Here is a 288,358-nt window from a genome sequence, read left to right as displayed (position 1 = left end):
TTGTGATGGAGAACAGTACATGTTTTTGAACTATTCATATCTTGTGACAATGTTAGCCACTCACAGGTCAGGAATGGCACAGGTCAATGGCAATAGGGCTACCTTCCCTACAACGATCCAATAGTGTACTTCAACTGCAACCTCAGCTGAAACAATATTCAAAATGGCAGTTTCATTGTCAGTCTTTTAGCTTCAGGGCTGAAGCTGCTCAATTAGTTTTGAACCAGAATAGTTCTGTACTGGAGGTCTACATCCAAGTTTTTTAAAGGACGCAACTGCTGCCAACGATCCGAAAGTAGTTATGCATGCGCAGTTCCAGTATTTATTTTTTGTTTGTTGTCGACGCACTCCCAAAAATGAGGAATAAAGATGCGGATTTAGAGAATTCTGTTAGAAACATTGGGCTGGATTTTCGGCTTTTTGGTTTTCAGGATGACAATGGCAGCAGCATGGGAAAGTTAGTGGCCGGGAATAGGTTGCACTTTAGTATGTAAGTTTGGGCATCTGGGTCCTGCGTCAGGGGGCATGCGCTAAGGGAGGGATTGTACACCTCTCTTGGCATAAGGAAAGGAAACTCCCGAGCCAAAGAGCAGGGCCATGAGTGCGCCGAGAGAGACCTGTGGGAGGGGCGGAAAAAAAAACTAAGATATTGTCTATGCCACTGCAACACAAATCACACAAAAATTTAAATCAAAAAACACTCGTACTTACTTTTGGAGTCCATTACCTTACTCTCCACCGTCAGCATTGTGGGACCGCTCTGATTTCCCAGGCGGTCATTGGGAGTGCACGTCCGGGCAGACGGGGTCGGTCAAGACTCAAAACTCGCGCCGGTGTAACAACCAGGGACGTTGCACACCTGGCACAGCTCTTCCCGCCGGTGCTGCTCAGCCCCGTCACGATCCTCCGGTCGGGTTTTGCAGTGGCACTGAGCAGCATCGTTGGGAAGAGCTGCGCCAGGTGTGTAACGTTCCTGGTTGCAACACAGGCACGAGTTTTAAGTCTTGACCAACCTGTCCACCCAGAAGTGCGCCCCCAATGACCGCCTGGGAAATCAGAGCGGTCCCACGATGCTGGCAGTGGAGAGGAAGGTAATAGACTCCAAAAGTAAGTGTGAGTGTGTTTTTTGTTTTAAATTTTTGTGCGATTTTGTGTTGTAGTGGCATGGGGATTTTTTAGGAATGTTTTGTGGTTTTTTTTAGGTTTTCCCCCCCTCCCCCAGGTCTCTCTCGGAGCGCTCATGGCCCGGCTCTTTAGCTCGGGAGTTTCCCTTCCTTGTGCCAAGAGAGGTGTACAACGCCTCCCTTAGCGCTGTGCCCCGACGCAGGGTCCAGATGTCCAAACTTACATACTAAAGCGCAAACTATTCCCGGTCGCTAACTTTCCGGGGGGGCTGGAGACCTGAACACTGCCTTTCACGCCGTTCTGAAGCAAAACCCAGAGTGCAAAGGACAGCCCGTTGTGAGTTTATTGTGTGAACTGTGAGTTTATTTTTTTAATTTGTTTTTTCTTCGAGACAGTGGTTCTTAAACTGGAAAAATCACCAGTAACATTAATGAAACTTTATTAGTGATGTGCTTCAGCACTTCTCAGACCCTCCATCTGTTGTGGGGAACATTATTTCAAACATTTTAGACCTGACAGTTATGCGCAAAATGCTTCTGCGCAGCTTCCAGTAGCTTCCGGTAGCTTCCGGTTCGTTGGCAGGAGTCATTTCGTTTTTAAAAACGTCAAAAGTGCCATTTTGTATGAGGAAACTCACAAACTAATTGTAATTGTATTAAAATGTCCATCTTGAATGTTGACTGTTTCACGTGTACTGCATTTTGTCAGTCATAAAGCACACCACTTTTTGCTTGTTGATTCATAAAGCACAGACTGAGGATGTTGAATTTAAAGCAGTCCATGACTCTTCTATCTCTTATCCCTGAAAGGGGAATAATTTGTGTCGTCTATACTTTGAATTGTTCCATTGATTTACATTTAAAATTCTAAAGCAGGCTCGATTAATCCTTCTGAGTAACCTGTGTTTCAAATAATAAACTGTTTCAATATAGTCGAAATTAATTAGACTGATTTACATAGTTTGAAAATTAAGCATGGCAACAGCCTTCTGGAATACAGAGAGAGTCTTGAAGCACCACTTGATAATTAGGGTAAATTATCATTCAGCCAGAAGTGCCATCTACATCTCCCACATCCTCTGTAATGGCAAGTTGTTCTGCCAACATCTGACTCATGAATGATAGAAAGCATCTTCAGTCTCATAATGATCAGTGCAAATTAATTAGACAGGCAATTAACATTGTGCATAAGAAACAAGTGGGCAATCAAGAGCTGTGTTGGCTGCATGATAGTGCTATTGTAAGGTTTCAATTTCGAGGCAATTGTTAGGAACAATAATGCCTAGTGAATTGAAAAGGATTCTGAACTGTGCATATACACTCCTTCCACAAACTTACTTAAAATTCCTTTTCTATATATTAAACAATAGTGGAGCCAGCCCTCACAAGCTAAATTAGATACACTTATGTCTGAACTCGTCGATTGAGTATATTATCTTCATGGAGGCTCTGGATTTCAACATTTCCTATCAATTAGTTTCTCAGTTCCCATAGCTACCATAATGTTCCTATCTATGAGTGAAACTAATTGTATATTAACTCTTGAAAGTGATCGTAATACTTTTGAAATATAAACGATAAAAATAGCAAATTCTAAGATTTTCTCCTCTCTGTCTGTTATTCGGACTTATTTTTTTAAACTGGTTCAAATTGTACACTCTTGTCTATCTATATGACACTATTTTTATTGTGTACCATATCTGACATACATTGCTCTGCATTGTCTGATAACGGTATATTATTGCCAATTTAAGATGCATTTACATTGCAGCTACTGGTCTGAGGCCGATAGCTGCAGTTTGCGTTCCAGCCCTGTTTACATTGTCTGGCTCCTGCCTGGCAACATCCTGTTTAGCGGAGAGCACTGTGCATGCATGGCTGGATATATGCTTGGGTAGAGCTGTCGTCCAATGCTGCATCATGGCTGCAATGTGTACCATCTACAAGATGCACTGCGGCAACTCGCCAAAGCTTCTGCAACAGCACTTCCCAAACCAGCGACCTCCACCACCTAGAAGGACAATGGCAGCAGGTGCAAGTCAACACCACCACCTCCAAGTTCCCCTCCAAGCCACACACCATCCTGACTTGGAAATCTATCATCGTTACTTCATCATCGCTGGGTCAAAATCCTGGAACTACTCCCTAACAGCACTTTGGGAGTCATCATAGGCAGTTCCTTAAAATCGAGGAAGACTTGCTTCCACTCTAAAAGTGAGTTCTTAAGTGACTGAACAGTCCAATATGGGAATTACAGTCTCAAGTGGGACAGACAGTGATTGAAGGAAAGGGTGGTTGGGGAGTCTGGTTTGCCACATGCTCCTTCCGCTGCCTGTGCTTGCTTTCTGCATGCTCTCAGCAACGAGACTCGAGGTGCCATCTATGAGTGGAGTACCTTTACTACACCAACTCCAGTGGTTTAAGAAGGCGGCTCACCACTACCTTCCAAAGGGCAATTGGGGATGGGCAATAAATGCTGGCCTTGCCAGCGACGCGCACATTCTAGGAATGAATAAAAAAAAGGTCAAGCTTAATACAATAATATACTGCAAATGGGGTGTACACAGCACACTGTATAACTGCTTGAAGTATTATGCTGTATAACTACAGAACTGAAGGACATTAATCAACTTCAATTTGCTGAAGTGTTTTTATGATCTAGTATGTATGCTAAATTGGTATAAAACACTCCAAGTTATGAATGTAATACATTTAAGAATACATGCCGAAATATGGAAATTCTACTAAGCTGAGACAAGCACACTGCATACATACTGAAAGTTTTACCTAAATTCAATGAAAAGTAATGGAATCCCTGGGGGGGATATCACTTTTTCCTTAAAATGAAATCTTAACTGTTATCAAATTAGGAAAGGCATCTAAAATGAAGCTTCTGAGTAAGATAATACCTGTAGTTTTCTTGCTAAAAAGAGTTTTTCCTATCTTGAATATCTATATTCTATGGAAATTGAAAGATTATGTGACTGCACAATCTGTTTATTACTAATATGTTGCCCATCCATTGTTTTCTTCATGAGATGTCATACAAATACGATGACCGGAATATTCCCCTAAAAAACGGGGGTGGGTTTGGAGCCTGGGGGCAGATAAATTGTTAAATATCGGATTCCTGACCTGATCCCGCCTCCAACCTGTCCACTTCCAGTTTTAACGGAGGCAGGATGGGGGCAGGGTGGGGGGCAGGTAACCAACCTGCTCCCGGGGTCAGAACGTCAATTTAAATGTTATAATGAGGCTGGAAGCCTCTTTTTTCACCTCCATTTTGAATTTAACTGCATGTAAACAGGTTTCACACAATTTGTGACGTCTGGCAGTTAAACTGAGGTGGGATCTGCTGCATCCAGGAGGTAAGTGGCTTTAGACCTACCTTTTGGATCCAGGGTCCCTAACTAATCCACCCTCCTTGCCCCCCCCCCCCACACACACAATCGGAGACCCATTCACGTGGCTTCCAATCACCTTCCCAGGCCTCCACACCCCCCACTGGCCCCATCCGACCAATGATGCTGAGGCTGACCGCAATCCTCTGGTGGCTGGCCCCGATCTGCTCTCTCCCCGCCGCTGCCGATCCTCTGGCCGAACCCCCCACGATCCCTCCCCCAGGCCGACCCCTCGCTCCCTCTCTGCAGCTGCAGGCCTACCCGGCCATAGCCAGCCAGCCTCTCAATCTGGCTGGCTGCGGGCGGGAAACCGAAGCCTCGCATTTAAATCAGACCCTGCTTCGGAGGCCCCCCGCCCCCAACCCATCTACCTGTAGAAAATTATGGCCTTAGTGGATTCCTCTTCTCAGAAGGTGAGTTCCTCTTGAAACTAAGAATACTTAGATATGGATATAGATGTGTACATGCATAAGTACATACAATCATAAATGCATCGAAGCTGTCCACAACCACTGACTTTGTTATTTAAAAAGCTTTATTCAATTTTAAAGATATTCTGTATTTGACTTCACCTTATCAGGTGTTGCTCTATTTTTAAAAGGCCACCATTGTTTGATTTTTATTTGAAGTGTTCCTTTGGTACTTGGGCCCTGAGTTTAACTTCCAGCGTGCAATTCCCAGCAGGTCAGCCAGATGCCTATTTAAAGCAGGAACGTACTACTTAAAGCGAGGTTGCATTCCCTTGTGCAAGATTACACTTTGGAGTGGTGGAGGATGAAACTGATTCAGCATGAGTCACAGGCTAGCCTTCAGGTTCTCTAAGGCCTTCGAGGAGATCCTGCTGGAAGAGGTCAAGGGGGGCGGGAAGCTCTAATTCCAGGCAGTGAGAGGAAAATCTCAAAACATCAAGTCCACCAGACATGAAGAGAGATTGCTGAGATTGTCAGCCCCAGGAGCTTCACCCCCAGGATCGAAATCCACTGCAGGAAGCATTGGTAATCTCAAAAGAGTAATAAATATGAGTATAGTTCTTCATTTCTCCAGCTGTCTGCACAACACATAGCAACAATCCTCCCCCGCCCCCCCCACACCCCCGCCGCCCCCCACCCCCCCCCCCGCACAGTGCTCTGAACAATACCTTCCCCTTCTTCACATCCTTCACCATCCAGCACAAAGGTGCACTGTCATGTATTCAACTATCATTGTAACCCATGTATAAGCTGACCTAAGTTGTACTCCTTGAGAACATTGATCACAAGGGGGCGAACTTGTGGGAGACACTCCTAACCTGGACTTTCAGGTACAAAAGGGGAAACTCCACCCACCTTCATCACTTGAGGTCTTGGTAATAAAGGTAACTGGTCACAGAGTGACCTTCTCTCAAGTATGGGCCTTGTGTGCCTTTATACTGTAGAGTAAGGACATATCATTGGCAACGAGAAACTGGGATTTAAACCATGCGAGCATGGCCACTAGCAGCACAGAAGAGTTGGTGATGATTGGGATGACTTTATTGAGAGACTACAGCAAAGTTTTGTCACTAAGGAATGGTTGGGACAGGATTCGGCCGACAAACGCAGGGCTCATCTCCTGACGGTTTGTGTATCCAGAACGTACTCCCTGATGAAGGACCTTCTAGCGCCAGAGAAGCTGGCGGACAAGACATTCGAAGAGCTCAGTAAGTTGATTGGGAAACACCTTAAACCGACGAGCAGCATGCACATGGCGAGACACCGGTTTCACACGCACCGGCGGCAAGAAGGGCAAAGCGTTCCAACTTCGTGGCAGATCTCCGGCGACTGGCGAGTCTATGTAAGTTCCCAGATGCATGCAGACCGGAGATGCTGTGAGACTTTTTTATTGAGGGCATCGGGCATGCTGGGGTTTTCAGGAAACTGATTGAGACCAAAGATTTGACCTTGAAAGCGGCAGCTCTGATAGCCCAAACATTTATCTCAGGGGAGGAAGAGACCAGAATGATGTTTGACAAAAATCTTGGCTCAAATGCGGCAAACGACCAGGGAGTCATCATTGTTAACGCGGCACACAGTTCTCTAGGTAGACAAGGTCAATCGGACATGCCCCAGCATGTAGTCGAACCCAAAGGGGGAATTCAACGGAGACAATGGCTAGCTGAACGGCGATTCATGCCATTGCAATGGACAATGCGACCGGTAATGGTGCCATCAACACCTGTTAATGGTGTGCTTAAGGACAGTCACAGAGACAGTCAGAGATGATCGACTGGTAATGGACCTTTTGTTTCCAACAATGGGGCCTCCAGCTCATGCTGGAGGCGTGGAGGAAAATACCCAGCCAGAGCTTGCAGGTATCAGTAATATACCTGCAGAAACTGCAACGTGAGCGGTCACTTGGCATGTATGTGCAGGAAGCCTGCAGCCAGGTTGATGTACGAGGAGGACGGGCCCGATGTAAGCCCTATGAGGCCAAATGAATACTGGGGGAAATCGCTGGAAGCTGATGTTCAGTGAGTTCATGTGGAGCACATATACAGTTCATATACCAGGGTGCCACCGATAATGATGAAAGTGCTCCTCAATGGCATCACAGTATTAATGGAGCTAGACACAGGGGCCAGCTAGTCCCTGATGAGTATCAAACAGTTTGAAAGGTTGTGGGTGTCCAAGGCCAGGAGGCCAAAATTATTGCCGATTGACGCACAGCTACGGACATATAAAAAGGAGATAATTCTGGTGCTAGGCAGCACCACGGTAGTTGTGATCCACAAAGATTCAGAGAACAGGTTGCCACTCTGGATTGTCCTGGGCGACGGTCCCGCACTACTGGGGAGGAGTTGGCTTGCAGTCATGAACTGGAAATGGGGCGTTGTCAATGCAATTTCTTCTGTGGAGCGAGTATCATGTTCACAGGTCCTGGACAAATTTGACTCATTATTTCAACCTGGCATCGGCACTTTCATGGGGGCCAAGGTAGTGATCCACATAAACCCGGACGCCAGGCCAGTACACTACAAGGCCAGAGCGATGCCCTACGTGATGCAGGAAAAGATAGAATGCGAATTGGACTGCCTGCTGAGGGAAGGCATCATCTCGTCAGTCGAATTCAGTGACTGGGCGAGCCCAATCGTGCCGGTGCTCAAGGCGGATGGGTCGGTCAGGATATGTGGTGATTACAAGGCCACCATCAATCGGGTGTCACTCCAAGACCAGTACCCGCTACCTAGAGCGGAGGACCTCTTTGCGATGCTGTCCGGTGGCAAACTTTTTTCGAAATTGGACCTGACCTCAGCTTACATGACCCAGGAGCTGGCGAGTGAGTCGAAGAAGCTGACCACCATCATGATACACAAGGGGTTGTTTGAGTATAACAGATGCCCGTTCGGGATTTGTTCAGCCGCCGCGATCTTTCAGCGAAATATAGAAAGCCTCCTCAAGTCGATTCCAAGGACGGTGGTTTTTCAAGACGACATCCTCATCACGGGTCGCGATACTGAAGAACACCTCCACAACCTGGAGGAGGTGCTACGCAGACTGGACCAGGTAGGGCTGCGACTGAAAAAGGCGAAGTGCGTCTTCTTAGCTCCAGAGGTAGAATTTCTGGGGAGGAGGGTAGCAGCAGACGGGATCAGACCTACTGCGTCCAAAACGGAAGCGATCCAAAGAGCACCCAGACCCCGCAACATGACGGATTTGATCCTGGGGCTCCTGAACTAATTTGGTAACTTTCTTCCCAAATTGAGCACGCTGTTAGAGCCGCTACACGTGCTCCTATGCAAAGGTCGTGATTGGGTCTTGGGGGACAGTCAGGAAAGGGCTTTTGATAGAGCACGCAATTTGTTATGCTCTAACAAACTGTTAACGTTATATGACCAGTGCAAGAAACTTGTGTTAACGTGCGATGCGTCGTCCTATGGGGTCGGGTGTGTGTTGCAGCATGTCAATGCCAATGGTCAGTTACAGTCGGTAGCTTATGCCTCCAGAAGTCTGTCCCAGGCAGAAAGGGGCTACGGGATGGTAGAAAAGGAAGCGCTAGCATGTGTATATGCAGTAAAAAAAAATGCACCAGTACCTGTTTGGCAGGAAATTTGAGCTGGAGACAGATCACAAACCCCTAACGTCCCTTTTGGCCGACAACAAGGCCATAAATGCCAATGCATCAGCTCGCATACAGAGGTGGACACTTACGTTCGCCGCCTATGACTACACAATTTGGCACAGACCGGACACTGAAAACTGCGCCGATGCACTCAGCAGGCTCCCACTAGCCACCACTGAGGGAGCAACTGAGCATGATGCTGAGATTGTCATGTCTGTTGAAACTTTCGAAAGCGAAGGCTCACCTGTGACAGCCCGTCAGATTAAAGTCTGGACAAATAAAGACCCGCTACTGACTGTAGTTAAGAAATGTGTCCTGAATGGGGACTGGGCAGCCACGTAAGGGGCATGCCCTGAGGAATTTAAACCGTTTCATAAGCGCAAGGATGCACTCTCGATTCAGGCCGATTGCCTACTTGGGGAAACCGAGAAGTCATGCCCCAGATGGGCAGAGAGGTGTTTATCAGAGAACTTCACAATGAGCACCCGGGCATTGTCATGATGAAGGCAATTGCAAGGTCTCACGTTTGGTGGCCAGGGATAGATGCAGACCTGGAACTCTGTGTTCGCAGGTGCAACACGTGTGCCCAGCTGGGCAATGCACCCAGGGAAGCCCCCCTTAGCCCCGGTCCTGGCCCGCCAAGCCATGGTCACGCATCCATGTGGACTACGGAGGTCCTTTCATGGGAAAAATGTTTTTGGTTGTATTAGACGCCTACTCCAAATGAATTGAGTGTGCCATTTTAAATTCAAGCACATCCTCTGTCACAGTAGAAAGTCTACGGGCAATGTTCGCCGCCCATGGTCTACCAGATGTCTTGGTCAGCGACAATGGCCCGTGCTTCACAAGCACTGAATTCCAGGACTTCATGGCAGGTAATGGAATCAACCATGTCATAACGGCACCGTTCAAGCCGGCCTCAAACGGCCAGGCGGAACGAGCAGTGCAGATAATCAAACAAGGGATGCTCAGAATCCAAGGGGGTTCCCTACAAAGCCACTTATCACGCCTCCTGTTGGCCAATAGATCCAGACCACACTCGCTCACAGGGGTTCCACCCGCAGAGCTGCTAATGAAAAGGACGCTCAAAACCAGGTTATCCCTTATACACCCAATATGAAAGAAATCGTTGAACATAAGAACATAAGAACATAAGAATTAGGAACAGGAGTAGGCCATCTAGCCCCTCGAGCCTGCTCCGCCATTCAACAAGATCATGGCTGATCTGGCCGTGGACTCAGCTCCACTTACCCGCCCACTCCCCATAACCCTTAATTACCTTATTGGTTAAAAATCTATCTATCTGTGATTTGAATACATTCAATGAGCTAGCCTCAACTGTTTCCTTGGGCAGAAAATTCCACAGATTCACAACCCTCTGGGAGAAGAAATTCCTTCTCAACTCGGTTTTAAATTGGCTCCCCCGTATTTTGAGGCTGTGCCCCCTAGTTCTAGTCTCCCCGACCAGTGGAAACAACCTCTCCACCTCTATCTTGACTATCCCTTTCATTATTTTAAATGTTTCTAAAAGATCACCCCTCATCCTTCTGAACTCCAACGAGTAAAGACCCAGTCTACTCAATCTATCATCATAAGGTAACCCCCTCATCTCCGGAATCAGCCTAGTGAATCATCTCTGTACCGCCTCCAAAGCTAGTATAGCCTTCCTTAAGTAAGGTGGCCAAAACTGCATGCAGTACTCCAGGTGCAGCCTCACCAATGCCCTGTACATTTCAGCAGGACCTCCCTGCTTTTGTACTCCATCCCTCTTGCAATGAAGGCCAACATTCCAGTCGACTTCCTGATTACCTGCTGCACCTGCAAACTAACTTTTTGGGATTCATGCACAAGGAAACAAAAAAAAGGGGGGGAAAAAAAAAAGGGCCTTGTAAATGTCTGGAGTGTCACCCAGGTCGGGTGGCACCGTTTAATGTTTTATGGTTTTGCAGGTGAACTCCAAAAAGAGTTTCATGCACAAGGATCCCCAGGTCCCTCTGCACCGCAGCATGTTTGCATTGACAGTCATTTTCCAACATTCCATTGACTCTGGATCAGTTCCTGTCGAGTGGAGGGTAGCCAATGTAACCCCACTTTTTAAAAAAGGAGGGAGAGAGAAAACAGGGAATTATAGACCGGTCAGCCTGACATCGGTAGTGGGTAAGATGATGGAATCAATTATTAAGGATGTCACAGCAGCACATTTGGAAAGAGGTGACATGATAGGTCCAAGTTAGCATGGATTTGTGAAAGGGAAATCATGCTTGACAAATCTTCTAGAATTTTTTGAGGATGTTTCCAGTAGAGTAGACAAGGGAGAACCAGTTGATGTGGTATATTTGGACTTTCAGAAGGCTTTCGACAAGGTCCCACACAAGAGATTAATGTGCAAAGTTAAAGCATATGGGATTGGGGGTAGTGTGCTGACATGGATTGAGAACTGGTTGTCAGACAGGAAGCAAAGAATAGGAGTAAATGGGTACTTTTCAGAATGGCAGGCAGTGACTAGTGGGGTACCGCAAGGTTCTGTGCTGGGGCCCAAGCTGTTTACACTGTACATTAATGATTTAGACGAGGGGATTAAATGTAGTATCTACAAATTTGCAGATGACACTAAGTTAGGTGGCAGTGTGAGCTGCAAGGAGGATGCTATGAGGCTGCAGAGCGACTTGGATAGGTTAGGTGAGTGGGCAAATGCATGGCAGATGAAGTATAATGTGGATAAATGTGAGATAATCCACTTTGGTGGTAAAAACAGAGAGACAGACTATTATCTGAATGGTGACAGATTAGGAAAAGGGGAGGTGCAACGAGACCTGGGTGTCATGGTACATCAGTCATTGAAGGTTGGCATGCAGGTACAGCAGGCAGTTAAGAAAGCAAATGGCATGTTGGCCTTCATAGCGAGGGGATTTGAGTACAGGGGCAGGGAGGTGTTGCTACAGTTGTACGGGGCATTGGTGAGGCCACACCTGGAGTATTGTGTACAGTTTTGGTCTCCTAACCTGAGGAAGGACATTCTTGCTATTGAGGGAGTGCAGCGAAGGTTCACCAGACTGATTCCCGGGATGGCGGGACTGACCTATCAAGAAAGACTGGATCAACTGGGCTTGTATTCACTGGAGTTCAGAAGAATGAGAGGGGACCTCATAGAAACGTTTAAAATTCTGATGGGTTTAGACAGGTTAGATGCAGGAAGAATGTTCCCAATGTTGGGGAAGTCCAGAACCAGGGGTCACAGTCTAAGGATAAGGGGTAAGGCATTTAGGACCGAGATGAGGACCCAGAGAGTGGTGAACATGTGGAATTCTCTACCACAGAAAGTTGTTGAGGCCAATTCACTAAATATATTAAAAAAGGAGTTAGATGTAGTCCTTACTACTAAGGGGATCAAGGGGTATGGTGAGAAAGCAGGAATGGGGTACTGAAGTTGCATGTTCAGCCATGAACTCATTGAATGGCAGTGCAGGCTAGAAGGGCCGAATGGCCTGCTCCTGCACCTATTTTCTATGTTTCTATGTTGTAATTTCTCCCCATTCAAATAATATTCCCTTTTAATGTTTTTTTTTCAAGGTGGAGGACCTCACATTTTCCGACATTGTTTTCCATCTGCCAAACCTTAGCCCATTCGCCTAACCTATCTAAATCTCTTTGCAGCCTCTCTGTGTCCTCTACACAACCCGCTTTCCCACTAATCTTTGTGTCATCTGCAAATTTTGTTACACTACACTCTGTCCCCTCTTCCAGGTCATCTATGTATATTGTAAACAGTTGTGGTCCCAGCACCGATCCCTGTGGCACTCCACTAACCACCGATTTCCAACCCGAAAAGGACCCATTTATCCCGACTCTCTGCTTTCTGTTAGCCAGCCAATTCTCGATCCATGCTAATACACTTCCTCTGACTCCGCGTACCTTTATCTTCTGCAGTAACCTTTTGTGTGGCACCTTATCGAATGCCTTTTGGAAATCTAAATACACCACATCCATCGGTACACCTCTATCCACCATGCTCGTTATATCCTCAAAGAATTCCAGTAAATTAGTTGAACATGATTTTCCCTTCATGAATCCATGCTGCGTCTGCTTGATTGCACTATTCCTATCCAGATGTCCCGCTATTTCTTCCTTAATGATAGCTTCAAGCATTTTCCCCACTACAGATGTTAAACTAACCGGCCTATAGTTACCTGCCTTTTGTCTGCCCCCTTTTTTAAACAGAGGCGTTACATTAGCTGCATTCCAATCCGCTGGTACCTCCCCAGAGTCCAGAGAATTTTGGTAGATTGTAACGAATGCATCTGCTATAACTTCCGCCATCTCTTTTAATACCCTGGGATGCATTTCATCAGGACCATGGGACTTGTCTACCTTGAGTCCCATTAGCCTGTCCAGTACTAACCCCCTAGTGATAGTGATTATCTCAATGTCCTCCCTTCCCACATTCCCGTGACCAGCAATTTTTGGCATGGTTTTTGTGTCTTCCACTGTGAAGACCGAAGCAAAATAATTGTTTCAGGTCTCAGCCATTTCCACATTTCCCATTATTAAATTCCCCTTCTCATCTTCTAAGGGAAAAACATTTACTTTAGTCACTCTTTTCCGTTTTATACATCGGTAAAAGCTTTTACTATCTTTTTATGTTTTGCGCAAGTTTACCTTCGAAATCTATCTTTCCTTTCTTTATTGCTTTCTTAGTCATTCTTTGCTGTCATTTAAAATTTTCCCAATCTTCTAGTTTCCCACTAACCTTGGCCACCTTATACACATTGGTTTTTAACTTGATACTCTCCTTTATTTCCTTGGTTATCCACGGCTGGTTATCCCTTCTCTTACCGCCCTTCTTTTTCACTGGAATATATTTTTGTTGAGCACTATGAAAGAGCTCCTTAAAAGTCCTCCACTGTTCCTCAATTCTGCCACCGTTTAGTCTGTGTTTCCAGTCTACTTTAGCCAACTCTGCCCTCATCCTACTGTAGTCCCCTTAGTTTAAGCATAGTACGCTCGTTTGAGACACTATTCCCTCACCCTCAATCTGTCATACAAATTCAACCATACTGTGATCACTCATTCCGAGAGGATCTTTTACTCGGAGATTGTTTATTATTTCTGTCTCATTACACAGGACTAGATCTAAGATAGCTTGCTCCCTTGTAGGTTCTGTAACATACTGTTCTAAGAAACAATCCCGTATGCATTCTATGAATTCCTCCTCAAGGCTACCCCGTGCGATTTGATTTGACCATTTGATATGTAGGTTAAAATCCCCCATGATTACTGCTGTTCCTTTTTCACATGCCTCCATTATTCCCTTGATTATTGTCCGCCCCATCATGAAGTTATTATTTGGGGGCTATAAACTACGCCACCAGTGACTTTTTCCCCTTACTATCTCTAATCTCCACCCACAATGATTCAACATTTTGTTCATTTGAGCCAATATCATCTCTCACAACTGCCCTGATATCATCCTTTATTAACAGAGCTACTCCACCTCCTTTCCCTTCTTGCCTATCTTTCCGAATTGTCAGATACCCTTGTATGTTTAATTCCCAGTCTTGGTCACCCTGCAACCACGTTTCTGTAATGGCCACCAAATCATACCCATTTGTAATGATTTGTGCCGTCAACTCATTTACTTTATTTCGAATGCTGCTTGCGTTTAGGTAGAGTGTTTTACTACTAGTTTTTAAACCATGATTTTTAGTTTTGACCCCTCCTGAAGCCCCATGAAATTCATACATATTGTCCCTTCCTATCACCTTGTGGTTTACACTTACCCCAGTGCTACTCTGCTCTGTTGCCTCCTGCCTTTTGCATTCTTTCTTGGGGTCCTGTTCATCTGAGCTCTCACCCATTCTAACTAGCTCAGAGCCCTCTCCTGGGTTCGGAATACTCCTCGCATTGAGGCACCGAGCTTTCAGGCTTGCCTTTTTATTACACTTTGACCCTTTAGAATTTTGCTGTACCGTGGCCCTTTTTGTTTTTTGCCTTGGGTTTCTCTGCCCTCCACTTTTACTCATCTCCTTTCTGTCTTTTGCTTCTGTCTCCATTTTGTTTCCCTCTATCTCCCTGAGAGCAGGCATCAGTCACAATGTGACTACCATAACAGAAAGGCGAGGGCGCGATGTATTGATGTCAGTGACCCTGTTTTTGTCCTTAATTACGCTGCAGGGCCCAAATGGCTTGTAGGCACTGTGATTGCCAAAGAGGGGAATGGGGTTTTGGCAGTTAAACTTACCAATGGACAAATCTCCCGCAAACACGTGGATCAAACAAAAAGGAGGTTCAGCAACACCATAGAAGAAGCGGAGCAAGAACACGACATAGAGTTTACTCCACCACAGGTGACCGAACACCGGAACCAAGTGGAGGAGAGCCCAGTCACTGTGGGCAGTCCGGACAGGCCTGAGGCACCGCAAACAGCAGACACTCAGGCCAGCGCCCAACTCAGGTGCTCTACAAGGGACGTAAACCACCAGAAAGACTTAACCTGTGATGCCAACAAGATTTTGGGGTGAGGTGATGTCATGTATTCAACTATCATTGTAACCCATGTATAAGCTGACCTAAGTTGTACTCCTTGAGAACATTGACCACAAGGGGCGAACTTATGGGAGACCTAACCTGGACTTTCAGGTATAAAAGGGGATGCTCCACCCACCTTCATCACTTGAGGTCTTGGTAATAAAGGTAACTGGTCACAGAGTGACCTTCTCTCAAGTATGGGCCTCGTGTGCATTTATACTGTATAGTAAGGACATATCATACACTATAACCACCTCTCAATCTCGTAACAACCATACATTCATCTCTTCCTTGGTCCCTTCACAATAGCCACTAGCAACATTCCCTTCTCACTTACTAGACATTGGAGAATCACCAACTTCCTCACTTCAAACTCTCAGACTTGCTTTCCATTTAACACCTCCCCATCCTGATTGCATCTTCCTTCTTCTCCCTCTCGGTATCTGCACAACAAGTAGAAGCCCCACACATCTGTACTCCTTTTGGAGGAGGCACTGACCATCTCTCACCCTCTCTCTCTCTCTGCAGGGTCACAAGGGAGAGGAACGGGGGAGGACCAACTAACGTCATGGTGCTATCAGAGCTGGAGTAGAAGCGCTAGAAGTCAATGGGTCCTCCAGCGCTGTAAGGATAAGAGACTTTTAGGCTGGGGCTTCTGTGAATAGGATCTCTGATTGTTACTTGCACCCTGCATGAATCTTATAAAAACCTTAAGGCAGCTTCACCACATCAAAACGCATTGTGGTGTGCAGCATCTGCTACTGTGCAGCCACTAAGGGCCATGTTAACTCTTGTCCCTTTTTCTCTTTGCTCTAGTTCTTTCTCAGAAGCCGCAGCTCCCTGAAAAAGGCAGCTCAAAGGAGGAGAACTCTTCTGAGGAGACATATCTGCATTCCCTTTATCTATCCAATTGGTTACTTCTTACTACTTCTTTAAATAAAAACTCTATTAAATTTGTCAAACATGGCTGCCTTGAACAAATCATGTGAGCTGTTCATAAGTAACCCATACATTCCTAAATGCTCGCTAATTTTACGTCAAATTATGGATTGTAAATGTTTGTCCACAACTGACATTAGACTAACTGGTCTATGGTAACCTGGTTGATCCTTCTCTGTCTTCTTGACAAAGGTATTGAGCCAGAATTGCTGTAGCAGAGCATCTAACAGCATGTGCTGTTAGTTAGACTTGCCCCTGCATCCTTCAGTTTGGAAAAAACATTCTCACAAAGTTGCCGAAAGTGAGCTGTTAACTGCGCAGCAAGAGAAACATGACATCTGGGACCTGAGTGAACAGGGCAACCAATGGGGTATCTCCTTAACCTATGAGATTCAAAGATTGGAAAATAAACAAGGGAAGAACTGAGGAGGAAGAGTTAACATGGCAGTGGGTGAATTCAATGTCAAATCAGGTATAGAAAGAGAAATAAGGAGAGGTAAATAAAGATTAGATTAAGAGAGAGAGAGAGAAATGAGACAGAAAGTTAAAGTAAAAAAAATCTATTTAAAATTTGACATTTTTTAAATCTCCCTGAAAAATTCAAAACTTGATGGAATGAGACTCCACGCTTGCAATAGTTAATTTTCAGTGTCAGGAAGGTTGACTGACAGTCATTAACACTTACCACGTTGTTTAAATGGTACTTACACTTGTAATGACATGACTTTACTTTCTGTGGCAAGTTTAATGGGCAATTAATGGGCAAGTTCAGCAAGTTCCAAAAATAAGGGGGCAGCTAAGAGCGAGATTCTGTTTTCATAGAACTATAGAATCATAGTTTTTGTGAAGATCACGGTAGAATGGTGCAACTCTGGCCCAATAGCTTTATTACTCTTCAATCTCATGGTACAATTTGCATATCATTTAAATTTCCTGGTTCTGCATTTTTAAAATTCAAACAACTGCAGTGAAGTAACTGGCAGACCTTATTGGGGTTCTGAAAATCTTTAAAAGTAATGGCTGCCCATGCCGCGGTCTCCACATATTGATCATTTTCTGGGGTTAAAATCAAATCCCAAATCATAATCACATGTTTTCTGTGGACAGTAATAAAGGTAATTTAAGAAATGTTCGTGTGATTTATTATTGACTAGTTGATCTCCAGTAATGAGTGTAAATGAGTTAATCCTTTGTTGCACATTGCTATTTGAAGCCTCAGCCAGTCGGGCTACAGCAGTCCAAGACACTGTTGATAAAAACATAAGAAATAGGAGCAGGAGTAGGCCATACGGCTCCTCGAGCCTGCTCCGCCATTCAATAAGATCATGGCCGATCTGATCATGGACTCAGCTCCACTTCCCCGCCCGCTCCCCATTAACCTTCAGTCCCTTATCACTCAAAAATCTGTCTATCTCCGCCTTAAATATATTCAATGACCCAGCCGCCACTCTTTGGGGCAGAGAATTCCATAGATTTATGATCTTCTGAGGGAAGAAATTCCTCCTCATCTCAGTTCTAAATGGGCAACCCCTTATTCTTAAACTGTGCCCCCTAGTTCTGGATTCCCACACGAGTGGATACATCCTCTCTGCATCTAACTGGTCGAACCCCCTCAGTATCTTAGATGTTTCAATAAGATCCCCTATCATTCTTCTAAACTCCAATGAGTATAGGCCCAACTTGCTCAACCTTTCTGCATAAGTCAACCCCCTCATCACCCAAATCAACCTAGTGACCCTTCTCTGAACTGCCTCCAATGCAAATATATCTTCCTTAAATAAGTAGACCAAAACTGTACACAGTACTCAAGGTGTGGCCTCACCCACTCACTAAGGAGGACACAAACAACCTTCCAGATATAAAAGGGGTCAGAGGGTCTAGTAAGGAGGAGGAACTGAGGGAAATCTTTATTAGTTGGGAAATTGTGTTGGGGAAATTGATGGGATTGAAGGCCGATAAATCCCCAGGGCCTGATGGACTGCATCCCAGAGTACTTAAGGAAGTGGCCTTGGAAATAGCGGATGCATTGACAGTCATTTTCCAACATTCCATTGACTCTGGATCAGTTCCTATCGAGTGGAGGGTAGCCAATGTAACCCCACTTTTTAAAAAAGGAGGGAGAGAGAAAACAGGGAATTATAGACCGGTCAGCCTGACCTCAGTAGTGGGTAAAATGATGGAATCAATTATTAAGGATGTCATAGCAGCGCATTTGGAAAATGGCGACATGATAGGTCCAAGTCAGCATGGATTTGTGAAAGGGAAATCATGCTTGACAAATCTTCTGGAATTTTTTGAGGATGTTTCCAGTAAAGTGAACAAAGGAGAACCAGTTGATGTGGTATATTTGGACTTTCAGAAGGCTTTCGACAAGGTCCCACACAAGAGATTAATGTGCAAAGTTAAAGCACATGGGATTGGGGGTAGTGTGCTGACATGGATTGAGAACTGGTTGTCAGACAGGAAGCAAAGAGTAGGAGTAAATGGGTACTTTTCAGAATGGCAGGCAGTGACTAGTGGGGTGTCGCAAGGTTCTGTGCTGGGGCCCCAGCTGTTTACATTGTACATTAATGATTTAGACGAGGGGATTAAATGTAGTATCTCCAAATTTGCGGATGACACTAAGTTGGGTGGCAGTGTGAGCTGCGAGAAGGATGCTATGAGGCTGCTGAGTGACTTGGATAGGTTAGGTGAGTGGGCAAATGCATGGCAGATGAAGTATAATGTGGATAAATGTGAGGTTATCCACTTTGGTGGTAAAAACAGAGAGACAGACTATTATCTGAATGGTGACAGATTAGGAAAAGGGAAGGTGCAACGAGACCTGGGTGTCATGGTACATCAGTCATTGAAGGTTGGCATGCAGGTACAGCAGGCGATTAAGAAAGCAAATGGCATGTTGGCCTTCATAGCGAGGGGATTTGAGTACAGGGGCAGGGAGGTGTTGCTACAGTTGTACAGGGCCTTGGTGAGGCCACACCTGGAGTATTGTGTACAGTTTTGGTCTCCTAACTTGAGGAAGGACATTCTTGCTATTGAGGGAGTGCAGCGAAGATTCACCAGACTGATTCCCGGGATGGTGGGACTGACCTGTCAAGAAAGACTGGATCAACTGGGCTTGTATTCACTGGAGTTCAGAAGAATGAGAGGGGACCTCATAGAAATGTTTAAAATTCTGACGGGTTTAGACAGGTTAGATGCAGGAAGAATGTTCCCAATGTTGGGGCAGTCCAGAACCAGGGGTCACAGTCTAAGGATAAGGGGTAAGCCATTTAGGACCGAGATGAGGAGAAACTTCTTCACCCAGAGAGTGGTGAACCTGTGGAATTCTCTACCACAGAAAGTAGTTGAGGCCAATTCACTAAATATATTCAAAAGGGAGTTAGATGAAGTCCTTACTACTCGGGGGATCAAGGGGTATGGCGAGAAAGCAGGAAGGGGGTACTGAAGTTTCATGTTCAGCCATGAACTCATTGAATGGCGGTGCAGGCTAGAAGGGCTGAATGGCCTGCTCCTGCACCTATTTTCTATGTTTCTATGTAATACCATGTCTTGACGAGGCCACTGATTTTATATTCCATTCCCCTTGCAATAAAGGCCAACATACCATTTGCCTTGCTGATTACTTGCTGTACCTGCATATTAACTTTTTATGTTTCATGCACAAGGACCCCCAGGTCCCTCTTTATTGCAGCATTTTGTAGTTTCTCTCCATTTAAATAATAATTTGTTTTTTTATTTTTGCTGTCAAAACGGATAACATTACGCTTTCTCACATTATACTCCATCTGCCAAATGTTTGCCCACTCACTTAGCCTGTCAATATCCCTTTGCAGATTTTTTGTGTCCTCCTCACAACTTGCTTTCCCACCCATCTTTGTATCATCAGCAAACTTGGCTACATTACACCCGGTTCCTTCAGCCAAGTCATTAATATAGATTGTAAATAGTTTAGGACCCAGCATCGATCCCTGTGGCACCCCACTAGTTACCTTATGCCAACCAGAAAATGACCCATTTTTCCCCACTCTCTGTTTTCTGTTAGCCAATCCGCTATCCATATCACTGCCAACCTCATTTACTTTTATCTTGTGCAGTAACCTTTTATGTGGCACCTTATCAAATGCCTTCTGGAGCTCCAAATACATCACATCCACTGGTTCCCCCTTATCCACCCTGCTCATTACATCCTCAAAGAACTCCAGCAAATTTGACAAAAATTATTTCCCTTTTATAAAATCATGCTGATTCTGCTTGACAGTATCATGCTTTTCCAAATGTCCTGCTACTATTTCCCTAATAATGGATCCCAGCATTTTACCAACAGCAGATGTTAGGCTAACTGGTCTATAGTTTCCTGCTTCTGTCTGCCTCCTTTTTAAAATTGGGGCGTTATATTTGTGGTTTTCCAATCCGCTGGGACCGCTCCAGAATCCAGGAATTTTGGTAGATTACAACCAATGCATCCACGATCTCTGTAGCCACTTCTTTTAAGACCCTAGAATGCAAGCCATCAGGTCCAGGGGACTTATCTATCTTTCGTCCCATTACTTTACAGAGTACTTTTTCTTCAATAGTGATAGCGATTGTTTTAAGTTCCTCCCTCCCCATAGCCACTTGATTATCTATTATTGAGATGTTTTTAGTGTCTTCTACCGTGAAGACCAATAGAAAATATTTGTTCAAAGTCTCTGCCATTTCCCTGTTCCCCATTATTAATTCCCTACTCTGATCCTCTAAGGGACCAATGTTTACTTTAGCTACTCTCTTCCTTTTTATTTACCTGTAGAAGCTCTTACTATCTGTTTTATTTCTTGCTGGTTTACTCTCATACTATATCTTCTCTCTCGTTATAATTTTTTTAGACATCCTTTGCTGATTTTTTTAAGTTTCCCAATCCTCTGGCCTCCCACTAATTTTGGCAACTTTCCATCCCATTTTTTTCAATTTGATGCATCCTTTACTTCTTTAGTTAATCACTTCTCTTAAAGTCTTCCCTTCTCACTGGAATGTATTTTTGTTGAGAGTTATGAAATATCTTCTTAAATGTCTGCCACTGTTTATCAACCGTGTTACACTTTAATCTATTTTCCCAGTCCACTTTAGCCAACTCTGATGTTTGACCAGCCACCCTAGCTCATTGATAGGACCTGCCACTGGGGGTTGTATTCTTCCTACTTCCGGTCATCAAAATCCACGGCTCGGCCATGGACAACGTGGACCATTTTCCATACCTCGGGAGCCTACTATCAGCAAGTGCAGACATCGACGATGAGGTCCAACACTGCCTCCAGTGTGCCAGTGCAGCCTTCGGTCGCCTGAGGAAGAGAGTGGTCGAGGGTCAGGCCCCCAAATCTGGTACCAAGTTTATGATCTACAGGGCTCTAGTGATAGCTGCCCTCCTGTATGGCTCAGAGACGTGGACCATATACAGCAGACACCTCAAATCGCTGGAGAAATACCACCAACGATGTCTCCGCAAGATCCTGCAAATCCACTGGGAGGACAGACGCACCAACGTCAGTGTTCTCGATCAGGCCAACATCCCCAGCATCGAAGCACTGACCACACTCGACCAGCTCCGTTGGGCGGGCCACATCGTCCGCATGCCCGACACGAGATTTCCTAAGCAAGTGCTCTACTCGGAACTCCTACACATGGCAAGCGAGCCCCAGGTGGACAAAAGAAGCACTTCAAGGACACCCTCAAAGCCTCCTTGATAAAGTGCAACATCCCCACCGACTCCTGGGAATCGCTGGCCCAAGACCACCCAAAGTGGAGGAAGAGCATCCGAGAGGGCGCTGAGCATCTCAAGTCTCATCGCCGAGAGCATGCCGAAACCAAGCGCAGACAGTGGAAGGAGCATGCAGCAAACCAGGCTCCCCACCCACCCTTTCCTTTAACCACTGTCTGCCCCACCAGTTACAGAGACTGTAATTCCAGCATTGGACTCTACAGCGACCTAAGAACTCACTTTTAGAGTGGAAGCAGGTCTTCCTCGATTTCAATGGATTGCCTGTGATGATGACTGGCTTTGAGCTCACATCCAGACAGGTAGAGTGATTCCTAACTGGACAAGCAGCAGAAAGCTAAACAGTGCTTTGTAATGGCAAGCTATGCAGTTTTAGCTGGTCAAACTCCAGCAGTTCCCTTTCATGTACTTGCTGTATTGTAAACTCTACATGACTATAGAACTGCCCAATTGATACTTCATATATGTGAGAAAACTATGAGGGACAAGACATTAGTGTGTTCCCAGACCAAGAGGCTCGAGGTGGACCTGAAATTGGCCTCTGGCCTCATTTATGTAAATGGGTGAGCTGCCTGGGGATGCATGACAGGCACTGGCACCTTGCCCATTCTAAATAGATAAATTGTGGACCATTTGCCTTGCTGCCAGTAAGTCCCAGGGGATGGAGTGGTGGGGATGTGTGGAACGGCAATGCGGGGGGCAATTGTGAGTACTGTGGAATCAGAGGTGGGCGGTGGGGGGGGGGGAAAACACTCTTGCTTCTTCTAGCTGCTCGTACGTTCTGGAGGCCACAGGACTGCTGAAGAGCCCTGACTCAGGCTTTCAGGTGCCCTTTGGGTGTGGGACTTTGAGCCATGAAATTGGCCCTCGTTTCATCTATTTTACGCCTGTAAAAGAGAAATAACAAAGTACAATTTTTACCTCAAGAATTCATAATGGAAATATAAAAATCAGAACAGAATGTATGACTTTAAAACATGAAATTATTGTGCATTACATCAGCAAGACCTGTGTTGTACTGAGGGAGTGTTGCACAATTGGAAGATGCCGTCTTTCAGTTGAGATGTTAAACCAGAGCATCAGGTGGAAGTGAAAGGTCCAATGGCACGAGATGAAGAAGTCTACCTGGTGTCCTCTCCAACATTTATCGTACAACTAATACAACCAGAACAGATGATCTGGTCATTTATGCTGTTTATGGGGCCTTGCTGTGCATTCTAATTAATCATTATGTAATGCATTTCAGTTACTCTCAATGTTTCCATTTGGGATGTTAAAAGGATATCTTTTTCCAAACATGTGTTGTCAGACTGGGACCTGCTGCAGTCTGAGTATTTTAAAATCCAAACAAAAAAACTCAGTAATGGAGAAATAAAGAATCGTGACCCCTAATCGATGAGAAAAGAGCTATAAGATATTTCAAAGACTTGCACTTAAATAAACAAAACAATCACATATATTTGAAAAGATGATGGGATTCCATATGGAAGGCCACAAGGCATAGGAAATTGTTAAAAGCACAAGAATGTGGTCAATCCACAGGGAATAATATAGAAGACAAATTCAGTGTGAATTAAGACTATGGGTAACATTAGCCAAGAGCCTACGTCGTCAGCAATGAATGCAAAGATTATAGGAAAGTAGAAAAAGAGGCCAGAGGAAGGAGGTATCTGAACCGAACGGAAGGAATGTCTCCTACTAGGATTATGAATAGGAAACATGCACTCGAGCTGACTAAATGTAGAAACACAAAAAAATCACATTTTCAAAAAAATGTCTCTGATCAAATTGAGATAATTCGAAAATGACACGGTTAACTCACTGCTCATGAGTGTGATCAGTAATAAGAAGCTGACAGGAAACGTGGTTAGAATATAAATGAGCCAATTGTGAAAACTGGATCAAAGAAAGGTGAAAACCAGTTAATCAGATTTATTTTAGTAAAAATAAAGTCTTCACATGTAGATTTTGTGGAATTAAAGACATTATTTTCTAATGTCCTTACCCTAACATCATCAAGCCTTTTCCATAAAAGGAAGCTGCTGAAAGTTTAACTGCAGCCAGCTTCACTTTCAGATTCCAAGTCACTGCCACCACCTCGTCCCAACTGTGGCAGCTTAAAGGAGAACAGACAGGATGTCAACACAAGGCAGTGGCTCATATATGTTGTTGACTCATGCAAAGGGTTTGCCTATTATCAACCCTGTCTTTCAGACAGAGAATGATGCATAATGTGGAGGATGGAAAGGGACGGAATTCACAAGAGAAGTGGAAACCGAGGTGAAATGTCAAAATTTATCAAGACAAGTCTAAATGTAACGGTAAGCCGATGCTGCTCTTGTTTTTTTTTTTAAATCTATGAATTGTAATTGTTTTAAATATACACAGATTTTTGGCATGATAACAAACCCTTGGTTCATGTTAAAATTATAATAAGCAATCTACGATCTGAACATTTTTCCCCACCACAACATTTTACATTGATATCCATATTATTTATATACAGTGCATGCTTATTATTTGGAACTAATGAAAAATGGATAAAATATATATTAATAGAAAAATGAAAAAAGCAAACCTGGATGAAAAATTAAAATATAGTAAAAAGTTTTTAAAATGGGGCTTATACTGCTATATGCCCCAGACCAGTAATTATTTAAGATACACTTTTATATTCTTTGTGATCTTCCTGCTACAGTAAAGAAAATTATTAATAACATTCTTCTATCATTTGCAAAGTTGAATGTGCATTTCTCATACACACAGATGGAAACATATGGAACTAAAATTTGTAATGAATGTTATGTTTCACAATAAACATCAGGATATCTAACATCATGAGCATCTATTAACTAGTGTTATCAAAATATAATTTTTGTCATTTTTTGATATAGCGTTTAATAATGGTGAAACGTGTGATGGCAAAAAGTGCACGGGCTAAAACTTTGGGTGTTTAACACCACCCGTTACCACCATAATCTGCTGAAAAAATGGCAGCAACCGCTCTTCCGTAAACTGATGGCAGGTCCCGCAGCGGCCGCCATTTTGTGAGTCCCAGCAGTGCTGCCGATAAAAGCGATTGCTGAAGCGATTGAAATGAACCAGATCGTGATGTCAGAGAATGTGCGACGCTCACTTGATGCACGATCTGCTACATTGGATTTCACTGCTGTACTTACCAGCCTGCCTCAACATCAACAGGCAGAGCAAGTGTTCAAAAGCAGGAAGGAGGCTCCAGCAGCGATATTTAAAGGGATCATCAGCAATCAGTTGCACCTGACATGTTTATGCAATTTGACAGCTTTACTACTGCCTGCAACTCTACCAGCTTTATTAACTTCTTTGAAGGTTCGAAGGTAACGGAGAGTTCTTATGCATTCATTATTTTTTGTGCCACTTGTCAAAACACTTGCTCACAGTCATGGAGGCTGTACTGGCAGTCAACCTCGTGCCCCAGGATCTTCGGCAGTGGGAGCGGAGGCCAGTGAGGAAGACGGGAACATGCATACAGATGGAGGAGGTTGGGGGCCAGGAGGGCTCTCAACAGGAGGCTTTACCCACCTAGGGTCTTCCGACAGCACTTCTCCTACCTCCAATTAAGCAAGGAGCAGTGTATTAGGAGGCTCTGCTTCACCAAGGAGGTGGTTACAGAACTCTGCCACCTCCTGCAACCAGACCACGGGTCTCCCAGAGGCAGTCAAGGTCACCGTGCCCCTCAATTTTTTCACCAGGGGATCCTTCCAGTCTGCAGCCAGAGACATAGCTAACATCTCACAGTTCACCATCCATCACTGCATCCGGGAGGTCACAGAGGCTCTCTACACCAGGAGAAAGGTCTATGTTGTCTTCTCTCTGAGCAGAGAGAAGCAGGACAAGTGCACATGTGGCTTTGCCAGGATAGCGGGCATCCCCATGGTGGAAGGTGCCATCGATTGCACCCATGTGGCTTTGAGGGTGCCACATAACAATCCTGAGATGTTCTGTAACTGCAAAGGCTACCACTCACTTAATGTGCAGGTAGTGTGCGACCACGCACAGCGATTCCACAATGTCAATGGCCGCTATCCTGGCAGCAGCCATGATGCCTTCTTCTTGCATCGGTCCGGTGTGCCAGTAATCTTCCCGCCACCACATCAAACTCGAGGGTGGCTGCTCAGAGACATCTGCTCTCCACCTGGCTCATGACTCCGTTCTGCTATCCCAACACTCGTGCCTAGCACTCATATAATGAGAGCCATGTTGCCACTAGGAACATCATCAAGCAGACCATCGGGTTAGTGAAGCAACGATTCTGCTGCCTTGACCGCTCGGGAGGAGCCCTCCAGTACTCGCCGGAGCGGGTGTCCAATTTTATGGTGATCTGCTGCATGCTGCAGAACTTGACCATCTTGAAGGCGCAGCCCGTTCCACCAGGGATTGCAGCACTACCTCAGGAGGATGAGGAGGACGGAGAGGAGGACGAGGAGGAGGATGAGAATGAGGATGAGGAGCAAAGGAGGAGGCAGGCAGCCATTCATCCTTTGGATGATCTATCTGTAAACGCCTCATCAGATTCCAATGAATGAAACACCAGATCACTGTTGTTCGCCACATCCCCATCTTACCATCCCTGTCTCACAGAATATCACAGCGTTCTCCTGGACACAAAGTTGAAATGAGAAACATTTCAAAAGATTCCAAACAAAATTCATGAATTTATCAAAAATCAATTCACACATATTTACATGAAAAATATTGACTAATCACCCTATTGCAATCACTTAGTGCCTGTCATTCATGAGCCTTTTCCTAATCTACTGCTCCTATGAAGCGCTGACCCTGTGGCTACAGCATGGCTGGTGGAAGGCTGCTGAGGCTCCGTGTGGGAGACTACAGTTGGCCTTGCAGGATGACCTTGAGCAGCTGTGGCCCTAGAAGGCCCGGCTGTAGACTGCACCACCTCGGCATGGGCGGCATCAGTCTGGGCTGGTTGGCTGACAGGTAACTGCAAGGGCAATGGCAGAGTGGCAGAAGTGGGAACAGGAAGACTGTCATCTAGAGAGAGAACAGCAGGGTCCTGCTCCACTGACCCACTGCCACGGAGGGGGGATGGTTGGAGCACAGATTGCTTGCCTGCCGCGACACCCTGGTCGATAGTGGTAAACCCAGCCATAATGGCAGCAATCTGAACTCACCCTCCGGGGAGCTGGCCCCCGAGTTATGCTTTCCCCCTGACATTGCTGCAGCCCACTCATGCAGCCTTGCCCTGTGGAGATCCCGCTTCTACACTAGCCTCTAAAGTACGCGCAATGCCAGTTTCTGAGCTGGTATCTGCGAGTGACAGATGCAATGGTGCAGTATCTTCTTCTTCCTCTTCTTTTCCCCCCCTTGCTCTCTTTGATGACATCGGGGACAGGCTATTCGGGTGCTTGTTGGTTATCTGAAAGCAGAAAGGCACGAGAGTCGGGTTATGGTGAGGGGAGGGGGTGGAGGGTGTTGGAAGGCAGAAATGCATGCATACAGCATGAGTAGTTTGAAAGTGAGAAAAGATTGTGGGCTGAGGGGGAAGTCGGATGTGAGAAGAAGGATTAGGAATGAACATACCGCTGTTGTTCCCAAGGATTTCAACCTCGCCGGTTGTCACGGCCTCTACCATGTGCCGCCCAATTAGCCGGCGAACTTGCTCCTCTAACCGACTGAAGTCCTGTGTATCAGCCTGGCCCCCACCTGTCTGCTGCTCCTCCCGGCAATTATGTGCCAGCTTGGCCTTCAAGAGGAAGAGATGTGTGTGAGTGAGTGTGGTGCAATGCGTTTGGGTGGTGTGCCTAACAAAGTTGAATAACTGTCAATGTGTGCAAGCTGTGAGATGTGGGTGTGAGTGTTGTAGCAGTGGTAAGGTTGTGAGGGTGAAGTGAAGCTATGATTGTGAGGTGTGAGTGGTGATGGGTAGAGATTGTCGGTGGGTGATTGCTGGGGATGCATTGAGCAGCGTGTGAGGCTTGTGGTGTAGATAGTGGGATATGGCACTTGCTGATTCCTTCACTCAACTTGACCACCCGTGTGCGGTCATTAAACTTCATCTTGCACTGGATGGCAGACCGTGGCACCACAGTACTGGCCGTCACATGGTGTGCTATCTCCTGCCACTTGGTATGCGGCGAAGGTTTTCAGGCTCGGGCTTTTTGGAGCAGCTGCAAATCCAACAGCCCTGACAATGAGGTACTGTAACATTAATACACCTCCCCTTTAAGTAGTGGAAATATCCTGTGCCACACCTGACTGTAAATTAGACTGGCCCAATATTGGTCCATCTGCTGATCGTTAAGCTAATGAGCAGCAGTTTTAGTATGGAAATGATGTTAATGAAGAGCGAGCACAAATTTTGTGTGCTACCGAGACCATTTTCAGGTGGTGCAGCTTAACATCATTTGGCCTTAACACTGCCCATTTCATGGCCGAATCCAATTTCTAGGCCCATGTATTTTGCAAGATCTCCCATGAAAGGACTAGTAGAATGGGAATGTGAGTGCACTCAGCTTGTGTCAAATAATTATGGTTATGGTACAGGGCTAGCAACCCAGTGATTGTGAGTTCACAATCCCACCAGAGTAAATTGTGATTGAATTTAATAAATTGTGCACTAGCATCTGAAAATCCCAAAGAGCTGTCGGATTGCTCTAAACACCTAACTAGTTCAATAATGTCCTTCAGGTAAGGGAACCTGGCTCCCCCTGGCTGAGAAGTAGCTTCGTTCGGTATCATAGAATTACATACATAGGATTACATAAGATACACAGCACAGAAACAGGCCATTCTGCCCAACCAGTCCATGCCGGCATTTGTGCTCCACTCGAGCCTCCTCCCGTCTTTCCTCATCTAACTCTATCAGCATAGCCCTCTGTTCCTTTCTCCCTCATATGCTTATCTAACCACCCTTTAAATGCATCTTTACTATTCACTTCAATCACTCCCAGTGGTAGCGGGTTCCACATTCTAACCACTCTCTAGGTAAAAAGTTTCTTCTGAATTCCCTATTTGATTTCTTTGTGACTATCTTATATTGATGGTCTCGAGTTTTTCTCTTTCCCTCAAGTGGAAACACTCTCTCTCTATCTACTCTGTCAAAACCTTTCATAATTCTAAAGACCTCTATTAGGTCACCCCTCAGCCTTCTCTTTTCAAGAGAAAAGAGACCCAGCTTGTTCATCCTTTCCTGATAGGTATACTCTCACATTTCTGGTACAAGTTGAACCTCCCTTATCTGGGATTCCCTTATCCAGCACCACCCCTCGTCCAGCATGATTCTGTTGGCCAGGAGTGTATATGCAGAACGCGGCCGACCTCCACCCTGACTTTGGGGCCTGCCGCCACTCATCCCGCTGGGGCCTGCCGACACTCGGCCCACCGACACGCGGCCCGCTGCGGCCCGCTGACACTCGGTCCGCTGGGGCCCGGCGACACTTGGTCCGCTGACACTCGGCCCGCTGGGGCCCGCTGACACTCGGCCCGCTGACACTCGGCCTGCCGACACTCGGCCCGCTGGGGCCCGCCGACACTCGGTCCGCTGACACTCGGCCTGCCGACACTCGGCCCGCTGGGGCCCGCCGACACTCGGTCCGCCGACACTCGGCCCGCTGGGGCCCGCTGACACTCGGCCCGCTGACACTCGGCCCGCTGGGGCCCGCTGACACTCGGCCTGCTGGGGCCCGTCGACACTCGGCCCGCCAACACTCGGCCCGCTGACACTCGGCCTGCCGACACTCGGCCCGCTGGGGCCCGCTGACACTCGGCCTGCTGGGGCCCGTCGACACTCGGCCCGCCAACACTCGGCCCGCTGACTTTCGGTCCGCTGGGGCCCGCCGACACTCGGCCCGCCGACACTCGGCCCGCTGGGGCCCGCTGACACTCGGCCCGCTGGGGCCCCCCGTCACTCGGCCTGCTGGGGCCCGCTGACACTCGGCCCGCTGACACTCGGCCCGCTGGGGCCCGCTGACACTCGGCCCGCTGACACTCGGCCCGCTGGGGCCCGCTGACACTCGGCCCGCTGACACTCGGCCCGCTGGGGCCCGCTGACACTCGGCCCGCTGGGGCCCCCCGTCACTCGGCCTGCTGGGGCCCGTCGACACTCGGCCCGCCAACACTCGGCCCGCTGACTTTCGGTCCGCTGGGGCCCGCCGACACTCGGCCCGCCGACACTCGGCCCGCTGGGGCCCGCTGACACTCGGCCCGCTGGGGCCCCCCGTCACTCGGCCTGCTGGGGCCCGTCGACACTCGGCCCCCCGTCACTTGGCCTGCTGGGGCCCGCTGACACTCGGCCCACTGGGGCCCCCCGTCACTCGGCCTGCTGGGGCCCGTCGACACTCGGCCCGCTGACACTCGGCCCGCTGGGGCCCGCTGACACTCGGCCCGCCGACACTCGGCCCGCTGGGGCCCACCGACACGCGGCCCGCTGGGGCCCACTGACACTCGGCCCGCCGACACTCGGCCCGCTGGGGCCCACCGACACGCGGCCCGCTGGGGCCCGCTGACACTCAGCCCGCTGGGGCCCGCCGACACTTGGCCCGCTAGGTCCCACGCCAACACTCAGCTCGCTGCGGCCCGCACCAACATTTGGCCTGCCGGGGGCCCACCGACACTTCATGCTGGCCCGGGGCACCCACCTCCTCCACCCCCTCCCCTACTTCGGGTCACCTCCCCCCACTGACCTTTTATCCGGCAAAATCCTTTATTCGGCACAGGCCAGGTCCCAAGGGTGCTGGATAAGGAAGGTTCAACTTGTATAATCCTTGTAAATCTACTCTGCACCCTCTCCAGTGCCTCTATATCCTTTTTATAATAAGGCGAACAGAATTGTACGCAGTACTCCAAGTGTGCTCTAACCAAGGTTCAACACAAATTTCTCATAACTTCGTTACTTTTCAGTTCTATCCCTCTAGAAATAAACCCTCATGCTTGATTTGCTTTTTTATGGCCTTTTTAGCCTGTGATTTGTGTATTTGTACTCCGAGATCCCTTTGCTCTTCTAGCCCATTTAGATTCGTATTTTCCAATTTGTGACCTCCCTATTTTTCTATCCAAAATGTAATACCTCACATTTATCTGTGTTGAAATTCAATTGCCAAGTATATGCCCATTCTACAAGTTTTTTTATGCCTTCCTGTAATTTGTCGCAGTCCTCCTCAATATTGACTATCCCCCCAATTTGGTGTCATCCGCAAATTTAGAAATTTACTTTGGTCGCCTCACTTACTAGCTGGCAGCGATGACCACTGAAAAATTTGGTGTGCACAAGGCGGGGAAACAAATCCGGCCCATTATTTACAGGGAGTTGCAACCGGCACACAGAGTTTGCAGTCCGTGCTGCATTGGCTGCTCGCATAGTGCGAAGGTGCTGGCGCGCTGCGGCTACTGACTCCTATGCTTCAGTACTAACATCTCGGAGACATTGTTGCCTTCGCCATCAGACACATTTCAAGCGAACATAATGCTTTGACCTCGGCAAAGCTATGAGGGCAAACTCCCTGTAAATAATGGACCGGATTCGTTTCCCCGCCTTGTGCACGCCAAATTTTTCAGGGGTCATCGCTGCCAGCTAGTAAGTGAGGCAACCAAAGTGAATTTCTAAATTTGCGGATGACACCAAATTGGGGGATAGTCCTGCGGCGAGCACTTCAAAGATGCCAGCTGCAGAGATGGCTTATGGCAAATGTGGATGCTCGCCAGAGGAGAGACCCCAGGTGGCGGGGCAGGAGGCCGTACAGTCGCAGGATTTACCGTGCGCATTATTGTTACCTCGAGATGTCTGAGGAGCAGTGCCTCCGCAAAGGTTCCACAAAGAGGTGGTGACGGAGCTCTGCCACCTCCTGCAGACATACCTAGCAGCTGACATCGGCACCAGGGCCTCGCTGTCAATAGCAGTGAAAGTGACAGCAGCCCTCAACTTCTATGCTACTGGCTCTTTCCAGTCTCCTGTAGGTGATATATGTAACATCTCGCAGTTTGCAGTACATTGCTGCATTCGCCAGGTTACCGATGCTCTCTACAGCAAACAATTGGTCTACATAAAGTTCAGCATGTCCAGGGAAGACCAGGATGAGGGCTCCCATGGCTTCGCCAGTATAGCGGGCTTCCCCATGGTTCTGGGGGCATTGATTCTACGCATGTGGCATTGCGGGCTCCGCCTCACCTGGTCAGCCTATTCACCTGGTCATCTGATGTAGACATCGTGCCCCACCCTCCGTGCATATAAATGGCAAGACAAGACTGTGATAAATTAAACACATTTTTATTTACAGAAAATACCAAAGTGTGCTGTAAAGAAGTACTAATGGACGCCATCATCCACAGCAAACCAGTCCACTTGAAACATTATCACCCACATCCACATGCAACTGCTCACATTACTTCATCATGGAACAAGGACAGCATCTCTGGCCAGCATCACACAATTCTTTATTGCCTCATCCAATTGCAACAATTTACATGAGTTCACATTCGAGCAAGGTCACCATTTCTGGCCACTAGCACACATATATTTACTGGCTCTTTCTCAGTGCTTTCCCACCCCTTCCTTTCTCCCCCCTGCCAAACCTAATGCTCCTCCTCAATGGGGTCTCAGTGCCTGCAGCAAGGCTGGTAGAAGGCCACTGTGTTGGTGCCGCTGCCACACTTGATGGCCTAGCAGGATGTTCCGCACCAGCTTGGGCCCTGGAAGGCCTGGCTGTGGACTGCATCATGTCAGCATGGGTGGCAGCATTCTGTGGTGGATGGGTTGAAGAGAGCGGCGGGGCAAGAGTGGAATGATGTAGTTCTGAGAGAGGACATCACGATCCAACAGGCCCGACACACTGCTACTCCCCCCAGGCAGAGCCTCAGCATCTGGAGTTATCTGGCTGAGCACAGATTCCTGCCGTGTTCGCCAACTGACGAGGCCCCAGACACGATAGCAGCAGTCAGTGCCTGCATGGATTCAAGTTGGCTCTGCATCAGGGCAGACTGCAACTGCAGCACACCACAGAGCTAATTGATGCCACCAGACACTGACGAGATGACAGTCTGCAGGCCTACCATAGCCACGTCAGCCATACCCCGTGCCATCATGTCTCGGACCCCATGGTCACTTGAATCATCCAACATCCATTGGTATATGTAATATAGCTCCACCTAGTGGACTACTGCTTGACCTGGTGGACTACTGTGGTAATGCAGCTGCTGATGTATAATAAAAAAAGGATCATGTGACCAGGTTACCTCACAAGATTTCGGTAGAGCCATCTTATAGTCTGTGTGTTTATGATGTTGTAAAGAATATATCACATTGGCTGACGAGGATGGGATTTCTGGATTCCCTAGCCGAAATTTTTGTTGGTGGATGTTGTTGCCAAATAGAAGAGAGATATTGAGAGATTATTTGTTTTGCAGAACAGCTAAAAATACAAAGTAAATTACAAGCACACTTGTTTGAACTAAAGAGTCCAGATGGCTACACCTTTGGGAATAATAGGGAGCTTGGGTGAGTTCCATTGCAACCGAGAGACTTTCAGAGCGTATGTGGAGCGGCTAGAAATGTTTTTCACCACGAAGAGTATCGTCGAAGTCCCCGCTGATGAAAACCGTAACCGGGTGGTGTTAGAAAGAAAATGAGCTATTTTCCTGACTGAAGCAGGCCTCGAGGTGTATGAAACCCTGAAAAATTTGCTTGTTCCTGTCAAGCCAAAGGACAAGCCACTGACTGAGATTCTAATCAAGTTAGACCATCACTACAGTCCTGAGCCCCTGGAAATTGCTGAAAGTTATCATTTTGGAATACAAGGTCTGTTAAATGATAAGTGTATCAGTGAGTACATTGTAGCTTTAAAAAAGCTATCTATTCACTGTCATTTTGGAAACTTTCAGGACCGAGCATTGTGGGACCGCTTTGTTTGTGGAATGAAAAATGAAGCAATCAGAAGAAAGGTGTTGACAACCCCTAACTTGACTTTTGATTTAGCTGGTCAGACAGTTATGTCGATGGATATGGCTGACCAATATTCCCGAGAATTTTGTGCGATTTCCAGTCATCAGACAACCCAGGTGAATCATCTGCAGGTTAAAAGTAAAAGGCAGTTGGGCTCCAAGGCCTCAGCAGCTGGTAACAATGAATTGAAGTCGTGCTATCGGTGCCTGGGACAACACATTGATCAAAGTTGTCCAAATGTGAAGGTAGAGTATTTCTTCTGCAAGAAAACTGGGCATCTTGCAAAGGTATGCCGACTGAAGAATAAACCGATGTTCAAGGCTATAAATAGAAATTGCCAGACACTACACAGCATTGAAGAGAAGCAACATGACGAGGAGGATCTGGAGATGCACGTCATCAGGAGCACAAGGGTATCTAACAATGATTCGTGAAGTATCGTCATCCAAGTCGACATTGCAGGAACCAGGATACCCATGGAAATCGACACTGGTGCATCCGTGAGCATATTACCGGAATCGCTATATCTCAACAAGTTGAGTGATTTTCCACTGGAGAAGTCAAAAATAAAGCTGCAAAGCTACTCAGGAGACCAAATTCCTGCAGTAGGACGTATCACCACACCGGTGAAATACAAGGATCAGTTTCAGAGCTTGTTTCTCTTAGTCGTGGCAGGACAAAAACCTGCCTTAATAGGTAGAAATTGGTTGGGATCACTGAAGCTGGATTGGAATGAGATATTTTGTGTTGAAACAAGATTTTTGTCGAAGGATGATGTCACGGAACAATATCAAAAGGTATGGTCCATGTCTCTGAGCCATACAGGAGGGCGGGTATCATTACCGCCCTGTAGACCATAAGCTTTGAGGTCCTGGTCTTCAAACACTCTCTTCCTCAGGCAACCGAAGGCTGCACTGGAGGCAGTGTTGGACCTCGTCCTCGATGTCTGCCCTTGCTGATAGTAGGCTCCCGAGGTATGGAAAATGGTCTACGTTGTCCAAGGCCGCGCCGTGGATTTTGATGATTGGGGGGCAGTGCTTTGTGGCGGGGTCAGGTTGGTGGAGGAAACTTTGTCTTACAGATGTTTAATGCAAGGCCCATGCTTTCGTATGCCTGGAGAAGCACTGGAGAAGTATCACCAGTGCTGCCTCTTCAAGATCCTGCAAATCCACTTGGAGGATAGGAGAACTAACGTTAGTGTTCTCAATCAGGCCAACATCCCAGCATCAAAGCACTAACCACACTCGACCAGCTCCGTTGCATGGGCCACATCGTCCATATGCCTGACATGAGACTCCCAAAGCAAGCGCTCTACTCGGAACTCCTACACGGCAAGCGAGCCCCAGGTGGGCAGAGGAAACATTTCAAGGACACCCTCAAAGCCTCCGTGATAAAGTGCAACATCCCCAGCAGCACCTGGGAATTCCTGGCCCAAGACCGCCCTAAGTGGAGGAAGAGCATCTTGGAGGGCGCTGAGCATCTCGAGTCTCATCGCCGAGAGTATGCGGAAAACAAGCGCAGGCAGCGGAAGGGGCGTGCGGCAAACCAGACTCCCCACCTACCCTTTCTTTCAACGACTGTCTGTCCCACCTGTGACAGAGACTGCAATTCCCATATTGGACTGTACAGTCACATGAGAACTCACTTCTGGAGTGGAAGCAATACTTCCTCGATTTCGAGGGACTGCCTATGATGATGATGATCCGAAGATGTTCCGTGAAACAGGCAGTCCGATCCAAGGCTTCAAGGTGAGTGTCAGAGTACAGAAGGACGCTAGACCAGTTTACTGCAAGCCACGCCCCATACCATACGCACTCAAGGAGAAAGTTGAGCAAGAACCCAAAAAACTTGAAACTGAGAACATTGGGCCCAAATTTCCACAGCCACTTAGAGTGGCGTAGTTAACCATGGAATACCAACTTTGTGGGGGATAAAGCGCACCGAAAGCTTACCAGGATAATTTGGCCACTCCTGGATCCCTGTGGTCCCGTGGCGTGGCGCTGAGAAACCTGCGGGGGCGGAGCTTGGGCCGCGCTTGCTCAGCGCAGCTGGCATGGGGGGGGGGGGGGGCTTGGGCCCAGCGTGTCCTCAAGTGCTGGCAGGGGGACGCATGACCGTTTGCGCGTGATGCGCATGCGCACTGCGCGTTAAAGCTTGCGCACATGCGCAATGCGGCAGGAACCTGGCCATTTAAAGGGAGAGCATCCTCAGTGCCTCAGCAGCATTGGCAGTGGGCCATATTAGAAGGTAAGATGTGAATTGTGATTTTTGGGTGGCTGAGGGAGTGGAAAAGAGTGCTGCATAGGAGCATGAAAGGTGAGAACTGTGTATTTTCAAGATCACCTGAGTGTAAATCCAATACACCAATGACGCAAGAGCGTGCAACAAGGACGAAGAACTTCTTACATGAGAAGGTGGTGAAACTAGTCACTGTCATTGAGGACAGATGGCAGGAGCTGGATATCAGTAAGAGTGGTCCCACAATAGTTACACCCAAAGAAATGAGGAGACGCTGGAACCTGGTTGCAGAAGAATTTTCCGCAGGGATGAATACCACAAGAACTGGAAGCCAGTGTAAAAAGAAATGGCAGGACGTTGGTCACGTAGTGAGTGTAAGTATTATCTTGATTTTTAACTGGAATTGCAATTGTTACTGTGACCATCTGTATATGTCCCACCCATCAGAAGCTCACCATGTGTCAAAAATTATATTTTCATCTTTGCAGAAGAAATTGGCCCACAACAAAAGGGAAAGAATTAGAACAGGAGGAGGGCCACCAAATCTGCACCAACTATCACCACTGGAACAGAGTTGTCGCTGCCTTGCTGAGTCGCACCAACAGAAAAAGAATCAGCTCTGCACAAGCTGGGCCCATACGCGGGCGTGAAAATGCATCGTCGCCCTTCAAATCAACCTGCTGACTGGCCTGCTATGCGTGAGACTACTCATTCCACCCATCCAGCCCCCTCCTGTGCTGCTAACCATTTGACTGATCTGTTGTATTTTGCAGAACAAGAAGGATATCCTGAACATCCTGAAGATCAACAAGAAGATCCAGATGCATCCGCTCCAGACCAAGGCGGGCGGGGGGAGGAGGGGTCCATGGATCTGTGTTCACGGGAGAATGCTGATTGTGATATGGATCAGTCCATGGTACAGGGCATCACTTTGCCAGACACCTCCATGAGCTCTGCCACGAAATTCCTTGGTTTCATACCTTCCGAGGTTGCGGGTCCCAGTGGCAGTGCTGAAATGCAGGTTGGAATACCCAGGGCCCCACCGTCCCAGACTGTGCCTTGCACTGGAGGGGTGCCACTAGGCAGACCCATGGCGAGGGGAAGGAGAAGCCGACCAGTCTCTCCTGAGATGTAGCCTTCAGCAGATGTACATCAGGTTATGTCATTGGGTGAGGAGACCAATGCCCTTACCCGATCACTCGTGGCCACTGCAATCCCTGCACCAGCCTCTGTTGAGACCTAAGCCGGACCCCCAACCCACCCCCACCACCATTACCACCCCTATGAGGAAGTGCACATTCCCCGATATGTGGGTGAGAGATGGGTGCAGCCTTTCTTTGCTGTTGTTCTTGTTGTTGTGGAAGTGCATTGTAAACTTTCCAATAAAAGACATTTTGTATTAAAACTGAATCATGTTGCATTATCACCACACAACATTTAGGAACAACTGTAAAGAAAAACATCCCTCACCCCTACAGTCATGCGTGCCTGTCGCCCCTAGCCGGTGTGTTCTGCAGTCGGCAAGGCAGGACTACTCTATTTTCAGTAGCTGAAAGTGTCTTTCCTTTATTTTTGATGATGTTGTGAAGATGTTGTGCTGAAGATGTTGTGATGTTGTGCTGATGCTGTGAAGGTGTTAAGTGCTTTAGAATCCTCTAACTCACTTCCCCCCTATCTCTGGCTACCTGTGCTGATTTCTTCAATGTAGATAAGATTTTTCTGTGCCTAAAAAAGTGGCCACAGACATTGGCCTAAGTTAGTTTGGAGTAACCTTTAGCTGGCCAAATTTGCTTCTATGGCCAAAAGAGGCATAAGTGGCTGGTAACGCCCCTTTTAGAGAAAATAAAACTAAACTTAAAAAAAAAACCTAACTAACTGACTTACAATGGAGCAAGCTAAATGGGGAAATTTGCGATTTTTAAGTTACTCCAAAAAAAGCTACTTGCTCCAAAAAAAGTGTGGCAACTCCTGGGGAAATTTGATGGATCTAAGTAATTGGGCAACATCCATTGTTGTTGTACCTAAGTCCAATGGTATGGTAAGGTTGTGTGGTGATTATAAAGTAACCGTAAACCAGGTTCTAGAGGGTAATCTTATCAATACTTTGCCAAATTTAGATTTGTTCACAACCCTGACAGGTGGCCAGATCTTCTCAAAGTTAGATCTAACAAATGCCAACTTACAACTTAAACTAAATGAGGAGTCCAAGTCATGCTTGACTATAAATACTGATCTAGGCCTATATCAATTTAATAGGTTACCATTTGAAATGTCTTCCGGCCCCGCTGTATTCTAAGATTTTGCAAGGCATTGAAGGGGTAGTATGTTATTTAGATGACATACTCATTTCAGCACCAAACAGGCAAATCCGTAATAACATATTGAATTAAGTGCTCAAGCGGCTAGAGAACCGCAGAGTACGAGTGACTTCTCACAAGTGTGAATTATTTCAAATCTCAGTGGAGTACTTAGGGCACAGTAGACAAAGATGGTTTACATTCCACCAAGGGAAAGCTGGATGCTATCAGAAATGCATCCACTCCCAAGAATGTCACTGACCTTTAATCATTTTTGGGTCTTTTGAACTACTATGGGAAGTTCTTACCAAATTTGGCTACAGTATTACATCCACTGAACAAGCTGTTGAAAAAACAGATCCATTGGAAGTAGTGAGAAGAATGTGACACAGTTGGTAGAGAGTACCATGTTAGTTTACTATGGCGCATCGAAGGAGATCAAGCTAGCATGTGACCCCTCTCCATATGGAGTTGGGGCAGTGATCATTCATGTACTAGTTAGTGGGGCCCAGAAGAGCTGAGGGCCCAGAGGCAGCACGGGCCTGCCCACACTGCGATATGTGTGCGCACTAGGTCTGTGCAGCAGAGCAGGTCTCCAGTCGTCCTGGTTAACCCTTGCCACTGGATAAAGGCCTAACTCTGTCGAGCCCATGTGGTGGCTGATGTGCAACGGTCACCACACGTTAAAAAAATCCACGCACAGGCATCTTCCATCCCCTCAATTGGAGTTCAGGACTGAAACATCAATTGAAACATCTGTGAACTCTTGTGGAAGCAAGTCATCCTCGTTCAAGGGACTACCTATGAATTAAATGACTAGTTAGTGGGGAGGAGAGACCAATTGCTTTGGTTTCACGCATTCTCAGTACCAGTGTGCGTAATTATGCGCAGATCGAAAGAGAAGCTTTGGCGTTGGTTTTTGGGTTCAAGAATTTCCACAAATACCTGTATGGTTATAAGTTTACCATTGTTACTGACCATAAGCCCCTGATAGCAATCCTCCATCCAAAGTCCCCAGTTCCAACCTTAGCTGCAACCCGAATACAGAGATGGGGTTTGTATTTGTCAGCATATACATATGATTTGGGTACAGACAATCAGCTGATCACAGTACTGTTGATGCTATGTCCAGATTGCCATCTCCATCACAAGTTACACCCAATAGGGAAGAAGTGTTCTATTTTTCATACAAATTTTGCAGTCGAGTATCCCGCATTTGGGGACATCGCAGGCGTCAGCACACCCGAAGTGCAAAGGGCTAGCATCATCCTGGGAGAACAAACTTCTTGATCATGGCTACTCCCCTGCCATTGATGAACTGCCAGTCACAGCTGAAGAGATTGTTAGAGCAACCAAACGTGACCTAGTTATGTCAAAGATGTATGATTACATAGCAAATGGATGGCCAAACCAGGTATCAGAGAAAGATATTCGTCCATACTTTGTTCATAGGAATGAATTGTCAGTGGATAAAGATTGTATCATGTGGTGTGCAAGACTAGTTATTGTTAAGAGATCTTCATGGCCAGCACCTTGGAATGTACTTGACCAAGAGTTTTGCACGGAGTTACTTGTGGTGGCCAGGTCTAGAAAAAGATATAGAATACATCGTGAGTCACTGTACAACATGTCAATCAGTAAGCAAGAAACCACCATCAGTAAAATTACAGCCATGGAATTGATTTCCCTGGGTGTAGCTAAGGTTACATATAGATTTTGCTGAGCTAGAAGGACACCAATTGTTCATTGTGATTGATAGCCATTCAAAATGGGTAGAGGTGTTTCCGATGCAGAAAATAACAACAAATAAAACTTAGACAAATTGTGAAGATTGTTTTTTTCATACAGCCTCCCAGAAGAAATTGTGTCTGCAATGTTGTACAGAAGAATTTGCACAGTTCACAAGCAGAAACGGTGTGAAGCATACCAAAGTTCCACCATACCACCATTAAATAGTGCAGCAGAGCGCACAGTATACATTGTAAAATTTGCCCTCATCAAACAAATGTTGGATCTAAATCCAAAGAAACGGCAATTGTCATTGGACCACAAACTAGCAAGTTTTCTAATTACTTAGCGTAATACTCCTCATCAACTACTGGTAGAACACCAGCAGAGTTGTTTCTCAAACGACAGTCATGAAACAGGTTCTCGTAGTTAAATCCAAACTGGGCACAGTAAGTAGAAGAAAAACAATTAAGACAGAAAGAAAATCATGATAGATTTAGACCAAGAGAGAGAAGTGTGAAATTGAATCAGAAGCTTAGAGTGAAGAACCATCACCATAAATGGTTAAAGTGGTTACCAGGAAGAGTAGTGACGTTCTGTGGTCCTCACACATATTTGGCCAAGATGTTTGATCATGGACAGGTTAGGTTTGTTCACATTGATCATATTTTACCTACAGATGTGGAAGGAGTTCTAATGAGTCAGATAGTCTTGTTACAAGTAGAGTGCCAGTAGCAAATCTTACATTCGATGCACTAGTATCAAGTCGAAGAGAAAGTCAGAATTTAAGTCTGAGTCTGAGTCAGGCAGACAAACAATCTGAAGTTGTAGAGAGTCCAAATGTAGATCTTGAAGAAAAACTCTCCTCAGGCTCAGCCTAGAATGAGTCTAAGTTCAACATTAAATTTGGAAAGTTTTGTTCAAGCGTAAAGGTATCCTCTTCAAAACAGAAAACAAGTGGTTAAGTTTGATTTGTAAATATGGCAAAATAAGTCCATGAGCTAGATTTTACACTTTTGTGCATATTGCCCAAAAATGGGCATTATTTCCGGTGTGGGCGGTAAAAATGCGTTTTTAGATCGCCGGCTTGTCGCCCATTCTCAAAGCATCTAGTCTCCATTTTTGAAATTGGGCGTTACTGCGAGCAATATGAAATGGGCGGTAGCGTTAAATCTCGCTGACCTTCTGCCGTAAAGTGTCGCCGTCTTTAGCAACAGCATGGCAACGCTCGATTCCTGAGATTCAGGAGGTCAAGGGTCATCATGACATGTGCAGAAGAGGATACAGAGAGAGAGGGAGCTGAGACGGACTGAAGGCGTGTGTGGGTGTGGTGTGGCTGCTTTGGGAGGAAGGAGGGAGAGTTTAGAGCTTTATAGCAAATAGGGAAACAAAAATGAGCTGTTACCAGCCACATATTTGCCAGAATTTGGCCTATAATGGAGGGAGAGGAGGAGGCATCACAACATGCTGTGGGGACTAATGCTGGAGAGAGCAGTGATGTGGGAGAGGAGCATATTGGAGAGCGCAAAAGAGCGAGGAGGTTCTCGGATGAGGCAAATGCCTCCCTCCTGCAGGAGGTCAAGTTACGCTTGGGTGATTTGACTCAGGGAGGGCGTGGGAAGCCCACCCCAAAGGCCTACCAGAAGATATGGACCGAGATAGCAGAGGTGGTCTCGTCGGCGACCAACGAGGTGGGTGAGGTCAACCAATGCCGCAAACGATAGAACGACCTTGTGGGATCCGCAAAAGTAAGTATTAAATTTATTTACATGTACTTATATATTTATATAATTTGATTTTGAACAGTCATGAGTGACTATCAGCAGATGTGAGGTCTTTCACTTTTACCGGGAATGTTGTACTCAAAGCCTGCGATCACGGTGCGCATCGTTCGGTAAAGAATGATAATCCTCATAATAATCATGATTACATCTGTTGGTTATGTGTTGTATCAGTCTCTGTGACAGTACCTAGCAATAATATCACCAAATGATCTCATGCCATGTCTTCCTGTCACCGTTTGCAGAAGAAGCTATTGACGATGAGGTCCGTGCAGAGACGAACGGGTGGTGGGGGCCACCAGTCCCCAGCGACATCACTGAGATGGAGGAGCGGGTGCTCGCACTTGTGGGGAAGCACCCCCGGACAACCACGGACGCATTTGCAGACCCCGAAGTGATGCCACGTGAGTAAAGTTTACACCATTGCCTGATGTAAAGTCAATAGATGCCACACCCACTCATATCCAAACAATTATACATGATAGATGATTTCTAAAATTGTCATAGATATAATGCTGGTCTAATGAAAATCATTGCAATGCAAATGTGTTGATGGTCATGAAATGTGATGTCTGTGATAGAAACATAGAAACATAGAAAATAGGTGCAGGAGTAGGCCATTTGGCCCTTCAAGCCTGCACCACCATTCAATAAGATCATGGCTGATCATTCACCTCAGTACCCCTTTCCTGCTTTCCTTCCATACCCTTTGATCCCTTGAGCCGTAAGGGCCATATCTAACTCCGTTTTGAATATATTCAATGAACTGGCATCAACAACTCTTTGCGGTAGGGAATTCCACAGGTTAACAACTCTCTGAGTAAAGAAGTTTCTCCTCATCTCAGTCCTAAATGGCTTACCCCTTATCCTTAGACTGTGTCCCCTGGTTCTGGACTTCCCCAACATTGGGAATATTCTTCCTGCATCTAACCTGTCCAGTTCTGTCAGAATTTTATATGTTTCTATGAGATCCCCACTCATCCTTCTAAACTCCAGTGAATACAGTCCCAGTCGATCCAGTCTCTCCTCATATGTTAGTCCTGCTATCCCGGGAATCAGTCTGGTGAACCTTCGCTGCACTCCCTCAATAGCAAGAATGTCCTTCCTCAGATTAAGAGACCAAAACTGAACACAATATTCCAGGTGAGGCCTCACTAAGGTCCTGTACAACTGCAGTAAGACTTCCCTGCTCCTATACTCAAATCCCCTTGCTATGAAGATTTTGATAGCGGTGATGCTTTTGTCATGCATATGCTGTGTATAGCACTGGAATTACCTTGTGACCCTAGCACCCACTTCTCCTCGTTTGTGTTTTGCAGTTCAGCCAGCAGCGCGGCCCCAGGCGAGATTACAGAGGCCAGAAGGTGGGGCGTGGGGCCCAACTCTCCGGATGATCCTACATCTGGTCCTGAGGAGCTCCGATTCTCGCCCGTCAATCCGCTGGGTCTGTTCTCTACGGATGAGAGCGCGGACTTCGAGGAACCTGCATCGCCATGCTCTAGAAGCCATTCCACCCCAAGGCCATCTAGTGGTCCTCCGGTCATTCCTGCCTCCACTCTGGAGGTACCGGCCCCAAGCACCTCGCCACAGGGCACTCCATTTGTCCTCAGGACAGCGCCGGTCGCGCGGAGGCCTCGAGGACGCGGCAGGTCTGGTCCACGAGCGCCACATGAGAGCGGAGAGATGGTACAGTTGTCCAGGAGGACTGTAGATATTGGTGACCAGCTCATCAAAGCATTGGGGGGCATATCCTGACAGCTGGCCACTATGACTGAGTACGTTCCATGCATGGCGGAGGCCCTGAATGCGATAGCCAGGAACACTGCTGGCACAGGCCTCCTAGTGGTCCCAGAGCGCGGCACTCCACCCCTAGGTTTCGCACCACCACTGTGAACGACAGATGAGAGCAAGGACCAAGATCCTGCTTCTGCATCAGAGAATATTTCCCCCTCGACACTCCCCTCTCCAGTACCCGTGCAACCACTGCCTCTGCCTTCATCCCCCCGATGAGGCACCGTCTGAGGAGCTCCTCAGCCAGACGCCATGGAGCGAGGAGGGGAAGGGGTAGAGGTGGGGAGAAGAAGGAGTGGGGGGAAGGAAAGTGAGGTGCATGTCTGCAGGCGATGGCTGTGTTATATCTTCATCTGGGTGAATGCAATTTGTTGTAATGTATCGGCCGAGGGGACCACCCTCCTGTATTGTATTTTTATTCTGTGTTGCTGGACATGTTGAACATTTGATTGATGTGAATGGTGGAAAAAGTGGGGTGTGGGCAGGGGTTGGGTGTTTTTGCCCGTGATACTTATGAATTCAGACCAATGTTGGTATAAAAATTTTTTTATTGAACATAACCTTGTTGCGCATTGTCTCAGATAGCTGTACCATTACACACTGGTGATTCCTTAACATGAAAGGGATAAAAGAAACTTAACTTCAGTTAATGTAAACTTTAACTGGCACCAAGGTGATGGGCACCATTGATGTCTGAGCTACACACACACAGCAGTGTGTCAGCATTGTCACTCACAGCAAAGATCTTTCAGGCAAATCGTTCAAATATCATCTCCTCACGTAAGAGTCTTGCAGCTATGTAGCCACCACAGGCCCTTTCCTGTGGTCTGGAGGGGGTCGTGGGCATAGTTGCATAGCCAGCCTGATTGTCGGGCCCTAAGTCAGCGTCCAGCCTCTCGTCCTCCTCTTCCTCTCTCTCCTGAGGTGGAGCATCAGTCCCTTCTGGCAATTCTTGGCCCCTCCTGATAGCCAGATTGTGCAGCATGGAGCACACGACCACAAATTTACCTACTTGCTCAGGGTTGTATTGTAGTTCCCCTCCTGAGTGGTCCAGGCATCTGAAGCGCTGCTTAAGCACGGTTATTGTTTTCTGGACCACATTGCATGTGTCTCTGTGGCTCTGGTTGTATCGCTTCTCAGCCTCGTGGGTGTCACGCAGGGGGGTCATCAGCCAGGTGGCTAGGCAATATCGGATATCACGAAGCATCCAGCATTGTCCTTGTGGCTGACTCTTAAACATGTCAGAGAAGCGCTCTCATGCAGGGTGTGAGCCTCATCGAAGATGCCCAGACATTTGGCATTCACTGCCATTATGATCTGGTTGTGGTCGACAACGAGTTGGGCCTTCAGGAATGAAATCCTTTTCTGTTACAAAAATGCTCCAGGTCCTGAGAAGGTGGCCGCATGGTGATGTTAGTGCACTGTATTGCTTCCTGCACCATGGGGAACTTAGCAATGCAGTAGAATGCTCCAGCCCTGTCAGCCTGAGCCTCCGTCATGACGGGGAAGCTGATAAAGTCCATCCTTCTCGCGCACAGGGCCTCCATGACCTGTCTAATGCAGCGATGGGTGGCATGATGAGGCATAGGGCAAATCTCGACCGCGGAGGCCCGAAAGGAACCGGACGTGTAGAAAGACAGTGCCGCGATGACCTTGACCTCGACTGGCACTGATGTCCTGATGGCAGGCTGCAAATGTGGCCTGATGAGCTCACATATTTTATTGATCACCACCTTGTGGTAGCGTAATCTCCGAAGCCAGGATGTGTACGGACATGTCGAGCTAAGACCTCTTTTCCCTGTACGTGCGGGGTGTGTATGGTCTGGCCCTCCTCCTCATTCTTACACGTCTTAAATTGTGGACATAATTATGTGCATCACACATTGAGCCATCTGCACTCTGCAACATCTGCGTATTAATCAATGCAGGCTGAAAAATGGCTGGCCCCATTGTAATGAAAGTATAATAGCGATTGATCGGAAGCAATAATTTCCTCTAAAATACACCTAGAGTAAATACCCAATAGTCCAGAGTCTGAAAATATGTCTGTTGAGATGGTCACTTCACCTGAGAAGAACTCCAGAGTCAATGTAAACTCCCCCAAAGTTGAAGCCGCCTTGAATGAAGCGACCTGCGATTTTAAAAATGGCAGCCACACCGCTGGCTTTAGATCAGAACAGTTCCACTTTTTCTGGGCGTTTTTTTGGACGAGCGATATTGTGGGCGATATATGTGCGAGGTGGTGAAAGTGACGCTGGGCGATCTCCTGGGCGTTAGTTTTGCCAAATGTGCTCTTTACAACAAAAAAAAATGGGCGGGCAGTATTATTGAATCTTGGCGTTAAATCCGTGCGGAAAGTAATGCTGGGCGATATTATGGGCATTGATTTCGCCCATTCTGATGATTCCGCCCAAAAGAAGTGGGCGGACGGTATTATTTTTTCCCAGCGTTACGCACATGGAGAAACTAACGCTCACCGATAAGTTTCCGAAAAATGCCCGTCAGTTTCCATTTTGTGGCTAAATGGACGATATATGGTCGTTATACGTCATTTCAGCGGTAAAATGGATGTTAAATGGCCGTTTAGCATGAGGAAAGTCTAGCCCCATATCTTTTGTTGTGTATAACCGTGCAAGTTATGTATGATGATTGTTTGCTAGGATTACTTCTTCATTAAGGAGGGAGAAATGTAATATATTTCCAGCTAGGGGACTACTGCTCCACCGGCTAGACTGCTATGGTAATGCAGCTGCTGATGTATAATAATAAAAGGGTGATGTGACCAAGTTACCTGACAAGCTTTTGGTAGAACCATCTTGTAGTCTGTGTGTTTATGATGTCATAAAGTATATATCACAGTATCTACCAAGGATAGGCTCGATGGGCTGCTGAGACACAAATGTAATCAGTGAGACGGCTCCACCACACTCAAAGCCAGTGCATCGATACTCTCGGGCACTCTTGACAAAACACCCAGCAGATCACTGTGCATCTGCAATGACTGTCTTGCGATATCCTCTAAGTCGGCCTCATCATCGGAGTGCTGCTGAGCATCACTCAGGCGCGCACTCACCCTCCGGGGAGCTGGCCCCCTGATCTCCCCTCCCCGTGGCATTGCTGCAGGTCACTGGGTACTAGAACATCACCCATCTCCATCTCCCTGATTGCACCTTCTGACAAAGAATTGCTGGCCCTGTTCTGTGAGGATGCTGGATCCTCTGTCATGTCCACAGTGGTATCCTCCACCTCCTCATCCTCTCCACTGTATGGACTTGCTGTGGGAATGCTTGAATTAGGGGGCCAGGACCTAACAGTAATGGGGAGGCTATTGTCTTCGAGATGCACATGAAGAGTGAGGAGTTAACAACATCAGGGGTGGGTCTGCAAAACCGAGTAGCAAGGTTGACAGCGATGCAAGCCCTTGCAGTGGGTGAGGTGTTAAATGGGAACCCTGCATCTGGCCTCACCCATGTAGAGCATGGATGCCGAAGCAGAGAGTGAACATTGAACTCAGAGCTTAGCATGTTGATGGTTTAAATTTAAGATACTCAACTTCACCAGCCGCATCATCTCGTTCCACTTTTGTAGGCATTGAGGGGCTGGCCTGGCCAGCGTGTCACTCACAGAAACTTGTTCTGAGATTTAACTCTGTAGGCCTCTGTGAGTTGGTCCCCAATGCCTCTCCAGGGCATCAAGGAGTGCATCCACGGCGGCGTCCGAGAACCGGTGGGCACGCTGACGAGCTGCTGCTGCTAGGTCTGCCATCCTCACCGTCTGAGTGCGAGCGTAGAAAGCAAATATAACCATGAGGCGTTGAGGCGGCCAATCAACGCCTCAATGGAATCTAGGTGGCTTCATTATGTCTGTGGCACAGTTCCAAATGTGGCCGAATGCCCAGATGTTGAGGCGACACTTAACGGCCCATCAACACCACTTACTGCCTCCAGGTAAGTGTGCAACGCCATGATTTAACGCTGCAATCCACTTTTCAGGGGCCACACCTAACGCCTGCCATTAAAAAATCCTCTCAGCCGGTGACACCGCCTCAAAATCAGCGATACCGAATTTCGACTCCTTCCTCTTTTGAAATCCATGCTGACTACTCATTATTATCTTTTTGGTTTCTAAACGTTTTTCTCTTTTCTCGTTTAGAAGGAATTCCGTTATTCCAATGGATGCAGAAGATATCAAAAAGGCTAATAGAATGCTGGCCTTTATATCTGGAGGACTAGAATACAAGGGGGTAGAAGTTATGGTGCAGTTATACAAACCCTGGTTAGACCACACCTGGAATACTGTGAGCAGTTGTGGGCACCACACCTTAGGAATGATATATTGGCCTTGGAGGGAGTGCAGTGTAGGTTTATCAGAATGCTACCTGGACTACAAGGGTTAAGTTATGAGCAGCAATTACACAAATTAGGTTTGTACTCCATAGAATTTAGAAGATTAAGGGGTGATCTAATTTAAGTTTTCAAGATAGTTAGGGGTAGATAGAGATAAACTATTTCCACTAGTTGGGGATTCTAGGACTAGGGGCCATAGTCTAAAAATGAGAGCCAGACTTTTCAGGAGTGAAATTAGGAATCTCTTCTACACACAAAGAGTGGTAGAAGTTTAGAACTCTCTTCTGCAAACGCCAATTGTTGCTAGATCAATTGTTACATTTAAATCGGAAATTGATAGTTTTTTGTTAACCAAAGGTATTAAGGGATATGGGCCAAAGTTGGATATATAGAGTTAGGTTGCAGATCAGCCATGATCTCATTGACTAGCAGAGCAGGCTCAAGGGGCTCAATAGCCTATTCCTGTTCTTATGTTCCTATGTTCCTATTTTTCCTACTACTGATGTTCAGCTGACTGGTCTATAGTTCCCTGGACATGTTCTATCTCCCTTCTTAAATATAGGTATTACGTTAGCTATCTGCCAGTCCTCTGGCACTACACCTTTTTCTAACTAATTATTAAATATGTGTAGTAATGCCTCTGCTATATCTTCCCTAGATTCTTTTAAATGCACAGATGTAATCAATCCGGACCAAGGGTTTTATTCTCTTTGAGTTTGGTTAGTTTATTTAACAGATCACCTCTTTTTATTTTAAATGCAGTTATCTCATTTCTGATCTCATCATCTGAATACATGTGGATTGAAGGCCGATAAATCCCCAGGGCCTGATGGACTACATCCCAGAGTACTTAAGGAGGTGGCCTTGGAAATAGTGGATGCATTGACAGTCATTTTCCAACATTCCATTGACTCTGGATCAGTTCCCATAGAGTGGAGGGTAGCCAATATAACCCCACTTTTTAAAAAAGGATGCAGAGAGAAAACAGGGAATTATAGACTGGTCAGCCTGACATCGGTAGTGGGTAAAATGATGGAATCAATTATTAAGGATGTCACAGCAGTGCATTTGGAAAGAGGTGATATGATAGGTCCAAGTCAGCATGGATTTGTGAAAGGGAAATCATGCTTGACAAATCTTCTGGAATTTTTTGAGGATGTTTCCAATAGAGTGGACAAGGGAGAACCAGTTGATGTGGTATATTTGGACTTTCAGAAGGCGTTCGACAAGGTCCCACACAAGAGATTGATGTGAAAAGTTAAAGCACATGGGATTGGGGGTAGTGTGCTGACGTGGATTGAGAACTGGTTGTCAGACAGGAAGCAAAGAGTAGGAGTAAATGGGTACTTTTCAGAATGGCAGGCAGTGACTAGTGGGGTACCGCAAGGTTCTGTGCTGGGGCCCCAGCTGTTTACACTGTACATTAATGATTTAGATGAGGGGATTAAATGTAGTATCTCCAAATTTGCGGATGACACTAAGTTGGGTGGCAGTGTGAGCTGCGAGGAGGATGCTGTGAGGCTGCAGAGCGACTTGGATAGGTTAGGTGAGTGGGCAAATGCATGGCAGATGAAGTATAATGTGGATAAATGTGAGGTTATCCACTTTGGTGGTAAAAACAGAGAGACAGACTATTATCTGAATGGTGACAGATTAGGAAAAGGGGAGGTGCAACGAGACCTGGGTGTCATGGTACATCAGTCATTGAAGGTTGGCATGCAGGTGCAGCAGGCGGTTAAGAAAGCAAATGGCATGTTGGCCTTCATAGCAAGGGGATTTGAGTACAGGGGCAGGGAGGTGTTGCTACAGTTGTACAGGGCATTGGTGAGGCCACACCTGGAGTATTGTGTACAGTTTTGGTCTCCTAACCTGAGGAAGGACATTCTTGCTATTGAGGGAGTGCAGCGAAGGTTCACCAGACTGATTCCCGGGATGGCGGGACTGACCTATCAAGAAAGACTGGATCAACTGGGCTTGTATTCACTGGAGTTCAGAAGAATGAGAGGGGACCTCATAGAAACATTTAAAATTCTGACGGGGTTAGACAGGTTAGATGCAGGAAGAATGTTCCCAATGTTGGGGAAGTCCAGAACCAGAGGTCACAGTCTAAGGTTAAGGGGTAAGCCATTTAGGACCGAGATGCGGAGGAACTTCTTCACCCAGAGAGTGGTGAACCTGTGGAATTCTCTACCACAGAAAGTTGTTGAGGCCAATTCACTAAATATATTCAAAAAGGAGTTAGATGAGGTCCTTACTACTAGGGGGATCAAGGGGTATGGCGAGAAAGCAGGAATGGGGTACTGAAGTTGAATGTTCAGCCATGAACTCATTGAATGGCGGTGCAGGCTAGAAGGGCCGAATGGCCTACTCCTGCACCTATTTTCTATGTTTCTATGTTTCTATGTCCACCTGTTCTATGTCCCTGGTAAATACTGCAGCAAAGCAATTATTTAATACTTCTCCCATCTCTCTATTGCTGCCTGCGGTATTATTCTGTCCATCCCTTAGTGGCCCAATTCCTATCCCTATCTTCCTTTTTGTATTTACATGCCTGTAAAATATTTAACTATTTTATTCTATGTTCCTTGATAATTAAATGTCATAGTTCTGCTTTGCCTTTAAATTGTTTTTTTTTACTTCTCTCCTAATCTCTTTGTATTCTCCTTTATTATGCTCTCCCCTGAAGTACATGTACTTCTTTTTTTATTTGTTCCTTGAAAGTGGATGTCGCTGGCAAGGCCAGCATTTTTTGCCTTTCCCTAATTACCCTTGAGAAGGTGGTGGTGAATCACCTTCTTGAACCGCTGCAGTCTGCGTGGTGAAGGTACTCCCACAGTTATGGAGGGTGTTCAACGATTTTGACCCAGAAATGGTGAAGGAACAGCGATATACTTCAAAGTCAGGATGGTTTGTAAATTGGAGGGGAACTTGCAGGTGATGCTGTTCCCATGTAGCTGCTGCCTTTGTCCTTCTAGGTGGTAGAAGTCGCGGGTTTGGGAGGTCCTGTCGAAGAAGCCTTGGTGAGTTGCTGCAGTGCATCTTGCAGATGGTACACACTGCAGCCACGGTATGCTGGTGGTGGAGGAAGTGAATATTTAAGGTGGTGGTGGTGCCAATCAAGTGGGCTGCTTTGTCCTGGATGGTGTCGAGCTTCTTGAGTGTTGTTGGAGTTGCACTCATCCAGGCAAGTGGAGAGTATTCCATCACATTCCAAACTTGTGCCTTGTAGATGGTGGGAAGGCTTTGGGGACTCAGGAGGTGAGACACTCGCCGCAGAATACCCAGCCTCAGACCTGCTCTTGTGGCCACAGTATTTATGTGGCTGGTCCAGTTTAGCTTCTGGTCAATGGTGACCCCAAGGATGTTGATGGTGGGGGATTTGGCGATGGTAATGCTGCTGAATGTCATAGGGCAGTGGTTAGACTCTCGCTTGTTGGAGCTAGTCATTGCCTGGCACTTGTGTGATGTGAATGTTACTTGCCACTTATAAACCCAAGCTTGACTATTGTCCAGGTCTTGCTGCATGCTTCATTATCTGGGGAGTTATGAATGGATCTGAAAATTATGGAATCATCAGCGAACATCTCCACTTCTGACTTCATGATGGAGGGAAGGTCATTGATGAAGCAGTTGAAGATGGTTGGGCCTAGGACACTGCCGTGAGGAACTCCTGCTGCAATGTCTGGGGCTGAGATGATTGACCACCAATAACCACAACCATCATCCTTTATGATAGGTATGATTCAAGCCAATAGAGTTTTCCCCCTGATTCCCATTGACTTCAGTTTTATTCGGGCTCCTTGATGCCATACTCACTCAAATGCTGCTTTGATGTCAAGGGCAATCTCTCTCACCTCGCCTCTGGAATTCAGCTTTTTTGTCCATGTTTGGACCAAGACTGTAATGAGGGCTGGAGCTGAGTGGTCCTGGCGGAACCCAAACTGAGCATCGGTGAGCAGGTTATTGGTGAGCAAGTGCTGCTTGATAGCACTGTTGACGACATCTTCCATCACTTTGCTGATGATTGAGAGTAGATTGATGAGACAGTTATGGGCCGGATTAGATTTGACTTGCTTTTTGTGGCAGTTTTCCACATTGTCAGGTAGATGCCAGCGTTGCACCTGTACATGGAACAGCTTGGCTAGAGGCGCAAATAGTTCTGGAGCACAAGTCTTCAGCACGACAGCTGGGTTGTTGTTGGGGCCCACAGTCTTTGCTGTATCCAGTATGCTCAGCCGGTTCTTTATATCATACGGAGTGAATTGAATTGACTGAAGACTGGCTTCTGTGATGGTGGTGTTGTCAGGAAGAGGCCGATATGGATCATCCACTTGGCACTTCTGGCTGAAGATGGTTGCAAACATATCAGCCTTGTCTTTTGCACTCACGTGCTGGACTCCACCATCATTGAGCATGGGGATATTCATGGAGCCTCCTCCTCCGTTAGTTGTTTAATTGTCCACTACCATTCATGACTAGATGTGGCAGGACAGCAGAGCTTTGATCTGATCCGTTGATTGTGGGATCACTTAGCTCTGTTTATAGCATGCTGATTTCACCATTTAGCATTCAAGTAGTCCTGTGTTGCAGGTTCCCCAGGTTGGCACCTCATTTTTAGGTACACCTGGTGCTGCTCCTGACATGCTCTTCTGCATTCCTCATTGAACCAGGGTTGGTCCCCTGGCTTGATGGTAATGGTAGTGTGAGTGATATACCAGGTCATGAGGTTACAGATTGTGATGGAATACAATTCTGCTGCTGCTGATGGCCCAAAGCACCTCATGGATGCCCAGTTTTGAGCTGCTGGATCTATTCTGAATCTATCCCATTTAGCACATTGGTAGTGTCACACAACACGATGGAGGGTGCCCTCAGTGTGAAGACAGGTCTTCGTCTCCACAAGGACTATGCAGTGGTCACAATGCTGTCATGGACAGTTGCATCTGCGACAGGTAGATTGGTGAGGATGAGATCAAGTAGGTTTTTCCCTTGTGTTGATTCTCTCACCATCTGCCGCAGGCCCAGTCTGGCAACCTGACTCTACCAGCTCAGTCAGTAGTGGTGCTACCGAGCCACTCTTAGTGATGGACATTGAGGTTCCCCACCCAGAGTATATTTTGTGCCAACCCTCAGTGCTTCTTCCAAGTGGTGTTCAACACGGTGGAGTACTGATTCATCAGCTGAGGGAGGGTGAAAAGTGGTAATCAACAGGATGTTTCCTTGCCCATGCTTGATCTGAAGCAATGAAAATTCATGGGGTCCAGAGTCAATGTTGAGGACTCCCAACTGTATACCACTGTGCCACCACCCAAGGTGGGTCTGTCCTGCTGGTGGGACAGGACATGCCCAGGGATGGTGATGGAGGAGTCTGGGACTTTGGCTGCAAGGTACGATTCTGTGAGTATGACTATGTCAGGCTGTTGCTTGACTAGTCTGTGTGACAACTCTCCCAATTTTGACACAAGTTCCCAGATATTAGTGAGGAGGACTTTGCAGGGTCGACTGGGGTGGGTGTGCTGTTGTTGTGTCCGAAGTCAGTGTCAAGGACGATGCTGGGTGGTCCGTCCAGTTTTATACTTATTATTGTTTTTTTAATGGTTTGGTACAACTGAGTGGCTTATTAGGCCATTTCAGAGGGTAGTTAAGAGTCAACCACTTTGCTGTGTGATCTGGAATCACATATAGGCAAGGCTGGCAAAATTATTTCCCCAAAGGAGTGAACTAGATGGGTTTTGACAACAGTTTGATAGTTACTATTACTGACACTATCTTTTTATTCCAGATTTATTTAATTAACTGAATTTAAATTCCCCAGCTGCCATGGTGAGATTTGAACTTGCAACTCTGGATCATTGATCCATACCTCTGCTTACTAGTCCAGTAACTTAACCACTATGCTACCATTCCCTTAATGTATATCTTGTTCCTTACTCTCAATTTTTCCCTTATGGCTTTATTCATCCATGGTGTCTCATTAGTGTTTAGCTTGTTCTTGTTTTTAGCAGAATATATTTTTCCTGGACTCTGTTGAACACCATTTTAAATAGATGAGTTGACGGCACAAATAGATACAAATGGGTATTATCTGATAGCCATTACAGAGACCTGGTTGCAAGGTGACCAGAACTGGGAATTAAATATTCAGGGGTTTTTGACAATTCAGAAGGACAGACAGAAAGGAAAAGGAGGTGGGGTAGCTCTATTGATAAAGGATGGAATCACTGCAATAGTAAGAAACGATATTGGCTCAAATGATCAGGATATTGAAACAGTTTGGATGGAGATAAGGAATAATAAGGGGAAAAAGTCACTGGTGGGCGTAGTCTATAGGCTCCCTAACAGTCGCAACTCTGTTGGTCGGAGTATAAACCAAGAAATAGTGGGGGCTTGTAAAAAGGGAACAGCAGTGATTTTAACCTCCATATTGATTGGACAAATCAAATTGGTCAGGGTAGCCTTGAGGAAAAGTTCACAGAGTGCATAAGGGATGGGTTCCTTGAGCAGTATGTAACGGGACCAACCAGGAGACAGGCTATTTTATATCTCGTCCTAGTAAATGATCCTCTCAGAATGAGTGATCACAGTATGGTTGAATTTGTAATACAGATTGAGGGTGAGAAGTTGTGTCAGAAACGAGTGTACTATGCTTAAACAAAGGGGACTACAGTGGGATGAGGGCAGAGTTGGCTAAAGTAGACTGGAAACACAGACTAAACAGTGGCACAATTGAGGAACAGTGGAGGACTTTTAAGGAGCTCTTTCAAAGTGCGCAACAAAAATATATTCCAGTGAAAAAGAAGGGTGGTAAGAGAAGGGATAACCAGCCATGGATAACCAAGGAAATAAAGGAGAGTATCAAATCAAAGACCAATGCGTATAAGGTGGCCAAGGTTAGTGGGAAACTAGAAGATTGGGAAAATTTTAAACAACAGCAAAGAATGACTAAAAAAGCAATAAAGAAAGGAAAGATAGATTACAAAGGTAAACTTGCGCAAAACATAAAAACAGATAGTAAAAGCTTTTACAGATATATAAAATGGAAAAGAGTGACTAAAATAAATGTTGGTCCCTTAGAAGATGAGAAGGGGGATTTAATAATGGGAAATGTGGAAATGGCTGAGATTTAAACAATTATTTTGCTTCGGTCTTCACAGTGGAAGACACAAAAACCATGCCAAAAATTGCTGGTCACAGGAATGTGGGAAGGGAGGACCTTGAGACAATCATTATCACTAGGGGGGTAGTGCTGTACAGGCTAATGGGACTCAAGGTAGACAAGTCCCCTGGTCCTGATGAAATGCATCCCAGGGTATTAAAAGAAATGGCGGAAGTTATAGCAGATGCATTCGTTATAATCTACCAAAATTCTCTGGACTCTGGGGAGGTACCAGCGGATTGGAAAGCAGCTAATGTAACACCTCTGTTTAAAAAAAGGGGGCAGACAAAAGGCAGGTAACTATAGGCTGGTTAGTTTAACATCTGTAGTGGGGAAAATGCTTGAAACTATCATTAAGGAAGAAATAGTGGGACATCTAGATAAGAAAAGTGCAATCAAGCAGACGCAGCATGGATTCATGAAGGGGAAATCATGTTTAACTAATTTACTGGAATTCTTTGAGGATATAACGAGCATGGTGGATAGAGGTGTACCGATGGATGTGGTGTATTTAGATTTCCAAAAGGCATTCGATAAGGTGCCACACAAAAGGTTACTGCAGAAGATCGAGGTAGGTGGAGTCAGAGGAAATGTATTAGCATGGATAGAGAATTGGCTGGCGAGCAGAAAGCAGAGAGTCGGGATAAATGGGTCTTTTTCGGGTTGGAAATCGGTGGTTAATGGTGTGCCACAGGGATCGGTGCTGGGACCACAACTGTTTACAATATACATAAATGACCTGGAAGAGGGGACAGAGTGTAGTGTAACAAAATTTGCAGATGACACAAAGATTGGTGGGAACGCGGGTTGTGTAGAGGACACAGAGAGGCTGCAAAGAGATTTAGATAGGTTAAGCGAAGGGCTAAGGTTTGGCAGATGGAATACAATGTCGAAAAGTGTGAGGTCATCCACTTTGGGGAAAAAAACAGTAAAAGGGAATATTATTTGAATGGGGAGAAATTACAACATGCTGAGGTGCAGAGGGACCTGGGGGTCCTTGTGCATGAATCCCAAAAAGTTAGTTTGCAGGTGCAGCAGGTAATCAGGAAGGCGAATGGAATGTTGGCCTTCATTGCGAGAGGGATGGAGTAAAAAAGCAGGGAGGTCCTGCTGCAACTGCATAAGGTATTGGTAAGGCCGCACCTGGAGTACTGCGTGCAGTTTTGGTCACCTTACTTAAGGAAGGATATACTGGCTTTGGAGGGGGTACAGAGACGATTCATTTGACTGATTCCGGAGATGAGAGGGTTACCTTATGATGATAGATTGAGTAGGCTGAGTCTTTACTTGTTGGAGTTCAGAAGGATGAGGGGTGATCTTATAGAAACATTTAAAATAATGAAAGGGATAGACTAGATGGAGGTGGAGAGGTTGTTTCCACTGGTCGGGGAGACTAGAACTAGGGGGCACAGCCTTAAAATACGGGGGAGCCAATTTAAAACCGAGTTGTGAAGGAATTTCTTCTCCCAGAGGGTTGTGAATCTGTGGAATTCTCTGCCGAAGGAAGCAGTTGAGGCTAGCTCATTGAATGTATTCAAGTCACAGATAGATAGATTTTTAACCAATAAGGGAATTAAGGGTTACGGGGAGTGGGCGGGTAAGTGGAGCCAAGTCCACAGCCAGATCAGCCATGATCTTATTGAATGGCGGAGCAGGCTCGAGGGGCTAGATGGCCCTACTCCTGTTCCTAATCCTTATGTTCTTATGTTCTTATGTGTAATGAGACAGAATTAATAAACAATCTCCTAGTAAAGGATCCCCTTGGAATGAGTGATCATAGCATGAATGAATTTCAAATTCAGATGGAGGGTGAGAAAGTTGGATCTCTAACCAGCGTACTAAGCTTAAATAAAGGAGACGATGAAGGTATGAGGGCAGAGTTGGCTGAAATGGACTGGGAAAAGAGATTAAAGTGTAGAACGGTTGATGAACAGTGGTGTACATTTAAGGAAATATTTCACAACTCTCAAGAAAAATATATTCCAGTGAGGAGAAAAGGGTATAAAAGAAAAGATAGCCATCCGTGGCTAACTAAAGAAATAAAGGATGGTATCCAATTAAAAACAAGGGCATACAAAGTGGCCAAAACTAGTGGGAGAACAGAAGATTGGGAAGCTTTTAAAAGCCAGCAAAGAATGCCTAATAAAATGATTAGCAAAGGGAAGATAGACTATGAAAGTAAACTAGCACGAAATATAAAAACAGATAGCAAGAGTTTCTATAGGTATATAAAAAGAAAAAGAGTGGCTAAAGTAAATGTTGATCCCTTAGAGGACGAGACCGGAGAAATAGTAATGGGGAACATGGAGATGGCAGAAACTCTGAACAAATATTTTTTTATCAGTCTTTACGGTAGAGGACATAAACAATTTCCCAACAGTGGCTAGTCAAGGGGCTATGAGGCGGGGGGCAGTAGCAGGACATTTGGAAAACTATAATTCAGTCAGGTAGATTCAGCATGGATTTATGAAGGGGAAGTCATGTTTGACAAATTTGGGGGGGGGAGAAACTTATCACAATTACAATCAGTAAGGAGGTGGTACTCAGTAAGATAATGGGACTAAAGGCGAATAATTCCCCTGAACCTGATGGCTTGCATCCTAGGGTCTTAAGAGAAGTAGCAGCAGGGATTGTGGATGCATTGGTTGTAATTTACCAAATTCCCTGGATTCTGGGGAGGTCCCAGAAGATTGGAAAACTGTAAATGTAATGCCCCTATTTAAAAAAGAAGGCAGACAAAAAGCAGGAAACTATAGACCAGTTGGCCTAACATCTGTGGTTGGGAAGATGTTGGAGTCCATTATTAAAGAAGCAGTAGCAGGACATTTGGAAAACCATAATTCAGTCAGGTAGATTCAGCATGGATTTATGAAGGGGAAGTCATGTTTGACAAATTTGCTGGAATTCTTTGAGGATGTAATGAACAGGGTGGTTAAAGGGGAACCAGTGGATGTGATGTATTTGGACTTCCAGATGGCATTTGACAAGGTGCCACATAAAAGATTACTGCACAAAAGTTCATGGGGTTGGGGGTAATATGTTAGCATGGATAGAGGATTGGCTAACAGAAAACAGAGAGTCGGGATAAATGGTTCATTCTCTGATTGGCAATCAGTAACTAGTGAGGTGCTGCAGGGATCAGTGCTGGGACCCCAACTACTTACAATCTATATTAACGACTTGGAAGAAAGGACCGAGTGTAACGTAGCCAAGTTTGCTGACGATACAAAGATGAGAGGAAAAGCAATGTGTGAGGAGGACATAAAAAATCTGCAAAAGGACATTGACAGGCTAAGTGAGTGGGTAAAAATTTGGCAGATGGAGTATGATGTTGGAAAGTGTGAGGTCATGCACTTTGGCAGAAAAAATCAAAGCGCGAGTTACTATTTAAATGGAGAAAGATTGCAAAGTGCTGCAGTACAGTGGGACCTGGGGGTCCTTGTGCATAAAACACAAAAGGTTAGTATGCAGGTTCAGCAAATGATCAGGAAGGCCAATGGAGTCTTGGCCTTTATTGCAAAGGGGATGGAGTATAAAAGCAGGGAAGTCTTGCTACAGTTATACAGGGTATTGGTGATGCCACACCTGGAATACTGTGTACAGTTTTGGTTTCCACATTTACGAAAGGATATAATTGCTTTGGAGGCAGTTCAGAGAAGGTTCACTCGGTTGATTCTGGAGATGAGGTTGATTTATGAGGAAAGGTTGAGGAGGTTGGGCCTCGACTCATTGGAATTCAGAAGAATGAGAAGTGGTCTTATCGAAACGTATAAGATTATGAGGGGGCTTGACAAGGTAGATACAGGGAGGATGTTTCCACTGATAGGGGAGACTAGAACTAGGGGGCATAATCTTAGAATAAGGGGCCGCCCATTTACGACTGAGATGAGGAGGAATTTCTTCTCTCAGAGAGTTGTAAATCTGTGGAATTCGCTGCCTCAGGAATCTGTGGAAGCCGGGACATTGAATAAATCTAAAACAGAGATAGACAGTTTCTTAACCGATAAGGGAATAAGGGGTTATGGGGAGTGGGCAGGGAAGTGGACCTGATCATGTTAAATGGTGGAGCAGGCTCAATGGGCCATTTGGCCTACTCCTGATCCTATTTCTTATGTTCTTATGCTCTTCTATTTCCCATTACTGTTCTACTTCATTGTTGCCAATATTGTTGTCCATTATATTTTCCCAACTTCTATTCTCAGCCCCTCAGAATCAGATTTTCTCCAGTCTATTACCCTGGTCTTTGTCATACTTATGTCCTTTTCAATTATTATCTTAAAGCATATTATATTATGGCCACTATTGCTTAGATGTTCCCGGACATCTACTTCTCGTATCTGCTCTGGTTCATTCCCCATTACTAGATCCAATAGCAGATCCTCCTTTGTTGGGCTTTTTACATATTGGGTTAGAAAGGAGTCCTGTATACATTGTAAGAACTCCATTCCCTTATCCCCTTTAACTACCTCTTCTGCCCAGTTAAAATCGGGGTAGTTGAAATCCCCCATGATTATTATTCTGTTTTTTATTAATTCCCCAATTTGTTTGCATATTTCTTCCTCCACTTCCCTTGCATTATTAGGTGGTCTGTATACTACGCCTATTAGTGTGATTGATTCTTTATTATCTTGTATCTCTATCCACGTGGTTTCTATTTCTGTCTTGCTGATATCTGCGTCACTTTTTCCTACTGCCATTATGTTATCTTAAATAAGTACAGCTACTCCACCACCCCCCCTTTTTCCCTCTCTATTTTTTCTAAATATGTTATACCCTGCAATATTTAATTCCCAGTCCTGATTTTTCTCTAGCCATGTCTCAGTAATCCCCACTATATTTGGTTCCTCGCAACGCATGATTGCCTACAGCTACCCTATTTTTATTACAGACACTGTGTACATTGCTATACAGACAGTTTAACTCATTTTTAATTGTAGTTCCTCTCACTTTATTTTTAAATATCTTTTTACACTCCTGTTCTATAACTCTATTTATTACCTGGCCATCAATGTCCTCCCTCACTTTATTCTTTTCTATGCTCTCCTTTCCTGTTTTGTATATTTATTTAGGCTGGTTTCATTTCTTGTAGACCCCCTCCCCCAATCTTACTAGTTTAAAGCCTTTACCACCTCCCTATTTTCGTTTTCTGCTGGACACGGGTCCCATTGCGGTTCAAGTGGAGCCCGTCCCATCAGTCCAGCTCCTCCCTGTCCCAGTACTGGTGCCAGTGTCCCATGTAAAGTAACCCCTCTTTGCCACCCCAGCACTTTAGAAGAAAGATTTGCAATACCATAGCACATTTCATTACCTCGGGACATCCCAAAGCACTTTACAGCCAATTAAGTACTTTTGAAATGTAACCACTGTTGTAATGTAAGAAGTGCAGCAGCAAATTTATGCACAGCAAGCTTCCACAAACAGCAATGTGACAAAGACCAGATAATCTGTTTTAGCGACGTTGATTGAGGGATAAACATTGACCAGGGCGCTGGGTAGAACGAGCCTGCTCTTCTTCAAAATAGTGGCTTGGGATCATTTATGGGCAGACAGGGCCTCAGTTTAACAGCTCATCCGAAAGATGGCACATCCCTTAGTATTGCACTGATGTGTCAGCCTGGAGTTTTGGAGTAGGACCTGAACCCAAAACCTTCTGACTCCGAGGCAAGCGTCAGTTACCACCGAGCCAAGGCTGACATCTAAAACATCATAGGAGTGGTGGCTGAGTTACCACTGTGTCTGGAGGAGAAAGAGGAACAGCAGCAGGAAGGGCCACTCAGAGCTACAGCTGGAGGGAGACAAGGCAGAAGGAGGAGAGCTAGAAGGTCTCCTTATCCACCCCGAGTCTTCAGAACTGAACCTCAGAACCACACCTTTTGGAGGAGCATTGTGTAAGGGATTTGCTTCCAGAGAGGCAGTCTTGGAGATGTAGCCCACAGCCACAATGCCCACAGCCTTGACAGATGGCAGTAAAAGCGACAACTTTCCACAATGTCTCTGCTTCGGGCTTGTTCCAGGCTGCAACAGACGGCATTGTGAACATCAGCCAGCCTGCAATCCATGCCTGCATCATACAGGTTATGGATGGACTATTTGCCAGGGTTAATGACTTCAAGTTCCCCATGGACATTCGTAAGCAGCAGGAGAGGGCCATGGGATTGGCCGAGATAGGCTTCCTCCAGGTGCAGGTATAGGCGACAAACGCACATTGTCCTGCGGTTTCCCATGGTCGCCTCTGCCGTTTATGTCAACTGCAAGGGCTACCACTTGTTCAATATACAGCTGGTCTGCGATGACTGTTAGCACTTCATGCAGGTGTGTGCCCAGCTGCTTGCTGGGCTGGCATTTCTGGCCGCATCAGCTTCTACTCTCGCGTTCACTGATTCACGCTCACACCCTCTAACTCACTATCTGCAGTATGTAGGGAAGCAATTTCTGTGCTGGTGTAAAGGGAACAGCAAGTGACGGTGCATCTTCTGGAGGTGTTCCCTCCTCATTCAGATCAGCCATGATCTTATTGAATGGCGGAGCAGGCGCTAGGGCCAAATGGCTACTCCTATTTCTTATGTTCTCATGTTCTCATAATCTGCTGCAGTTTGGCCAAGGACTTTTGATGGACCTGGAATGAGCAGAGGCAAGGGTTAGAGAGCGTTCAGTACAAGGAGAGAATGAAGATATGATCTCTAGATACCCTGCTGCACATGTCCTCCAGCTCTCCATCCACAACAGTCCCCTCCCTCTGTCGATGATATTGATAGCAGCTTCCTCCATTGCCGTGAGCATTGGCTTAAAAGATGAGGTGAGCGTGTGTTCATCTGGGAGAGGGATTTAAGGAGATGGTTGGTAGTGGAGAAAAGAGGCCATAAGTTATCTTTACTCTCCAGGATGATCCTGGAGTAGTGGGTGAACAGTGGGTATGTGCCTGGCAATCCAATATCTTCTAAATTAAATAGCATCCTTAATTTTTGTTGAGAAATTTTGTACAAAAATGCACACTCGACAATGGGATTAATGAACTTTCTAATATTTATACTGATTGTTGTTCAATTACCTTTTTGAAAGGAGTTAAAGGATTATCATTACAGGAGCATTGTGAATGGCTGAAATTTGTCCTTCCCACTAACAAAATCTTATTCTCAAAGTTTCCCAGATTTTAGATAAAGTCAAGAATAAAACAGAAAAATGGTCCTCTGTCCAACTTTTATGAACAAGAGGACAATATATCCCTTTATTTCTTGCACTCTGAAGTGGTAGCGAGTGCTGAATTTGAATGTTATACACATTATGACTTTTTTCTACAGTAATTTCTTTCCAATTTAAGGTAATTAAGAGAAGAGAAAAGTTTGCCCAGTATACTGGCCAAAATTTATCCGTCAACACCGTCAGTCTTATTTCTCTCATTTCTGCCTTACTGTGCACAAATTGACTGTCATGATTGCCTACATAACAACAGTGACTACACTTCAAACATAATTCATTGGGTATGAAGTGCTTTAGAATGGTCCCAGGACAGAAAAGGTGCTTTTCTTTCATTTAGTTTACATTTCCTTCAGTGTTCCCTTTCTGTCTTTTGTTGTGGGTGGGACTCCTCTTTTTAAGGTATTTTCTCTGCTTTCTCTTGCTTGGTTGGTTCTTTGTACTATCAGTGGCCAAATGGGAGGTCAAACAAATGGGTAACATACTCCCAGGTCTTTGCAAATGCTGCTGTGAATCTGCTCAATAGGTGAATCCCCCTCTGATTTTCATTTCCTCCCTGAAAGGAAGCGACTGCTCTTCAATGCACAGCTTCCAATTGTGGCATTACTGAGACTGCATGGTCTGTAAGATCCTGCAAATCCCCTGGGAAAACAGACGCACCAATGTTAGTGTCCTCGATCAGACCAACATCGAAGCACTGACCACACTCGACCAGCTCCGTTGGGCGGGCCACATCGTCCTCATGCCCAACACAAGATTCCCAAAGCAAGTGCACTACTCGGAACTCCTACGTGGCAAGTGAGCCCCAGGTGGGCAGAGGAAGCGTTTCAAGGACACCCTCAACCCCTCGTTGGTAAAATGCAACACCCCCACCGACACCTGGGAGTTCCTGAGCAAAGACTGCCCTAAGTGGAGGAAGAGCCCCGGGAGGGCGCTGAGCACTTCGAGTCTCGTCGCCGAGAGCATGCAGAAATCAAGCATGGGCAATGGAAAAGCGTGCGGCAAACCAGTCCCACCCACCCTTTCCTTCAACGACTGTCTGCCCCGCCTGTGACAGAGACTGTAATTTCCACGTTGAACTGTATAGTCACCTGAGAACTCACTTTTAGAGTGGAAGCAAGTCTTCCTCGATTTCGAGGGACTGCCTATGATGATGGTGTGGGAAAGATCCCATACATTAATCCAGACACTACCACTGGGCGCCAGAACATCAATGTCTGTTCCACATCATATTCATTTTAATTTTCTACTGATTATAACTTTGTGCTTCCGTCTTGTGGTTCTTAGTCAGCAATGATACCATTCCACACTAATGTAAAATAAATATAAATCTATGTAAAACATAGCTATCACTATCTGGAATGGTTTATACTCCAGCTCAGCTCCTTTGATGGTTCTGTTGGTAACGCTTTACCAAGATCTCAAATTCATAAATTAACTCCCCTCACATTAAATATCTTTTGCATTATTTGCAGTAAACCTTCTGCACCAAAATTTAAAAAAATTGTTTGATACAACGTGCCATGAATTAGTTTATATATCCTCTTCAAGAAGATGAAGAAATTCACTCCGGCAGATATTAGTTGAAAGGAAAGAGGTGGATATCCTACTAAAAGATTATTAAATGCGTGTCCCTGGACTTCCCTGTTTCAAAAAGTTTTCACAACTTTCTCTGCTGTTATCTGCATCGACGTGCAGTGAGCTGCTGAGAGCTTTCTTCATAGAAACATAGAAACATAGAAAATAGGTGCAGGAGTAGGCCATTCGGCCCTTCTAGCCTGCACCGCCATTCAATGAGTTCATGGCTGAACATTCAACTTCAGTACCCCATTCCTGCTTTCTCGCCATACCCCTTGATCCCCCTAGTAGTAAGGACCTCATCTAACTCCTTTTTGAATATATTTAGTGAATTGGCCTCAACAACTTTCTGTGGTAGAGAATTCCACAGGTTCACCACTCTCTGGGTGAAGAAGTTCCTCCGCATCTCGGTCCTAAATGGCTTACCCCTTATGCTTAGACTGTGACCTCTGGTTCTGGACTTCCCCAACATTGGGAACATTCTTCCTGCATCTAACCTGTCTAACCCCGTCAGAATTTTAAATGTTTCTATGAGGTCCCCTCTCATTCTTCTGAACTCCAGTGAATACAAGCCCAGTTGATCCAGTCTTTCTTGATAGGTCAGTCCCGCCATCCCGGGAATCAGTCTGGTGAACCTTCGCTGCACTCCCTCAATAGCAAGAATGTCCTTCCTCAGGTTAGGAGACCAAAACTGTACACAATACTCCAGGTGTGGCCTCACCAATGCCCTGTACAACTGTAGCAACACCTCCCTGCCCCTGTACTCAAATCCCCTTGCTATGAAGGCCAACATGCCATTTGCTTTCTTAACCGCCTGCTGCACCTGCATGCCAACCTTCAATGACTGATGTACCATGACACCCAGGTCTCTTTGCACCTCCCCTTTTCCTAATCAGTCAAGGTATAGGGGGCGATTTATGCTCTGTGCACTCATGGGGCAGGCAGTCGCTTTGGCAAGAGGCTTGTGCCAATTTCAGGGCAGGGCGTCATTTCCATTTGATCTGCAAACCAGGAGGGGTGAATCAGCAGGCAGTTTACTGATTGTGGTGAGTGGGACATATGGTGAGTCTTCCATGGAATTACAGTGAAATTAATGGGTTGCGGGGGGGGGGGGGTAGGGGGCGGCAGGGGGAGACAATCATGGGGGAGGGGTGCAGATGTATTAGCAGTGGGTGGCAAGATTTTTGTGGGGCCGAAAGGAACATTCATGTTCCTCCTGGTCCAAAATAAATCAGTACCACAGCATTTTGAGTTGCATTTTTGTATTTTCTGAGCGGCCTGAGGTGGTGCCTTAAGGACTGCTGGTTAGGTCGCTCAATGCCAGTTGCTGAAGGACGGAGGGTGCACGGTGTATCGGGATCCCACAACCACTGTAGGTCGGCAATTTCAATATTATAAATAGGCTCCTGCCCGAAACCGGTGGGTGCCTGACTGTGTCATAAAAACATAATAGGAGCAGGAGTAGGCCATTTGGTCCATCGCGCCTACTCCGCCAGTTAATAAGATCATGGCTGATCTGATCATGGACTCAGCTCCACTTCCCTGCCCCCTTCCCATAACCCTTTATTCCCTTATCGCTCAAAAATCTGTCTATTTCCGCCTTAAATATAGTCAATGACCCAGCCTCCACAGCTCTCTGGGGCAGAAAATTCCATAGACTTACAACCCTCAGAGAAGAAATTCCTCCTCATCTCAGTTTTAAATGGGTGACCCCTTATACTGAAACTATGCCCCCGAGTTCTCGATTCCCCCATGAGTGGAAACATCCTCTCTACATCTACCTTGTTGAGCCTCCTCATTATCTTATACGTTTCAATAAAGATCAACTCTCATTCTTCTGAACTCCAATGAGTACAGGCCCAACCTATCTTCATAAGTTAACCCCCTCATCTCTGGAATCAACCTAGTGAACCTTCTCTGAACTGCCTCCAATACAAGTATATCCTTCCTTAAATACGGAGACCAAAACTGTGCGCGGTACTCTAGGTGTGGCCTCACCAATACCCTGTACAGTTGTAGCAGCTGTACTCTGCTTTTTTCCTCTATTCCCCTTGCAATAAAGGCCAACATTTTGCCTTCCTGATTACTTGCAGTACCTGCATTCTAACTTTTTGTGTTTCATGCACAAGGACCCCAGGTCCCTCTCTACTGCAGCACTTTGCAATTTTTCACCATTTAAATTATAATTTGCTTTTCTATTTTTTCTGTCAAAGTGGATAACCTCACATTTTCCAACATTATACTCGATCTGTCAAATATTTGCCCACTCACTTAAGCCTGTCTATATCCCTTTGCAGATTTTTTGTGTTCTCACAATTTGCTATCCCACCCATCTTTGTATCATCAGCAAACTTGGCTACATTACACGCGATCCCTTCATCCAAGTCATTAATATAGATTGTAAATAGTTGAGGGCCGAACACCGATCCCTGTACCCCACTAGTTTGCCAACCGGAAAATTACCCATTTATCCCAACTCTCTGTTTTCTGTTAGTTAACCAATCCTCAATCCTTGCTAATATATTATCCCCAACCCTGTGAACTTTTATCTTGTGCAGTAACCTTTTATGTGACACCTTATCGAATGCCTTCTGGAAATCTAAATGCACCACATCCACTGGTTCCTCCTCATCTGCCCTGCTCATTACATCCTCAAAGAACTCCAGCAAATTTATCAAACATGATTTCCTTTTCATAAGAATATAAGAATTAGGAACAGGAGTAGGCCATCTAGCCCCTCGAGCCTGCTCCGCCATTCAATAAGATCATGGCTGATCTGGCCATGGACTCAGCTCCACTTATCCGCCCGCTCCCCGTAACCCTTAATTCCCTTATTGGTTAAAAATCTATCTATCTGTGATTTGAATACATTCAATGAGCTAGCCTCAGCTGCTTCCTTGGGCAGAGAATTCCACAGATTCACAACCCTCTGGGAGAAGGAATTCCTTCTCAACTCAGTTTTAAATTGGCTCCCCCGTATTTTGAGGCTGTGCCCCCTAGTTTTAGTCTCCCCGACCTGTGGAAACAACCTCTCTGTCTCTATCTCGTCTATCCCTTTCATTATTTTAAATGTTTCTATAAGATCACCCCTCATCCTTCTGAACTCCAACGAATAAAGACCCAGTCTACTCAATCTATCATCATAAGGTAACCCTCTCATCTCTGGAATTAGCCTAGTGAATCGTCTCTGTACCCCCTCCAAAGCTGTCCTTCCTTAAGTAAGGTGACCAAAACTGCACGCAGTACTCCAGGTGCGGCCTCACCAATACCTTATACAGTTGCAGCAGGACCTCCCTGCTTTTGTACTCCATTCCTCTCGCAATGAAGGCCAACATTCCATTTGCCTTCCTGATTACCTGCTGCACCTGCAAACTAACTTTTTGGGACTCATGCACAAGGACCCCCAGGTCCCTCTGCACCTCAACATGTTGTAATTTCTCCCCATACAAATAATATTCCCTTTTACTGTTTTTTTTTCCCCAAGGTGGATGACCTCACATTTTCCAACATTGTATTCCATCTGCCAAACCTTAGCCCATTCGCTTAACCTATCTAAATCTCTTTGCAGTCTCTCTGTGTCCCCTATACAACCCGCTTTCCCACTAATCTTTGTGTCATCTGCAAATTTTGTTACACTACGTTCTGTCCCCTCTTCCAGGTCATCTATGTATATTGTAAACAGTTGTGGTCCCAGTAAAACCACGCTGATTCTGCTTGATTGAATTATGCTTTTCCAAATGTCCCGCTGCTGCTTCCTTAATAATGGACTCCAGCATTTTCCCAACGACAGATATTAGGCTAACTGGTCTATAGTTTCTTGCTTTTTGTCTGCCTCCTTTTTTAAATAGGAGCGTTACATTTGCTGTTTTCCAATCCGCTAGGACCGCCCCAGAATCCAGGGAATTTTGGTCGCCCTCGTGAAGACCCTCAACAAAATACCAGTGGGTGGATCTGTGGTGGAGATGGTGGCGATGATTCCATTCCAACCAGGGAAAGGTCCTCAAAACTGGGGCCTTTGTGTGTGCCTTACCCCATTTGCTCATTTAGTTAATTGGATATTTAGCCAATATCAATTCCACTTGCTGCTCTTTTGTTAGGTTCAAGTTACTTGCTTTAAATTGATAAGAAATAACAAATTCTCTGCCATGGGAGGTATTGAAAATTCTCATTTACATCAAAGTCTGGTTAGCAGCTAGGAAAGGTACTAGGATGAAGGAGAGTTTGGGTTGGAAAATTCCCCATTAAGATAGTTAGCGGTTACAGAACTACAGAATTACAGAATAGCTAACGGGGGTGTATGTCATGTGTAACAAAATTATAATTCCTTTTTATAAAGAACAGCTTTGTGATTGTTACACATAGGATACAGTGCAAATCTTCCCCCAGGGTATTTCAACCTCACTAATTCTTGTTTACATCAATTGTGAGTAATCAAGGAGCCAAAAACGCTTCAGCTGGAAATTATTTAAAGTGTTTTAAACACAGGTCTTAAATGGGTTTAAAGTGCGCTTGTGATTCCCTTGCTTTAGACAGAATTTTTTGCTGAAAATAAAAGGTTAATGTTGCGAGGTCTCTGGTCACAACACATTAAAAAAATGAACGTGAAGGGGCTTGGCAGTTCAGCAAGTTATCACACTGTCCTTTCACCTCTGGAGCTTGGCTTTAAATCCGACCCAAACTGGTGGATGGAATGAATGTCTACTTTGTCCCTCTTTAACTGTGCTGGTTGTAAGATTGTATATGAAATGAGTTTAAACAGTCTCAGCCCAGGTCCAAATAAACATGGGCCCACAGCAAAAGAGGTACCCATAACTTGGCACTAAAAATAGGAATTGCACTCCAATAAACCATAAAGATGGCAAGTGGGGGAAATGGAAAAACCCTGGTTTTCTTTCAGTCATATTGTTGGGGCAGAATAGAAGAAGATTTACTCTACCTTTGTCATGGCCACTGGATGTTCAACTATGGAAAAGTGTTCCATAACGGGCATTTACATTCTTCACTATGATTAACAGAAAATCTCAATGGATTTCTTTACAAGGTGATAACATAATAATAAGTCGTATAGTAGTTATCAATATTTGCAATTTAATGAACCTTTATGAAAATCAGCGTGAGCTAACGTTCAGAAAAAAACAGCCAAGCCTTGTGTTTGCTATAATTGCTGTCTTCTGCCCCAAGGTGGCAGTATGAGGATCATTTTAAGGCCACCCAATTGCAGTTATCCTGTAACCTCAGATTTCACCAGGAGACAGCTATTAAATTATAATGATTTATTGACTCTTTATATTATCTTTTCTTTCCCAAAATTTCACAATTTTGTGACAAGCACAGTCACATGAAAATTGTAAACAAAATAATTCTTTTTCAGGTTTGGTACGCACCTACATTCATTTGATTAATGCAAACTATGGCCTTATTTACATGAATGTGTTCAACTCACGTAATAAATCACTCCCCGTGGAATGAATCACTCTGCCTGAATCCCAGATATTTTTCCCTGAATTAAACTAACAATGTAATTTGCATATTTTATGCTGTCAAATGCAACCACAGACATTGTGGAAACAAAAACCTGCAATGTGGTTCCCTGTATGTAAACTCGGGTGCTGTTTGTAGGCGTCGTCTGTAAATCGCAGCTAATTTTTAAATATCTGTCAGGTTAAGTTGCATATTATAAGCCAAATTTCTCTTGAATAATTAAAATAATTACCCAGTCGTTGAATTAAAGCAAAACTGGTGGATTTCGGTTAACTAGATAGGGGAGAAAAACTGCAACAACTCAACAAATCATTGCCTAACACCTCCATGTAAGTAGGGCCATGGATAGATAGCTAAAAAGAATTAAAAAATACTGAAATGAGCTTCTGTACTGGTTTTCTACAAGAATACAAAATGTTTAAATCAGTAATAATAATTATTAATAAACGTATTGATTTAAATTTACAAAATCCTGTCTTTAACACCTCACCATGGAGTCAATCCATTTCTTTTTACCATCTTATCATTTTTTGCAAAAATTTGACTTGGCTGCTGCAATTACTCTAATACATATTCAGATTTATTACAATACAGCATTACATTACACTAAAAAAATAATATTTCTGAAAAAATAACATTAATAGAATCTTTTACAACAGTGTGCTGAGAAAGGCATCAAGATATGTTACAAAAATGTCAAAACAGATGGACAAAAATAAAATATTTTGCTTCTGTAATAACTTAATGTGTACCAATTAATTCACAACCCATGTTTTGTTTGGTGTGCACACAGATCTGTTATTTTCCACAATATCAGTTCTTGGTAATATTTTCAAAAAATATTGTCAGCTAATATGAAAAATGTAGTGACTCATCTCTACAGAAGTCACCAGAATAAAAGGCAATGAGCACTACTGGCATTAATGCCTCAGAGTTCCTTGGTGACCACCAGTCCAAGCACCATGTTAGAAGCTGAACTGGAACAGCTTGGAATATGCAGAGCTCCCACCTCCCTTCACCAATAGCCTCCTTTACTTGTGACAATCGTTGACCTTAAGTTCAGAATTAGTGGCAAATTGGTACCAATATTAGCAATGGAGGATTTAAAGGTTCCATAAGAGCACTGTAGTAATGTCATGGCCTAGATGGCCCAACTCCCACAACTACTTCCTACTTGGTCAGCAGAAGCGGATGGCTGCAGGATTCTCGTCTCACCCACCGCCCGATCAGATGCACAAAAACAAAATCGAGAAAAAGATTTGCGTAGCTTTTACGTGAGGACAGTAACTCTATAAACTGAAAGATAGAGCCAGAGTCTGGCCTGAGTGCAAGAAATCCATGTGGTGAGTTAGTGGAGCTGCCACTGTCACACTGAGCATGCTGAGTGTGGTGGTTCCACAGAAATGAAAGCTACCTGCTTCACCACCCAAAGTCACTCTCTCGATGTCAGAATCCCTGGTAACAGCACATTGCTGCCAGAGACCTGCGAGCAGCTCACCCACCCACTTATTGGCTGATATGTACCAAGAAAGGGAAAAGGAGAATGTATCTTAAAAAAAAGAGATAATCTCACTCAAAGAACAAACAACATAATAGCACGTTGAATGATGCTGAATGGTGAGGGTCACAACGAGCAAAATGTGGGGAGGCAGAAAAGAAAATTAAATGTGCATAGAATGGTTACCGTCCAAATATGTGCTGGCATGAAGCGAATGCACAAGGCAACTCTGACTTACACCAGTGCCAACAACTCAGGTGAAGTGTACTGCAGAACAAAAGCCAGGCTGCATATGATTTCAGTCAAATTATCTCAGTACTGCCAGAACATAATCTCTACTGGGAAATTTCTAACATTGTTCCACTAATCCCATATCACAGACTCTAATCGACTGCCTTTTTAAAATTGTTGTCTCTCAGCAATTCTACATCTGCAGTAGCAGCATTCAGTCAATAGCAGTAGCCCCTGTTCCAAATTTCGCTCAGTCGGGAGTTGAACTTTTGGGGAAAAAAGCCCATTCCAGCTCCATCTGAAGCTGCTCTTCACAGTGAGTTACCCCGGGCCCAGATAGTTAATCTGCCATCAGTTAAAATGAATGCTGAGACATTATTTTATGCAAAAAATATTTTCATTACTGAACATGGCAGTGAAATAGAACACGAGTTCAACAGAAAAATGAAAATTCAACTCTAAATCATCTCATTCTGCAGAAAGGTCTCCTTTAAACATTTTCTATGAATATGGTCAATAATGATGGACTGGAGCATCAGCACTGGACTTCAAAGTGGTAGTTATCAGATGTACTTGTCGGTTGAGAAACGTTCTAGAAGAAAATCGCTACATAAAGAAGAAAGGGAACAACTTCTGAACTTTGGAATTGTTGCGAAATTATACTGACTGGTGGAATGTGGTGTATGTTCAGTATATTCCAAAAGTCTGAAAAGGATATGTTTTGCACAGTGGTAAAATTGAGTGATGCAGAAACTATACTGCAGCAGCAAATCTTCAGATTGGATAATAATGCCTGAAATTTCTGGAGCTGGAGAGCGTGGAAAGCCAGATTTCTGCCCAGGGGGTGGGGTCAGAACCCGGTTCTGCTAGGACTGGCTATGCTCTTTAAATTCCGCTACGGGGCGTATCTTCTGCCCACCCCCCAAGTCGGGGAACATTCCAGACTACATTGGGAATTGCATTCTTTAGGGCCTTATAGGGCCTCAAGCCACTCTCAGGCCCACATCCTTATCTGGACTAAGTAATTGATTTTGGAGGGAAATAATGAATTACATCGTCTGGAGGCAGAATGGCTTCTCTTGGTGCAGAAAAGTTCAGAAAGTCTTTTTTTTCCCTCCAGCTCTGTTGCAATACAGAGGACCTGAGGCAGAGTAGGTGTGGGCTGCTCTGCCTTACAAGGGTAGATTGGGCCAGGCCAGGGCTGCTGAACAGCCCTCGCAGGTGGCCTACCCAGACCATGCAGAGGATCCCGTCCCGGGACTTGGGGGTGGCGTTTTTGGCCTGGGTCTCGGAATTGGGAACCCTCAGGAATCTCAGGGCCTGTAGTTTTAAATATCAGATTCAAATGTTCTCCTCTTGTCTCTCCACTTCTCCTAAAGATTATGAATAGTGTTAGGGTACATTTCCTTAGGATCCACCTGGTAGCTCACTCAAATGACGGTTTTTCATTTGTGAGTCTAAACAATGACAAACTACTTCAGCATGAAGTAGCACATAGGCACTCTCCAGCAGGGGTCACTGGATAGTCATCTCGACTGTTTTTTGCACCTCTCTATCTTACAGGTGTTGAGACCACTTGTAACATCTCTAACTGCAGCCTCATCTGAAATCAGCTCAGACATCAAACCTGTGATCTTTCTATTCTGCACAGCTTAGTACCACAAGAGGTGATGCATTTACCCATTAAAAGTAGCTTGGATTATGTGAGTTTTAGTTTTGCTCCGCGATGTAGCATTCTTGCCTCTGAATAAGGCAATCAAGGGTTCAAGCCCCACCACAGACTTGAGCACATAATCTAGGTTGATGCCTCAATGCAGTACTGAGGAAGTGCGCAGTAATGAGGAAGTGCTGCATTGTCAGAGGTGCCATCTTTTAGATGGGATGTTAAACCAAGGCCCCATCTGCCTATTCCTATGGGCATAGAAGGCATTATTAGAAGACCAAGGAAGTTCTTACAGTGTCCTGGATGGCATTGATCATTCAACCAACACCACCAAAACAGCCTAACTAGTTGTTTATCTCAGTGCTGTTTGTGGGCCCCTGCTGTGTGTAAATTGGCTGCTGCGATTGCTTAGATAACAACACTGATTACACTTCAAATGTAATTCATTGACTGTGAAGCGCATTCAGACATCCTGAGGACATCAAAGGTGCTATATAAAATCCAAGTTCTTAACTATCTTAAATTCACCAAGATGAATCCAGCCTTACTTCCATATATAATCCAGATTCAACTCAGGAAATGTAATCATTTTTCTTACAAACTATGCTTTCGTACCTGCGCAAGCAATATGTAATGTGGATGGCAGCACAGAGAGAGAGCACTGGCTATATGATGGAAGCTCTCGAGTAATATCAGCTTTGTGATCTATCTGATGATCCAGTTGAGATCAGTAAGTTAACAGATCACCAATCGGATGCGGGACCTTCTTGGTCCGTTTTGTTCAGATGTGCACTTACTAACTGAGCTACTGCAGGAAAACATCCCATCCTTTTTTATGAATCACTGCATTAAAGGAGTTGTCAGAATTCAATTTTCTTCAGAGCTACTGGATATATTGAACAATCAGCTGAATCATTGAAGATGTTTAATGGGGAGTCAGGAGGAATCTCCTGCTAATGTTTCTCAACTAATAAATACACCCACTAGCCAACCTTCGGTAGAACGTCTACCTTGCCTGGACAGACTAAGGCATACCTTTTATAGCACTGGACTTTGCATGTGTTATCGAGTCATATACACAACAAAAACAACTTTGATGGGGAATAAATATACATTATTCATATGAACATATATACTTTCAGAAGTAAATTTACAATGCCCCATAGCATCATGGGAAAAAATATCCTTCTACAAAAAGAAGATGCTGTCACCGTATGGCTGTCCGAGCTTCAGAATCTCAGTTTAGTTTTTCCTGCATCATCGCAAAGAACATGATGGATCTGATGCAACCAAGTCTTGGGGGTCGACCAAGCTGAGGGCACAGACATTTCCTATATGTAACTGCAAAAAAGCTCCGTCAGCTAATACCAGAAATTCCTTTAAGGGTTTTTAAAAAGTTGTGGGTTAAGGTTACGTGTGCAGGGGGGTCAGGAGGGCCACAGCAGACTCCAGATTACCCCGTAGAGGAGTGCAGTCGCTGATAGGACTGTGGCCATTGAGGCAGAGTTGAGGATGGGATGCTGCTCCTTTTGATGTGAAGGCTCATGCGCAGGTTCCACTGTGATATAGCCATTGATAATCCTGATATTGGATGGCATGACTGTTGTGCTGCAGGAAATAAATAAAAGAGCAACATCAGATACCCAGGAAGTAAGCATCACAGGAACAAGGAAACCTTAGGATAACTTTAAGTTACCTATAAAATTGAGAACTGTGATATAAAATATCAGTTTGCCAGTCTTCAAATATCAAATAAATAAGTCTTGTAAAATAAATTGTACTTCACACAAAATCAGTTGGGCGGTGGGGGGGGAAACAGAGTGTTTCTAACCACCCCCATCTCCTGCGATCCTTATCTCAGCTGTGTAGGGCTGCCAGAGGTTGGGTGCCCTCCTACAGGAAGTGAAAAACTGAGGTGGCAATCTCCGGTTACTGCTCTAGCACTGCCCCCGGTGGCTGGAGTGAGCAGACTGCCATTTGCAGAGACCCAGGAGCATGCTGTCCTTCCATCCTTTTTGGTCAAAGACAGTATGTGGTGCGGCAACAAATAAGGGGATAAAATACCTTAAAACAAACACATTCCAAATTCCCAAGAGAGGTCTTCAGTGTTCCATGCATCACCAGCCTTATTTCGATAAAGAAGCCATTTAAGCTGGTTTCCCACACAATTCGACATGACTGATGTCATGCAAACCCTTCTGTTAGAAAAGTTCAGAGCTCGGTATTAATCTAGCTCAGTAATATTTTTCAGCAAATTTAATCTTTAAACCAGTCAATGTACATAAATGGTCCAATGAATGCAAGCCACTTTATTCACTAGAATCAAATTACAAACTCAGTGTCTTTAACGGCTTTGGAGATAGAGTCCCAATGACTGCAGTTGTTTAGTTATTTCTGGTAACCATTTCACTGTACATTACCGGATGTATAAAAGGTTGCAAATAGAACTTGCTATCATGACAGTGCCTTCTATGCTGCCAATAAAACATGGGAGAGGGATTTCCTGTAGGGTCGTAATCAGACGGTTACACCCAAAATTTAAATCTTATTCGTTAAAATAATTCTTTCCTTTATTAAAAAATGGCCTATTACACCCCACAATACTGGAGAGATGATTTGGTTATATAGCAATAGGCTAACATCAGCAGAACTGCAGTCTTGGGTGTCAATAATCAATAGGTCTGATTGGATCAACCTGTATTGTAAACCAGCAAAATGGACTGAAAATGACACAGACCAGTCTGATAAACTCAGTCAGTCACACATCAAACAGTATTGTCACATAACCTGCAGAAACATATGTCACTAGGACACATGAAGCATGCACGGATACTTCGAGCCTCCCCTGCCCCGGGGCATCCTCCCACCTCCCTTGATCGCCGACTTTCCAATTCCCCCAATTCCTTATTTACCCCGCCAGGACCGTTCTTGCTGATTCCCGGCGGCAGCCTGACCGGCCCCCCCATGGATTTTGACTTTTGCTCGCCGGCAGTGATTTTAGTCCTGCTAGCCTCAAGCAGGAGTCAGCAGCGGGGCATGTAAATGAGGCTGGGGAGTTAAAACCTTCCAGACCTCACACTCCAGCAGACTTGTCTGCTCGCTTCCAGCCCCAATTTCCACCCCGAGTTAAAATTGTAGCTTTAGATACATTGGAGTCGCAGTTAAAGTACCAGAAATGTGACCTGATGTGTAACCAGCTAAGGAAACAATTCAAGTATCAACTAATATGGAGAACCACAAGAAAAGACAGGTTGACAATTTAGATTTTCTAAGTCACTATTCACAGTGAGTGCATTTGCTGACTAGGTTGAGAAATGAGCTTTTCCCATTAAATCTTACACAAGGATTGCTCCAAAGATACGAGACGGCAAATTTAACGGACAATAGAAAAGACACACAGTTCTGTAGACTATCATATGGTATGAATCATTTTAACTGCTCAATATAACAAGTATTTCATCTGATGATAAGGACAAAGAGAAAGTTGAAGCAGACAAGCTTCTAATACGAAACAGATTTTCACCTAAAAAAAATTCTTAAGTGCATGCGTCAGATTGATAGAATAGTTTTTTTATGTATTAGATCAGTGACAAAATGGTTCCAGTTCTACTACAACAGTATAGTTACTTGAAGTGCCAACACACATTTGAGTTACACCCAACATTTCTTTACAGTGAATATTTCTACAGCCTCATTATAAAACCGGTTCTTGGATTCAAGGTCTAGAAGGGGCCCTGTACTGAAAGTGTTCAGGAAATAATGCTCATTCAGTCCAGTACTGCATGCATACATTTCAAGGATGTATCTGTTACTCACACTACACACCATCATATAATTACAAATGATATTAGGCCTCCTTTGTGGAATGGATTAATCTCTCTCCTCTCAACTTTTGCACACATACAGAGAGCCAGAAACCAGAAAGGTTTAAGTTTTGTTCTGGTGTATCAGAATCGGACTTGATGGCTCATACAACGTTTTCTTGTTCTACACGTGGGTACGGTGGTATAGTAGTTATTTTACAGAATGAGTAATCCAGAGAATGTGAGTTCACAATCCCTCCCCCCACCCCCACCCCCATAGCAGCTTGATAATTTAAATCCAATTTAGAAAATCTGGAAATATAAAAAACTGGTATCAGTAATATTATCATAAAAACCTAACTAGTTCCCTTCAGGAAGAAAACCTGTCGTCCTATATGTGACTCCAGTCGCACAGGGGTTGACTCTTAACTGCCCCATGAAATGACTGAGCAAGCCACTCATATCAATAAAGCTGCTACAAAGATGGAAAGCCTACCACCACCTTCGCTGAACAAGTGACCTAAAATTTTAAACCATCATTCTTAGGTTTTGCTCTCATGAAGTAGAATCCATTCTTTGGGCTGATGATACTATACCACTAAACAGCTCCTTTTAGTTATGAACAATTTTAGGGCTGAGGAATTCCATGCCAAGGAATGTCATACATCATTGTATTACTGCATGATTCTTATCAGGGCACTAAATCTGGAACCTAAAGCATCTTGAAGCCATATTGCTGTAGAATCTTGGTTGAAAATATTGCTCTATTCAGAAATGAACTGAAGCAGTTTTAGTACAAGTTTTGAAATGTATTGAATCTTTGGTTCAAAAAATATGGTACAAATGAGGCAAATCCCATAACATCAACCCCACACTGAGTAACATCCATTACATGCAGAGCTGCTTGGGAATGTAGCAACAGAGCAACCACATATGTCTAACTATGGGCCATGCAGGGATGGAAGGAGGCCTAATCATGCTTTATCCCAATGGTGTGTGCCTCACTGCATCACCAGATGTTGTTGGTGGCCATTCTTACCATAGAACTTTTTGACATAATTTAAAAAAAAATCAAAATCCTCCAAAACATTTTCTGCACTCCTCTCTTGAAGGTCCTGACTCATTCTGAGAAACAGTTCCATAGGTAGTAACTACCCAAATGGTCATTCTTCATGTGTGAGTTTAGAAAATAAGTTTCAGCAGGCTATTCAACCATGGAGAGGGGTGGCACCATCATAAGGGAACAGGATTCCATCATGACACACCTTGCAGAGACAGACACATGCATATTTCAGCAACAACCACTGTGAGATCTGAACCACGAACTCAGGGTGATATTTACCCCATCCTCATTCAGAGACGCTGTCGTGCCTCAGCACTCCTCCAGTTGAGATTAGCATTAAGCACAATCCAGAGGTTGAACCAAGGGCCGTCCTGATCTTGAAGGTCGAGAATTACATCAGGCAGTGCAGGAACCTACTGAGCTACTGAAGAAACTACATTTGAAATTTATTTCATAGAATCATGTAGCACAGAAGGAGGCCATTCGGCCCATAGTGCCTGTGCCGGTTCACTAAACGAGCTAAAACTGACACTTTTAGTGTAAATTTACAATCACCCCGTGGGATATAGAAATTATTCCACTTGTGACCTGATCAATTCATTTTCCATTTAATTATTCAGAGTTATAAGTTATAAGATCAGGCTAACCCTGTGGAATATTTTCTTTATCCATGGAGATATGTATATGTACCATCTGTTACACTATATATACAAAAACACTTCAAATTTTATCATGTAATAAAGTTCTTACAGCTTGTTCATTAATGTTTTTCTAGAATTTAAACTTTGGTCTCGTGTGATATCTAATGTTTGCAGATGCTTGAAGACAATAGCCTCTGGGCTTCCAAAGTAAACCTTCATTCTGATAGAGCAGTGAAAGCCAGTTGTCTTAGCTGCAGCCAAAGATCATGTATCTTAGATTGCAGAATGTCATCCCCTGCTACGTATCAAGCATTAGGAATGTTGGAGTCAGGAGCATATCAAAACCCCACCTGACATAATAGTCATCATGTCAATGGGCTGCTGTATTCCCTATGGTCAATATAACTATCCATGAGATCCCAAGCCTGAAAGAGGACACTATCACAACATTTTCATTGTATACGGTCAGGCCCAAGCCAAAGGTGACTCACAGGACCTGTCTGCACCTAGCATAACAGACGGCAATGGGTTTCAGAGGTGACTAATGTAATGCCAGTTTTGTGACCTTGTTGTTTTAGGGGCTTCAGGGTTTTAATTGAAGTTTGTTCAGGCATCCAAAAGATACACCTTGGGTCAAAAGGATATAAAGCTGTCATTGTGACAGATTGCTTCTTGAGGAAAGTTAGCTCGCTGCTGGGAAAACAACTTTCCATTGGTGTTGAAAAGAGAAAAGTATCCTGTTTGGCTTGCTACTGGGAACACAACATAAATAACACCAACTTCACTTTGAAATGGGAGATAAATGGTATCTGATTAGGTCTTCACTGTCTTCAATAAATAATGTCCAACATTTAGAACACTACTAATTCACACATCTAATAAAATCTCCACTAAAATTACTAGAATTTATTAGCATAATGACAGTAATTAAACCCTGAGCTCATTCACCAAGATTCTCCATAAAACAGGATGGATTGTTTTCTAATATTAGGATATATTCTGTAAATAGTTTATTCTTAAATTATGCACTTGACTGTTTGAAGTTGCAGTACTTCTTACCTCCACAATTCTAAAATTAGCTCTAGCTAAAACTCTTGCATCATTTATTTTAGTTTTAAACCCCTATCCGAATTGTCTCCCCTCTTCTGAAGACTTTGATTTTCACTTGGGTTCCATGGGCACTAGCAGAATTCCAATAGCTCACCCAAGTGATCATTTTTCATCTGTAAACCTAGAGAGTGAAGCCAAATAATTCTGTCCTCAGCACATGGTGCTTAGGCTGTCGACGCTTTATACAATAGGGCCTAGAGACCCAATGCTTACTCTAGGCTCAGTGATTAGCAATAGAAATGCAGGCAGAAGGCAATTAGTATGCTAGGAGCTTACACTGACTATTTGTAAAGTTCATCAAGGCCCCAGATTTGTGGCCAATTATATGACTTGAGCAGCGCTCTAGATTCTGAGTATCCATTTCCAATGGGTGGATTAGGGGACTCCCACATTAAAAACTTTACTCCTTTGTAGCCCACATCTGTAATATGGCTATCCTTCATTAATGGTCATCCTTTTATTTGGCCTCCAAATTCTCGAAAGGTGCTTTGTGCCCCAGGATATTAAATTGTTAGATGGGCAACGTGGATCCCTGCAATAGCTCAATGGAAATCAGGGGGAAGACTCTCCACTGCCTGGAGTCATACCTAGCACAAAGGATGATGGTTGCGGTTGTTGGAAGCCAATCATCTCAAGCCCAGGACATCGCTGCAGGAGTTACTCAGGGTAGTGTCCTAGGCCCAACCAGCTTCAGCTGCTTCATCAGTGACCTTCCCTCCATCATAAGGTCAGAAATGGGGATGTTCGCTGATGATTCACAGTGTTCAGTTCCATTCGCAACTCCGCAGATAATGAAGCAGTCCATCCCCGCATGCAACAAGACCTGGACGACAATCAGGCTTGTGTTGATAAGTAACATTCACGCCACACAAGTGCCAGGCAATGACTAGCTCCAATAAGAGAGAATCTAACCACCGCCCCATGACATTCAAAGGCATTACCATCGCCGAATCCCCGACCATCAACATCCAGGGGGTCACCATTGACTAGAAACTGAACTGGACCAACTGCATAAATACTGTGGCTACCAGAGCAGGTCAGAGGCTGGGTATTCTGTGGCAAATGTCTCACCTCCTGACTCCCCAAAGTCTTTCCACCATCTACAAGGCACAAGTTGGGAATGTGATGGAATACTCTCCACTTGCCTGGATGAGTGCAAGAAGCTCGACACTATCCAGGACAAAGCAGCCCGCTTGATTGGTACCCCATCCACCACTTTAAACATACACTCCTTCCACCAGCGGCACACCGTGGCTGCAGTATGTATCATCTATAAGATGCACTGCAGCAATATGGCAAAGCTACTTCGACAGCACCTCCCAAATCCGTGCCCTCTACCACATAGAAGGAGAAGGGCAGCAGGCACATGGGAACACCATCACCTCCAAGTTCCCCTCCTAAGTCACACACCATCCGGACTTGGAAATATATCGCCGTTCCTTCATCATCGCTGAGTCAAAATCCTGGAACTCCCTCCTGAACAGCACTGTGGGAGTATTTTCACCACGTGGACCGTAGTGGTTCAAGAAGATGGCTCACCACCAGCTTCTCAAGGGCAATTAGATACGGGCAATAAATGCTGGCCTTGCCAGAGATGCCTACATCCCAGGAACAAATATTTTTTTTCAGTTGCTGGTGCCTGATATTGCAGCCTCCAATTCCCCACTGTATTCCCAGCTCGCCATGTGTTAGATGCCTGGAACGCCATAAATATATTCAAATGACCCAATTTCTCTTCGTTGTGTGACGTTAGCTGAGTGAAATGCAGTCATGGTCTGTGCTGGACTCACTGTGGTTCCCACACCACTCCGTCAAGACAGCATTATCGGTATGTTATTCAAATCTTAAACCATTTTTCCACGGAAAAGATTTGGAAAAAAAAATGTTGTTTCACGTAAAGTAAAAACAGAAAATGCTGGATATACTCAGCAGACCAAGGAGCATTTGTGGAGAGAGAAACAGAGTTAACGTTTCAGGTCGATGACCTTTCACGTTAACTCTGTTTCTCCCTCCATAGATGCTGCCTGACCTGCTGAGAATTTCCAACATTTTCTGTTTTTACTTCAAATTTCCAGCATCCGCAGTATTTTGCTTTTGTAGTTACATGTAAAGTTTGTGTTTTAAAGCACAGTGTAATCACACAAGTTTAAGAAAAAGCACTGGAACAGAAAATAGTTAAAATGCGAATGGGCCAAGCTTTGATGTTGTTTTCCCAAAGACTGAAAACAATAATTAATTCATTAGTCTTTCTTGGCGATCAATAAACACCCATTGTGCTGGGAGGTCCTTGGTTCTAGAGGTTGTGGTTGTCTAACACAAGCCCTCATCGTGGATTATGAATGTAGGGAGATAAAATACAGAGACAGAGGCACAAGCAGGTTTCAAAGCTGTGAGGGTGAGCTTTTGCCAGGTTCAAAAGGAAAATGCAGGAGCTTAGTTCCCACTGAGGTGGGGAATAATACCATGTGATTTATTTGTATTATTACATGAAGACAAATAGTTCTGATTGAATTAAGTGACCATCAAAGAAGAATTTATCGCTTGCAGGAACGAGACTCAACAGTTTTAATTGTTCCCTTTCTGGGCGGGAGAGATTGATTGGCATTGCATTCACAATTATCACCTTGGTAAAAGGGTACTTATGCGGCTAATTATGAGCTCTAACTTTCTGCAGCAATTTTAATGGGCAATTAAGGTGGGAAAAACCAACAAGTACTTAAAAATAACGGGGCAGTAAAAGGCGAGATGCTGTTTGTGCGAGACAAGTTGTGGAAAGTCGCAACTTGCGTCGTATCTCTTCTACCCCTGAATTTGCATGTTAATAACGGCGTGTATTGTGAACTCCCGAGAAGATTTGGCCCAATGTTTTATAGCCTTGATGTGATATATCAATGTAAGCCAGTGATAAGTCTGGGCTAGTGGGAGTTAAAGCATCACACATGGTCAAGAATCCTGCGTCACTACTTAATCTCTTTGTGCCATGCTAGGATGCTAAATAATACTGGCCGAGCAAAGCAATGTTAATATGATCTTAATTCTAACAGAATTTCTTTCCAGCCAGAAGTCGCCTTGCATACAAAAAAGCCCCATTCCTCTATTAATTGAAAATATTTCTGACATTTCAGTTTGTATCAGGATATAAACAATGTCATCGAATAGTGAACATACGTGTTGCCTTAGACGACCAACTCCCAGACAGGGTACATAGGTTGATATTTGTTTGAACTACAAGCAATGAAAATGTGAGAACAATGAACAAATCTGCTATCCCAGTGGTTCGGAGCATAAATGCTCCATCAGTGTGGTACTGAGTCATATAGACCAGGAATCTTCCATAAAGGAAGCAAACCAGAAAAGGAGAGAAACTTAATCCAAAAAGGAGAAAGAGAAAGAGAGAACTAGAAAAGGAGAAAGATGGTGAAAGGTATGCAAACACAGTATTCAGCTCGGCTTTGGTATGGAAGTGAAATCCTTCACCAATACCCCTTGTACAGGCTTTCAAATGAAGAATGACCAATTGTCATAAGACATAACTCATGGGGCTATATCCTAGTGCTTTCAGGAGAAATGCAGATGAAAAGAGGTGGAAAAACTAGCCCAATGTAGAATGTAAACAGATTTGATTAAAATTGAAGCCACTGGCTTATTCCTTCACGTAAACTATTAAAAGTGCGGAAGAGTTACTGACTGTGTGTGGATCAGATTGTTTTCATTTTAAATAAAAGGTCACTCATTTATTTACCAAAACAAAGAAGCCTCTTATCCCCATATTCCCTTTCTCTAGCCCTTTGCTTCTGCCAATCTGTAAGAACTCCATATGTAACTGAGAAGATTGAGAGCACTTCTCCATCTCAAATAGCAATCTGCTGGTAGGATTGCACATGCCCAACTACACACAGTAATCCAGCTGCCCGACTGTTTTTCTACCAGAAAGAATATTCTCGCAGGTGCACAGCTAAGCTTGTCTCACAGTCCCTGCTTATAAATGCAGCATTTAATGGGTATGATTTATAACAGTGTTCTTTGCCAGTTGATATAATTTCTGAGTGAATTTCAGAACTAATAAACTTTCATGCAGAAACAGTCCTTAAAAAGGATTGTTTACGCTGACTGCAGTGTTTCAGTGTTTAAGTGGCCGAAATTGCCCACCGCTGGAAGCGGGGTGCATCTACCCTGTTTATTGTGGTTTTACCGACGCGGTGGATGGGGTGACCTCATGAGCGAAATTCCGCTCTTTGGCTTTTTTCCCCAGCGGACCGGAGGTCAGTCATAATGGGGGCGGATGTGTGGCGTTAAGCAGAAGTTCACAGTCTAGAGGGGTGGAAGTTGAGGGCGGATATAGTGGCCGCCGCTGTCAGTCATCACGGTGCCCCGTCACCTTGGCTCTCCCCTTAACTTAAAAGGGAAAGCCTGCGCGATTCTTTAAGCTCGGTCGACAGGGAAGGTTTCGGCCGGGTCAGCGGTGCCAGGCTGCCTGTTGGCGGCCCGGCCAAACCCGGGGGCATAACTGTCGGCCCAACATGGCAGTCGGCCGACAAAAAAAAAACATGGGGCCAGCTGCAGGAGGTCCTCCCCTTTAATGGGAGCCGCACCGCCATTTTAGAAGGACTACAATCTCATTGCACCGGCAGGAAAAAGCAGCTTTCGGCACCGCCCAGCGGGAGGAAGATTTTCTTGCCGGAATTTCGCCATCGGGGTGGAGGGGGGGGGGGAACATCGGTGGTGCGCGCTCTTATGATGCACTTAGTACGGATTGGCAGCAGCGGAGCAGTAGTGGGGGGAGCAGATCACTGCCGCGATACTGCAGGAACGGAATTTCCAAAATGGCGGCCATTCCACGAGAAATCGGCAACCATTACACTCCGCAGCGTGGCTGCCGATTTCTGGCGGTAACAGGCCTTAAGGGAAGGGGTAATTTCACCCCTTTGTCTGTTACTTCAATGCTCCTGTGAGCTTGTCACTGAGTAATCTGGTCTCACAGCTGCGCAGCCTGTGGGCTGGGGACTCTGGTTAGAAATGGATTATCCTGCTCGCCAAACATTGTGCATAAAGTCATGCATATCTTTAAACAGAATAGTATGGAATCAAAACCAGAAAAATAATGAAATGGGAAATGAGAATGAAAGGAGGAAATTCAAACGATGAAAGTTATATTCCCCAGTGTTTCTGTTAGGTTATTTCACTGCCCAGTATGACCTACAAGCCAGAAAGGTCCCAGGTTCAATCCCCAGTCTGTGCTGAGTTAGATGACCATCGCCAGAGCACTGGTAGGAATGCTACAATTTATTTCAGCACCCCTGTCTTGGGAACGAGAAGCCAGCTACAGTTCCCACTCCAGAGGGAAAGTGCACATATGGGTGGACAGTGGACAAGAACTGTCCTGATGCTTGAACAATCTACAAGTATGAAGGTGATGAATTGCCTGAACAATAGACACTTGGGTGAATAGACTTCAGGGAGTTTACAATACTAGGGTCATGGGAAAATAAAACTGGAATTAATGAAAATCTGAGAAATACAGTCAATCAAACCTAAAATGTATGTAAACTTTGCAAACGGTAACCAAGTCCCAACAGCTAATAAGCAGCATGCATACAGCATTACATAACACAAATTGTGGGCCACAAACCCATTAACTCTTTGTGTTGTCTGAAAATAATCAAGCACTTTTTGTTCCTCTCCTGAAAGTGCTCATTCGTGCTGGGGTACAGATCCATGGCCAGCAGTCCTCTGCTAACTCACCAACCAGCTTAAAAAATGCAAGTTTTGACAGTGGATGTCAGCAGGCTATGTGAATATTTTGGAACATCGCAGTCAAGTCCAAACCTATCCTCAACTGATAATCACGTAGATTTGTCCCTTAGAAGATGAGAAGGGGGATTTAATAATGGGAAATGTGGAAATGGCTGAGACATGAAACAATTATTTTTGCTTCGGTCTTCACAGTGGAAGACACAAAAACCATGCCAAAGATTGCTGGTCACAGGAATGTGGGAAGAGAGGACCTCGAGACAATCACTATCACTAGGGGGGTAGTGCTGGACAGGCTAATGGGACTCAAGGTAGACAAGTCCCCTGGTCCTGATGAAATGTATCCCAGGGTATTAAAAGAGATGGCGGAAGTTATAGCAGATGCATTCGTAATAATCTACCAAAATTCTCTGGACTCTGGGGAGGTACCAGCGGATTGGAAAGCAGCTAATGTAACGCCTCTGTTTAAAAAAAGGGGGCAGACAAAAGGCAGGTAACTATAGGCCGGTTAGTTTAACATCTGTAGTGGGGAAAATGCTTGAAGCTATCATTAAGGAAGAAATAGCTGGACATCTGGATAGGAATAATGCAATCAAGCAGACGCAACATGGATTCATGAAGGGGAAATCACGTTTAACTAATTTACTGGAATTCTTTGAGGATATAACGAGCATGGTGGATAGAGGTGTACCGATGGATGTGGTGTATTTAGATTTCCAAAAGGCATTCGATAAGGTGCCACACAAAAGGTTACTGCAGAAGATAAAGGTACGCGGAGTCAGAGGAAATGTATTAGCATGGATCGAGAATTGGCTGGCTAACAGAAAGCAGAGAGTCAGGATAAATGGGTCCTTTTCGGGTTGGAAATCGGTGGTTAGTGGTGTGCCACAGGGATCGGTGCTGGGACCACAACTGTTTACAATATACATAGATGACCTGGAAGAGGGGACAGAGTGTAGTGTAACAAAATTTGCAGATGACACAAAGATTAGTGGGAAAGCGGGTTGTGTAGAGGACACAGAGAGGCTGCAAAGAGATTTAGATAGGTTAAGTGAATGGGCTAAGGTTTGGCAGGTGGAATGCAATGTCGGAAAATGTGAGGTCATCCACCTTGGAAAAAAAACAGTAAAAGGGAATATTATTTGAATGGGGAGAAATTACAAAAGGCTGTGGTGCAGAGGGACCTGGGGGTCCTTGTGCATGAATCCCAAAAAGTTAGTTTGCAGGTGCAGCAGGTAATCAGGAAGGCGAATGGAATGTTGGCCTTCGTTGCGAGAGGGATGGAGTACAAAAGCAGGGAGGTCCTGCTGCAACTATATAGGTATTGGTGAGGCCGCACCTGGAGTACTGCGTGCAGTTTTGGTCACCTTACTTAAGGAAGGATATACAAGCTTTGGAGGGGGGACAGAGACGATTCACTAGGCTGATTCCGGAGATGAGGGGGTTACCTTATGATGATAGATTGAGTAGACTGGGTCTTTACTTGTTGGAGTTCAGAAGGATGAGGGGTGATCTTATAGAAACATTTAAGATAATGAAAGGGATAGACAAGATAGAGGCAAAGAGGTTGTTTCCACTGGTCGGGGAGACTAGAACTAGGAGGCACAGCCTCAAAATACGGGGGAGCCAATTTAAAACCGAGTTGAGAGGGAATTTCTTCTCCCAGAGGGTTGTGAATCTGTGGAATTCTCTGCCCAAGGAAGCAGTTGAGGCTAGCTCATTGAATGTATTCAAATCACAGATAGATAGATTTTTAACCAATAAGGGAATTAAGGGTTATGGGGAGCGGGTCGGTAAGTGGAGCTGAGTCCACGGCCAGATCAGCCATGATCTTGTTGAATGGCGGAGCAGGCTCGAGGGGCTAGATGGCCTACTCCTGTTCCTAATTCTTATGTTCTTATGTTCTATAGGGAGAGAAATTGGCCTCCTTTGCACATGGGGGGTTAGCACCTCCGGGGGGCGCTAGCAGGGCACTACCGGCTCTGTGACCGGGCGCGGCGAGAGTATCGACTCCAGCGAACTTCCCCTGCAGATTAGCGGCGGCGGTAAACCCTAACGCTACGACCTCCTGTGCCCCGGAGATCGTGACGTCATCCGGTGCGAAGTGCCCTGGTACCGCCCCAGATGAAAACTTCGCTTCCGTCCCTTGCAGCATCGCCGGGCGTTATCGGCAGCTGCAGGGGTCGTTGTGAGGTCAGCCGGGCACTTGGGGAGCGGCAGTTAAAAGGATTGCCAGTGAGGTAGACCAAAAGATTTTATTCAGCCCTCAGATTATTTTTTGCAAATTTTCTTCTGCCGCGATTGATCAGCCCTGCACTCTTTTAAGAGTGCTTGGGGCTAATTGTCGTGGGTCACGGGTGCCATCAGCGAGCAGGGGATTCGATTCTGTGCAGAGCCTGCAGCAATGGCCCTTCCCTTTAAGGACCTGCCTCTGACCCCAGCAGCGCTGCACTGGGTCACTGTGCAGCGCTCTGCCGCTACTGCCCCTCCTGCATGGTTTAGCGCTCCAAGGGAAGTGGTAGCGCTTGATTTAATGCTCCACTTCCCTCCTGGAGTGCTGAACCGGAAGTTCGTTTCCGCTAGAATTGGATAGCGCTACGCAATTTCAACCCATACTTTCCAGCAGGGATCACTGAATCATATCAGGAACAGGAACTTGAGTTGAGTTTTCCCTCCTTAATCCACAAATGCTGAATTTAATTGAGGTGTCCTACCGCCACTCTGGCTGAAATGATCTGACTCAATGCAAAGCTGGTATTGAACCTTTCTGGTCTATATGGTTCAATGCCAACAAAATGGTGCATTTACTCACTGAACCATTGACACAGCTTGCAATGCATATTTTTCAAGATAATGGGCCCAAGTTTCCACATGATTTGCGCCTGATTTTTAGGAGCAACTGGTGGAGAACGGACTATCTTAAAAATCGCAATTCTCCACATTTTTTTTTCTGCAGTTCTAGTCAGGTAGAACAGTTCTACTTTGGAACAGAATTTTTTCTTCAAAAGGGGGTGTGTCCGGCCACTGACGCCTGATTTCAAAGTTTCCACAGTGAAAACGTACTCCAAACTAACTTAGAATGGAGCAAGTGAAGATTTTTGTAGAACTGAAAAAACCTGTTCTACACATTAAAAAATCAGGCGCAGGTTACAAATTAGGCGTCCAGAACGAGGTGGGGGGGGGGGGGGGAAGGGAAGTCATTAAATTCTACAATAAATCCTTATATGTACTTCGACAAATTGTATACAAATAAATCCAACCTGAATAAACATTTATAAGCAAAGAAAAGATTAAATAAACCATCTTCCTACCTGTGTGAAAGTGCTTCAGGCACGGAGAATGCTGCAGTCAGCCTGAGGCGCCCATTCTTCCCGCGTGGGAGGGGGGGGCGCCCGTTCTTTCCTGCGGGGGGAAAGGAGGCCCCCGTTCTTTCCCGCGGGGGGGGGAAGAGGAGGCGCCTGTTCTTTCCCGCGGGGGGGGGGAAGAGCAGGCGTCCGTTCTTTCCCGCGGGGGGGGGAAGAGGAGGCGCCCGTTCTTTCCCGCGGGGGTGGGGGAAGAGGAGGCGCCCGTTCTTTCCCGCGGGGGGGGGGGGAAGAGGAGGCGCCCGTTCTTTTCCGCGGGGGGGGGGAAGAGCAGGCGTCCGTTCTTTCCCGCGGGGGGGGGAAGAGGAGGCGCCCGTTCTTTCCCACGGGGGGGGGGGAAGAGGAGGCGCCTGTTCTTTCCCGCGGGGGGGAAGAGGAGGCGCCCGTTCTTTCCCGCGGGGGGGAAGAGGAGGCGCCCGTTCTTTCCCGCGGGGGGGGGGGGGGAAGCGCCCGTTCTTTCCCGCGAGGGGGGGGGGGGGGAGGCGCCCGTTCTTTCCCGCAGGGGAGAAGGAGGCCCCCGTTCTTTCCCGCGGGGGGGGGGAAGAGGAGGCGCCCGTTCTTTCCCGCGGGGGGGGGGGGGAAGCGCCCGTTCTTTCCCGCGGGGGAGGGGGAAGGCGCCCGTTCTTTCCCGCGGGGGGGAAGAGGAGGCGCCCGTTCTTTCCCGCGGGGGGGAAGAGGAGGCGCCCGTTCTTTCCCGCGGGGGGGAAAGAGGAGGCGCCCGTTCTTTCCCGCGGGGGGGAAGAGGAGGCGCCCGTTCTTTCCCGCGGGGGGGAAAGAGGAGGCGCCCGTTCTTTCCCGCGGGGAGGGGAAGAGGAGGCGCCCGTTCTTTCCCGCGGGGAGGGGAAGAGGAGGCGCCCGTTCTTTCCCGCGGGGAGGGGAAGAGGAGGCGCCCGTTCTTTCCCGCGGGGAGGGGAAGAGGAGGCGCCCGTTCTTTCCCGCGGGGGGGGGAAGAGGAGGCGCCCGTTCTTTCCCGCGGGGAGGAAGAGGAGGCGCCCGTTCTTTCCCGCGGGGAGGGGAAGAGGAGGCGCCCGTTCTTTCCCGCGGGGAGGTAGAGGAGGCGCCCGTTCTTTCCCGCGGGGAGGAAGAGGAGGCCCCCGTTCTTTCCCGCGGGGGGGGGGGGAGGCGCCCGTTCTTTCCCGCGAGGGGGGGGGGGGGAGGCGCCCGTTCTTTCCCGCGGGGGGGGGGAAGAGGAGGCGCCGTTCTTTCCCGCGGGGAGGGGAAGAGGAGGCGCCTGTTCTTTCCCGCGGGGAGGGGAAGAGGAGGCGCCCGTTCTTTCCCGCGGGGAGGGGAAGAGGAGATGCCCGTTCTTTCCCGCGGGGGAGAAGGAGGCGCCTGTTCTTTCCCGCGGGGAGGGGAAGAGGAGGCGCCCGTTCTTTCCCGCGGGGGGGGAAGAGGAGGCGCCCGTTCTTTCCCGCGGGGGGGGAAGAGGAGGCCCCCGTTCTTTCCCGCGGGGGGGGGGGAAGAGGAGGCGCCCGTTCTTTCCCGCGGGGGGGGGGGGGAAGCGCCCGTTCTTTCCCGCGGGGGAGGGGGAAGGCGCCCGTTCTTTCCCGCGGGGGGGAAGAGGAGGCGCCCGTTCTTTCCCGCGGGGGGGAAGAGGAGGCGCCCGTTCTTTCCCGCGGGGGGAAGAGGAGGCGCCCGTTCTTTCCCGCGGGGGGGAAGAGGAGGCGCCCGTTCTTTCCCGCGGGGGGAAGAGGAGGCGCCCGTTCTTTCCCGCGGGGGGGAAGAGGAGGCGCCACGTTCTTTCCCGCGGGGGGGAAAGAGGAGGCGCCCGTTCTTTCCCGCGGGGAGGGGAAGAGGAGGCGCCCGTTCTTTCCCGCGGGGAGGGGAAGAGGAGGCGCCCGTTCTTTCCCGCGGGGAGGGGAAGAGGAGGCGCCCGTTCTTTCCCGCGGGGAGGGGAAGAGGAGGCGCCCGTTCTTTCCCGCGGGGGGGAAGAGGAGGCGCCCGTTCTTTCCCGCGGGAGGGAAGAGGGAGGCGCCCGTTCTTTCCCGCGGGGAGGGGAGAGGAGGCGCCCGTTCTTTCCCGCGGCGGGGAGGAAGAGGAGGCCCCCGTTCTTTCCCGCGGGGGGGGGGGGGGGAGGCGCCCGTTCTTTCCCGCGAGGGGGGGGGGGGGGGGAGGCGCCCGTTCTTTCCCGCGGGGGGGGGGAAGAGGAGGCGCCCGTTCTTTCCCGCGGGGGAGGGGAAGAGGAGGCGCCTGTTCTTTCCCGCGGGGAGGGAAGAGGAGGCGCCCGTTCTTCCGCGGGGAGGGGAAGAGGAGATGCCCGTTCTTTCCCGCGGGGGAGAAGGAGGCGCCTGTTCTTTCCCGCGGGGAGGGGAAGAGGAGGCGCCCCGTTCTTTCCCGCGGGGGGGGGAAGAGGAGGCGCCTGTTCTTTCCCGCGGGGGGGGGGGGGGGGGGGAAGAGGAGGCGCCCGTTCTTTCCCGCGGGGGGGGGGAAGAGGAGGCGCCCTTCTTTCCCGCGGGGGGGGGAAGAGGAGGCGCCCGTTCTTTCCCGCGGTGGGGGGAAGAGGAGGCGCCCGTTCTTTCCCGCGGGGGGGGAAGAGGAGGCGCCTGTTCTTTCCCGCGGGGGGGAAGAGGAGGCGCCCGTTCTTTCCCGCGGGGGGAGAGGAGGCGCCCGTTCTTTCCCGCGGGGGGGAAGAGGAGGCGCCCGTTCTTCCCGCGGGGGGGGGGGAAGAGGAGGCGCCCGTTCTTTCCCGCGGGGGGGGAAGAGGAGGCGCCTGTTCTTTCCCGCGGGGGGGGGGGGGGAAGAGGAGGCGCCCGTTCTTTCCCGCGGGGGGGGGGAAGAGGAGGCGCCCGTTCTTTCCCGCGGGGGGGGAAGAGGAGGCGCCCGTTCTTTCCCGCGGGGGGGGGAAGAGGAGGCGCCCGTTCTTCCCGCGGGGGGGGGAAGAGGAGGCGCCTGTTCTTTCCCGCGGGGGGGAAGAGGAGGCGCCCGTTCTTTCCCGCGGGGGGAAGAGGAGGCGCCCGTTCTTTCCCGCGGCGGGGGAGGAGGCGCCCGTTCTTTCCCGCGGGGGGGGAAGAGGAGGCGCCCGTTCTTTCCCGCGGGGGAGGGAGGCGCCCGTTCTTTCCGCGGGGGGGGGGAAGAGGAGGCGCCCGTTCTTTCCCGCGGGGGAGGGGGAAGGCGCCCGTTCTTTCCCGCGGGGGAGGGGGAAGGCGCCCGTTCTTTCCCGCGGGGGAGGGGGAAGGCGCCCGTTCTTTCCCGCAGGGGGGGAAGAGGAGGCGCCCGTTCTTTCCCGCGGGGAGGGGGAAGGCGCCCGTTCTTTCCCGCGGGGGGGAAAAGAGGAGGCGCCCCGTTCTTTCCCGCGGGGGGGAAAGAGGAGGCGCCCGTTCTTTCCCGCGGGGGGGAGAGGAGGCGCCCGTTCTTTCCCGCGGGGGGGAAAGAGGAGGCGCCCGTTCTTTCCCGCGGGGGGGGGGGGAAGAGAAGACGCCCGTTCTTCCCGTGGGGGGGGGAAGAGGAGGCGCCCGTTCTTACCGCGGGGGGAGGGAGGAGGCGCCCGTTCTTTCCCGTGGGGGGGGGGGGGGGGGGGAGGAGGAGGCGCTCGTTCTTTCCCACGGCGGGGGGGAGTGGGGGGAGAGGAGAGGAGGCGCCCGTTCTTTCCCACGGGGGGGGGGGGGGGGGGAGAGGAGAGGAGGCGCCCGTTCTTCCCGCGGGGGGGGGTGGGGGGGGGGGGAGGAGGAGGCGCCCGTTCTTCCCGCGGGGTGGGGAGGGGAGGCGCCCGTTCTTTCCCGTGGGGGGGGGGGGGTGGGAGGAGGCGCCCGTTCTTTCCCGCGGGGGGCGGGGGGGGAGTCGCCCGTTCTTCCTGCGGTGGGGGGGAGGAGGCGCCCGTTCTTCCCGCGGGGGGGGGGGGGGGGGAGGAGGCGCCCGTTCTTCCCGCGGGGGGAGGGGAGGAGGCGCCCGTTCTTCCTGCGGTGGGGGGGAGGAGGCGCCCGTTCTTCCCGCGGGGGAGGAGGGAAGGAGACAGTGAGAAGGCTGCAAGTGCTGATGTGCTGATGGCAATGTGCTTTTATTAAAAAATGTTCAAAAATTAAACAGCTACAAAGAACTACAAAAATGGCCGAGTGCCAATGTTTCCTTCACACTGCGCGTGCGCGAATGCTCCAACACACACGCGCAGCGTTGCCGGCAGAAAAAAAACTAATTTAAATTGTACCCGCCCCCTCCCACTTACAAAATCGGCGCGAGTGTATGCTCCGCCCTCCTGGGCGCCACGCCAAACAGACAAGGAGCTGCAGAACGCTTCAGAATTGCGAGTTTTTTTTCTGGCGCCGTTTTAGGCGCGAAAAATGGTCGCCCAGCTCGGAGGGGCGCCCGTTTTTTATCGTGTGGAAACTTGAGCCCACAGAAACACCAACTCACCAACAATACCTCATTCAGGCCATGGTAATGTTCAAAGCCATGTTAATCCAGTTTTTACACAAAGTGAAAAGCAAACTAAAAGAGATTAAACAAAATATAAACCAAGCTCCAGTTTTGGTTTCCTTATTTAAAGAAGGATATACTTGCATTGGAGGCAGTTCAGAGAAGGTTCACAAGGTTGGTTCTTGAGATGAAGGGGTTTTCATATGAAGAAAGATTGAGCAGGTTGGGCCTATACTCATTGGAGTTTAGAAGAATGAGAGGTGATCTTATTGAAACATGTAAGATTCTGAGGGGGCTTGACAGGGTAGATGCAGAGAGGGTGTTTCCCCTCATGGGGGAATTGAGAGCTAGGGGGCATAGTTTCAGGATAAGGAGCCGCCCATTTAAAACAGAAATGAGGAGGAATTTCTTCTCAGAGGGTTGTAAATCTGTGGAATTCTCTACCCCCGAGAGCAGTGGAGGCTGGGTCTTTGAATATATTTAAGGTGGAGATAGATAGATTTTTGAATGAAGGGTTATGGGGAGTGGGCGGAGAAGTGGAGTTGAGGCCAGGATCAGATCAGCCATGATCTTATTGAATGGCGCAGCAGGCTCAAGGGGCCAAATGGCCTACTCCTGCTCCTATTTCTTATGTTCTTATGTTAAAATAGACTACGCTGAAATTTAATTTTATCAGAGCAACTTTCTTCAAAAGCTGAAATTGTAACACAAAGCTCATCCTAAAACAATATCACTATTTTGTTATAGTGATATTAATGTGATGGACAAGTGGGTAAATGTACCACCCGATGAATTACTGAGTCATACAGACCATGAAAGTCCCAAGGTCGATCTACGGCCTGTGCTAAGTTATTTGATCTCAGTCAAAAATTTTCCCACTCTGCCTCAATTTTTTTTCTGATCATATCATTCTATTATCTCGGGCTTGAGTCTACTAACAACTGCACTATTGGTTTGACAAAGATGCCTAATGCCGCTGGCAAAAACAAATTATAATTGACTTTCTTCTTTGTACATTTGGGTCATCATTTATATCACACATGGTCCAAAAAGGAGAGGGACTATTTTTTTTCCCCTTTCTCATCATGACACCATTTCCCAGAGTCTTGATCCAGAATTGAAACATAAAATTAGAACCCACCTCTCTTCAATGCGAACCCACAGGTCACTGAACTGCCGTTGCCGCTGTTGCTTGGGCAGCTTCTTCTGCCGCTTCTTTTGGCGGCCAAACTCTTCCAGTTGACTGAGGCTGTCGGGCATCAGGATGTGTGGAGAAATTATATCATCATCTAAATCAACGGCAGGAGAGGAAAGGGAAGGACCTGGCAAGGAATCTTCTAATGATGCATCAATCGAAGTGAGAGAAGTTGATGGAAGTGGTGAACTACCTGAAGACGATCCACTTTTCTGTGTCCTTGTCCTTTACAAAATAAGAAACGAATCAATCAAGTTAAGGCTTCAGTGCAGCAAAACAATCTCATGCTTGCTATTATCGCCAATGACTTTATACTATTTCATTCCACATATTTGATATAGCAGGGAGACAAAATTTCAAAGATCACTGGCTGTGTAGACAACTTTAATTCCTGAGCTCCAATTTTAACCCAACCTGGCCAGCGGCAATGGGGCAAGTGAGCAGCTAAAATCACAAAAATCAAATTAGCGCCCTGTTTCCAATGGAAATCTGATGCGGATCTGACTCTGTTTGCAAATGCACCTGCCGGAAAGAGGCGGGTGCCTCATGAATAAATCCAAATAGCAGTTGGATTACATCATTTGGACACTGGCACCATTTTAACTGGGTGGGCCAGAAGTTTGACCCAGGAGTAAACCCATTAAGTAAAATTTAGTGGCAATGGCTTCACAAATTGACTGACATGACTGTAAGTTGCATTTAAAGGAGCATTCACTCAGGTCATTATGATCTGTGTACCACTGTGAATAGTGCATTAACAAGGTAGTTCAGAGCTTCCAGTTTGTTTCTTACTGATTTTTTTTCCCCCCTTACCTACTCGCACTTAAGCACTAGCTGCTTATCATTTTTGCTTCCCTCCAGTTGGAGGAAGAGGAGCAGCTGTACCCTGAGTAACCAGGACAGGCAGCAGTTAGGTCTGCTAGAAGACAGCAGCTTACATAGAAACATAGAAAGTTATAGCGCAGAAGAAAGCCATTTCGGCCCATCGTGTCCGCGCCAGCCGACAAAGAGCCACATGGGCCTCGTTCAGCAGCCATGATGGTTACTTTTATCCTGTGAACAATGAACAACGGCTGACAGGTAAAGAGCACCCGGTCCAACCAGTCCGCCTCCTACAACTGCGATACCCCATGTATCACAACATTTTACACCCCACCCCACCCGGAGTCATGCGATCTCCTGGAAGAGGCAAAAAAACAGATTAAAAACCCAGACCAACTGGGGGAAAAAAATCTGGGAAAATTCCTCTCCAACCCATCCAGGCGATCAAAACTAGTCCAGGAGATCACTCTGGCCGTATTAGATTCCCTGAAGTACTTACCATCGTATCTGCACCAGCCAACAAGAGGTTCTCCACCTCCAACACGTGGTGAGTTCCATGACTGTGATCCCCCTGCCCTCCCACCCTGACCCTCCCAATGCCTGTCCCCAACCAGGCCTCAGATCACCTACTACCCAGCGCCGAGCCTGCGGCCAACATCTCGCCGTAGGCAACTAGGCCCATATAGCAGTGCCTGGTCTCCAGTCGTCTTGGACCCCCTTGCCACTGGATCAAGACCTCGCTCAGCTAAGCCCATGTGGTAGCTAGTGTGCAACGACCACCCCACGATAAAAGAACTCACGCACAGGCATCTTCCACTCCGTTAACATGAAGTAAGGGACCTGGAACGTCAGGACCCTCATGGACAACCCCAACAGCGACAGGCTGGAACACCGCACCGCCATAATTGCCCGGGAACTCAAAAGCTTTGATATCGACATCGCCGCCCTTAGCGAGACCTGGCGGGCAGGGGAAGGCCAGCTCAAGGAACAAGGTGGAGGTTACACCTTCTTCTGCAAAGAGAAACCAGAAGAAGAACGGCGTCTCCATGGAGTCGGCTTCGCCATCAAAAACGAGCTGGTTAACCGCCTCAAAGATTTCTCCCTGTGGGGCGAATGAATGCCTCGTGACTCTTCAACTCACCCTATCCCGGAACCAGGGCGCCACAGTCATCAGTGCATACGCCCCGACACTTGATGCAACTGATGAGGCCAAAGAGGGTTTTTACACCAACCTCGAAAAATCCCTGTCCTGCGACCCCGCGGGTGACAAACTGATCCTCCTCGGTGACTTCAATGCCGGGGTTGGCAAGTTCACAGACCTCTGGGGGGTGTGATTGGCAGAGAAGGGGTCGGGAAAGCCAACTCCAGCGGTACCCTACTCCTGACAAAATGTCGAGAGCATGAACTTGTCATCACCAACACCTTGTTCTGCCAGAGGGACAAATACAAGACATCGTGGCAACACCCTCGCTCCAAGCACTTGCATCTGCTCGACGATGTCATCGTCCAAGCCAGGGATCGCAAGTATGTGCACATCACTCGCACCATGACAGGAGCTGACGACTGCTGGAAGGACCACCACCTAATCCGATCCATCATCGACATCAACATAGCCCCAAAGCGGAGGAGACAGCAGAAGCAATGCCGCAAAAAAGTCAATGCCGGAGCACTTAAGAACCCAGCTAAGAGAGCCCTATACAGCCAACGCCTCACAGCTAACCTGACGTGCCTTGATGATCTCGAGACGCAGAATGCACACAGCGCTTGGTCTGCCCTCCAGGCCTCCATAACCAGCGCCTACAAAGAGACACTCGGTTACTCAACCAGGAAACACCAGGACTGGTTTGATGAGAATGATCAGGAGATCTAAGAGCTAATAGATCGCAAGCGCATGGCATTTCTGAGCCTTAAACAACAACCCAACGCAGGAGCAGCAAAGCAGCATTACAGATGGCACAAGGCTGAGGTCCAACAAAAACCTGGGACCTAAAGAACAGGTGGTGGATGGAGAAAGCACAGGAGATACAGCACCTGGCCGACAACCATGATGTGCAAGGATTCTTCATCGCAGTCAAGGCCACCTATGGGCCAAAAACCCAAGACCCCACCCCACTGCTGGCCAAGAATGGGGAAACACTCATCAAGGACTCTGAGGCAGTCAGGGCCTGCTGGAAGGACCACTTCGAAGATCTCCTCAATCGAGACTCTGCCTTTGACTTGAGTGTTCTCAACTCCATCCCGCAGCATGCTACCCGCCACCACCTCAGTGAGATCCCAACACTGCACGAGGTAGAAAAAGCCATAAGACAACTTAAAAACAACAAGGCTACGGGTGCAGACGGAATCCCTGCTGAGGCATTGAAGTATGGCGGAGAGGCACTGCTGGCGCGAATACACAACCTCATCTCTCTCATCTGGAGGGAGGAGAGCATACCAGGGGATCCCAGAGATGCAGTAATCGTGACCATCTTTAAAAAAGGGAACAAGTCTGACTGCAGCAACTACAGAGGAATCTCCCTGCTATCAGCCACTGGGAAAGTCGTCGCTAGAGTCCTCCTCAACCGACTTCTTTCCGTGGCCAAGGAGCTCCTCCCGGAGTCAGTGTGGATTTCATCCCCTCCAGGGCACAACAGACATGATTTTTGCAGCGCGACAGCTACAGGAAAAATGCAGGGAACAGCACCAGCCCTTATACATGGCCTTCTTCGACCTTACAAAGGCCTTTGACACTGTCAACCGCGAGGGTCTATGGAGCGTCCTCTTCCGTTTCGGATGCCCCAAAAGTTCATCACCATCCTCCGCCTGCTCCATGACGACATGCAGGCTGTGATCCTTACCAATGGATCCATCACAGACCCAATCCACGTCTGGACCAGGGCCAAACAGGGCTGCACCATCGCCCCAACCCTCTTCTCAATCTTTCTCGCCGCCATGCTCCACCTCACAGTCAATAAGTTCCCCGCTGGAGTGGAACTAAACTACAGAACCAGTGGGAACCTATTCAACCTGCGCCATCTCCAGGTCAGATCCAAGACCACCCCAACCTCTGTTGTTGAGCTACAGTACGCGGACGACGCCTGCGTCTGCACACATATAGAGGCTGCACTCCAGGACATAGTTGACGTGTTTACCGAGGTGTATGAAAGCATGGGCCTTACGCTAAACATCCATAAGACAAAGGTCTTCCACCAGCCTGTCCTCATCACACAGCACTGCCCCCCAGTCATGAAGATCCACGGCGCGGCCCTGGACACCGAGGACCACTTCCCATATCTTGGGAGCCTCTTATCAACAAGAGCAGGCATCGACGACGAGATCCAACACCGCCTCCAGTGTGCCAGTGGAGCCTTTGGCCGCCTGAGGAAAAGAGTGTTTGAAGACCAGGCCCACAAAACTGCCACCAAGCTCATGGTCTACAGGGCTGTAATAATACCTGCCCTCCTGTATGACTCAGGGACATGGACCATGTACAATAGACACCTCAAGTTGCTGGAGAAATATCACCAACGATGTCTCCGCAAGATCCTACAAATCCCCTGGAAGGACAGGTGCACCAACATCAGCATCCTCATTCAGGCTAACATCCCCAGCATTCAAGCACTGACCACACTCAATCAGCTCCGCTGGGCAGGCCACATAGTCCGCATGCCAGACACGAGACTCCCAAAACAAGTGCTCTACTCGGAGCTCCTTCACGGCAAACGAGCCAAAGGTGGGCAGCGGAAACGCTACAAGGACACTCTCAAAGCCTCCCTGATAAAGTGCAACATCCCCACTGACACCTGGGGTCCCTGGCTCAAGACCGCCCTAAGTGGAGGAAGTACATCCGGGAGGGGGCTGAGCACCTCGAGTCTCAATGCAGAGAACATGCAGAAATCAAACGCAGACAGCGGAAAGAGCGTGCGGTAAACCAGTCCCACCCACCCTTTCCCTCAACGACTATCTGTCCCACCTGTGACAGAGTCTGTGGCTCTCATATTGGACTGTTCAACCACCAAAGAACTCACTTCAGGAGTGGAAGCAAGTCTTCCTCGATTCTGAGGGACTGCCTGTGATGATGACAGTTAATAAGGTGAGATGAAGTAAGATGGATCGTGTGGACCATAAACACCGGCATTTACCTGCTGGGCCGAATGGTCAGCTTCTATGCATTAAAACTCTATTTAATTCTACGTATGGGGTACACCCTCCACAGTTATCTGCTACCCAACCACTTTTGAGCAACATAGATATAATCAGAGCCATGTGGTCACCAGCTACCTTAATCACTCTGGGCGCTCTTACAATATGGTCCAAAGTGCACCACATCAATGTAGATTACTGCAGTCTACACAACCTGACAATGCAAAGAGGATTGGAGTTGGAGAAGGCACAGCAACAAGAAGAGGCATCTTCAGTTGAGGAAGAACTGGATGAAGGCGAGGGAGAAGGAGGAAGATCAGTACAGCGCATTGCAGCAAGTGACCTGCTCAATCCCTTTACCTGAAAAGTCAGCAAAAGCCCCTCAGCATTTACAGTCCTTGCTGCCACCTTCACCATTCCCTTGAATTAAGTCTCCGGTTGATCGGCCAGAAATTATGCACTGAAATTGGCTGAATTTTCCAGTGACTCAGCAAATTAGGTGGAAAACTCAGTGAGATTATAGTTAGAACATAAGAAATAGGAGCAGGAGTAGGCCATACAGCCCCTCGTGCCTGCTCTGCCATTTAATACAATCATGGCTGATCCGATCATGGACTCAGGTCCATTTCCCTGCCCGCTTTCCATAATCCCTTATTCCCTTATTGTTTAAAAAAGCACAGGAGTAAATACCCTGCACCTGTTCTTTGGCTGCATTGACACCAAAATTCACCCCAAAAAAACTAACTTCAAGTTAAATTTGAGTCCATGAAAAGAGGGCATCATTATAACACAGGGCCAACAGATGAAATAAAGCATTTAAGAAGAATATCTTTACAAAGGGTAGATTTTTAAAAAAACTTATTTTTAGATGTAACAACATAATAATCACATTTTCTTAAAAGGTAATATATTGGGCTCAATTTTGCCCAAAGCCGTTTTTTGGCATATTGCCAGAGTTACGCCTGTTTTTCTAGGCCAGAACTACTCCAAAAATAAATGTGCCAAGTTTCCCCGCTCTATTTTTCAAAATTGGCGCCACGCAGCCTGTCCTTTAGCCTCGGGGAGGTGGAGCCAACAGCCTGCGCCGAAAAAACAATGCCGCCCCTTCTGCGCATGCGCGGGGAAAAAAAAGGACGTTTTTGACGTGATTCCTACGGGCGCGCATGCGCAGTACAGTTCCTGGTCTGCAATCGATCATTTTTAAAGAGCCAGCTGTGTGTGAGAACTTTAATTCTCATTGGAAAAATCAGAGCTGCAATACAAGATGCAACATGGTGCAAGGACCAAGAATTTCTTACAGGATGAAGTGGAGGCACTAGTTACTATGATTGAGGGCAGATGGCAGGAGCTGGACACCAGCAGGGGTCACATAAAAGTTCCACCCAAAGAAGTGAAGAAACGCTGGAAGCAACTTGCAGATGATTACTGTGCAATGGTGACCACCCCGAAGTCTGGAGACCAATGCAAAAAGAAATGGCAGGACCTTGATCAAGTAATTAGTGTAAGTAGTATTTTCATTTTTCAATGCAATTGAAATTGTAAATGTGGCCATCTGTACGTGTCCCACCCAGCAAAAAGACACCCTCTCTAAAAAGTTATATTTTCATCTTTGCAGAGGAAGGTGGTACACAACAAATAAGAACTCGAACAGGAGGAGGCCCGGCAAATCTGCACTCACTGACACCTTTGGAAGAGAGGGTCGCTGCTTTGATGGGTCCTGCCTGGAGAAAAGCAACCGCCACTGCACAAGCTGGGCCCACACTCGAGGGAGAGGGTAAGTCCTGCAAATTCCACAGTCTGGCTTTCCTAAATGTTAAATACTGCGCGGGCTAGCCATGCTCCGGTTCATGGGGATGTCTCCATCAGCTACGTTTCGGTTGATGCAATGTGCTATCATTCATCATGGTCCTTTAAATCGGCCTGCTGCCTGCGCTGTGAGCCTACTCATGCCACCCACCCTGCCCCCTCTTCTGCTGCTAATCATTTTGCAGAACTTGAGGCCAACCCTGACGATGCAGAAGATTCAGATGAGGACGAGCCTGAAGAGGAGAACATCTTCTAATCCCACCTTCCAGACCAAGAGCATGGGGATGAGGGGGAGGGGATGAATGAAGCCCCCAATGTTGTACTCACTTTGGAGGAGGTGCAGGTGCCGCCCATTGAGGTGCTAGCCCCTTCCCTGAGTAGTGGTTTGAGTGTTGGTGGGACATTTGTCTCCCAGCAGCCAGCTCTGCCCTTCTGGCCATTGCTGAAACATGGCAGATATAGCGCTCTTGCGTAGGATGAATGCATTATGGGTGCTCCCATAGTATCTTGCATCACTGACATGATGCGATGCATGTCGTCACACATGAGCTGCACATTAATGGAGTGGAAGCCTTTTCTGTTCCTGTACATCTCAGAAGCCTCCAAAGGTGCTCGCAAGGCGATGTGGGTACAATCAATTCAGCCGTGTACCTTTGGGAAGCCAGCAATCCTGGAGAAGCCCACAGCCTTGTCACACATTACCTGGGCGGTCATGGAAACGTTATGTAGTCATTCCTCCGGGCATGTAGTGCAGCAGTCACCTGCCGAATGCAGACATGTGTTGCATATTGAGAAATGGCACACACATCCCCAGTTGTAGCTTGGAACGCTCCAGATGCAAAGAATGAAAGTGCAGCTGTAAACTTCACTTCAACTGACAAAGCAGTCCTCCTGACACTTCTAGGTTGCAGGTCTGCTTTTACCAACTCACTGATCTCAGTTACAACTTCTTTGCGAAAACGCAGCCTTCTGACACAGTCTGCATCACTCAGGAGCAGGTACGAATGCCTGTCTCGATATACCCAACGTGGGTGAGGCCTCCTGTCCATCATCCTATGTACTCTGAGGTTTGTCATGCAATGACGTCGAATCAACTGGCTCCTCTGCAGCACCATCAAGCAAAAATCTTGCACAAGGTATGGCATTATCAGTATTGCCCCCATGGTTAAATTTTACCTTTGCAAGAAGCTCAAAATGGCAGGCAGGCAGGACAAGGTTCTTTGTTCTCTCTCCCCACAGGTCTGTATGGACCACATCTGTCAGACAATGTCTGAGCAGATGCAGTGATCAGGACCCCCACCCACCAGGCTACATTTTATGCGTAGTGCAGTCTTATGATGCTTTCTGATCGCCTTCCACAGTCCCCCACCCACCCAGGCTTGATTTGATGGGTAGTGCAAGCTTCTGATGAAGGGCCTTGCGATCGCCTTCCACAGCCACCTCCACCCACCTCCACCCCGTCCCCCCCGGTCTTCTTTTGCATCCAAGCCCCGAGCCCCTGTGTCTGGGCACGGGACCGATTCTGCCGGCCGATGCTCCGACTCTCCAGCCCTGTTTGCAGACGTTTGGTGGTGGCATGTCAGTTAAAAAAATATGAAAACTTACAGAATTCTATCAAACTTCCATTTACTGCGTTATAAGGTAAAACATTTTAATCTTTATTTTGCATATTTAAGTCTTCTTGACTCCCTCCAAAACTTCACTGGCTGAAAAACAATGGCTTCTTTCTGCGCCGATTTTTCAATGTGCGCTGCTTTTCTCAACTCACCAGAAGGGTTTTCAGGAGTGGTCACATACGCCAACCTAGGATAAAAAATTTGGGGGCAAACTTACATAGCTGACAAAAACTGGCGCAGACATCAGGTTATGATGCAAAAAACACTAACCTCAAAAAATCGGAACTAACTGAGTTACGCTGGCACACATTCTTTGGGGAAACTTACATTTTTTAACTTATGCCAAGAAAAACGGCGCGCGCCAAAAAAACGCCGCAAATCACTGAGGAAAATTGAGCCCATTAAACTTAAACATAATAACATAGTATTAGAAAAAAATAACTGATTAGTCAAAAGAAGTCACACATTTGAACATGCATTTTACTTCTAAAATATGATGTGGAAATATTATGTTTTAATATTTAATCAGTTTTAATTTTTTGAAAAAACATTCTTATAAAATATTTTATTTACTTTTTGCTCAGATTGCTCAAATTCTTTAGCCATGAAAATAAATTGTAAATCACCTTAAAAGAATCTGAGAACAACAAGATGATTTATGTTGCTCTACTTATCTGATTCTGGCTGAAGGCCTACAGTTATTTACACAGGCAGGCATGATTACTGAAAATCTTTGGAAGATATTTAAGAATGTCCTCACAAGGCCTACTGGCTTTGGAGATAACAAATCCTGTCTGCTGCCACTGCAAATTAATAGACTAGTGATCTTCACCTTCATGGTAAGATCTGAACTTATTACATTCATTTTCAATCCAAGTGAAAGCACATTTTCACTTGTTTAAACAGTGTATTTCCCTGTTGCCTTCACCAAAAGTCTTATGGAGTGATTTGAAATATGAGCGTAACAACATTTGCCCTGATTATTCTGGGAATACTGATGAAGTACAAGTCATTGAATTGAGTTTCTGATGATAACACTAGAATATTGGCATCCCAACAAAAAAATTCAAACTTGACTCCCAGAGAGGACTAACATCCATACTTGAGCTCTCCCTCAGCGTGAGCTTCACTATCCGATACCTCCAGGACAATGAGAGCAAAGTGGTCTTTTCTCTCAACACTCCTTTGTAACTCCGGGCCAATCAACCAACTAGTGACATTAATAGAGAATTTGAAGATGTCTGCAGGCTAGATAGTCTCAACTTTCCCCAGGATTAAACATTTAAGAAAATCGTCTCTGATTTGTGACTGTGCATGTTTTACAGGATACATTTATACAGAATTCCTGAACCTCAAAAAAGTTGGATTCGATAATTTGAACAGCCATCTGCAAAAGTTCATGTAAAATGTTTGTATGCATCAGATCCCTTTGACTTTGTACCGGGACTTCGTGGTTAAAAACACTATGAATAAACAATGCAGCCCCATCACTCACATTCACTGGAATACTCTGGAATCTCTCTGCTTGCAGCCTTGGCAGGATATATTATATTTTAATACTTCAAACCATGATAAACCAGTCAAATCAAATTTACACTTGGGTTCCTGAGTAGGAATGTTTCTTGAGAAAATATTGGCCAAGGTTTAGCCTCTGCCTGTCATTATGGAATGATAGAGGAGGCTTTGGTTTAACATTTTGTCCAGACAAAAATATCAGTGCTGAATTTGAGCTTAATTCCCTTAGCACAGCTGGAACTCGTAATACTACAGCTCTTCACACTACAGCCTTGGTCAAGAAGGCTTTTAGTCTGGATTAGGATAACCCAGGTCTTGCTGCATGTGATCACAAACTGTTTCATTATCTGTGGAGTTGCGAATGGAATTGAACACTGTGCAATCATCAGCAAACATCCCCACTTCTGACCTTAGAGTGGAGGGAAGGTCATTGATGAAGCAGCTGAAGATGGTTGGGCCTAGGACTGTGCCCTGAGGAAATCCTGCAACAATGTCCTGAGGCTGAGATGATTGGTCTCCAACAACCATAACCAGCTTCCTTTGTGTTAGATATGTCGAGCCAGTGGAAAGTTTTTCCCCTGATTCCCATTGACTTCAATTTTACTAGGGCTCCTTGATGCCACACTCGGGTCAAATGCTGCCTTGATGTCAAGGCAGTCACTCTCACCTCACCTCTGGAATTCAGCTCTTTTGTCCATGTTTGGACCAAGGCTGTACTGAAGTCTGGAGCCAAGTGGTCCTGGTGGAACCCAAACTGAGCATCAGTGAACTGTTAATTGGTGAGTAAGTATCGCTTGATAGCACTATCGACTATACCTTCCATCACTTTGTTGATGATTGAGAGTAGGTTGATGGGGTGGTAATTGGCTGGATTGGATGTCTTTATTTTGTAAAATGGATACCTGGGCAATTTTTCACTTTGTCGGATAAATGCCAGTGTTGTCGCTGTACTGGAGCTAGTTCTGGAGCACAAGTCTTGTGCAGTGCTGCTGTAACTCTGGCACGAATGTCCTGGATAAGCAACAAATTAGGCTGGGGCTTGTATATATCTTGTGCTGACCTTACTTCAGAGTTTCTGATTGGCCTGACGGAAGCAGAGCCTCTGTCGAGTCAAAACTAGGCCACAGGTGCAGGACGGGATGGTGTCCCCCAGCATGATATGGACTTAAGTATAGGGAACACAGTCTCAAAACTTGCTGGGAGGTTTGGCAAATAGTGAGGAGGACTTTAAAAGACATCAGGGAAACATAATCAGGAGAGCAGAATGATCAGACAGGTAGAAAATGCGATTTAACTTGAGATAATACATTTTGGGAGAAAAAACAAGGGACGGGAGAATATATTTAATGGAATGTCACTGAAGAATGTGGATGAATAGAGCGACCTATGAGTTCAAATAGAAAATGTGGTGAAAGTGCGAGTGGAGGTAGATAAAGCCATATAAAGGCCAATAGAATTCTGAGTTATGTAAATAGGGGAATAGAGTTCAACAGTAAAGAAGTAATAATAAATTTATAAAACCTGAGATTGTGGGAGTGTGAAGGATGCTGACAAGTGCTGTGTGCCGTTTTAGATGCCCCAATATAGAAAGAATATTAAAGCCATAGAGAGCATGCAGTGTAGATTCACCAGGGTGATTCAAGGGATTACATAGAATTACACAGAATAAATATACAGCACAGAAACAGGCCATTTGTCCCACCTAGTCTGTACTGGTGTTTATATTCCAGATGTGTCTCCTCCCATTCCATCTGCCACATCTTAGTCTTTCAGCATCTTTCTATTCCCTTTTCTCTCCTGTATTAATCTAATTTCCTTTTGAAAGCATCCATGCTTTTTGCCTCAGCCATATTCTAACCATTCTTTGAATAAAGAAATTTCTCCATATTTCCCTATTGGATTTATTAGTTATTAGGGGCGAAATTGTCCCACGCCTCGATTGGAGGCAGTAACATTCCGGGGCCGGGACTTTTTTGCACCTGGCGTGGAAGTCCCACCCCCGCCACTGAATTGGGCTTACCGCCCCTGAAAGGAAGCGGAGCGCAATCTCCGGCGCTCAACTGAGGTGAAATGTTCAGCGCTATGCGGATGCTCCACATAGCGCTGGCGCTCTTCAATGCCCCTCCCCTTCGATTAAAGGGAAGGGCCCCTGTGCACTCTACACGGCTTCTGCTGGCCTTCACTGGGCCATCAGGGCAGTGAGTGACCGGGCCAGCAGCCTGGCACCCAAGGTGGAGTGCTGGGCTGCACGATGAGTTGGGCGACAAAAAAAGATGATGGCCCAGGCACTGGCGCCCGGCCCTTTAATCACCGCCCCAAGAGCGGATGTCAACCAGCTTCGCGACCCCGGCGGGGCATTAAGGGGTTGGCGAGAGGCGGAGGGGGGGGTCGCTGCACACGGCGATGCCCAGTGCGCTAACTGTGGGGCACGGCGCTGCCATGGTAGTGCCTCCACAAACTCCCGGGCAATTTCCCGGGAGTCGTTGCGCCCCGGACGAAAATTGTCTTGTGCCCTGTTAGCACCCACTGGAGGTGCTAACAAGGCTATGAAAAGAGCAATTTTGCCCCACTATCTTGTATTTATGGCCCCTAGTTTTGGATTCTCCCACAAGTGGAAACATTCTCTCCACATCTACCCGGTCCAAGAACTCTATCAGGTCATCTCTAAGTCTTAACTTTTCTAATGAAAACAAAACAATGCGCTCAATCTATCCTGATAGCTGTAATCTCCCAGCTCTGGTACCATCTTTGTAAATCTTTTTTGCACTTTCTCTGGTATTGCTATGTCCTTATTATAATATGGAGACCAGAACTGTGCAGCCTGACATGAGTAACATACAAGTTTAACATAACTTCACTACTTTTGAATTCTATACCCCTAGAAATAAATCACAGTGCTTTGTTAGCATTTTAATTGCTTTGCTGACCTGTGATGTTGCTTTTAATGATTTGTTCACCTGTATCCCTAGATCCCTTTGCTCTTCTACCCCATTCATTTTCGTATTTTCTAAGGTATAGGTGATGTCTCTATTTTTCCTACCAAAGTGCATCACCTCATATTTATCTACGTTAAAGCCCAGTATGCAAGTTTTCTGATGTCTTCTTAGCATTAAGTTTCAGTTTTCCTCAGGATGAGAAAGTACAGTTATCAGAAGAGACTTGAGATATTGGAGCAGAGAAGATTAAGAGGCAATTTAATGGAAGTTTTTTTTAAAATTATGAAGCATTTGATAGAGTGAATAGAGAAGGATTATTTCCTTTGATTGGGGAGCTGGTAACGAGGGTTATTTAATTTATTATTAGGAGGAGAGTGAAGAGAAAGATTAAGAGAAAACTCTTTACACGTTCTTTTAGGGAAATTTAGACAAATATTTGAAGCAGAGGAAGATGCAGAGCTTTGGAAGAGAATGAAGCAGTGGGATTACTTTTGGATTGCTCTAGCAAAGACCTAGCCAGACACAATGGGCTGAATGACCTCCATTTATGCTGTTAACGTTTATGGCTCTACTTTAAAGAATATTTTAAAAAGCAATTAATCTTGTGTTAGGCTCTTCCTGATCCAAGCTGTGTTAGCTAATCTCTGTCAGGGTACTGATGGGTGCACTGCATTTGACTCCAATGTCCTTGTTTAGGCTCTCGTTTCTGATTGCAGGTGGAAACAGCCATCATGGGCACAAGGTGAAGACAAGATGAGACTTAGCAGCAATGCCCTTCATCGAGGAATAGGGTACATGTATTGCCTGGCCAAATTCAAGCATGATGAATGGCTACATGGGTGTGGTACCAGAAACTCCAGTGAAACCATATTCCAACATGGGAAGCCCACAGTGTCGAGCAGGGCAAGGAAAGGATAATGGTATATAAAATGCTGTAAACATTGCAATTTTACAAGCTTAAGAGGCTGGTGCTTCTGCAACTTGGTTGTGGAGTTCCTCCGTGCCTCGTAGTGCAAGGAACAAGCCCCAGGGTGCACAATTCTATCAACTGCATCATTAAAGTATCATTTGTCTGGGAATAAATCAGAAACAAATGAATCACTCAAAAAAGGAGAAAGTGAGCAAATTGCCCAAGGAAGTGGAAAATAGCAACAGTGCAAAAATCCATCTTTTTACAATGAAAGAGGGAATTGCAGAAGAACTGTGCCAAGAAGCAGGCCTGAAATTCTCAGATAAATTCAACAAATTAACCTTCAATCTTTACAGATGCTGACAGACTGAATGGAGCAATCTCCGTGTTTTAATTTAATTTCTCAGGTTTTGTGACATTTTACCTCAACACTAAAGGCCGAAACCGAGCAGATGGAGAGTTGAAATTGGCCGGGAGATTTACCCAATGACATCCTGCTCCCTTCCCGCAGTCTTCAATTTTAACCTGTTCCTCTAAGCAGGTGGCAAGGACGGCTATGGAAACCGGAACAGTCCTTCTTTAAATATGCAAATCGGCCTCCGATGGCGTCATCAGGCCCTGGCTCCTATTTTAAATAGTGGCCTGAGTGGGGAAGCCATTGTGGCTTTCCTGCCACCTGAAGCGAGCAGGAAGCAGAATCGGGGTCAGAGGAGACCCAAAGAGGCGCGTTTTATTAACTCTCTCTTCCTTTCCTTGTGGGGCCAGCAGTGCTCCTCCAGGCTCCAGAAGAAAAGTTTACAGTTCACCTGACCCAGGCTCCCTCCTTCCCTCTCAAGACCCTCTTAAACCCTGCGACTTACTGGAGTGCTGGAGAGAGTTCCTTCAGTTTCCACTTGTGGTCTCCTGTTTTCCAATGTTGTTCTCCCACCCGACGACCAGCTGCCGTTTCCTGCCTATTCCAGGCAAACAACAGACCGGGTCATGCAGATGAGATCTGGGAGTTAAAATTGCCCAGGTCCCGCGATGCCAAAGTCAGGGGAGTTTGCCGCTTGCCTTGGCCCCACCCCTGCCGGATTCACACCCTGAGACAGAGCCAGGGCCTTTTCACATTTGCCAATCACAACCTCTAGAATTTTTATTTGCAGAAAAATTACCTGCGAACACCTTTTGAGGAATGTATACATAGAGAACTGTAAATAAACTAACTGAAATGGTTTGGTGAAGGGCGCTCTGTTGTAAGCTGAGGACTAAAATGGGAAACTAAAAATGATCTGTCACTCACTATGATCTTGCAGCCAGTTTCTGAATGAGATCATCAGCATTCAAGTCCTGTTGAAACAATGACTGTTAATAGTCCCCAGAGGCAGCCAGTACTTGAGATAATGGTAATGCTATTAAACTATTTTGATGAACTCATTGGATAAATGCACCATGTGTTGTAACACTGAGTTATATAGATCAGAAAGCAAGATGTTAGTTCTAATCGCTGGTCAATGATAAATTTAAAAATCGCAGCCACAATTGTTGACTTGCGTTTCCTGCTGGGTGTGTTTATGTGTAGACACATTTGGGTGGGCTTGGATACAACAGCCTGACTGGTTAAATAGCTTGCTGGTACTCATTATCCAAGCTTGCACACGAAGAACGGCCATGTAGGTAGAATACTTGATAGTTATTACCCCTGAAACAAAGTATTGTGGGATTAGTATCAGGAGTAAACTGCGGGGTGGGGAGAGGATGGGAATAGTTTTGGAAATGCTAAACAAGGATCAAATACTGCATTACAGCAATAATGAGCAGAATGGGTTTTAGCCAGAGATGAACTTTCATAGGAATTTAAACTATGGAAATTGATTCTCCATATTTCAAAAAGGAATTTAAGAATAGCTGACATCGGCTGTGATTTTCTTCCAGACTATGAAGATTAAATTGCATACAGTTGCTCACACACAAGGCTCTTCTGCCAGAGATTCAACACACACCTCACAAAACAAACCCATGCTGACTTTTGAAAACTTCAGAGTATAGTGCAGGAACAGGTCATGCCAAATTTTGTGATATAAGCCCCACCTGTTATTTTGAATAGACTACAGACAGTGGAAAAGCTTACCCAGTGAGTTTGGCCTGCAGCACACTTGGCTAGGGAATGTAAAATCTGCTGATAGAGCAGCTCACCATAAAAGAGGAAGTTGTGTAATTGTTTACAATGCCATAGCGGAGATATGTAGGCGACACTGTTCCCTTTGATGCTGAGCTGTTGGAAGTCTTGCTGCAGGAGGTGTACCAAAGGAGGGTGGTCCTACTGGGGGTTGAAGACCTCCCCACAGTAAATGTACAGGTGACAGCTGATAACTCAATCCACGTAGTCATATAGGTCCTTTACATCTGGCTGAAAATGAGGACTAAGTTTGCTGATATTAGGAAGAAGACGAAGTTGAAGGTAACTGCACTCTTTAATTTTGCTCACATTTCTTGTGGGGCTCATCAAACATGGCAGAACTCTCCAGGAACTATCATTGCGAGCATTCGCACACACTCTCTTTTTGTCTAAGCTGCTTAGCTGACCTTCTTGAAGCTGAAGGTGGCAGCCGAGGATCAGCAGACATAGAAGCATCCGGCTCCTCTGCTATTAGTTACTTTCTCAGTGGGGTCAGCGGCCACGGATGAAGAGAATAGACCTCTCCTTCTAAGCTCATCACCATAGGCGGTCCCTCGAACGAGGATGACTTGCATCCACGAGAGTTTACAGATGTTTCAATGAAGCACCCGATGTTCCAGTTCTGAATTCCAGTTGAGGGGGTGGAAGATGCCTGTGCGTGAATGTTTTTTTAACGTGTGGTGTCCGCTGCACATCAGCCACCACACGGGCTTGACAGAGGTAGGCCTTTATCCAGTGGCAAGGATTAACCAGGACGACTGGAGACCTGCTCTGCTGCACGGACCTGGTGCGCACACAGGTCGCAGTGTGGGCTGGCATGTGCTGCCCCTGGGCCCTCGGCTCTTCTGGGCCCCGTACCCTCATTAGCCGCACCTCCGCCACGATGTGCGATAAATAGTGGGGCTTGTAAAAAGGGAACAGCAATAATCATGGGTGATTTTAATCTCCATATTGATTGGACAAATCAAATTGGTGTGGGTAGCCTTGAGGAGGAGTTCAAAGAATGCATAAGGGACGGCTTACTTGAGTAGTATGTAATGGAACCAACCAGGGGGCAGGCTATCTTAGATCTGGTCCTGTGTAATTAGACAGGAGTAATAAACAACATCCTAGTAAAGGATCCTCTCGGAATGAGTGATCATAACATGATTGAATTTCAAATTCAGATGGTGGGTGAGACAGTTGGATCTCTAACCAGCGTACTAAGCTTAAATAAAGGAGACTATGAAGGTATGAGGGCAGAGTTGGCTAAAGTGGACTGGGAAAATAGATGAATAGTGGTGTACATTTAAGGAGATATTTCACAACTCTCAAGAAAAATATATTCCAGTTAGGAGGAAAGATGTAAGAGAAAAGATAGCCATCCGTGGCTAACTAACGAAATAAAGGACAGTATCCAATTAAAACAAGAGCATACAAAGTGGCCAAAACTAGTGGGAGGACAGAAGACTGGGAAGCTTTTAAAAGCCAGCAAAGATTGACTAAAAACATGATTAAGAAAGGGAAGATAGACTATGAAAGTAAACTAGCACAAAATATAAAAACAGATAGCAAGAGTTTCTATAAGTATATAAAAATGAAAAGAGTGGCTAAAGTAAATGTTAGTCCCTTAGAGGATGAGACTGGGGAACAAGTAATGGGAAACATAGAGATGGCAGAAACTCTGAACAAATATTTTGTATCAGTCTTTACGGTAGAGGACACTAACAATATTCCAACAGTGGATAGTCAAGGGGCTATAGGTGGGGAGGAACTTAACATAATCACAATCACTAAGGAGGTGGTACTCAGTAAGATAATGGGACTAAAGGCAGATAAATCCCCTGGACCTGATGGCTTACATCCAAGGGTCTTAAGAGAAGTAGCGGCAGCGATTGTGGATGCATTGGTTGTAATTTACTAAAATTCCCTGGATTCTGGGGAGGTCCCAGCAGATTGGAAAACTGCAAATGTAACACCGCTATTTAAAAAAGGAGGCAGACAAAAAGCAGGAAACTATAGACCAGTTAGCCTAACATCTGTGGTTGGGAAAATGTTGGAGTCCTTTATTAAAGAACCAGTAGCAGGACATTTGGAAAAGTAAAATTCGGTCAGGCAGAGTCAGCATGGATTTATGAAGGGGAAGTTATGTTTGACAAATTTGCTGCAGTTCTTCGAGGATGTAACAAACAGGGTGGATAAAGGGGAATCAATGGATGTGGTGTATTTGGACTTCCAGAAGGCATTTGACAAGGTGCCACGTAAAAGGTTACTGCACAAGATAAAAGTTCACAGGGTTGGGGATAATATATTAGCATGGATGGAGGATTGGCTAACTAACAGAAAACAGAGATTCAGGATGAATGGTTCATTCACTGGTTGGCAACCAGTAACTAGTGGGGTGCCGCAGGGATCAGTACTGGGACCCCAACTATTTACAATCTATATTAACGACTTGGAAGAAGGGACTGAGTGTTACATAGCCAAGTTTGCTGACGATACAAAGATGGGAGGAAAAGCAATGTGTGAGGAGGACACAAAAAATCTGCAAAAGGACATAGACAGGTTAAGTGAGTGGGCAAAAATTTGGCAGATGAAGTATAGTGTTGGAAAGTGTGCGGTCATGCATTTTGGCAGAAAAAAAATCAAAGAGCAAGTTATTATTTAAGTGGAGAAAGATTGCAAAGTGCTGCAGTACAGCGGGACCTGGGGATACTTGTGCATGAAACACAAAAGGATAGTATGCAGGTACAGCAAGTGATCAGGAAGGCCAATGGAATCTTGGCCTTTATTGCAAAGGGGATGGAGTATAAAAGCAGGGAAGTGTTGCTACAGCTATACAGGGTATTGGTGAGGCCACACCTGGAATACTGCGTGCAGTTTTGGTTTCCATATTTACGAAAGGATATACTTGCTTTGGGGACAGTTCAGAGAAGGTTCACTAGGTTGATTCTGGAGATGAGGTGGTTGACTTTTGAGGAAAGGTTGAGTAGGTTGGGCCTCTACTCATTGGAATTCAGAAGAATGAGAGGTGATCTTATCGAAACGTATAAGATTATGAGGGGGCTTGATAAGGTGGATGCAGAGAGGATGTTTCCACTGATGGGAAAGACTAGAACTAGAAGGCCTAACCTTAGAATAAGGGGTCGCCCATTTAAAACTGAGATGAGGAGAAATTTCTTCTCTCAGAGGGTTGTAAATCTGTGAAATTCGCTGCCTCAGAGAGCTGTGGAAGCTGGGACATTGAATAAATTTAAGTCAGAAATACTCAGTTTCTTAAACGATAAGGGGATAAGGGGTTATGGGGAGCAGGCAGGAAAGTGGAGCTGAGTCCATTATCAGATCAGCCATGATCTTATTGAATGGCGGAACAGGCTCCAGAGGCCTTATGGCCTACTTCTTTTCCTATTTCTTATGTTCTAATGATGTTGCAGGGCCCGGGCAGCCCAAGATGCGGTCTTCTAAGCTATACACTTAGTGAAAGCTGTGGATCCTGAGCCATTGATGCCACCTTCCACAGGTAAAATGATTAAGGGGTTGACTTGCAAACATAGCACTGCCACTCCCCGTGACATGTGTGTATTGCAAACTACCCAATTGGCTGCTTGAGCTGCAGTGCGCAAAATTCCGATCTACTTCCAGAGTACGGGGCACCATAGTTGGCATGGAGATTGTGGCATGTACCCTACAATAATCAGGCCTTTGATATAGAAAGTGACATTTAAGCTCTGGGTAAAGGGGGCATCTGATCCCTGTATACATGTGGATTGCTTTTTATTTGAAGACTAGGCTGAGCTCTTCCAATGATCCACTGGTAAATGCATTGCCTAAAATGGAACTGCGCCATACACAACAGGAAGATCCCAAGTTAGTTGATCACAGCAGAGAAGTTCGAATTGAACTCATTTCCTTTAGGCTAGGGAGTGAGAAATAAACTCAGCTAAAGTTCCTGCTCTTGATTACTATTCTATGAACTCTGCTGGAAAGTGTACGTGTGTTGGCTGACATATGGTGGGGCTCAACTGTGATTCCCTCACCGCCTGCATCCCGCCCCGCCCCCACAATAAAATGGCCGCCCGACACTTACTCGGCTCAGTAATGTAGAGTTTCCCCTGTGATAAGTACCAGGAGACAACTAACAGTGAAAGCATATCCCAGCATGAGTCAGCATCTTCAGCAGAGAACTGGGTGTTCAGAGGCAGAGAAAGTGAATATAAAAGAGTCAGACTACCAAAAGTGCTTTGAAAAGTTAAGAAGTCCAAATGGGGTCAAATGTGGATTCCTTTAAAGAAATTCAATGCAGCTCAACTTAGGTCAGTTGGGATTCATTGAGCAGATCCAGCACTCATCACTTTGTTTGACACAACAGGGCTGAGTAATAAAACTACTGGGCTTACATCCACAATAAACACACAGAGGCAGCATTCGTCAGGCGTTTTTACATTTTAACAGAGGCTCACTTCCAAAGGGTCAGTAAGCCAATACCAGGCCATTACATGTATCCAAAATCTGGAATTCTGGGAGGAGACCAAGCACAACAGAGCCACTAACTCCCCCTGCCCCCGGCCCCACTCTTGTAAGCGCACACCTTTGGCACATTATTGCAGTTCATTTTTCTTTCTTGAACGGGCTGCAATTGCTTAAATAAAAGCTTGGACACACTAAGGATATCCTGTGTGTTTCCTTCAGCATCAAGAGTTGTCCTTTCTTTATACCTGTAATCTAATGCTAATCAAATACTGGCCATATAAACTCCAAGTTTGCACTGATAGATTAAGATAGTTAGTTAATATAGCGCAGACTTTAATTTTTGGCAGAGGCAGAAAATGGACAGTAGTGAATCAGTGGCTTTATTGACTTTAATGGAAAGGAAAATCAGGCAGGCTGTATACCTGCTGCCGCATACCATCTGCCATTGCTGAAAGTTAAAATCAGCCCATATACCTATGACAAATGTGACCTCAGGCTAGTTATCTTTGTGTGATTTTATGATTAAAAGCCCCTGATGGGGGCAGGTGGTCAGTGCACTGCCTCGGGTAGAACTGAGTCATATGGACCAGCGAGGTCCCAGGTGTGTTAGCTGGTTTCAACTGTGACAGGAGTAGAACATAAGAATTCGGCAGGAGTAACAATTCGGCCCCTCGAGCCTGCTCCGCCATTCAATAAGATCATGGTTGATTTTCGGATTAGGTGGTGGTCCGTCCAGCAGTCGTCAGCTCTTGTCATGGCACAAGTGATGCGCACATCCTTGCGATCCCTGGCTCGGACGATGACATAGTTGAGCAGATGCCAGTGTTTGAAACGAGGGTGTTGCCACGATGCCTTGTATTTGTCCTTCTGTCAGAACAAGGTGTTGGTGATGACAAGTTCATGCTCTAGACATTTTGTCAGGAGTAGGATACCGCTGGAGTTGGCTTTCCCTACCCCCTCTCTGCCAATCACGCCTCCCCAGAGGTCTGTGTCCTTGCTGACCCTGGCGTTGAAGTCGCCAAGAAGGATCAGTTTGTCGCCCGCGGGGACACAGGTTAGGGATTTTGAGAGGTTGGAGTAAAAACCCTCTTTGGCCTCATTTGTTGCATCGAGTGATGGGAGATAAGCACTGATGACTGTGGCGCACTGGTTCCGGGGTAGGGTGAGTCGAAGCGTCATGAGGCGTTCGTTAGCCCCACAGGGGGAGTCTTTGAGGCGGTCGACCAGCTCGTTTTTGATGGCAAAGCCGACTCCGTGGAGGCGATGTTCTGCCTCTAGTTTCCCTTTCCAGAAGAAGGTGTAACCTCCACCTCGTTCCTTGAGCTGGCCTTCCCCTGCCCACTGGGTCTCGCTTCGGGTGGCGATGTCAATATCAAAGCGTCTAAGATCCTGGGCAACTATGGTGGTGCGGCGTTCCGGTCTGTCACTGTTGGGGTTGTCCATGAGGGTCCTGACGTTCCAGGTCCCAAACTTCATGTTAGAGGAGCGGAAGATGCCTTTGCGTGATTTCTTTTAACGTGGGGTGGTCATTGCACACGGGCTACCACACGGGCTTAGCTGAGCGAGGTTTTGGTCCAGTGGCAAGGGGGTCCAAGATGACTGGAGACCAGGCACAGCTGTATAAGCCTAATTGCCTACGGCGAGGTGTTGGCCTCTGGTTCACCGCTGGTTAGCGCCCTTGATGGTAGGGTCGTCGCAGGAAGTCCAGACGGGAGGCCTTACGCTAAACATCAGTAAGACAAAGGTCCTCCGCCAGCCTGTCCTCGCCGCACAGCACTGCCCCCCAGACATCAAGATCCACGACGCGACCCTGGACAACGTGGACCACTTCCCTTATCTCGGGAGCCTCCTATCAACAAGAGCAGGCATTAACGATGAGATCCAACACCACCTCCAGTGCGCCAGTGCAGCTTTCGGCTGCCTGAGGAAAAGAATGTTTGAAGACCAGGCCCTCAAAACTGTCACCAAGCTCATGGTCTACAGGGGCATAGTAATACCCGCCCTCCTGTATGGCTCAGAGACGTGGACCATGTACAGTAGACACCTCAAGTCGCTGGAGAAATACCACCAGCGATGGCTCCGCAAGATCCTACAAATCTCCTGGGAGGACAGACACAGAAACATCAGCATCCTTGTCCAGGCCAACATCCCCAGCATTGAGGCACTGACCACACTTGATCAGCTCTGATGGGCAGGCCACATAGTTCGCATGCCAGACACAAGACTCCCAAATTAAGCGCTCTACTCAGAACTCGTCCACGGCAAACGAGCCAAAGGTGGGCAGTGGAAACGCTACAAGGACACCCTCAAAGCCTCCCTGATGAAGTGCAACATCCCCACCGAAACCTGGGACACCCTGGCCAAAGACCGCCCTAAGTGGAGGAAGTGCATCCGGGAGGGCGCTGAGCTCCTCGAGTATCGTCGCCAAGAGCATGCAGAAATCAAGCGCAGGCAACGGAAGGAATGCGCGGTAACCCTTCCCCTCAACCACTGCCTGTCCCACCTGTGACAGAGACTGTGGTTCGCATATTGGACTTTACAGCCACCTAAGAACTCATGCTAAGAGTGGAAGCAAGTCTTCCTTGATTCCGAGGGACTGCCTATGATGATGATGATAATGATGGCTGATCTTCGACCTCAACTCCATTTTCCTGCCTGATTCCCATATCCCTTGATTCCCCTAGAGTCCAAAAATCTATCTGTCTCAGCCTTGAATATACTCAACTTTTCAGTATCTACAGCCCTTCGGGGCAGAGAATTCCAAAGATTCACAACCCTCTGAGTGAAGAAATTCCTCCTCATCTCCGTCTTAAATGGCTAACCCATTATCCTGACAGTATGTCCCATAGTTCTAGACTCTCCTGTCAGGGGAAATAACCTCTCAGCATCTATCCTATCAATCCCCCTCAGAATCTCATATGTTTCAATTAGATCACCTTTTATTCTTCTAAACTCCAGAGAGTATAGGCCCAATCTACTCAATCTCTCCTCATAGGACAATCCTTTCATTCCAGGGATCAGTCTAGTGAACCTTCGTTGCACCATCTCTAAGGCAAATATATCCTTCCTCAGAGAAGGAGACCAAGGGGCTGAAATTGCCTACTGCTGGAAACGGGGCACACGCAGCCTTTTTCTCGTGTTTTTACTGCCGTGGTTGATGCAGTGGCCTCTTGAGCGAAATTCTGCTCTTTGGCTTTTTTCCCGGTGGACCGGAAGTCGGTCATACTGGGGGCGGATGTGCGGAAGTTCGCAGTCTAGAGGGACGGAAGTTGGGGGCAGGTGCAGTGGCCGCCGCTGTCAGTCATCAGCGTAGTGCAGATGATGTCATCATGGGTGCCGCGTCATCATGGCTCTCCCCTTCACTTAAAGGGGAGAGCCTGTGCAATTGTTTAAGTTCGGTCCATTGGGCCACCAGGGAGGGTTTGGGTGAGCCAACGACCTGGCCCCAAGAGGGGGGGTGCCAGGCTGCCTGTTGGCGGCCCGGCCAAACCTGGGGGCATAATTGTCATTATGTGGCAGTTGGCCGACAAAACAAATGCAGTGGCAGTGGCAGCAGATCCTCCCCTTTAATGGGAGCCACGCCATCATTTTGCAAGGACTACAGCTTCACTGCACCAGCAGAAAAAAGCAGCATTTGTCACCGTGCGGTGGAAACAAGATTTCTTTAGCGGAATTTCGCCATGGGGCCGGGGGGTGGGGGGGGAACATTGGTGGTGCGCACTCTTATGACGCACTTAGCACGGATCGGCAGCAGCAGAGTAGTGGGGGGGAGGGGAGCGGGTCACCGCCAGGATACCGCAGGAGCGGAATTTTAAAAATGCCGGCAATTACACGAAAAATCGGCAGCCATTACACTCCGCAGCGTGGCCATCGATTTCTGACGGTAACAGGCCTTAAGGAAAGGGACAATTCCAGCCCCCAAAACTGTGCACAATACTCCAGATGTGATCTCACCAAAGCCCTGCACAATAGTAACAAAACTTTCTTGCTCTTGTACTCCAACCCCCTTGAAATAAAGGGCAATATGCTACTTGCTTTCCTAATTGTTTGCTGTACATGCATGCTAACTCTCTGTGTTTCCTGTACAAGGAAACCTAAATCCCTTTGCACACAATTTAATAGTTTCTCACCATTTAAAAAATATTCTGTTTTTCTATTCTCCCTACCAAAGTGAATAACGTCACATTTCCCCACATTATACTCCATTTGCCACCTTACTGCCCACTCACTTAATCTGTCTCTATCCCTTTGTGGCCTCTTTGTGTCATCCTCACTGCTTACTTCCCTACCTAGCTTTGTATCATCAGCAAACTTGGATACATTACACTCAGTCCCTTCATACAATTCATTAATATAGATTGTAAATAGCGGAGGCCCAAGCACTGATCCTTGCGGCATCCCACTAGTTACAGCCTGCCAAACTGAAACTGACCTGTTTATCCCTATTCTCTGTTTTCTGTTTGTTAACCAATCCTCTATCCATACTAATATATTACCCCCAACCCCATGAGCTATTATTTTGCATAACAATTTTTATGTGCCTTTTGGAAATCCAAATATACTACATCCACTGGTTCCCCATTATCTACCCTGCTAGTTACATCCTCAGAATAACTCGAATAAATTAGTTAAGCATGATTTCCCTTTCATAAAACCATGTTGACTCTGCCTACGAGGTGCTACAATTATTGCTTAGCACCTCTGGGCCAAGGTGGGGAGAATTCCTGTTTCTGGTTCTATCCACTTACTCCTATTGGGAAGTGGATGTTAGATGAGAACAAGATCAGACTCAGCTATTATGGTTTCACAGTTTAATAGCATGCTAGTATTGACTGCCTCTACTCATGTATGAAGAATCAGCTACTTGCGCAATGTATGGGAGGGCGTCAGCTGCCCGTATTAGACCATCAACCAGTGCTTTCAGGAGGACAGGAGAGAATAGGAAGGGGGAAAATCTACAGGAATTTTGCAGTTGTGTATCTCGTATGTTTGAAAAACAATTGCTTTCAATATATAGCAATGAACTGAAAGCACTAGTATTAATGTGTGTCAGGAAATAATTTGTATCTAAATGGCATAAATGACCAAGTGTAAAAGATGAAGTTGTTTGGTCCATTCAAATATTGTATTAACCCTGAAAACGGTGGTGTCACAGGCTAGCACTATTTGCCTGCGCCCATTGAAAGTGGTCCAGGCAGCACTCAAAATTTGTGCTACCTGCTCATGATAATGATTGGAGCGCTGATCTCAACACGAAACACACAGCTGATTGGCTTAGCGCTCAACAGGGGAGCCAATATCGGGTGCAGTCTAATGGCCAGTAATGTTTGACCTCGGCTCTCTGCACTACATAAAGGCGAGGTGTTTTGTTGCAGCAGCATCTCATTGTCGTCTGGATTAAGACATGGCTCAGCAACCAAAGAACAAGCACAAAGATTCTTGGATGCTGCACTGGAGGCCTTGGTCATGGCCGTTCAAAGAAGGCAGACTGCCCTGTTCCCGCAGAGTGACAGGAAGCCATCCAAGGCCACTTGCACAATGCTCTGGGAGCTGATAGTTAACTCTGTCACGGCCACCACTCTGATCCAAACGACGAGGATCCAGTGCCGAAAAATATTCAATTACCTCATATGGTAGGTCAAGGTGAGTGACGGCTTCAACAAACTCCATAATCCACCGTTTGCACCACAAGCCTCACACACGGCTCAATGTACCATACCCCCATCACTCACCTACCAATAATCTCTAGCTATCACCACTCATACCTCACAATCACAGCTTCATTTCACCCTCACAACCTTACCACTGCTGCAATTCTCACACCTTGCATACACTGTAGCTATTCAACTATGGCAGACAGATCAGCCAAACACATTGCACCACACTCACTGACAAACTTCCCTTTCTCTTTCAGGCAAAGGTGGCACAGAACAGGAGGGATCAGTGGCAGACAGGAGGTGGCCAAGTCACTAAATAGAACCTCAGCGACTGGAGGAATCTGGCCTTGACATAATTGGCGGGGTAGTGACGGAGGCGTGGCCATGGGAGAAGTTGAAACAATTGCTGACAATGACGGTATGCTCATATCTAATCCTTCTTCTCACATCCCACTTCCCCCTCATCCCACAATCTCTTCTCACTTACAAGTAGCTGATGGTGTATGCGCAGATGTCCTGCATGGATTGGAGCGGAGAATTCGGCATTTTTCAGGTCTTGACTGATTTTTTTCCGGTCGGAGTGGAGTTGATGTCATCAGTGGGGCGGAAGTGCAGGTGAGTCGGAATGGCCGTCGCTCTAAATCACCAGCGCCGCGCTGACGTGTCACAATGTCTCTCCCCTTCAGTTAAGGGGGAGGGCCACTGCGAACTCTGCAAAGTTTTTAGTTAACTCCACTGGGCCACCAGGGAAGGTTTCGGCTGGGCCAGCGGCCTGGCACCCAAGAGGGAATGCCATGCTGCCTGCTCGGCCGAACTCATGGGCATAATTATTGGCCAAACCTGGTAGTTGGCTGACAATAAAAAATAACATGGAGTCACCGGCAGCACGATCTCCCCTTTAAGGGCGGATGCGCCGCCCAGCCCAGACAGTTCCCCGCTCGGGAAAGCTGTCAGTGGCACTGACCGCTAGGAAAGGGGTCGCCGCCGGTCGGTGGGGGGGATCGGTGCGTGCCCGACGTGGCAGGAAAATGGGCAGTGCAGTAACCCGTTCCCGCCGCTCCCGGCCGGGGGCAATTCCACCAGGGTCCGTCTGCCACTGGTTGGTAAGGCCTCTCCGCTCCAGTCCCATCTTTTAGAGGCGGTAATGGAGCTTCTGGAGGGGGGGCGATTTCAGCCCCCTTTACTCTACGTAAATCCTCTTGTAATAAAGGCCAACATACCATTTGCTTTCTTAATTGCTTGCTGTACCTGAAGGGAGGGGATCTCAGCTAGGGCCCCCTCTTTGGATCACTATCCCATCCAGTAACACATGAGGACATGTGTACTGACACAATCACTGGCTAAGAATGGGATCGGAGTCAATTGTGACCACCCCCTCCAAGTTCATAAAGCCTGATGGCACCTCACCCGTGAAGAATGTTCACTTGAACAAAATATTGGAAGAGTGCCAGCATCAGTGGAACTGTACCCCAGTACGACTCTGTGCCTTTGAGCACGACATTGGAGCCGGAGGATGGATTCTTGACAGCTGTGCATTCATCTTTTCTTTACGAAACACTGCCTGCCCATTTCCCACATCCACACTGTTTTAACCATTTTTGCCTATCATGTGATTTTAACCTGATCTTAGGACACTTAACCCCTGATCTATTCTGGGTTAAAATAGTCTTCTGTTAACTTTTTTCCTTGTTAAGGTAAAATAAGATTTGTGCATCCTCGTTACCCATTTGAATCTAAGTAGCTCATTTTTTAATTTGTAAGTGTTGCTGATAAAGTAGTATTCATTACACGTTCCTAGTTGCCCCAAGGGCATTCAGAGTCAATGGCATAATGTGGGACTGGAGTTAGGTGTAGGCTAGGCTAGGTTCTGACTGGCATTAATGAACCAATTAGGTTTTTAACGACAATTCAGCAGCTTTCATTGTAATTTTTTTCTGGCGTATCAGATCCACATTACCAGATTTATTAGGATTTATGCTCAGGATCTCTGGGTTGATAGCACAGTACCATGACCACTACACTATTGTACCCTTGATTGCTCCAGAACAGTATACAATATCTCATTTCTTTTTTTAAACATGAAGAGAGAATGAATTGCCTCATAATATATCACATAGCAAAATTACATCATACATATCATTGCACAATCAAATAATGTGGTGCTTAGTTTGGAACCCAAAATGATTGGTAGTTATACTGCAACTGGCTAGTAGTAAACTGCATAGTACTGAATTTGTTCCAGTTTTGTTCAGTTTAGCTGATAAGGCAGTATTTATTACACACTCCTAGTTTGAGCTGATCCATATGTGGAACAGTTCCGATCTGAATATATGATGCGACTTGGGTACTGATGTGTTTGAATCAACTCAGTTCACCTCCTAGTCCGGAGTATCCTTTGCAGTAGAGTCTTAATTCTGTTTTTCCTATCTTGTTACTGTACCATTTCCTGCAGTTTCCCCCTGTGATGCACTTAGTGGTAATATAGTGCTTTTTGTGCCATGAGAGCAGGAGGATGGCAAAGTTGGGAGAGCAGGCCCTGTGCCCATTTCCTACTGGTTCAATATTTCAGTCTTATGTGGTAGAGTGCTTGCATCCATTTTGCACACTTGCACCCATCTTGTGCATTATCTTCATTAAATGAGCAAAATGCTGCAGGATTTGCCCTCTGTTACAACAACACTTGCAACCATATGGGTGGCACTGCACTCAACTGTTGAGGTTCATTCCTAGCTAGCACTACAATATCAGCTAATTGGCTGCTCATAGATGGATAAAGTAGGTGCCTGATATGGTGGTCAGCATTTTTACCACTTTTCTCACTAAATAGCATGGCCCTGTGGCCCAGTATGTGCTTTATTGATCACATAAGCATATGGAATTCCTAGTTTGAATGATCTGCAGATTTATTTTCTTTTAAACATTCTTGGGTTTATCCAATGAGTAACTGAGTCATACAGACCCGAAATGCTTCAGGTTCAACCCCACCCTGTGCTGACTGAACTGATCTCAATGACGGAGGGTAGGAGCTCTACTGTTAGCTTCAGAATCCCTGGGTCAGGGAAAGAAAAACTCACCAGACTTCTTGCTCCTGATCACTATGTTGGTATTGTGTGTGTGTAGATGTTGGCTGAGGGCAAGATTGGGCCTGGCTGTGATGTCTCCTGTAGTTGAATAGCCTGCAGAGGCTCACACCTAAGTAATACCAATACTTGGGTGAGGTACTGGTGAGCAACCACGGTGACATTTTACTCCCAATAAACAGGTAGGGTGAAGAACTGGTGGAGAAAATTGTCAAGGAAAAAAAAAACTTGGAAAGAAGGTAAAGGCTGTGGCGATAGAAAATGATTACTGATAGAGCTTAAAATCATAAATGCGCAGCTGTGTTCAAAGTCGCACTGAAGTCAAACAGGGGCAATTGAATAATTAGAAACTAGTAAAGCAATTGTTATAGTATTTTAAATGAGTGCCTATCTGAAACTAAAGGTAATTTACATTACAGCTGTAGCATCAGGAAGTGGATTTGCTTCGCATTAGTTATAGTGTAAGCAGAGCCTTAAACTGGACTCATGGCCTGACCTGACATCAGAGCAAAGTGAAGTCAGACTCTCCGGAGGTGGGAATCTTCCTTGGCTTTGATTCTGAGTTAATAACTCCTGATTTATGCTGCACAAGTTTAGTATTGGCACAAAGCCAAAACCAGTTTGCACCAAATGCTATGTTTGTAGAGTAAATGTATCTTTAAAGAGTCTTCTGTGGCTTTGCACATCGACAAAGAGTAAAAAAGAAAGTTTCCTCTCTTCCTGTGACTGTCTCTGCTTGTCTTCCATTCTTTGTATGTCTGTCTGCTTCTTTCCATTTCCCTCTATGCCTCACTTGCACTTTTCTGCTCAGATTGGCCCTACAATGAGAGAGGCAGGAGAGAACAGTGAGACGGATGTCTGAGAGGGAGGAACAACTGTCTTGTGGGTTGGATGAAGTGTGATTCATAAATGCAACTGGTCAATTTTATGGAATGTGATTTTGTGTCTTAAGTGGAATGTGATTGGTGAGATAAACCACAAAGACTGCAGACCTAAAAAATGTTTACAGAAGGACATCAGAAGTACCAGCCCAGAGAATGGTATTCTGACCACAGAAAAGGGCAAGAGAGTTGTATTAACTATGTAAGCTGATATCCTTTCTAAGTAGTTTGAAGATGATTGAGCCCAAAAGTATTTTGCTTTTGTTTTGTAGCACAGATCAGCTCTGTGCAAAACATGTGGGAGTTACCACACTGCGGACTAGAAATTTGGGGTTTTAGTGCTGGCTGTTAAGGCCCGTTTAGAAGAGAAAATGGTGGCTACCTCGCTTCTGGCGAGTCCCACGGTGGCTGCCATTTGTGGCAGGTTGGCAGTGTTGCCATTGCCTGCGCTCACTGCAGAACTGGAAATGACTCAAGATTGTGACGCCAATGCGTGTGCAACGCTCACTTAATACACAATCTGCCATTTTTGCCGTTGGTGCTCCACTTACCATCCTCTCTTAATCGTGACCAGCTGACCAAACATTCAGCAGCAGGAAGGAGCCTCCAGCAGCAATATTATCATCAACAACTTGCAGCTCACATGATTTCTCAGTTTGACTGGCTCTGTGTAACTCTGCAAATCTTGCAGCTTTCTAAACTTTGTTTCATGTTCCTGAGGTGACAGGGAGTGTTGGTGCAAGTGGAAAACATCATTTAAAGGTTTCTGCTCACACCTCTTGCTCACAGTTATGGGGGCTCTACTTGCAGTCCTCCATGCTTGAGTATCTTTGGGAAAGGGAGCGGAGGCAACGAAGGAGGAGAAGATGCGTGCGGAGGAAGGAGGTGGGCCAGGCGGGCTCTCAGCAGGAAGCCTTACCCACCTAGAGTCTTCCGAGAGCACTTCTCTTACACTGCTCCTCGCTTAAGTGGAAGTATTAGGAGGCTCCGCTTCAGCAAGGAGGTGATCACAGAACTCTGCCACCTCCTGCAGCCAGGCCTGCAGCCTTAAAGCATGGGGAACACAGCTCTCCCAGTCGCCCTGAAGGTCACCGTGGCCCCCAGTTCCTTCGCCAGTGGATCCGTCCAGTCTACAACAGGAGACATAGCCAACATCTCCCAGTTCGCTGTCCATTGCTGCATCTGGGAGGTCACATTGTCTCTCTACACCAGGACCAGGGATTACGTTGTTTGCTCTCAGAACAGAGAGAAGCAGGAAGAGTGTGCATGTAGCTTGGCCAGGATTGCGAGCTTCCCCACGGTGCAGGATGCCATCGACTGCACACACGTGGCTTTGCGAGCACCGAATACCAATTGTGAGATGTTCTGTAATCGCAAAGGCTACCACTCACTTGTTGTGTGACCACACCCAGCGCACCATGATGGCGAATGCCCACTATCCTGGCAGCAGTCATGATGCCTTCATCCTGCGCCAGTCCGCTGTGCCAGCAATCTTCCAGCCACCACGTCGAACCCGAGGGTTGCTGCGCTGAGACCAGGGCTAACCGTGCTGCACCTGGCTGGTGACTCCCCTCCGCAACTCCACCACTCATGGCCAGTATTCATATAATGACAGCCATGCTGCCACAAGGAATATAATCGAGCAGACCATCGGGGTGCATGAGCAATGGTTCCGCTGCCTTGACCACTCATGAGCAGCCCTCCAGTACTCACTGGAATGAGTGGCCCATTTCGTGGTGGTCTGCTGCATGCTTCACAACTTGGCCATCATGAGGGTGCAGCCCTTGCCACCAGGGATTGTGGGACCATCTCAGGAGGAGGAGGAGGGCGAGGAAGAGGAAGAGGCAGGTGGGAGGAGGCAGGCAGCAAATGCCCGTTTCGAATGGGCTGTCCGTGAACGCCTCATCAGACTCCGGTTCCAGTGAATGAAACCCCAGATCCTCGTTGCTCACCACTTCCACATCATACCATCCCTCCATCACGAAACATCACAGTGTTCTCCTGGGCACAAAGCTGAAATGAGAGTCATCACAAAACACGCATTGCAATATCAACTAATCATCCTTGTGCATTCCCTTAGTGCTTTTCCTACTCTAGTGCTCCTACATCTGTATTAACAGTAGGTACACCCTCGTTTGGGACGGGGGGCAATTTCGGCCCCAAGATGTCTTACTGCAATTATATAGGGCCCTGGTGTGAGCACACCTGGAGTATTGTGTGCAGTTTTCATCTCCTTACCTAAGGAAGGTTATAGTTGCAATTTAGGGAGTGCAACGAAGGTTCACCCGACTGATTCCTGGGATGGGGGGTTGTCCTATGAGGCGAGATTGAGCAGACTCGGCCTACAATACCGAGAATTTAGAAGAATGAGGGATTATCTCATTGAAACATAAAACATTGTTACAGGGGGCTTGACAGGATAGATGCAGGGAAGATTGTTTCCCTGGGCTGAAGAACCTAGAACCAGGGGTCACAATCTCAGAATAAGGGGCCAGCAATTTAGGACTGAGATGAGGAGAAATCTCTTCACTCAGAGGGTGGTGGATCTTTGGAATTCTCTACCCCAGAGGGCTGTGGATGCTCAGTCATTGAGTGTACTGAAGACAGAGATCGATAGATTTTTGGATATTAAGGGAATCAAGGGATATGGGGATAGTGCAGGAAAGTGGAGTTAGGACGATCAGCCATCTTTTTGAATGGAGGAGCAGGCTTAAGGGGCCGATTGGCTTACTCCTGCTCCTGTTTCTTTTGTTCTTCAGGGACAACAACAACTTGTATTTATATAACGCCTTTAACACAGTAAAACGTCCCAGGGCGCTTCACAGGAGCATTATAAAACAAAATTTGACACCAAGCCACATTAGGGGATATTAGGGCAGATGACCAAAAGCTTGGTCAAACAGGTGGGTTTTAAGGCAATGACGGCCGTGCTGGAAAGGCTGGACTGACCCAGCCAATGCCCCCTGAGGCGAGGCCGGAACAGACACTATGACTAATTGTAGCAATCTCACCACCTGGTTGAGATTGGTCAACTCAGCACAGCCAAGGGATCGCACTTGGTCTGTATGGCTCAGTACCATACAATGCATTGTATTTACACTCTGGGCCAAGTAGAGAATTTTAAAATCCAGGGCTAAAGCTCCAGCAGTCAGGGAAATATAAAACAATGGCATGGCAACCAAGCCCAGTACTAAACCAGGATAGCTGTCGTAGACTAGTCTTAAAGTAATCAGAATACTTTTCTTTCATGTATATATAGGATTTGTAGCTAATCTCCTAGCTATTGTCAGTTTGTTGCACTTATTGTGGCTGGATCAGAACAGCTCCAAGTTCAAAACAATGAGCTAGCATAGTGGAAGGAGACAAGTAGCAGTGCCTGGGGTCATACAACTGCCAGAGTAAGCCTTTCAATTTTGATCACTTTCGTAACAACTATTTTCAACTTTTTGAAAAGAAAATATTTGTGTACATAGTGGTGAAACTCATGCCCAATTCCCAAACTCAGCCTGTTTCCTATGGCGAGGGAAAAGCAGGAGGAGAGATGGCACCAAATCACTGCCCTGCATTTCACAACAGGATTACCCGAGGCCTGAGAACAAGTCCTCTGCCTGTCCTCTCGTCTGTAGGAAGGCCTGGCTTGAAAGGCCAGAAGTGGGCAAAAAATGAGGAAGGAAATATCAGGTAATATAACCTCAAGGAGTTCTGTAGTTCAGAGATTCCTATTAATTTTTGTGAAGGACATATGGTATTAATATTACTGGTAGGACTAATTTTCTGAAAATTTCTGTTGCTATAAGAGCCAAATCAGGAAATCATATAAAATCTTTGAAACATTGAGTGTAAATTGATTTTTTTTAAACTGTGAAACAAAAGTATGACAGTAAGTAAAAGGTTGGTAGTATGCCGATTCAGTTGCCTCTACTGAAGCCTGTTTCACCCAACAGAGCGAAGTAATGTTAGCTGTTTACATCATCTCCTTATTTTCTTTGCCAATATTCTCCATGCTACTTCCCTCCTTTCCTGAAGACACTGCGTCCTTATTAGAGTAGAGTCCCACAGGGACCAAGACCTCTCTTAAGTTCATGCGTGAGCCTTGATGTCTGTGGGCTATTCCACTACATTGGCATCACAACCCACCCTCAACCTGGCCTCACCCTGTGCTCACACACACACACACACATTTTTCAGTGGGAGTCACCTCTCCACAGCCCAGAGGTGCTGAGATCAATTTCAATGCCCCCATCAAGATCAGTTAGCACAGTACAGACCATGGATCAAAGCATACAAGAACAAAATTTATTCTTTTAAAATAAAAATGATCATTCAAAGTATCATTAGCGTATGTGCTGTGGGGAGTTAATTGTTCTTTGAAATATCAGAGATTAAAATATTCTTGCTGCCACAGGCACTTAACAGTTTCCAGAAATCGGCAGAATAACATTGACACTGGAGTCTTTGAACCTTGCAGCATTCACTCATTTATACCACCCACACAATACATAAAGCATTTCCTTACTAATTATATATTTATAAAGAGAATTGTTAGGCTTCAAAGTAAATTATATACATATAGCACAGTTTCAAAAGACAGTTTTAAATTGTGGTTTGGAACCTCCTTTGCTTAGTTCTGGCACTGCAACTGCAATTTTTCAAGCTTGACATTTAATACCTAGATATAAATCACTGTACAGTGCCTGAGTACAGGCAAGAATTTTTCTGCACAGAATTTGATATACGGTAGAAGTTTCAGTGTAAACAATGCCAATAAAAGAATATTTTTGTCTGATAAAAGGGCCATCAAAATATATGCATCCATATATAACAGAGCTACTCCAAAAATTATTCTGAAGTGTCTTAAAATACCACAGATTCTTTCAGAATCATTCCCTGCGGTCTCACACAGAAGTTTGCAGATGACACTAAATTTGGCTGTGTGGTTGATAATGAAGAGGAAAGTCATGGGCTGCAGGAGAATATCAATCTACTGGTCAGGTGGGCAGAGCAGTGGCAAATGGAATTTAATTCAGAGAAGTGTGAGGTGATGCACTTTGGGAGGGCTAATAAGGAAAGAGTATACACATTAAGCGGTAAGCCATTTAACAGTGTAGATGAACATAGGGACCTTGGAGTGCTTGTCCACAGATTCCTGAAAGTAGTAGGCCAGCTGGATAAGGTGGTTAAGAAGGCATACGGAATGCTTGCCTTTATTGGCCGAGGCATAGAATATAAGAGCAGGGAGGTTATGCTTAAATTGTATAATACTTTGGTTAGGCCACAGCTGGAGTGTTGCGTGCAGTTCTGGTCGCCAGGAAGGACATGATTGCACTAGAGAGGGTGCAAAGGAGATTTACTGGGATGCTGCCTGGAATGGAGAATCTTAGTTATGAGGACAGATTGGATCGGCTGGGTTTGTTCTCATTGGAACAGAGGAGGTTGAGAGACCTCATTGAGGTGTACAAAATATTAAGGGGCCTGGAAATAGTGGATTGTAAGGGTCTATTTCCATTGGTGGAGGGGTCTATTATGAGGGGGCATAGTTTTAAGTTAGTTGGTGGAAGGTTTAGAGGGGATTTGATGGGTGGCTTCTTTACGCGGAGAGTTGTGGGGATCTGGAACTCGCTGCCTGGAAGAGTGGTGGATGCAGAAACCCTCACCACTTTTAGGAGATGGTTGGATGGGCACTGAAAGTGCCGTAACCTGCAGGGTTACAGACCTAGAACTGGTAATTGGGATTAGACTGGATGACCTTTTGTTGAACGGAGCAGATATAATGATAAGTCCTGCAGGGAATGGAATACAGCCAGGGTGATCTCCTTGACTAGTTTCGATCGCCTGGATGGGTCGGAGAGGAATTTTCCCAAATTTTTTCTCCCTAAATTGGCCTGGGTTTTTATCTGGTTTTTGCCTCTCTCAGGAGATCATATGGCTCTGGTTGGGGTGGGGTGTAGAATGTTTTAGTATAAGGGGTGTCACAGTTGTGTGAGGTGGACTGGTTGGGCTGGGTGCTCTTTGCCTTTCCGTCATTGTTCATAGGTTTATATGTAACCTTTAGGGCTGCTGACCAGGGGCCATGTGGCTCTTTGTCGGCCGGCGTGGGCACGAGGGGCCGGAATGGCCTCCTTCTGCGCTGTAAATTTCTATGTTTCTGATGAGAAGTGAAATTACAGTGCTCCGTAAACACATTAGAATACTATCCCTGGTTTTACAACGATCAATATGCCAGTGCTTGCTTGTGAAAAGTCCAAACAAGTGGTTGAACCTAGTCATAAAACTCCTCATTGCAACAGCCTAAAGTTATAAACCTTCTCCTGGAGAAAGAGATAAAATGCATCAGAAGCTTGGTTCACATTAAAGCGATGATTCGTTCTCAACTTACTAATGGGTTTTTTGGATTCATGAATTTGGTGCTCATCAAGGTGAGAGATGTTGGTACTCGGAATGGAACACTCTTTTCAACATTTTACAACCAGTATTGTGATTGAGCACTCTCAAATCAGTTCTTATGGGCTAAACTTACCTCTCATTTTCGGCGGGTTCTCGGCGATTTTCTCAGCGGTACAGCTTTTTTTCCGCCTGGTGAAAGTTTCCACGTTTTTTTTTTAGTGGTATCACTCAAATCTGAAAACGCCCACCGGGACCAAACCAGCAACGTGCACCGCCGAGAAAATCGCCAGGGTGTAAGTGTGGCCTCAATGGAAGCCTGTTCAGATCGCCAAGGGAGCTGCCCTGTGAAAGCTACTCAAATAGGGCTGTAGGTGAGTACTCTGCAAAGAAAGGTAAGTTAAAGGTTCTTTATTTATTTATTTTTTTAAAATTTAAACGGCGATTAGCTTTAAAACTGTCTTGGGAATGTTTTTTTAAACTTTTTTTTTGTGAAATTTTTTTTTAAGCTCCCCCTTCCCTGGGCCCAACCGCAGCCTCGGACTAAATTTTTTTTTTAAACGCCTGTTTTACTTAGTTTCCCCTTAACCGCCGAGAAAACTGCTGAGAATAATGGTGCAAGACCCATTTTCTTGCCAGGTGATTAGGTTTAACATAAAAGTGCAAATTTTTGCCAGCGTTACTTACCAAACGTTAGTGGTTTTTCTGGGCGGGCAATCGGGCGTTGAGGGGGTCTCAGGAAAGTCTAGCCCTATATGTGTTAGATCCAGAGTTTCCTGCTCACTGCCTCAATCTATTGAGGGAGTATCTCCCAGTGTTGCACCTTTTGATAAGCCCAAACCTAAACTGAGGGCAGGATGGGCAGCGGCAGCTGGAGACAGGATCAAGGCTCGAGTTGTGATGCTTTCAATGAAAATTAATACAAATCTTTAAAAACTACTGGGGGTAACTTGGGCAATAGTGTAAAATGGGCAATATCGGAGCAGCTGCTCATTATTGATCTGATTTTCATTCCATTGTCTATTTGAACCGTTATATCACGTGTCTGAATGCTTAAATTTCTCTACTCCTTTTAAAATGTTATCATTTAATCAATATTTTCTCCCCTTATTCTTCCTCCCAGAATATATCAGTTCACATTGGCCCAAAATTTGTGCTCAGAGGCTTCCTGCGGTCGGTTGCTTCTGACCTGCAAAATATCTGTGCATTTACCTGGTGGTTTAGGAGGTTCGTAGATTCGTGTTCTGGGCGTCTCCTGGTTCCCGCGGGTAAAGGCCCACGTATCCCAAGGGCACATGTGGTTCACAAGCAACCCTGGGATAACATGGGCTTGCCTAACCAATAAAAGAAGGGAATCTCCATTTATACTTTTGGGGTTTCCGTTTGTATGGAACTCCCATAAGTATGAATGGGGATCACTTAAAAAATACATGAACACATCAAATACATTTTTTAAAAACATTACGTATTTAAAATTAATTGAAATGCCATTTAATTAAATATTTTAAACAAAAATTTTATTTTTCGAAGTCATCTCCCCATGCGCTGCGCAGTGAATCTAGGCCTCCGACCAGAATCTCTGCATTCCTCCGGGATCACCAGGTACTTTTCGTAGAATTTTTTCGGGCCAGAGGCGTTCGTACGAAGGAAGCCTCCAACCACAATTTCCCCCTCCCCTATATGTTTTAATGGGTCAAAAAATAAACTTACCTTATTGGACAAGGTTTTTAATGTATAAATGAGTGCTAAAATGTTATTTTTATGTTTTTAAAAACTCTTCAGCTGGTAAAAGCAGGCCGCTTTTATCAGGCGTAAGAATTTCAAGGGCATTCAATGGGCAAATAGCCCAACTCTCTGCCCGCGGAGGCCCATTTCTTTCAGATTCTTGACAGATTGCAAGTTCCTGGTTTCAGTGCATGCGCAGTGCATGCCTAAATCTGAAACTTGCGGGGCCCCTACAGGTGCATATGCACCTTCTATGCACCCGTAGGGGGGCCGCAAATTCAACCACATTTTTTCCATATTAATATCACCCACCTTCCAACTGCCCAATAACCTATCTCTGTCCTCTTGAAGTTGCTTAACTTAAATCTTTCATTCAGCTCTTTGCCCTTTGGATCACATGAGGATAAATTGGTCAACATTCACGAATCGGCAGCTCGTTTTACACAGCATCCAAAAATCTGATTTCATGTTAACAATAAACTTGGATTTATATAGCACCTTTCACGACCACCGGACTTCTCAACGCGCTTTACAGCCTATGAAGCACTTTTTGGAGTGTAGTCACTGTTGTAAGTTAGGAAACGCGGCAGCCAATTTGCGCACAAGCAAGCTCTCACAAACAGCAATGTGATAATGACCCGATAATCTGTTTTTTTGTTATGGTAATTGAGGGATAAATATTGGCCAGGACACCGGGGATAACTCCGCTGCTCTTCTACGAAATAGTGCCAGGAGATCTTTTACGTCCACTTTAAAGTCTCATCCGAAAGACAGCACCTCCGACAGTGCAGCATTGCACTGTAGTGTCAGCCTAGAATTTTTGTGCTCAAGTCGCTGGAGTGGCCTTCTGACTCAGAGGCAAGTGTTGTACCCACTGAGTCACAGCTGAGACCATATGAGCTTAGCTAGTCTGTGACAGCATGTGATTGAACCAAAGACACGGAGCTGAATTTTAGCACACAAAACTGGATGGGTTGGGTTCGGGTCAGATGTTAAACTTTTAAAAATCTGAACCCCGACTCCAAACTGCTTTTTTTCCCCCAAACGGTTTCCACGGTCTTGGGAAACTCGGCAGCTGAAGTGAAGTGTAGACAACTTTGTGGAGAAGGTAAGTGCCTTCACATCACTGCTTGTGGGTCAGGGGGAGCAGGAGCACTTCCCCCAGCCCCAAGCTCCCCCCCCATCCAACCCCCACCCCCATGCAAGGGTCCCCGGCGTCAGGTATTGGAATATCCCTGGCGTCAGTGTCCCTGGGGACCCCACCTCAGCATCAGGGATCAGACCCCCCGGGATGGGAGCCTACACCCTGTGATTGTGGATCGGATCTACCTCAACCTGCAGCCTGCTCCAGACCACTCCCCGCTCGACTGGAAGCTAAGCCTGTGAATCAGGCTGATTTCCGAGCAAGAAACCTGTCAGGGCCAAAAGACGAACTCCACAGCTTGCGGGGAAACGGGTCTCTAGTCCGATATTCCGCCCACCCACCCACATAACCCGCCTCTGATAATATTCAGGCCATGGACCCTTGCTGGGATTCTGACTGATTTTTCTCCCTTTTAGGCCATTTGTAACATCCCTACTGCTGCCTAGGATGATACCAGCTAACTCAACACAAACTAAAGATCAAACCAGGAACCTTCATGGTTTAAATAGCTCAGTTTCACACCATGTAGTGCCAAATAAATCATCCGAACAGCCTTCTGATGATTATTCTAAATGTAAATGTTAATCACTTAAAAACTACAGTCAGAAATTGGAATGCCTAACTGATAACTACAAGCTACTGAGCTGCTTTGAATGGACAGTGCTGAATACAGTCTGCAGAATGTATTCAGAGTACAATAATTTCAAACCCATTCCAATATTTGTTTAAAAATGCCAGTTTGAAGAAAAGCCTTTTGTTTTGCGTTTTGGAAGCTTTCAAGTCTTAAAGCTTAAATGATATGCTTATCTGCAGTTCCAAAGCCACAAGGCTTTCTTAGAATGTTTATGATGTCTCTGTGTGATATGTAATGACAAACTAAAATATTATGGTGCCAGAAGAGATCTATCCATTGAGGTACAACAGTGTGCCACTATGAACCCACTATTGACATGGCTAAACAAAAATATGGTCCATAATCTAACCTTGTTACTTTGGAGGAAAATCATACAGTGATTAAAAATATCTAAAAACAGATTAAATCAACAATTTTATACTACAGTAGGGAAGTTTAGTTTGCAAAATGTACTGAAAGCAGATCATAATTTTTACCATTGGTCAACAGAGGTATTTTGGAGAGGGGAAGGTGAGAAGCAACTATAGTGAATTCATACACTGTTCAGTTGAGTTCACTTTAGATCATCGAGGCAAAAGCAAAACATCCTAATCAATGGAGTAGAGAGAAGAGCTACTACACTGATCCCTAGTGTCAAAGGAATGAATTATGAGGATAAACTGGAAAAGCTCAGATTCTTCAGCCTGGAAAAGAGGTTAATGAGATGGGACACTATAGAGGTATACAAGATACTAGCTGGAATAGAAAAAGTTAATTTATCGCACTATTTCAAGTTAAACCATGACTGCAGCTCAAGGAGACAAGGGTAGGAATTGGTAAGAGGCAAGTTCAGGATCTGTATCATGAAGTGTTACTTCATGCAAAGAGTGATTGAAACCAGGAATGGTCTTCCTGGCAGAATAATGGAAGCAAATATTCTGGAATCGTTCAATAGACGCCTAGATGCTGTGATGGGGTGATCATATGTTTCTGTGGAAGGTTAAGCTAGATGGGCTGAATAGCATTCCTTATCTGTACTTATTTTTGTAATTTACATAGAAACTTAGAAAATAGGTGCAGGAGTAGGCCATTCGGTCCTTCGAGCCTGCACCACCATTCAATAAGATCATGGCTGATCATTCACCTCAGTACCCCTTTCCTCGTTCTCTCCATACCCCTTGATTCCTTTAGCCATAAGGGCCATATCTAACTCCCTCTTGAATATATCCAACGAACTGGCATCAACAATAATTTTCTGTGGTAAAGAATTCCACAGGTTCACAATTCTCTGAGTGAAAAAGTTTCTCCTCATCTCAGTCCTAAATGGCTTACCACTTATCCTTAGATTGTGTCCCCTGGTTCTGGGTTTTCCCAACATCGGGAACATTCTTCCTGCATCTAACCTGTCCAATCCCGTCAGAATTTTATATGTTTCTATGAGATCCCCTCTCATCTTTTAAACTCCAGTGAATACAAACCCAGTGAATCCAGTCTCTCCTCATATGTCAGTCCTGCCATCCCGGGAATCAGTCTGGTGAACCTTCGCTGCACTCCCTAAATAGCAAGAACGTCCTTCCTCAGATTAGGAGACCAAAACTGAACAATATTCCAGGCGAGGCCTCACCAAGCCCTGTACAACTGCAGTAAGACCTCCCTGATCCTATACTCAAATCCCCCAGCTATGAAGGCCAACATGCCATTTGCCTTCTTCACCGCCTGCTGTACCAGCATGCCAACTTTCAATGACTGATGTACCATGACACCCAGATTTCGTTGCACCTCATCCTTTTCCTAATCTGCCGCCATTCAGATAATATTCTGCCTTCGTGTTTTTGCCATCAAAGTGGATAACCTCACATTTATCCACATTATACTGCATTTGCCCACTCACCTAACCTGTCCAAGTCACCCTGCAGCCTCTTAGCATCCTCCTCACAGCTCACATTGCCACCCAGCTTAGTGTCATGTGCAAACTTGGAGATATTACACTCAATTTCTTCATCTAAATCATTGATGTATATTGTAAATAGCTGGGGTCCCAGCACTGAGCCCTGCGGCACCCCACCAGTCACTGCCTGCCATTCTGAAAAGGATCCGTTTATCCCAACTCTCTGCTTCCTGTCTGCCAACCAGTTCTCTATCCACGTCAATACATTACCCCCAATACCATGTGCTTTAATTTTGCACACCAATCTCTTATGTGGGACCTTGTCAAAAGCCTTTTGAAAATCCAAATACACCACATCCACTGGTTCTCCCTTGTCCACTCTACTAGTTACATCCTCAAAAAATATATTTGTGTTTCAAAAAGTGTTGATGGAAATTTATTTAAATGTGATCTTTTTTTAAGAGATTCAATTTTTTGAAGTGTGCAGCTGGCTATTTTTGTCCATGTCATACATATTCCTGCTCTTTAATCTGCTGTCCCAGCTCCACAAACTATGGGGCTGTGAGATTTTGAGGGGAGGTCTTCCATTTTATAGTTCTGGACGCACGGGAGGAACACATATCAAGAACTTGCACATCCCCAGCCAGTAATCTTGCATCCATTAACTTTAATGGAATAAGAATCACAAGCTCCCCGGAGTGTGGAAGTTCCCAATACACGCAATAGGTGATATGAAAAATCTTCCTTTTAGTTCCTCCAAATCAAATGTTTTAAAAGCATCCTAACAGAACTTTACAAAAAAAGATCCTTACAAAAAAAATCATAATTTACGTGTTTTAATTATGTATTAAAAATAGGAATTGTTGAAAAATAAAACTGTTGATAAGGTTGGTGTAAAATGAGCAAAAAATATAGGAGTATCAAAAAGACATGGATTTTGCGGTAGAAATAACAGTAAGACTAACAGCGTCACCGTTATTTTATGGATATCGGACAGCAACCTCCAGTGACCGCACAGGCGCAGGTAGAAATATAAATCAGCAAGTTGCTGTTCGAGATGTTCTTCTCCTCTAAAAGCTGTAAGAGAATAGTATTTTGCCGAGAGACTCATCATTGAAATCTATGGACTGGCAAAACGTTGCTGTATTTACCTGACAATTGACTGTACAGTAAGTTTCTGCCACCTCTATTAATGCCCGTCATCTCAACTATTACACATTAAACTCACCAGAAAAAGTCAGGGCGTGTTCATTCCAGTGTAAGCACATTTTTAAGTGGCATGATTAGTCTTAATTATTGCCAAACAACTTCTTTAGCATTGAAAATTAATTTTAATAAATGTGGAGTCTCATTCCTTCAGATTTGAATTATTGTTGGAGAGTTTTTAAAATGTAAGCATTTAAATAATGTTTTCGTTTACTTTTTCTTTTTTGTCTCCTTTTTCTCCTCTCTCTTAATACAATCTTTCTTTCCCGCTCCTTGTTTCGCGTTCTGTACCTGATTTGAGATTGAATTCACCATTCTAACCAGCACTCCCTGGTTCAGACTCTGTACTGTTCATTAACAATTCTTTAATCTGATTGGTTAAGGAGATACATAGTTGCTTTCCCTGTTCACACAGGTTTCAGATGCACTGTTGAGAGTGCTGCGCTGTTTTGGTGGGTGGCTGACAGAGACTTCCAGTGCAAAAGTCCATAAAAAGTCTATGGGCAAGTGCAAGTATAACTGACCACAAAATCTGGCCCCACGGTTTCCGGCCTCTCAACCTCTAACTCGTGAATGTAGGCATTCCAGTGGAATTGAGGCATTCCAGTGACTCAATAGGAACCCTCCCCACTCGATAACATGTGTCCTTCCCTACTGCTGAAAATATGATTGACAGCTATGTTTGGGATAAGAAGTAATAGTTCAGATGATGGGCATTAATAGAGGTGGCAGAAATTTATGTACATTCAATTATTCAGTTCATGTATGAGGTAAGCACATCTCAGAAATACTTTGAACTGCTATCTGATGAACATTTTTTTTACTTGTATCAAAAGAGCTTATTTAACTAAGGACAAAAAGAAATTGAAAAATAAATGGCAAAATGGACCCCTCTTAAGATTAGTTTATATTTGTCAGAGGGAAAGCTGATCTTAAGCAGGATTTTATCTTTATAGATCTCTAATTTCCTTATCGTCATATCTTCACGAAAACAAGAAAATGTTTGCACAAAGCCTAGCTTCCTTTCTGTTTCCTGACATACCTGTTCCAGGTACGGTAGTGTAGTGGTTATGTATTGCACTAGTAATCCAGAGGGCTAAACTAATGCCATGAGTTCAAATCCCAGAGCAGCTCGGGAATTTAAATTCAATAAATAAATCTGATTTTAAAAAAAAGTAGTATCAGTAATGGTGATAATGATTGACTGTCGTAAAAACCCATATGGTTCACTAATGTCCTACAGGGAAGGAAATCTGCTGTCCTTACCTGATCTGGCCTATATGTGACTCCAAACCCACAGCAATGTGGTTGATTTCTCACTGTCCATTGAAATGGACTAGCAAGTCACTCAGTTGTATCAAACTGCTGCAACAAAGTCAGTACTGTGGGAGTATCTTCTCATAAGGACTGCAGCAGTTCAAGAAGGTGGCTCACTACCTTCTCAAGGGCAATTAGGGATGGACAATAAATGCTGGCCTTGCCAGTGACGCCCACATCCCATGAACGAATAATTAAAAAAAACGTTGCTGGCGTATTTAGAAGAAACTGTGTTGGGATGCATTTCAAGGGCATTATAATCATATGTCAAAACATAACTCATTGCTAGGGCCACATTTCGAACACTGTTTACAGCTTTGGACATTGTATATTTAAAAGAACATTGATGTATGAGAGAAAAAATATGATTTCATGACATAAACTCTTAAATTATAAGGAGGCTGATAGAAATAAGCTTGTTCTCTTTGGAGAAAAGGGCATAATGACAGATTTTAAATTGCTGAGAGCTGTAGATAATGTAAATGCAGGAAAGTTAAATTGAATGCAGTATGAGAAGATGAGAGTACAAAAGTAGCATGTCCAAACAAGATTAGGAATTAGGAGTAAAATAACTCGCCTGCAGTTAGTCGATAGATTTAATACATGCTGGTCAAATATGTTAATACTACATTAATTAACTCTTTGAAAAAGGAGCTGGACTAATATTTAGTTAAGAATAAAATTAGTTACAAAGATAATATTTTATGCTATATTTTGCCTGGAACCATGGGATTGTCATCTATCGAATGGAGCTGGTTAAAGTTTGCTTTTCTTAGTCAAGGCTACAGCGGAAGGGTTTGTTTGGCTTCAATTGGGGACGTGAACATTTAATCAAAGTCCTCTCTACTGATCGTAATCCAGTGAAACCTACTGAGAGCATACACTTGTGTGAGTGTTGGGTGTGTACAAGATATTCATGACTGTGACGACCCCATGATTAAACAGCCTGCTGCTGCTCTCTATCAAGACCCACACAAAACGATGGCCAATTTGGCACGATTCTGGCAGAACTGTATTCTAGCCTTAGTTAATCCCTTTCTGAGAAATTGGGTAGGTGGAAAACTAAAAAAAAATTAAAAGATCATTATTATCATGCTGACCAGAGTAATTCTTGTCAGGAGGTTATCTTATTGAGGGTTCAGCTCTTCCATTGATTGTAATAGAGTTTATAACAGAAGCAGAGGAAACATAGAAACATAGAAACATAGAAAATAGGTGCAGGAGTAGGCCATTCGGCCCTTCTAGCCTGCACCGCCATTCAATGAGTTCATGGCTGAACATTCAACTTAGTACGCCATTCCTGCTTTCTCACCATACCCCTTGATCCCCCTAGTAGTAAGGACCTCATCTAACTCCTTTTTGAATATATTTAGTGAATTGGCCTCAACAACTTTCTGTGGTAGAGAATTCCACAGGTTCACCACTCTCTGGGTGAAGAAGTTCCTCCGCATCTCGGTCCTAAATGGCTTACCCCTTATCCTTAGACTGTGACCTCTGGTTCTGGACTTCCCCAACATTGGGAACATTCTTCCTGCATCTAACCTGTCTAACCCCGTCAGAATTTTATATGTTTCTATGAGGTCCCCTCTCATTCTTCTGAACTCCAGTGAATACAAGCCCAGTTGATCCAGTCTTTCTTGATAGGTCAGTCCCGCCATCCCGGGAATCAGTCTGGTGAACCTTCGCTGCACTCCCTCAATAGCAAGAATGTCCTTCCTCAGGTTAGGAGACCAAAACTGTACACAATACTCCAGGTGTGGCCTCACCAATGCCCTGTACAACTGTAGCAACACCTCCCTGCCCCTGTACTCAAATCCCCTTGCAATGAAGGCCAACATGCCATTTGCTTTCTTAACCGCCTGCTGCACCTGCATGCCAACCTTCAATGACTGATGTACCATGACACCCAGGTCTCGTTGCACCTCCCCTTTTCCTAATCTGTCACCATTCAGATAATAGTCTGTCTCTCTGTTTTTACCACAAAAGTGGATAACCTGACATTTATCCACATTATACTTCATCTGCCATGCATTTGCCCACTCACCTAACCTATCCAAGTCGCTCTGCAGCCTCACAGCATCCTCCTCGCAGCTCACACTGCCACCCAACTTAGTGTCATCCGCAAATTTGGAGATACTACATTTAACCCCCTCATCTAAATCATTAATGTACAGTGTAAACAGCTGGGGCCCCAGCACAGAACCTTGCGGTACCCCACTAGTCACTGCCTGCCATTTTGAAAAGTACCCATTTACTCCTACTCTTTGCTTCCTGTCTGACAACCAGTTCTCAATCCATGTCAGTACACTACCCCCAATCCCATGTGCTCTAACTTTGCACATCAATCTCTTGTGTGGGACCTTGTCGAACGCCTTCTGAAAGTCCAAATATACCACATCAACTGGTTCTCCCTTATCCACTCTACTGGAAACATCCTCAAAAAATTCCAGAAGATTTGTCAAGCATGATTTCCCTTTCACAAATCCATGCTGACTTGGACCTATCATGTCACCTCTTTCCAAATGCACTGCTATGACATCCTTAATAATTGATTCCATCATTTTACCCACTACCGATGTCAGGCTGACCGGTCTATAATTCCCTGTTTTCTCTCTCCCTCCTTTTTTAAAAAGTGGGGTTACATTGGCTACCCTCCACTCCATAGGAACTGATCCAGAGTCAATGGAATGTTGGAAAATGACTGTCAACGCATCCACTATTTCCAAGGCCACCTCCTTAAGTACTCTGGGATGCAGTCCATCAGGCCCTGGGGATTTATCGGCCTTCAATCCCATCAATTTCCCCAACACAATTTCCCGGCTAATAAGGATTTCCCTCAGTTCCTCCTCCTTACTAGACCCCCCGACCCCTTTTATAACCGGAAGGTTGTTCGTGTCCTCCTTCGTGAATACCGAACCAAAGTACTTGTTCAATTGGTCCGCCATTTCTTTGTTCCCCGTTATGACTTCCCCTGATTCTGACTGCAGGGGACCTACGTTTGTCTTTACTAACCTTTTTCTCTTTACATATCTATAGAAACTTTTGCAATCCGTCTTAATGTTCCCTGCAAGCTTCTTCTCATACTCCATTTTCCCTGCCCTAATCAAACCCTTTGTCCTCCTCTGCTGAGTTCTAAATTTCTCCCAGTCCAATATATCTTACAATGAGAGATTTGCAATACAAGAGTTGGCAATAATGGGACGATGCTGTACATAATAAACTCTGTGAGGTAGAGCTAGATCAGAACAAAGTCAAGGAGCAGCTTGGATCTACAAGCCTTCAGTGCATTATCCCTTAATAACTTCACATTGGAGCTGTAAATCATTGCAGCTACCCTCATCCATTCTTGGATGATAAATGGGACTGAAAATCAAAGGAATTTACTATTGGCTGTGCTCTCAAATCTCCATGTAGCTGTCTATTATTTGTCTGCTCCCAAATCAAGCCCACAGTTCCAGGGGGGAATGGTTATTTGCTCTCCATTCAAAGCACTACAGTTTCCCTCCCTGTGCTTATTGATATTTAGAAAGAGACTGTTTGGATTTCAATGCAAACTGAGATTTTACCCTGCAGTCATAGTGACAAGAGTATGTTTCCCTTTGATAGAAGTCAGAGCATGATTCAGTTGCTAGCAGGGCACAACCTTCAAATTCAGCTAGACAAAGACAACACATGAACACAAAGAGTCATTTCAAGAGCTTGACAACTTAAATCAAACAAACCTCAATGAGGGGATGACTATGACAGGTCTTAGCTCCATAGCACTGCCATAGTGATAAGCACACACAGTAACGGCAAAACATCCCAACATGGTTAACTCATATCCCTTTAAGGCAATAGGACGTGTTAAAATCTTTGATAGCAACTATTCATTATGACAGTATGAAAATCACATAGACATGAGTTATGCTCCCTTGCTGGCTGAGCTGATTAAGGTAGTTATTAGCTGAGCCATAAAAATCCCAGTCTCAATCCCAGTCTCTGCTGAGTTAGCGATAAGCCAAGGTGATGGTGGGGGAAATACAACTGGACTCAATGGCCTTGTATTACTTGGGGGAAATTACCACTTATTGATTGCTACCTAGTAATACCTGTTGGAAGTTCACGAGTGTGGCTATTGGCTGAGCACGGGATCAAGCTCAGCTATTGAACAATCCACCAACACTCAGATATAAAGAATGGTAATTGAACAAAGTACTACAGGAGTCAGCACCTTTAGGAGAGCAGGAAAGGGAATCAGAAAATTGGCAGAAAAAAGAGCAAAAACAAATTTGAGTTATTAAAGGGCAGATAATGCAATCTTAGATCAAGAACAACAGGGCCACTGCTCCTAAGATGTTGCTTGTCCCTGTAACCAGATGACTTGACCCTGTATGATAATGGGAGGCTGCTTTATTTAAACATTTTTGGGGCACTCTCTGTGTGTACTGCATGGCATGCTAGAAGCCCCACTTGGAACTGGGGACTAGATTATCAGGTACCAGCAGCAAAGGAAGTGCTGTACAGCAATGTCATTTTCCCCCTCACAAAACAGGTGGGGATCTTACTCGTCATACAAGATTTGGCAATTTGAAGGCCAAGTAAAATGGGCAGGTTAGTCAGATATAACCTTCCCTTAACAAATCCATGCTGATGGCCCTTGATTAATCCGTGCTTTTCGAAATGACTATTAATACTGTCCCTCAGAATTTGTTCCAATAACAGCCTGGGATACATTTCACCCTGGCCTGGAGATTTATCTACTTTCAAAGATGCTAAACTCCTTAATATTTCCTCTCCCACTATCTTTATCTCATATAATATTCCACAATCCTCCTTCTTAATCGGTAGTGGGTAAAATGATGGAATCAATTATTAAGGATGTCATAGCAGTGCATTTGGAAAGAGGTGACATGATAGGTCCAAGTCAGCATGGATTTGTGAAAGGGAAATCATGCTTGACAAATCTTCTGGAATTTTTTGAGGATGTTTCCAGTAGAGTGGATAAGGGAGAACCAGTTGATGTGGTATATTTGGACTTTCAGAAGGCGTTCGACAAGGTCCCACACGAGAGATTGATGTGCAAAGTTAGAGCACATGGGATTGGGGGTAGTGTACTGACATGGATTGAGAACTGATTGTCAGACAGGAAGCAAAGAGTAGGAGTAAATGGGTACTTTTCAGAATGGCAGGCAGTGACTAGTGGGGTACCGCAAGGTTCTGTGCTGGGGCCCCAGCTGTTTACACTGTACATTAATGATTTAGATGAGGGGATTAAATGTAGTATCTCCAAATTTGCGGATGACACTAAGTTGGGTGGCAGTGTGAGCTGCGAGGAGGATGCTGTGAGGCTGCAGAGCGACTTGGATAGGTTAGGTGAGTGGACAAATGCATGGCAGATGAAGTATAATGTGGATAAATGTGAGGTTATCCACTTTGGTGGTAAAAACAGAGAGACAGACTGAATGGTGACAGATTAGGAAAAGGGGAGGTGCAAAGAGACCTGGGTGTCATGGTACATCAGTCATTGAAGGTTGGCATGCAGGTGCAGCAGGCGGTTAAGAAAGCAAATGGCATGTTGGCCTTCATAGCAAGGGGATTTGAGTACAGGGGCAGGGAGGTGTTGCTACAGTTGTACAGGGCATTGGTGAGGCCACACCTGGAGTATTGTGTACAGTTTTGGTCTCCTAACCTGAGGAAGGACATTCTTGCTATTGAGGGAGTGCAGCGAAGGTTCACCAGACTGATTCCCGGGATGGCGGGACTGACCTATCAAGAAAGACTGGATCAACTGGGCTTGTATTCACTGGAGTTCAGAAGAATGAGAGGGGACCTCATAGAAACATTTAAAATTCTGACGGGGTTAGACAGGTTAGATGCAGGAAGAATGTTCCCAATGTTGGGGAAGTCCAGAACCAGAGGTCATGATCTAAGGATAAGGGGTAAGCCATTTAGGACCGAGATGCGGAGGAACTTCTTCACCCAGAGAGTGGTGAACCTGTGGAATTCTCTACCACAGAAAGTTGTTGAGGCCAATTCACTAAATATATTCAAAAAGGAGTTAGATGAGGTCCTTACTACTAGGGGGATCAAGGGGTATGGCGAGAAAGCAGGAATGGGGTACTGAAGTTGAATGTTCAGCCATGAACTCATTGAATAGCGGTGCAGGCTAGAAGGGCCGAATGGCCTACTCCTGCACCTATTTTCTATGTTTCTATGTTTCTAATACCTGCATTGCCCCTCTCTCTTCTGAAGAGACATGAAGTATTCATTAAGAACCATGCCCACGTCTTCCATCTCAACACACAGATTACCCTTTTGGTCACTAATAGGCCCTGCTCTCTTTATTTATCCTCTGGTTCTTTATGTATTTATAAAACAACTTTGGGTTTTTCTTGATTTTACTTGCCAATATTTTTTCATGCCCTTTCTTTGCTTTTCTAATTTACTTTTTAATTTCACCCCTGCACTCTCTCTAGGCTTTCTGCAATATTTAGCTCTCGGTATCTGTCCTAAACATTTTGCCTTATCCTACCCTGTACACTCCTCAACATCAAGGCGGCTCTAGATTTGGGAGTCCCACCCTTTTTCTTTGCTCTGAACCCTCCCTATCTCCTCCTTGAATGCCTCCCATTGCTCTGACACTGATTTACCTTCAATGAGCTGTTTCCAGTCAACTTTTGCTAAATCGCATCTCAGCTTAGTAAAATTGGCCTTTCCCCAATTGAGAACGTTTACTCCTGCTCGATCTTTGTCCATTTCCATAACTACACTAAATCTAACTAAATTATGATCACTACCATGAAAATGCTCTCCCACTGATACCCTTCCACCCGCCCAGCTTCATTTCCTAAAACCAAGTCCAAGTCCTCTCTCTTGTTGGGCTTGCTACAACTATTTTAAATTAACAGATTTAGCCGAGGACACTATTAAAGGGACACTAGAACCCACAAATTAACAATAAAACTTTAAGGGAACTTAGCAGATCAAATTAAAATTTGGTTCCCAGAGGTGATGATGCACTCCAGTCCCTCCAGTGCCCACCTCTTGCAAAAGGCCATGAGCGTACCGGTGGACACCGCATGACAACAGCTCTATAACTATTTTAGCAGAACATTAAATCAAGTGCCCCCTTTTGGCAAGGACACTAGAACCATCAAATTAACAAATTAAATTTTTATGGAAACTTAGACCAAATAAAAATTTGGTTGCCGGGGGTGATGATGCACTCCAGTCCCTCCGGTGCCCACGTCTTGCGAGCGTACCGGTGGACACCACATGCTCCATCTCCAGGGACACTCTGGTGTGAATGTAGCCACGGAAGAGAGGCAGGCAGTCGGCTGAACGACGCCCTTGACTGCCCTCTGCCTGGATCTGTTAATGGCCACCTTAGCCAGGCTTGGGCTTGCTACATACTGGCTATAAAAGTTCACCTGAATGTGGTTTAAGAATTCTGCACCCTCTATAACTTTTACAATGGTTCTCGTGTGAAATGGGAGTAATGGGTTGGGGCATTTGGAAATTACGTTGGAGCCTTTAAAAAGTTCTGGTTGAAGATAGTAGCAGCAGCCTAGGGGAGCAGCAGGTAAGGAGAATAGTGCATGGCTCAAGTTGACTGTCAGCTTGCTTGACTGAATGTCTTACAACTGTTTTTGTGCCACTTTAGAACAATGTCACAGCAGTACCTGGCAGAGGCAAACAAAGAGTGCAGCAGGGCCTGACTCAGAGACTGAGCAGAGAATGTCGCAAATCCACCGAGTCTGACCTGCATGTCCTGCTGGATGAAGTAGAATAAAGGAGAAAGAGAGTGCTGGAAACCTGCCACAAAATGTCACTCGTAGTGGGAGGTGGAAATGCACTGCAACTCTCTCACCCCCAGGACTGCAGACCAGTTCCAGAGAAAACTCAATGACCTGACCAGAGCAGGCAAGGCAGCACATCTGCCACTCCCTCTTTTCTTCCTTGGCACGCTGGACACCAGCGCACTCTACACCCTCAAAAAATAATAGCTGTATAACTAACCCTTCACAATGTACTAGTTAAGAGGGGCTCTGACCCAGGATCTTAGGCCATCCATTTTCCTCATAGCAATTACTTATATGCATAATGGTAAAATTTCTTCTTCCACTGAACAGAGTGATACAATTACACTTCTTGATTCAGCTCTCCCATTCCACTTAGCACACAATCCTCAGTTGTTAGCTTTCACATCATTTAATCAATCTTGTTGCAAGGGAAGTGGTGCACAATGGCCATGAGAGGCAGGCCACTAGAAGGGGTAACCGCAACCTGAAACACGTGACACTCTACGAGGAACAGGCCATGGAACTCATGGGGAAGCACTCTACTTTTGGGAGATGGCAAGGTCGGGGGCATAATACTAGTACCAGGTTAGTGACTGAACACCAACACAGTTCCCCCTGTAAAGAAAGAAAGACTTGGATTTATATAGTGCCTTTCACGACCACCGGATGTCTCAAAGCGCTTAACAGCCAATGAAGTACTTTTGGAGTGCAGTCACTGTTGTAAAGCACCACACTGAACTCAAGCATCAATCCCTTTCTCAGTCCCTTTAATCCCAAGTGGGGTAATGCTCATTCATTTTTATCTTGTACCCTGCTTTTCTGCAGATCAAAGAAAGAGACCTCCTGCTACATGTTCCTCTGGCCCTATTCCCTTCAACCCATCCACTGTATCACTTTGTTCTTCAATCCCATTCATCAGGTCAGATATTTGCACCCAGGAAGACTTTCATGGTGTTAGTAAGGAAGTAGCACTGGATGATTCACAGAACACGAGTCAGTCAGAGGAGTGGGTCAGGATGTATCACACTCCCAACAAAGGCTAAAGAGGCGTCCCATGTCTTTGGAGTCATGGGAGCCAGAACCCATGGGTACTCACGTGGACTGAAGGACATCTGAGAAACAGCACACTTACGTGCAGTGCAGGCCTGGAGGTCAGTCTCCAAGGATTTCCATCGACTGCCAGCTGTGACTCTTGAGTCTATGGCTCTCATTTGTGGCAACGTCGGGGAAGCTTTTACTTCGATGCAGACACCAATGAAGCGTGGGCTGCTTGACTGGAATCTGCAGCCCACCCCCACCTAAAGAGACCTGGGACCAGTTGGTGTTTCCACCTCCACAGAAGCATAAACCGCAGCTCTGGTGGCAGAAAACCGGCATAAACTGCTTCCACTCCTTTCTCTACCAAAAAATGACTTGCCCTGGTTATACACTGAAACTGTACTGCAGACAACATGGAATTGTACAATACACTTACAGTTCAAATGGCTGTCCTGCAGGGGTGTGCTCAACTTCATATCCTCCCTGTCTTAAGACATCAATCACAGTGTTGTTGCCAAGGAAATGACCTGCAATAGAAGATACAGTTTTGTTTATACTGTGCTGCTAGAGTCATCACACAGGATCAATTTATGTTCCCTGATAACCCAAAAAGCCTTCACAGTTTGCATCGATTAGAGATACATTATTACTAAAACATTATTATTGTGTCTGGCAGCATTTCAAAATGCTACTGTAGGAATGCTTTGTCTGTTCATATTGAGTTATGAGTGTTGAAAGCAATAAGAGAATACATTTCCACATTCGAAGTTTAACATGTCAATGTGCAGAACCACTTTCATGTTGATTACTGTAATGTCAGGTCATAGGTAGGGCTAGTGGAAGCTCTTTGCTTACTAGGAACTCATAAAATCCACAATAGATGTAGCGATTCTTTCATACTCAGTATTGTGTCTTAGGTTGGTTTGAAGCTGTTTTAGTTTTGCAATTAACTCCGAACTGGTACAGGTATAGTATAAATCGGGTGCTAAGGCTCTGAAATGACTCCCTCTCCAAGGAGTAAACTTCGATTTACTCTGGTATCAGTTCACACCCTAATGTTTGCACTATAACTTACAGCATTGGTATGAAGTAAAACCCTGATGTGACATTTGCTGTGTAAATGCACCCTTAATCAGATTTACAAATAGGGGTTCAGAAACAGCAGAACTTTAAAAATACAATTATAGCACTTATGTATCTACAATGTAAGAGTGGTTGCTCGAGAATTTCCTTGAACAGAGTTACAGTGCTGTTGCCGTTTAAAGCATGTGTTGCACCTGTCAGTGGCCTCGAGAGTTTCCTGGATCTGCTCATTTGCATTTCCATTGGTGAAGGCATTGGTGTAAACATATATAAAGTAGCTGAACTATCTAGAAACTTTGGTGCCACCTTTAAAAAGTCAGTTTGGCCTGCACCCTTTAGCAGCAGACTGGGGGACAAACAGATAAGAGAGAAACAGTGTTTGGCTCTTTCACTTCACTTTCTGATAACTTCACTGCCTGTCATCGGAATATTTTTATTCCACTTGTACAAAATTATGACCACTCAAGCACTATCTGTATCCAAAGGGCAGGAGACACAGCAACAAGCCAGAGATGAAGAATACACAACTTCACTTATTCAGACCACCAAACCCACCTGGAACAAACTTGAATTTATTAAGCGCCTTTCACAATCTCAGGACATTCCAATGTGCTTTACAACCAACAAAGTCATTTTTGAAGTATAGTCAGTGTTACAATGTAGGACAACGCGGCAGCCATTTTGCACACAGCAAGGTCCCACAAATAGCAATGTGATAATGACCAGATATCTGTTTCAGTGATGTTGGTTGAGGGAAAAATATTGGCCAGGACACCGGGAGAACTCCCCTGCTCTTCTTCAAACAATGTCATTGAATCTTTTACGTCCACCTAAGAGAGCAGTCGGGACCACAGTTTAACGTCTCATCTGAAATGTGGCACCTTTGAGAGTGCAGCACTCCCTCAGTACTGTACTGAAGTGTCAGCCTGGATTATGTGCCGACACTGGAGTGTGATTTGAACCGCCGACTTTCTGACTCAGAGGTGAGAGTGTTACTCACTGAGCCCAGGCTGACACCTGTAGCCGATTGAAGGCAGGTCAAACAGATCCCTGTGTGTGGGTGCCACCCTCACCCAGAAATATCACTTGTGCCACCTGGCAGGAGCTGGCCCTGGCCCTGGCAGTCAAGTCCCTCACTCCCATGACAATGCCACAAGAAATGCCACATCCTCAACAGAGCAGGCAAGTTAACACACTGCACACTTCTCCCTTTTCTTCCTTCCCCACCCGGAGCACCAGCTGACTCTTCACCCTCATAAAGCAACACTTGAATAACTAACCCTTCACAATGCTCTCTGGTTAATGGTGGCTCCAACATGGCATCTTGCCCTATTGTCTACTCAGCTCACTTCACAGCAATTACTTACATACATAAAACCCCGCCCTCCATTTGAACAGCCTCAAGCCCCACCTCTCACGTCATCTTTGCCCTAGCACTTGGTGTACTTCTCAACTGTGAACTTTGCCCTCATTCACTTTATCTTCTTGTAGTACAAATTGGCACAGGCAGGGCACCTGGTGGGGGGGGGGGGGGGGGGGGCGGTTCCCCAACCTTAATATCTCAGCCCTTCAAGGAGGCCATGAAGCTCATTGGGAGACTTTCAGCTCTTTCTGTAGGAGATGGCAGGATCAATGGGATCTTTGTGGCATGAAATTACTAACTGTTGCACTGGCATGACTGCTAAGCATCAAGCAAACACAACCCCCCACCTCCCCCCATCCCATGTCTCTATCTCCTTAATCCCAAGGGGGCAATGATTATCCATTCTTAAATTCTATGCTCCTTTCCTGTAGATCCACCACAGCAACAGGTGGCACAGGAGGAGGGTGATGATAGTGAAGAGGATGATGAGGACACAGCTACCCAGGAGTCACATGTGCATGATACTGCCAACTCTCAGGACAGCAGCACATACCAGGCCTCCAGCCAGCCCCCTAGTAGCACTACACCAGTGGAATGGAGGAGCACGACAGCAAACTGACATGAGATGAGGGACACCTCCGTCCCACAAGCCTTTTGTAGCATGAGCAGCCAACCAGCTCCTGCAATTCAGGTCTTCAGATGGCACCTAAAAGAAACAGGAGATTTGGTACCCATTGGAAAAGCCCTGATTTTGGGCAGGGGATTGGGGGGGGTTGAAAACCTGCTGGTGGTCTGACTCTTTGAGAAACATCTGCATGTGCAAAGAAAATGTACCAACAGAATTCTGAATTTAAAGACCACTAGCCCCTTCTGTTGTAGAAACTCTTCCCTTTCGCCTTGAACAGCTGCTGCTCCTCATGGAATTCAGTGTAACTTTCCTCGGGGACAGCAGCGCTCCAATCCCAGGAAACTCAGTGCTGCTCTACCATGGACTCTCACTTCGACATTTCAAGTGAAGCCCGTGACGACTCGATAGGTGGCTAGCGGGTGAGCTGCTGAACCACGGGGAGACTTGGGGCAAGAAGCCCTTTAAAAAGCAAAATAGTTCTGTTTTTCCCCTGTGCTGTTTCTGTACATTTAGTGCACCGGAAATGGAGAGAAAATTCGCCCCAAAGATCTCAAAGGTCTACTCGAGTCAAGCATGCTCAGAACCATAATATCTTCAGCATATGCCAAAATGGATTTAGATGAATTGAGTATCTCAGACTTTATGACATCTATGGTATCTATGGTATGGTATCTAATCCCTGGATTAGATACCATACATGATTCAGTAATAGATATATTTCTGTAAAGGAATGATTCAGCTGGGACCACTGTTTTAAACACTAATAAAAAAAATCTTGTAGGATTGCTGGACTGTGTTACGTTCCTATTCCTGTTTGTTAGACAGTGACTCTTGCTAGAAAGTGAGTGTGTGTGAATGGTGGCTGAGGGCAGGATGCAGCTCAACGCCGATGCCCACCATAGTTAAATAGTCTGACAACATTCACTGCCAAGGCTCACACATGAAGAACGGCTACTCGTGCCAGGTATGAGGACTGCCATTACCTATACATTCACTCATACATCAGCACCTTCACGTGAAGAAGAGGGATAATTAGAGGCAAAAATAATTGAAGCTGTGAAAACATACCAATGTGAAATTCAGCTCTTCATTGTTTTTTATCGAGTGGGATGGATGTTGGTCATAATGGGGGCAGAAGTGGGGATGGGACGGAGTCTCCGCTGCTGTCAGTCATCAGCGCCGGGCTGGTGACTTCATCGTGCAGGTGCGTCACAGCATCTCTCCTCTTCAGTTAAAGGGGGCCACTGCGAACTCTGCGTTTATTTTAGTTCGGTCTTCTGGGCCACCAAGGAGGGTTTCGGCCGGGCCAGCGGCCTGGCATCCAAGATGGGGTGTCCGGCTGCCTGTTGGTGGCCCGGCCGAACCCAGGGGCATATTTGTTGGGCTGACCTGGCAGTCGGCCGACACAAAAAAATAAGTTGCTGGCCATGGCGGTGCGCCCTCCCCTTTAATGGCGACTGCACCATCATTTCAAATACAGTGCACCGACAGAACAAGCTGTCGGTGATACCGGCCAGCAGCCGGAAGACGTTCTCAGCTGAATTTCGCTTCCGGAGTGGGACTTAGGCGGCTTCGGCAGCAGCGGGGCGGAAGTGGGTGGATATGGTCACCACCGGCAAAACGCTTGAGGGCAGTTGCGCGAACGGCGGCCATTCCGCGACGAGCCCTGGCCGCCGCTTTCTGGCAGCCAGAGGCCTTAACAGAAGGGGCAAGTTCAACCCCTATATCTCCTGAAGTAAAACGTAGCTTCTGTTAGCTTTTCTCACAATCTTATCAATCTGAGCTGCTCCCTTTAATGTTCCATGAACATGTACCCCCAAATCTCCTTGTTCTTCTACAGCATTGTGTCAACTTCCATTTAAAGTATTATTGCTGTTATTTTATTTTAACCAAAATGCATCACCTCACATCTGAATTCCATTGAATTCCATTTGCCTCTTTTTAAGCCATTCCCCCATCTTACCAATATCCCTTTCCAGTTTCCTTTTTAGCACTAATTTTAGCATTGATATATACAGTGAACAGCAGTGGCCCCAGAACTGAACCCCGTGGGATACCCGAGGTAATCTGAGCTCCCCACTGTTTGGATTTTCAAGTCTGCGTCCCACTCTCACCTCTCTGTCTTTGGCTTTCTACATTGTTCCAGTGAAGCTCAATGTAAGCTCGAATAACAGCACCTCATCTTTCCTATGCGCACTTTCCATCCCCCTAGCCGTAACATTTGCTTTAACAACTTGAGACCTCAACTAAAACTCCCATTCTCTTTCAATGCAGGATGGATGTGCTGATGTTTCTGGTGATGGGGAGGGCAGTGGGTTCATATTTTGGGTGGGCACCTCCAGTAGGAACACTACAGGGGTGAAATTGGCCCTTTTTATAGCCCCGTTAGTTCCTCCGGGGGGCACTAAAGGGGCGCAATGGCATTTTCACCCGGAGGAGGGGGTGCTACCACCTCCCGGGAAATTGCCCCGGAGGTTTGGCAAGCACTGTCCTGGCAGCGCCATGCCCCGTGATTAGCTCCCTAGGCCGTTGCGCAACCGGTGATGGCATCATCGCCATGCACGCTGACCCCTCGCCACCCCATGCTGACCCCTTAATGCCCTGCTTGAGAAATTGCCCCATGGGCCATGAGGCTGGCATGGGCAGATGTCAATGCCAGCTTCACGGGTTACGAAGCTGGCGGACAACCGCCTCCATGGCATCCCTTAAAGAGGAGGTCTTTAGTGCCCCGGTCCGCAATCTTTATTTGTCGGCTGACTCTTGGGTCAGCCCGACAATGGTGGCCCTCACGTCGACTGTTTTGGGTGCCGGGCTGTTGGCCCAGTGACGGCCACCAAAGGGCCTGCAGAGTGCGCAGCAGCCCTCCCCTTTAATGGAAGGGGAGGGGCATTGTAGCACATCACCGTTACGTGGAGAATCTGCGTAGCGCTGGCCTGCTCCACACGAGCGAGACTCAGCAGTCGCTACCGCCCCAGGAGCGCTCCTCAAAGGAAGCGATGTGCCGGAGACAGCGCGCCGCTTCCTTCAAGGGATGTACGGCCCAATTCTGTGTCGGAGGCGGGATTTCTGGACCGAGCGTATGAAGGCCCTGCCCCGGAGGATTACCGCCCCCAATCGGGTGAAGGAAAATTTCTATTGAGGTGATCTTCAACCTTGGTGTCAACCTGCCTCCTTCCTTCTTCTTCCACCAGACACTTGGGCCAGTGGAGCCTCCCCGTGCTCTCAGTTCTTCATGCTTCCTTATCTACCTCAGTCCCTTTAGCTATTCACACACTCTCTGCTTCTCGTATTGAGGGGCCGATATTCCCCTGTTCTGCACCTCCCGTTAGTGCCTCAGGGCTCCTAACAGGGAGCAAAACTGTTTTGGCCTTGCGCGGTGACCCCTTTCCGCCCTGCGGCAGAAATTGCCCAGCGCCCCACTTAGTGCTGATGCTTTCCAACACCTTTCCCCTTCTGTTAAATGGGAGGTGCACTGTGCCACGTGCCGCCGTCTTTGTTTTCTCCCAACTCATCGGTCGGGCCATTCGCCGCTCCTTGCCTGGGGTCCGGCCCGCCATCGTGCAGCCTGGCACTCCGTCCTGATGCCGGGCTTGGCCACGGCACCCCTTAGCCTTCGTGGTCCAGTGGGGGCATTCAAATGGCTGCAGAGTTCGTAGCGTCCCTTCCCTTTAACGGAAGGGGAGAGGCGGTGAAATGCGTCAGCGTTACACGGAGAAGCCCCGCCCGAGTAGCGCTGTCCCAAAGGGAAGTGGAGCGCGCGACATTGCGTGAGGCGCAGGAAGTCCCGCCTCGCCTCAGTTACCGAACCCAAACAGGGCGCAAGCAAACTTCGCCCCCCCGTTTTTTATTTCTTCGATTCTTCTATTATATCTCCGACTAATATCACATCTGCCATTTCGTCCTCCATCCAAGCTCTTCACATCATTCTATCTGTTTTCCTCTGTGTTTGTGTTCTTTTTTTCCCCAACCCCACTTCGCTTGTTGTGCTCCTTTTTAAATGCTGTGCATCTGTTATATCTCGTAGTCCCGAGGAAGGGTTTAAGACCTGAAACGTGGACTGCTAGCTTTCCACAGATGTCCCTGACCTGAAGTACTTCCAGCTTTTTCTATTTTTATTTTCAGGACTATGAACCCTGGCTGATTTTCAGAGGCATTGAGACTAATTGTAAAACCTCAGTTAATGATCCTGATGAGATTAGCTAATATTCTAATTAGTTAATGCCACCTCTGAACTCTGCACTATAATAGCAGACTGCTTGTAAATAGATTATCACTGTAGTGGGCCTGCAATCTTCACTTCAGGCCCAAATTTGCCCAGGAGTTCCTCCTTTTTTTTTTGGAGCAACTTGATTTTTCTGGAGTATCTTAAAATCCCCATTCTGCACATTTAATTTGCGCCAGTGTAAGTGAGTTAGTTAGTATTTTTTTTAGTTTCGTTTTTTTTCCAAAAGGGGGCGTTACCAGCCCCTGCGCCTATTTTGGCCATTTAAGCCACTTTGGACAGCTAATAGTTGCTCCAAACTAACGTAGGTCAGCGTATGTGGCCACTTGTGGCCGCACAGAAAACCCTTGCGGAGAGTTAAGAAATCAGCGCAGGTAGCCTGAGATAGAGGGGGGAAGGGAAGCGGAGAGGACCTTACAAAGCACTAAACACCTTCACAACAACATTCAAGAAGCATAAAAACCATCAATAATAAATAATAAATAAATAAATAAAAAACAAAAAATAAAACCTAAGTCCTACCTTCATAACTTGGCCCGGGAAGTCAGCGGGCCTGCCGGTGTGAGAGTCCACTCTATTGGGGATAGGTGCGGGTGGTTGGGACGCCCGGGCGGGAGAGAGAGCACAAGGAACTGGCCACACACAACATACAGCAGGCTGGGCTCGCAGAACACGGAGGCTTCAAGGGACTGCTGACTTCTCTCTCCGAGGGACTGCTGACTTCTCCTCCGAGGGACTGCTGACTTTTCGCGTGACGCCACTTGGCCTGGGATAGGGGCGGGACATTGGGTCCCATGCTGCAGAGGAGCTACTGTGCATGCACGAAACCTCTAGTGCGCATGGGTTAAGCTGCCAGCACTCTTTTGAGCGCAGGGCCCTAGCTCCGCCCCCTAATTGAATTGCCACGCTGCACCAAGCACAAGGACAGTCGACAGAGTGGGGAGAATACGGGGATACCTTTTCGGCGCCGTTTTGAGCGTAGGAAGTCAGTGCACCTCACGTGAGTGCGCCGAAAAAAACGGAGGGCCAAATTTGGGCCCTGAGTCACCAGCAGCATATAATTTCAAAAATAGAATCTTGAGATAAATTGTGTTTAATCGATATTTCCACTTCAAAAAATGGTGAGAGTTTTTTTTTAAGCAAATGAGAAAAAATATCGGGTTGCTATTACTTCAACGACCTGATGGTACAGGCATCAGAGCCTTTTCAGTACCGGTCAATTTGCTCCCATGATAAATGTCTAACAATAACCCGCTGGCAATGATGAAGTAAAAGGTGCGAGTGTAACGGAGTGTAGTTACAGCCATTTATCCACATTTTATTGCTGTGGTGACTGTGTAGACTTGGATCATTTTTCAATCACCGGCTCAGCAGCCAATTGCTGTGCCTCGAGAGCTGCCCCGATGAGAACAGCTAACTCAGCTTAGGCCAGGCACCAACTCGGAGACATCATGGGCTGCATGGCTTTGTGCGACATCAGGAGCTATCTTTACTCACTAGTCCATGGTAAAAGTTTAGTGTGTTTTACCTGTAGAATCCTGTTGTAGTCGGGTTGTTTTTGAGCAGAGGCTGGTGGCAGCAAGCTAGTTTTAAAAAATTTACAAGATACAAAAAAAGGATGCTTCCATTTTTTAAAGAGATGATCAACCCTCACTGTGCCAGCATCAAAACTTGTTCTAGATCATATATTGGGACCATTAATAAATCTAATTAATTGAAAACAGTAGAGGAGAATGGAAGCTTTCTGTACCCTTCACTAATGAACTCTTATTAGCTCTTTCAGTTAGGTTAGGGTGCTGCTTTGACCAAATTTGTTAAACTGTCATTTCAGATAATAGCCAGATCCAGGATCCCTGGGTTTAAAGTATATGTTAAAATGATCAATAGAGTGAGGGGGGGAAAATTGTTTCAGTTCGCTGACCCAAACTAACGTGGAGAAAGATGTCCACATCTGGTCAGGCTTGATCTTAATGTGTGTTTAGAGAAACTTTGATTTCCCCCCTCACCCACTCCCCAAGCTCTGTCTTTGTTCCCAATTTAGATTAATCCAGGAACAAATCCAAAACCTATTATATTAATTTATTGTGACGGCTGGTGAAAGCTGTGGCTTAGGAAAGGTCAGTACGGCTCCCTGCCTGGGTTTGTCTATACATTTCTGATAAATGAGCACAGAACAACAGACTGGATAGCACAACGACCTGCGTCACAACTGGCTCTGCCACGTAGGGATGAATCACTTCGCTGGCTCCGGCTTTTATTGTTCTCCAGCCTGGCAGAACACAGCAGGACAAAGGACATTGAAAAATGCTCACATCAAAGGCCATTGCGCACCCCTCTTTGAAGTTGAGCTGAAACTAAGCTAGGCGATTTGTTGAGATACAACTGAAAACTGAACCACTTTTAAGGCCACACTACTTTATGCACAATTAGTTCTAAAAAGACAAACATAAACATAGTCAGGAGGTCCCTGGTTTATCACGTTCCCCACACAATGGATCAAACATATAATGCACTTACTACTAAAGCTGGGTGTAGACCTCAGACCTTGCCAGCATCTTTCCTGGCCGCTCCTCAGTGCTCATAAACGCCAAGAATGTGCATGCATCATGCTTTTCTAAAGTCCTGACAAGATTATACAACAACAGAAGAGTATAAAGAGTTTCCTATTTTTATTAAATGGAAAGGATAACTGATGATAGATTGGGGGAAAGAATTACTGGAAATGAAAAGACTTTAGTTGAATAGTCATTGAAGTGTACTGTGAATCTATCCTTGAAGTTTGAGCCATTGCAGTCAATTCAAAGCTATTCTCAAAATTCATTAGCAGGATGATGGTAATCATTAGTAAACTATTGGCTTGTGCGATTCATCAGATCTGATATCACCCTCTCTTGACACTTTGGGGTAGAATTTGGACCTCATTGTGCCCATTACACAGGCACGGTGATCGCCAATTTGTAGCGCCCGTTTCTCTCCTAAAAACGGGTCTAAAGAATATCCGGTCCTTGTACATTTAAATCTGCAGTCGATGGCAAACATGCAGCTTTCTGACTGGTGGCTGCAGATTGTAAGACTGTGTTCTGGAGGCAGGACGATTCACTGTTGTGTGGGGCCTGCGTGCTGCTGGTGGATGCAGCCACCACCACTTCAGTGAACAGTGCCAGGTACAAGTGTAAATGGGAAGAGAGGAAAGAGGATCGGTGCAGCAAAATGGCACTGAAACGTAAAACCATCTTTGGATTCTTTGTATTGCAGAATAAATTAAAATATTACTGCTTAAAAAATATGCTTAGAAATGAATAAATCATCTCTGTGGGTTCTAATTTACATTCTTTTACACACACATGCGTGCACAGCGTTCTCCCTTGATCTCATTCCGCACTCTCAACTGTTTATGCACAAGACTTTAATTCATCCAATCATAGGCTAAAAGCAAACCAATTTTTCAAACGCCAACCACTTGCAATGATGTATGTGGATTAACTGAATCACTGCTACTGCAATAACATGTCATCTGCATCCTGCTGTTGTCCCTACTGTTACTGAAGAATTGGCTAGCACAGCACCTTAAAACTAAAAGTAATTGCTCATTTAACTTGTTCAATATGCTTCCCCTGCACCCGCTCAGCAGAACAATACATAACTCAGCATGATACAGAGCCATACACAACGTTCCAGGTTCAATCCCTAGTTAGTTGGCCTCACTGTTTGCAGACCTGAGAAGGAGAAGGGAAGATCAGCCAAGGTTCCTATTCCCGATCAGTATCCAGTGACCCTTGCTGAAATTGGATGCCGGGTCCTAACTTTAAAGCCCCTTGTGGTTGAATAGCCTGCCAACACTCACATTACAGGCTCACACATGAAGAATAACGTCACTTGGTTAAGATATTGGTGCCTGCGGGACCTGTGGAACTGTAGCTTATGTGGAGGTGGGAGGGATCAAAACTGGAAATAAAATATAGTACAGTTCAAAATCAGGACAGCACACACTAGATTTTAATTATGTATTGTCTACAGTGAGGGGAATTTTGAAGTCAGTTCTTCAGTGCTTAACATGCAGGTCATTGAACACAACAACCTCAATGATACAGAGACAGTCAGGGGCAGCGTGGTAGGGAGTGTCTTCAGCCCTCACCAATATCTGCACCATCACAGCTGCAGTTCCTGTGCGATGTCAGTGTCATTTGAGTCGCAGGCCTGCTTATTCTACGCCGTTGTTTTGATTTTTTTAGTAAAAAGGGCAAATAGAAAGTAACACTGAGCCAGACAGACCTTTCGCTGTAAATTGTACATGTCAGCGATTGTATAGTTTTAAAAGAATTAAGTCCTCTGCTGCCCATAGCAGCTATGCAAGTGACGGGGAATCTGAGATTCTGAATATTTTAAAAATGCTTTGAAATGAACACATTTGTGCAGTCCTTTTGAAATACCTTGACTAACTTTTGTTCTATCAAGTGCTGGATTATATTCATCTATTTTCAGCAGCACACTTGATTTGCTTTGCTTTTTGTTACACACCGGCAGGCTGCCAGCTTTGAAAAGGATATTAAAATGCAATTCTTCTGAATAATATTAGGGACAAGAAGATGGTGGGTGCAATTCTACTGATCACGTGACAACACCAAATATAAATATAGCTCATCTCACAGAATGTGACACCGAGAAACAATCGCAAAAATGAAAACAAAAATAAAATTCTATTCTTTTTTGCCCCACAAGTTATTCAGTTTCTCTGATAAAGTGGTGTGCCAGCGAGCAATCTGGGAAAAGAGGTGGGAGACCAGGAATGCCCCTCACTGCCTCATTTGCATGCCCGTGTTTGGCATGCACCTTCTGCAGATGCAGGACAAGTTCCGACATCCCCCAGGAAAGCCCCGGATATCCTAGAGCAACATAGAAATCATGATCGCTGGGTCTGTACCCCTTTATACTGATCTTTGCCCCATAGTAATTGTCTGTTCCCTTGGGGAAAAGGTGATGAAAACCCACCCCAGTGACTTCAAGAAAGGAACGCACCAAATTGGATGAGAAAACACATATTTTTTAAAAGAACAGTTACTGAAGGACAAGTCTAAAGAGAAATAATGCACAAGGCAGTGAGATAAAGAAATGGGATTTCAATGGACAGTATTTAAGGAAAGGAAGTGTAGAGGTATAATGTGATGTGGAGATTATTGAAATATGAAATAAATTCTTTGACCAAGCTGTTCATCATCTGACCTGATATCATCTTATGTGGCTCGGAGTCAAATTTTGTTTGATAACACTCCTGTGAAACGCCTCGGGATGTTTCACTACAAGAGACACTGTGCAAAGTGTTGTTGTTGCATATCTTCCTGGCACAGATGATTCTGCGGTATTTTGCCCAAATGGCCATTCTTTCTATGTAAGCCTTGATCCTGAGCGTCATTAGGCTACTCAACCAGCGTGAGTATCAAACCCAAACCCTGACCAAACAGCAATGCTCACACAATTCCAGCTGGGGGTGCTGGGCAGCGATCATAACTGGCTTTTCTCATCAGTAGGCCAGCTGAAGCCAACAGTGGAGCATCCTTGGCTGAAATTAGCTAATTCAGCACATCGCGGGGATGAAACCTCTGACCTTCCTGGTCTGTATAGCTTACCAACGCACTGACTAAACTAGCTGAACCTCCGAGGGAGATAATGCTGCAGTTCTGACAAAAATTAATTTATGCCTCACTCTCCAGCCTACAATGTAAATAATGCTGTTCTCTGTTGATATTCTGAGACATGAGTTGTGGGCTGCTCTGTTCCAATGTATACCAGATAATGACTGGTGTGGACTACACACATCTGGATTATTTTGGAAGCTCGTTGTAGATAATCTTCAATGGTCCCAGAAAGTCTAATTTGTTGAAATGAACAAACAATGTTTTCTCAAATCTTTCCCTGTGATCCTTAATACTAAAGGATGAATTTTCCTCTGCAATCCCACCTATAATCGCCTGGGGTAGTGGTGAAACTGGACAGAGTGGCTGACCCCCATCTCACCACCTAGATCCGAATATTCTTCCTCCTGCTGCTGCTGCTGCTGGGACCACCACTGGCCACTCCTTCTCCACCAGTCACTTGCCGGTGGGGGCTGGATTCTTAGCCTATTTCTCTCCCATCCGCCCCGTTCCTGCCACTCCCCCATGAGTGCATTGTGGAACATGGCATTAGGCCCAAGGTAGGGCCAGGAACAGCCTCAAATAGAGGGAGAGGTGCTTTGTAGCAGCCTCCTCTCACTTTGATCTCTTACCTGCTAAAGGCCTCAGGCTTGGCAGAGGCTTTCAGTGGATGACTTGATCTATCTTTGGAGCCATCTGCTCCCTTTGTGTGTTCCACCCTCTTCTGGTGCAGCAACAATGATCCCACTGCAGCACTGCCTTAATCTTCCTGTGGGCTTGAGGTGGTCTTCTGCTTGTTGGTGGGAATCCCACCAGAAGCCCCACATGAATACCTAATAATTCTGACCTAAGATATTGCGCCGGAGTGAAGGGGGAACGCAGGCATAACTCCCGCTATGGGCCTGTAGGGATGCGATCAGAAAAATCTATCCCCAAGTGCCAGCAAGCTATTTAGAAACATAGAAACATAGAAAATAGGTGCAGGAGTAGGCCATTCGGCCCTTCAAGCCTGCATTGCCATTCAATGAGTTCATGGCTGAACATGCAACTTCAGTACCCCATTCCTGCTTTCTCGCCGTACCCCTTGATCCCCCTAGTAGTAAGGACTACATCTAACTCCTTTTTGAATATATTTAGTGAATTGGCCTCAACAACTTTCTGTGGTAGAGAATTCCACAGGTTCACCACTCTCTGGGTGAAGAAGTTTCTTCTCATCTCGGTCCTAAATGGCTTACCCCTTATCCTTAGACTGTGATCCCTGGTTCTGGACTTCCCCAACATTGGAAACATTCTTCCTGCATCTAATCTGTCTAAACCCGTCAGAATTTTAAACGTTTCTATGAGGTCCCCTCTCATTCTTCTGAACTCCAGTGAATACAAGCCCAGTTGATCCAGTCTTTCTTGATATGTCAGTCCCGCCATCTTGGGAATCAGTCTGGTGAACCTTCGCTGCACTCCCTCAATAGCAAGAATGTCCTTCCTCAAGTTAGGAGACCAAAACTGTACACAATACTCAAGGCCCTGTACAACTGTAGTAAGACCTCCCTGCTCCTATACTCAAATCTCCTCGCTAAGAAGGCCAACATGCCATTTGCTTTCTTAACCGCTTGCTGTACTTACATGCCAACCTTCAATGACTGATGTACCATGACACCCAGGTCTCGTTGCACCTCCCCTTTTCCTAATCTGTCACCATTCAGATAATAGTCTGTCTCTCTGTTTTTACCACCAAAGTGGATAACCTCACATTTATCCACATTATACTTCATCTGCCATGCATTTGCCCACTCACCTAACCTATCCAAGTCACTCTGCAGCCTCCTAGCATCCTCCTCGCAGTTCACACTGCCACCTAACTTAGTGTCATCCGCAAATTTGGAGATACTACATTTAATCCCCTCGCCTAAATCATTAATGTACAATGTAAACAGCTGGGGCCCCAGCACAGAACCTTGTGGTACCCCACTAGTCACTGTCTGCCATTCTGAAAAGTACCCATTTACTCCTACTTTTTGCTTCCTGTCTGACAACCAGTTCTCAATCCATGTCAGCACACTACCCCCAATCCCATGTGCTTTAACTTTGCACATTAATTTCTTGTGTGGGACCTTGTCGAAAGCCTTCTGAAGTCCAAATACACCACATCAACTGGTTCCCCCTTGTCCACTCTACTGGAAACATCCTCAAAAAATTCCAGAAGATTTGTCAAGCATGATTTCCCTTTCACAAATCCATGCTGACTTGGACTTATCATGTCACCTATTTCCAAATGCACTGCTATGACATCCTTAATAATTGATTCCATCATTTTACCCACTACCGATGTCAGGCTGACCGGTCTATAATTCCCTGTTTTCTCTCTCTCTCCTGTTTTAAAAAGTGGGGTTATATTGGCTACCCTCCACTCCATAGGAACTGATCCAGAGTCTATGGAATGTTGGAAAATGACTGTCAATGCATCCGCTATTTCCAAGGCCACCTCCTTAAGTACTCTGGGATGCAGACCATCAGGCCCTGGGGATTTATTGGCCTTCAATCCCATCAATTTCCCCAACACAATTTCCCGACTAATAAGGATTTCCCTCAGTTCCTCCTTCTTACTAGACCCTCTGACCCCTTTTATATCGGAAAGGTTGTTTGTGTCCTCCTTAGTGAATACCGAACCAAAGTACTTGTTCAATTGGTCTGCCATTTCTTTGTTCCCCGGTATGACTTCCCCTGATTCTGACTGCAGAGGACCTACATTTGTCTTTACTAACCTTTTTCTCTTTACATATCTATGGAAGCTTTTGCAGTCCGTTTTAATGTTCCCTGCAAGCTTCTTCTCGTACTCCATTTTCCCTGCCCTAATCAAACCCTTTGTCCTCCTCTGCTGAGTTCTAAATTTCTCCCAGTCCCTGGTTTCGTTGCTATTTCTGGCCAATTTGTATGCCACTTCCTTGGCTTTAATACTATCCCTGATTTCCCTTGATAGCCACGGTTGAGCCACCTTCCCTTTTTTATTTTTACGCCAGACAGGGATGTACAATTGTTGTAGTTCATCCATGCGGTCTCTAAATGTCTGCCATTGCCCATCCACTGTCAACCCCTTAAGTATCATTCGCCAATCTATCCTAGCCAATTCATGCCTCATACCTTCAAAGTTACCCTTCTTTAAGTTCTGGACCATAGTCTCTGAATTAACTGTTTCATTCTCCATCCTAATGTAGAATTCCACCATATTATGGTCACTCTTCCCCAAGGGGCCTCGCACAATGAGATTGCTCATTAATCCTCTCTCATTACACAACACCCAGTCTAAGATGGCCTCCCCCTAGTTGGTTCCTTGACATATTGGTCTCGAAAACCATCCCTTATGCACTCCAGGAAATCCTCCTCCACTGTATTGCTTCCAGTTTGGTTAGCCCAATCTATATGCATATTAAAGTCACCCATGATAACTGCTGCACCTTTATTTCATGCACCCCTAATTTCCTGTTTGATGCCCTCACCAACATCACTACTACTGTTTGGAGGTCTGTACACAACTCCCATGAACGTTTTTTGCCCTTTGGTGTTCTGCAGCTCTACCCATATAGATTCCACATCATGCAAGCTAATGTCCTTTCTAACTATTGCATTAATCTCCTCTTTAACCAGCAATGCTACCCCACCTCCTTTTCCTTTTATTCTATCCTTCCTGAATGTTGAATACCCTTGGATGTTGAATTCCCAATCCTGATCATCCTGGAGCCATGTCTCTGTAATCCCAATCACATCATATCTGTTAACATCTCTTTGCACAGTTAATTCATCCACCTTATTACGGATACTCCTTGCATTAAGACACAAAGCCTTCAGGCTTGCTTTTTTAACATCCTTTGTCCTTTTAGAATTATGATATAATGTGGCCCATTTTGTTTCTTGCCTTTGTTTACTCGGCCTTCCACTATTGCTTTTTACCTTTCTACCATCTGTTTCTGACTCCATATTACTTCGCCCTGTCTCGCTGCATAGGTTCCCATCCCCCTGTCATATTAGTTTAAACTTTGTTTGGGGAGGACGTCATAGTTGATCCAGCAGTAGCAGTAGATCGCGATCAGAAGTAGGTACCCTAGTTTATATTTCTCCTTTGTAGCTCACTGAGACTCCAAGTGACTGCTTCAGCTGAGATCAGCTAAATCACCACAGACCGAGACCAAACTTTGGACATTTTTGATCCTGCGTGGCGCAGGACCATACCAGCACCTGCATTCCCCCGCAAACCCACACAGGAACTTTGTGTGTTGATCTTTAGCTGCTTCAAAGCTTCACTAGTTGATTTAAACTTGCTGCCCACATCCACGATCACCTCTTCTGATTACGTTCTGTCTCCCCAGTTCCGTGAGCCTGATTCTGTCAGGTCCCTGGCTGGCACTTCAGTCTCTATATTGGTGAAACTGATAGTCAAAGCCTCAAAGCTTTGAAGTAGCACATGTTTGATGTGCCTGTGCCAACAAAAATATTGTCTTTGTTGTAACCGTGGTACATTCTACTTCTTAAAAGAGATGCAAAGAAAACTGGAAAAGCCACTTGAAACAATAAGATCACAGGAAGGGAAAAAAGAACTGGTCATTCTTCCCAACCAGCTCATTCCAGATCCACATCTGTGTTTCAGATTTCCAATGGAGTTTGCACCCGAACAAGGACGCTGAGCCAAATGGCCATCTTCTGTGCTGACATTTCTGTGGTTCTATTTGAATCACTTTCTTTTTTCTAATCCAAGTCTGCATAAAATCATTTACCTTGCTCACCAGAATCGCCTTTTTAAAAAAAAACAAGTTTAGCAGACTGGGCTCAATTTTCCCCAAGCCTGTTTTCTGGCGTATTGCCAGAGTTACGCCCGTTTTTCCAGGCCAGAAATGCGCCGTAAATAATTTGCTAAACTTTCCCCGATGTATAATTTGAATTTGGCGCTGCACAGCTTGTCTAGTTGCCTTGGGGGGCGGTGGGTGGGCGCGGGCGGTGGGCGGGGCTTGCCTGCTGTCTGCGCCAAAAAACGATGCTGCACCTTCTGCGCATGCAAGAAAAAAAAAGTTACGTTTCTGATGCCGTTGCAATGGACGCGCATGCACAGTACAGCTCCGAGTTTGCAATCGGCCATTTTTAAAGAGCCAGTTGTGTGTGTGTGAGAAGGAGAGCTGTGTGAGAGCATTGGAAAAATTGTAGCTGGAGCAGTACAAGATGCAACGCGGGGCAAGGACCAAGAATTTCTTACAGGAAGAAGTGGAGGCACTAGTTACTGTGATTGATAAAAGATGGCAGAAGCTGCACACCAGCAGAGGTCACATAAAAGTTCCACCCAAACAAATGAAGAAATGCTGGAACCAAATTGCAGAAGATTACTGTGCAATGGTGACCACGACGAGATCTGGGGGCCAGTGTAAAAAGAAGTGCCAGGACCTTGGTCAAGTAGTTAGCGTAAGTAATATTTTCATTTATTCACTGGAATTGCAATTGTAAATATGACCATCTGTCTGTTCCACCCAGAGGAAAGACACCTTCTTTAAAAAGTTAGGTTTTGATCTTTGCAGAGGAAGGTGACACACAATAAAAAGGAAAGAACTCGAACAGGAGGAGGCCCGGCAAATCTGCATCCACTGACACCCTTGGAAGAGAGGGTCGCTGCTTTGATGGGTCCTGCCTGGAGAATAACAATCAGTACTGCACAAGCTGGGCCCACACTCGAGAGAGAGAGAGAGAGAGAGAGAGAGAGGATAAGTCCTGCAAATTCATCATGGTCCTTCAAATCAGCCAGCTGCCTGGCCTACTATGTGTGATCCTACTCATGCCACCCACCCTGCCCCCTCCTCTGCTGCTCACCATTTGTCTATGTTCTGTTATATTTTGCAGCACTTGAGGCCAACCATGATGATGCAGAAAAAGATTCAGACGAGGATAAGCCTGAAGAGGAGAACATCTTCCAATCCAACCCTCCAGACCAAGAACATGGGGGTGAGGGGGAGGGGAGGGGAAGGGGATGGAGCTGGATGAAGCTTCCACTGTTGTACTGACTTTAGAGGAGGTGCCGCTCGTGGAGGTGACAGCCCCTTCCGTGACTGGTGGTTTGAGTGTTGGTGGGACATTCCATGGTTTCACACCTTCCGAGGTTGCGGGTCCCTGTGGTGTGGTGCAGTGAGGCACACCCAGGGCCCCACCTTCCGAGGTTGCGGGTCCCAGTGGTGGGGTGCAGCAAGCCACACCCAGGGCCCCACTGTCCCAGGCTGAGGGTCTCAGTGTTGGGGTGCGAGCCACATTCGTGGGGAGGAGGGGAAGGAGAGCTCGACCGCACTCTCCTGAGGTGCAGGATCTAACAGATGTGGTTTAGATGATGTCATTGAGTGCAGAGAGCATTCACCTTACCCGTTCACTTCTGGACGCTATCATTGGAGTGAGTGATGAGTTGGCGGGACTGTCGGCAGAAGTAACGGCAATGACACGAGAAATGGGAATGATATCCGGGACCATCAATGTGCGACATGTTGTATTGACGGTCAGCTTCCGTCTGGGTTACGCGTAGGGGCATCATGAGCCAGGTGGTGAGGCTGTAGCCTTTTCTCCCAGTAGCCAGCTCTGCCCTTCTGGCTACTGCTGCTGAAACATGGCAGATATAACGCTATTACTTAGGATGAATGCATCATGCGTGCTCCTAGGGTATCTTGCATCGACTGACATGATATGTTGCATGTCGTCACACACGAGCTGTCCATTACTGGAGTGGAAGCCTCACATTTCTGTACATCAGGGGATCCTCCAAAGGTGCTCGCAAGGCATTGTGGGTACAATCAATGCAGCCCTGTATCTTTGGGAAGCCAGCGATCCTGGAGAAGCCCATAGCCCTGTCATGGATTGCTTGGGCAGTCATGGGTAACTTGATGAAGTCATTCCTCCGCGCATACAGTGCAGCCGTCACCTGGCGAATGCAGACATGTGTTGAACGTTGAGCGATGGCACATACATCCCCAGTTGTATTGGTAGAAAAATCGTAAGTAAGTCAGTTACGCTGGCGCAGATCGCAGGGAGGAAACTCGGAAAAAAATAAATACACCAAATAAAACGGTGCGCGCCAAAAAAACGGCGCAAATGACCGGGGAAAATTGAGCCCACTATGTATTGATTTTTTTTTGGCAACTTTTCCTCTCTTCCTCTCCTAAAAACATCGAGCTCTACTAGGTATGTTTCAGCAAGCATCAGACCTCCTCTGGTACTTCGACCTGTGTGAATGAAGGCAGTGAGTGTCAGCAAGCTCTTTGGCCAGAGGGATTGGTGGGCTGGGGGCACAGTTAATCCCAAACCTACCCTCACTTGGTATCCACTCGTGCACCTCTGGCAGGGGTTGCTGGATGCGAGGACATTTGATTGATTTTCTTTCCATAGCCCAGGGAGCTGAGGTGAATTGTAGCACCACAACTATTGCTTGGTGGAAATCAGTTATCACAAACCAGGAACTGAACCTGGGACCTTCTGGTTTGAATGGCTCTGGAGAGAGAATCAGTATGCTCATCATCCAATTCCTACACATAGATACTTTCTAGCAGAGGTTATGAACGGTGAGCAGAATCCCTGGACGATTTTCCCCTTCCTGCAGCCAATTGTAGCACTTCGAACAGCTGGGTCCAGTTAACTCAGCATAGGTCGGGAATCAAACATGCGGCATTCTGATTCCACATGTCCCGATACCATAAAAGACCTCGCATCTACCGCAAAGGAATTGAACTAATTGAGTCAGTAGAGTAAGAGATCCAGGTTTTTGGTTCCTTTGATCATTTTGCAACAGAAATGTTTTGTGGAAAAAAAGTTAGCTTTCAAAGTTGTGAGAGGCACTTAGTACCAACAAAGCACGTGAGAAGATTAACGGTTACTGTGATAGAGGCAGATTTGACACATTTCAAAATCTTTTTTCCAGAAAGATTTTGGAAAAAGGGTTGCCTTTAAATGTTGTGTTTTAAAGCAGAGGGGGAGAAATTGGGGAGTGCCCTGATTGGGGCATTAACTTTTAAAAGTTTGAAAAATTAGCGGCAGGTGTTGTGCTCTCGGAAGGAAGTGGAGTGCTAAATCAAGAGCTCCACTTCCTTCCTGGCGAGCAATCGGCAGCAGCCGGAGTGGTGATTGGAGCAGCACTGGAAGGCCGTTAACGGAAACCATCGCTGCAGGCTCTGTAAAAAAAAATACTTAACATCTCCACGACAGCAGCCGTGATCCCACCCGATCAGCCTGGCAGTCAAGCAGAGTACGGGCTGATCGATCATGGACAGAAACCTGCAAAAAAACCTGCAAGAGAGAAGAGAAGGCAAGGTTTTTTAAAACTTACCTTGGCCACCTCTCTAAGCATCGCCCCCAAAGCAGCTGGCCACTCGATGCACGCCTCCTGCAGATGTCGGTGTTTTCGTCTGGCAATGCTGCAGAGGGCAGAATGCAATTTCGGGTCCAGGGCACTACCGGGGTGATGCGCATGGCAATGACATCATGGTTTCCGGGCAAAGGAGATCGGGGCGCAACGCAGTACTGCTGCCGCTAAACTCCTGTCGAATTTGGCGAGAGTTGCTGATTTCGCCACGCTTGGTCGCAAACCCATTTGTCGCCCAGAGGCGCTAACGGGAGGAGCAATAGAGCCCAATTTTTCCCCCATAGAATCTTCACACAAGTTAAGAAGAAGCTAATAAATTAGTTTTAATGTTGTTTCCCCATAGACTTTAAATAATAGCAACTAATTTATTTCATTAGCCTGTTTCAGTAATTGGAAAACACCTCACACCGTTGTGGTTGAAAGCCTTTGATCCCTTCCTAGCTGTGAACAAAGAGAAATAAAACATAAAGGCACAAATACAGGCAGACAGGACCAACAAAGGCTATGAGAAGATTAGAACGGAAAGCAGCAGACAAAAGTTGTTTTGTTTACGTCAAGCCAGATGACCCAATGTTATGGGGAAACATAGAGTGCTCATTTTTTGTATTATTACGCCAAGACAAGTTGTACTGGTTAAACAATGTGAACGCAATCATAACTGTTGCTCACTCACTACAAAATAAAACAGCCGAACAATTTGTATCTGCAATCACCTTACTAAGCATTTGTTTCATCCGTCTTCAAAAAGAGTAATGCACGCTGAAAAAATACAAATATCCAATTCAGATTACAAGTGGATTTTATTGTTATACCCCTGGGTTACGCGATTGTATATTTAGATATTGGATAGTACGAATACATCTCTAATGTAACATACTCAGACCAATTATGGTAGTGTCTTGCACCACTGTACCTGAGAGAATATCTAAGCCAAGACCCAAAATCGTCCCTGGGATGTGGGCGTCGCTGGCAAGGCCAGCATTTATCACCCATCCATAATTGCTCTTGAGAAGGTGGTGGTGAGCCACCTTGTTAAACTGCTGCAATCTATGCGGTAAAGTTACTCCCATAGTGCTGTTAGGGAGGGCGTTCCAGAATTTAGACCCAGCGATGATAAAGGAACGGTAATGTACTTCCAAGTCAGTATGATGTGTGACTTGGAGGGGAACTTGGAGGTGATGGTATTCCCATGCGTCTGCTGCACCTGTCCTTCTAGGTGGTAGAGATCGCGGGTTTGAGAGGTGCTGGCGAAGAAGCTTTGGCGAGTTGCTGTTGTGCATCTTGTAGATGGCAAACACTGCAGCCACGCTATGCCAGTGGCGGAGGGAGTAAATATTTAAGGTGGTGGATGGGCTGTCAATCAAGCGGGCTGCTTTGTCCTGGATGGTGTCGAGCTGCTTGAGTGTTGTTGGAGCTGCATTCATCCAGGCAAGTGGAGAGTAATCCTGACTTGTGCCTTGTAGATGGTAGAAAGGCTTTGGGGAGTCAGGAGGTGAGACACTCACCACAGAATACCCTGCCTCTGACCTGCTCTTGCAGCAACAGTATTTATGTGGCTGGTCCAGTTAAGTTTCGGGTCAATTGTCACCCAGGACATTGATGTTGGGGGATAGGGTAATGGTAATGCTGTGGAATGTCATGGGGCGCTGGTTAGATTCTCGCTTGTTGGAGATAGTCATTGCCTGGTACTTGTCTGGTGTGAATGTTACTTGCCACTTATCAGCCCAAGCCTTAATGTCGTCCAGGTCTTGCTGCATGTAGGCATGGACTGCTTCATTATATGACGAGTTGCAAAAGGAACTGAACACTGTGCAATCATCAGCAAACATCTCCACTTCTGAAATTATGATGGAGGGAAGGTCATTGATGAAGCAGCTAATGATGGTTGGGCCTAGGACACTGCCCTGAGGAACTTCTGCATTGATGTCCTAGAGCTGAGATGGTTGGCCTCCAATAACCACAACCATCTTCCTTTGTGCTCGGTATGACTCCAGCCAATGGAGAGTTTTCCCCCTGATTCCCGCTGATTTTAATTTTACTAGGGCTCCTTGATGCCACACTCAGTCAAATGCTGCCTTGATGTCAAAGGCAGTCACTCTCACTTCACCTCTGGAATTCAGCTCTTTCTTTCTTTATGTTTGGACCAAGGCTATAATGAGGTCTGGAGTTGAGTGGTCCTGGCGGAACCCAAACTGAGCATCAGTGAGCAGGTTATTGGTGAGTAATTTCCACTTGAATGCACTGCCGACAACACGTTTCATCACTTTGCTGATGATTGGATTTGTCCTGCTTTTTGTGAACAGGACATACCTGGGCAGTTTTCCACATTGCCAGATAGGTGACAGTGTTGTAGCTATACTGGAACAGCTTGGCTCGAGGCACGGCTAATTCTGGAGCACAAGTCTTCAGCTTGATAGTCGATATATTGTCAGGCCCATAGCCTTTGCTGTATCCTGTGTGCTCTGCCGTTTCTTGGTATCACGTGGAGTGAATCGAATTGGCTGAAGACTGGCTCCTGTGATGGTGGGGACCTCAAGAGCAGGTTAAGATGGATCATTCACTCGGCACTTCTGACTGAATATAGTTAAAAACGCTTCAGCCTTGTCTTTTGCACTTGCGTGCTGGGTTCCACCATCATTGAGGATGGGGATATTCATGGAGACCCCTCCTCCAATTAGTTGTTTAATTGTTCACCACCATTCGCAACTGGATGTGGCAGGACTGCAGAACTGTGATCTGATCCGTTGGTTGTGGGATCACTTAGCCCTGTCTATAGCATGATGCTTCCACTGTTTAGCATGCATGTAGTCCTGTGTTGCAGCTTCCCCAGGTTGCCACCTCATTGTGATAGTTCATCATCAAAGTATAAGCTTCTTTTTTCTCCTTTCTCCCTCCAATTTTTTCAAGACAAAAAGAATCATAGAAATTTACGGCACAGAAAGCCATTCAGCCCATCGTGTCTGTGACAGCTGAAAAAGAGCTATCTAGCCTAATCCCACTTTCCAACTCTTGGTCCATTGCCTTGTAAATTAGGGCACTTCAAGTGAATATCCAAGTACTTTTTAAGTGCGATGTGGGTTTTTGCCTCTGCCACTCTTTCAGGCAGCAAGTTCCAGATTCCCACCACCCTCTGGGTGAAAGAAATTCTCCTCAACTCCCCTCTAATCATTTTACCAATTACTTTGAATCTATGTCCCCTGGTTATTGACCTCTCTGCTAAGGAAAATTGGTCCTTCCTGTCCACTGTATCTAGGCCCCTCATAATTTTATACACCTCAATTAGGTCTCCCCTCTGTTCCAAAGAAAATAACCCCAGCCTATCCAATCTTTCCTCATAGCTAAATGTGTAACACTGCAGAAAATTGACTAGTGTTAAAAAATGAACACAGAGATGGAACTGCCAGGTACATAAAACCACTTATCCATCTGAATGCTGCACCCAGAAAGGTTTTCAGCATGATCAGGATTACAAGTCTAAAGAAAGAAATTCCACTTTAACCACATTTAATCTAATGTATGGGTTTCTTATCTTACAGTCAGACCCCCTTGTTCTTGGCTCCTAGTTCCTCACAAAGAATTTCCAGATACACGCGTTATCTATCCCCTTCCAAATTCTAACGTTTAAACCAGATTCCCTCTCATCTTTTTTAGTGAGAATCAGCAAAAGTCAAAAGCTCTGCTCAGTCACAACTATTTCCTAATGAGAATAAGCACAGCTCCCTGAGTCGCTCCCCAAAATTCTTTTAAAGTGAGAATAGATGGAACTCAAACAGCCCCTTCCCAAAGCCATTTTGTAGTGATATTAAGGGAAACTGCCTGAGACCCCTTTCACATTACTGAACAGTTCCATAACTGAACCAGTCTGCATTGTGTTGAACATGCCCTGTTCATAGTGCCAGGCAGATTCATCTTATGATTGCATCAAAGATGCAAGTGTGACTTTGAAGTAACTGCACATACTGGAATCCCCTGATACTGGAATCCCCAGCGTACAGTTAATGTAAAGTTGCATTTGTGACTGCAAATCAGGGTAGGGTCTTCTCCAATACTGGGCGAAAATCCATAAGGCCATTACTACTGACATCAAATGCAGCCAAATGTGACTGCATTTCAATAGTAATTCACTTGGTATGAGGTGCTTTGGGCCATATTGGCAACATGATAAAGCGCTATATTTTGTTATTTCTTTAACTGACACAAACTGTTTCTGTTTGCCACTGGATTATGGAGTCAGACCTGCAGGAAAGGTGGAGGGAGTGCTGAAAAAAGGAAAGGAGGATGGAGAAAGACTGGGTCCCTTTAAATATAAATTGTTTCACTCTCAATAAAAATCTCAAGTTTGCTCTATTTGATTCCATATCTGCCTATTATGTTGCATTTATACAACAGGTCATGTTCCCTTTGGTCCACAGTCTGCTGGCCCACGAACACAATGGGTGCCAAAGCAATAGATTGCTCACCCTTATTTTCATCTATATTAAACCAAATTACTTATTTGTTAAACTAAATGTATCAGTTTAACGCCTCATTATTCAGCAGCAGGGCCCACGATTCTTGTTGTTTACCAGCCCCAAAGGCATGCAAATAATCTGTATGGCACACAAAAGTAAAATGTATCTACCCTGGGGTCGCCCTGGCAAAGAAAGAGACTACAGCTGCCTGGTAAAGTGTCCTTTCAGGCTATTTGGGGATGGAATCTGAAGAACCTTCTTTCTAAAAGTGCTGCATTACTTTTCCACAAAAACGTGCCAAAACAGAAAGTCCTACAGAGTTAATATCTATATCTGAATGAATGTATTCAGTCATGTCTAACAAACAGATAAAAAGAGATTAACTTCAAATTTTGCACAAAAGATAAGCACTTTTACATTCGAGATCGCAGCACAACAGTACCCAAACGGAGATTGGAGACCTCCATCCACCCCTCTCCCCTGTGCAAGTTAGTTGTTAGCACTGCTGCCAATGAAGATTCACTGAAGGCCAGATCTGTATTTTGTGCATGTTTGAAGTCAGGTTTTGCTTAATGTCAGCCGTGGCTCAGTAGCACTCCCGCCTCTGAGACAGAAGGTTGTGGGGTTCAAGTCTCACTTCAGGGACTTGAGCACAAAGCATTTAGGCCGACACTCCAGTGCACCACTTTTGGAGGTGCCGTCTTTTGGATATTTATCCTTCAAATCCACATCACTACAAACAGACTATCTGGTCATTATCAAATGTAATGCCCATATTTAAAAAAGGAGGCAGACAAAAAGCAGGAAACTATAGACCAGTTAGTCTAACATCTGTGGTTGGGAAAATGTTGGAGTTCATTATTAAAGAAGCAGTAGCAGGACATTTGGAAAAGCATAATTCAGTCAGGCAGAGTCAGCATGGATTTATGAAGGGGAAGTCATATTTGCCAAATTTGCTGGAATTCTTTGAGGATGTAACGAACAGTGTGGATAAAGGGGAACCAGTGGATGTGGTGTATTTGGACTTCCAGAAGGTATGTGACAAGGTGCCACATAAAAGGTTACTGCGCAAGATAAAAGTTCACGGGGTTGGGGGTAATATATTAGCATGGATAGAGAATTAGCTAACTAACCGAAAACAGAGGGTCAGGATAAATGGTTCATTCTCGGGTTGGCAATCAGTAAATAGTGGGGTGCCCCAGGGATCAGTGCTGGGACCCCAACTATTTACAATCTATACTAATGACTTGGATGAAGGGACTGAGTGTAACATAGTCAAGTTTGCTGATGATACAAAGATGGGAGGAAAAACACTGTGTGAGGAGGACACAAAAAACCTGCAAAAGGGCATAGATAGGCTGTGAGTGGGCAAAAATTTGGCAGATGTAGTATAATGTTGGAAAGTGTGAGGTTATGCACTTTGACAGAAAAAAAAATCAAAGAGCAAGTTATTATTTAAATGGAGAAAAATTGCAAAGTGCTGCAGTACAGCTGGACCTGGGGGTACTTGTGCACGAAACACAAAAGGTTAGTATGCAGGTACGGCAAGTGATCAGGAAGGCCAATGGAATCTTGGCCTTTATTGCAAAGGGGATGGAGTATAAAATCAGGGACGTCTTGCTACAGTTATACAGGGTATTGGTGAGGCCATACCTGGAATACTGTGTGCAGTTTTCGTTTCCATATTTAAGAAAGGATATTCTTGCTTTGGAGGCAGTTCAAAGAAGGTTCACTAGGTTGATTCTGGAGATGAGGGTGTTGACTTATGAGGAAAGGTTGAGTAGGTTGGGCTTCTATGCATTGGAATTGAGAAGAATGAGAGGTGATCTTAACGAAACGTATAAGATTATGAGGGGGCTTGACAAGGTGGATGCAGAGAGGATGTTTCCACTGATAGGGGAGACTAGAACTAATGGGCATAATTTTAGAATAAGGGTCCGCCCATTTAAAACTGAGATGAGGAGGAATTTCTTCTCTCAGAGAGTTGTAATTCTATGTAATTTGCTGCCTTAGAGAATTATGGAAGCTGGGTCATTGAATACATTTAAGACAGAGATAGACAGTTTCTTAACTGATAAGGGAATAAGGGCTTATGAGGAGCAAGCAGGGAAGTGGACCTGAGTCCATGATCGGATCAGCCATGATCGTTTTAAATGGTGGAGCAGGCTCGAAGGGCCGGATAGCCTACTCCTGCTCCTATTTCTTATGTTCTTATGCTCTATCACATTGCTGGATGTGGGAGCTTGCTGTGCACCAATTGGCTGCTGCATTTCCTACATCACAAAAGTGACTGCACTTCAAGAGTACCTTATTGGCCGTAAAGCGCTTTTGAACGTCCTGAGGTGATGATAGGGTCTATATAAATACAAGTCTTTCTTTTGGTGCGTGTCATTGCTACATCCAGAGGTTAAAAAGATGCTTTCAAATAAAATTTTTCAAATTTAAAAATCAAATCATATTTGTAGCAGCAGGGACTGCGAATTGATAGGAAGCTGGTTCCGTAACTGTGTGCTCACATCAGGAATGAGCTTGCAAAGACATGGAAGAAGCAGAAAATCTGACAGCAGGTCGCAAGACTTACAAAAAATCTCACTCTGCAATGCTGGCAGAATGCCAGAGCTCCCCACTTTGGAGGGAGAACCAGTGTCTGCATGCCTTTTGGGTAAAGGTGTTATGGACCGTTTCAGGTGACGCTTCACTGAGCTCTGATAAATGGTCATATTAAACTAGGAGCCAAGCTTCTCTTCTGTTTTTATATTATCAATTTTCTTCAATTCTTTTTTCCTTCTCATTCTCTCTTCTTCCTAATGGCTCACTGGGGTACAGTACCATGGGTCCTTGCTTGGCTGGCCATCAGTAGCTTCACGAAATGGCCATTATGCACTTATCAACCTTTTGCAGCTGCTGACTGGCTTACTACGTCTTCCCAGCATTTCTCAGTTTTGAATAAGTCCTCAGGGTGTTTTACACTGAAATATCTCTCAGAAATGAAGAGGAGTTGAACAGGAGTTTGGATCATCATGCAGCTCATTTTAAATTTTACTCGCCAAACAAGTAGATCGTCATTTTTCTGAATTCACATATTAAACATGTGTTAAAGCCTCTTTAGTCCCACATTGATTTGTGATCATGACTATACAGCACTGTTCTGCAGTACATGATATTATATACATATTCCCTGATTTCCATTGGAATGTATATAAATGCTAAAATAACAGTAATGGTGTCAAAAAACACTGGGCCACAAACTGCTATGCCAGATTAGTAACAAAGTCTTGAGCCCATTATAGAAACCACATTTAGAGTATTGTGTGTAGTTCTGGTTGCCATATTATAAAAAGGATATTGAGGCACTAGAGAAGGTGGGGAGAAGATTTACAAGGATGATACCAGAAATGCGAGGGTATACATATCAGGAAAGGATGAACAGGCTGGGTCTCTTTTTTCTTGAAGAGAGAAGGCTGAGGGGTGACCTAATAGAGTCTTTAAAATTATGAAAGATGTTGATAGAGTAGATACATAGTGTTTTCACTTGTGGGGAAGAGCAAAACTAGAGGATATCAATATAAGATAGTCAACAAGAAATCCAATAGGGTATTGAGAAGAAATTTCTTTACCTAAAGAGTGGTGAGAATGTGGAACGTGCTACCACAGGAAGTGTTTGAAGTGCATCGGGCTGATCAGGCCGGATCACAGCTGCCGTTGGGGACCAGATAAGTCTTTCCCTTGCAGAGCCCGCAGCGATGGCCCTTCCCTTTAAGAGAGGGAAGGAGCCTTCCAACACAACAACATTGCAGGGTCTAACCTCCCGCCCCACCAGCTGTGCTCCAGGAAGGAAGTAGAGTGTTTGATTTAGCACTCCACTTCCTTTCTGGAGTGCAGACCGCAAATTTTTAAAAAGTTAAAAAACGTTAGCGCCAAATGGGGTGCTCCTAAATTCAAAGAGTGAAGCATCCAAACCACTTGCCTGACTTCCAGTACATAAGAACATAAGAATTAGGAACAGGAGTAGGCCATCTAGCCCCTTGAGCCTGCTCCGCCATTCAAAAAGATCATTGCTGATCTGGCCGTGGACTCAGCTCCACTTACCCGCCCGCTCCCCATAACCCTTAATTCCCTTATTGGTTAAAAATCTATCTATCTGTGATTTGAATACATTCAATGAGCTAGCCTCAACTGCTTCCTTGGGCAGAGAATTCCACAGATTCATAACCCTCTGGGAGAAGAAATTCCTTCTCAACTCGGTTTTAAATTGGCTCCCCCGTATTTTGAGGCTGCGCCCCCTAGTTCTAGTCTCCCCGACTAGTGGAAACAACCTCCCTGCCTCTATCTTGTCTATCCCTTTCATTATTTTAAATGTTTCTATAAGATCACCACTCATCCTTCTGAACTCCCAACGAGTAAAGACCCAGTCTACTCAATCTATCATCATAAGGTAACCCCCTCATCTCCGGAATCAGCCAAGTGAATCGTCTCTGTACCCCCTCCAAAGCTAGTATATCCTTCCTTAAGTAAGGTGACCAAAACAGCACGCAGTACTCCAGGTGCGGCCTCACCAATACCCTGTACAGTTGCAGCAGGACCTCCCTGCTTTTGTACTCCATCCCTCTTGCAATGAAGGATTGGCTTAAAACCACTCTAGTTCAGTGGTGCACAAAGGACAGAAATTCACTGGGCCTGTGCCTTGCTGTGACTGGTAGGGAAGGACTGGGCAAGAGGAAGGAAATTCAAGTTAGGGTGGTGAGTGCGATACGTACATACGGAAGCGGAATGATTGCCTGTGAATGATGTCACTTAGGGGCAGCAAGTAGATGAGGATAAGGATAGTGGATCCTTGGGAACACGGAAAATGACTGTGCAGGGGTTGGAGGATAAACTATTGTTGGAGATACACTGAATGCGTTGGGACAGGTAGCAGTGGAGCACACAAGAGCAGTCCCACTGAGGTTGATCATGAGAAATGGGGGTTGAAGAAGTGGTTTATCACAGTAAGCAGAAGTTATGGTTGGAAAATTGCATATGTCACTCTGCTATTTAAAAATGGTGACAGAAGGAAATCTGGGAATTATAGACCAGTTAGCCTAACATCTGCTGTCGGGAAATTGCCAGTCTATAATTAAGGATAGGGTGACATCTTGAAAAATTTTAGTTGATCAGAAAGAGCCAGCATGGATTTGTGAAAGGTAGGCCATGCCTGACAAACCTGATGGAATTTTTTGAAGAGGTGACTAAAATAGTGGTCAGGGGAATGTCTATGGATGTTAGTTATATGGACTTCCAGAAGGGATTTTCATTAAATCCCACATAAGAGACTGTTAGCTAAGGTAGAGGCCCACGGAACTGAAGACATATTATTGACTTGGTTAGCAAATTGGCTGAGCGGCAAGAGACAGAGAGTAGGGATAATGGGTACGTACTCAAATTGGCAGGATGAGACTAGTGATGTCCCACAGGGATCTGTGTTGGGGCCTCAACTATTCGAGGGAGAGAGTGTTCGAAGATCAGGCCCTCAAATCTGGCACAAAGCTCATGGTCTACGGGGCTGTAATGATACCCGCCCTCCTATATGGCTCAGAGACCTGGACCATATATAGTAGACACCTCAACCTGCTGGAGAAATACCACCAACGCTGCCTCCGCAAGATCCTGCAAATCCCCTGGGAGGACAGATGCACCAACGTTAGTGTTCTCGATCAGCCCAACATCCCCAGCATCGAAGCACTGACCACACTCGACCAGCTCCGTTGGCGAGCCACATTGTTCGCATACCTGACACAAGACTCCCAATGCAAGCGCTCTACTCTGAACTCCTACACGGCAAGCGAGCCCCAGGTGGACAGAGGAAACACTTCAAGGACACCCTCAAAGCTTCCTTGATAATCTGGATATTTCGCCGTTTTTGGTGGAAAACAGGGCAGTGGGAAATTCGTAGAAGTCTTGCACTGACAGTTTTTAAATACTGCTGGGGCGTGGACCGCTGGTGTGCAAGACTGGAAAAAGCGCTTTCACCCAATATTTGGCTTGCAGCGCATCCGTAGATAGGACGGAAAAAAACGCCCAGGAAAAACCTGCGTTGCAGCCCTTGGAATGGGGGCAGGTATGAAGACCTGCAAAAAAGATAAGTTAAAATTTTTATTTTTTAATTCTTTTACAGCAATTCGATAGAAAAGGGTCTTGTGAATGTTTTGAGATTTTTTATTTTTTGGAACTTTTTAGGGGTGTTTTTCCCCCTCCCTAAGCCCAACTCACAGCGGTATCTGCCTCGGAGAAAAGTTGCAGAAAATTAGCAGTTTGTGTCGCGAATCCTCGTGCAACGCCGATTTTTACCGCTGGGCGCATTTTTTACTGAATGATAGGCCTCGGAATCATAGCAGAGTTATAGCGGTATTTTTGGCAGAAAAATACCGCTATGACCAAAAATGGAATTTCTAGCCCAGAGTGTCGTGGCCAACATTTATCCGTCAGTCAACACAACCAGAAACAGATGACCTGGTCATTCAACTCATTTGCTATTGTGGGATTTGGCAAATTGCTTGCTCTGTTTGAGTGCATAACAACAATATCTGCACTTCAAAAGACAGTAACTGATGTGACGGGCTTCAAGAAGTCATTAAGATGTGATACGGCATGACATAGATGCAAGTTCTTTCTTTTCAGGACAGAAGGGCAGAAAACTGAACAAAAAACACAATTTGTCATTCTATGAAAAAGCACAGACTGCTTCTTTATTCTGCATTTTTGTCATCAATCAAGCAATGCTCATATCTGAAAAGAATGATTCCGAATCTTAAACAGATGTTACCACCAACGTATACAAGTATTTACAGTCCTATTGAAAGATTTCACTGAATCAAACAGCAAACCTCTTAGTTCTACATGCCATGACAAGATCAGCACTCTGCCTTCGATGCGTCTATTCAAGTTATACTCTACATCAAAAATTGTTTAAAAATAAAAGCTTAAAGGAGGTTTTAGCTGTCAGTTGAAGGAATATGCTAGATTTAGTCTAATATTTGAACAAATCTTTAACCATATAGGGTCCGAACTTGGTGGCCTTACCGCCCACTGCCGCTGGCTGCCGCCAAGTTTTTTGGGCGGTCTCCCCTCGGTGACAGTTTCCTTTAGGCCTCCCGCCGGTGGGAGGGGAGTACCGCTGGGAACTGCCCGCTGACAGCTGCTAGCGCGCAAGACGTGTAAGTGCCCTCCCGCCTACCGAACTGCCATTTTGGTGCAGGCGGGAGTTGGCGGCAGCAGGGGGAAGGAACGCTGCATGGAGGCAGGTCTAACCCCAACGGTAAGTAAGAAGACCTGCAAAAAAAGGTTAGTGAACTTCTTTTATTTTAATTTTTTTCAGCGATTTATGAGGATGGGGTCCCCTGAATATTTTCCAGCGGGTCTTTTTTGTGTGTAAGTTTTTATTTTTAGCTGTTCCCTCTCCCTGGGCCCGACTCAATCCTCGGCGGCACTTTGGCGTGGATCGCATTTGCCGCCGAGATTGGGAGCTCCCGCTTGCTGCCGCCCAGATTCATGACATAAGTCATTATTTTGCTGCCGGGCGGTACTGCCATATCTTTTAGAGGATTATTCCTGGCAAAGTTCCACCAGGCCTCTTGGTGGACCTTTGGGCGGCACTTGGTTCGGGCCCATAAGCTTATAAGTGTCTGACAGCCACTGTTCACCTTTTCCAGACTTTGTAGTGAAATACCTCAAAGTCAGCTGCACAGAATCTCTGGACCATTTGAATTTTCTATCTTATTTACTTTCTTTGGGAAGTTTATCCCACAAAACAAATATCAAACTTTTCAGAAGAATTTGAAAAAGAATAGGTGGGATTCAGTGGAACTGCACGACCCCCGCCCTCTTATCACTCACCTACCAACAACCTGTACCAAACACGAGGCGTAACTCACATTCTCAGCTTCACCTCACCCCCCCTTAGAGGAGACGGTGCTGGTCATTCTTGGCAGGGGCATGGCGGTGCCCTAGGCCAGCGGAGGGGTTGAAAGGATACAAGATGCTGCTATCCTCATACGTTATCCTCCTTCTGACATCCCACTTCCCCCTCATCCCACAATATCTTCTGATTTACAAGTTGCACATGGTGTAAATATCCAGCTCTTGCTTTCCCGCCCTCCCCTCACCATAACTCTACCCTTGTGCCTTCCTCATTTTCATATACCAAAAAATTCCAGCCTGCCAGTCAATGGTTGACCAGGAAGAGAGAGAAGAATGTGAAGAAGAAGAAACACCGTCACTTGATTTCACATTCCCAGCCACCAGGTCATCCTGGAAGGCCATCTGCAGTGTCCCCCACTGAGAGTCAGCAGCCTTCCACCAGCCATGCTGCAGTCACTGGGATAGAACTGCGTGACATCATTAGGATAGGCAAAGGCAAGACAGTCACTAAGGGAATGTACAAGGGTGATTAGTTGATTTTTAGATCTCATATCAGATGGATATATGTATAAAGTTGGATTGGAATGTTTGCTTTGTGGTGGCTTTTACTTCAGCATTGTGGCCAAGAGGACATGTGATGGTCAGTAACAGAGGAAAGGTTAGGTGTGGGACAAATGTTGAAAGGGGAATTGGGGTTGTGTTCACTGGTACCGCAGCTGGGTGATTCCATCCTGGATATTCCAACCAGAAAGGGGCTGTCTGGGTTGTGACCTTCCTGCCTCTTCCTCCTCTTCTGGGTCTTCCTCTTCTCTCTGCAAGCGGATATTGAAAATCTGAAATAAAAGCAGAAAATGCTGGACATATTCAGCAGGTCAGGCAGCATCTTGATCTGAGATGTGAAGTCTCTTTCTATCTCCAAGGATGCTGTCTGATCTCCTGTGTATTTGCAGTATTTTCTGTCTTCTCAGAAGCCTTCCTTTACCATCCAAAGCCTTGCAAGCTTTCAGCAGCACTCCCTTCACTCTTTAAACACTTTAAACATTTATTGCACCAAGCCGCTACTTCAGTAAAATATTTTTTAGAAGTCCAAAAGCTTAAATCCAAACTTAGCTGAAAGATGTGTGTGTCCCTTTAAGAAGTGTTGACAGTGTCTCTGTAAGTCTGCTGCACACATGTCATTCTGAGCAAAGTAAGTGAAAAGATCGAAGTTTGTAGAGCATGTCGATTGACGTCACGTTCTGCTGATTTACATTTTGTAGGGCCAGTGCTGCTTACGCTTTTTTCACAAAACAGGTCTTGAGGGCCAGCGGTAAGTCCGCAAATTTCTAGGCCCTGGTCTATCAATAACCAGGCTGTTAACAGAATGTCTACTAATTTGATTGCAATATTTGATCTCCCCCTCCCCCGCCCACCCGCCACCCCCCTCCCCCCCCCCACCACCCCCACTTTGGTGAGAGGAAATCCCTGCTGCAAAAAAGATGTTGCTGCCTCTGCTCATTGCCGTGATGTCTGAGAACCGTGGTTTGTGGAGCCAATAAAAATTTACCAGTATAACATTGCCTCTGTGTGCTCATATCTTTTGACCTACCTGTGGGATTCGGGGATAGGGAAAGCGAGAAAATGCACAGAAAAATGTTCATGTCCAGGAAAAGGAAACACCATCTGACTTCCTTGAGCAGAGCCTCGGGAGTTGACGATTGTCAGGAGAGGTAAACAGGTCATTCTCCAGATGCACCTAATTCTTAAAAATGTCTTGAATTACATCTGGGTGAATCTTTCACTTGGGAATGAAGTATGAGATGACCCAGCATTGCTGCTATCTTGGTTATGCTGATTAGATGCTGAGTTGAGAGGGTTATCCCTTGGCACCGGCATTACTTTTCTAGAGGATTCTATCCTAACAAAGAAAGCAGGAAAGTGCTTCTGAATATTAATGTATCTAATGTAATATTGTCCAATGACACACATCCAGCGTACACTGTACTATGGTCTGGAAATGTTCCAGGGCTAGCCTTATTGCCCCTTGATCTGATCAGTTGATGTACAAGGTGGTACACTTTATCGTCCACTTACCATGAGCTCAGTTCCCTTGTAGGTAAGTGGTCAATCTGCAGATATGTCTGTTATCATTGTCAACAATGAGAGATGTCATTGCAGTAAAGGTTCTTCAGTACGTTGCCCTTACCCGACCCCGTGTGGGGCCCAGAGCCAAGACCCGACTGATCCTTACTGGTTGGGAAAGGGAGCTCCGCGAAGCAGACACTGGCTGTGCAGGTTCAGCTGAAATGTGAGTGTAAGAAGTTGAACGGTGGGAATTATGAAGATAGCTGCTGCCATCAGCCTTAAAATTCAAAAATAATCTTTACTGGGTTCTATGTCCCTTCTTGCAGTTGTGATATTCGGTCACTGACTACTGGACTGAAGGTAGAAAAGGCTTCTGCTGATTTGCTGCTACAAATACTGGAGTACAATTACACAAAACAGGAGTGCATATTGGGACTTTGCGCATGGAGTTCAACACTGCGATTTTCCTGCGTTTGTTGTAGCTGGACTGTTCTGAGCTAAATCACCCAGATACAGATATGCATGGAGCTACTGCACCCCGAGATACACTCGGTAGATTAGTGCCACCCATTAGCGCTAAGCATCTCGCCTGAGCGCTGCGCTGTCAGCGCTTACCGCGAACTTCAGTGAAGGTTTAGCGGCAGCGCTGACAGTTTGCGCTGCGCTCGCTAGCCCCGCCCACTCGGCGACATCACCAAGTGTGTGACGCCCCCGTAGTGCCGCGGTCGCGAACTTTACGGTTTTCACCTGCCGTAGTGCCTGCCGCTTCTTCCGACAGGGAAAGCAGGTGGTACATCGGTGATCCTGGGGCAGTATCGTCTAAAGAGCAAGGTAAGTGGTGACATTTAATTTATTTAACTTCTATTTGCTTATGGCAGCAGCGGGGAACTGTGGGTGTAGGTCATTGAAATTTTCAGTAAGATTTTTTTTCTCATCTGCAGGCGTCAGGATGCCGGTATCCTAGTGGCAAAACATTGAGTAGGCCTCCTGCGCTACTGCTATGTTGGCGCCCGAGGAGGAGTGTGGAACGCTTCACTTAGCACTCCTCTCTCCTCTTTGGGCAAAACAACTGAATTCCATACAGTTAAAGTTAACGGTCAGGCGGCCTGACCGCCTCAATGCGGGCGGCACCGAATTTCCACCCCCTTGTGTTTTAAAAAGAACCTGAGAAGTTTCATTCTCATATGGCAATGTGAAAGCATGCTTCTTTCAGTTCTATGACAGCTCAGCCATTCACTGGGAGGACTGCCTGGATAATCTGTGGTGATGTGATCAACTTGTACATGTGTGAAATAGAAAAGGCCCTCTGATTTTCATCACAGATTTTTGAGTGCATGGGGGATGGAGCATTGAGGTGTCTGGTGCTCCTGAGGAAGGGTCCCAAATCTGGGGTCAATCACCCCTGGAGGCAGTACATTGCAGGTCTGATATTAAGCACCATTTTGTATTTGGATCGTTGGGCTAACAATGTGCTCTCGGGTATTTCATTACTACTCCCACTATTCCTCTGCCTCCTCAGTGAGGACTCCTATTCCCAATTGCCTGCAGGTCGATTTTAAAGCAGACCTATCAATCGCTGCAGGCTGTGAATTGCTATCTGCCCTTTTATACTCAGAACATAGATCTTACTGATTCCACCATCACAACATCCAGAGTGCAGTAAATTGGGTGCACTGACTTCATCTGGGCTGATTTCAGTGGAGTGAGTATCAGACGGGTTCTACAACGGGTGGGTGATTCTCTCCGCCAGGCTACTGTCCACACCTCAGTGGTTGCAATTTACCCTCAAAAGCTCCGAACAAAGAAGCCAGCACTTCATTACATAAGCAAGATCACTGCAGAAAGATTTATTCTCTAAAAGCAAAGAGTTTTACACTAAAATGTGAGATCTATGTTTCTAGTTCCATCACTTTCAGCTAATGAATGATTAATTTGATTATGGTACCCTATTTCTCGTTTCCAAAAATAACAATATTTTTGAATTGTTTCTCAATGTCAAGATACTGCATACATTAGATCAGGGGGTAGAAATTGCCCTCAGCCGGAAACGGCACACATCAACCGTTCTGGCCGCTGCAGTGGATACGGCGGCCTATCTGGCGAAATTCAGCTCCTTGCGGTTTTTTTAGCGGGACAGAAGAGGATCATCACGGGGCACAAGTGCGAGCAGAGCACAGCGGCCGTCACTAGCGGGGCGGAAGTTGTGGCAGGATGGAGTGTCCGCAGCTGTCAGTTATCAGCACATCACAACATCTCTCTCCTTCAGTTAAAGGGGAGAGCTGCTGCGAACTCTGCATTCATTTTAGTGAGGTCCACTGGGCCTCCAGGGAAGGTTTCAGCCAGGCCAGCGGCCTGGCACCCAAGAGAGGAAGACAGGCTGCCTGTTGGCGGCCCGGCCAAACCCGGGGGCATAATTGTCGGGAAAACCTGGCAGACTGCCGACAAAAAAAACATGGCGGCCGTGGCAGTGCGCCCTCCCCTTTAAGGGTAGCCATGCCACCATTTCACACAGAGTGCACTGACAGCAGAAGTACATTTTAGCAAAAGCTGTCGGGGACACCAGCCGGTGGCAGGGCCGCTCCCGCGGGGCAATTTCGCGAGGGGGTCCCCACCAGACGGTAAGGAGTTGGCGCGTGCACGCCGCGGCGGGAAAACGGGCGGAGCGGGTCAGCTTCCCTGATAACTCAGCGGGTAAATGCACCATGTGGTGTGATACTAGGCCATTTAAAAGGAAGAAATTAACACTTTAAATCCCCAGTTTGTGCTGGGTTAGCTGATCTCAGCATGAACAGTGGTGGGGTTGCATAAGTATAAGCGTGATTCTGTGATGTCACTGTGGTCAGGCAGATGAAGATGATAGCTAGGGCAAGATACTTGAGTGCTGTCGGCCATAGAACTATGTCCCACGATGAGTCACTCCCTTCAGGAGAGTAGGGGAAAATTACGAGATAAAAATTTCCTACATGTTCTACATTCACTTTCGGTTGAACCCCAGGAAAATAATGGGGTAATGTTAACCTAAACCGTCCGGCAGGAAATGGGTGGGGTCAGTCGCCAGTCTTGCACCCTGTCCATTTTACTGTCCAGTGACCTGTTACTTTTAGAGGGTGAATAGTGTGCTGTGCACAAGGTGCCAAAGAAGAAAAGTGAGTGACAGGTATGCTATCGTTGACGGCCCTTCAATATTCCCTATAATTTTTTGAGGGGGGGCCCTGTAGCCACTTTAACGGGCTGCACGGCCTGTTCCAGATTCCGCAGTTTTTTCAATTTAATAGCCAGTTCACCGGCAGCTTGAAGAGCACATTGCTGCCCTGGCCAGCTCATTCAACTATGTGCAGCACTGGTCTGCAGCCCTGTGGGTGAGGGAGTTGACACTCAGTGCCATTTCCCTTCAAATGGTATGGAGTGACCTCCTTGGCAGGTTTCCTGTCTCTCTTGTGTTCTAGTTCAACCGGCATTGCAGATTCGTCTCAGTGAGACTGGTATCTTCGTCTCTGTTTCTGTGCCATGCCCTACCTACTTCTTTGCCTGATTCTGCAAGGTTCTTCTGTGTTAAACATTCTTGTAAAGTCACACTCAGAACAGTCATGAGCCATCCAGTCAAGTGAGCTGCTTCTTACTAAGCCAGGCACGGTTCCTTAGTTATCTGCTGTTCCCCTGGGCTGCAAATGCAATTTTCAGCCAGAAATGGCTGTTTAAAGGCTATGCTCTAATTTCCATGCACTCCAGCATATTATTGCTGTTTCACATGGATCTAACGCCAATCACTACTCAGCGCTGACCTACACAATTCTGGTGTAAATACCTCTCCAGACCATGCAGTCCAGGCTGCCAGTCTGGCCGAAACCCGTCCTGGTGGCCCAGTGGATATAACTAAAATATATGCAGAGTTCGCAGAGGGACGATGTGACGCTTCAACGCGGTGCTGATGATTCAGAGCGACAGCCGACCCGACAGAACGGCACTTCCGCCCCGCAGCCGCCCGGAACACTGCCCCGCTGCAAAAAAATATATAAAGTACTCAATATCGGTCGAGTCTCTGCCCCATGGATTGGGGTGGAGAAAAGCATTAAAAATCGGTAAGTACGTCCCGTTTAGGGCAGTGGCCAATTTCGGCCCCGTATGGTTTTATTTTTAACCCTTGTACAAGCCATGTTTCAGCTATCTGGTGTAATCGAATTATTAGCACCCTGTCCATAGCTATAAAATCATTACTTTGTGAAAACATTTAACTAAACACAAACTACGCCACTAAGCAAGTATCTCCATTGTGCTCATTTCCATGCCCCCCCACCCCCCCGCCACACTCAGATTTACGTTGCTATATATATTTATTATATCCTTAAAAAGAATCAAAATCCTTTCATCAGTACCTTGAATTTCAGGAATGGGCAAGTGGCCTGTAGATAGAAACTGTCATCGACAATCAAACAGTACAGTTCTTTTTTTTATACCAATCAGCACAGGGATGATCAGAGAGCAGATAACACTGCTGCAGAAACTACTGAGGATTCGAGATAAGAGTTTCCAGGACCTACTTCTGATGTTTTGCCTGGTGCCAGTTCAATTTGTTGCAGTTAAGTGAGATTTATGAATCTCTGATGGAACTTGAGGTTTCACGCTAAAATCATTAGACACTTACAAATTTCTGTTTCCTCTAATGTGGTGCATTATGTACAGTTGCTGCTTCATAACTTAGCCAAAATAATGTTGATTGCCTATTTTAATAAAGTAATTAGTAAAGAGATTTTTTCTGTGCAGTATTGGGCTCAACATTATAGGAAGGGTATTGAGACGTTAGAGAGGATACAATGCAGATTCATTCGGATGCTACCTGGTATGAGGAAATACATATGCCAAGAAAGGGCATTTTTTCATCAGAGCAACACAGATTCTGGGGCCATAAGATAGAAGTGGTTAAAGTTATGACAGGATAAGAGGGGGTAGATAGAAGAAACCATTTCCAATGGTTGTGGGGTATAAAACAAAGGACCACAGATGCAAGATTAAATATAAGAGATTTAAAACAGTGAGCAAAAAATTCTTTAAAGATAGAGTTGGAACGCTGTGGAATTTACTTCCAGGGTTAGTGGTTGAGGCAGAAATAATTGGCCCATAATTCGCTGGGAACGGCCCCCACTCTAGAGCTATAACTTTGCTGGAAGTACAGCAGGAGCTAGGTGCAATAATGGGGTTTATGCAGGCAAAACTACGGTGGCAGAGAAGCAGCTCCGAGGAAATTCTGGTCCTATGTCAACATTCAAGATTCAATTGGATAGGTGGATGAACAAATATGGGATAACGGGATATGGGACTAGGGTAGGTAAATGTGATTAGGATGATTTGCTCGCGTGGAAATTCAATGCCAACATGGACTGATAGGTCCTTTAGCCTGTTTCCATGTTGTAATTTCTATGTATATATTGGTTCTCCAGAATGTTTGGAATGATTTACCATGCCTACTTTTAAATCAAACATTTCAGAGCAGCAACAGAAAATCATACTCGCTTATTTCTGCCAGCTCTTTGTTGGGGTAAGGATTCATTGGTGCTGGCAAGCCAGGACATAGAAAGAAAGACTTGGATTTATATAGCGCCTTTCATGATCAACGGACGTCTCAAAGTGCTTTGCAGCCAATGAAGTACTTCTGGAAGTATAGTCACTGTTGTAATGTAGGAAACGTGGCAGCCAATTTGCACACAAGCAAATTCCCACAAACAGCAATGTGATAATGACCAGAGAATCTGTTTTTTTGTTATGTTGATTTGAGGGATAAATATTGGTCAGGACACTCGGGATAACTCCCCTGCTCTTCTCCGAAATAGTGCATGGGATCTTTTACGTCCACTTGAGAGAGCACACGGTTTAACATCTCATCCGAAAGATGGCACCTCTGACAGTGCAGCATTCCCTCAGGCTTGAGTGCTGCCCACTGAGCCACAGCTGACACAAAACTGACATCACCCAATTCTCAGCAGGTAATTACAATCTGATGACAATTAAGAGCAGGAACCTTGATATTTTGTTTTTCTGTTCTAACCTGGTGATGCAGAACGCATCATCATAGGCAGTCCCTCGGAATCGAGGAAGACTTGCTTCCACTCCCAAAGTGAGTTCTCTGGTGGCTGAACAGTCTAATATGAGAGCCACAGACTCTGTCACAGGTGGGACAGACATTCGTTGAGGGAAGGGGTGGGTGGGACTGGTTTGCCGTGCGCTCCTTCCGCTGTTTGCGCTTGATCTTTTCACGCTCTTTACGTTGAGACTCAAAGAACTCAACGCCCTCCCGGATGCACTTTCTCCACCTCGGGCGGTCTTCGGCCACACTCTCCCAGGTGTCAGTGGTGATGTCGCACTTTACTAGGGAGGCTTTGAGGATGTCCTTGTAACGCTTCCGCTGCCCACCTTTGGCTCGTTTACCATGACGGAGCTCTGCATAAAGCATTTGCTTAGGGAGTCCCATATCTGGCATGCAAACTATGTGGCCTGCCCAGCTAAGCTGATTGAGTGTGGTCAGTGCTTCAATACTGGGGATGTTAGCCTGGACGAGGAACTGATGTTGGTGCGCCTGTCCTCCCAGGGGATCCACAGGATCTTGTGGAGATATCATTGGTGATATATCTCCAGCAACTTGAGGTGCCTTCTATACATCATCCATGCCTCAGATCCATACAGGAGGGTGGGTATTACAACAGCCCTGTCGACCATGAGCTTAGTGGTAGATCTGAGGGCCAGGTCTTCAAACACTCTTTTCCTCAGACAGGCCGAAGGCTGCACTGGCGCACTGGAGGCAATGTTGAATCTCCGCCTCAATGTCTGCCTTTGCTGATAAGAGGATCCCGAGATATGGGAAATGGTCCACGTTGTCGAGGGCTGCGCTATGAATCTTGCTGGTTGGAGGGCAGTGCTGTGCGGCGGGGACAGGCTGGTGAAGGACCTTTGTCTTACGGATGTTAAGCGTAAGGCCCATGCTTTCATATGCCTCAGTGAATACATTGACTATATCCTGGAGTTCAGCCTCAGAATGTGTGCAGACGCAGGCATCGTCCGCGTACTGCAGGTCAACGACAGAGGGGTTGGGGTGATCTTGGACCTGGCCTGGAGGTGGCGTAGGTTAAACAGCTTCCCACTGGTTCTGTAGTTTAGTTCCACTCCAGCGGGGAGCTTGTTGATTTTGAGGTGGAGCATGGCAGAGAGGAAGATTGAGAAGAGGGTTGGAGCGATGACGCAGCCCTGTTTGACCTCGGTCCAGACGTGAATTGGGTCTGTAATGGATCCGTTGGTAAGGATCACGGCCTGCATGTCGTCGTGAAGCAGGCAAAGGATGTTGCCAAACTTTTGGGGGCATCCGAAACGGAGGAGGATGCTCCATAAACCCTCACGGTTGACAGTGTCAAAGGCCTTTGTAAGATCGAAGGAGGCCATATATAAGGGCTGGCGCTGCTCCCTACATTTTTCCTGCAGCTGTCGCTCTGCAAAGATCATGTTCGTTTTGCCCCGTAGGAGACAAAATCCGCACTGTGATTCCGGGAGGAGCACCTTGGCCACAGGGAGAAGGCAATTGAGGAGAACTCTAGCGACAACCTTCCCAGTGGCTGATAGCAGGGAGATTCCCCTGTAGTTGCCGTAGACGGACTTGTCCCCTTTTTAAAAAATGGTCACAGTCATTGCATCTCTGAGATCTTCCGGCATGCTCTCCTCCCTCCAGATGAGATGAGGTCATGTATCCGTGCCAACAGCACCTCTCCGCCATACTTTAGTGCCTCAGCAGGGATTCCATCTGCACACGTAGCCTTGTTATTCTTGAGCTGTTTTATGGCTTTGCCTACCTCGTGTAATGTTGGAGTTTCACTGAGTTGGTGGTGGGTAGCATGCTGCGGGATGGAGTCGAGAACACTCAAGTCAAAGGCAGAGTCTCGATTGAGGAGATCTTCAAAGTGCTCCTTCCATCGGGCCCTGACAGCCTCGGTGTCCTTGATGAATGTTTCCCCGTTCTTGGCCAGGAGTGGGGTAGGGCCTTGGGAGTTTGGACAGTAGGTGGCCTTGACCGCAATGAAGAATCCTTGCATATCGTGGCTATCGGCCAGTTGTTGTATCTCCTGTACTTTCTCTATCCACCACCTGTTCTTTAGATGCCGGGTTTTTTGTTGGACCTGAGCCATGAGCCGTCTGTAATGTTATTTTGCAGCTCCCAAGTTGGGTTGTTGCTTGAGGCTCAGAAATGCTTTGTGCTTGCGATCTATTAGTTCTTCGATCTCCTGATCATTTTCATCAAACCAGTCCTGATGTTTTCTGGTTGAGTGACCAAGTGTCTCTTCACAGGGACTGGTTATAGAGACCTGGAGGGCAGACCAATTGCTGTGGGCATTCAGCATCTCAGGGTCATCAAGGCACGCTAGATTGGCTCTGAGGTGCTGGCTGTATAGGGCTCTCTTAAGCTGGGTCTCTCAGTGCCCCGGCATTGCTGTCCCCTCTGCTTTGGTGCTATGTTAATGTTGATGCTGGATCGGATTAGGTGGTGGTCCGTCCAGCAGTCGTCAGCTCCTGTCATGGCGTGGGTGATGCGCACATCCTTGCGATCTCTGGCTCGGACGATGACATAGTCAAGCAGGTGCCAGTGTTTGGAGCGGGGGTGTTGCCACGATGCCTTGTATTTGTCCCTCTGGCGGAACAGAGTGTTGGTGATGATGAGTTCATGTTCTAAAGATTTTGTCAGGAAGAGGGTACCACTGGAGTTGGCTTTCCCTACCCCCTCTCTGCCAATCACACCTCCCCAGAGAGCTGTGTCTTTGCCGACCTTGGCATTAAAGTCACCCAGGACGATCAATTTGTCGCCCATGGGGTCATGGGACAAGAATGTCTCGAGGTTGGAATAAAAACCCTCTTTAGCCTCATCCGTTGCATCGAGTGTAGGGGCGTACGCACTGATGACTGTGGCGCATTGGGTCCAGGATTGGGTATAATAAAGAGTCATGAGGCGTTCGTTAACCCCACAGGTGGAGTCTTTGAGGCGGTCGACCAGCTCATTCTTGATGGCAAAGCCGACTCCATGAAGGCGACGTTCTGCCTCTGGTTTCTCTTTCTAGAAGAAGGTGTACCCTCCACCATGTTCCTTCAACTGGTCTTCCCCTGCCCACCGGGTCTTGCTGAGGGCGGTGATGTCAATGTCGAAACGTCTGAGTTCCTGGGCAACTATGGCGGTGCGGCGTTCTGGCCTGTTGCTGTTGGGATTGTCCATGAGGGTCCTGATGTTCCAGGTCTCGAACTTTATGCTGACGAAGTGGAAGGTGCCTGTGCGAGAGTTCTTTTAACGTGGGGTGGCCGCTGCACACCGGCAACCACACGGGCTTAACTGAACAAGGTCTTGGTCCAGTGGCAAGGGGGTCCAAGACAACTGGAGACCAGGCACAGCTCTGTAAGCCTAACTGCCTACGGCGAAGTGTTGGCCGCAAGCTCGGCACCGAGTAGCGCATTTGTTGATAAATGGCCCGAGGTTGGTTGGGGGGCAGACATTAGGAAGGTCACTTCCAAAGTTATTTTAAGAGTTAAAGTTGGTAAAAATTCCCAATTTGTTTAAAGAGTTGTCAAAAAGTCTAAGATGTAGGTCAATAATAGATTATAAAAGTTTCCCCAATTGTTTAAAAGTTTAAGATTGATTAAGAGTCCGAGGAATGTTTTAAAAAGTTTTTCCAGGGTTTCCAAAGTTATTAAAAGGTTTCTCCAAGGTTTCCAAGTTGTTTAAACGTTTGAAAATTTTTCCAAATTGTTTAAAAAGTTACTCAGGTTGATTAAAAGTTTAAAAAAAATTAAAAGTTGATTTAAAAAATAAGTTAATTAAAAGTCTAAGGTGCAAATCAGGTGACTCCCCTGGCTCTACGCCATGGGCGCTGCCAGCCCTCTGTTGTCCTGGACCGGCCCTGGAGTCCCAGCGGCCCAATCCTCGTGTTATTCATGGTTCTGTTGTAGGGTAAGGATGTGCTCTCCTGTATTACTCTGGGGAGTCGGCAAGGCCCTGAGGTCGATGCAGGGTCCCTTTGGCCCATGATAGGTGCGAGCCGGTGCGGGGTCCCTTTGGCCCGAGATAGGTGCGACCCGGTGCGGGGTCCCTTCGGCCCGGGATAGGTGCGAGCCGGTGCGGGGTCCCTTCGGCCCGGGATAGGTGCGACCCGGTGCGGGGTCCCTTCGGCCCGGGATAGGTGCGAGCCGGTGCGGGGTCCCTTCGTCCCGGGATAGGTCAAAGGGACTCTGAAAAATGCAGGTTTAGTGCCTCTGCTCAGATTGGCTAACGACACAGATTGGGGTTTGAAGCAGTACCATAAAGTGTGGAGCATTTAGCCACATAGTTATTGAGGAAGTTATATTATTTGGTTTCAACAGGTAAACAACTATGGGCATTCATGCATGATAAAACAATGGAGTGAAGTTTATCCTTAAAAAAAAAATGGATGGGTTGGGTTTGTACGGAAAATTGAAGTATATAAATCTGAATCCTGACCAGAATCCACCTCCAACCGCCACCTTCCGGTTTCAATGGCGGCAGGAGGGGAGGCGGGCAGGCAACCCATTCCCAGGAGGCGGGTCATCCATTTAAATATTATAATGTGGCTGGAAACCTCTGATTTAACCTCCATTTTGAATTTAACTTTAGCTGGTTAAGTTTTGCAGGCCTCATGAAACCCGCCAGCTAAAGCAAGGCGAGGACTGCTGCGTCCAGGAGGTAAGTGCCTTTACACTTTTCTCCTGGATCCAGCATTCCAGCCTAACTCGCCCGCTGCGATTGGACATCACCACCCCACCCCAGGCCTCCGATCCCCCTCACAAGCTCTCCCCCACCCTGTACTCCTCCAGCCCGCCGATGCCATCTGCCTCCCTACCCTCGTACACCTTCTGGTGCCCTGATGATGGTTTCCCATGCAAGTCAGGCCTTGTAGTTAAATCCGGCAGGGCCTGCGGGAAACATGTTCTCCCGGGTTTTCCAACCGCTTCAGACGCGCATCCCCGCCACCCCCCGAATCGCCTCCAATCCGCATCTCCATTAAAATTCAGACCAATGGAACTAAATTTAAAGTATTGAAGAGCATCATCTGCATGACAAAAGTACTTGCCAAACCTTTCTATTTATATTAACAAACTATATTTGCATCATGTCAACCTAGATCATTGAATTGCTTGCAAATTGTACCATTGTGGTGAAAATTGCACACTGTTCTTTTATCTCTTCCTTCTCACTAGACAGAAATTGTTCATCATTTTTTCATGAAGACAGCATTGCCTTAATTCAAAAATCAGAATTGGAATGGTTTCCAATTCTCCTATCACTTTCAGTAAATTTTAATTATCTCACCAAATTATCTCACCACTCTGTAAAGAAAAGCCTTTGGCTCCTGTACAGGGCGTAGGTAAGACCACACCTGGAGTACTGCATACAGTCTTAATCTCCTTATTTAAGGAAGGATATACTTGCCTTGGAGGCAGTTCAGAGAAGGTTCACGAGGTTGATTCCTGAGATGAAGGGGTTGTCATATGAAGAAAGGTTGACCAGGTTGGGTCTATACTCCTTGGAGTTTAGAAGAATGAGAGGAGATCTTATTGAAACATATAATATTCTGAGGGGGCTTGACAGGGTAAATATAGAGAGGATGTTTCCCCTCATGGGGGAAATCGAGAACTGGGGGCATAGTTTCAGAATAAGGGATCGCCCATTTAAAGAAGATACGAGGAGAAATTTCTTCTCTCAGAGGGTCGTAAATTCTCTGCCCCAGAAAGCTGTGGAGGCTGGGTCTTTAAATATATTTAAGGTGGAGATAGACAGATTTTTGAATGATAAGGGAGTCAAGGGTTATGGGGAGTGAGTGGTGAAGTGGAGTTGAGGCCAGGATCAGATCAGCCATGTTCTTATTGAATGGCGGAGCAGGCTTAAGGGGCTGTATGGCCTATTCCTGCTCCTATTTCTTATATTCTTTCTCTTGGGTGGCCCCTCAGTTCCTGGTGGGGGGAGGAGGTAACTGCAAACCTAGCTGAACTTGTGGTGTGACACTGAGAGTAGCAGTCATATGCTCAAATTCCCATAGAATGACTGAAGAGAGTGACAGCTATGTTAGCCATGCTTCTGGTAGGCTTGGGAATGGGAGGATAGAGGAGGAAGAGTCAAGACGCTTTTACCTCACTCCAGTGCTGTTCACTTCTGATGTGTGGGTTTTGTGCAGTTAACAGTACAGTCAGTGTGGGACCAATGGAGACTCATTTTTCTTTTCATAGAATTATAGATGTTTACAGCACAGAAGGAGGCCACTTGGCCCATCATGTCTGTGCCAGCCAAAAAAGAGCTAACCAAATTAATCCCACTTTCCAGCTCTTTGTGCATATCCAAGTACTTTTTAAATGCGATGAGGGTTTCTGCATCTACCACTCTTTCAGACCCCCCCCCAACCCTTCTCTTGGTGACAAATATTCTCCTCAACTCCTCTCCATTCCTTCTAACAATTACTTTAAATCTATGCCCCTGGTTATTGACCTCTCTGCTGGGGAAATAGGTCGTTCCTATCCACTCTATCTAGGCCCCTCATAATTTTAATACAACTCAATTAAACCCTTTTGGTCTTTTGTCCCACTGGAACCAAAACCTCCCATTTGGTCTGCTAAATATACTGAATTGGTTCAGTGCATCAGTTTGCCTCATGATACAAAGTAATGTCTTGAGGCGAGTGTACTACCCACAGAACCAACTAAGATCAATTCTCAGCCTTTTTTAATCTGTAGATCATCAGGATCTTTTTGGGCCAATTAATGGGGTAAATTTTCTGGTGGTTTGTGTTTCTGTCTTCGCCCCGGAGGGGCAGCAATGGCGGCGGTGAGCTCTTCTGAGCGGGGGGTCAGCTTCTAGCGCTCAGCGGGGATTTCCGGGGCTGGTTTTGCAGGGGCGCGGAGCAGTACCGCCCGGAAGAGTTGAGCTGGTGTGCAACGCCCTGGTTGCTGATTCCTGCCCGACCCGTAGCGCACCCTGCTGTGAAAACGGGCAGTCCAACCTATACCGGCAGCAGTGAGGTAAGTAATGCCGACCTACGTAAGTGCGATTGTTTTTTCTTTTAATTTTTTTTGTGATTTATGTTGTGGTGGCGTGGGCTATGTCTTGGGAATGTTTTTGGTGGGATTTTTTTCTCTGGGTCTCTCTCAGAGCGCTCCTGGGCTGGCTGTTTAGTTCGGGATTTTCACATGCTCAGCCGGCCTAGCACCCTAAGAGAGGTGTGTAACGCCTCCCTTAGCGCTCCGCCCCACACTCAGGGCCCAGCTGCCCAACTTTGATGGCGCAAACTTTACCGCCCCGTCGCCATTACTGCTCTGAAATCAGCAAAGCCTAAAATCTAGCCCATGGGGCCAAACTCAACAGTTTGTTACTTCACTTAATCTTCAATATAAATAAAGAATTACTGTTAATAAATAATGCTATTTCTACACGTATGCCAGCAGAATACTTTGCGCACTCGTAGAAGCGGTTTTCGTGTTCCCAAGGCACCAGCTACAGATCAACAGATGTGAGGAGATTCTTTTGGTGTCGCTCTCCCAGGACTCAAACTACACAGCTTTAAAAGTAAAAGGATGTTAAGTGTTCATCTGAGTAGCCAGCAGGCTGGGGGATGGGTGAGAGGTTGAAGTGGAATAGATTCTTGCTGCTGGAAGACAACTTAAGAAATAATTTAGAGTCTTTGCCTTAAGGCACTGTATGCTGATTTGGTAATGACAGCTAAGAATATATTTATTTTTTAAAGTCGCCGATTTTCATCCCTGAAGGAGCTGACTCATTCTGGGGCACATTTATCAGATAATAGCAACCCTTCAGTACTTCAACTAAATGCCGGTTTTCATGTGCAAAGTTAGACAGTGGGTATAAGTAGGGTCTTTGGGCCCAAGTTTCCACCGACCCTTAGAACGGCGCACCTCCGTGAGGTCCGATGACTTTTTAGAACAGAAATGGCGCCTATTATTTACCTTCGTATTTCTCCCCGCAGTCCGATCAATCCAGGCCCTTGGCGCAGTGCAGCAGAACGTGTGGGGGGGGGCGGAGCCAGGTCCCAGCACTGAAAACAGTGCCGGGACCTCTGCACATGCATGCTAGAGTGTGCGCACATGTGCAGTAGCTCCTCGCCCCCAGATTCTGTGTGCGTGTGCTGCAGGCTGTGTGGGAGGGGCTGGAAGCACGCCGCCCCTAGCCCTGGCCGAATGGGCTCCCCCGATGCCGCGTTCATGTGAGTGGGGACGGCTTCATGCAGCGTGTGAAAGTGAAATAACAGGCAGATGGGGACCTGGCTTGAGCTGAATTACCAAGCTGGCTGAGGCCAGAAATGCAAACTTTGAACGAACCAAGGCAAGCAACCAACAGCTGCTGGCAACAATCCAATATCAGTTCGTGGCGTTATTTTGTTCATCAAATCGAATACATTTCGTGCATGTGTGTGTCTCTCTCTATCTCAAAAAATCCCCCCTCTACCCCCCTCACCTCTTCCCCCCCATCCCCTACCCCTTCACTCCCCTCTCCCTTCCCCTCTTCTGTCAGAAACACAGAGAGGCACTAACAGAAACACAGAGAGAGGCTGACAGAAACACCTTCCCTTCACATAAAGGTAGGACTTCTACTTTTTATTTGTTATTGATTGGTTGCTTATTACTTTGGTCTTGGTGCTTTAGATGCAGGGTTCCTTCTATTTTTTATTTGTTAATTAATTATTTATTACTTTTTGTGCTTTGTTTAGTGCTTTGTAAGTCTTGGTGCTTTCCTTGTATTTTTTATTTGTTATTAAATGCTTATTTTTGTGCTTTGTTTCGTGCTTAGTGCTTTAAATGTACTTATGCTTCTTTAATGTTGTTGTGAAGGTGTTTAATGCTTTGGAAAATCCTCTAACTTCCCTTCCCCCCGCCATCTCTGGCTACCTGCGCCTGATTTCTAAAGTGTCCACAAAGTTTTTCTGAACGTACAAAAGTGGACACAGACACTGGCCTAAGTTAGTTTGGAGTAACTATTGGCTGTCTAAACTTGCTTAAATGGCCAAAGCAGGTGTAAGTGGCTGGTAACGTCCGCTTTTGAAAAAAAAAAATGAACTAAAAAGAAACTGAACTAACTCACTGAAACTAGAGCAAACTAAATGTGGAGAATTGCGATTTTTAAGATACTCCAAAAAAAAAACTAGTTGCTCCAAAAAAATAGAAGCAACTCCTGTGGAAACTTGGCCCCTTTGACTCTGCGGGTGCATTAGAGTCAAGTCCAATTCTGTGCTTTCTCGAATGTCCAGATATGCATTTTCCAACAGGGGTCACTACATGGTGACCAGAAGCAGGAGGCCTGACTGATTTTTACCTCCCTGGGCTTGGCACTGGGTAAGGTAGTGTACTGGTTACTGTAATCGACTGGCCATTCAGAGCTAGTGAGAGCAACTGACACAGGATAAGTCATGAATTGAAGCCAGGACCCTTGTGGGTCTATGTGACCCAGTACCGTATTTATGCACGGAGTTGACCAGCTCCATTGGGCGGGCCACATCATCCACATACCCGACACGAGACTCCCAAAGCTAGCGCTCTACTTGGAACTCCGACACGGCAAGCAAGCCCCAGGTGGGCAGAGGAAATGTTTCAAGGACACCCTCAAAGCCTCTTTGATAAAGAGCAACATCCCCACCGGCACCTGGGAATCCCTGGCCCAAGACCACCGTAAGTGGAGAAAAGCATCTGGGACGGTGCTGAGCACCTCGAGTCTTGTCACCGAGAGCATGCAGAAAATAAGCGCAGGCAGCAGAAGGAGCATGTGGCAAACCAGACTCCCCACCCACCCTTTCCTTCAACCACTGTCTGTCCTACCTGCGACAGAGACTGCAAAACCCATATTGGACTGTACAGCCACCTGAGAACTCACTTTTAGAGTGGAAGCAAGTCTTCCTCGATTTCGAGGGACTGCCTATGATGATGATGACCATTAGGGGAGCTGTTTGCTAAGAATTTCTGTTTCCTGGGCCAGTTAGTGTCTGAAAAAAAAATTAAGATATTTAAATCATCTAGCACCATCTGGCAAATGTTTATTTCACAACTTCCTGAATGGGATCCAGTTGTTTGAATAACAGAGACTAGAAAGGAATGAACCAGGCTCAAATGTTGTCTAATGCACATAACCCTATCTAAAAGTGATCAACAGAAAACCAGAAGATTTAGTTCTCAGACACTGGAATCACTGTTTTGAAAAATATCACTTATTCCAAGAGTTAATAATGTAAGCTTGCAGAATGTTCAAAGCCTATAAATCTTGTAAGAAAGAGATTAACTATTAACTCATCTTTATTAAAGAACAATGTAGTGATTGAAGGAGAACAATATAGGCCAGTATTGTTGTAGGCCCAGCCTGCCCTTTCAGCTGGGAAACAGCATAGTGTGGGGACACTCCACATGCCTGGGCCTTGACGTTGGATTCAGGCTGCATTTATACAGCGCCAGAGCGAAGCAAAACATCTTTGCACTGTGGCTACAGTTATAGTTTAAAAACAATCTTAAATAAAAAAGTAATTTCAGCTGCAGTGGCCATATTATATGGGCACAGCCCTGTTGTGGTTATGTTGCTGGACTAATAATCCAGAGAATGTGATTTCAAATCCCGCCATGGCGATTTGAAAATTTGAATTCAGTTTAAAAAAAAATCTGAAAATGAAAAGCTGTTCTCAGTAAAAGGTGACCACATCTGGCTGTCTGATTGTCGTAAAATCTCAACTGGTTCACTAGTGTCCTTTAGGGAAGTAAACCTGTTATCCTTACCCGCTTTGGCCCATGTGTGACTCCAGTCCCACATCAACATGGTTTAACGCTTAACGGTTCTCTGACGTGGCCTAGCAAGCCACTCAATTGTATCAAAAACACTCCTGGCGGTTTAGAAGGTGGCCCACCACCTTCTCAGGGCAACTCGGGGAGGGCAGTAAATGCTGGCCTTGCCAGCAACACCCACATCCTGAGAATAGATATTTAAAAAAACATGCCAGCAGCACTCCAATTCCCCGACCTATGGTGCTTATTATTATGATTCTGGTTCCTTGGATGCTATTCAGTGAGAAAATTCAACTGCACAACACACAAATAGCAAAGTCATGTTCATTAAGATTTGTGATTAACTGGCATGGCTAAAGAAACAGCATAGTAGCATCAATATGACAAATGGCCTACTCTTGTTCCTCTCTGCCACTGAATAAATATTATATTCTGCTCTATATATTTATACAACTTAACGGTTATATAATGCCTTTAATGTAGGAAAACTCCCCAAAGAGTTTTACAGAGGGGAAAGATCACTGAGCAGCAACAGAAAAGTTAGGAAATTTAACCAAAAGCATGGTTGAAAAATAGATTTTGGGGAAGTTTTGAAAGTAGAGAGAGAGAAGTACCAAGTTGAATGGATTTAGGGAAAATGTATACATTCCATGACATGCAAGTGAGGTGAAACTGGTGTGATTTCAGGCAGGTGATCATCCCTTCAGAACTGGGTTCCATCCCAAATTCCATCCCACCCGCTTAACGTGCTCCTGGTAGTACTCTCCCAGAATCAAGAATTTCAGGCCTCCTATGTTGGTACACACCACATTGGAGAACCAGTGCACAGTGATTGTTGCGCCCACTATCTCCCTTCACCAGGATTTCTGATTTCACCCGCGTGACTGAGGAGAATCTCTCATCCTACACTCAGTAAAACCATGGGATTGAAGAGAAAAATATAGCATGTTTGTTACTCGCAAATACATTTTGAGAGAAAATGTTTTAGGGTTATTTGTTATGGCTGCATCATTATCCTCTTAAGGTTTTAACACAAAATAATCTAACAGCGTGTTCCTTTAACAAATCTGAAACTGGAAATTAAAGGCTGCTACTCCTGTGCTGAAAGATTTTAAACAAATTACAACTAGAAAAGTCTACCAGGCATACAGTAAACACTCAGTATCAAAATCACACACATTCTAAAGAGGGTGAATATTGTATTTTGGCTAAAAATCCTTCTAAATGCAGACCCACTTTAGCATTCAATTAGCAGCGTTTGCCCAGGTTCACAGGCAAAGGACTTCAAGAAACAAAATCCTTTTATCAAGGCCAATTAGCTTGAATCCAGAGCATTTTGTCTGTGAATAAATTTTTCTTAAACTAAAAACACTATTTCATTAAAGCAGGGAGGCCGTGACGAGAGCTGGGCAAAGGCTGCAAGATGAAAGGCGCTCTTGGAATATGTTTAAGTCATGCCGAATGCTCAATGAGCTGAGAGTCTGAAGCATCAATTGTGGCATTAAGTCCGCTCCTTGATCAAACAGAAGAAGCATGCAGTGCCACACCCTCCCTGTATATTCCTGGCATTCTCCGTCCACCAGGCTCTTCAGCTTTCTTTCACCGCTAAATAGTGGAAAAATTACATTGATTTACACTTCACAGGGTAGGCGACAAGAGAGGGAGCCAAAGATGAAACACATTCCAAAACCACATTGCTTTGAAATTGGTTGTGTGTCGACATTCTACTTTCCTTCCAAGAAACCTTCCTTTGAAAAATGTCTCGAAGTTCTCTGTGCTGCTTATAACTTATATCTGCCCTTAAGAGACAAGGCTCTTGCAGTATTTTGGAAAGCACTAAGGGGGCCCATCAAAAGCTTCCCTAAAACAAGCAAAAACAAAGCAGTGTCTGTACCCCAGACAGATTTAACTTTTACTGGAGCTGGAAGCTACTTTAATTTCAGTAAGCTCATGAAAGTGTGTGCATACTTGGGTTCTTCAGGAGTCCCGCGTCATTCCTCTGCACCTGTTGCTACAGTGTTTCCCAAATTAAAAAAAATATATAAATATTAATTTGTTCCCTTGCATAAAACATGTTTAGACCCAATGCTTGTGATATATATGAGTTGGAATTCAGTCACAATGTTGTATGTTAAACATCCTTGCTGCTTTCTACTGAGGCTATATTCTCTGCTGGATTGCCTCTATTCCAATACCTGGTCTGCTACTGTGGGCTCAGTTATCTGCTCCTCCACTGGGAATTTTTCACGACGCTGAGCTAGCTTTGATCTGTTCCTGGTTCCCATCATGCTCTGGAATCTGCTCCTACACTGAATGATCTCGGTTTTGCTGCTTGCTTCCCATGGCTGTCAACTCTACTCATCCTTCAGAATTTATCCGTCATCTTTCACTGGACTGGGTGGGAGAGGCTTCTCAACATCCAACCACTGCTCCTGATCTTGTGTGCTCCTCACTTTCCGACTGCTGTTTCTCGGATCACCTTCCTCATCTGCACTGATCCCGTGGAATAACCTTGCACCCTCCTCTGATTCCCTGGACTTCGTTGCTCTCGGTCGTTGGGTTTCACTCCCACTGCTCCTCACTCCTCGTGAATGAGTCCCTTGCTAACCACGTCCTTATTATGGACAACTGCACTGAATACCTCCTGTTCCTCAGAGATTTCAATCACCATCTCAGCTTCCCTTTCCCTCTCTCCTCAGATTTCACTGCCCTTCTGAAACCCCTCCCCCGATATAAACTCTCCTACCCATATTCATGGCCATCCCCTTGACCTTGCCATCTCATATGGCTTCTCTACTCCCACAATCTTGATCAAAGACAAGGCCATCTCCAACTTCTTCCTTGTATCCCTCATCACCCACATGTCCCTACCCCTTTCCAATCCCAATTCCTTCTGCATCTTCTCCAGGAAAAATACTCATTCAAGTCACTTCCAACTGCACTTTCAAACTCCTAATTGCCTAGCCTTAAAATTACAATGATACCTCTGCACTGTTGATCTGCTCAACCCCTCCCTCACCTCTAGCTTTGTTGCCCTTGCCCCCATTAAACCCTTTACTGTCTCCAATCCTGGCTGTTCCCCTGATCTGGTCCAAATCTTCCTCGAGCCCAAAAGATGCAGACTTGAATCTAGTTGGTGAGCAACTGGTTTAGCCTGAATGTCTAGGTATGAAGAGTGGCCAATTGTGCAATGAGCTGGTCCTCTGCATTTCAATGCCTTCAGGAGAGAGAGGAAAGGGAGTAAAAACTGAAAAACAAGAAAAACTCTCCATCCTTAGGGATCAGCATCATGTTGAATAAAAGCAAAATAAAGTGGTCTGAAGGTTTCTTCATCAAGACTTGTCCTGGGGCCAGTTTAAACCATTCTGAACACATTAACGGAGTCGCGTTTAAAATAGGCAGGAATTTACAGCAGTTGGGGTTTCTAGCTATAATCACAATAAAAGTTTTATTATTTTTTTAAATACCTTCATCCTTTCCTAGTTCTTAACAACAGTTTATTTTTTCCCCATCTTTCACTCTTTCCTGCACTGTGAAACATCGCGTGGTTGTCAGGTGATTCAATTGGTGGTTGTCTTTCAGATGAGAAATAAAATTCTGTGTAAGCTATGGTGTTACCAACAAATTAGAATCCATTAGGTCACTAAGGAAGGCGCATATTTGGTACCTTTAAAATAGTCCTGAAGCTGGTTTAATTTTGCTTACCTCTCTTTTTGGTTGTCTGAATGTCCTCCCAGCCTCGAACTTATTGCAGAATTTGTAAAGTGAGCTGAATACAGCACAGCCATTTTTAAGTTGCATATCCTGTAATACTCACCCATTGCAAGGAAGAAATTGAACTTTTAAAATGTATTTCATGTTACTAATACAAAGATCAAAGTCTGAACTTTATATCAGTACCAAGAAATCTGTTTAAAAAAGTTTCCATTTGAGGTATGTATTATTCATGAACATCAGAAGTTTGGCAGCAACTGCAGTGTGTGTGTGGCCAGTGTGTCTTCAGATAGCTCGGGTTACGTCAGGACTCCACATTTACTGTTCTATTTCATTGCTTTCTATCTGTTGGAATCTCCAAGAAACTGAGTACAACGGAAATTAAGTTTAATTCTCCAGTTTCCTAGCCAAATATTGGAAAATCTAATAAAACCCCTTCGTGAAAAACAGAGAGGGTAAAAAGACTGGTGAATATTTTCATGTTGTTCTCAGGGATAGCAGATGTTGTAGGAGAGTAGACTGCAAGATGTCCAAATCTGAGATGAGCAAAACATAGTGAGTAGGTGGGACATTTCCCTCAGAAATGGAGTACTTAAAGATAATCACCGAAGAGTTTTTCATGAGGCAAAGCATTAAGATTGTAAGCAGATACAGAAACTCAAAAGCTCCCTGAATAAAGACAAATACTTCTCATTTGGCAAGTCTCCGACTCCAGGGGTAAATCCAACAGATGGGTCGGGCGTCATTAAAGGATGGACATAGGACCAAGTTTACTAATTCTCAGCGCTTTGGATGAACATCCCTCAGATAGAGCCAATACATTATTAGAGATGGCCAACATCCATTATAACCGTATCCTCTACCTCTAACTCTACCTGCACCATTTCTCTACTCCATACCCAGCAGGATGATTATGGGAAGACCCTGGGCTCTCTGAATTCCATTGTAAAATCAGAGGATAAGATGTTAGCTCCCCTAAGATGCCATGTCCCAAAAATCTGATGTTATAGGTGATCCTTAGAAACATTGATCAATGTTTTCTGTTGGAAGATTGAGGCAGACTGCGTAGTGCCCACAAGTCTTATTTGAGGACATTTATGTCTGGCACAAAGCTAAAATGGACTAGCGTCCAAACATGTTTAGAACAATATTTAGCTAAATGCAGTAATTGCTGGAGCACACTAGCTTCTGGGGTTGTAGTGCTCTCTCATACATTATCCCACATTGGAGCCCTTCTACATGAATAAATGGGGCTGAGCCAGAGAAAAGTTGTACTTCTGATGTGATATTTAATGCAGTTTTCTCTGAAAATGCTGTGGAGAAAATCAGGGTCAAAAATATAAGTGGTTTAATGTTCAAGGTACGAGCATCCAGGGCATTATCAAAATAGTACTACCCATTAAAATCAGAAATAAAATCTATATATTTATGGCATATTTGTTGTGTTACTAACAGCAACAATCCACACAGAATTTACATTCTTCCAAGTGCCTGAGGTCAAGTTATTTTGCAACGCAGTAAAACTATTTTTTCCATTACCAACTTAGAAAATGAAAAACAAGTCGTGTGTAATAACAGATGTGTGCCAATTAGTAAATGTTCCATTTTGAGTAACCTAGCTATCTCTTTGGAGAAACAGAGATTCTGAAATGCATTATGAAACACACTTATGTCCCATTATATTGTTGCTGGGCTTTTAAAACATACAAACTAAAACAAATATTTTGTATTTGGTAGAGCATTCACATAGGCTGATGCAAAAGTACATTGGATCAGAAATGCTGCTGGAAAACCATGACAAATTGAAGTGGAAAATCTCAAATGCTATTGATTTTTAAAAAGAAAAGTTAATCGCCCCTGGATAACCTGTGACTAGGGTTGCCGATTCTGTCGGATGTATTCCTGAAGGTTTCATCATATGACCTCCAACCGCCCAACCTCCCAACCTCCCGCCATTGTGCGGCAGACACTTCCATCCTTGCGCACATTGCCTTCTCACGTTAATTGGAAACTGAAGAGACTCAGCTATCTGATTGGATGATTCTTGACTGTCAGCCAAACAGCTCCGATATTTTTATAACTAATAAACAAGTGTTCAAAGAAAATGAAAAATAACACACAGATTGGTACAGTCCGAGCCAACCCAGCATCAGCAAGTGCCACCAGTCAGTGCTGGTGCTGGTACTCACAAGCATGGGAGTGAGTCATGGAGAAGAGAAAATCCTCAGAATGGAACTGTCTCGCTATATACTATGGTAGTTGAAGATAGCAAGGGAGGAACACTGGAATCTTTTCTTTCCTTAAAAGTTCTAAATCTAAGGGGGAATGAAGATGTGGGAACAAACTCAGCAGTCAAAATCCCCAGGTTTGAAGAGAGGGGCAGATCTAGCCTTATGGAGTACTCCTAAAGACGAATCCACTGAACAAGGCCAGTGAGCCAATTAGGATCTGGAACGGACCCTGCTGAGGCAGTGATGACAACTAGAAGGGGAAGTATAATTCCAAATAATGTTCAGACCTAGAACCTGGAAGTGTATAATGTATAAACTACTGGAAAGTGAATAGTAACCTCTATAGGAAAGAATGATCAGAAAAATAGAATTCCGAAGAATTGGTTGATGTGAACCAGTTGTGCACTTGCCACCAAGTAAAATTGAAGTATGAAAAAACTAACATTATCGCCGTGTTTCACAACTTCGGTAAATAACATCTCAAATTCTACATTACCCACGATGCGGTCAGAAGGTATACCCTTAGAGATAATTTTCGGCGTATGTGCTGCCCACAAGTTTCCAATAGGTGCTGAAGGTGGGCAAGATTCTTGCTCTAAGAGGTCACCTGGAAAATTATCCCCTCCATGTCAGAAGTGTTTCCTTTTGATCATTTCTTTTCCATTTTCCCCATCCCTTCTCTATGTGACTCTTGCCATGGACGCCAGTAGCACCTCAGCCACCCGTCATATGTGAAGCTAGACAAAGACTGTAAGCAGACTATTTAACTGTGAAGTGCATCACAGTTTAGCCACATTTTGTTCTCATCCAACAGCCACACACTTTTCAGCAGGGTCACTGAATAGCAATTGAAACCAGAAACACTAATGTTTTGCCGCCTCCTTGCGCTTAAGAGTAATTGCAACAGCCTAACTGCTGAAGTCAACAAGCTCAGCACAGCCCAGGAGTTGAACCTGGTATCCTCTGGTCTGTATGGCTGAGTTATATCAAAAGAGCTACTAAGGGAATTCTGGAAAAAAAATCTATATAGCCACAATGGAAGGATTCTTTTGTAATCTTTAGGTTATTAGGTTTATAAACATTCTACAATTCACAGACTCAACACTGGATTAGCAGCAATTTGATGCTCTATAAACTGAATACATATTGGACCCAATACTGATAACCTTATGTGAATTGTTCCATCTTCAAATTATGGTATTTTTGCTCATTTAGATTAACTGCATAGAGACCAGTCATTGACATTCCTAGCTTATCTGAAGCACGGTGATAATTTGCATATAATGGGTTCACACTCAATGAATCAGCACTATCACTTATGGAAACAAATGCACAGCTTTAATTGAGGACAGTTTTCTGTTACTGCCACTTTTGCAGTAGCTGTGTGAAGATAAGATTTTGACAGAAAGCACGTTGCCAGCAAGCTGTAACATACTGCTGGTATTTAGAGGGGCAAGTGTTCACAGTTAGGCCTGGGTGTGTAATATACTGCTTTCCCAAAATGAGCATTTTGAATACAATCGAGAATTTAAATCCGACAGGATAAAAGTGTGGAAACCAGTTAAGTTTGTCACGTACTGGAGCATTTCAGACACATTGGCCCTCATATTTACTGGCACGGGACTTGTGAGCGGGATGCGGGGGAAGAGGAGCTTCAACCGGGAAACCCGAAGTCCGGGTTTCCCGCACACTGTGCAGTTTTGACTCCATATTGTGCGTCTTTTTTTTCCCCAGCAGGTTTTCTCTGCTCAGAAGCCAGCCTGATTGACAAGCGACCTGTCGGGCGGGGAACGCTCCGGAGAAGACCGCAGCCCAGGAAGAAGTAGGGAGCTTGCAGCCTGTGGGAGGGGGGGGGGGGGGGGGAGAGGGGTGCTCGGCAATTCCGGGGGAGGGAGAGTCCAAACTCAGGTGAGGGTAGTCTGGTGGGTGTTGATCACTGATTTGGCGGGGGAAGCGATCCGATTGCTGGGGGATTCTTTGCAAGGTTAGGGGGTGGGGGTCTGATGGCAAGGCAAGGTAGCAGAGAAGCTTGGTGAACTGGGAGGAAGTATTGCTGCTCCCCTTGGCCCACAAGCAGTGCTGGAAAGGCACTTCCCTTTCCCACGCAGCAGTCCTTGCCTCCCTTTAGCTGCTAGGCTTCCTGAGGCCCGAGAAACCCTGTCAGTCAGAGTTAAACCTGGAAGGCAGGTTAAATATGAGGCACACAGTCTCAGTATAATATTTAAATGGCCAACCTACCTCCTGAGAGCGGGTTGGTTGTCCGCGCTACCCCCGCCTCCATCGTCCAGCCTCCCTTAAAACCAGAAGTGAGCAGGTTGGAGGTGGGTTGGGGTCGAGTTTCAGATTTTAAAAAGTTTGACATCCCACCTGACCCCACCCCTCCCGTTTTTGGGGGTTAAAATGACCCCCATTATTCCCGAGGTTCGTTTTATTAAAATTAACAGCAATCGTTCACTGCTGTCCTACTGACCTGTAGAGCACGAGGACACTACTTCAGGGCAAAATTATAAAGCTGGTTTCAGGTTTGCAATTGGAGAACACTCGTGTAAAAAACGTGCCAGACCTCCCACTACAAGCATTATTCAGGCGAGTTAAAGGAAAGGTGGCTGGTTTTAGGGCCCAAGTTTCGGATGTCCTCCCAGAACGGCGCTCTCCGAGAGGCCCGCCTATTTTTTTACAATTAAAAAAGCGCCTAAAACTTACCTCGCGATTCTCCGAGTCCAGCAGGCCTGTTTCACAGTCAATGCAGCGCAACACAAGCAGCTCGGGGCGGAGCTACAGCCCGACGCCAAAAAGAGTGCCGGCAGCTGCGTGCGTGCGCAGTAACTCTTGGCCCTCCCAGCGCGTCCTGTCTCCGGGCGACCCTATCCCTGGCTGAAAGGGACGTCGCCCCTATCCCGGGCCGAGTGACCTCCCTGCTCTTACCTCTTCGGTGGCGGGGCCCGCCCAAGCACCACTTCAGCGGTGGGGCCCGCCCAAGCACCTCTTCAGCGGTGGGGCCCACCCGACCAGCTCTTCAGCAGGCTGTTGGAGGGCTCCCGTGCTGCAGTAGGTGAGTAGAAACTTTACATTTTTTATTTATTGATTGATTTTTTAACTTTTAATTTTTTAATTTTTAATTTCTTTTTGATTGATTGATTTATTGGTTGATTTATTGATTTATTCATCACTTATTATTGATGATGGCTCTTTATTGGTAAAAGTGAAGTGTTTAATGCTTTGTAAAATCCCCTAACTTCCCTCTAACTTCCCTTCCCCCCCATCTCTCGCTACCTGCGCCTCATTTATAAAGTGTAGGCAAGGTTTTTCTGAGCGTACAAAAATCGACATTTACTCCATTCTAAGTTAGTTTGGAGTAACTTTTCGCGGCCTAAACTTGCAAAACAGGTGTAAGTGGCTGGTAACGCCCCCTTTTGAAAAAAAACTCTACTAAAACAAAACTATTCTAACTAACTAGAACTGGAGCAAACTAAATGCCATACTAAACTAGTTGCTCCAAAGAAATAAGAGCAACTCGAGCCGAAACTTGGGCCCTTAAAGATGTAACGGTAGTGGGATGCAACAATCGGTATCAGTACCCCAAAGGCGGAAGAAACACATCATTATCCAGTGACTTTGACCAGTACAATCAGTGAATTTTACTGTACAGAAGGAGGTCATTCAGCTCATTGCACCTGGAAGAGCTATACATTTAATGTAATTCCCCTGCCCTTTCCCATATCTTTTTCATTTTTATTTATTTTTCAAATATTTATCCACTTCACTTAAAATCCATTATTGATGTTGCATCTACCTTTCTTTATGTTCTAACAACCCTCTGCATTAAAAAATCTCTTTACCTCTCCTTTCAAGAGATTGATGTGCAAAGTTAGAGCACATGGGATTGGGGGTAGTGTACTGACATGGATTGAGAACTGGTTGTCAGACAGGAAGCAAAGAGTAGGAGTAAATGGGTACTTTTCAGAATGGCAGGCAGTGACTAGTGGGGTACCGCAAGGTTCTGTGCTGGGGCCCCAGCTGTTTACACTGTACATTAATGATTTAGATGAGGGGATTAAATGTAGTATCTCCAAATTTGCGGATGACACTAAGTTGGGTGGCAGTGTGAGCTGCGAGGAGGATGCTGTGAGGCTGCAGAGCGACTTGGATAGGTTAGGTGAGTGGGCAAATGCATGGCAGATGAAGTATAATGTGGATAAATGTGAGGTTATCCACTTTGGTGGTAAAAACAGAGAGACAGACTATTATCTGAATGGTGACAGATTAGGAAAAGGGGAGGTGCAAAGAGACCTGGGTGTCATGGTACATCAGTCATTGAAGGTTGGCATGCAGGTGCAGCAGGCGGTTAAGAAAGCAAATGGCATGTTGGCCTTCATAGCAAGGGGATTTGAGTACAGGGGCAGGGAGGTGTTGCTACAGTTGTACAGGGCATTGGTGAGGCCACACCTGGAGTATTGTGTACAGTTTTGGTCTCCTAACCTGAGGAAGGACATTCTTGCTATTGAGGGAGTGCAGCGAAGGTTCACCAGACTGATTCCCGGGATGGCGGGACTGACCTATCAAGAAAGACTGGATCAACTGGGCTTGTATTCACTGGAGTTCAGAAGAATGAGAGGGGACCTCATAGAAACATATAAAATTCTGACGGGGTTAGACAGGTTAGATGCAGGAAGAATGTTCCCAATGTTGGGGAAGTCCAGAACCAGGGGTCACAGTCTAAGGATAAGGGGTAAGCCATTTAGGACCGAGATGCGGAGGAACTTCTTCACCCAGAGAGTGGTGAACCTGTGGAATTCTCTACCACAGAAAGTTGTTGAGGCCAATTCACTAAATATATTCAAAAAGGAGTTAGATGAGGTCCTTACTGCTAGGGGGATCAAGGGGTATGGCGAGAAAGCAGGAATGGGGTACTGAAGTTGAATGTTCAGCCATGAACTCATTGAATGGCGGTGCAGGCTAGAAGGGCCGAATGGCCTACTCCTGCACCTATTTTCTATGTTTCTATGTTTCTATGTTTCATTCTTTTGATTTTGAATTTATACCTTCCAGTTACTGACTCATTGAGCAGTGGAAATAGATTTTACTTCACCAAAACTCTTATAATCTCTATACTACTCTCTCTCGCCACCCCACTCGGCCAAATAGCCTGTTGATATCTATTGTCTTAGTTGGGTTCATGCATGAAGAACGGCCAGTTGGTGAGGTAACAGAAGGACACAGACAGCCACAGAACTGAATCCCAATGCGTAGAACCTCCAGCGCCTTCCAAGCTGATGTCAGTTAATTCAGCCCAGAGCAGGGATCAAAAAATAATTTCTCACTTTCAAGCTTACATTACTGACAGCAACATGCCTTTAAACTAGCCTTTACACAAGATACAATTACTGCACTTCCATTACCACCATTTAAATACTTCTTTGAAAATAGATGGGTACTTCAAGTCAGGTATTAGTGTCTCAGAAAACATTAAAAGAAAACTTAGTTTGAAATCCATCATCCCCCAGCAAAATAACTCTTCTTTATAATATTTTCATGATGAATATCTTAAAGCTACCAAGGGCAATAAACAACATACAGTGGAGTCAAGTCCACTTTCACACAAATCTGATAGCAGCAGATTGCTGGCAAATGCCGGATCTGAGCTAATTCCCAATTCCGTTGTGTTTCTGTAAGTGTGGTTTAGATTGTGGAATGCAGCTGTTTATTATTCATAGTGTGCAGATCTGCAGCACTACAGAAATTGCTCAGCCCAGATAACAAATAAATAATTCGAGAGATTTCATCATTTTATTTTATTTCCTAATGCTCTTTTTTCAAGTTATTTTGCAGCCCATCTTTTAGGTTCTTCCAGCCATACATCAGTCGCTATTCGAATGGGTTGTCAGGTGCTTTGCTCTTCAGACTTTTTCCACTGCTCAACCATAATTGGGCGCAAGGAGGTATTTGAAAGCATCGTGGTACAACCCACACTCTAATTTCCCCTTCAACCTGCATCTTGGGCAATTTGCTGCTCGAGAACTATGAGTAAACTGATCTACAGTAATCCGAAAACATTCCACAGGCAGGAATGATTTACATAAAGCCACTATTTATGAACCAGGTACATCCGTAGCAGAGATAGCTATAATAAACTCTGAAGCTCTAATCTGCATTAGCTGTGAAACAGGACCATTGGTCCATAATAGTCCAATTATTCTGGTTATACTCATGTATGGGTGGAAGTAACACCATCTGCCTGTCCCAACCTATTTCGTGTAACAGAATTAAGCTGCACAGGTTCCTCCCCGGGAATAAAAAGGGGAAAGGGCAGTGACAGTGATGGTATAACCATCTGCCATAGGTGTTACCTTAAATGCTGTGAAGCAGAATTACAGCTTTCTGCTAAAGAACAACAGCTCACAGTTCTGTATCACTGTGAACATCAATCCAAATAGATTCTTTTTTGCTGCCAGTGAATTGTTACTTTTGTCCAACAGAAACATAACAGGGTAGAAATTCCAGCAGCGCCATTGCATTGCTGGAAGTGGAGCAGAGCAGAACTTCTTCCCTCTGCTTTGCCTTCCCTTTGACTCCATTCCAACTCCCAGGAATGGGATTATTAACCGATTGGAACCTATTGGCCCAAGCCTGCAGCAGCACAAGAGTACTCACCCAGTGTTATCGGTGGAATCTTGGAATGGTGGGGTGCCGTTTTGAGGAGGGGTGAGGAAGCGGGTGGGGAAGGGGGTAACCCAAGCCTAGACAGGCTGAAGGTAAGAGGTAAACATCAGTACTTCTCTTCAGATCCAATGTCGCCAGATTCTGAATCAAACAGCAATCAAGCCTTTGGGAATTGATTGCAGTTCGATTATTTCATTGTGGAACCTGCAGAGGGCTCAGAACCTCATCTTTCTGAAGACTTGGGTACCATTGGGCCTATTGGGGGCTTATTTTGGTGAGATTCCTAGGATCGTCCCAGTCAGCCCTCAAACAGATTTCAGGTTGTGGGGGACAGGGGAGCAGGACCACATCAGCTCTTGCCTAGGAATTTACTGTTTGTGAATTAAAGGGCTGTAAGTCTGGTTGGTTTGTAATCCATCCCAAATTCCTCTGCAACCGTTTCTACTGCTTCCAAATTCCATCCCAAGAAGGAGTAGAATTGCTGGGCTAACACGTTTAGACATTTTTGGCATGTTCAGAAAATATTAATAATCCAAAGCAATTTGAAATGTTATTCTAGGCTTTATGTTTATGTTCTTGTATTCGGGCATGTTAAATTACTTGGTTTCAGAATAGCTCAGCATAAATTTCGTTTTTGGCACATCAAGTGCAAGCAATGAGGACATTTTCACCAGGTGCATTTATTAACTGCACTACAAAGCTTTCCTTAGTAACTGTACAGGTCTGACAGTCTGCTCAAAGAGTGATATTCAGGCAAAAACCCTTGGAAGCAATGTGGAAAATGACCGTATGCTGTTCGGTACGAGAGCATCACTGCTTGTAGATTACCCTGGAATATAATTTTCACTGTGTAACGGTGTATGTCAGTACAGAACAGGCATGTCAAAACAAGCTGAACAGATCAACTTATGCAGCATGCAAATTTTTTCAAGTGTGCAAGAATAATATTTAACAGGTAATCTTATATAATTAAATTTACATAAGAACATAAGAAATAGGAGCAGGAGTAGGCCACCTTGCCCCTCGAGCCTGCTCCGCCATTTAATAAGATCATGGCTGATCTGATCATGGACTCAGCTCCATTTCCCTGCCGCTGCCCATAACCCTTTATTCCCTTATCGCTCAAAAATCTGTCTATCTCTGCCTTAAATATATTCAATGACCCAGCCTCCACAGCTATCTAGGGCAGAGAATTCCATAGATTTACAATCCTCTGAGAGAAGAAATTCCTCCTCATCTCAGTTTTAAATAGGCAGGCCCCTTATTCTGAGACTATGTCCCCTAGTTTTAATTTCCCCTATTCTCCTATGAGTGGAAACATCCTCTCTGCATCCACCTTGTCGAGCCCCCTCATAATCTTATGTTTCGATAAGTTCACCTCTCATTCTTCTAAACTCCAATGTCTATAGGGCCAACCTACTCAACCTATCTTCATAAGTCAAATCCCTCATCTCTGGAATCAACCTAGTGAACCTTCTCTGAACTGCCTTCAATGCAAGTATAACCTTCCTTAAATACGGAGACCAAAACTGTACACAGTACTCCAGGTATGGCCTCACCAATACCCTGTACAGTTGTAGCAGGATTTCTCTGCTTTTATATTCCATCCCCCTTGCAATAAAGGCCATATTCCATTTGCCTTCTTGATTACTTGCTGTACCTGCATATTAATTTTTGAGGGCCGATATTGATGGCCTTACCACCCACTGCCGCCGACTACCAGAATGGGGGTGGACCGCTGCGAGGAAGCTGGTCTATCCCTGACGGCGAGTATGAATGACGAGCCGAACAATCGCGCGGTACCGTGCAGGCCGCTCCCCAGCTCCTGCCGCTGGCCGTGCAGCAAATTTACAGGATCCGCGCAAGGAAAAAAAATTAAAGGGAACATTGCATAAACATAAATTCAGATCGCAGTCAAAAGCTATCTTACATACACAAAATGCATTGGATACTGCTTAGAAATGAATCAAAGATAAAAGTTGAAAATGTGGTGGTATCTTCTGGTCTCTGTAAACCAGTGCTGTGAAATAGAACTGTACCTTCTTTAGAGCCTGTGTCAGCATCAATTTCTCACCTCAGTCATGCTTATGTTCCTCTGCAAAGATTATTAATGTCGTCCTAATTGGTGCCAGCTGAGAACTCCCCTACCGTCGTACTCTGGATGCCGGGAGAGGAAAGATGCAGCACCGGTCAAATTCTTTGGCAAAAGAGTTGTGGAGACGGGCAGCCATGACTCCACTCTAAAATGGATAGGGCATATTTGAGTACACAGTGCATTCTGGGTACGGACATCCGCCATTGGGGCCCCGGAAAATCAGAACGGATCCTTTTAAAATTGGGCCAGGGAGAATCGCTTTTGCGAATTATTCATTTGAATGAAGTATTACTGTGGTTTATCCTTGGCTGTAGTTTGGGTCTATCTCTGATCCATGAGAAGTGAAAGTGGATAGACAAATGTGCAGCTTGAGCTCCGGCTCATTTTCTAATTCTGTCCCATCCGCCGAGCCGGATATGGTCCGTGGGCCGTATTTTGCCCACTGCTGCTTTATCCTGAGATTATGCCTCCTAGTTCTAGACTCTCCAGCCAGGGGAAACAACCTCGTAACATCTACCTTGTCAATCCCAGTCAGAATCTTATATGTTTCAATTAGATCACCTGTCATTCCTCTATACTCCAGAGAGTATAGGCTGAGAAAAACACTTCAACTGGTTTTTAGGCCCCTGTTACAACAGATGCTGGTAGATTGTCCCACATTCTCTGATCTAGAGATTTGATAAATGGTCATGCACAACTGGACAGGTACAGATAGCGGGCTCCTCCACAGTCATGGCCAGACCTTGCAGGGTGTGGTACACAGTTTAAAATGACTTTAGAAGGTGATCATGCTCAGAGAGCAACATTCTGTTGTGTGCAGCACATACATGGTCCTAATTCCTGCAGCTAAGAAAGGATGAGAGCTGGCCCCTGGGTTCCTGCTGTTGCACACGGTCACCACATGCTTCTACTGACTTATACTTTGTCATTCACCTGGTGTTACCTCCTTAAACAAAGGATTTAAATTCTCCAGGGTGATACACCTTTCTTAGTACTTGTGGCAGGTGGAGTGAGTGCCACAGATTCTGCGAGACACTGGCTACTTCTGTGGTCCTGGTTGTTGCAGTTTGGGGTTCTTGGAAATGTTTATGGAAATGGAAGAAGAATGAATGTTAGAATGCTGCTGCATGACACCCCTTCAAGTATTACTTACATGACATGATGCTGTACTCCAGTGTAAGCTGGTGTGAGGGTCAGTGATTGTGGGAAGAGGAATTAACAGGAAAAGGATGACACTATCTGTCAGTGTAGGCGAGGCCTTTGGTTAAAACTGAAGGGCCCACCTCTTGTGCTTTTCTGCACCCTCAGTTATGTGCCGCAAGTATAGTAATGGTGCTGAGATGTTGAAAGTTGCAAGAGAACATAGACTGCAAATATGGCAACATTTCCCATTATAACTTGCGGGTGGAAAGTGTGCCTTGCTGCAGTGAAGCAATGAAAGTTAAATGGTTGTCCAAGTGCTCTCTATGCAGTCGCAGTCAATGTGCAAGACGTTAACAGCAAACTGTGGCATGCCTGCTTTTCCCATCTACTTGGTGTAGGAAAGTGTTGGGCAGCCTTATCTGGACAGATTTTTTCATACACATCTGCCTCCATGTGCACTGCATGATATGATCGGTATTCATGACGGCAGCCATTTCTTTCCAGGCACTCTGTACTTGTGGCCAGCGGGGAGCATATCTTGAAGTTCTCTTTTGGCAACATCTGTTACAGCAGCAGCTCCAGTTCCAAATCTGGCAACCATGCAATTCTTTTCAAGCTGCTCCAGCGCAGCTTGGATGCTGCAGTACAATAAATTGTAACAGCTATGAAAGAAGCCCCTTCCTCCAAAAATGGTAGGGTCAAATCCAATTTTCCCTCTTTTTTTGGAAGGTCCACAACCCGTTTAAGAGGCTGTACGGCCCATTTACAGTTTCAAGCATGCACAAAACTTTACATTGAAAAAGCCGGTCCCCTGCTGTGCAGGACCAGCGGAGAGCTGCGTGGCCGCGACCTTACAGGAAACGTTGGTCAAATCATTCCACTACTAAAGCTCGCTTCCACAGGTGAGCCTGCTCTCCCGGTGATCTGAAACTTAACCGTATGCATTTAGTGTACAGGATATAGCATGTCGCAGTGCAGATAATCCTCCATTTTATGGTAAACATGCCACTGAGAGACTTGAGTATATAATCTAGGCTGACAATCCATTGCAGTACCGTGGGAATGTTGCGCTGTCAAAGGTGTCGACTTTCGGATAAATCAATGTCCTGCCTGGCCTCTCAGGTGACTGTTAAAAACTCCAGGACACTATTGAAAACGGAACAGGGGGATTCTCCTGGTTGCCCGGTCAATATTTATCCATCAACCAGCATCAGTAAAACAGATTATTTGGTCATTATCACATTGCTGTTTGTGGGAGGATGCGTTTCCTACATCAACAGTGATGAAACTTCAGAAGTATTTCATTAGTTGTAATGCATTTGGGGAAATCCTGAGGTCATGAAAGGTTCTATATAAATGCAAATTTTTTTTTTCTTTCTTTCACTGATTAATATGTCAGATTCCACCATGTCTAGTGTTACGTTCAAAGATAAATAATACCAGCTGTCTAAGACATTTTTTAATAAGCTAATCATGAATATTCACAAATTGAGTAACTTACATAAGTAAATAATATAGATGAGATATTTAAGAGTGGAGCAGAGTGCTCGGAAGTATGAGCCAGCTACCAAAATTTAACCAAAGCAAACCAGTCAGACTAGTCCCTTTGCATTCATTTTACAGAACTTAAAATGAATGCCATCTTGTTCCAGTAAAAACAGAATATAGTCCTTGTAAGAACTGCATAAAGCACAAGCTTATGAAGGTTAATTCATCCCCGTGCTCCATGGCCAGACACACCTAAAGTGCTTAACATCAAACTTTGCTTGTCTGATTTTCTCTGTGGACCCAACAGATCCCCTTGATCCTCCTGGTTCAAGCCCCACCTCACTGTCAGGTTTCTTCAGGCGCCCCTTCATCTGGGCACCCAACAGGCAGACAAACAGGAAAGCAAAGCAGGAGGCTAGGAATGCCCCTCCTGCCTCATTAACATTATTAATGCTGACCCTACACCTAGAACAGGAACAGCATTCAATTGGGGAAGCTCAGGAAATCCTGAGACAGCATTGTTGGGCTGGAAATCTGGGAGGAGAGGGGGGATTGATTTTAAATATAGGCTCAAAACAGGCCTGAAGTTGGCAGAGTGGCTGTGCCACACCCGTCTGAAGCCACTGTCGGAAAGCCCAAACCATTTTCAGGTTTGGGCCTCATTTGAAGGCAGCTGGCGAGTTGCAGACACCAATGCTTCACAGAATCTTACAGCACAGAAGGAGGCCATCTGGCATATCATGCCTGTGTTGGCGCTTTGAAAGAGTTGTCCAATTAATCCCACTCCATAGCTCTTTCTCCACAGCCCTGTAGATTTTTTTCTTTTCAAGTATGTATTGTCTTTTGAAAGTTACAACAAAGAATTTGCATTTACACGACCATTTTAGCTATTTCGGTTTGAGGGATAAATGTTGGCCAGAACACCCGGAGAACAACCCAGCTCTTTGTCAAATAGTCCCACAAGCTCTCTCACATCCACCTGAACAGATAGGCAGGGCCTCAGTTTGACATCTTACCTGAAAGCTGACACCTCAGACAATGCAGCACTCCCTCAGTCATTACCAGTGAGACTTGAACCCACAAGCTTCTGAATCAGCATCATGTGTGGTATTAACTGTGCCAGTGCTAACCCTTTTTTTGGCTCCCTATAAAGGTCAAGGTAGCCTCCACTTTCAGTGCATTTAAACTGCTATTTAAAATTCAGCGAAAACGAGAGAACCATAGAAAAATAATTCCATTTTTGTCATAGTTGTTTTCTGACTATCTCTGTGACCAGTGGCAAAACATTATCCTGCCCACAAATAATTGTCCTCGATAACAGTCAAAATAATGATGGAACCAACTCCTTAACCCAGAGAACAAACTTGGCGTTTGTCAAGCACAGCACAAATCTACATATCAAGTCATTTCTACTTTGACAGCTTTCCCTCTGGGGATAATTAATACATGTTAAAACATCATATAGCTCATAATGGGATTTCTTTAAGGGTTATATTAAACTCTCCCTCAGAGATAAATAATTCAGTTATCCCCAGTGACCTAATAACTGGATTCAGGTTACACAATAAAGTGGCAGCAGACTTACTTTCATTATACACATTGCAAGTCCAGTACTTTAGACTATCGTTAATTTTAATGTACGAGAGATTAAATAATAAACTATATATATCCATTATTTTACATAATACTTATGGTGAAAATCAGTTTTAAGCATTTCCTGTTTTAAAGCATATTTAGTTTGAGTTTATGATGATTTATTTCTGATTTATTTCTTCCCTTCAGTGTCTGTTTACCTAGATATTGCCACGGGTACCTAAATAAGGGAAAGCCCCTCCCCCCAGACATGCTACTAAACTGACAGTTCCAGGTAACTCCCACTCGGGATTTATTTTTTTCTTAAATAAGGTGGAAACCCAGCAGTTCTGGATCCTGCCCACAATTGCTTGCGTTTGGACCCCTTCATAGCGAGCAATCTGTCTACATCAGTTTTGTCAACTCACTTCATAATCTGGAAAACATCAATTAGATCACCTTGAAGTTGTCTCTCTTTCAATTTGTACAAGTCGAACTTCCTTAAGCTTTCCTCATACATTAAATTCCAGATACCCAGAATCATCCTCATTGCTTGCCCCGTCAAGGGCAATATATTGTTCCTTTCATAAGATGACTGCAGCTCATATAGTATTCTAGATGAGATTTGATCAAAGTTATACAGCAACTGTACATTTGATTCAAATGTTATGCTTCTTATAATGCAACCCAGTACCTGATACAGTCAAGCATTGGGCAGATGAATAACAGTCATGATACTATGGAACAATAGTCAGTGGGACTTAGAAAGATTGGGTTTTATTCTAAGATAGGGTATTATTCAGTCAGACACAGCTAAAAGGTCGGCTGAATATGTCCAATGATGAACCAAGATGGTTTTCATGTTATAGAATTACTGCAGATCAAATTAAAATCCAACATGGATGATAAGGCCAAACAGATAGAATAATCCACCTTTCTTCTGTGACTGAATCCTAACTTGCATTTAACTGTCTTTATACCAAAATATCTTTAGCTTTGTTTATATCATTTTATGTTCCAAGCCACTCACATATTCTCTTCACAGCTGAAATTGCAATGTCATTATCTGGAGTATTGTGCTACAGTGGTGCCAACTGCAATTAACACGAAGTACTTGGGGCTAGAAATTAGACAGCCTAATTGACGTTTTAACGCCATTTTTTCAAGTTTAAATGTTTTTTTTATTGTTAAAAAATGTAAGGACATTTTTCAAATTTGGCCAGTGGTTTAATGCCGTTGTTAAAAAATAACGACCGCCATTTTTACAAACCGTTTTTGTGACGTCAAAAAAGATATTGCCGTTTTTGTGATTTTGGCCAATAACGACATTTTTAAGGACAGTGATAAATACCGAACTGAAAAAGCTTGTCTTACCTGGTCGAGTCGGATCGAAATCGGCGATAACGCTGTTCACTTCTGTCTGCACCAGGATAGTGGGCTGCTTTGGTGCACAGGCTTCCGCATTTAAGAGACACGCCAAGGATTGTACCCAAATAAGCTTGGCTTTCAAGGGAAAGAGATAGCAAGAGAGAAACTGAGAATGAGTGGGAAAAGAAAAACAGCCTGAAGCAAGTTCCTTCACACGGAGGAGAGCTGGAGTGCATCTATCCAAGAAATCAGAGGCTTGCAGGAAAAAAACGACTGTAAAGACTGACAGAATAGGGAAGAACTGTATTCTCTCTCCTCAGTTTGCGTCAGTGGAGTCAAAATTCCGAGTCGCCAGAAAGCTGGTGGTGGTAAGGCTTTTTTCCCCGAATAGCGCCGCAATGTTTGCGGCGGCCATTGGATCCAAATTCAGCTTTTTGACCACAAAAAAGTTTTCCAGTCTTATTAGCCCTTCAAACCTGAAAGTTTGCAGTCTTAATTGGGGCGTTATTCCCATGGAAAATTCACCCTTAGGGTGATGTGGCAGCTGCCATTGCAGCACAAGCGCGAGGGAACAAGTGCATCGGTGCTGCTTTGGAGAGGATGGCCGCGGTTCTGCAAGAGTCGGTGGAGCGTCTAAGTGCTGTTATATCTGGTGGCTTTCAGACTGTGGCTGCTCGCATGCAGTCTCAGCTGGATGCCCCCCGAGACGTCAGTGTTGCTTTCGCGGCTAGGTCCACCACGGGCCACGGGGGACCTTCCGGTGTGGCGCCACAGCACCGACCTGAGCTCCCTCAGATTGGTGGTGGTGATATTGTGCCGCCCCTGGTGAGTTACTCCAGCTCCTCGGGCCAGGATACGGATGATGCGCTCCCTCCGGCTCGCAGCATTCCTGACCCCTGACCTGTCACTCTGCCAGTGCCTCCACACATAGGATCGCCCGATCCAAGTCAAACTGAACCCTCCCAGGAGGGTGTTGACCAGTCTTCAGCCGGCCCTTCCAGGCCCAAAGCTGTCAAGGACGTCCTAGAAGGATATCTGCAGCGTCCACACAGGGAACACAGCAGCCTTCCCAGACCCATGAGGCAGCCACAGGGGAGACACTGAGGCAAAGTCTCAGGTTAGGCACCCGTAAGATCATAAAGGCAGTCCCTAGAAGTCAAAGATAACTTGCTTCCACTCTAAATGTGAGTTCTCACGTGGCTGAACAGTCCAATGTGGGACCCACAGTCTCTGTCACAGGTGGGGCAGACAGTGGTTGAAGGAAAGGGTGGATGGGGGATCTAGTTTGCCGCACGCTCCTTTCTTTGGTTTCTGCATGCTCTCGGTGACGAGACTCAAGGTGCTCAGCACCCTCCTGGATGCTCTTCCTCCACTTTGGGCTGTCTTGGGCCAGGGACTCCCAGGTGCTGTTGGGGATGTTGCACTTTATCAAGGAGGCTTTGAGGGTGTCCTTGAAGTGTTTCCACTGCCCATCTGGGGCTTGCTTGCCGTGTCGAGGCTCCGAGAAAAGCGCTTACTTTGGGAATCTCGTGCCAGGCATGAAGACAATGTGGCCCATCCAGCGGAGCTGATCGAGCGCGGTTAGTGCTTCGATGCTGGGAATGTTGGCCTGAGCTAGAACATTGACGTTGTCTGACCTCCCAATGGATTTGCAGGATCTTGCGGAGGCTGGTATTTCTCTAGTGCTTGGAGGTGTCTGCTGGAAATAGTCCATGTCTCTGAACCATATAGGAGGGTGGGTATCACTACTGCCCTGTGGACCATGAGCTTGGTGCCAGAATTGAGGTCCTGGTCTTCAAACACTTTCTTCCTCAGGTGACCGAAGGCTGCGCTGGCACATTGAAGGTGGTGTTGGACGTCGTCATCGATGTCTGCCCTGGCTGATAGTAGGCTCCCGAGGTATGGAAAATGGTCCACATTGTCCAAGGCCTCACCGTGGATTTTGATAACCGGGGGGCAGTGCTGTGTGGCGGGGTCAGGCTGGTGGAGGTCCTTTGTTTTACGGATGTTTAGTGTAAGGTCCATTCTTCCGTACGTCTCGGTGAAGGTGTTGTCGATGGCTTGGAGTTTGGCCTCCGAGGCGTAGATGCAAGTGTTGTCTGCATACTGTAGTTCAATGACAGAGGATGGGATGGCTTTGGATCTACCCTGGAGGTGGCGGAGGTGGAACAGATTCCCATTTGTTACCGCTCGGAATGCTGAGCTGGGGCGATGCTTCCAGTCTGAGCCCCTGGATTGAGATTTCAGTTTTCTCTCTGTGAATCTCGGCATCTTTATTTCTCCCTCTCTCTAGATTTTTTCCCTTTTCTCTTTCTCTATTCCTATTTCTCTATTTCTCTCTCTCCCAATCAAATTTTCTCATTCTGTTTCTCATTCCCTTTCCTCACTTCTATCTCTGTCTCCTTTCTCTCTGCTCCCTTCCATCTCTCTCTCTCTCCCTCTCTCTCTCACCCTCTCTTTTTCTCTTTCCCTCTCCCTCACTCCCTCCCTCTCTCCCTCCATTTCTCTTTCCCTCACTCTCTCACCCTCTCGTTCCCTCTCCCTCTCTCTTGCTCACCCTCTCTCCCTCCCTCTCACCATCTCTCTTTCCCTTTCCCTCTCTCCCTCCCTCTCTCTCTCCCTGACCCTCTCTTTCACACCCTCCTCTCTCCCTCCCTCACCCTTTCTCTTTCCCTCTCCCTCTCTCTCTCACTCTCCCTCCATCTCTCTCTTTCTCGCCTTCTCTCTCTCTCACTCTGTCTCTCTCTCTCATCCATTCTCTCACCCTCTCTCCCTCCCTCTCTCTCACCCTCTCTTTCCCTTTCCCTCTCACCCTCCTTCTCTCCCCCTCCCCCTCGCTCCCCCTCCCTCTCTCTCTCTCTTTCTCTCTCACACTCTCTTTCTCTCCCCCTCCCTTTTTCTCTCTTGCATCCTCTCCTCCTCCCTCCCTCCCTCTCTTCCCCTCCCTCCCTTCCTCTCTCCCTCTCCCTCCTTCTTTCTCTCCCCCTCTCTCTCTCTCTCTCTCTCTCTCTCTCTCTCTCTCTCACACTCTCTCCCTCCCTCTCTCGCTCTCCCTCCCCTTGAGTGCAGATTCTGTGCTGAACTCCTCCGGTCCATTGAAGAGGCTCCTGGACATGTTGCTGAGCAATACGGAGCTGGCTCCGGCATCTCGCCACATCCGGAGCTCGCTGATCTCCCAGAGATGATCTTTTACCAGACTTCTCTGTGAGATCGACTCAGCTGCTGTTACTTCGAGGACTCCAGGGAGCTTCCGACCCATCCTCAGTTTTGGATCTTACCGTCGTGTCTCTCTCCGCTCCCACGGCTCTGAGATCTCTGCCACTCTGCACCAGCCCTAAAAGCTGCCGGGGCACCATCAGCTGAAGGGGCCTGCTTTTTCATGCTGAAAATGGGTCTGGGGGCGGAGCGGCAGCGGGGCGCACTGTTAGTGGGTCACTACTGCCGCAAGCCCCACACTGCCACGACAGTCGGCGGTGGCCCACACTGCTGCAAGACCTCCCAGGCCAAAAACTACGTCGTAGCAGCCAGTTGAGCCCAGAGCGGCGGACATTCGATTTTGATGAATGGCCGCCGCAAACGGCCAGTAACGGGTCTCTTTGAGACCATGAATTTCAGCCTCAATTCTTAACCAGGAAAGGAGTCTTACTACACAGTTGGAGCCTTAATTCCCTATTCAGAATGATAATGTATTTATGGATAGGTAGTATCTCTTTCCATGTCTTTCCGATAGCATGTGCTGTAGCCACGTTAATGCAAGTACATTTGGGAAAGAAAAATGAGCAAACAAGACTTGCATGGCATATGTGTTCTGAAGTGCGTTATGATTTTTTTTTAATTTGAGGGTTTGCGTTTAACAAGTTCCGTAACCAGCAGAATCAATAGCCAAGCTTCATTAAAAAGTTATCAGTGTACAGTGAGTTAAAGGGCTGCTGACTGGTTACTGCATTGTGTTCCGAGTTGTTACTGCAGCAGTTGTGGAATCCAGACGTGTTCTTTTCATGTTTTTTACGCAGCTAGATGACACCTGCTGCCCTGGAATGGGTGGAGGTTGGGGCAGATTAGTTTTTGTTCTTTGACCTGTGTTGTTAACCAGAGTTCATAAATAATCTCCTCGACTTTTGGTACTGATAATTTAGATTCTGTAAAGTCATGTGGTAAATGGCTTAAATGATATCACTGAATTGTGTGAAATCAAAGCTGTTAGTTGTAAAATAAACTGCTGCAATACCAATTAGCATCTAGCAGGCACTGGTACCTATGTGCGGCACACATGTTTCATAACCTAACGATTCCAGTATATGGCATAGAACATGTCAGAATTAAAGCATTGCAGACTTAGACAGAATGTCCAGTACTGGTTCCTCCACACGCCCAGCTTTTCATTTTTGTTTTGCCTAAATCTGAGATCCTTACTTGTCCGAGCAGTCCCAAAGAGTTCACGTGAAAAACGGAAAAAAAAATTTCAGCTCTTGCGCAGAACGAGTGTTTCTTTTAATCGCAAAAAATTTCATTTCTGTTCTTAAAAACGGCACTTTTTAAACGATTCGCCAAAAGTTACAAACCGTTTGGGGAAATTTAAGCGTTTATTTTTTGGCGTTATTTCGGTGTAAAATAAAAGTTGCTAATCGTGAATTATGCCACAAAACAGGGATATCTTTTTTTGTGGAAATTCTACCCCTTGGAAAATTAAATCATGGACAACACATTCTGGATACTATTAATATCGGCTGCACAGCTTCCATTTTTATACTGGGAACAACTCTCCAATAAAAACATGAGGTAGAACATTGCTTTGGGAAGCAAAATTGAACAAGAAGTATATATATCTCAAATCTTCAAGATGAAAAGAAATAACCAAATCATTAGCAGTAAATAAAGACTTGGATTTATATAACGCATTTCACGACTACCGGATGTCTCAAAGCGCTTTACAGCTACTGAAGTACTTTTGGAGTGTAGTCACTGTTGTAATGTGGGAAAAGTGGCAGCCAATTTGCACACAGCAAACTCCCACAAAGAGCAATGTAATAACGACCAGGTAATCTGTTTTTTTGTTATGTTGATTGAGGGATAAATATTGGCCAGGACACCAGGGATAACTCCCCTGCTCTTCTTTGAAATAGTGCCATGGGATCTTTTACGTCCACTTGAGAGAGCAGATGGGGCCTCTGTTTAGCATTTCATCCAAAAGACGGCACCTCCAACAATGCAGCACTCCCTCAGCACTGCACTGGAATGTCAGCCTAGATTTTTGTGCTCAAGTCCCTGGAGTGGGATTTGAACCCACAACCTTGTGACTCAGAGGTGAGAGTGCCACCCACTGAGCCACAGCTGACAGCTTGCACCCCTGAGTTAGGGGAGGGAAAATCTGACAGGTTCCACACTCTTGATCACTACCTTGCAAGCACTGTTGGAAGTGCACATGTGTAAATGTCATGTGAGGACAGGAGCAAGCTCAACAACAATCACCAACAGTAGCAGTAGCTTTCAGGAAATGAAATGTTCTACGGTACTTTTCAGAAGGAGCAACAAACAGGGAGAAGCAAGTAAAGTAGAAAATGGGGAAAGTGTCTCAAGTACAATCAAAGGTGCAAATTGTGAAGAGGCTCTTCAAGGTGGGGAGAGTGATAATGAAACAAAAAAGGATTAGGAAACAAATCCCAGTGTGCATGGGCGTGGTGGCTGAAGGAAGAGAGACTCATTGTGGATTAGAGTCAGAAGGAAAAAGGAGATGGGCCAATATGGCTCCTGGAATCAGAACTCCAAATCAAACAATTTAGGTCAGAAACAGCCCATGAGTGTATTTGGGTATCTTTCTGTGTTCTCTCCTGCTGAGTACAATTCAAGGAATGTCAAATCACTTTCCAGCTATTTGCCTACATGACCAGTCTTCAATAATGAGCCTGAGTAGCAAGTGTCTGCAGTCTCAGGACAGCATCCGGGCATCCACACACATACACTTTCCAGCAACCGTCACTGCATGGCAATCAGGAGCGGCAAACCTAGGGTGGTGACATCAACTATGGCTCTCTGCCTACTGCCCCATTCATAAGAACATAAGAAAAAGGAGCAGGAGTAGGCTATTTGGCCCCTCGAGCCTGCTCCACCATTTAATAAGATCATGACTGATCTGATCTTGGGCTCAGCTCCATTTCCCTGCCTGCTCCCCATAACCCTTCACTCCCATATTGTTCAAAAATCTTGTCTATCTCCACCTTAAACATATTCAATGACCCAGCCTCCACAGCTCTCTGGAGAAGAGAATTCCACAGATTTACAACCCTCTGATAGGGGGTTAACTTATGAGGAAAGGTTGAGTAGGTTGGGCCTGTACTCATTGGAATTCAGAAGAATGAGAGGTGATCTTATCGAAATGTATAAGATTAGGAAGGAGCTTGACAAGGTGGATGCAGAGAGGTTGTTTCCACTGATAGGAAAGACTAGAACTAAGGGACATAGTCTCAGAATAAGGGGCCATCCATTTAAAACCGAGATGAGGAGGAATTTCTTCTCTCAGAGGGTTGTAAATCTGTGGAATTCGCTGCCTCAGAGAGCTGTGGAAGCTGGGTCATTGAATAAATTTAAGACAGAGATAGACAGTTTCTTAACCGATAAGGGAATAAGGGGTTATGGGGAGCAGGCAGGGAAGTGGACCTAAGTCCATGATCGGATCAGCCACGATTGTATTAAATGGCGGAGCAGGCTCGAGGGGCCAAATGGCCTACTCCTGCTCCTATTTCTTATGTTCTTATAGAATAAATTCCTCCTCATCTCAGTTCTAAATGGGCAATCCCTTATTCAGAAGCTATGCCCTCTAGTTCGAGATTTCCCCATGAGGGGAAACATCCCCTCTGCATCTACCTTGTCGAGTCCCCTCAGAATCTTATACAATTCAATAAGATCACCTCTCATTCTTTTAAACTCCAATGAGTAGAGGCCCAATCTGCTCAATCTATCTTCATAAGTCAACCCCTTCATCTCAGGAATCAACCTAGTGAACCTTCTCTGAACTGCCTCCAATGCAAGTATTTAAATATGGAGACCAAAACTATACGCAGTACTCTAGGTGTGGTCTCACCAATACCTGTACGGTTGTAGCAGGACTTCTCTGCTTTTATACTCCATCCCCCTTGCAATAAAGGCCAACATTTCATTTGCCTTCCTGATTACCTGCTGTACCTGCATACTAACTTTTTGTGTTTTCTGCACAAGGACCTCCAGGTCCCTCTGTACTGATCAGCTAACTCAGCACAGATCAGACGCTGAATATAGGACTCTGTAAAAGCTCTCTTTTCATAGTAAAACAGGACAGAAAATCCCGTTGTCTCTTCATCACACCCATCTTTGCTTCAGCCTTTGCTATTCAGTGGTGGTGCTTGCTTAAAGTCAGAAAGCAATAAAAGGAGCGAGCCTCTGTAGCGAACATACTGTCCAACTACAAGATTGTTTGAAGTTCTAAGCTTCCTAAGAGTGCACTGAGTAACTGACCTCCAAGATCCTTGGGTATGGTTTATATTATTTTGTAAAAAAAGAATATCCTGCATTTTGTAGCCACAAGTTTCTGAAGTATGTCATTTATGTATTCTGGGTCACAGTTCAGTAATTTTTGGTTTTATCTCAGTAACCTTTGCTAGTTTCAAAACCATTTGTAATCACCATAAATTAGAAACATAAAGTAAACTTAAAGGGACTAGCTGAACTTATTTATATGAAAATCAAATCATATCTTCATACAGCATTATAATAAATTGGCTGTGCCTTGAGCCAAAACAAAGAGAACTGTCACAAATTCCAGTACTTACACCACAAGCCACACATTTATAATTCCAAGAAATTGCCTCACATGCATCACGCACAGGGCCAAATGTGACAAGATTACCTCATTGCAACAACTCATCATAAACTCAGGTTAAATGGGATATCCTGTATAAGTATATTTTATAAATAAAGAGTGCAGGCAGAAACAAATGGTATAGAGACAAGATGTGGAATGGAGAGGAATCAAGTTCTGTTAACTTTTTAAACATTTGTGTTTAAATTGCTGAATGCCCATGACATAATCAGGGGAATTGGCTCGGGGCAGTGACTGAGCCCAAAAGAGTTCCAAAAATTCAGACCGACTCAGTTACTTTTCTATATAACAACAGGCACTGCACTTCAAAAGTAATTCATACTGTGTGAACCAATTTGAAACATTTAGATGAAAGGTGCTATATAAATGCAAGTATCATTTAATTGCATCACTAGACGATCTGGCATGGCATTGCACACAGGGGGTAGAAAGTGACTTTGTGCGTAGTGTAAAATCGGAAGCCCGTTTTACATCTCTCCCAATTTTTATTTCCATTGAACTCAAGATCTCTCCCAGGAAGCCAAGACAGAGGCTGGGATTTTCGCTACTGAGTCAGATCGTGTGTATGCGTGCCACATAGAGGGTGGGTACAGAGATGTATTGATCAGCCTGCTCTTCAGAGCGACTTTAGCGTAATGGATCCTATTGAGGAAGGCCTGCCCGTTTCCCGTCCCTGTTAAATGGTGCAGGTCTGATCATCATCGATGACTCATTTCCAGTGGGGATATTTAAAACAGCCTTGGCCACATCGCAGTTGAAGGTTGATGTATGAATGTGGAGGGAGTATTGGAGAGGAGCATGCTGTTGCTGAGTAATAGAAAAATTATTTCACAAAAACAAAGGGCTGCACCCCGCTTTTCCGATGAATCGCTACATATTCTTCTGGAGGAAATCAGAGCACGCAGGGAGGGTCCTCTTCTCTGCTGATGAGTGGAAGAGACCTCCCTAAGAGACCAAAAGTGCCTGGCTCCAAATTGCTGAGGAGGTCAACAGCAGGGATGTGGTAAGGAGGACCTGATACAGTGCAGGAAGCGCTTCAATGTTCTGATTAGATCAGGAAAGGTGAGTGCAAACCCACACTCACCCTGATCCTGAAGAGCCTGTCAACACATCCCCATCACTCTGCATGCCAAGCCGACTCCTGCCCATCAGTGCTCACACCAACATACCGTGCACGCCCACTCATCCTCCCATTCCCATATGACTAACACCACAGAGAGAGACCATTTGGCATAGTCACCCTCATAGTCAGCCTCTACAGATGTAACTGCACATTCCTTACACTTATTCCATCACTCCCACTCAAACATCTCTAGAAAAGAAGAGAGCATACTTTAACAGGGAGAGGGAGAGAACCGGAGGTCGCCCTCCAGCCTTCAGTACTTTGACTGCAGCAGAAGAGGTGGCCCTGGAGGTCTCAAGAACAGCAGAACTGCTGGCAGTGGGAGACGAAGTGGTGACAGAATTACATCTCATACAGCCATATGGCCTATATCAGTCACTCAAACTGGCGCAGCACCAGGGAAGTTGGCGCACACATGCATGATGATCTTCCGGTGGTTGCAGATGAGCTGCACACTGAGTGGAAGCCCTTGCGGTTCACAAAGATTCCTGGGTGATGTGGGGGTGCCCTGATGGCCACGTGTGCAGTCGATGCTGTCCTGCACCCATGGGAAGCCAGCCAAAGCAGCAAAGCCGAGTGCACAGTCACGAACACTGTCTTCATCAGTGGCAAAGTTCACAACATTGGCTGACTTATTAAATGTGGCATTGGTGACCTGTGTGATGCATCTGTGGACGGCCAACTGCGAGATGCTGCAAATGTCTGCTGCAGCTCCCTGAAAGGAGCCTGAGATGAAGATCTTGAGGGCGCTGGTGACTTTGACAGCCACTGGTAAGGTGTGTCCACCAGGTCCTCTGGGCTGCAGGTCTTGTTCCAGAAAGCTGCAAATATCTGCGACAACCTGGGGCGATAGCCTGAGCCTCCTTTGGCACTGCTGCTCAGTCATGTTGAGGAAGCTCATCCTCTGCCTGTATACCCTGAATTGGGGGTATTGCCTCCAGCATGGTGTAGCCCTGTACTGATGCCCTCTGTCCTGTGGAGCATCAGGTCATTGAGGAGAAAGTTGGTAGTGTTGTTGTTGCTGCTGCTGGTGGGGTTCATTGTGGTCCATTCGTGAGGACTAAGGTGAGACAGTATAAGCGGTACCCATGCTGATGTGGTAGACGGCAGGTCAAGTAGGTATCAGAGGACCAATCTGTCAATGTTGTGATAGTTACTAGCAATGTGGTGAGACTGGTTTCCGAGGTTGCAGAAAAGACTTTCAAACTCTAGACACCTAAATCTGTGCTCAAAATGGAGCCAACAAGAGCCCTTCCCTTAGGCAGGTAATGAGCTGTCAAGTGGAAGTATTTATTTGGTTTTCCATGCTCTGCATTAATCACCTCACTCAATGCCCACTGAGCATCCACCTCAGGTTGTCAGATGAGGTTCCCAAGCTGCGTGATTCCCGTGGTCACCCAGTAAAAATCAAAAGGTCTGGTTAAAATCCCCGTTAAAGGTCTCACAACATGGATTTAATGAGTTAATTAGGCTGCCCACATCTGTAGTTTGGGTCCGTGGCGTGCTGGAAATATATTGCTCATCCTTCATCGTCACTGGGTCAGAATCCTCCATGTGTACAGGGTGCCCACAGAAACAGGCATTAGGCGCGTTGAATATGAAAATCAGGGTTCTAAGGTTGGTTTTAGGACCCTGATGTAAAATCACTCATCAACTGGGCGGAGCATGGTCTGCTCAGTAGTTCCAGGTCTTTAGCAGTGATAGAGTATTCAAACAGGCTCATTTAGACAGACTGTGGAAATTCACAGACCCCCAAGTCAAGGCTGCTACATGCAGTTCGGCATGTTGCATTAACTCATCAATCAACTTGACATTTTCGGACCTTGGGTAGCGAGCTAATAAAACGTTAAAAGACTTTCAATTGAGCAAATAAGGTCAAAGAAGGCGAGTTATTTTCTGTAAATTGATCCAGGTATAAAATACAGCCATTTTGACCATGTGTCTCAGTAAGACAAAGAAACTGGCAATCAGCCAGCAGTTTGTTGCTCTCTGCCAAGATTAAAAAGTTAAAACTACCATCAGAGTTCGTATTTCATTGGAAATGAAGATATCTAACAATTTTGGCACTGCGAGCAGGGTCGCTGAGGAAAGAAACTGAATTTTGGACATCGGACCTATATAATGAGGTAAGGACTCCTCTTTTTTAAAAAAAAGTCCTCGGTCAAAAGTCTAAATTCGCCTCTCCTTCTACGCGATTCCGAAAGCCTCCGGTTTGCGAACCCTCCGGTTGGTAGTCGGCTCGAGGTCCCATAGACGTCTAAACTTCGGCGGTGTGTTAGTTAATTAATCACCGACCTATTGATCGGCTAACAGGCCTACGACTCGAGACCCCACTAAAGAACTCAGTAAAGAAATGGCGGCAGGAGATAAGGGCAAAGAATTGCCCACAACTGTTAAAGGTGGGCAGGCACCACCTCAAGTTTCGCTAGATTTAATTCTCGAACAGTTGAAAGAATACATAGAGCAACAATTCAACTTATCTAAAACCTGTATTAAGATCGAACAAAAGTATGGAACCTCCAAAGGACAATGGTCCTTGGACAAGATTAAAAGGGTCTGGGGAAAAACGACCCGTATGAAAAATAAAGAGCGAACTAGATGGTCCCTAGCGGTTATGGGCCAGATCCGAAACCGGATTGAAATTATAATGCGTTCCCAACATGATCGAGAACTGACCAGTACAAAGGACCAATTGCAAGCTGTTTGTGCACAGCTGCGACAGAAAAAGCTTGAACGTGAAAAGCTGGAAGCGGAAGTTAAAGATCTTAAAGTGAAATTAAAGAATGGAAAAAATCATTAGGTCAAGAGACAGTAATAGGAAAAGGAAAACGTATTGATCAATTCCCAGGGTACCCATGTTTGGATAAATTAAAAGCGCAAACCCGAAGACACGACCGAGGAATAGATACGGTTTCTGAATCCTCCGACAATACAGTGTCGGAGGATGATGAAGAATTAGGGGTGCGCTTTGCCCTGTTTAAAAAAAGACGAGTTGCAGTCAAATCAGAAGAGACTGCGGATGAGGGCGGAACCAAAAAAACAAAGAGAAGGGTGTATGCAGAATACTTAGTTCATGATCCGGCAGACACAGAGAAAATTGATAAATGGTCCAAAGAATCGCCCAATCCAAAGAAAGGGGGAGTAAAAACGTGGGACCAATTGGACCGCTTAAGAAATATATATCAACTTCATCCCTGGGACGGAGTGCAAATTTTAACCATAATGGTGCCAAAAACACAGGGAAGAAAATTGCACAACAAGGTAGAAGAAGCTTTGGGGCAGAATGAGCAAGAATTAGACGCAGGATGGGAGGCGTTAAACACTGGCTGCAAGCCTCCAGCTAAGACAGACTGGGGAAAAATTGCAGCCTGCCAACAGAAAGGAACAGAGGAGGTCCTGGAGTATGACGAGCGGTTTAGATGCACATGGCTAGAACATTCGGGAATGAATAATACGGATGAGGAAATGGATGAACAAGCGTTTGGACCCCTGAAAGCATCTTTCGTGGCAGGTCTAAAGCCAGAACTGTCCAAAATGCTTAAGGTAGTGTTACCGGACTGGGAAGGTAGAGGAACTACCTTTGCAGCATTGGTGGATCGATGTAACCAATTAGATCGGGATATGGGAGCTAAAGTCCGAGCTGTACAGGCTATGGGATGGAAATCCCAGGATTCCGATGAACAGTTATTAGGAAAATTACCCGGAAAATGTCATTATTGTGGAAAGAAGGTCACTGGGCCAAGACGTGCAGGGCAAAACAGCAAGGTCGTGGCTGGGGAAGAGGACGCAGCCAGGGATACAATTCAGCCAACAAGCCAGGCTTGTCACAAGATAACGACCTCATAGAAGCATTTAAGCAACTGACAATACAACAACAGAAGGAGTTACTTGGGATAGCAAAAAACGATTAGAGGCCACCCTGGCCCCCCTCCTCGCACTAATACAACAGAGAGGAGATGGGATATATATAACTGTGAGGGTGGGCGATAAGGATGTGGACTGTCTTTTAGACACAGAGGCGGAATTAACATGCTTACCCTTACAATATGGAGACTTTTTGCCGTTGGATGGTAGGGCACGTACAGCCTATGGAGTTGGGGGCCATAAAATGGAAATTAAAAGGACAACACCGGTACTTATAGGGCTGGGTCCACATGAACTAACGACGCCGGTCTGGATAGGCCCAGTAGATCAATCCCTTTTGGGAATGGATGTTCTAATCCAAATAGATTCATCGTTGCAATTCGAGGATGGTCGGGTGACATGGTCAATTAGAACTTTGAAGAAAGAAGAATTGAAGGAACACCCAATATGGGCTAAAGATAAGAATGATTGTGGCCTACTCCAGATGGAGCCTGCGTCATTTACCGGGACCAAGCCTCCATGCACTAAACAGTATCCCATCAGTTCAACTGCCATTGTGGGAATCTTACCGGTTATTCAGCAATTGGAGAAACGAGGGGTGCTTATTAAAACGCATAGCTCCTCCAATAGCCCCGTGTGGCCGGTACAGAAATCTAATGAGACTTGGCGTTTGACTGTCGATTATAGGAAAGCTAACCAGTGTATTGATCAAAAAGCTCCTTTGGTCGCAGATCCCTCCACCATTTTTAATGCCCTCAAACCGGAACATAAATATTTCTCGGTTATAGATATGGCCAACGGATTTTGGTCGGTGCCTCTGGCACCGGAGGTTCGACAGTGGTTTGCTTTCACGGTCCAAGGACAACAGTATACTTGGACCCAGTTACCGCAGGATTTCCACAACAGCCCTACGGTATTCCACATGGCTTTACAAAGCCATTTGCGAGAATTACCTCCCCTGTCATCCACAGTCATCCAATATGTAGACGATATCCTGCTAGCTTCAAACACGGAAGAACAGCATGAACAAGATTTACGAGCTTTGCTGGATCACCTTCGGCTGAAAGGACATAAAGCCAGCATCGACAAAGCACAAATATCCCAAGAAGAGGTTGTATACCTGGGACAAAAGATTTCACAAGGAAAAAGAGAACTTACCCAGGATAGAACTGCAGCCATTCGGGCTGCTAAAAAACCTACCACGATTCAGGAACTAAGGTCTTTTTTGGGATTGTGTAACTTTAACAGAAATTGGATTGACTCCTTCACACAGCTTGCTCAGCCACTGAATGATATTTTAAAGGGGAAACGTGCCTCTAAAGAAGCCATCACCCTCACTAAAGAACAGCAAGAGGCCTTCCTGAGTTTGAAAAAGGTTTTGTGTTCAGCACCGGCTCTGGGAATCCCCGATAGTGGTAAGCCATTTACCCTGCTTGTTCATGAGAAAGAAGGATGTATGACAGCTATACTGACACAAGAACATGGGGATCGGCAAAGACCTATTGGCTATTATTCGGCAAAACTGAATGTGGTAGCCCTCGGATGGGGAAGTTGTCTAAGGGCCATGGAAGCTACATGTCGAGCGGTAATGACCACTGCGGGTCCAGTCCTCGACCAAAAGCTGATTGTCAAGTGTCCCCACACTGTACATACTTTGCTGTCTATGAATAGAATGTCTCAGGTGACGGCAGCAAGATGGACCCACTGGACAGCAGTTTTGGAAGCTCCTAATCTCCATATCGTCCGGGCCAGCCCGGTTAATCCCGCAACTATGCTCCCGATGTCAGAATCGAGGGAGCAAGAGGGGGAGAATGTGAAGAGCATGACTGCGTGGAGATTTTAAAAGAAACAGAAGAAGCAGCCTTAGCAGCAGAGGAGCCTCTGCACAACCCAGACCTCATCCTGTTTACAGATGGTTCCTCCTTTGTTGACAATGGTACCAGAAAAGCAGGATGGATAGTTACAACCTTATATGAGGTAGTGGCAAAAGGATGTTTACCCTCAGGAACGTCAGCACAACAGGCTGAGTTACGGGCCCTGTCAGAAGCATGTCGAATAGCAGAAGGACAGACAGCTAATGTCTACACAGATTCACGTTATGCTTTTGGAGTCGCTCACGACTTTGGTATGTTATGGCGGAAAAGAGGATTCCTCACTGCTGCTGGTACACCTATCCGAAATGCACCCGAGAGGAAAAATGGACATGGATTGAGGCAGGAATTAAGCTATGTGAAGATGGTGTCTGGAGACAAAGAGTTACCGACAAGCCAGTCGAGCCACAAGCGCTTATGCCTTTTTTAGCCCAACAGATCCACTCGTGGGGACACTTGGCCTCACAATAGATGATGGCACGGTTCCAGAAAAGCTGGTGGGGTCGGGGATTTAAAAAACATGCCTAGCTGGTAACAGAACCGCTGTGTGGTCTGCCAGAAAAATAATTCTAGACCCATCACGGTAATGCCCCAACTGAGGCCCCCTGCCCCTGTCGGACCATTCCAGCATCTGCAGGTTGATTATATATCTCTTCCTTCATGCCAAGGATACACTAACATTCTTGTCATGGTCGACAGATTCTCTAGATGGGTAGAAGCTGTCCCAACTAAAAGAGCCACAGCCAATCACACTGCAAAGGTCTTGTGTAAGGATTACATTCCCCGATGGGGAGTTCCGAGTAGCATTGACTCAGATCAGGGAACACACTTCACAGGTGCTGTCTGCCAAGAAGTCTGTAGGTTACTGAACATTACGTGGGATTTACACTGTCCTTATCATCCACAATCATCAGGACAAGTAGAGCGAATGAATCGAACTCTGAAACAACGGCTTGCCAAATATCACCAAGAAGGAACACCATGGCCCCAGGCACTACCAATAGTGCTATGTAGCATTAGGGCAACCCCGAACAGAACTACAGGTATAAGCCCATTTGAAATTATAACAGGAAGACCCATGTCGCTGCCAGGAACTATCGATTTACGGAAAGCTGATGTTCACTTAATGAGTGACACTTTGTTATCATACTGTCAGAACTTAACCAATGCTATTAGTTCTGTTTCCCGACAGGTATCGGCAGCTTGGGGTAATCCACCCGAAGGAGGACACGACATCATCCCGGGAGTCTGGGTGTATGTGAAAAAGTTGCATAAAGAACCTTTGGGTGCCAAGTGGGAGGGACCTTATCAAGTGTTATTGACCACCCAGGCAGCTGTTAAAGTCCAAGGAAAGAAAGCCTGGATCCACGCTTCACACGTTAAACAAGCACCCGTAACTGAAGCTGAAATCTAATAAGGACAATTACTTTTTGCGAAAATGTATAAATTTACTGTATTATTGATTGTAGGTATTATAGGCATAGGCCTACTTCTTACTAGCCGACCCTCTGCACCAAAGGGAAATAGTAGGGTAGCAAGGGAATTACATGTAAATACCTTTTTATATATGTCATACATTTATGCCAAACAAGGTAACATTTCTAGTTGTTGGGTGTGTACGCATATTCCTATTCACTCAAAGGGAGGGATTCCCTTGAGGCCAGTTCCCTTGAATATCTCGGAAATGGCTAAGTGGATAATTAATCAAAATAAAACAGGCAATGCGTTTCAGGATACAGAAAACTGGGCACGTAAATGGAAGTCAGCAGGTTACAATCTGACTACCTTTGAAGGGGGATACCAACCGTGCTATAATAATTCCAAACGGCCCCCATTTTTTGTTATCACTAATACAACGGGAATAGGAAGACCGGGGAAATCGGTCTGTCTGATTAGAAACATCAAAGGAGGCCAAAATATGGGGTATAGTAACTGCTCCTGGAATTATAACATAATCAAGCCACGGAACCGTCCAAACTGGACCGATGTGGGAATTTTTAACGTAACGGGGATTCTGAATAAAACAGATGGAAAAGCCTGGACAGGCCCCGGAGTGTTGCTGACAAAGAAACAGCTAACATTCATTGCATATAATGGCACCTATTGGGTGTGTGGCCACAAGGCCTACCCTTGGCTGCCCCAGAATTGGATGGGATCCTGCTATTTAGCCTACATTGTGCCTTATATGTATCATATAAAGTCACTGTCGGAACATTTACACCATCCTAAGAGAGCTATCACAGAAACAGAGAGGTTCTTTGCCATTCTGATCCCTGGGTATGGGACCGCCAAACTGGCAAGGGAATCCATTAACATGGCATCCGTTGTGGAACGAGTAGCCAATGATACCTCAGAGGCCCTAGTTAAAATCAATGCAGAAATGGTAGCAATCCGCACAGTAGCCCTACAGAATAGACTGGCCCTTGATTACATCCTGGCTGAAAAGGGAGCTACTTGCGCCCTACTCGGAACTGAGTGTTTCACATATATCCCAGATAGCTCCGAAGAAATTACCCACTTAGCGGAGCATATCCAAAAGGAGGTAGAAAAATGTAAGCAACCCCCATCATTCACTTTGTGGAGCGGAGCCACTGAATGGCTAGGTTCAATAGGAACTTCATTGGTGGACGGTTTAATTCTATTCGTTGTAATTATTTTACTTTTATATTGTTTGTTTATGTTGATTAAATGTTGTTGCGACCAGGCGGCTGTAGCTGCTGTCCCGCAGGTGAGACACCTTGCAGGTCCCAGCAGACCGTCTGTGCGTGGCACAGGTATGTTATGCTTAAGGAAAGGTTGTTTACTGGTTGAATTAAGATATTGATTTGGATTAAATTGGAATAAGGTTAATTAACCTATTAAAACCAGACTTCCATTGTGGCCACGATGGAACTCGGGTTGCTGTAAATTTGTGTGAAAGCTACTAGTCCGGACATGTGGCGAAACACATCAACAAATTTTGGAAGGAAACTCTATTAACATGTATGAAATTATTTTGTAGAATGTTTAACCAGTGATACCTGATGTTTTATGATTCAGTTTGTGAAAGAATCAAAGGAGGGATTGATAGAGTATTCAAACAGGCTCATTTAGACAGACTGTGAAAATTCACAGACCCCCAAGTCAAGGCTGCTACATGCAGTTCGGCATGTTGCATTAACTCATCAATCAACTTGACATTTTCGGACCTTGGGTAGCGAGCTAATAAAACGTTAAAAGACTTTCAATTGAGCCAATAAGGTCAAAGAAGGCGAGTTCTTTTCTGTAAATTGATCCAGGTATAAAATACAGCCATTTTGACCATGTGTCTCAGTAAGACAAAGAAACTGGCAATCAGCCAGCAGTTTGTTGCTCTTTGCCAAGATTAAAAAGTTAAAACTACCATCGGAGTTTGTATTTCATTGGAAATTAAGAGATCTAACAGCAGTTTAAACAGTGGTTCTTAAAGGGATCACTGGAGGCCATCCACAAAAAAGGGAAGTAACTCCTCCTGGCACCACAGAAATCCTGCAGACTGCTGCTGGTCCAGCAACGGGTGTCATCGGAGCCCAATGTGCATATTTAAAGGGGACCCTGCCAGACTTGGACAGGTATCTGTGCTACCTGTAACTTAAAATTTCAGTCGTCAAGATGAGGACTGGAAAGGAGTGGGCAAGTTCCCATCTTCATTTAAACTGCCCCCCGTGCCCCCCCACCCCCCTGCAACTCCATCGCGGCTCCTAAGCACCGCCCCCCCCCCCCCCAGCTTGATTTTGGCCAAGTGGAGCGCTCCCAAAGCAAGCGCTCTATTCGGAACTTCTTCATGACAAATGAGCCAAAGGTGCACAGAGGAAACGTTACAAGGACACTCTCAAAGCCTCCCTGATAAAGTGCGGCATCCCCACTGACACGTGGGAGTCCCTGGCCAAAGACCACCCTGAGTGGAAGAGGTGCACCTGGGAGGGCGCTGAGCACCTCGAGTCTCGTCGCCGAGTGCATGCAGAAAACAAGTGCAGGCAGCGGAAAGAAAGTTCGGCAAACCTGTCCCACCCTCCCTTACCCTCAACGACTGTCTGACCCACCTGTGGCAGGGACTGTGGCTCTCGTATTGGACTGTTCAGCCACCTAAGGACTCATTCTAAGAGTGGAAGCAAGTCTTCCTCAATTCCAAGGGACTGCCTATGATGATGATGATGGAGGTAGGTGGACAGTTAAAATTAACCTCATTAGTTTAGGACAGTTGGATGCCAAATAGTGTAAGTGTAAAGGAGGATTACTTCATTGAACAAACACCCAACCTGTGACCACTTGCACCATGTTCGCACCCCAGCAGATTAACGTTTACATCCAAACGTACATACATAACAAATTTAGCACTCATGTAAGCCGAGACCTCGGTTATCAGCAGATAACCCTGGCCCCTCTCAACAATGAAACAGGTGCGTCACAGCAGGAATCACTGGATCACTATCAGGAAGGGAAACCTTGGCTGATTTTCTTCTCCCTAACCAAGACACGGAAGCCAATCACAGTGGCCATATTGCTGGCCCAGCTTAGATCAGCTAATTCACAAACTAGGGACTGAATCTGGGAACCTCCTGATCTGAATGGCTCAGACTATATTACACACAGGTCCTTTAGGGGAGTCCGTTGCGAAAACATTTTTATAGATTATAAACTGTCATCTTGGCTCTTAGCTTAACTTTAAATCCTAATGAAAGAAATCCATTTTGCTCAGTGCCGCACACAAATGTACGGTTGGCAAAATAAATACATCTTTGTTGATCTTAAGTACTGGCCTAGGACAGGATGTGTCGTAACTTACACATGAAGCTGACACATCTCACAAACACAAGCATCCCTTTTGCAATGAGTCGTATACAAAGCTCTTAAACTCCACTATATAAATCCCTGCTACATTATATATCTGTATGGAATCAAGAAGCCACAGGAGCTTATACAAAGTTGAATAATTCAACTGAAAACATCTTTCATTGGAACTTGGAATTATTCCAATAATGCATCACTTCTATAAAATAGTTAAGACTGCTTAGACAAGCGTTTTCAGACATATGAGCAGATCCAGGTGAAAAGACTTAATTATTTTAACATTTTTTATATCCTTGCGATCCATAAGGATTCTCACTTTCTGTGTCCAAACAGATGGCTGTTGGCATAAACATGGGTCCAACATGTCGCGATTCCACAACTCGGATTACAGCCACAGGGCTGTTTGTCTTCACAATTAGGGTCTCACCTCGACAAAAGGATTATAAAACCCACAATAACACTCCCAAAGCATCATAACCATTCAACAGATATTCAGTCCATTCCCTCTGGCAAACCTGTTTTTCAAAGCAATCATGAATCAGATCCACACCTTCCATGGCTTTTAAAATCATTTTACTGCTTTTTATAAGAAATTGCATGAGGGAACGGAAAAGAAAATTACTACACAGCCACAGTCGCAAAAGCTATTCTTACAGTAACGGCTTTTGCTGTAATTATCTTTTAATTTACTTCATAAAAACCTACAATTATATGTTTAACCAATCTTATAAAACCTGTCAAAATGAATTCCTGAAAAGAAATTATCCTTTTTCTGGAGCACAATTCTGAATCAGTGCTGTGCAATGTTAAAGCAAAACCTTGGTTTGTTTTCGATATAAATTAAGCTGAGATCGATGATGTAATAAAAATATTTTACTTGCATAAAATGAAAATCATGCAGTAGTTCAGCTTTTCAATTCACAGCAGGGACAATTAGTAAAGCATGCAATCAGCGCGTTCAGAAATGTGCTGGCGTTATAATCACAGAAATGAAAGCAAGTGTTTCAGACACTTAACATTATGGAACAGCATTCAAATAAATTGTTTTTTAAATTCATTCAATTTTTAAACTCTGCTGCCCGTATTGCCCATCAACAAAGTGAGAACATTCTGGGCCATTGTCTTAAAGCCCTCAGACAGCGGGGATGTAATTCTAAATCTTGTACCATTTATATCTTCTACAGAAGAAAATATTTTTCTAAATGTTTCAATAAGATTAACCTGATTATTACAACCAAGTTATTAAAAAATAACAGACAGGAGCTGGTTTAAACCTCTACACAGAGTCCATTTATCAGCAACGATTTGGAGGGGGTGAGTTGGGGGGGGTGGCGGGGGGAGGAGAGACGGGGTAGGGAACTTAAATCTCTATTTTATCGATTGGATTTTTTTTTGATATGTTCACAAGAAAAGTATTTGCAATTGAATGTATGTTTAACAGCTGCAAAAATGGTGCTGCTGTAAAGATTTAAAGATATGCTTTAATATAAATGGTATACATTTAATTTTGGAGTCAACCATTTCAAACAAGCATTCTTTAAGTGCAATGCATGAAAGCCCTTTTGTGTTCTAGTCACTGCAGTATCAGATGGGAAAGGTACACGGAGAGAAACCCTTGTCTGCTCGAATGATATTTCAGCTTCTCAAACTGTGACTGACAGTTAAAGCAACAAACCCAGGATCATAGATACATGTGGACTGACCATTTTTTTCAAATTACTAAAACTGGCAAGGTTAATTTTTGCATACTGAAGCCAAACTAACAATTGTGCCCTCTCCCTTTCCCATAAAAGGCCGGGGGGGGGCGTCATCGAATAAGTTAGCACACAACCTCCTGAATAGAGCATGTTCTATCACCCCGTGACCCTGAAGCTGAACTAGCTGTGCATCACTGTGGAACAGTACAGCAGACCCGACTGAAATGTATATGCTGACGGAAAAAAAACACGAAGTATTCTGGAAAATCAGTTACAATCTTAAAAGAAATTGCACATTATTTTTTTCTGCGTGGAAAGCAAGTAATCACCCACTCACGACCTTCCCCTAGTAACATAGTTGATACCACAATCTCGCAGTGGGGCAGCTGAAAAGTACACACATTGTTTGATGGCAGAGTGCACCGAAACATCAAAACATTACCCCTTTTCTTTTAGTTATACTAAACATAGGGCTGGAGTTTCCGCTCTGTTGCACTGGTTTTTTCAGTGCGATTCGCTCGAAATCGGCGTAACCGACACAAAAGTTCACAGAATTTTAAGTGCAAATTATGTTCAGGGCAACTCAAGTTTCCGCGATCTGTTTTAGAAACATCGCACTAGAACAGGCCCCACCCACAAATGGCCAGGGTGAATTAATCATTGTTTGCGGGCCTTCGAAGAGGCTCCAAAAATTAAGCTGGATCTTTTGCAAGGACATTACTAGGTATGTTTTGAAAAGTTTTGAACATTTAAAACATTTTTTTACGAAGCAATGGACTACTCTACCCCAATCTAACTACAAAATAGTTTTATATTTTTATTAAAAGTCATTTTCAGTCATTTAAAATCAGGTTACTCACAGGTGATGGATTGACATTCATTTAAAATGCTTATTTTTTGTGATTTACCTACCGTATATACTCGCGTATCCTACGATCTCACGTATCATGCGACCCCTAAATTTTCGTCCCCAAAACATGATTTTATCATATATCTCATGTATCATGCGAGTCACTTTTTTGAGATACCAGATGACACTAGGCTAGGCTTTCAAACAAGTTTAACAAGTACCCAACACGTAACAAGCGGAACAAAGCAACAACGTTAAAGCTGCAAAGCTGTTTGGTGTCGGAGAAAGCTGTGTCCGAAACTGGAGAAAACAAAAAGAAAAATTGAAGGAAACTCCTTCCTATAAATGCGCAAATCGCGGGTCACGATCTAAAATAAGACTTTATGCTTTACGAGAAGCAAGAAGTGTTAAGAAGAAAAACAAAAATTGCACAGAAACTCCCAAAAGAATTAGAAGAAAAAGTGACTAGTTTTCAAACATTTGTAATCAAACATCGCAAAGCTAACAGCTATAAGTTATCGTGCATTGGAAACATGGATGAGACACCTGTGAATTTTGATATGCCATCAAACTCAACCGTTAATAAATTCGGCGAGAAAAGTATTTTTATCAAAACTACAGGGCATGAAAAGACACATTTTACGGTTGTTTGGAAAGCTGATTTGGAAAGCGTAAACATTACTTGTGTATCAGCAAGTAAAACAGCAGTTTTAGCAAAATCATCTTTACTTGATATACATATGTACTATTTGACTTACCGTAAATGGATACGGTCTGCTTAACAGCCTAATCTTGGCCAGCACTTCACACCCGCAAATTTTGTATCTCGCGTATCATGCTACCCCCCAAATTTAGGTTAGAATTTAGGTCTTCAAAAGTCGCATGATACGCGAGTATATACGGTATTTTCGGTCTTGGTGAGTTTCTGCAGTGCATCTTATAGATGATACACACTGTAGCCACAGTGCGCCTGTGTTGGAGGGAGTGAATGTTTAAGGTGGTGGATGGGCTGCCAATCAAACGGGCTGCTTTGTCTTGGATGGTGTTGAGTTTCTTAAATGTTGTTGGAGCTGCACTCATCTAGGCAAATGGAGAATATTCCATTACACTCCTGAGGTGAGTCACTCACTACAGAATACCCAGCCTCTGACCTGCTCTTGCTGCCACAGTATTTATGTGGCTGATCCAGTTAAGTTTCTGGTCAATGGTGGAGATGTTGATGGTTGGGGATTCGATGATGGTAATGCCATTGAATATCAAGGGGAGTTGTTTTGACTCTCGCTTGTTGGAGATAGGCATTGCCTGGCACTTGTGTGGCGTGAATGTTACTTGCCATTTATCAGCCCAAGCCTGAATGTTGTCCAAGTCTTGTTGCATGTGGGCATGGACTGCTTCATTATCTGAAAAGTTGTGAATGGAACTGAACACTGTGCAATCATCAGCGAACAACACTTCTGACCTTATGATTAAGGGAAGGTTATTGATGAAGCAGCTGAAGATGGTTGGGCCTAGGACACTGCCCTGAGGAACTCCTGCAGCGATGTCCTGGGGCTGAGGTGATTGACCTCCAACCAGCACAACCGTCTTCCTTTGTGCTAGAAATGACTCCAGCCAGTGGAGCGTAATCCTCCAAATTCCCATTGACTTCAGTTTTACTGGAGCACATTGATGCCACACTCGGTCAAATGCTGCCTTGATGTCAAGGGCAGTCACTCCCTCCCCTACCTCTGGAATTCAACACTTTTGTCTATGTTTGGAACAAGGCTGTACTGAGTTCTGGAGCCGAGTGGGCCTGGCGGAACCCAAACTGGGCATTGGTGAGCAGGTTATTCATGAGTCAGTGCTACTTGATAGTACTGTTGATGACACCTTCCATCACTTTGATGATGATTGAGAGCAGACTGATGGGGCGGTAATTGGCCAGACTGGATTTGTCCTGCTTTTTGTGGACAGGTCATATCTGGGCAGATTTCCACTTTGCCAGGTAGATGCCTGTGCTGCAGCTGTATTGGAACAGCTTAGCTAGTTCTGGAGCATAAGTCTTCAGCACGACAGCCGGGATGTTGTCAAGTTCCTCATTCTTTTGCACAAACTCTGGAGGTATTCCTGCCTGTGCCTGTGAACTCACCATTGGAGTTGAGCCGACAGGAAATAGCTGCTGATACAGGACACAGATGCCGTCGAGCGTAAAAGGGTAGGCAGCCCTGATGGTTAAAATAGCTCAGACAAAGTGGCATAATCTATCAATTTTGAATTGCCAATAAATTGTGCTAAAATTGATTATAGATCCTGCTTGGAGCCTTTATGGCATTATGAATCTTCTAGCAATGGTAGATGCTTGCTGAATGCTTGCAGTAGCTTCCAGCCTTGCTGAGGCAATAATAGCAGAAAATGCAATGTATGAGTCCATCATTATTGCCTTGGTGAGGGTCTGACACATGGTTCTCCGTCTAGTTCACCACCCCAGTAGCAGCACTAAACCTGATAGAAAGCAAGTGGAAAATCCTGCCACTTGTGTCCACCTACCGATTGAGCAAGAATTGTTCATGCTTAGTTAAAACTAGCCCCTTAACCATTATACAATTTGCCTTCACACGTGAGCTGTCACAATGCTAGGGCACAGAGCACTCTAAAGACACAATGGCTAAGACATTGGAGCGTGCACCCACCTAATGCAGGACCAAAGCAAATTGGTCTGCCGGTCCCATTAGGATACTGTAGTACCAGCGAGCTGTAGGTGCCTTTGGAAGTTCCAGGGGCAGCTTGCCAGTTGAGGGGAGGGGAGTGGGGCCAGGGGGCTGGGGGAAGATGGTCCAGCTCAGACGTAGGAAGAGGGAAAGGCTAGACATGTCCAATTTACTTTTGCCATACACCGTATGATTCCCGGTTTCTTTGTTATAGATTTTAAGCAAAATTGATTTATTTGTTTCCTTAAAATTCATTCTAGTACATGCTGATGAAGGAGTTAAATGACAGATTTACTGCAATGTCAGCTCCTTGGCAAACTTGAAGCAAAACATAGGAGTGCAATCCAGATAAATTATCAATGTGGTTACAGTGTCTGAGGCAACCAGGTTTCAACAACAATCAGCTGAACTCTCAAAGCCTGCTGGTGCCACACAAGCTGTCTTGTGTGGATTACACCCGTATTTGCAACAGATAAATCTCTGTGATACATGGACTGGTGCTTTAAGTAAAATAATTAGTTGCCATAAGTAAAACCACTAAAACATTAGTAATTTATTTTTCCATGTAGTTTATTCTGCCAATATTTTTCCATCTTTCCTGTCCGCCTGAAGATATTGTAATCCTTCCTAAGTACCATTCAGTGGCCACTGTGTAATATCAGGTCCAATTGCAAGCTTTGACAGCAAGGACTGGTGCATTATTCAACCACAGGGGGCATCATGGTCAAGCCTGATCTTGTCGTCATCTGAGATCCTCACACATGCACCATCCAGCAAGGGTCACTGTCCAGTGATTCGTAACAAACCCTCACACGGGAAACCTGGGGAGTTTTACCTCGCAACGAATCAATCCCTTCGAAAGACTAGACTTGTTAAAATTGAGGAACTGATTTTTTTTAAAGTCGTAGCTGGGGACTTAGTTTAAATCTTTTGAGTATTGGCAGAGTCAACACTCCTGGGAGCTCTGTTAATGTTAAAATGTAACTGTCATTTGGATGCACGTGAGCAATGCTCCCTGAATGCAGCTTCGCCCTGTTTCAGAGCACATGGAGGTGGTTATTTAACTTGGATTCGCCAGCAGCTCATTGCTCTCAGCAAATACCAGTATAAATACTTCATTTTTCACTTTAGAACCATCACAATAGTAGACATTTTGTTTGTAAGTGGCCGTCGATCAGATAAAACATTTTGGTAAAATTACTGAATTTTCCTTTAATTTAAGAAAAACATTTCCTTCCAGGGTAATTGACTGACTGAAGTTAACTACACTGCTGCCTCAGCCAACAATCCTCTTTGTACATTAAACTGCAAAGGATCACACCCCAATGTTTCAGCCCACTTTGATGGTTCCTTTTGTTTGTGTTGGTTTAGAAACATATTAGAAGCCAAAATATTTTTCTTGGAGCAGTAAACAGAATCCCAATTATTGACAACGTGCGGTGAATATAATAGTCCATTAGCCCTTAAAGGAATGGTGTGGGCCTTGAATAAAGTAAAGACGACAATCTTCTCTGTTTGCAGGCACGGCATATGTGATGATCTCATCATATTATTGATTACACAAATTGGATTAAATATATTTTAGAAACACAAATGGGAAAAGTGATGCTGAAGAAGGCAAGGGAACTATATGCCGATAAAGAACCGTTGGCAACAAGGGCTATAAAAAAAGGTGAGGTTCACACCTCCATTGGAATTAGGAACTGACTTCCTCGGCTTCAAAAGCAGCCAATGAAAGTAAAACAGGACACCTTCCCATTTTCCTTCTGATGTGCACAACCGACACTGATAAAATATAAAAAGGAACAAGGAGTGCTCATAGAAACATAGAAACATAGAAATTTACAGTGCAGAAGGCCATTTCGGCCCATCACGTCCGCGCCGGCCGACAAAGAGCTGCACGGCCCTTGGTCAGCAGCCCTAAAGGTTACATATAAATCTATGAACAATGACGGAAAGGCAAAGAGCACCAGCCCAACCAGTCTGCCTCACACCACTGCAACACCCCTTATACTGAAAACATCTACACTCCACCCCAACCAGAGCCATGTGATCTCCCGGGAGAGGCAAAAACCAAATAAAAACCCAGGCCAATTTAGTGAGAAAAAATCTGGGAAAATTCCTCTCCGACCCATCCAGGCGATCGACACTAGTCCAGGTGATCACCCTGGCCGTACTCTATTCTCTGCAGTACATACCATTATATCTGCTCCGTCCAACAAACGGTCATCCAGTCTAATCCCAATTACCAGCTCTAGGTCCATAACCCTGCAGGTTACTGCACTTTAAGTGCCCATCCAACCATTTCTTAAAAGGGATGAGGATTCCTACATCCACCACTCTTCCAGGCATCGAGTTCAGATCCCCACAACCCTCTGAGTAAAAAAGCCACCCCTCAAATCCCCTCTAAACGTTCCGCTAACCACCTTAAAACTATACCCCCTCGTAATAGACCCCTCCACCAATGGAAATAGACTCTTACTATCCACTATGTCCAGGCCCCTCAATATTTTGTACACCTCGATGAGGTCTCCTCTCAACCGCATCTGTTCCAATGAGAACAAACCCAACCTATCCAATCTCTCCTCATAACTAAGATTCTCCATTCCAGGCAGCATCCTAGTAAATCTCCTTTGCACCCTCTCTAGTGCAATCACGTTCTTCCGATAATACAGCGACCAGAACTGCACACAGTACTCCAGCTGTGACCTAACCAAAGTATTATACAATTTAAGCATAACCTCCCTGCTCTTATATTCTATGCCTCGGCCAATAAAGGCAAGCATTCCGTATGCCTTCTTAACCACCTTATCCACCTGGTCTGCTACTTTCAGGGATCTGTGGACAAGCACTCCAAGGTCTCTTTGTTCATCTACACTATTAAGTGGCCTACCGCTTAATGTGCATACCCTTTCCTTATTAGCCCTCCCAAAGTGTATCACCTCACACTTCTCCAAATTAAATTCCATTTGCCACTGCTCTGCTCACCTGACGAGTAGATTGATATCCTCCTGCAGCCCATGACTTTCCTCTTCATTATCAACCACACAGCCAATTTTAGTGTCATCTGCAAACTTCTTAATCATATTCCCTATACTCAAATCTAAATCATTGATATATAACACAAAAAGCAAGGGACCCAGTACTGAACCCTGCAGAACCCCACTGGAAACATCCTTCCAGTCACAAAAACATCCATCAATCATTACCCTTTGCTTCCTACCTCCAAGCCAATTTTGGATCCAATTTGCCACTTTGCCCTGTATCCCATGGGCTTTAGCCTTCATGACCAGTCTACCATATGGGACCTTATCAAAAGCCTTGCTAAATTCCATATATACGACACCGTACGCACTACCCTCATCGACTCTCTTAGTTACCGCCTCAAAAAATTCAATCAGGTTAGTCAAACACAATCTTCCCCTAACAAATCCGTTCTGACTGTCCCCAATTATTCCTTGCTTTTCCAAATGTAGATTTATCCTGTCTTTCAGGATTTTTTCCAATAGTTTTCCCTCCACTGAGGTTAGGCTGACAGGCCTGTAATTACTCGGCCTATCCCTTTTTCCCTTCTTAAACAAGGGTACTACATTACCAGTCCTCCAATCCTCCGGCACCATGCCCAGATCCAAAGAGGACTGAAAAATGATGGTCAAGGCCTCTGCTATTTCCTCCTTTACTTCACTCAACAGCCTGGGATGCATTTCATCCAGGCCTGGGGACTTATCTACTTTCAAAGCTGCTAAACCCCTTCATACTTCCTCTCTCACTATATTTATTTCATCCAGAATATCACACTCCTCCTTGAAAGCAGTATCTGCTTGAATGTTGCTCTCCCGCCAATCTATCATGAACATAATAATCCCTGCTCAGCACAGTCTAGGCATTTTTGCAACACATATAAGTGCAACCAACTGCAGACACGCAGGTCTCCCTCTGTTAGCTATGCTCCTTAGTGTAAACAAGCCATGGTCTCTTAACCCGACGGCATGGTGCACCAAAAATAATGAGTCTACAATTCTGTCCTTGGGATAAGACAGCTGGTTGTAGTTATATAAATATGGAGAGTCACACCTGAGCTTTTACTTACTCTGGGTTACAGTAGAAAAAAAAATAAAAACATGCCTACTGACCCCAGCCCAAATGCAAAAGGAGAGAAGTGGCATATAATTGTTCTCCCAACACAGGATATAGTATCAAGTAAAATATAAAACATCCCACTTTTCCACTTTATGTAGCCCTCATCTCACCCATGAGAGACAGCAACATTTTAAGGATTTCATGATTGTTAAGTGACAAAGCTTCCAGACTCAAAGGGACAACTGAAATATTCCTCAGGCTGTACATGTTATTATGCTGCCTTTTTCAACTTTGTTTCCTGTAAGCCTAATTTGGTGGATACAGAAAGGCTTAACCATTATGCAACAAACAAAAGCAAAATAGCAATCATAAAGTCGTCAAAAATCATTTGTTCTGTTAACATATACAATTTTTTATATACAAAAAATGCAATTAATCATTCTTTAGATGTAGTATTTACAGCCTCAAGGCTGCTCAGTGACAACTGTTTTGCCTATCATAATAAACTCAGACATCATAGTAATTAAGCCATTTAGGTGCTGAAATATTTGTCTTTTAAGTAGTGAGGAAGATAACTGTGCAATCAAGTGCTATTAACAAACAGGAAGTATCAGAATTAAAACCACTTTCCAGCACAGGAAACATGGAGTACTTTGTAGTCAGACTGAAGGGATTCACCAAGAAGCTGCCTCCAACTATCTATGTGTCACTGTCTGCGGCAGTGCTAAGTGAAGAATTAGTTTAATAATAAGTTACCAGTGTGGGCAATGGAAAGTAAATTGGTAACACTTGTTTTGATGGCACCACAAAATTTATACCATATTTATTTTTAAATAAAGATCAGTTTTAACTCCCCAAATGACTCATTTCATTATAATAACAGAAAATGCTGGAAATGCTCAGCAGCATCTGGGGCAAACAGAGTTAACGTTTCAGGTTGATAACCTTTCATCAGAACTGGAAAAAGTTAGAGATGCAAAAGGTTTTGAACAAGTACAGAGGCTGGGAAAGGGGGTTTGACGAGGTAGAGCAAAGGGGAAGGTTTGTTTTAGAGTGGAAGGCAGGAGTGATTACATGACAAAAGGGATGATGATGCAAGGCAAAGGGTGATGGTATTAGGACAATAAAAGAACGGAGTGATTATTTGCAACAACTTTGTGTCCTTCTGCGCAGTGCGCACATGACGCCGCCCCCTTTTTGCGCATGCGTACTTGATCTGCTCACACATGCACAGTGTGACATACGAGGAAGCCGGAAGTGGGACCAAACCCATGACCCGTGTGGAGCTCACCGCCACTGGAGCTGCTTCTAGAGCTTTTGGATTATCTCCAGGACTTTTGCTTAAAATATCGCTGTGATTATCTACGCGAACATTTTCGCGTCCTTCTGTGGGAGAGAAAACATCAGAGAGACTGGGGAAGAGAGAGAGACTGGAGGAAGCGAGAGAGAGAGACTGGGGGCGAGAGAGAGACTGGGGAGAGAGAGAGGGAGAGAGAAACTGGAGGGAGAGAGAGAGAGAGACTGGAAGGAGAGAGAGAGAGAGAGAGAGAGAGAGAGAGAGAGAGAGAGACTGGGGAGAGAGAGAGACTGGGGAGAGAGAGAGACTGGGGAGAGAGAGAGGGAGAGAGAAACTGGAGGGAGAGAGAGAGAGAGACTGGAAGGAGAGAGAGAGAGAGAGAGAGAGAGACTGGGGAGAGAGAGAGGGAGAGAGAAACTGGAGGGAGAGAGAGAGAGAGAGACTTGGGGGAGAGAGAGAGAGACTGGAGGGAGCGAGAGAGAGAGAGACTGGAGAAAGAGAGAGAGAGACTTGGGGGAGAGAGTGGGGCAGAGAGAGAGAGAGACTGGGAGAGGGAGAGACTGAGGTAGAGAAAGACTCATAACACATAAGAAATAGGAGTAGGAGTAGGCCATCTGGCCCCTTGAGCCTGCTCCGCCATTCAATAAGATCATGGCTGATCTGATCTTGGCCTCAACTACACTTTCCTGCTCTCTCCCCAGAACCCTTAACTCCCTTATCATTCAAAAATATGTCTATCTCCACCTTAAATATATTCAATAACCCAGCCTCCAGTTCCCTGGGGTAGAGAATTCCAAAGATTCATGACCCTCTGAGAGAAGAAATTCTTCCTCACTTCCGTTTTAAACGGGCGATCCCTTATCCTGAAACTATGCCCCCTAGTTCTTGATTCCCCCCACGAGGGAATCTACCCTATCAAACCACCTCAAAATCTTATACGTTTCAATAAGATCACCTCTCAGAGAGTAGGGATAAATGGTTCATTCTCGGGTTGGCAATCAGTAACCAGTGGGGTGCCACAGGGATCAGTGCTGGGATCCCAACCATTTACAATCTATATTAATGACTTGGAGGAAGGGACTGAGTGTAACATAGCCTAGTTTGCCGACGATACAAAGATGGGAGGAAAAGCAATGTGTGAGGCGAACACATAAAATCTGCAAAAGGACATAGACAGGCTAAGTGAGTGGGCAAAAATTTGGCAGATGGAGTATAATGTTGAAAAATGTGAGGTCATGCACTTTGGCAGAAAAAAATAAAAGAGCAAGTTATTATTTAAATGGAGAAAGATTGCAAAGTGCTGCAGTACAGCGGAACCTGGGGGTACTTGTGCATGAAACACAAAAGGATAGTATGCAAGTGATCAGGAAGGCCAATGGAATCTTGGCTTTTATTGCAAAGGGGATGGAATATAAAAGCAGGGAAGTCTTGCTACAGTTGTACAGGGTATTGGTGAGGCCACACCTGGAATACTGCGTACAGTTTTGGTTTCCATATTTATGAAAGGATATACTTGCTTTGGAGGCAGTTCAGAGAAGGTTCGCAAGGTTGATTCCAGAGATGAGGGGGTTGACTTATGAGGAAAGGTTGAGTAGGTTGGGCCTCTACTCATTTGAATTCTGAAGAATGAGAGGTGATCTTATCGAAACATAGAAGATTATGAGGGGGCTTGACAAGGTGAATGCAGAGAGGATGTTTCCGCTGATAGGGGAGAATAGAACTAGAGGACATAATCTTAGAATAAGAGGCCGCCCATTTAAAACTGAGATGAGGAGAAATTTCTTCTCTCAGAGGGTTGTGGATCTGTGGAATTCACTGCCTCAGAGAGCTGTGGAAGCTGGGACATTGAATAAATTTAAGACAGAAATAGACAGTTTCTTGAACGATAAGGGAATAAGGGATTATGGAGAGCGGGCAGGGAAGTGAACCTAAGTCCATGATCAGATCAGCCATGATCGTATTAAATGGCGGAGCAGGCTCGAGGGGCCGTATGGCCTTCTCCTGCTCCTATTTCTTATGTTCTATGTTCTTATTATATTCCATCTGCAAAATTTTTGACCAAGCACTTAGTCTATCGATATCCTTTTGCAGATTTTTTGCATCCTCCTCACAACTTGCTTTTCCACCTATCTTTCAATCGCCAAATTTGGCTCCATCACATTCAGTCCCTTCATCTAAGTCATTAATATAGATAGTAAATAGTTGAGGGCCCAGCACTGTTCCCTGTGGCAGCCCACTAGCTACAGTTTGCCAACCTGACAATGACCCATTTATCCCGACTCTCTGTTTTCTATTAGTTAGCCAATCCTCTATCCAATCCTTTGGAGAGAGAGAGACTGGGGGGAGAGACAGATACTGAGGGAAGAGACACTGCGGAGAGAGAGAGAAAGGGAGACTGAGGGAAGAGAGAGAGACTGGAGGGAGAGAAGGAGACTGGGGGGGAGAGAGGGAGACTGGGGAGAGAGACCGTGGAGAACTGGGGTTGAGAGAGAGTGCGGCAGAGAGACCGGCGGAGAAAGACTGGGGCAGAGAGGGAGAGTGGGGGAAGAGAGAGAGGCCAAAATTGCCCACCGCCAGAAAGGAGGCGCAGCTACTGGTTTCAATGTGTTCTGGCCACCCCATGCATAGGGCGACTCAACCATCGAAATTCAGCACTTCGGGGATTTTTTGGAGCGGAGGGAAAGTGGGGGCCGGTTAGCTGCCAGTCATCATGCTGGCGCGTCACAACGGCTCTCCCCTTGAGTTGAAGGGGAGGGCCTCTGCGAACTCTGCAGCCACTTTAGTGACAAACACTGGGCCACCTGGGAAGGTTTCAGCTGGGCCAGTGGCCCGGCACCCAAGAGGCGGTGCCAGGCTGCCTGCTGGCGACCTGGCCAAACCCGCATGCATAATTGTCGGCCCAACCTGGCAGTTGGCCGACAAAAAAAATAACATGGCGGCTGCAGCAGTGCGCCCTCCCCTTTAAGGGCGGCCGCGCTGCCAAGCTACAGGGATTGTACTGACAGCAAAAGCTGCCGGGGACACCGATCGGTGGCGGGACCGCTCCCGTGTGGCAATTCCAGCAAAGGGGCAATTTCCCAAGATGCAATTTCGCAAAGGGGTCCCCGCCAGTCGGTAAGGGGTCGGTGCGTGAATTCCATGGCGGGAAAATGGGACAAGCGGTCCCCTACACCGCTCCAGAAGTAAACAAGGACAATTTCAAAAATGGCAGTCCCTCCACGGAGACTCGGTGGTTGTTTTGCGCCGCCCCTTGGCCACCGCTTTAGTCGGCCAGAGGCCTTATCGGAAGGGGCAATTTCAGCCCCAAAGAGACTGGGGGAGAGAGACTGGGGGAGAGAGGGGACGGGGAAGAGGGGATCAGAGGGGAGAGAGAGAGAGAGAGAGAGAGAGAGAGAGAGAGAAAGAGAGAAAGAGAGAGAGAGAGAGAGAGAGAGAGAGAGGGGGAACTCAAGGAAGATGGATCACGTTCTTTCCAACCCCATCCCCTTTATACCTGCATTACGTTCTCCCTCTAATCTCCAAACACCTGACTGATTTCTCGGAAAGCTCGTTGCATGTGTCACAAGTGACATCATTGGAGTGGATGAAATCAAGAAGTCACGGCACTGTCACTATTCACTTCATATCCAATAAACCACGCATAATGCCCCATCTATGGCGCGGCGGGGGCGGGGGGGGGGTCAGGAACGTGGGCTGGAATAGGGTCAGGAACTTGGGTGGCAGAGGATGGGGGGGGGGTCTTAATCTGTGAGGGTGCACTCTCCTGTCTGGAGTCGGCAGTCAGAATGGCTTGAATTACACTTTGCAAAGTCACTGATTATGTCGGCAGGATGGTTCTATTTACACATTCCAGAGAAACTGCTGGGTGTGACTTATCCTCCAAGAGAACCAATCAGAAATCAGATCATTTGATCAAGGGGACCCAATCAGAGTATTTTTCTGTTGCAAATAAACGCATTCATAAAAGAAACAAAAGATGAGTCTAGAGGAGCTGAAAATTGCAAAAGCAGAATAATTACCAGCAACTGCTCTCCCCATCCCCTCTTTACCCCAGTCTCTCTCTCCCCCCCCCAATGGCTATGTTCTGAAATTATGGAACTCAGTGTTGTGTCTGCAAGGCTGCAAAGTGCCTAAAGATGAGGTGCTGTTCCTCAAGCTTCTGTTGAGTTTCATTGGGGCAGCATAGGAGGCCGAGGACAGAGAGGTCAGAGTGGGAATGGTGCGGAGGATTAAAATGGCAGGAGACTGGAAACTCAGGGTCATGCTTGCGGACTGAATGGAGGTATTGTGCAAAACAATCACCCAATCAGCGTTTGGTCTCTCCAGTGTAAAGGAGACCATATTGTGAGCAGTGAATACAGTATATTAAATTGAAAGAAGTACAAGTAAATTACAGTTTCACCTGAAAGGAATATTTGGGGCCTTGTACGATGGGAAGGGAGAAGGTAAAAGGGCAGGTGTCTCGTCTCCTGCACTTGCACAGGAAGGTGCCGTGAGATGGCGGCGGGGTGTTGGAGGTGATTGAGGAGTTGATCAGGGTGCTGCGGAGGGAGTGATCCCTTCGGAATGCTGAAAGGGGAGTGGAGGGGAAGATGTGATTAGTGGTGGGATCATGCTGGATGTAGCGGAAATGGGGGAGAATGATGAACGAATTCCAAAGATAATCTTTTGTGGTGAAGTCACAACTGGGAAGCAATTTTGTGATGGTCAGCAAAAGAGATATAAAAACTGCTTAAAAACTGCTCTGAAACAATGCCAAATAGATGTCCATAAGATAAAAAAGCATGGCAAAAAAATCATCCATGAAACCTCCAATTACGAGGCCCATCACATTGCTGATGCTGAATGTAAACGCCACCTGAAAATCAAGATTCCCCAACATGGTGTATCCAGGATCCACTGGTCACTTATTCCAAGCAAAAAGAGGTCTCATCGGTCACCAAAGGACTCGCTGTAAAAAATGAGATGACAAGTCATCCCAGTCTCCCGTTACTAATCAGTGGTCTCTGCTTTCATTCTCTCTCCTTCCTCTTTTGTTTTCCTTCCCTTTGATCTTCCTGATCACAATTTTCTCAGTTTTGTACCGTCACCCATGGCGAACTGGGTTGAGACTAGAATGTCCATTTGCCAAGTCCAAAACCAGTTAGGCTCATAACAGAGGATGGGAGCTGCTGTTTACTTAGCTGATTTGAAAATTAATTGAGTGCATCTACATCACAAGACACGTGGAAAATGCACTGCTGTTATTAAAAAAAAACAGATGTTTGATTTGTGGTTTACATTTTATAAATTACCAGTCAAGCCACTAAAAGTTAGACCATACCGTCCAATTTTGCACAGTTTGTAACTCTAGTTGAGACTGCCCAAACTCATTTCACATAAAAAGCCTGTTCTACCGTCATCCTATCAGTTATACTGCATTTCAATTCATGCCCCAGAGTTGAAGGCACAGTTCACCAGTCACCTGCAATTTTTCTGTAATATCCTGATCCACAGATATTGACTTTGCGTACCAAGAAAAACAAAATGGTTTCATGCCTCACCACTATCATTAAGTATCGCTGTCAAAAAGTATGTTTCCCATTTTCTCTAGGACAGTATGTTCTATACAGAAAGAACCAGGTGTCTTACACAAATGTCTCCAATCTTCTAGAATTTCTTAAAACGTGCACAAAACTTGCCTTTTCAAAAAGATATTTGAGATGTGGAGGGAATGTCAAATGAACTTTCAACACCATCAGAAAATTCCCTGCCCCTCTTAAATCTTTGCAGCTTCAATTGAAAGTCTCTCTTTTTATTAAGTAACACGTGCCTTCTGGGTATTAATCTTCTCCATCTCTTTCAATGTTATCATTTATCAAACGCCTACTGCAAGCTGGAATTGTGCCCCAGTGAAATAGTAATTGATGTGTTTACAGGAATCAACATTTATTTTAAAATACCCATCTGACTTGAGTCTGAGAATCAATGCCCTTCCCTATTTTTCTGAAGCATAATGTTAGGAAACATACATTCTTTATTACAAGATTTTATGAAAATATAATTCAAATAGTTATTTTAAAACATGTCTAGCAAACACAGTTTCCTGTCTGACAACAGCTTGTGAAAAAAAATATGGAAATGCTAACATTGGCCCCAGTGCCAGTCAGTTAAACATTCTGTAACTCAAGTGACAGCCCTGAAAAAGCCCTAATAAATATTTGTGTTGGTTCACATCCGGAGTCCCTCCCACACAGTTATGTTTTTTGGCAATATTTTCAACTTTCAAAATGTTTTAATTTATGAAGTGTTGGTTCCAATGTTGCATTTCAATGAAATATGGAGACCTCAAATGTCATTATTACATTGGTGTACTCATTTGGATTAGAAAATATACAGGACAGTGACTGCACTGCACAAGTACACTGTAAATTAACTAGGCCCATTTCCCGAGGGCAGGGTGGGTTAAAATTCCCCTCATTGCCTCTGGAAGTGTTTAGGCCCACTTCTTTGACAGTAATGCCCAAGCAGCAACAAAAATAGCCACCTCCAGAGGCATCAGCTGGCATTTTCCTACTGTGGGTAGCTGAATGCAGACCTTGCTCCCCCGATACAGTCGCATGATTGACCTATATGGACCTTCCCCCAGTCAACAGAGAATGTGCACGAGCAGAAATTAAAGTCCCAATTTAAATTTGCTGCAATCTATCTGTTGCCACTGGCCCTATGGAGTTTCCCTCGTAACATAAATTATGCAGATTCATACATGCTGGCAACTGAAACTATGATAGAACTATAGCAAGCAGCAGTGCTTCCATCATATAAATGTAGTACCAGGTAAGAGGGAGTGCTTTTTTTGATTTTTGCTCACTCTTAATATCGTACATGAACTAAAGTACTTTCCATTCAAAATTCTCATTGCTGAGACATGTGCATTCCACACTTATCATAAATGTACTCTAGTTTTTATTGAAAAAAGTAATGCTGGTAATTGCTTATTCTTCCTACCTCTTGCATTTCTTTCTAAAGTCACTTAATTAATATTAATGGGGAACCACAAGCTTCATTTCCTCCCCATGTCACGAGACAGGAAAATCCCTGAATGACTTGCAAAGGGAAACATTTCATCCGTCATCAGCATTTCTTTCTGAAATTTGGAGCCAAATTTCCCACAAGCAGACCAGAGTTTCAGAAAGTAGCAGCTGAACACACAACAGAATCTTTGGGGCAACTGAGAGGATGAATATATTGATGTACAGCAAATCATCTCCAAATCAATGAGGTTTACCTTGTGGCTTATAGAAATGCTATTGCTCAGAGAAATCTATCTAGCTCACATCATTGAGAAGGATGAGGAAGAGAGGTATTAGCATAACAACTTGGAACATCTTCAACTGTTACCAATAGCAACAGTGGTGTCCAACATAGCAGCAAACTGCAGATCACCACTACTGCTCTGGGAATTAATTATTACACCATTCACAGAGAAGGAAGTCTGTTAAGTGCAAATTCTCTGTGGAAAGGTGTTTGGCAAACATATTATGTGAATAGTATTGAAATAGAGTATTGCGTCACTTGCATGTGGCATAATCACAATGAATGTTGTGGGACTCTTCCCAAATTTTTCATGAAGATGGTGCACTTTAAACAGACTTTGCACTTATTAGTGGGCAAGGATTGGCCTATTTGAACCAAACCAAATCTCAATTCATTTCAATTCCAAGTGAACAATCAAACTATTCCTCTCTGTTAAATAAAATGTTTTCTTTCAATTCAAATGAATCAACCTCAAAAAAGTAATTCAATTTGAATGAGAACTAGAATTAACTAATAGATATTGTCCTACTTTTTGAACATTTCTGTGTAGCGTTTATGGGTTCTTCCACTTAAAACTTTTGTCCATCTGCATCGGTTATATGATCAATGACTAACAGTGAAAAGCAAAATTCCTGGCCAAGGCTTTCTTTCTTTTTAACAAATTAAAATTTAAGAGCCCAAGATTCTGATTCTTTAAAAATGATCTGATTGAAAAGATGACCAATGAATCAAAGTTTGCTACCATGTTTAACACTGCCGTGAAAGTGGGCTTGTTTAAAGCGAAGGACTTTTGGTTTCTACGCCACCAATTCCTGACAACACATCTTTAATGGCTGCCGGATAAAATGACAAAGTGCTTTATACTATCTGGATGAGGCAAGGCCCCTGAGGAACAAGGGATCACTCTACATACCTGCTCCAAATGCAAAGAAAAAGCTTTTATCTGGGTTTGCCTCCAGAAGTGCTGTCACCCTTTTGCCCATTCTTTCATTCCTCTTGTAGATTAACTCCTGGCGGAAATAGTTGTCTATCTCCTGAGCTGTCACCTGCTCATGCGGCGGGAGGGTGGTGTTGATAAAGTTAGGCAGCTGCGAGAAGAACAAGCCAAGTGATTATTATTCTAAGAACGGCTCCTAGATATGTATGACATAGGATTACAGAATCTCATGCTTTACTGTCAAGATAAGACAGATTTATTTAAATTTTGAGGTGCAAGAATCTCTCAGCTGTTAAACCATACTGATAAACCAGGCAAGCTCCAAGCTTGGTTGAATTTCAGACTTATTTTTGTTTTGTACATACTTTCTGAAAAACAGAATATTGTTTGATCATCAATATATAGACGGGGAAGGTTCCCCAATGGTTCAACAAGTTTATTCATTCAGTAAAGTATCTCTGAATCGACTCCTTGCTTGTACTGAGTTAGCAGATCTCAGTTGCCATAGTGATTAGAGGCGCTACATTTGGCCCTTTCTGGCAGTATGTGACTGTGTGTGGTCATTGGTTGAGGACAGGATCGGTCTTGGCTTTGATACTCCCTGTAGTCTAATAGCTGTGACTCTCAAGGCTCTCACCCTGGCAAGTTACCAGGTGAGGTAGGGTGACCAACATCTATTATACTGAACCACAACAAGCAGTCAAACAGGAGAACATTGGAGACAAAAGAATAAAAAAACAAAGCATTGCATGCCGGATGTAAGCAGTCCAGCGAATACAGGGAAGTGGGGGTGACCATCCTTGGCAAATTCACATTTTGTTGGCCTCTGACTCCTGTCAGTTAAATTGGGGCCAAACTTCCTGAGATTCTCACAGGAGAGGAACCTTATTTCTGGAAGGGTCCCGCGAATCAGTCTATTTTCTGCTCCTGTTCACATTCCTTTGGTGCATCTGATTTAAACTTCATGGGCCTGGAGCTTTGGAGACTTATGCTATCAATGCTGCTATTAGGGATATAATCCCGAATCCAGCAGTAGTAGAAATGCTCCAGGCCCTTGAAATTCAAATCAAAAAAGCAACGGAGTCTGAATAGCAGCAACCATCAACACAGGAGACAATGTGATCTTAGGGCACTCAGAGTCAGCTTAACATAGTATTATATAGTATTTACAGCAGACAAACAGGCCATCCGGCCCAACAGGTCCAAGCCGGTGTTTATGCCCCACATCTCCTCCCACCCTTCTTCATCTAACCCCGTTCACATATCCTTCTATTCCTTTCTCCCTCATGTGTTTATCTAGCTTCCCCTTCAAAGCATCTATGCTAGTCATCTCAACGAGACAAGTTCCACATTCTAACCACTCTTTGGGTAAATAAGTTTCTCCTGAATGCCCTATTGGATTTATTAGTAAATGTGTTACATTTATGGCTGCTAGTTCTCGTCTGCCCCACAAATGGCAACATCTTCTCTACGTCTACCATATCAAACCCTTTCATAATCTTAACGACCTCTGTCAGGTCAACTCTCAGACCTTCTCGAGAAAAGAGCCCAGCCTGTTCATAGCTTTATGGGGAATGCAGCAGCCCTGAAGCACTCAAGAGCTGGGATTCTGGGGGCAAGTTCAGACCTGGGGCACTTAAAGCCACCATTGTGGAGGAGTGTGGTCTGGAGTACTAAGAGCTGGCGTCCTGGGGAAGGTATAGGTTAGAACACTCAGAGCTGGCATCGGGGGAAGACCATAGGTGTAGAGCACTCAGAGCTTGCATCCCGGAGGAGGGTACAGATTAGAACACTTGGAGCTGGCATTGGGTGAAGACCATAGATCCGCAGTACTTAGACCTGGCCTCCCAGGGTGAGTGCCGGTATGGAGTCCTCTGAGCCAGCATCTGATGCGGAGTTTAAATCAGGCCGGTACTTTCTGTACAGTAAAATGCTCATTAAATTCTCTCGCAATTATTCTGACATTTCAAAAATATTAGATTCTATCAGCAGCATTGTTCTTTAATTTAATATTGATGCCTAATGACACACTTGGATACATACTAATAATTCACTCCTATCTCATTCTGCATGGCTCCAGTACAAATCCTGTATATAGGAAAAAATGATTATGTAAGCAAACCCAAAATCTGATGGAATTTTGGGGATAGTGTCTTAAGGCATCAGTTCCCTGAATGTTTTTGCTCATGGGGCTTACTGTGCCCACCTACTACCATTCTAAGCAAATGAGCAGACCAGGAGTCATTTCAGTGAAGTGGATACAGTGCCTCTAACTTTTTGTAATGAAAAAACAACCCTGGGTATTAACTCCACCAACTGAATGTACAAGAGTTATGTTTTAAACAACATGTTGTACCTCTATGAGCTTCTTATAGGCTCAATATTATTAAAGCCAAATAACAACTACTTGCTTTTCTACAGTGCTCTTCACATACAGGTCTCAACTCTCCATAATATTTGGAGCAAGGCCAGCATTTATTGCCCATCCCTAATTGCTCTTGAGAAGGTTGCAGTGAGCTGTCTTCTTGAACCACTGCAGTCTTTGTGGTGAAGGCACTCCCACAGTGCTGACTTTGTCGTAGCGGTTTGGTACAACTGAGTGGCTTGCTAGACCATATCAGAGGGCAATTAAGAATCAACCACATTACTGTGGGTTTGGCCCAGACCAGGTAAGGATGGCAGATTTCCTTCCCGAAAGGACATTAGTGAACCAGATGGATTTTTATGACAATCCAGTAGTGATTGCCATTACTGATACTAGCCTTTTATTATTACAGATTTATTTAATTAATTGAATTTAAATTCCCCAGTTGCTGTGGTGGGATTTGAACGCATGTCTCACAGATTATTAGTCTAGGGCACTAGATTACTAGTCTAGTAACATAACCACTATGCTACCGCACCCCGTACCACTATTGCTTAGAGTCCTGCTGCTACTCCAGTTAAAACACATCCAGAGGACAGGACTTTTAAATCAACATGAAGACCACCAGCATGCAAATCACAGCCTCTGGCAAGAATAAATAAAAATGTTAATCTTGTTAAAAATTTCAGAAAGCATGTTTTTGAGAAGCTGGTGGCCGGATTCTGCAATCACAGTGATGAGTGGCATCTGTCATAAATGTGGGCATAGGGATTTATAATGGGAAAAAGTTAAAAAGTTAAAATACACATGGCAACAGCAAATCCAAGTTGTGCAGACAGGAAGTGTGTGCAGATATAAGATATTAGTATATTATAGATTGCTAGATGGGGAAGGATTTTTATAATGCTAGATTATGCTAAATTGTGATAAGTTGTCAGTTTCTAAATTGACTTTCCGTCAGGTAGGAGCTATTGCGGGGGGAGGTGGGAGAGCAGATCGCGGGGAGGAGGAGGCCGGGAGAACAGATTAGGCTAGAATTTTTTATGGGGCCAAGATGAACTTAAATACTCCCCTTCCCCTACAAACATCTTTCAAAAAAGCAAAAACTTCGCATTTCTGATCAGTCAGCGGTATTCCCTTTAAGGACCGTTGGTTAGACTGTTCAATGCCGAGAGTATTGCGCACGGTTTTGGTCTCCATATTTAAGGAAGGATATACTTGCATTGGAGGCTGTTCAGAGAAGGTTCACTAGGTTGATTCCGGAGATGAGGGGGTTGAAATAGATTGAGTAGATTGGGCCTATACACATTGGAGATCAGAAGAATGAGAGGTGATCTTGTTGAAACATATAAGATAATGAGGGGGCTATACAAGATAGATGCAGAGAGAATATTTCCACTCATGAGGAAACTAAAACTAGGGGAAATAGTCTCAGAATAAGGGGCTGCCTATTTAAAATTGAGATGAGGAGAAATTTATTCTCTCAGAGGGTTGTAAATCTATGGAATTCTCTGCCCCAGAGAGCTGTGGAGGCTGGGTCATTGAATATATTTAAGGCGGAGATAGACAGATTTTCGATCGACAAGGGAGTAAAGGGTTATGCAGAGCGGGCGGGGAAGTGGAGCTGAGTCCATGATCAGATCGGCCATGATCTTATTGAATGGTGGAGCAGGCTCGAGGGGTCAAATGGCCTACTCCCGCTCCTATTTCTTATTTTCTTAAAATGCAATTTGCATACTCCTCCCATTTTTCCTCAAAATTTGCAACTGGCGTAGGATCGTGACTTTCATGATTAAACAGCTGCCTGCCTGTTTTGGACGTCAAAGCTGGGCACCAATAAATCAGGCAGGCAAATAGGTGTCCAAGATACCCACCAGGTTTTCCTTTGAATATCCCCACCGTCCAGTCCTTGTTCTCAAATATTTGTTCATATTATTTCTATCATGAGCCAACAAGTCACAATTAATTTGGAGATTTATATATACAACATTCTTTTCCTCATTACTGTTATGTCTATACCAGCTCAGATAAATTATTACTTTAAAAAGTTATCTATTGCATCAAGGAAAGTCAGTTTCTCCTTTCTCCCTCAGTGCTTTGGGCATTATACATTAACTTCCAGATTTTCTACCATTTCTTAAGTTTTTTTGACAATTTGTGACATGCCACACCTTCCCTAACAAAGCAACTTTCTTGTTGATTTATGCTGTAATGAACCACCTTCACCAAAAGAGGCGGATAATGATCGCAGTAAACCTTGTCACTCAATTAGCAAGTTGTTTCCTCAAGCTATTCTCATCAATTTTCCAGAAAAGTGCTTTAAAACACTTAAGAGCCAGACACCCCTTTCTTCATGATTTATAGCAGATAAAGTTATTATCATCCCATCAGACGACAAGATCAGCCGCAAAGGAATTACAGACACGAAGCTTACCCTTCACATCAATTACATATCAAAAGTACTTATCATGTTCCTTCACAATAATGTAATTAACTCATTTCATTTCATAATCTTTATCTACACAATGTTGAATTTGCAAATCTCCTGCTTATAATTATGCATATGACAGAAAGATTTACATTCATTTACAAAAATATTTATCTCAATGCACACAATTCCAAATGTTTCAACACTTCATTAGCAGGTTTTACACTTAAAATTGTCTTAATTATAGCAGGCTGCATGAATATTTGCGTATGATTAGCTCTGGGGTATTTTGAGTGTTTTATCTACATCCTATTTACCCCCTTTAACTATCACATACCCCACATCAATCGGTAAAATGATTTTAGTCTTCTACCTCTCCACAACTACCATAGTCCTTTAATGGCTCACAGGAAATTCCACTTCCATGATGACTTGAATCCCAGTCCAGGTTTTTGTTTGTTTTAGAAACAAACTTATTCTCCCAAGTTATTTTTTTGCCCAGTACCCACTAAATAATGTTCTGTGCTTCCAGCAATGCTGCTCTAAGCTGGCTACCGGAAGCTGTGCGAGAGGCTGGATGACGATCGAATCAATTGTTCCGATGTCAATCCCCTCATGGAGAAATGCAATGGATTTCTCACATTAGTGTGGATGTGATTAGGAACTCCGCAAAGCGAGACCACAAACCCACCTTCCACCTTTTCATAAATGGTGCTTCCTCATTTTATTTTGAAGATAGGAAATGTGTCTAATTATCCCCCTTTTTCTTTCTGCACAAGCTTATAGATTTATGCTGACCATGTGGTTGGACAGCTGAGATGCACCCAGCCTCCCATACATTTTTCAATTGATTGCAAGAGGACTGAAACAAGAGCCCTGTAAAGACTCCCCTTTTCAATCCAGTTCCTCCCCCAGCATCTCTGAGTAATACTACTGAGATCAGCAAAATGCAGTTCTGCTTTCAGTGCCACTACTGGTGGATTCAGGATTTTATTGGGCATAAAGTAGGCATAACAAATAGCAAAAAGTGGCAGAGCTCTATTACACATATCCTCAGTTCATTAGCATCATGTCCAATTTTGTGGCATGATTTTTAAGCATCCCAAGAAGTACTCACAGTTTTCCTGTGGGTGAAAATTAAGTGATGCATACAATTCCTGGCATTCACACTGGCACTGCTCCAGTTCATCTATTTGTCCATATAAATTAGGTATCTGGAATTGTTAGAGACTGTGCTGCTTCCGGAAGTGGATGTAAAATAAAATCAGATATATAATATATATATATATATATAAAGATTAGCGGAAGCGGGTATATGAGATCATTTCTGAAGCTTATTTCTTGTTTTCTTCTGGTTTCCACTTAGGAGCTTTAGAGCAAATTATAGTGGCACTGCCATTTTCTTTTAATCAGCGTGCTTAATGGATTTCTAAATGAGAATCCCCTTTTACTTTTATATAGAAGAGGAAGAGAAAAACACATTTTATTGTTTGGAAATTAAGAATGCAGTCATGCAGGCACTGGAACTACCTTCCGGGCAGGTAGTTCCAGACCATGACTGCATTCTTAATTTCCAAACATTAAAATTAGTTTTTCGTGATATATGCATGGAATGCATGTTTGTGCTTCCTGAGTGCACCATCAGGGAATCATAAGAATATGAATATAAGAACATAAGAACGTAAGAATTAGGAACAGGAGTAGGCCATCTAGCCCCTCGAGCCTGCTCCGCCATTCAACAAGATCATGGCTGATCTGGCCGTGGACTCAGCTCCACTTACCCGCTCACTCCCCATAACCCTTAATTCCCTTATTGGTTAAAAATCTATCTATCTGTGATTTGAATATATTCAATGAGTTAGCCTCAACTGCTTCCTTGAGCAGAGAATTCCACAGATTCACAACCCAATGAGTGAAGAAATTCCTTCTCAACTCGGTTTTAAATTGGCTTCCCCCGTATTTTGAGGCTGTGCCCCCTAGTTCTAGTCTCCCCGACCAGTGGAAACAACCTCTCTGCCTCTATCTTGTCTATCCCTTTCATTATTTAAAATGTTTCTATAAGATCACCCCTCATCCTTCTGAACTCCAACGAGTAAAGACCCAGTCTACTCAATCTATCATCATAAGGTAACCCCCTCATCTCCGGAATCAGCCTAGTGAATCGTCTCTGTATCCCCTCCAAAGTTAGTATATCCTACCTTAAGTAAGGTGACCAAAACTGCATGCAGTACTCCAGGTGCGGCCTCACCAATACCCTATACAGTTGCAGCAGGACCTCCCTGCTTTTGTACTCCATCCCTCTCGCAATGAAGGCCAACATTCCATTCGCCTTCCTGATTACCTGCAAACTAACTTTTTGGGATTCATGCACAAGGACCCCCAGGTCCCTCTGCACCGCAGCATGTTGTAATTTCTCCCCATTCAAATAATATTCCCTTTTACTGTTTTTTTTTCCAAGGTGGATGACCTCACATTTTCCGACATTGTATTCCAACTGCCAAACCTTAGCCCATTTGCTTAACCTATCTAAATCTCTTTGCAGCCGCTCTGTGTCCTCTACACAACCCGCTTTCCCACTAATCTTTGTGTCATCTGCAAATTTTGTTACACTACACTCTGTCCCCTCTTCCAGGTCATCTATGTATATTGTAAACAGTTGTGGTCCCAGCACCGATCCCTGTGGCACACCACTAACCACCGATTTCCAACTCGAAAAGACCCATTTATCCCAACTCTCTGCTTTCTGTAAGCCAGCCAATTCTCTATCCATGCTAATACATTTCCTCTGACTACGCGTACCTTTATCTTCTGCAGTAACCTTTTGTGTGGCACCTTATCGAATGCCTTTTGGAAATCTAAATACACCACATCCATCGGTACACCTCTATCCACCATGCTTGTTATATCCTCAAAGAATTCCAGTAAATTAGTTAAACATGATTCCCCCTTCTCATCTTCTAAGGGACCAACATTTACTTTAGTCACTCTTTTCCGTTTTATATATCGGTAAAAGCTTTTACTATCTGTTTTTATGTTTTGCGCAAGTTTACTTTCGTAATCTATCTTTCCTTTCTTTATTGCTTTCTTAGTCATTCTTTGCTGTCGTTTAAAATTTTCCCAATCTTCTAGTTTTCCACTAACCTTGACCACCTTTTACGCATGGGTTTTTAATTTGATACTCTCCTTTATTTCCTTGGTTATCCATGGCTGGGGGCAGGAGTAGGCCTTTCGGCCCCTCGAGCCTGCTCCACCATTCAATAAGATCATGGCTAATCTTTGACCTTGACTCCACTTTCCTACCCTATCCCCATATCCCTTGATTCCTCTACATTAAAACAAATCTATCTATCCCAGCCTTGAATATACTCAAAGACTCAGCATATCATCTCACTCTTATCCTGATACTATGCCCCCCAATTCTAGACTCTCCAGCCAGGGGAAACAATCTCTCAGCATCTTCCCCGTCAATCCCCTTCAGAATTTTATACATTTCAATGAGGTCACCTCTCATTCTTCTAAACTCCAGAGATTATAGGTCCAATCTACTCAATGTCTCCTCATAGGACAATCCTCTCCTCCCAGGAATCAATCTAGTGAACCTTCATTGCACCGCCTCTAAAGCAAGTACAGGTTGGACCTCTGTGCTCCGGCACCCTCGGGACCTGACTGGTGCCGAAACAGAGAATTTTCAGAACCGCTTACTGCTGTAGACAGCGCCTGGGCTCTTGAATCCCTCCGCCACGCTCCGGCTCAGGCTGCGAAACTTGGGCCTTGCTCTCTCTCTCCCAGTGTAGAAATCTCCCAGCACATTTATTAATTAACGTGCTAGTTTGGTGCTTTTTACAAAAATAAACCCTCCTCTCCCTCAGGCCCAGGGACTAATGCCTAACCACGGATGTTCCCAGACCAGAAAGTCCCGGACCAGAGATCCAATCTGTATATCCTTCCTTAAATATGGAGACCAAAATTGTGCACAGTACTCCAGGTGTGGTTTCACCAGCATCCTGCACAATTGTAGCAAGACTTCCTTACTCTTGTACTCCAACCCTCTAGGAATAAAGGCCAACATACATGTGGCCTTCCTAATTGCTTGCTGTACCTGCATGCTCTCTGTGTTTCTTGTACTAAGACACCTACCTCTTTCTGAACACCAACATTTAATAGTTTTTCACTGTTTAAAAAATATTGTGTTTTTCTATTCTTCCTACCAAAGTGAATAAACTCACTTCCCCACATTATACCCTATCTGCCACTCACTTAACCTGGTTATATCCCTTTGCAAGCTCTTTGCATCCTCCCCACAGCTTACTTTTCCTGCTAGCTTTGTATCATCAGCAAACTTGGCTACATTGCACTTGGTCCCTTCATCTAAGTCATTAATATAGATTGTAAATAACTGAGACCCTAGCATTGATCCTTGCGGCACCCCACTAGTGACAGCCTGCCAATCTAAAAATTACCCGTTTATCCCTACTCTTTTTTCTGTCTGGTAACCAACCCTTTATCTATGCTAATACATTACCCCTCCAACCCCATGTACCATTATCTTATTTACTTTTATGTGGCACCTTATCGAATGCCTTTTGAAAATCCAAATGTACTATATCCACTGGTTCCCCTTTATCTACCCTGCTAGTTGCATTCTCAACGGATACATGACTGGCACTCCCCACCCGCTAACAATCCATCGGGCACCTCCAGCAGGTCAGTGCAGGCAAACTTCCTGACTTCTGGCCAAGTATATGTTCTGAGTGGAAAATCAACACTAATTGCTGCTTGGGTATGATTTCACAGGCACTAGGAATCAAACTCGAGACTACCCATAACGTTATAGCCCAAGTCCACACTGGCCAGTGCATTTACCAACCAAACTATCAGAGGAGCATAGTTTCATTTTCCTTAAAGAGACAAGCCATCCAAATCCACATCAAATACAGAAAGTTTTGATTTTCCAAAATAAATTCCAATTGGCTCAATTCAGACTTCAAATGCAATTTTGAGGGCCACAAATATTCCTGGCAGTTGTTCCTCCCCCAGATATTATACTTTGGACTGTGGGTCTAGCAAAAGAAGTTACCAAAGCTTCTCCAAGGGTAATTGCGTGTGTCCTCCTGCATACGTGAACCATCCTCCAATCTTTCTGCACATGCTCATTTAATGCTTACTGTTTCAAACAAACTATAGCCTGGGCTATGAGAAGGACTATTTCCCACAACTTCGCTATTCTGCAGCATTATTTCATAGTTGTATTTTTTGTTTAAATATTTCTGCCTATTCAGGCCCCCCCAAAAACTCCTGGCTTCCCAGCTGCAGGCTTCAAAGGCCCCCCAAGCTGCCTCTGAACTCACCCTCTGAGGGCAGTTGAGCATATAGATGGCAATAGAGGCTGTGATTCATACTCAATAATTCTCGCTCGAAGTCATGCAGTGTTCCAGCATTATAGCCAACTGGGTCAGCTTGGAATAAGTTCAGGTTTACTCAACCTCATGAAATCAGTACTTTATGATATATGAAAAATAATAAATAAAATGTACTTTTCAGTTTTCTTTTAAAACATCAGCAAGACCTTTCCTTCCAAGGAACGCCATGTTATAACAGTGCCATTCATTTCTCCTCAATAAGCCACAAGCACTAATCTAGCCCACGGAACAGTCATTTCTTTGGCAGTGCACAAGGTTACAAGTCAGAGAACCAAGTCATTTAAAATGTTGCTTTATAGACAGAAAATGATAAACTGTTGACGAGTAATTTAAAAGGTTCCATTAAGTTCCCTCAACATTTTAGAATGATGTTGTCCTAAAGGAACAGAATTTTACTGTAATTGATCCTGCACATCAAGTATAACACAGCATTAAAGTAGCCTTTTCACAGCTCTAGAAAATTAAATGGTCTATAAATGTTTAATTAGTTACCTATTAAATGCAAGCTCCTTTAATGTTACACTACCTCATGGGGAAAACCAATTAACAAAACCATCATATAGTACTTAAAATAATTAACTGAAAAAATAAAACTACTATCCCACCAACTGTGCCACCCTCCTCCCCCTCAACCCCCGTGCTGCATAAAGGGATATCACAGTTACCAATAATGGTCATTACAACGAGCTGGAATAACTCAATATGAACAAATTTCAATCCCAAAACTTTCTCTACAATATCCCATTCCTTACGGCTATCTACCCAACAAAGCAGAAATCACCTAAACGTCCCCAATGTACAAACATCCACAACACTATGCTTCTGCTGGATACTGTTCTGAGTCTGTAAGCGGGAGAATACTCACCCAGGAAAGATTCAAAATTCAATAAGTGCAGTCAGTTCAAGGCAATAATAAGGTTCATTTATTCCAAATGCTTGGACCCCATCTCATATAGCAATTCATCAACTTTAAATGTGACCAGTCAGTCCAATATTAATCCAAAGAATAAATTAAAATCTTGAGTTAAGTTATTTATTGCTGCATCACACAGTTTAAAATTCACACTATAACAAGTGGAATTTGTATTGTACCTTTAACTAATGAAACTACCGTAAAGAAATGGATGACAAATCACAAAGATCGTTGGGCTGGATCACTGTGACACAACTACAGAGTGGGCCATGTCTCACTAAATTCCTTTTGAGTCAGGAAGAATCATGATTAATTGGTATGTCTGACTCCAATCAATTTTACATCTCATGGAATCCTTGGACCAAACCCTCTCTTTTTCTCTCTCCTTCCATTCACTACTATTCAAGCCCTCTCTCTCTCTCTGCTCCTTCACGTTGTCTTTCTCTCTGCTCCTTCATTTCAGTCCCTATCATTTCCATGGGTCTCTCTCCTCCACATTGTCACACACTCTAGCCTTTTACTGGACAGATTAGATGCAGGAAGAATGTTCCTGACGTTGGGGAAGTCCAGACCAGGGGTCACAGTCTAAGGATAAGGGGTAAGCCATTTAGGACCGAGATGAGGAGAAACTTCTTCACTCAGAGAGTTGTTAACCTGTGGAATTCCCTGCCGCAGAGAGTTGTTGAGGCCAGTTCGTTAGATATCTTCAAGAGGGAGTTGGATGTGGCCCTTACGGCTAAAGGGATCAAGGGGTATGGAGAGAAAGCAGGAAAGGGGTACTGAGGTGAATGATCAGCCATGATCATATTAAATGGTGATGCAGGCTCGAAGGGCCGAATGGCCTACTCCTGCACCTATTTTCTATGTTTCTATGTTTCTTTGATCTCTTCTTTCACTTTCCTTTTTGCTCTTTCCCTTTCTTTCTCTTCTGTTTTTACCTCTCTCTCCTGTTTGCCTTTGCAACTTTCGTCAGGAAGAGACAGCAGCTTAGGGACTCGGGTGAGTGGGTTGGTTAGAGACTGCGAACAGGAGCTACTGCATTTGCACCATCGTGGGAAGGAATAGTAGAAACCCTGTCATATGCTGAGACAGGGTCTGAGAATCTACGGGGAAGGGGAAAACAGGGGTGCTATTTCAGACTCGCTGTGTATGAACATGAGTCACTCAGTTTCTCCAAGGTGGATTAGGCAAGTGTTGATGGCAATACTTTTTCTCTCTTCCAGTCCGAGCAGAGAACAAATGATAAGTGATTTACTTGTACTTCTTTCAAGTTAGTATACTGTATTCGCTGCTCACGATGTGGTCTCCTCTACACTGGGGAGACCAAACGCAGATTGTGTGACCGCTTTGTGGAACACCTCCGTTCAGTCCGCAAGTCTGACCCCGAGCTTCCGGTTGCCTGTCACTTTAATTCTCCGCTCTACTCCCAGTCCGACATCTCCATCCTCGGCCTCCTACACTGTTCCAATGAAGCTCAATGCAAGCTTGAGGAACAGCACCTCAACTTTCATTTAGGCACTTTACAGCCTTCTGGACTCAACATCGAGTTCAACAATTTCAGAACATAACCTCTGCCCATTTTTGGCTCCCTTTCATTCACCCTCCCCCCCTCCCCCATGCTCCCCCCCAGCCCCTGATCTTATGTTTTTTCTCTTTGTCTCCAATGGCAGTTGGTCATTATTCCACCATTCACATCTTATCTAGACTAACCTTTTTCTAACTTCTGTCATTACCATTTCAATTTGGCCCATCATTGTTTTTGTCTCTCTAATCTCTCCTGCTTTCCACCCAATCACAGACCTTCCTTTTGTTCTTCCCCTCCCCCTTTCAGTGCTCCTTAAGATCTGTTATTTTCGAACATTCGCCAGTTCTGATGAAAGGGCATCAATCTGAAACGTTAACTCTGTTTTTCTCTCCACAGATGCTGCCTGACCTCCTGAGATTTCCAGCATTTTCTGATTTATTTCAGATTCCAGCACCTGCAGTATTTTGCTTTTGAATTGATAAGTGATGTAAGGTGAACAATATTAGGGAAAAGCATTTGTCTCTGGTGGGGGTCATGGGAATTAAAAAGAAATCACAGATAGTGATGCCAGCTTTCTCAGTTGAAGCACACTTACCTCGCAGCAGATGTGCTTTTCTCCTTCAGTTGGGCCCTGCCCAAGGAATCTGGTGTCAAGAAATTCTGCTGACTGCAGGTCTCAACTGGAGGAAAGCAGCACTGCTGGGACCAGGAAGAACATGGTGTACTGCTACTGAGATAGCTGTGATCTGTGATCTTTTCTAAATTCCTGTAATCTGGCAGGCCAACTGTTTCTCCCAGCAGGAGGGATGAACTAAAAGGTTCAGCTCTAATGAGCTGGATGAAATGGTGAACTGGGCCACAGGGTTGGATACCCTCGCCATACAAAACTGACCAATCGGCACTCCCTCCAACAACTATCATGCATGGTCCTGCACCACTACTCTTCTTGGTAAAAACAAATCCCAATTACACAGCCTATTGACCAGCATTAAAGGAACTATTTTTAAATATATACCATTGATTATTGTCAACATTTTTGTTCAATGGTGCATATTCCCATTAATCATATTGTTGCAATAAAATGAAAATAACTAAAAGAAAAAAAACAGCCTAACATCATAACTTGCTGTAAAAATATAAATGAAGGTGGCCAAGAGTCACTGCAGCTGCAGGTTATTTCGAGTAACACTGCACCACCCTGAACCACTAAAGGTACAGATCTACAACTATTTTGTATAAAACAATAAATCAAGTGCCCCTGCTAGAAGGGCACTAAAACCGACAAATAAACAAATTAACTTTTTACCTTAAACCTAATTCAAATTCAAATTTGGTTGCCGAAGGTGATGATGCACTCCAGTCCCTCCAGCGCCCACCTCTCGCAGAAGGCCGCGAGCATACCAGTGGACACCGCGTGTTCCATCTCCAGGGACACCCTGGTTCGAATGGAACCACAGAAGAGAGGCAGGCAGTCGGGAATGATCCCCTCGACCGCCCGCTGCCTGGACTGGTTAATGGCCATCTTGGCCATGCCCAGGAGCAGTCCTACAAGGAGGCCCTCCGACCTGCCCGCTCCCCTCCGCATAGGACGCCCAAAGATCAGGAGTGTGGGACTGAAGTGCAACCAGGTACAGATCTACATGTAGCACACGTGTACATTAAACTTGTGCCAAATATCAACATATGACGCTCCTAGTTTTCCACGTAATAACCTGAAAGCCCCAGTCTCTGTGTACATCATGACTTTGTTGCTGAAGTGATCATCTGTGACTGCGTCTTTAAAATTTTGGTCTCTTAATCCTTTCAGCAGCCACTTCTGGACACCCAGCTGTTCTAGGAACAACAACACATTCTGACTGGTAGAGTTATCCCTGAATGTTGGCTTTGTCTGTCATTTGGAGCTATTTTCTTGTCAACTTTGTCCCATCCTCCTCTCTTGTTGGTGTTGATTACTTGCTGTAGTATGCTTCCAGGAGCATCGTACTCTACGGTGCCCTACCCAAATGGCCATTATTTAAGTATGAGCCAAAACGGTGATTCAGCAAACTATCTGAATGAGAAGGGTACAGGGTCATGGTGGTATTGCACCCAAGTCTAATCCTGTCATTAACTGAGGTTTACACATAAATACACACACATATGGACACAAACAGAAATCCTGCCCGATTTCCCATCCACCCGCCATGAGTTCCATTTTACTAGCTTTCTAAATGTTATTAATTGAACAAAAAAAATTAGCAGAACAAACTGAAGTGTCAGTTCAAGCTCCCTCATGGCTCAAGAGGGAAAAGCATTGTCTGGTGGGGTAGATAAGAAAGCCCCACACTCAATCCCTGTTATGTGTTAAAGAAGCTTATGTCAGAGATACTAAGCTCAGCATTGCTGGCTGGAGACAGAAAAAACAATCCGTCATAGTTTCCCCTCTGCTGATCCCCACTGTAACGTGTACCTGCATGAATAGGATCAGGCTCAGCTGTGATTGAAATCCCCCTCCCCTGCCATGGTCAATTAGCCTGTTAGCAGTCACTGTCTTGGCTCACTAATAAAAAATGTCCACTCAACTAGTTACCAGACTGCAGCCACTGCCTATAGAACTGTCCCCCAGCAGTTTTAGGGTAGGAGAGTCAGAGGGGGAAACAACATTTGGGAGGGAAAAAGAAACAAAAGTCCATGCAGCCAAAATTCAGGATCTCTAAGAGACTTGGTAATGCCTGTTTGCGGAGACCATTCCTAAAAATCGAATGGCCGCCTCATTGGGGTCAACAGGCCAAACCGATCAAAATTCAGGTCGGAGATTTTTCAGCCTGTACTCCATCCCGCCCAAGCAGATGCCACTGCCAAAGTAAAATAAATAAAAAAAGTACTTACCATTTTCAGCTTGATCCGTTGATCCCCCAGCGCGCAGTCCCCCCCGGCAGGTTTTTCTGCCGGTGCACCCTCTGAAGACTGTGTATGGCCCGGCAGTGCGGTCGCCCTTAAAGGGGAGGGCCCACCGCTGTGGCCACAATGCAAACATTTTTGCCAGCCAACTTGCCGATCAGCCGGCAAAATACTGCCCCATCTTAGGTGCCAGGCTGCTGGCCCAGCCGAAACCCACCCTGGTGGCCCAGTGGCCAAAGTTAAAAAATGCTCGAATCTCTCCCCTTTAATGGAGGGGAGAGAGCGAGGTGACGCACGCGCGCTGTGACATCACCATGTGACGGCCCAACCGACCCATTTTCAGCCAGGCTGGCTTTGAGTCTAAGGCCCGCCCCCATTATGATCCATTTCCATATAGGACTTTGAAAAAAAATTCAAAGTCCTGAAAATGGATCTACTCACCGCACCAAGAGTTCCAGCGGTGAGTAACAGTTAAAAACTCGGCTGGTGCACCTGAATTTTGGCCCCCATGAACGCAGTAGTGAAAGTGGTGATCTGATTTACCTAAAAATGATAGTTTAAATGGGTGACACATACTAAATAAATCACAGCAAACAGTGAGTTTATAATTAGCATCTCTGTTAGTGAGACTTAGCAGAAAACTCATGAATCACTGGCCATATTTTGAAGTTGGCCTCAATGGCTTTGGCTAACAATAAAATGACAGTGAAGGTATGATTGGTGAAGGCACTGTTTCTAGACAATATCGCTAAGATTGCCCAATCTCTCTCCACCAATATTTCAGTGGAACTGAGGTAGGCGGGGGCAAAAATGGATCCACGACCATTTTGACATGCCCCCGACTTCCTGCAAGCAGTGCCCAGTGGTGTACAATATGGAAAGGCCTATGGTATACATGTGCAAACAAAAAAAACACCTCATCCAATGTATTTTCAGTCATTTGTGTCACAGCAACTCTGGACATTGGGGGCACTTGTTTGTCCTTGGTGTTCAGTGTTGCTATGGTGGTAGTGATGGGGGAGGGGAAGCAGGGAAGGAAGATTTAAATTTAAACGTTCAAAAGCCCCTGCAATCGATCACAGTGTGAAAAAATGCATAGGATGGAGGGCCAGAAAACTGATGAAAACATGACATTATAAATTCAAAAGACTGGAGTGTGTGAAAATACAAACTTGACAGATCTGATCGTAAAAAGGGGTCTAAACCACTAACATTTTCCATTAACTACTTTGGAAACAATTTGCAAACCTGAAACGGAGTGGGGTGGAAGATGTCAGTGGAATAGGATTTGCTTGTACAAATATTTTTTTTTTAAATGTAAAGTCTTTCAAGTTGCTAGAAGCAACTGGCAGGAGTTCTTTCTTCAGAATTAGAGAGAATTGAGATTCTGTTGCAATGGGTTTATGTGGAACAGTAGCTGACTTGCAAGCTCTGGGGAAGACATTCCTGTTGCACCACACAGAGCAAATAGTGACAAGCTCCGATTCACAACAGTTCAGCATCTCAGCCACAACTTTCTCCAGGTTTCCTTTCCCTCCCCTCTGCTACTTAAATAGAAAATTTTTGCTGGTTAATATAAAGTTATGAGCAGGGGGCGGGGAGAATTTACAGAGAATGTGTGTTTTTGGGGGCTCAGCAAAATACTTGGAAATAGGATTGGTACAGTCTGCTGAACTATACATCTAAGCGTCCAACAGAAACAATCATTTTATAATTACAGGCTACAAAAGACCATGTTCCCATTAATAGATTTTTCATGAAGAAAAAAAATTAATCTTATCTTTTAAAAAAAATTTATGACAAAAACAATCTTTTTGCAGTCTTCAAAGGATTTGAGGCGTGCTTCTAAATTACAGCTGACAGCAAGCACTAAAGCCAGAGTGTAGTGCCAGAGCATACAGTAATCTAATCAGAAACCACGCTGGTTTGGCTGAGCTCCACTAACTCATGTAACGTTTGTTCGGCTGTTGTCCAATTTCTCTGAAACCATGTAAATATTATTCAAACACAACAAATTTCTGAGGGTTCGTCCGGTGCCAACTTCACATTAGTTTCATTAACTATAATGACGTGTGCACATTTAGGGGCACAGCAGCCACGTCAACAACAGCCTATGGTTTACAAGAGTTTGCTTCATTGAGCTAGCCTGATATGAGCCAAAAGGTTATGATTCAATTCAAAGTAGTTACAGAAGAAAATACAAACTGATTTGAAAGGCTTCTATATTTAGATACTCCTTCTATACCTGATAATAAACTTGCCATGAGCTGCTATAAAGCTTGTAAAATAACCTGGAACATTTTTTTTCCATCTCAATTGATCCTTTCTCTGCACTAATTTTGACAAGATTGAAAATGTAAACAAAATAACAGCCACGGTTCCTTACTTGGGATGTGTCGTGATTGAAGATGACAGCATTCAAGTCCCCACAGTTGTAGTGTTTGATGAGGTCCTCTGTAGTGTAAGGGGCCTGCAAGCTGCCTGCTCGGAGGCTCTCATGTTGCAGTAGAGTTTGGTTTAAAGCAAAGAGGACCTGTAATGACACAAAAACAGAAATACTTGAACACTATTGGAAATTGAAGGAATTTACAACAGCGTGGGTTTGGGGCATGCGACAATTTAGAGACAGAGACATCCATACAGGATTTAATTATGAAGTTGTGTTTCTACTTTAAATAGGCAAAATATTATGTACAATGTGAAACGTTATGCAAGGAATGAACCGAGTGGAGATCCCACATGAGTTTCAAGTAGCTTAATTCAGGAACCACTTCCCCCCACACATCATTTTCTTCTCTCTTCACCAAAAGGTGCTGGGCACTGACCACCGCTTTGTATACCACCCAAGTGTCTATGCTTCACGGATGAGCCAAGACAGTGAGATTTGGAGGCAAGGGCTTACCGTGGAACATCATAGACAGGCTCAATCCTGTCTGTACCCAATGTTCACAAACTAGAGGTCTCGTTATAACATTCTATCTGTACACCTTCCAAGCACAATATTCCAGAATACTCTACCATACTGTAATATATATATACTTTCCAATGCTGTATTTAATAAGGTATTAGAAGAGATTTGGCCCTGAAATTCCAATGGCACAGCAATGGCAAAGTGGGACTTCCGCCCACTTTCAGGTAGCTGACATAAAGCAGATGTGGGTGTGGGGGTGGGCAGGGTTATAGAGAGCTGAGGGAGTGGGACTGGAGGCTGGAAGATACTTGGAGGAGAAGCAGAGATGCAATGACGCAGAAGGAATTAAAATCCGCTGCTGCTGAAAGGGAAAATGCAGTGTACTGAAGGAAGCAGGCAACGTAGGCGAGAAGGGTGGCAGCCAGATGAAGAAATGAGCGGCTAACTTCAGGGATCCAAACCAGCATCTCCTCCTAACAGAGACATGGAGCAGAAGGGGCATAGAGTTTGAAATCAGGAGCTGAAAACCTGCCAAGAAAGTGGTGTGCACTTTTTGAGGGAGGTGGCTGTGGCAGTGAGTGCCACCTCCTTGACTCCCCGGACACCTTTGCAGTGCCAGAAGAAATTTAATGACTTTGCCAGGAAGGCCAAGGTAAGCTACCTGCTTCCCTGACCTTTCCTTGCAGGCTCCCTACATATGTGTCACTGTCACTCATTACCTCATGGTGCCATGACACATGACACATGCCAGACATGAGGCTCCCAAAGCAAGCACTCTATCGGAGCACCTTCATGGCAAATGAGCCAAAGGTGGGCAGAGGAAACGTTACAAGGAAACCCTCAAAGCCTCCCTGATAAAGTGCGACATTCCCACTGACACCTGGGAGTCCCTGGTCAAAGACTGCCCTAAGTGGAGAAAATGCATCTGGGAGGGTGCTGAGCACCTCGAGTCTCATCGCTGAGAGCATGCAGAAATCAAGCACGGGCAGTGGAAAGAGCGTGCAGCAAACCAGTCCCACCCTCCCTTACCCTCAACGGCTATCTATCCCACCTGTGACAGGAACTGTGGCTCTCGTATTGGACTGTTCAGCCACCTAAGGACTCATTTTTAGATGGACTGCCTATGATGATGATGATGATGATGATGATGATCATGGTGGTAGAAGAGTCAGAGATGAAAGTGGGACGTGACAGTCGGAAACGGAAGTTCCAGTCTGCCCATGGTTCCCGAGTCTATTGACTCACATCGCTGGCATCTTCCTCTAAATAGAAGGATGCTAGATAAACATTATATTCACATGGAGGCACGTGCACCAAGGACCATCTCAGAGGACCTGTGACATATGGCAAGGGCCACAGTAAAGTCCTATGCCATCCTCAATGCCAATAACCAAGAAGGATCCAACACAAACTACAGCTCTGGTATGTCTCAGTTACACCTCAAATTCCAGTCCCCTCAAATTCCAGTTTCCCACACATGAAGTACACCACTTCTGCAATAAAAAATATATTGAAATTTCAGACCCTTGATACACAATTTGTGTCCTCACAGGTGACATGTTTCAGTTATTCTTTTTAAATCCCTATCTCCCTTCCAACAGTACTTTCCTTTGAATTTGTTACTGAGGGATTCTGTTTGTATAACGTTTCTTTGGTGCTTCCTGAGGCTCTTTGATATTTCTAGTGCTTGTCACTGTGCTACCAGTGTGGAACTACAGTTTCAATTTTCCAAGTCATTTCATCACCTTTTCAGCTCAACATGTTCTCAGACTTCCACAGCAATGACCTTCAGGATGTTCTTTAAGGTTAGTTGCTTATTGCCACCATCTTCACTTTATCCGTGTGACTATTAACCCTCAGCTCTTATCACTCCATACTCCATAGACCCTTTTTTCTTTTTCACTTCCTGTTACATGTAGTTTATACCTGTTGCTAAATAGGCTTGACAAATATTTTCTTCATAAAAGTGAGGTACCTTTAAAGGCATAACAGGGATGAAATAGCAAACAAACCAGAATAGAATCAAACAGATGAGTATCTTTACACTTCAAATAGCTGTTTTACAATATCGTCTGAGGCTGTCACTGTTGCGAAATCTCCCTTTTATTCTACAGGCCAGATTCTACACAAAACAACAAACAAACAACCCAGCATTTTATACAGTCGTTCAATAGTCACATTTTCACAATCAGACTTTTTCCACTTAAAAAACCTTCTCCAATGGTTGTGGACGATTCATACAGTTCAGCAAGAAATCCCCTCATTAGTTGCGTTTTGGTACTTTAGTCAGCTGCTTCCAATGTGGCATTCATGGCATTGCTGTACCTTGAAGGGAGGAGGGGTAACTTTGGCCTGGAAGGGGCACCAAAGGCTCTGCCTTGCAGGATTGTATCAGGGTAGGTAATATGAAGCGCACCTTTGCAGGCATGATACATCTGCCTTGGTCATGCAAATTATCCCGTCCCCACAATTAGGGACAATATCTATGATTATCAGTGTTGGTGGACAAGGGTTGAGTTCTGCACACTTGTGCTGATGTTGTGGGACCCCAGAGATTTGATTCTTTCTGGTATCTGAACAAGGCCTATATATTCTGCATTTGTGAAATCAATTCTGATAATATGGTCTTCTAGGTCCACCTTCAACTTCAAAGCTTAATCACATATCTAGCTCCTCAAATCTCCTACATAATCATACAATATGGATGCATACCCAGCACAAGGCCATCAAAGGTTTGCTCCATTGCTATCATACTGTTTCAGAAGGTAATATATGCTCCAGAGCAGTGAGACCACATGATCTGTATTGCAACAGTGCCATTCTCCACATCATTAGTGGCGACCCCATTAGATTAGATCATTAAACCACTTCCTGCACTGCATCCAAGATATTGGCATAATGCTCCTGTTGCTCACCTCCTCAGCTACCTCCAAGCACACCTTGGTGACAGCAGCAGATTTCTTTCTCCCATTGCTGAGGAAAATTATATCCCTCTTGCTCCTGACTCTACCCAGTAGTAAATCAGGAGGAAGCATCATTAAATCTGGGTGCTGGTCTCTTTCCAAAACGTTGTGGCTCCTCCAAATTGCAATTTTGCATTGACATCACGCCATGCGAATGCGCATCACGTCCGCTACACAGCTTGGCGAAGCGAAACCCGGAAGGAAAAGATTTAATTAGGCAATCAAGTTGAAATCAGAGATTCTGACCCACGAATATTTTTTCCGTGTTTCACGCACGCAGCTCCCCCCTCCCACTCTGTACCTGTCTATGCATTAATATCGGGGTCTACGTGACTGATATGTGCCAAAATCATTCTTCATTTCACATTAATTACGTTATCTAATTGTTTGAAAATACTATTGCAGTTAAGTCAGCTGGTTGTTAAACCACTGAGAGTAATGGCCTTAAAGGAGGAGCAGCGTGGCATTCAGCACAGCGGCCGTGACCTGCGAGGACCATCAGCAGGTCGGGCCTTAAAGGAGGAGTAGTGAAGAGCTTCAAGATACAGCGCGAACCGGTGCAGGAGATCGCCGGCTGCGAAGAGGGCAACTGGATTGGATGTCACCAAAATCCAGGTCGCTGATTGGAGCGCGGGCAGGTACAGCAGGAGCGACAAGGTCGGGGCGGAGGAGCGGCGAGAGATCGTGGAGCGACGTGATCGGGGCCCAGAAGAGGTGAGGGCCCAGGGGCAGCACAGGCCAGCCCACACTGCGATATGTCTGCGCACTAGGTCCATGCAGCAGAGCTGGTCTCCAGTCGTCTTGGTTAATCCTTGCCACTGGACCAAGACCTAGCTCTGTCAAGCCCGTGTGGTGGCTGGCGTGCAACTGCCACCACACGTTAAAAAAAATCCACGCACAGGCATCTTCCCCCCTTCAAGATGCAGTTCGGGACCTGGAATATTAGGTCCTTCATTGAAACACCTGTGAACTCATCCCTTTTTGGTGTGGAAGTAAGTCATCCTCGATACGAGGGACTGCCTATGATGATGAGCGGTGACAAAAAAATAAGTTGTTCTGTCTTGTTTCAGATTTGTAGAGGTTTCTTTAATATGGTCATTAGTCTTGAGGAGTTTAAAAAAAAACAGAACTAGTCAAAATCTTCCCCCAAGCTTAACCTGATACAAATATTTCAGAATTTATCTGACAAGCTTGAAAAGTGGCCAAGCTACTTTCAAACAGACTGTGAAATTTGTTCAATTCTGGTCGACAGTTATTGAAGTCCAGGAAGTCCCAGTAACTGGGATATTTATTAAACAGAAGCTTTGAGAGTCAATTTGGAAATTCCAAGAGACAAAGAACTCAAAATCCTTCGGCAGTTCCACTGGTGCTCATCGGTCTCCTGTCATAACTTTGAGAGGGAGACAGCAGAACTCCTAAGAAAATGGCAGAGACCAGGTTGCAATGGGTCTCCTCTGTTTCCAGGTAGCCTTGTAAAAGGGAATAACCTGTGTCTGTACACCAATGGGGTCCAAGCCAGGCAAGCAACTGAAAAAATAAGGCTTTTGTACACATCAGCCCCCTTACACAGAGGATTAAAAGGAAGCACAGGGTTTGGGGTGGGGGAAGGGTGCCAGAATCTCCTACAGTCATGAGCAGGTGAGGACCAGAGATCTACCCTAAGTGGCACGTGTTCTACATAAATGAGCTGCCTTCGCACTGACCCTGCAAATTCTGGCAAGGTTCTGGTCTTCTTACATAAGAACATAAGAACATAAGAACATACCGAAGGAAAGATATACTTGCCTTAGAGGGAGTGCAATTAAGATTCACTAGACTGGTTCCTGGGTTAAGGGGATTGCCCTATGAGGAGAGATTGAGTAGACTAGGCCTAAATTCCCTAGAGTTTAGAAGAATGAGAGGTAATCTAAATGAAACATAACATTTTTAAGTGACTTGAGAGGGTTACTGCTGAGAAAATGTTTCCCCTGGCTAGAGAATCTAGAACACGGGGTCACAGTCTCAAAATAAGGAGTCAGCCATTTAGGACTGAGATGAGAAGAAATTTCTTCACTCAAAGGGTTGTGAATCCTTGGAATTCTCTACCCCAGAGAGCTGTGGATGCTCAGCCATTGAGTGTATTCAAGAGAGAGGTCTATACATTTTAGGGAATTAAGGGAATGAAGGGATATGGGGATAGTGCAGGTAGGTGGAGTTGAGGTAGATCAGCCATGATCTTATTGAGTGGTGGAGCAGGCTCGAAGGGCAAAATGGCCTACTCCAGCTCCTATTTCTTATGCTCTTATGTTAGCATTGGAGGGCACCATCAAGCACAATCCCAAGCAACTACCACGATCCCTGGAGTGGCAAGAAATAAAAAACACTATGGCCCAAAAATTACGCATAGGTTCTCCTGATCTCCTGCCATAACCTCGGTAAGGGAGTGGCTCAGTTCCAAACCCCTACCCACTTCCAAGGAAACAGTATAAACAACCAGTACTGTTTCTTTGGGAATTCCACCAGTTTTACATTTGAGATCTGTAGAACCCCCTAAGGAATTGCAAGGCTTGTATAGAAGTTATCTACGAAAAGTAGCTTAGCATTTAGATTGTGACTTTTTATCATTTTCCCTTTATTATAATTTTGACTGTAAATATATTATTTTATATTACTGTTCTTCTTTTGTTAATTTAACTTGCTTAATAGCTTAAACCTAAACATAGTCTGATGTGATACTCTACTGCTTCCCAAGAGCGAGAAATATCCCATTGAGCTATTGGTTAATTCCAGTAGGCAAAATAGTTAACAAAAAGATTATCCTGCTCATTAGTAGAGGCATGTTACTGAAAGCTCATCTGGGTAATCATGGTTAGTGAAAATATTCTCAAAGGCAGAGAGTTGGGACTCTTTTGCCAGTATGGTCTAAATACAGGAACTGAAAAATCTGGTATACAAAAGTTTAGAAAAGACTTATAAAATGTAACAGTGACATTTTATTTTAGTTTTATCTCCAATTATTTTCCTCTCCTCTATTGAAGGTACTTTTTTGCTAGGATATAGTTTCACAGGCCCGAGCACTAGCATCCTTCTAGTACTACACCCAAGTGGCTATTCTTCACACACATAGAATTACATAGAATATACAGCACAGAAACGGGTCATTTGGCCCAAACAGTCCATGCCAGCATTTATGCTCCACTCGAGCCTCTCCTTCCTCATCTAAGTCTACCAGCATAACCCTCTATTTCCTTCTCCCTCAAATGCTTATCTAGCCTCCCCTTAAATGCATCTGAATTCACCTCAACTACTCCCTGTGGTAGTGAGTTCTACATACTCAACACTTTCTGGGCAAAGATATTTCTTCTAAATTCCCTATTTGATTTTGTGTATTGATAGCCTTTAGTTTTGCTCTTCCCCATAAGTGGAAACAACCTGTGTCTATTTTATCAAAACCTTTCATAATTTTAAAGATCTCTACTAGATCACTCCTTAGCAATGTTCCCTTTAAAAAAAATTGGGTGTGCAACCTCTTTAAGGGGTTGCGCTGCCCATTCAAAACACAGAGCATGCACAGTTTTTCCTATTTAAAAGCTTGTGAGCCGGCTGTGCGAGAGCTGCAGAGCACTGCGTGGCCTAAAGGGAATATTGTCCCCTAGCCTTGCATCAAGAGAAGAGAGACCTGTTCATTTTCTTTTATTTCAAAATATACTTTATTCATACAAAAATTTGCACAATACGTTGGAAAGCAGTTCAGTACATTTGGATGCGGTCAGCAATTCCATACAATACATTTGGATGCTGACGGCAGTTCCGTTCAATACATTTGCTTGCTTTACATTTCGAGGTACAATTCAGCATAATCCAGGATACTTTGTAATAGTCATCAAATTACGTTACATGTGGCACGATACGGTACACGGAATGGGTGAGGGTACAGTTACATTTATTTGCAACATACATTACTAAACAGAACTTGCATTATACATGGCATGACATAGGTGTTTTCAGATCATGGTGCTCTATGTATACAAAAAGTTTACAAGTACAGCCCGAGGGGAGTTTTATACTGATTCCAGCCCCTGGGTTTACCGTGGCGGAAGGGCTTTAAACTGTGGCTCTTCCCCACCGCGCCTTTGTGGCGACTGCACCAATTTTTAGTGTGTCCCTCAGCACGTACTCCTGGATCTTGGATTGCGCCAGTCTGCAACACACAGACGTGGACATCTCCTTGCTCTGGAAGACCAGCAAGTTTCAGCAAGACCAAAGTGTGTCCTTCACCGAGTTGATGGCCCTCCAGCAGCAGATGATGTCTGTCTTGGTGTGTGTCCCTAGGAATAGCCCGTAGAGCACAGAGTCCTGTGTTACGGAGCTGCTTGGGATGAACCTCGACAGCAACCACTGCATCTCTTTCCAGACCTGCCTTGCAAAGGGGCAATCCCGAAGAGATGGATGACAGTCTCGTCCGCACCACAGCCAACTCGGGAGCAGAGTACCGTGTCTCTGAAATCCCAGCTGTGCATGAAGGATCTGATGGGTAGGGCCCTCCTCACCGCCAACCAAGCTACGTCTTGGTGCTTGTGTGAAAGCTCTGGCGATGAGATGTTCTGCCAAATGAGTTCGACAGTCCGCTCGGGGAACCACCCGACAGGGTCCACCCTCTCCTTCTTTCGTAGGGCACCCAGAACCTTACGTGCCGACCACTGCTTTATGGCCTTGTGGTCAAGGGTTTTTTTTTCTGAAAAACTTTTCCACGAAGGACAGGTGGACAGGTATGGTCCAACTGGTGGGGGCCTTTCGCAGCAGCTTGGCCAGACCCATTCTTCGCAACACCAGGGATAGGTAGAACCTCAGCACGTAGTGACACTTGGTGTTTGCGTACCGGGGGTCTGTGCACAGCTTGATGCAGCCACACACAAAGGTGGCCATCAGGATGAGGGCCACATTCGGAACATCCTTTCCTCCACTGTCCAGAGATTTGTACATCGTGTCTCTGCGGATACGGTCCATTTTAACCTCCAGACAAAGTGGAAGACGGCCCGGGTGACTGCCGCGGCACAGGAGCGTGAGACGGGCCAGACCTGCGCCACGTACAACAACACTGAGAGCACCTCACTCCTGATGACCAGGTTCTTTCCTGCAATGGAAAGGGAGCGCAGCTTCCACAATCCCAGTTTTTGTTTCACTTTGGCGATACGCTCTTCCCAGTTTTTGGCGCATGCCCCGTTCGCTCCGAACCATATTCCCAACACCTTCAGGTAATCTGGCTTAACGGTGAAGGTAATAAAGGATCGGTCGGTCCAGTTGCCAAAAAACATGGCCTCGCTTTTGCTGCGATTGACCTTCGCTCCCGAGGCCAGTTCAAACTGGTCGCAGATTGTGAGCAATCTGCGGACCGACTGCGGATCCGATCAAAAGATGGTGACGTCGTCCATGTACAGGGAGGTCTTGACCTGAGCGCCTCCGCTGCCTGGGATCGTCACGCCTCTAATGCCTGCATCCTTCCTGATGGACTCGGCAAAGGGCTCGATACAACACACAAACAAGACAGAGGAGAGGGGACAGCCTTGCCTGACTCCAGATCTGATCGGAAAGCTTTCAGTTTCCCACCCTTTGATTAGAACTGCGCTACTGATGTCTGTGTTGAGCAGTTGGATCCAATTGCGGATACCCTCCCCAAATCCCATTTTGGAGAGCACGTCCATCAGGTACGTGTGCAATATCCTGTCAAAGGCCTTCTCCTGGTCTAAGCTGATTAAGCAGGTGTCCACCCTCCTGTCCCGCACGTAGACGATCGTATCCCCAAGTAGCGCAAAGCTATCAGAGATCTTCCTGCCGGGGACAGCGCAGGTCTGTTCCGGGCGAATCACCAGCTCAAGAGCAGACTTGACCCTGTTGGCGATGATCTTTGACAGCATCTTGTAGTCCACAAAAGAGACCTGTTCTTCTTTTCCCGATAGATATAACCTTGCAGTTCTGGTATCATCCTTGTAAATCTTTTTTGCTTCTCTCTAGTGCCACGATATCCTTTTTATAATATGACGACCAGAACTGTACACTGTACTTCAAATGAGATCTAACTGAGGTTCGATACAAATTGAGCATAACTTTTCAATTCTATTCCTCTAGAAATAAACCCTAGTGCTTGGTTTGCTTTTTATATCGCCATATTAACCCATGCCGCTACTTTTAGTGATTTGGGTATTTGTTCTCCCAGATCTCTTTGCTCCTCTTTCCCATTTAGTTTCTTGTTTCCCAAGTTATATGTAACCTCTTATTTTTCTTACCAAAATTCAATACCTCACGCTTATCTATGTTGAAATTAAATTGCCAATTATATGCCCAATCTGCAAGCTTATTAATGTCTTCTTGTAATTTGTTGCAATCTTTAGAAATTGTGTTTTAATTCTAGCCATTTGGCCCAACCAGTCTATGAACTTAGAACCTAGATAGCAAGTTAGTAAGTGTTGCCTGGACAGTCAACCGTGGAAGAAATCACAGCCAAACCTGATCCGGATCTCTCCTGGGGAGGAGGGGGTAGAATATTTCCTCTGTTCACTTCCCAGCAAGAGTCACTGGATTGTGACCAGAACAACGAGCCTGACTGGCTGTTCCCCTTTCTAGACCATGGGTTCTCTGCCTAATTGTTAGCCCCTACTGCCGTTCCGGCTAACACAGCACAAACTGAGATCAAAACTGGGATCTTCCCGGTCTGCATGACTCAGGACCATTCGTGCCAACATTGTATTATGATTTCTGTATTATTTTCTTCTGTCCATCTTCACTGTGGATGGCAGCTTTCTGATGATAGTTACACCAAGTGGCATTCATTGCCCAAAATGCTACTTTGTCAAATATTGCTGCAATCACTGGGAAATTCAGTCTACAACAAAGTCAGCAGGGAAGCAGAAATAAAGCAAAAATGTCCCCCACCCACGTGGTGAAAAATTCCAATTTACAAGCTGTGTTGCTCCACAACTGGCTCAGAACCCTGGACAGACGGATTTGCTTAATGCAAGGAAACTACTGACATTTATCATTTTAAAAAGTGACTCCTTCTTTTAAAGTATTCAGTACATCTGAATCTGTTTAAAACATGCAGATTCTACTGACCCTGAGCCTTTAATTATAACAGAAAATGCAGTTCCAGTTCCTACATAGCTTTCACTTGACTATGAAATCCAGACCCAACTATTCCTTGTTCTAATTACCAAGCCTCAGCTCACGATATATCGGCAGCTTAATCTGTGCTATACAATAGCACAAAGATATTTGAATTCACAGGAAAAAGCAGTTTCCTTTAAAGGAATCATGGAAGCTTACATCACAGAAGGCTGCTCGGTGAACCACCTGACAGGGTCCACCCTCTCCTTCTTTCGTAGGGTGTCGATTTGGCCCGTCGTGCATGTGCCGGCTCTTTGAAAGAGCCATTCAATTAGTTCCACTACCCTGCTCTTTCCCAATAGCCCTGCAAACTTTTCCTTTTCAAGTATATAACTAATTCCTTTTTGAATGTTACTATTGAATCTGCTTTGACTACTCTTTAAGGCAGTGGAGTAGAATATTAGTTTATACTATTTTTGCCGCATACTTTTAGTTGCTTTGTTCAAACCAATAATAACATGAGTATTGTATAATCAGCAAATATTTTTAAGACCAATTTATTTTCCAAACCACAAACTCTCATTGCATTTACAATATGATTCCATAGGCTTCTTCAATTGCTTATAGGTTGAATGCATTGTATGATACGGTATTTATCTACATAGACCCGAAGATTCCAGGTTTGATTTCAGTTTATGCTGAATTATCTGATCTCAGTTGGGCAGTACAACATAATCCACATAAGTACACTTTCTATTTGCTTGACATGGGATACACACTCTCGCCCTATGTGTGCTAGTTGATAAGAACCATGGCTTATCAATCCCCACACTACCACTGGAGTTCAATTAGCTACAACCACAGTTTACCAACATTGGGAATGGATACACTTCCTGCAGCTTGTTCAGCTAGAATCACCATACCCAACAGGGCATTAGCTTGTCGGGCTACCTGGAAGCAGATGGGAAGAATCCCAGTCTCTAACCACCAGTTTATTCCTCCAGGTCTCATTAATGAGACAAACTGACCACGTGATCATCAACAACTCCCTGTGGATCTGCTTGGCTGAGGTATCAGATTGCTGAGTATGTCTGAGTAAGGATTGACTTGGTTCCAATATCCAATCACCTCCAGTGTTAGTGGTGTTGTTTTGGAGCTAAAACAACCCTACTTACTTCACCCCCAGACAAATCCATGAGGCCCTGCACATGCACACATTCTTTAAACTGTGGCTCTTCCCCACCGTGCCTTTGCGACGACTACACCAATTTTTAATGCGTCCCTCAGCACGTACTCCTGGATCTTGGATTGCGCCAGTCTGCAACATGCAGACGTGGACATCTCCTTGCTCTGGAAGACCAACAAGTTTCAGCAAGGCCAAAGTGCGTTTTTCACCGAGGTGATGGCCCTCCAGCAGTAGATGATGTCTGTCTCGGTGTGTGTCCCTGGGAACAGCCTGTAGAGCACAGAGTCCTGTGTTACGGAGCTGCTTGGGATAAACTTTGACAGCAACCACTGCATCTCTTTCCAGACCTGCCTTGCAAAGGCGCAATCCTGAAGGAGATGGGTGACAGCCGACTCGGGGGCACCGTGCCGTGCTGCTGAGACGCCGGCTGTGCATGAAGGATCTGATGGGTAGGGCCCTCCTCACCGCCAACCAAGCTACGCCTTGGTGCTTGTGT

At 45.3% G+C, this 288,358-nt stretch overlaps 1 protein-coding gene and 1 non-coding gene across 2 annotated transcripts; both read right to left on the bottom strand.

Moving 5' to 3' along the window:
* Positions 1-39,447: 39,447 nt before the first annotated feature.
* On the bottom strand, positions 39,448-39,607 carry LOC139269857 (U1 spliceosomal RNA). The gene has a single exon (XR_011594348.1). It is a non-coding gene; the product is annotated as a U1 spliceosomal RNA (small nuclear RNA).
* Positions 39,608-73,922: 34,315 nt separating this feature from the next.
* Positions 73,923-258,282, bottom strand: LOC139268098 (metalloprotease TIKI2-like). The gene is made up of 4 exons (XM_070886111.1): positions 258,168-258,282; positions 147,495-147,585; positions 93,957-94,235; positions 73,923-74,343 (listed from the first exon to the last, which is right to left on the bottom strand). The coding sequence occupies exons 1-4, from the start codon at positions 258,235-258,237 to the stop codon at positions 74,163-74,165; spliced, it is 621 nt and encodes a 206-aa protein (XP_070742212.1). The 5' UTR covers positions 258,238-258,282; the 3' UTR covers positions 73,923-74,162.
* Between the last annotated feature and the right edge of the window lie 30,076 nt (positions 258,283-288,358).

The sequence above is a fragment of the Pristiophorus japonicus genome, chromosome 8 (genome assembly GCF_044704955.1).
Source record: "Pristiophorus japonicus isolate sPriJap1 chromosome 8, sPriJap1.hap1, whole genome shotgun sequence".
NCBI classification, from domain to species: domain Eukaryota; kingdom Metazoa; phylum Chordata; class Chondrichthyes; family Pristiophoridae; genus Pristiophorus; species Pristiophorus japonicus.
This window is presented reverse-complemented; position numbering and strand designations above follow the sequence as displayed.

Excerpts from the sequence above, each read along its gene's own strand:
- LOC139268098 (XM_070886111.1), bottom strand. The coding sequence starts at position 258,237 with ATGGGCAAAAGGGTGACAGCACTTCTGGAGGCAAACCCAGATAAAAGC. Across the intron at positions 94,236-147,494 it reads GCAGGACAGCCATTTGAACT|GACAAGGACACAGAAAAGTG; the intron begins GTAAGTGTATTG and ends TATTTTGTAAAG. Across the intron at positions 74,344-93,956 it reads TGGGTTCGCATTGAAGAGAG|CACAACAGTCATGCCATCCA; the intron begins GTGGGTTCTAAT and ends TATTTCCTGCAG.